Source organism: Aythya ferina (assembly GCF_964211825.1).
Source record: "Aythya ferina genome assembly, chromosome: 4".
NCBI lineage: Eukaryota > Metazoa > Chordata > Aves > Anseriformes > Anatidae > Aythya > Aythya ferina.
Window position 1 is genome coordinate 63,195,132 of NC_140300.1, and position 288,358 is coordinate 63,483,489.

General features: G+C 41.6%; 1 protein-coding gene and 2 long non-coding RNA genes across 10 annotated transcripts; 1 reads left to right on the plus strand and 2 right to left on the minus strand.

Annotated features, from left to right (window-relative positions):
* Positions 1-967: 967 nt before the first annotated feature.
* TECRL (trans-2,3-enoyl-CoA reductase like) lies at positions 968-61,181 on the plus strand. 5 transcript variants are annotated; one of them, XM_084518277.1, is made up of 12 exons: positions 969-1,248; positions 14,844-14,895; positions 34,108-34,152; positions 35,500-35,603; positions 46,820-46,935; positions 49,212-49,317; positions 51,034-51,106; positions 52,463-52,506; positions 55,636-55,693; positions 56,989-57,074; positions 57,480-57,525; positions 59,668-61,181. In XM_084518277.1, the coding sequence occupies exons 1-12, from the start codon at positions 1,015-1,017 to the stop codon at positions 59,709-59,711; spliced, it is 1,008 nt and encodes a 335-aa protein (XP_084374403.1). In that variant the 5' UTR covers positions 969-1,014; the 3' UTR covers positions 59,712-61,181. The 5 variants fall into 5 exon arrangements, with proteins under 5 accessions (XP_084374405.1, XP_084374403.1, XP_084374402.1 ...); XM_084518276.1 differs by having other exon boundaries at positions 35,500-35,588; positions 59,134-61,181; XM_084518275.1 differs by having other exon boundaries at positions 971-1,248; positions 59,134-61,181.
* Positions 1,207-49,307, minus strand: LOC311436255. 4 transcript variants are annotated; one of them, XR_014692699.1, is made up of 5 exons: positions 11,863-11,985; positions 9,122-9,275; positions 8,794-8,885; positions 1,788-4,663; positions 1,257-1,427 (listed from the first exon to the last, which is right to left on the minus strand). It is a non-coding gene; the product is annotated as an uncharacterized lncRNA (long non-coding RNA). The 4 variants fall into 4 exon arrangements; XR_014692696.1 differs by lacking the exons at positions 9,122-9,275; positions 11,863-11,985 and adding an exon at positions 49,179-49,307 and having other exon boundaries at positions 1,207-1,338; XR_014692697.1 differs by lacking the exons at positions 9,122-9,275; positions 11,863-11,985 and adding an exon at positions 49,179-49,307.
* Positions 61,182-66,574: 5,393 nt separating the features above from the next.
* LOC311436257 lies at positions 66,575-216,762 on the minus strand. The gene is made up of 3 exons (XR_014692702.1): positions 216,674-216,762; positions 96,918-97,020; positions 66,575-67,348 (listed from the first exon to the last, which is right to left on the minus strand). It is a non-coding gene; the product is annotated as an uncharacterized lncRNA (long non-coding RNA).
* Between the last annotated feature and the right edge of the window lie 71,596 nt (positions 216,763-288,358).

Genomic DNA, 288,358 nt, shown 5'->3' on the forward strand with positions numbered 1-288,358 from the left:
CAGAAATCTGTGGTGGCCTTCTAACACTGTAATCCTAGGCAGCTCAGGGAAATTTAGGGAGAATCTCAGGATGCAAAAGCGCTGCTATTTATCATTAAAACATATAAAAAGCCCTAAAAGGAAAAATAAAGTTTAAACAAGACTTGTGAAAGCCCTTTCAGAGAATACATGTTGTTTTAATTAAATCCTTATTAATAACCATTAAGGCTTTTTTTTTTTTTTTTTTTCCTGCAGACTTTCATTGTGAAAAGTAATAGAAAAGTGATCAAAGCCCTGAATTAGTGTCTTTATGGTTATAATTTCCATTACTTCAGCTGAATTTCCCTGGTGGAGCTACGAGGAAACCTCTACACTATTCAGTAACAGCCAGTTCATGTACTAAATACAAACAGGTACAAAATCCTCTCAATATTTGCAGGCAACCCCAGCGTTTTGCTGATCAGCTCCTTGCATTTTGTTAGTGCAAGTGCTTGGGGCCTCCATGAGAAAGAGGGAAGATTTTCAGAATAGATGATTTCTGACATTGCTTTACAGCTACATATTATGGGTGTGCATACACACACAATATATATATATATATGTATGTATATACACACACATGCACATACCTATACATATGCCTATCTGTGGGCACTTTTAAACAGCTGTCTCAGTTGATAACAGTGCAATTCGCTGCACTCATTTCTGATTTCTCCAGGGCTCTGGAATTTCAGGGTCAGACTTCTCACATTAGGGAATAAATATAATGTTGTTTTAAATGATGGTTTAAATAAAAAGGAAAAAAAAAAAAAAGCAGCAATACAGCACATCACAATAGTCGGTTAAATATAGACACGGATTACAGAGCCATTGTTTTCACTCCTGCTAAATAAGACAGTACTCTTAAAATGGAACGCCACTTGACCTTTCATGTCTCATCAGTCTGTGATTGTATTTAACTGATGCGGGGAGGAAACATTTTCCCCCTGGAACTGTCCCCTGTTGATATGACGGTCACTACTGCTGGGTCGCACAATGCTCAGAAGGCAGAAACTCGGTGCCCCCGAACACAAGAGGGATCCTGCAGCTCATGGAGGCACTTTGTCCATGTCCCACAATAACACACGCTCTTTTTTCAACTTTTCTCAGCTTGTGCTCTCTGCTGGCAATCTCAAATCACCACCAGTGCTCAAACATTCAAAAATTACTTACTTTGAAGTGGAAATCCTTGATGTGCAAAGCAAGAAGCAGATCTGCATTGTGGACAAGGTGAGTGTATTATTCCAGCATGCTGGGGATGTGCCTAGTACATGCAGTGCCACTTCAGGGATTCTGTTTTCTCTCTGCTGTGATCTTCTTCTGTAATGGAAACACTTTCATTCCTCCCTCTGGGAGATACTCAAAACTTCTGCTCAGTCACGATCCTTGTCTGTTTTCTTCTAGGATTTCTACAAATGAACCAACACTGATTTCTTTTAGATGAGACTGTGCTTTGGACTCAAAATATGTCCTTTGCATGTCTCTGAACGTAACGCTTAGATTACACTGATGATTTCATAGCATGATACTTAAATGTCTGCTTCAGAATAGATATTAAAATGTAATACGTTTGCAAAGCTTAGCATTTCTGTAATGTTATGGGCTCTTGCTGTATTTTCTATTTTTAAAAAAGTGGCTTAGCTGAGTTTTTTTTTTTTTTATGTTGTGAATCATTAAAGATATAAACTACATTCAAATTGTCTAAGCAGAATGAGATGACTGGGTAGGAAAGAACTTTACAGCACAGTAAACAGCAGTTGAAAACATACCTCGTATTTACATTACAGTTTTGATTCATTGTCTCTCAGCAGAAGAGCTGGCCTCTTGCATACCATTGAAAATGGGAATCCTAAGCTGTTTAGATTGCAGGAATTTTCTGTAACACAGTAGAATTTTGAGACTTACTGTTTTGCAAAAAGAAAAAATAATAAGTCCCTTATTCTCACTGGCAACAGCTGGAACTGGTGGATAAGTTTTACTTTCAATGTTTAATTCAATGGCTTTGAAACATTCAGGGTGGAATACTACCAGATTTCTAGTGCTCCTGGTCACTTAAAGGGTGTTTTTGCAACGTGTGCCTAGTTAAAGGCAAATGTCTGATTTGTTCATTCTTAAAAGGCCAACAATTTTTTGAGTTTTTTGAGTTTAGCTAAAGGGGCAACATGTACAAAATGATCAAACAACTATGATGATTGTCAAAACCAGTTCTAATGACAGCATCTGTATTATTTGATTTACCAAGTAATATTTATACAATTATAAAAAAGGGCTGTCTAAACACTGTACTGAACGAGGCTTCAATCCATGAAAAGAGTGACCATTTTTCTTATCTTAAACTTTTGTATATTCTCATTAAAAATATATATACTAACAGAAACAGAATTAGGCCAAGAGTGACATTTCAGGAATCCTTCAGCAATCTGCAGTCTGTTTTAATTTTTATTCAGAATTTTATGAGCCTGAGCATTTTCTGCACCTTTCCCAAACATAGACTCTGCCTCTGTAGTGGTGGCAAAAAGAGTTATGAGTGGTGATTGCAAATTACTCTCCAGATGGAGGTAAAATACACACAGAGGAGCAATAGCAACTGTAAGCTGAAAGCGTCTGCTCAGGAAGCTATGTTCAATTTACATGGCCATGGCCAGCCCTTCTGGGCATCGAACAAATTTATGGATGTATTTATTTATTTATTTAGGCACAGTACCCAAGGGATTGGTACAAACATAGTGTAAGGCAGAGATTTCCAAGACTGCCTAAAGAATTTGTATTTTGAATGCTGATTCACCTGGGTATCTAAGTCCCTTAATTTGCTATAATAAGCCCTTTCTAAGGCAACCCTGAAAGCAATGCAGTTGAGTTCCTTACTTCAGTGAATACTTGTGAGTACTGGTGAACCTCATTTCAGCTGTTTATTAGAGCAATCAAGAGACCATTTCACTGGATTATGCATAATCTTCTGCTTAATTAAATACAACATTGATACAGACCCAACTTGACACTTCTAATGCCTCTTTTCTGTTTGTAAGATAATTATGATTAGCTTCATTTCTCAGGGTTGCATGTAATTAATTCTTCTCAGGATGTATAACAGGAGAGAATAGGAACCATACATTTTAAAATGTGTATATTTATGCTCTTATTGAATATTGTTAGTAGTTTAGAATATTATGATTTAGCAAATGTATTTGTAATATTCTCAGATTAATAAGTCAGAAAGAAACAACTAAGTTAAAAAGACCCCTTTCTTTCTCCACCTAACGGAAACTCAGGTAATGATTAGATGATTAATGAACTGATTAAATACCAGCCAATGCTTTCAGAGGTTCAGTTTCTACAAGACACTTGCATATTCATATGAATCCAGTTCAGAGTAGTAGAAGCTCTGTAAAGTCTGCAAAGTGATGATACACCTAACTGGTTTTGGTATTTAGAAAGAAAAGTTGTCTCATGCTCAGTGCAGTGTCAGGGATTTGGAAGAGGCGTGTTCAGCTATGTGAGCTCAAGCAATCAGTTGACATGAGAAGGCTCTGGATTAGGCATAAGTAACTGTGAATTAATTCTCCAGCTGTAAAATGATAATACCATCATCTCCTTTGGCTTTCTTACCCACCTTACACTTTGGGGAAGGATCAGCCATGTAATATAATTGAGCTGAGTGGTTAGTCTAAGGTCCTGATTGTCTTGAAGATTGGCTTAAAGGCACAGAATAAATACATATTAGACTGGTTTTAAAGCGTGTAAGACACATTTACTTCATACTGCAGGCTTTTCCAGAGTCAGGAAAGCCAGAAAAAATACTGAAAGAAAGCAGTAGAAGAGGAAAGCCCAGATATTTTATCACATAGTCATTCCCTCCAGGAGCTGGGTCTTGAATACCTAATCCTGCAAAAACTGATGTAAATTCACTGTCAAGTCTTTCTGCACTTGTGTGCTCGTACATAAAATTCTTTTTAAAACTAGCATTACTTTAATATTGTCAACCTGCTCTGGCAACTTTCTCTGCAATGGATATAGCATTATGCATTTAGTTTGGTGCAGGTGAACTTTTCTGATGAGTTACTGAAATAATTTAAATGAGAAACAAAACCAACGTAAGATATTTTTCCCCAGAATTGCTCTTGGTACTAAAATGAATTCTGAGGTGAGAAGTCATGGAGAAGAGGCTTCAGACTTTGGGGGCATGGAGAGACGTGAGGAAACACAAATCTGTTTCAATTATTTTTTCCCCCCAGTTATTCTTCAAAATGTACCCAAACTACTTCTGGCAGAGAGCAGGCACTGGCAGTATGTAGACAGAAAGGGCTACCCTTGGGAGATGGAAAGAGGACTCATGAAGACGTAGGAAAAGCTAGTTTAAACCTGAGCTAACAGGCCCATCCATCTGTCCTTAAAAGTTAAATGCTCAGACCAGTTACCCTAGGACCACACTTGTGAGCAAAAGATATCTGCACATTTACATGATCGCAGCAGTGGCACGCAAAGCACTGAGGTTTCAAGGGTGCATATGAGCAGCCCCCTGCACTGCACGCTGCCTGTGAAACAGCAGGAATCCAGGAGCGTGGGTCCATTTTGTTAACAGTCACAGCTCTTCCTTCCGTCCCGCTCCTCAGGTGGCAGGCTTTCTCTTGAAGAAATTCCCATCTGTCTGTAAAGAACAAGAGGGCGTGTATTTAGAGTTGATGAATATTTTTGTTTGAAATATTTTCATTGAAAACCAGTTTGCGTAAGGATTATGGGTCCCATTTTTACTTCCAAAAAGTTAAGAAAACAACAGAACATGAAAAATTCACAAAGTCCTAAAAATAAAAGAAAATAATTCTTTTTGCTGTATTTTTAAACAAATAACCCACATTTTTCATTGCCAGCCACAACTTATGAAAGATACATAGCTACTCAAAAACTGTTTTACTTGTACATTATTCCAAGATCCTGAAGTAGGTTAGTTTTAAGGTTATCGATGTGCAGTGATTTGATTTATAAATTCCGTTAAGGCAACTTGTAACTGTTTCTGTTATAGCATTCATTGGATAATATTTTTTTCTTCAAATTAACTTGTAGTAAAATGTATTTTCCTTCAAATGTAGTGCAATGTAATTAATTTTGCATGAGTTGCTTTTAAGGCAGAAAATGTTGCACAATATTATTTTACAGAATAAATCACCTTTGGGGAAACCAGCAGAGAAAGCTTTTTCCCCATCAAAAGTCTTGGAGCTCAGTAGTTTTGTGCTTCCTGATTTTGCCAACTAAGCTATAAGTGGAGGTGCAAACTCAGGTTTTGTCAGCTGCACAGTGACACTCCTTTCCAAAAAAAAAAAAAAGTTCTTAAGGCCTACAGAAGAGAACTTGCTTCCCAAGATGTGCAGGAAGGAGTCTCTTGTCTTGGTGTACTGCAGAGATTATAGGGTAGATTCGTTCACCACTGTGCCTTGCACTGGTCCTCCATGCATCCTGTGCCTTCTCCCACGGGAATCTCCTCTCTGCCACCTTCCAGTACTTCCATATTTGATTTCTTTATATATTTCAAGCACAACATTGTCACCTCTTGCAATTTTGCCACCTCACTTTTATTTATTTTTTATTTTTTAAGTCACCATCTCTTGCAACCATGGAAATCCCAAAATATTTTATTTAGATTTTAGGTACACTTCACCTCTCTATTCTGACTACTGGACACCCAGAAAACTGAAAGTAAATAAAAAGAACTCATGATTTACTTCTATTTTTCTTCTAACTCATTATTTACTTCTAAGCTGAGTTACTGGTAGGAAATGCTTGTGGTTAGCAGTATATACTATAGGAGCATTTAACTGTCCGTCTGTGAGCATAGACATGCTATGCAATGTCTGCAGTAAAAGTGATGTGAGCATTGTTATTTTTCTTAAATTAAAGGATCTCTGTGTAGGGTCTGTCCCTTTTTTACACATTTTTGTTGCACCCAAGCATAATACAAGCCATCCATTTATATACACAACCTCTTGCTGTTAAATATAACACAGTATGTAGAATCACAGGATGGTTTGAGTTGGAAGGGACCTTAAAGATAATCTAGTACCAAACCCCCTGGCCTTGAACGCTTTCAGGGATGGGGCATCCACAGCTACTCTGGGCAACCTGTTCCACTCTCACCACCTTCAGAGTAAAGAATTTCTTCCTAATATCTCATCTAAACCTACCCTGTAGGCCCCCTTTAGCTACTGGCAGGCCGCTGTAAGGTCTCCCTGGAAACTTCTCTTCTCCAGGCTGAACCACCCCAACTCCCTCAGCCTGTCTTCATAGGAGAGGTGCTCCAGTCCTCTGAGCATCCTCTTGGCTCTTCTCTGGACTCACCCCAGTGGGTCCATGGCCTTGTGCTGGGTGCTGAACGCAGGGCTCGTATTTTGAAAAGGTTGTCTATTCCTGAAGATGTTCACAATTTTGGTTTGTAAAGCACCTAAAATAATAGCACCCTTGTATCTGCACACTGCAGTTTAACAATAAAATGGAGTTTCTCTTGATTTACACTGGAATGACAACAAAATCAGATGCACGCAGAAATAATACCTGCAGTATCAGAAATCTCTTTTTCTCACCTGCAGGTTGCATATCTATCACAGAAAGTGGGCAGCCAAAAGAGCAGTCATCACCAGCTCTTTCTTGCATACTCATATCTAGTAAATAAAAATAACTTCTCACATCACAACTTGGAGGCTATTCTTTACATACCACATTCATATAAGGGGAGCAAATGCAATTATGGAAGTACGCAATGCAACTCAGCAAAGAAACTCACTGCAGTACCAGGGCACTGCCTTTCACATCAGACTTTTCTCGTTTGCTTCTTACTAGGGAAGAATAGTATTGAAGTCCTTTTCCACAAGCGAGATATTTAATTGCCTTGTATACTTTTTTTTTTTTTTTAATAAATCTTGTAATTTTAATATTTATAAAATATCTCGTAAATGTAAATTTTTTTCTTGTGGGGAATGAGCTGAGCCTACGCATTTCCACAGCTGCCTCATTTCATTTCATGGGCAGGATTTTTGAGATCATCATCTTTCTCATTCAAGCAGTCTCTCTTTACAGATGCCCTGCTTCTGTTTGGGGCTTCTTTTTTGTGCCAGTGCTGCCCAAAGGAATTCAATAACCAACTGTGTCAAAGGAGGGGGGCTTCTTTGAGAAGACTACATGTTGATACTAAGTCCCACAAATTAGGAATTCCCACAGCAATGCAGGTGAAGAAGCAGAGACAATAAACTGGCCGAATGCAGACTCATTGCTGTATAAATCCTCTTTTTTATTTTCTTTTGGAAGGAGGCTTTTGTGGTGTCGGTGTCTTTTGCTGTATGCTTTCACCACATCCAGCTCAACAGGGAGCTGGTCCCTGCTGGTAGGCACCGCAAATAAATACATTACATTTATAAACATGTTATGAAGTCTATGCATTTTCTTGCCCGTAAGAATTGAATCTTATGCCTGCTCCTACTGTTGGAGGTACTGGTAGTAGTATTTTCTTCCTCAGCTTTTAGTTAAACATATTCAAATTCTATTGATGCAATGCATTACATTAATTTCTTCCCACTCTACTAGAAATTCACATTGGTTTTATGTCAATATAGCTACAGAGCTACAGAGAGCTTCACATGAAAAGAGGCAACTGGGTATGTTAATTTCTGTTTGTAATTACCACTCTTATTTCAGTACAGTTTTTTAGAGGCAATACCTGGAGAAATGGCCTTTGGTTTGACTAGAAGAGGGAGACTGAGGAAGGAAGAAGCTGGTAACTTCAGGCATTTCATGTTTTAAAGGGATGGTTTAAAGAATTAGAGAAGCCACTAGTGAAGACTGATGCTTCAGATGATACTAATTTTCAACGCTTAGAAGTGCCTTTAAATGACAGGTTTTATGTATCTCTTATTTTAGTTACAAAAGTCTAAGCCTGGGCGTGGGGGGGAGATAGAGTGAAATACAATAGATAATCCAAAAAAAATTAAAGCTATATTCAAAGCTCAGTGAAAACAAGAAAATGAATTCTTGAGGCACCAATGGTGCTCCAGCTCCTCATGAGCATTAGCCATTCTGGCAATGGAAAAAGCCAGCTATTCTACAAGAGCAGTGAATATTGCCAAAAGTACATCTGTAGAGACAGATTCTAACCAGTATGAAAATGTCCTCTTTCCCCACAAAGTTATGACATTTTACCCCAGCTGCACATTTGCCTTATTGCGTCAAAGGTAATTCACAGATAATTGCAAATTATGAATGTACGGGAGCAATATAAGACCATAGGGAGCTGTAGGTGTTTTATTAGTCTAATAGTTAATCAGCACAGCCCATGATGGAAATTTAGGTGTATAATGGCATCTCATATAGGCATTATTGTAGCATTAAAATACTCCTGCCCATGATTTATCAGTCCATTAGAATATGCTTCAGGTTCTTTCTGAAACCTTAGTGCTGTGATTCTTCACAAAATACCGGAGCCATGTAGTAACAGATCTATAAATATCTAACAGTATATATTAATGCTATAACATACATGTCTACATTTAAACACTTCTGCATTTTTAGAAGTCCTTAAAATGCAAACTCTCCTTTTTAGATATATACAGCTCCATTACTACAGGAGAACAAATTTTGGCAGTCAGAGAACCTGTACTAGAGGTACAGCAAATATCTCTTCACAGCACTTGACACTGTGAAAAGTATTTCGATTTCTCATTACCCTCATGATATCTAATTGTTCTTATAGATCACCTTCATTTCCCATTCTTTTCTGCTTCTCAGCTTCATGCTTACCCTCATGGACCACAGGGGGCTGGCTGCCTCTCCATCTTTCTGTCTGATCTCACCAACATAACTTTGGACCTATTGGCTGAACATAAATACACCTGAAAGAGAAGAAAATAGTTTAAAAGATTACTTAGCTCCTTCTGGTATATTGAAAGCTGCTGGTTGGGTAGCACAGTGTTTCAGAGTGGGGAGGACAGGCCGAACCCAACCATCACCAGTCATCTTGCCCAGTGGGAACATTAGAGGAGACAGGGAATGGGTAATGGGTCAGCTGGAGAAGAATGGAAAAGACTTATAAAGCTTCATGAGCCCTGCTACTTCTGGAACTATTTACCTTGCCAATATGCATTCTGTGAATTTTCCTTTGAGTTGGTTAATCTTGTTCCTGTTTCTGTTTTCATACAGTCCCCAGTATAGTTCATGACCATCCTGTGCTAAGTACTGGTTGAGTTTCTTGGGTGCACTGCTTGATTATATACATTCGCAGTCTGCATAGGTATAAAGAAGCAAGCACAAGCCTCTACAGCCATTTGATAGAAAAGACAGAGACAGCTATCATATCATAGCTGGGCAATACGCTTAATACTGACAGTCAAAATCCAGACAAACCCTAAATCCCACCTTTTTCCTGAGGAAAACAAGAAGAACTGGTCAAAATTGGTGTTTTGTTTTGTTCTTAAGTGCATATCACAAATGTTGTTTTCTTTGCAAATTACGGTGAAAACAAATGAGTCTTGAATTTTCAACTAGATAGAATTTGTGAGAGAAAGATGGTATTACAAATTAATTTTGGGATATTTCAATCTGTCATGACACAATAAATATTTCAAGTGCAATTTGTTTTACAATTTAACAGTGCATTCATTTATTTGAATGTTATTTCCTGTCAGGTGATTTTCCATAGTTTTAGAGGATGTTATATTATTTTACACTATCATGATTGATGTGTCATAAAATAATGCAAAAGTAATGAAAGTTCTGTATGGATGAGAAATAAAAAAAATTGAAAATAACACAGTGAGATGAATTTTCAGCATGTTTCTGAAACAGAATTTAAAACAACAACAACAACAAAAATCAAACATTTTCTTTTTCATTTAAAAAAATTTAAGTCACTACAAATTTACACATCCAAAGTTTTGCCAGAACAATTCCATTTTCATAGTTGAAAAGTGTTGTGATAGAACTTTTCTGACTAGTTCTGCTGTTGAGCTCTCAAGGTGAGTACAGGAACTGTACTCAATTCTTTTTAACAAAAGGTTAGAAGGCATGGAGGCATGCCAATGCTGGTCAGATTTGCTCAAAAAATAGTTGGGCATGGTGAACTCTGTAAATTGAGGGATGGCCTGCAAGCCCTCTATCTGCTAATAGATTGCTTTTTCTTTACTTCCTCACTCATTTTAACAGAAGGTGAAAAAGCTCTTACCTGTGTCTGACGCTTTTTTAATTTTTTTTTTTAAAGGGAGAGGATTTATTTATTTATTATAAGAATCCAGCTAGACATATAAAAACAATGTTAACATGTTCAGAGACAAACTTAACTAGTGTAAATTGACATGACCGCACCTAGTAAGCATGCAGTTATGTGCATTCATAGATATTTTGACCTGTGGTCATTGGGAATGTTAGTCAGTTGGCTTATCTCATATGCCAGAGTTCAGGTAACAACATAAATAATCTCCAGGAGACTACTGAGCAATATAGCTGTAATAGGCTTGGGCTAAACCATAGTTCTGAATCTCTCCAGTTTGTGGAAATACAGGTCTGAGATCAGAGCTGGCTCTTTAGTATAGAGTTTTCACTCCAATCCGTTGAATAAAATGCTGCATTTCATATAACTCCTTTGTGTAGCTGCTGACAGCACTTGCCTATATGTAGTTACTTGTCTAAATGTCGTAGGTATTTATATCCCTTTGGACATGATCAGCACTCTGGTTCACCAGGCTAACAAAAGAGCCCATTGTGTGACATGCTGAGGGAGGTTCTCATGCTACCCATTTTTAATACTGTCCTTGAAAATTAACAGTAAGAAAAATTGGAATTAGAAGCCAAACTCACAAAATGTGAGATCAATTAGAAGGGGTGTTTTCCTGATTAACTTTCTGTGAATGGCTGCAGATTTATAATAATACAGCATGTTCCCCAAGCAAGGACAGGGTGTCAGAGCGGTAATGATGAAGTATTTGTTGACTGCTGAATTTGAAAATGACCTGGCTTTCCCACCAGCTTGGTTATCTGTTTTGGAATCAAATCCTCAGCTACAATAAGCTGATGTGACCCTTTTGAACAAATTTACCTGGCTGCAGAGGGGACTGCCTGCTGTTAACGAGTAGTTAGAGACACAGAATTTCTGAATTTCTGCAGTCACAGAAGATGCCTGTTGGAAAGCAGGTGGTTCAGCAGTGCAGTCAGACTGGCATGTCCCAAAAAGGAAAAAACCTTTAAAAGGAAATGTTGAATGAAGGACCACTTATTTGCTAAAACTGTATTATTCAAATTCTTATTGATATTCTTCTAAGCTGTAACTGCTGAAATAATTCCTTAGTACGAGAACTGTGATGCAATTACATACAGATAACCATATTAGTAATTCCTTGACTTACAGATGTGAAAGAGGTATGAAAGTGGAAAGCTATCTGATTCACCTGCATTCACAAAAGGCAGTTTCAAATTCCCATAATATCTTCCATTTCGAGCTCTTCCTTCAGTCATAGCCTAAGTTTCCAGTGCAGTATTTTAAATCTTAAAAAGAAATGTGATACTTTGTGCATTGCTGCATAGAGGAAGGACAGAAATGGAAAAGATGACCCAGAAGATCCTTTCATTCCTGAACTCCTAAAAAAATAAAAGTTGCCCTGAGTGGAAAGGTTAAAATATTTTTGCTATGAAGATAAAGGAAAAACAGGATATGAGGTTTTAAACTCAACCCTTTCTGAATGAAAATTGTAATGAATGCAATCCATATCTGTAAAATCTGCATTTTTTTTTTTCTTGGTGAAGAAAAAGTACTCTTGAACCCTAATTACAATGACAACATGTTAGGAAGCTATATATGAAATCTGGTGTTACACTTACAAGTTAAGAAGTTAGAGGCAAAACTGGCTTGACCATCAAACGTAGAAGATAGATGCCAACTAAGAGGTGCTTTTACAATGAAATTCATCTTGTTTTAAATAAACCAAGGGTGGGCTTTCACTCTGTTTTCCCTTTGCATATTTGAAAAGTGCTGAATTAGAGGAAAAAGGAAGGTTATAGCACTTTCATAAATAATTTAAAAGGATAAAAGAAGAATAGGACTAATAATTACAGTGAAATGTTTCAGGGTGTTTTATTCAGATAGCACAATGGGTAATAAGAGCAGATGCTGTTCCAGTCCATGCAGTTCTTCAGTTTGTATTGATGTACAATGAAAAGAACCAAAGATAATTAATGGTCTATGAAGAGGACACTCTTAGTAGTGAGCTGATGTCTCAGCATCCATCTTCACGTTGATCAATATTAGAATCTATAGCTTCGCCCATTGTTTTACGAGGTCCTTAAGAAAAAGGACACAGAATTATCAAGATCATAAAAAAAATGTATTTCATTCTTTTGTGGCTCTAGCCTCATTATTCTGCCCAGGAAAAGACGCTGCGATTCCTCTGTGTCACAGCCCATTCTGAAGAAGGAAGGTATTCGTGTTATTTTTCTACTTGTGGTCCGTGCAGCTTGCCTCAAGTGAAGAGAACAGCCCTTGTCCATGCCAGCTGGCTGATAACACAGATGTCCTCCTGCCCTTTTGGCTGAACGTGTGCTCCAGGCCTGCCCCGGGCACACGCAGCCGGCACAGCACGGTGCCACCCGGAGCCACCAGGCCATGACAGCCCAACCAGCCAGCCAGAGCTGGCACCATTAAAGCCAGATGTCGCCTCTGGCAGCTTGGATGTACCCACACACAGCAGTGCTCTTGCTAATGAGCTCTACATTGCTCAAAGATGTAGTAAGGGAGCACCGTCCCTCAGCTGTAGTTGTTCCAGCACCAGCTCTGCATGTGGTGTCTGGTGCGCACACCATGCCCTGTGGGTAGGCTCACTGCAGCAGGCCGCTGTAAGCACAGATCCTCTCAGGCACAGGCATCTTTTAAACACCCAAGGCTTTTAACTTTCCTGTGGGTTATGAGATGATCAGCTCTCTAGAGCACTGGTTAGCCTTGACTAACCCAATATAGCCGATCATCTGTGGAAGGCAGGCCCCATGGTAATGCAGCTTACTCTATTTAGAGAGCCAGATGACCCTTTCTCACACCGGAGAAGACCAGTCCCTTCCCTGAGCTGTTATTGCCAGGAAAACCTCCAAACCTGTACCGTGCTAGGACATCTGACACAGTTTCATCTGCAGCCTTGTAAACTCTGTAGTTGTTCCTAGCTAAGAGCACTTGAATCCATATCTGACAGATTTAGGGCTCCAGACTTTACGGGTGTAAAATTATGAGGTGTAAGAAAGCAATTTCAGATATTTTTAGAGGTTTTGAAAACAGACAAATAAAACCACCACCACCACACCTTCTTTTCATATTCAAGTCCACAACAGTTGTACACATCACAAAAAAAGGCACATGCAGACTATGTGTAGATGTGCTTTTCTACTGGAAGTTCGTGGCATGACTGCAAATACGGACTTCCATAGTGCTCAGTAAATTCCTCCATAACTTTGGAAAAGAAAGCACTCTCATCTAAACTCAGAAAAAAAAAAAGAGCTAGCAAAAATCTGAACATTGCATACCACTTTAGCACAGGTATCAACAGAGAGCTTTAGATCACTGAAATTTGTAACATGCTATCTGCCATATTGTCGATGGAAAAATGTTGGCTTGCTCCTAAGCATTAATGGCATGTATATTGGATACTTGTATTGGGTGTCAAATTATATAAGTGCAAAACTTCCTATTTGGTATTGATTTCTAGCTTTTTTAGCCAGTGGCTAGATTTGAGGCTACAGTGCCTAAAATCTCTGGGGAAGGCAGCTTTCTGCCATCTGCTGTCTGGCTGCAGCCATGAAGTCTCTTGTTAGAGCCAAAATGGATCCCCATGGTTAAGATACAGTTCAATGTATATTCCCCAGAAAAGAAAAAAAAATCCCTTATAGTTCCAGAAGGTGGTGACATTTGCTTCAGTGACGAAAATCAAGTGCCTAAAGGGGGCCTACAGGAAAAGTGGGAGGGATTCTGTATCAGGGAGTGTAGCAATAGGACAATAGGTAATGGCTTTAAACTGAAAAAGGGTAGATTTAGGTTAGGTATAAGGAAAAATGTCTTTACCACGAGGGTGCTGAGGCACCAGCACAGGCTTCGCAGAGAATCTGTGGCTGTCCTGTCCCTGGAGGTACTCAAGGCCAGGCTGGATGGGGCTGTGGGCAACCTGGTCTGGGGGGAGATGTCCCTGCCCGTGGCAGGGCGGTGGAACTGGAGGAGCTTTAAGGTCCCTCCCAACCCAAACCATTCTGTGATCCTATGATCCTCAGACACTTTGAACAAAGTGTGTTAAGAAACTAATAATCACGACAAAATGCAGCCTAAAAGACCTCTAGACTGCCACCAAACACTGTGACACTTGAAGTGCTTCAGTGCACAGGAATGACGTGTGTGGAACCAGACCAATTTCAAGCAGAAATAACAGAACCTGACACCTCTACTTCTGGCCCCTGAAAAAAAAACGGCTAAGAGCCAGGTCCTAGCATGCTTGAACCTAACCTTAAAGCTAGTCCTTGAAGTTGTCTCATTGGTTTGATCTTGGGGGCAGTCACTGTTTCAGCAGGGCCAGCAGCTTTGCCTCTTGCCCTTGGTATTTTACTCTTCTATTGAATAAGCAAAGGTGGCCCAGGTAATACATAAATCAAATGTGAACAATCCTTAATATTAACGTATCAACATGTGAGGGAGGAATTTATTATTTTTCTTTGTTATTGCCTAAAGAACTTGCAGACAAATTGAATCATGTCTTCATTAGAGGAGGGTAAAAGCAACCTCAGTTTGAGAAGGCAGAGCAATTAATCTGCTTGCATTTTGTTTTCTCTTTCAGGTACCTCCATCATCTACTCTTCTTGATGTGAAACACAAATTTCACAAAGCATGTAAGTACTTTGGCTAGCAGGCTGGAGGCATGGTTAGAAGCCTTTCAGCATGGAGAAGTAGTCAAATTTATTTTTCATGAAATCTCACACAAAAGCTGAGGCTGGCTTGACAGCTCCAGTGCTAAATTAGAGCAGTATTCGGAGTAAGGTTCTCCTGTAGCTATCGCAGACATGAGGGGCTGGAAGGAGAGGACTGCATAATTCATCACTGCTCGCCCATAAGGGGCGATACTTTTTTATCTGTTTTTAACATTACAGTGTCAATTCAAGACCTCAGCTGCATTCACTCTTCCAATGTTATATTAGATAAGCTTCGATAACATTAGATTGCTTCAAGCTGGCTATAAATAGACCATGTGGACCAAATAGTTACTGTAGCGGGGAGCTCAAGCACAGAGTGATTAAATGATTTATCTGAGATCGTGGAAGCAATCTGGCAGAGTTCTCAACTAACTCAGCATTGTCCAGTTCCTTAATGGTCAGGGCAACCTCCCTTTCTTATTGCTTCTTTTGTTTTTCACACCCATGAGGATCAGAAAATAGTATAGGGGAGGGTAATTTTTGGCACATATGCACAGCAGATGTGGACCTTGTACATGAGAAGAGACAAGAGCAATACTACTTGAAGATCCCTCTTTCCTTGCTGTCAGAGAACAGTTTTGTTGGATGCTCCTTTTCTGTCACCACCTAGTCACATATATTCTGCCCTCACTCGGGGTGTTGGATAAAAAGGAGAGAGAAAGAACAAGACAAGCAGCTGTGTGCCAAGGTTTGATGGCATTTTCATTTATCCTTTATGAATTGCTGTGTCAGTATTTTGAGGAGTGGGGCTAAATGTACCTGAAAGCTACCAGATGTTGTATATGTGTATATGGCGTGCCTTGAGTTCTGAAATGCTGTAACTGATATTTGTAGAGAGCCCAGTTTTGCAACCTTACTTCTAGACCAGGAAATGTTTCTTCTGCTTCTGCCCATGGAAGGTAAGGTGCTGCTTGTGATCAGGACTCGTACCTTGAGTGTCACTCACATGGGATATGCAGGTCTACGCAAGGCCTCTTACACTGAACTGGGGTATTTAGTTGAGTAGAAAAAGATGCAACAAGAACTGAGGGTTGGAAATGAGGACCAGACAAACTCAAATTAGGAATGAGGCATTTGATGCCAAGATGCAGGATGGTTTACTGCTGGAGTAAGAGTTCTAGACAATGGACTTTCCATTATTTTTACCAAAAAAAAAAAAGAAAAAAGGAGGGATATGCTACTAAAGACTAGATGCCTTTTGCAAAGAAATGCTTTAGTCAGATGCTAATATCAAGTTCAGAGTAGGATATGTGGAAGAAGCATTATACTTCTCTGTCCTTAGAATTTTATAAAACATTGAAGCTTAAGGCCTCTGATTGCACAAAGGTTCAGTTAATGAAGCAAAATGTTGACACGGCTGCTCCAAAACCACTTCTTTTCAACCCCTGTAAGAGCTTGCAATATGCAAAAGGCTAAAAGTCTAAAAACTCAGCACCTGAATATGTGAAGACTGAGTGCATAAGATTTAATATTTCAATAAGGATGTGTCCTCCCACCACTTTGTGAAATGCAGTGCTTTTCTGCTTAGACTCTCTTAAATCATTTGAGACTGGATTTATATTGATGCAGCTTAAATCAGCTGAAGATCACTGGCACAGAGGCTTATGTCAATATAATTGTAATAAGGTTTTTAATTAATTTGGGATAAAATAGTGAAAGTTTGTGTATAAGACATTTTATTGGCACCTGTTTTCATATTTAGAGGTACCTCACTCCTCAAATACATCCAGGGATGTAAGTTGAGCTGTGTATGGAGGAAGACAGTAAGTAGTACAACAAAACATGACACACACATCGTGAACTGAACCTCTGACAGTGTGGCCCTTTACAACATGTGGAAAGGCTGGCATGTGCCTTCAAAGTTTTCCTAGTCCCCAGTTTCTTAGTTCTCAGGAGCACACTGTGTCAATGTCCTGTGTCATTTCTTCCCATTCCAGCTCATTGCTTTGATCTTTCTTTTCCAGCTCAGCCTGGATGTTGCTGTCTCATGAGGTTCCCCCTTCCTCCTTTTCCTCTGGCAAAGAACAAACCTTCCCTTTTTTCCTCTTTGTGTAGTTTGGAGGATGACAGCTTACAGAATTTATATTACAGTTCTTTTAGGCAAGAGCCGAGAAGTGGCTGAAGCTGATCTGTGGATGCCTTTGGTTACTGTGCTATTTGTGCTAGTTCATGCATTCATTTCTGTCATTTCATGTGTGCCAGACTCACATGTCTCCTATAATCTCTTGCTAAAACACTCCTACGCACACGCCCTTACAGTCTCCCTGTCCTCGTGCATTCTCCTTTGATCACCCATGCAATTAAGCTTTCTCCTCAGCTGGTATCTTGTCAGCCCTTCAGTGAGTGAGAGGAACCCCTGTGCAGCAATTTCACAAGCATCATCTCTGTCACTGATCAGTTTTTGCTGCCTGATTCAAGAAAAGAGGAAAAAAGACTGAATTATGAATTGCAGCAGGAGACTGCTAATCATTAAAATAAAAGAAATGGGATGCAAGTGGCACATGGCATGTTACCGTTCAGTAGTTTCTAAGTCAGTCAAACATTAGTTTGGATCTGTGTTTATATGAAAGAATACGGACTCAGAAATCCAGGAACAAATACTGAAATATTCTACAGCTCTCACTTCAGCAAAAGCCTCCTTGTGGAAACAACCCCAGCAAAGGCTAACACCGTGTTTTCTGCGGCACTGAGTTCAGTGGGGCGATCGCTGGGGATTCGGGGATCTATGAGCTTTTAGCGGAGGTACCACCTACGATAACCTGCCATTTCATGGGAAATGAGAGGCTTTCTCCAGACAGAAGAGCATAGTTTTGGATCAGCCCCTGGCTGCTGTAGCCACTGTCTGTGGCAGGGACTGCAGTTTGCCTGTCGCAGAGCTCCAGCCCTAGCTCTGCAGGGGCTTTCTGTAACAGATGCTAGATCCAGGCTGCCATGCTTAATAGGAAACATCACACCTGCCCACCATGAACCCGTCTAATCCTTTCTAAACCTACTTACAGTTCTGACCTTAGCAAAATCCTCTGGGAAGGAGTTCCGCGATACGTGCTTCGTGGACAAAACCACACTGTTCACAGTGGCATCATCCAAATGCCTACACTTCTGTTGCTTGTTTTCTGCCTGAAATTGGGTGGCAGCTGAGTGCCTGGGTGTTACTGACCTTCACGCTGTACCATCTAAGGCATGGCCACAGAAGCCTTAATCAAATTGGTGCTGTGCACCAGGTGACTTTACTGCTGTTTTCCTCATTCCTTTGGCTGGCTGGCAGAGGTAAAACCACACGAGTAACTTAATCTACCAGAAGGAATCCTCTTGCCCCATTTTTTCAGTTGCTTATAATGAGTCAGGTACCTGACATTTCCCATATCTATAAGGATGATGTTTTCAATGGGGAAAGAAATACCTTGTAGACTAAACTTTGCAAGCTCTTGTCCTTGGCAATAACTCTTCACCTTTAATTTATTTTTATCTTTGCAAGATGTATTGGGCTGGTGGAGGAGGAAATCTTACAGATAGAAAATGAAAAACTGTAATAATAATGCTAATCCAAGTATCACATAACTAAAATAAAATACGTCTAGAACAGGTAGTATAGTGGAGTCGGTGATCATTAAATATTTTCAAGGTTACTGCACACAAAAGTTTCTGGAAAAGCTCTTGAAAATGGAGGAAGAACAGAAAGGAAATAAGAGTTCAGCAATAACCTAACAAACTCTTGGATACAGCATCCTGCACGAGGAAGTAGCACAACTGTAGCTACTCTCTGAAGTCAGAAGAGCGAGTTTAGGGAAGCCGAAACTGCCCCTGAGGCAGGACCAGCAGGCAGATAAAGAAGAGTGGATGGGAGGAAGCCTGGCAATGGATGGATGGAAGGAAAAAGGGAAGCTGAATGGAATGAAAATAACACATGCAGAGCATCCCAGCCTGCAGAGGGGAATGAAGTACTCAAGGAAAAAGGAACATAGCTTCCAGCTTTCCCAATGAGATATTAACTCGTAATCATTCAGCTCCAAAACTGCAGGCCTCCCTCTCCAAGTTAGCAAATGTTACATAGGGTATATAGAATAACCAATGTTAATCAAAGTAAATCATTAAGAAAGAAATTGTCAGTAGGTGGCACTCAAGAATAAACATCATAATTTCTGGACACTATGCAACTTCAGTGGTCTGTGGTACAGTCTTACAACTGCTTGTTGCAGGTATTTCTATAGACATCTTGAAAGCTACATCAATGGAAATGACTGAAAATGACTGAAATATTTTTGCTTTGCTTTCCTCTTGAGAGAGGGTAAGGAGCAGAACAGTGCAATTCCTACCTCATGCTGATTGCCCTTTATAGCCCAATGCAAGGAGACACCTTACCATCCCAGAGGAGAAACGTAAGCAGAAGGACCATAGCACACACTCCTTTTCCAGTGGTATGGGAGGCTTGTGCATCGTCTCCCTCCTTCCGTTCTCAAAATGACCCGTGGCTGCTGCCAGCTCTGCTCCCCCTGCAGTTGCCTGCCAGTAGTGCTGAGCTCTGCCAGCGCTGGGCAGCTGGAAGGAGAGCAGCATTTTAGAAACATCGGTTCCTTGCTTGCCCAAAGCCCTGAAGCAGATCGTCAAAACACAGAGCTGTGGAAGCCAAGCTGGCCCGGTGGAGAGGAAGGAGGAGAATTTCTCATTGCTTAGAAATGACAGAGCCAGTCTTGTGAGAGTAGCTTAAGGCATGTGAGGTACTAAAACTAATCCTTCACTGGAGGAGCAGATCCTCTTTCTTTTCTCCTTCCTAACAAGTCTGAAAAGGGTTTTCAAGTTCTGCATCTGCACCTTTCCTGTTTTTAACGACATCTGAGAACTAACAGCACGATTGCAAGAGCAAGGGCTTAAGGTAAAACTCCACGTTCGCCAGCCTGATGCTAAAATGCAAGAGCTGGATGCAGCACCGTCGCTGGAAAGGATGAGTTTCCTTACTGCATCATATAATTTCCATCTAGAGGCTGGCCGTGATATTAAACTGCAAGGCTCAGAGAGGTGAGAAAGGATGCTGTGGGGATTAGTCATTAAGAGCAGTACCAGTGAGAACGGTGACTGCTAAGCCAGTGCCTTGCCTACCGGCTCTATGTAATCAGGAGTGTCTGATAACACGGGCTTGCTGAGAACCTGCAGTTCCTCTGATTTTTCCACGCTGCCTGTTACAGCTGGATTCTCAGGTTGAAGAAAGTTAATGAAATCTGTCAATTCTGATGCCTGGAGAGACTCATGTGCCCAATGAATACACCTGCTGGGGACACAGAGAAGCTGAATTATGCTATTTATGGCTCTCCCAAGCTGACTTCATAGTCCTTGCCTGCCAATCAACCAGGAGCCCTTCATGTGTCTCACAAACTGAAGAGACCCAAATAAGTTATATCTAGGGCACACAGCCTTCCAGAGGGATCTTTCCTCTGCCCCCTATTTGGAATCCAGGCTTTCAAAAAGCCAGCCTTTTGGAAACAGAGCCACGATCTGATCCTGGCATGAGTTGTCTTGAGCTGGATGCACTCCCCAGGCAGAAAGGCAGCTGCAAAGTACAGTTTTAACCAAATCTCCAAGTCCTTCCTCCCTGTTTTTATCCTGAGCGGTTCATGCTACCCCGGAGTCACAGCTCATATACGAATGAGTTTTCAAAGGGAGAAGTAATATCTTCCTGTGCAGAACTCTTGGGCCCAGCATTACGCCTGCGTCACACATTCACAGGATGCATTGGGTTAACAGTCACATCCAATGATTGTTTTCAGTAATTTTTCCCTTCTCTGCATTCATAACTCAACTGGAAATTAACAATGAAGGTGAGTCGCTAGGGACGGGCAGTTACTGCAAATGGGCACTATGAAGTACAGTGATTTCATCTGGGTAAATTGCTCATTCATCTGTGTTGACTTTCTAAATGAGAATGACTAGATTAGGAGGAAACATGATGAGATTTATTTCATTTTATAATTTACTTTTCTTTTGTCTTAGCCAGACAGCAGATAGTAATAGAAGACTAGGTTACAGTGAATATAAGTATCCATCAAATGACACAGGTCTAAGGACTTTTTTCTTCTCTATGCCCGTTGACATAACTCTACCAGGAACTCGAATTTCTTGTTACTGCCACAGCGAGGCTCGTATATATTTAAACTCTTTACTTTCTGTTTTTCAACGCTAAGCAAAGTAAGCAACGAACATCAAATGATCACCACAACAGATGATCACTACCATATTCCTCCCCAGCTCACAATCAGATCTAATCCATGAATAAATTGCTTCCTGGCCCTCCTGAGTGTGCATGTCCTCCAGTGACCCGATTTCTTGCCTTAGCGTGCTGATTTAGCCAGGAGGCCAGTCTGCCTGGTAGGCTTCATTTCTGATCTACGCAGCAGGAAGTTTCAGGAGGGTGACCTTCTATCAACTTCTTTGCGGCACATCCATGCAAATCTCTCTATTCAAAATACAAGAGTCTGGCTGTTGGCACAGGTTTGTGTAGCTTGAATTTATGGCTTACCCGTCAAAATAATTGAAGCATACCTTTAAGAGCTGGGAATACTTTCACTTTTATAATGGCCAGCCAGGAAATGAGGGTGGCATCACTGACCTAACATGGTTGGAAGAAAGCAGAAGCCACACTGAGTTAGCCTTGTGATTTTCAAAGTGACTGAAAATTTAGAGCTTATACCCCACTCTCAGTCTTCATGCATTCTGTGTTGGAATTACAGAAAACCAATTCTGGCCTTTTTTCCAAAGGGAAAGGCAAGGCAGGGAGTGTTGCAGCCGCAGTCACAGTGCAGGCTCCTGGGTAGCCCTCCAGAAAGTGGTGTGTGCTTCACTGACGATCCTTTTTGCAACCTGAGCTCTGGGTCCTAACCTTCCATTTGAGCCCTGACCCATGTGTGTCTTGCTGACACTGCTGAAGCCCAGAACTTGCATTAGGACATTTGTGGCTGGGGTGCTAAGTCTGGCTTCTTGCTTCCAGCTGTCTGACTAATAAGGAGAGCAAACACCAGGCTAGGCACCCGCATTCCACTTTTGCTGAACACTCGAATCTCATAAGTTGTGGAGGAAGAGATATTAAATCAGTCTGAGAAGTGTCTGATCGTGTGTCCCTGGAGATTTGCTTTCTGAAATGTACATGTGGTTATAAAAAATGATTTCAGTGTGTACTGCATTAGGAAACTATGGCTGAGTTTTGGCTTACCCACCTAGTGTAAAAGCAATGCACTTAGCCCTGTATGACCTTAAGTAGGACTTCTAGGGTCAGTTATTTAAGGCATTTTGGTCTTTGAGGATAACAGCAAAAGCTAAAGGGCTGGCTGAGATTTTTGAAGTTGCCTAATTCACACTGAACTAAACGTGACATTTGGGACATAGTTCTTCAAGGCTTAATTCAAAACTAGTGGGAAGCATGCTATTGACTTGGGTGAGTTTTATGCCAGACGCTTTCTCCTTTTTGAGCTTAATTTTCTCATCCATAAAATAAGAACAATTAACCTGCCTTTCATCCATCTTGCACTCTTTTGTCTGTTTTGGCTGTGATCCCTAAGAAACATTTGGGACAATGAATGACTTAAATATATGCCTAATGACCTATTGAACCGAAGGCAGTGAGGTGTCTAAAACACAAAAGCTAGGCTATCTATTAAATGCTTGTGAAAGTAAGCTGGCCTTCAGGAAAAAAAAAAAAAAAAAAGTGATACTCAAACCAGAAATAGAAAAAGTGAAGATCAACTCAAAAACTTAAATGGAAATTCACATTATTTCTCTTTTTGGCAGATGCTGCATCTGATGTTATTGCATTTCATTAGCAGGATTACAGATATCATTTCAGATGAGAAATATAATAAAAGAAAAGGCAATGAATCTATAGAGATGTAGCTTGAAGCAGAACTGGTCCTCTCTGCTCTCTGGGATATTGTTCCCAGCTGAGATTTACAGGACTCTAACAATGCATCACAAATGACATCCTATGTAAACAATTGGAGAACAAATGTGAGATGCTATTTAAATGCCTCATTAAGAAAAGGAAATTTCATAGCTAGATTCTTTGCTTTTCTTTCCTTTGCAGTAGATTTAATTGACAGATCTAGATGAGAAACAACAAAATTTGTTTATCAGAATTGCCTGTTATTACTTACAATGTATCTTATTACAGTGCCTATGGCTCAACTGAGAAAAGGGCAGTATGAGGCACTACAGAAGTAATCCAGGCCCTAGAGAACGTGCATTCTCTGATAAAATGAAGAATTAAAGCCTACTGAACTGTTAATAGAAGATGCCAAAGTAGTTTTTGTTCTTAAGGAGTTCCTACATCAATGTAAATTCATGTATTACATTTTTGTCTGAGTGACTTCCAACCATAACCTGGTGTTCACCACCACATTCACATGGGCTTACTGTTCATTCAGCAGGTCTTCATGACTGTGAAAAGAATCTCATGTCCATTAATGAGAGATGCCTATTGATTACGGTAGGGTAGAGATCACTTCAGGCCTTCAAATATGCCCTGCATCTGCATCAAGGTTTTCACAGAGGTCCCCATGCCTTTGGACACCAGCGTTGGGCAGATGGCTTTGCAAAAAGATCCAGTAGTTTCTTTTGGGAGGAGCTGCATGGAATGTGCCTGCACGAAATGTGCCAGAGACTTCTTGTGAAAGAGAGCCAACAGGCCCTTGGATGGCAGAAGAGGAAGCAAATCTCCAGTGATAGAATGAGAGGAACCTACCTCCTTCTTGGACAGCTTTAGGAGGGTAATGAATAAAAACCAACAAGGTCCATGGTATCTCATCTGCTCAAGAGGTCACAGCAGAGGCAGCAGCTCCTGCTGTTAGGTTCAGATTTTCCACTGGGTTTGCCTTGTGACAGTGACTTGTTTTCCATTCATTTACTCTTTCTCTTTTGATCCCAGCTTGCCTATTTATTTATTTTCCTCTTCGGGTACAGGGGGAAAGAAAGTCTAAGAACAATCAAAATAAGAAATCTTTCAAATAAAACTTGATATTTACCATTATTTCCAGTTAATGAAAGCAATGCATCAAAGACAAGAAGCTGAACAAATGATTTACAATAAAAATAATGCGATAGAGGAGAGTTCTGCCTCTTTCTAAATTGTCCCCACATTACAATGATCCTGAATATATTTGCTGCTGGAAATAATTCACCATTGAAATAATCGTCGTGCGAAGTATTCTGGGTCTGCAGCTCATTCACAAGCTGTGCTCATATAAAACGTGGACAGGCCTTGCTCACTGCTTGACTCGCATTGTTACTAGTGTAAGCTAGGTGCCTAATTCTAAATGCTCTTTGCACACCTACCTCTGTATCCCGGTCTTTAGTTCTTTCTTTGGTTTATCCCAGCATTTAGTTCTTTCCAGCATGCCAGGGAAAAGTATTTGTCCTCTGTCATAGAGCTGAGGGAGGAAGAGCAGTTTCACAAGCTTCATGGCAGTGCTTCAGAGACACAGAAGCCTCTGCTTAATTCAGGTGCTGGGATGGGAGAATTAAACCAGCCCAAATCAACTTCTCTCAGGAAGGACGCAGGAGCATGACAGGGCCTGTGACTCACCTGCTGGTGTCTGATCTGCTGCCTCTTCCTCATGGCCCACGGAGAAACTACAATTTAGCCTTCTTATTAGCGAGGATTAACTTTCAGTGTGGTGAATTTACCAATGAATTTATGAGGATTTAATTTGCACAAAGGAAGAAATCATGTCAGTTCAAATGCGTTCATTTAATTGGTGATAGCATTGGTGCGGTCATTAGATAAAAACATAAAGCACTGCGATTAGGGGTTAGCGAGGGAACGCATCTTGATTAGATTAGAAACTGGAGGAAGAGCTGTCCCCTGGACAGTCAGATATTGAAATTATACTTAATTAGCATATTTTATTAGCTAATTGACTAAGGAATGTTTTTAAAGAAACACAGCTAGGGCCTGGGGTAGGACTCTCCTCTGCCCAGTACACCTGGGGCGGAGGGACAAATGAGCTTTTGAGCCATCTTTGCCCTGTCAGCTGTGCTCGTTGAAGCACCAGGTGCTTTCTGATGCTGCAACATAACTCAGCACAGCCCCAAGGCTGCTCCATGGCCCCCACGCTGTGTTCAGGCAGCGGGCACGTAGCATAGGTTAAAGCAGCAGTCCCTCTGAGGCCTGGGGGAGCTCAGCAAGCATGCAGGGCGCTCAGCAGCTCATATGGGTGCTCAGCACCCCCAAGAGAGTGAGAAGAAGAGGGAGAGGCTGAGGGATGCTGCAGCTCCCTCGTCCTCACTGAATTTGAGCTTCCCACCTGAGAGAGGCAAATGGCAGGGAAGGCCTTGGTGCCACTGCCCCGTGTGTAGCTCTGTGGAGAACTGCTGTCCAAATGTGCCCGACAGGCTTGCTAATTGTGGCAGTACCCAAAATAGAGCTTTCTGAAGTGAGGAGGCAATGACCTGTGTTATCAGTGCCCTGAAACACGGCCTATCACATAATATGTTCGTCATAAGGCACAGCACGGGTTGGTTCTCTCACAAACTGGCACAGGCTGAACGTGAGCAAAGGTTTTGAAAGAAAAGTCATTCTGAAACAGGCTTTTATATCTTTTATATTGCTCTTGTTTTCTGAGACTGCAAGGATGTTCAGATACCTGTGTTAAATGCCCTGCTTTACTGCCTATGAAACCCTTAGGTGGGTTGGCTAATGCCACACCTGAAAAGGTTTTTGAGCAGTTAAGGACACGGACAGATGATAAGCGATTTCATAAACCACCAAACATTAAGCTGCCTTTTTGAAAATCCCACGCTATTATATGAACAGGCAGATAGATAAGGAAGGATATCTTGTAGTTCCTGAAACACATACATCATTTGCCAAATGCATGTTCCTTAATGTGCAGTGTCTCATGTTTGGGTCACCCTTTGAATGAAGGCTTCTCTGACAACTTGTAACAAGGAAGAAAATCCTGCTCGAGTTCTCACATCCCCCTGATACCTCAGCAATTATCTTTGTTATCCAATTCAAACTTATACAGAGAGAAGAATCAAAGGCAAAGATAACTGCCAGAATTAAAACACTCAATCGGCATAAATTACTAAGTCACTCTTTTCATTGGCATTGACATTTCAGAGCCAGGACCCAGGCGTCTGCAAATAACACCAAGCAAGCTCCGTGCTATTTTAGTGCATGGATCACAGGGCACAGTTCTCCTTGGGGGTCCCCTGCTCAAAAAACTCCCCAAACCCATTACGCAGAGCAGAGTGCAGTGGGTCCAGTGTCACCGACTGATCCCCACCGCTGCCACGGGAGCTGCAGCACGATGCCCAGGTGATGGGAGCTGCTCGGGGCCAGGCAGTGTGTGCTGTGCTGCTGCAGGTGGGTGCTCTCAGCCTGAGCGCTGCTGCAGTGCCGCAGCACTGTGCATCCAGCAGCTCCTCGCCTCCCCGCTCTGATTTAAGGGCATTCATTCCCTTCTGGGAACATTGCTTCGAGCTCCATCATTGTCACAATATCTGTTTGCTTGTTTCTCTGTATTCTGCTCTGTGGTTGTTATTAATGAAATAAAAGGTGAGCCTCATTCCCTTCCCTTGCCCACACACATTAATTTAAATGCAAATCCACATAGAAAGATCAAAATTAATTATACTTTCTGCAGCAGGCTACATGGGAAATTGAAATGCACAGGGCTGGCTTTCCTTTTCCCTTTTTATTTATTTATTATTTTTTTTAAGAAACAATGTAGCGAAACTATTCAAATATATATATAAATGTTGCTTACATGCTTGCCTGCTTTTAGTTTCTGATGCTTTTTGCTTGTCTAAATTTCCAGTTGTTTTCAGCACCAAGCTGTTTGAGATGGAAAATTGAAAGCTTAATCTGCTAGTGCCAGAAATCGACCTCTAAATGACAAATAATATTCTGTTTGCCACTAATAACAATTGATCTTCATTAAGACAAGCTTTGCTGACTCTTAAGAAATTTGTCCATTATTGCCTGATCAGAATATAGCTAAAGTTTATTTTATTTTATTTTTTTTTAGGAAAAAAACTCGCTGAGTGAGTGGCGGCAGGGGGGAGCGCTGTGTTCCTCGGTGGGTTCAGGCATTTGTAAAAGTTAGAAGTCGATGAAAATGTAGTCAGGTGAATTTGTGCTCCAGGGTGCAGTGCAGAGCCATGCAGGCTGGTGTTGCACAGCCGGACACAGCCACAGCTGCTTCCAGCTGGATGGCGCTAACCAGCTTTGTCAAATCCTGGGTGAGAAAAGTATGATTTTGACACTGTTTTTTAGGGAGTGCCTGCAGAGATTGATGTAATGTAGTAGATTAGTTGTTAGAGCTGGTAGGTGTGCTCTGAAACACCTCCAGGATCAGGCCTTGTGAGGTTTTGTGAGGTGGGTGCTGGGGTAACAGCAAACAGCTCTGAGCACAGGCAAACACTGCAGACACATGACTTCATGTAGGAAAAATGGATGCTCATGGATTTTAAGCATCTAAAACCAAGGGGAATGGTCAAACGGACAGCAAAAAAGGAAGCACATGACCTGACACTTTGTCAGGCTGGGACTAACTTGCTTTGTAGGCTTTGGAAAGTGTGTTTGTTGTGCCTCTTGGCCAGATCTATCCATAACCTCTCTGTAGCACTGATGGTTTAGCTAAGTACTGGAGGCATCAGTTCGCCCTCCCCACAGCTTGCTCTCCATGTGCAAGCAGGATGTTTGTAGCTAGATGCACTCATGTATTACAAAAACAGAAGAAAGAAATGGATGCTAATGATAAAATGGATTCTCTTTCAAATTTCAAGTAATTAAGAAAGTGGGTATTTGTGTAGGCATAGCAAGTAGAGATCAAGATGCCTTTGGAAAACACGTGGCCAAATATCATCCTCAGAAAGCTTATAGGTAACTCAGGTAAGAGGAAAGAGAAGCTGAGAAAGAAAAGGGATATATTTTTTAGCTGTTAAAACCAACATCCCTTTCTTTCAGTGCCCTGCTGAGATTTTACCCAACAGGGCACACTGGGGCTGCTCTTTCTACTGGCTTGCCATAAAAACATTGATCTAATTCAAGATCTTGCTCCCTCCCAAAATGCTCTGATACAGCATATCAAAGGTCCTACTGAAAAACACAGGCTAGTCAAAAGATCCCAGATGCAGCAGGTACCTTCCCAAGGACCTAGCAAGAGGTGGAAGCAGGATTTTGTTGTTCAGCTGGCCCCCATAAGCTCAGTATGGTGCCAGGCAAGGACAGCTGTGCTGTACCTATCATTTATTACAGCGAAAGTAAACACAGTAATAACTTCAGGTACTTTCTGTCTGTGTCTTGTGGCCCAGCTTAGTTTTACTGTGGTTTCTTAGGTGTGCCTTACTTACAGCCTTCATGCTCAGGAAGCTCTCAAGTGCACAATAAATCCCACAGAAGCAGAAAGCTACGGTTCCAAGTCAGTGCAGCATCCTGCTTGCCCGTCAGCTCTGTGAAGCAAGAGTGTGCAAACTTCAGTCCAGCAAAGGCTGTGGCTATCCGCACGGTGATCTCTTTGTCTTTACCTGCCTCCTCAGAAACATTGAAACAGTGCTCAAACACGCCTGCTGCAGCCGAGAGAGATGATGTTTATGACCATTGCTGCTTGAGGTCATGGACTCGGAATAACTGTATTTGTTCAGCATTTACTTGTCAAGGAAAGAGCCCAGCAAGTTACTTTCAAGATAATCTGTGTGTCAGTATGTCTGTCTGTCTCTATGTATTATGTACAAAAACACCAACCCCCCAGCAATGCATGAGTCTTTTTTAGCAACCTTTTATTACTGCAACACAGATACCAGATCAACAGTCTGGTTAAGGTGGCAGAGTGCATTTCAGCTGTGCTCAAGTCGTACAGGAAGGTGCTGTTACCTTGCTCAGCTACTGCATGACCCCTTGCGATCATGTGAGGGACATCGGTACCGCAACGTTCCCCAGAATTTCCCATACTTCTGCAAATTTAAGCAGCATGCTGCTGCTGATTGATTATAGTAATTTTGTTGTTCATATCATCCTATTCATATCACAGCAGGTATTGCTGGTAATTATTAAGCCTATTTGTTATTAGAGATGCACGGGTGGTGAAAAACAATGAGAAGCAAACAATTTAACTGATAAAATTAGTTGTTCATGGAAAGTCAATCTGATAATTATCTCCAAACTATGTCTGTCAGCTCTGCTTGGCATTTCTTAGACTCCTTGCCCCCCAGAGGAACAGTTTTTGCATGGCTGAGTTCTAAGGAATGCACCTAATTTCCCAGCAGGAGAGATCTTCATGATTTTTTTTTTTTTATTTTTTTAACCTTTGCTCTCATATAGGTTCATGTAACTTCATAAATACTACGTGACAAATAGGCATTTGATTGTGTAATTTACTAAAGAACAGGCAATGCGCTGAAGAATTTTTACGAAAAATAATAAAAATTAGTGACCCCTTCAATTTCATAATTATTGGAAAATACCTAGCACTTACATTTCCTGGTTGTTAATTTTTCAAAACCTCCTGTCATATTTAAGCAGTGGAGCACACATTAAGGTCAATTTAAATTGCGTGGATACAGAGTACCCTTGCATGCTTTTAAAACTCCATATGGGGTTTTAAAAGTGTCCTCAGCTCTTGTGACTGTCCACTGATTCATTTACTGAAATTCTAGGAATAATGCAGTGAAAAAAACAAAAACAAAAACAAACAGTGGGACCAACAGAGCTTGGTTTCCTGTGCATCTTTGCATATATGGTACTGAGGCTGCCATTTGATTAAGAGTTTGGATTGTATTAAGTGTACAAGCAGTACACCTCCTTTTATCTCCAATATTATCAGGTGGTTATTAGCTGGATATGGCCAAATTAAAAGTGGCTGTTTTTATTTATTTATTTTTACGTCCTTCCTTCTAATGTGTCAGCTTGCTTAGGTTTAAATTTTTGTTTTAAATACTGCCATGTACAACAAAAAACTTGGCTAAAATTAAATATTTTTCTTCACTTTCTTATTTTAAATATAATATAAAGAGTAAAGTCAGTGTTTACTTTCTTTACTGTAGTGTCACTTTCCAAGAAAATATCAACTTCTCGTGTTGGAAAAATTAAAATGCTTTAAACATTTATACTTTTTCATAATGGATATATGTCTTTTTCTGTTTTGGACTAAAATATTCCACCAAGTTGGAACAGATTCCTGACAGAGAAGAAGGAATATGGTAAATGGCTTAAGATGCATCATGAATTGCTTACACTTCCAGAATAAAGGAAGCTTGCACGCACAGAACAAACATTTTTTGAATCACAACAGTGAAAAAAAATCAAGCAATTTGTGAATATCCTTTCAGCTGAGGAATGGAACAAATTTTCAAGTACCTATGTGCATCCATTTGGGGATGATGGTTTTAAAGACAGAGACAAACACTCTGTATCCTCTAGGATAAGTCAAAAACATAGAGAGAATCAAATAGGGGATGAAAAACCAGGAAGCAATGTCAATGGCTGTTTTAAGCACACTGCAAGATGGGCTAAAGGAGCCACAGCTATTCCACACAAATGCTAGAAATCTAGGGAATAGGCTGGAGGAATCACAACATTGGCTAAATGTTGGCAGATTTAGTATCAGCTAAACAGACCCATGTTTTGAACCATGATGGCCATTCTTATGTTCTGGCCAGCCTATGCCTTTTTATTTATTTATTTATTTATTTTTAAAGTTAAAACCAGTCTGGGATATAAGTGGGCTGAAAACTTCATTATTTTTACAACTTCCCTCCAAGCATGAAATGCTTAGCCAAAACCATAAACCCCAAACAGGGGAACTGAGCAGCTCTGCTGATCACAAGGAGCACACAGGGAATAAATATGACCTCCCCAGTACCATGTGGAGCTCACAACTGAGCTCTGATGCACTCTCAAAATATTAGTGAGTAGATGATAATAATACGTGCTTGAACTTATATTCAGCAGGAGTTACAAGATAAGCTTCAGTCTCCTATGCTCTTGGATCACCATTAATCTCTACAGAAGGCACCAAAGGAGAGTGTTAATAAGAATAAACTGGGAAGTAAACCCTACTAAATATAAATCCCTGGAAAAAAAAAAGAAAGCCTCCAGCTTCAGCAGGAAGCAAGGGGAGCTCTGCCAGATGTGGGATTGCAGAGAGGCCTTTGAGCACCGCCCGCAGCTGCAGCTATGTCTCCGTCTTTAATGAGTGCTTGTTTGCTCGGCCTGGAGCATGCACTTTCCATGGGCACTTGTGAACTCCTGCTGACAGTAGGTGAAGCTCATCTGCCAGCTACTGCTGGCTCGAGGTATCAGAGAGAGCCATCCACCCCCTGTTTGACAGGCAGCAGCAAGAATTAACGGGGGTGATGATGAGACACTGTGGTTGGCTTCTTTGCACTATCAAAAGAAGGCTCTTCTCCTACAGGGTTGACAGAAATGTGTGCTTGCCAGAGCCGGGCTGGACTGGAATGGCTTCCCAAATTTCCAGACAGAAATCCAGAGTTGTCAGAGCTCTTTGGAAAACACTCGGTCACGGGAAGGAGGCAGGTGGCAAGGGAAGCCAGGGTCCCCTTGGTTGACCATCACGCAGTGATGAGCAGGCAAATTGCTGAGGCCTAGAAACATGTGGGGTTTGCTCCTTGAAAGGAGTCTCTCGTTAGGCTGGGAGAACAGACCAGCCAGAGCCCTGAGAGAGACCTCCCGAGCAAAGTGGAGTCGCACTTCCCTCCAGAAAGCAAGGCTGTTTTTTGCAGGATCCCCGGGCAGCCAAGACTGCGGAACAGCCTTGCTAAACTCTGCGGCCAATAAAGACTAAAAGCGAGAAACCTTTCTCTCCAGACTAAAACTGGCATATGTACAAAAAGAGATGCGTTTGCACTTTGTCCCCCCATTCCATCTGCCTAACATTTCCACCTGGCTTTAGCTAGCGGGCCCTTGCCAACATACAGAGCTGGGAAGAGACATCCCGACAGCTAACCCCAGGTCCCCCAGCAAAACACACACAGCACCCCACAGATGGCCTGGAAACCAGAGACATGCAGTGGTGTAATGACAAGGTCACTGCAGACGAGCAGCAGCAAAGGCACATTCCCATCTGTCTAAATCTTCGAGTATGCTCAAAAATAATGGCGTGCTGAGGCTGGAGGACTGGAAATGTGGGATGACGTGCTTAAAACGCACGACCTCTGCTTGCCCTTGTGCAGATGATGAGCCATACCTAAAAGCACTTTGCCACAGGATCAGGTAAATTGGCTTTTATTGAAACATACTGTAAGATGAGTTGGGGGGGCTGAGGGAAAGATTCCAATTTAAAGCAGGTACATTGCATTTCAGGCTCCCAAATAACTATTGATATCTGCTGTCAGGGAGCAAATCATATCTTCCTTGACAAGTCAGACAGCTGCTCTTTCTCTATCTTCCTTTTGTTATCTTTAATAGCCATGAATTGTTTTGGTACCTTGAAAAAAAATGTTTGCGCCTTACTTGATGGATGTGCTTCACCTCCTGCTATTAGCCCTGGTTCAAGGGGTTCATCTAATGCCTGTTCTTGCCTACAAAATTCATGCCTAGCCCAAGTGCTTTTGAAATGGGAATGTCTGGGTCGGTGCTGTGCACTCTGTGTGCAACCCCCCTTCCTGACCAGCTGGAGGGGTGAACCAGCTCTCCTGACCATCGTGACACGTGGCATCATGGAAGCAACCTCCTGGGCTCATCTGGTGCAGGCTCCTGCTGAGATCAGGGCCAACTTCAAAGTTGATTTAAGACGACTCAGGGTCTTCCCCAGTTGAGTTTAGACCATCTCCAAGGAAGCAGATCCCACAGCTTCTCTGGGCAACTGTTCCCATGTTTGGTTACACTTATGATGAAGATTTTGTTCCATTTGTTTAAGGTACATGAATACTGGTATCTTAAATACAGCAATACCAACCATGGTAAGGTGGGTCTAAAGAAAACCACAGCTATATTTGACCAGTTTCACTCAGGCTTTGAACTGAAGAGACAAAGCAAAATTCCTTCAGGCTATCTGCTGTCCTAAGGCACATCAAAAGCAACAAAGACAAGCACCGTGGAAATGGCTGGGGGATGCCATAGCACAGCTGTCCTTTCCTTTCCTCTGTCACACTTTGCTGCTCCCAAAGCTCAGTCAACAATGTGGGCTGTGTAAGTTTTCCCAAGGATGCTCCAATGCCAAGTGTGCCAGATCAGCCCAAAAACCCTTCGGCAGCAAATCTGAAGCAGGAGGAGGAGGCAGTTAAAACTATGTTATGTCTCTTTACAATGCAAAGGAGGTGTGCTTACCCTGTCCCTTCAGCCAGCACAGCCACTGGGTCACAGCCTCCTGCATACAGGCACTACACAGAGCTGAGCAAGTTAACAATTTGGATGGCCACAATCTTTTCTGCAGTCCTTCCCTGGCATTTACCCACTCGCTCTGGCACTGAGAAGCACAAGGGCAGCTGGAGATCTGTACCTGTTTGAACAAACTGACTGGTCTCCATCTAAAATCATCAAAGGACACCTAACATTTACAGGAGCAGCCTTTAAACTAGACCATTTTAAAAGCTGCTTCTAGGAAACATCCATAAGGTGATGAATACCATGGAAATCATGTGTGACCTAGTATTAGCTACCCAGATGCCTCTGCTTTCTGTTCACTATTTGCCTAAAAGATTACGGACTGAGCATCTGTGATTAAGAAGTAGTGCTAGCTGTGTGTCCCTAGTCAGATTTTATATTCCTAAATGGGAAAAAGCAACCCCCTATGGACCAGACTGTACAAAAAGCATCATTCTGGGGGTGAAGGCTACACTAACAAATTTAATATGGTGTTTTGACAAATATATTAATAAATAGGGTCCTATTTATACTCCCCAGTGGTGTATGCACATTGTATTTTCCACGTACTAATGGAGCATTCAGCAATGAGACTGGCCCATCCAACACTGGACCTAGGAAAAGGGCTTTCTGTTTTACCTGCACGTGCTGTGCATCCCTCCTAGCTCTATTGTATTCTCCTTGTATAGCTGAGACCCAAAGAGAGGATTATCATTATTATTTTACCTCACATTTGTATCCGTCAGCTAAAAAGAATACTAGCAAGAAGATAAATTTAGATCATCCACCATGAAATTAACAGCTGTGCTTTGTGATTTGAACAGGTCCCCAGTGGTACCCTTCCCGTGTTGGCCTGCAACTGGAACGCAGTAAGTTTTCATGTGGATGTTAAAAAGACCCCTAACGTATTACTAAACCTTTGGCAAGTTATCCTCCTAATAGTAGTGCTCTGATGATATGTGTTAGTAGGTGAACTTTTAGTACTTTTTCATTAATTGATATAAATCATGGAGTTATTAGCTTCCTCATCAGTACAGGAGTCTAATGGTTTCCATAACCATTGTGTAAAAATGTTTCAGAATACAGCATGCGCTCAGATAATGAAGACAAAGCACTTCTAAAGCCATTCATGGAGAAATTTGCTCATGTCGGTCCCTCACCGTGATTCCAGTTGCACTCCTTGTTCGCAGCCTCATCAGAAGACACAACTGGCCACAGGAGGCTGCCTCCTTTTTTGGGCCAGCACACCAGTTCTTGCTGGACGTGGCCATGGGAGCTGTAGCTGCCGCTGACCAGGTGGCACTTGTCTGTGGACGTGCAGTAGTGCAGAGCCCTAGAAAGTGAAATCTGAGCAGCTGGTAGAATTTGGCACCCTCCCTGACCTAAACAGTGAACAAACATACCGATGCAGAGGGAGATGCAAAATGTAAATTAGGAAAGAGAAAGAAGTGTTGCAGCCATGGCAACACCCCATGCCCGTGGCTGTTGGGGTTTCCTAATATCCAGCTCACTGCCTCTCTGAAAAAGAACCATGTCTTTCTATTTTATGTGTTTTCTTGTTCACTCCTGGTTCATTAGGATCGGGAACAGATACTTCAGAGTGCTGTGAAAAGGAACGTAATGCTCAGATACACATGGTCTGCCCAGGTCAGAGAGTTTACAAAGAAATCCTGGACTGGGGGATTTTGCCCAAGAAGTTGCATTCATCATGATGGTGCAACCTATTGTAAAATACCCTGAGAATGCAAATACTCAGGCAAAATCTGTCAAAAGGCATCAGTGACCAAGAGGCTGTATAACATCGACTTTCCCATTAGTCTTGCAAGACAGAATGAAAAGTGATCTGTGAAACTGCGTGATTGCATGGCATGTCGCTAATGATCCAGATGAACAGAGATAGCATCATAACAATTGCTGTGCATTGCTGCCCAGCAGCATGGCAGCCTAATGCTTTTGTTAAAAAGAGAGAAGAATAATTCCCACAGAAATGCTCTAAGCTGCTAACCTGGAGAATAAGGACCAAGTCACCAAAATAAATCACAATATAATTTGTGCCTTTTACACGTAAGGCATAGGCGCTAGAGTGCAATGCAAATTGAAGAAAATGGTTTAACTCCTTGACTATTAACAGGGCAGCCTACACGTTATGCAGAAAGGATCCACCGAGAGGATGCGTGCTGTTCATGCCATTTGCTCTTCCCTTTTTGTCCTTACAGATGGGCCCTACCTGAAGGACTCTGTTAACATTCAAAGCCTTGCAGTGTCCTCCATCATTACACTGTATTTTACAGACCTGGGTCAGCAGGTTGGTTGGACTACAGTAAGTATGTTCTTGTAACAGTAAGCATGACATCTGAGTGTACACTGTGTTTTAGTGTCAAACCGCTCCAACTTCCTCAGCCTGCCCTTCCCTATGTCAAACAGTGTAACTAGTATATTAGCAATCAAAACAAAATTAAATTGGTAGTAAACCATGTTATCAACATGCTAACTCTAACATTCAATTACAGATTAGAAGGTGGATGTAGCAATATTGCCTGAGGAAAAAAAGATCAATTTTTAAAAACATTTTTAACTTATCCAGGGTTCACATGCCCGTGCAGGACCTGTAGCCAAACATATTCATTTGCTGCAAGGCTCCTCAGCTTTGAAATGATATTAACAAACAAATAAAATACGGATTTCTGGTGAACCTGTTATTAAAGCAGGAAAATTACTGCATGGGACTGTCCTACAGCAACGTCCTACAGTGGGTCACTACGGGTTTTATTAACTTCTATTGCTAGAAGTTGCTTAATATAATGGACATGCTATTACACAGCTCCTTTTCAATTAACCAGTACAGTCAAGGTGGGTGTTTCCGCCAGAATTGCTTCTGACTTTGGGAAGAAACAGCTTCTGGATCAGCACTATGAAGTCACGTATCCATCTGTCCTGCTTAAGGTCACATTCATTTCTTACTAGCCAGGTCAGCATGTAGCCCCTAGCAGCACAGTCTCTGGGAAGCTTTAACCCCTAAGAGTAAGAATGTGACCTGTATCTGTCTTTCCCAGCCCCAGCACAGGACCCAAACCTCCAGGCTGTAACAAGAAGGTTACTTCAGTGGAGTTAGAGCAGCCCACACTCTGTGACTGTACCCCTTCAGAGATCTGTGTGTTTGACAAGGCTGAGGCTTTGTCCCACTGATTTCCATGCTGCCATAGTAATTAATACTAGTTGAGGTCCTGTGTCCCCTGCACCCATCCCATCTCTGCTCTAGCATTTTAAAATATCCCTGATGGAAAAACAACTGTGGAATTTCCCTGAAAAGCAAAAAGTGTGAGTAGCGTGGCCTCCTGTTTGCTGCAACTAAGTAATCTGCACGAGCCTTATTTATTCTCTCCTTTCCCGGTGGTTTATGTAGCCTAAGACAGTAACATAACTAAAGCTTAATATCCCATTATAAATAGTGCAGTTATGACTAGGCACTGATAGTGCAGGCAGTGGCATTTTTTTTACGATTTGATCTGTGTGTGCAGAAAGTTGTCTCCACGAGTTTCTGAATACTCATCTTACCCCATCCTGTTCCACATGCTAAATCGTCTCTATTCTCAGTGGGAGAAATCTTCCTGGCCACATCGTTTAGTTTAAACAGTGGAGAGATTTTATATTATAGCTAGTCTACAGCAACAGAGGAAAAAATTCATAAAAGACTGTATTTTAACAATAGCAATTAAGAATGTATTTGCACACAGGATGTACAGTTTTACGGCTATTTTTACTGTGCTTAGAGCTCCCATTCAAACCCCCTTGCTGTTCCGTCAGATTTATGCACACAGGGAGGGACACTTATGATTTAAAGGGTTGACATTTAAATAAACAAGGCAGAGAATAAAAATATTCTTATCTCATCAGCAAAATGATAGCTGAAGTACAAAGGGCCACATTCAGTTCTGTAAGCTAAAAATAGGCACAGGAGCATATGGAGATGTGCTGTTGCTCCAAGGGATGATGCATTGGGCATGGATCTTGCTGGGGGAAAACTAAGCACAGAGGTCTGTGTGCTGGGGCTTTTCACCTCACTGGGGATCATACTTGAGATGCCTACTTGAGGATGAAGGACACCAAGTCCTTCAGTCTTGGGGATTTAAGCACAGAAGAGGAGCTTGTGTTTTTCAAAAGGTAGAGGCTAGGGGAAAGGGCTACCCACTTGCACCTCCTAGGAGCAGTACCCTCTTGCAGGCATGTTGTAAAAGAAAAGGCGATGCCATGGTCCGTTCCCAAGTGAATACAGTTTGGGTCCCTATGTCTAGGAGCATACATCTCTGAGTCAGGAAACCTCACTTTCTCTTGTGGGGCATGCATGGTCTCCGATTCACAGTCCTTGTCAGACATCACCTTGATGACTCAAGGGCCTGTCGTCTCCTGTTGCCTACTGTCTTAGGTGTTGCCACTTGGTAGGACGCTTCCTTCTCAGCCTCTGCCTTCTGAAAACACGGTTGCACGGTGGCTGTGCAAATAGGTTTGGTTTGTGCTGTGAAAGGTCAGACACCCCCTGGGCTCAGGTTGCACCCCAGCCCTGATGGGCTACCCAGATGTCAACAAGTTTCAGAGGCTGAGCTGCTCTGAGGAAGAGAGGAAAGACAAAATGGTGCGAAGGATTTACGGTTGTCCTCCGCTGGAGCAACTAAGCTCTGACTCTCTCCAGAATGAAGCCCTTTCCTGGGATAACGTGGGTATAAAACCAGCCTCACTTGGCTCTTTTAGAAGGATTCAGACCCTCAAGGTGCATCTCTAGAAAGCTATTTAGGGAGAAAACAAAAACGTTCTTTGCATCATAGATGTTGTTAGAACTATCCCTTTCATCTGTCTTCTTTTTAGTAAAACAAATATTAGCAGAAATACCTAATTTGCTTCTGCACAAGCCTTATCAATTCCCTTACTCTGGGAACTAATACAGTATCAATGATATACATGGGTGGCACGCTTGAGGTTTGCTGACTGATCTGCAGAGAGATGAATGAGAGCTGAGTGTACAGATCTCTTCTGTATGCTCTCTGCAAAGCCTGCACCCCCAGAGGTGCTTGAAATTCCCACCACTGTGGTGATGGCTTTTTATTTTAGATCTCTGTCCAATATGGGGCCTAAGCATGTTTGATAGAGACCTCTTTTTATACACTGCGATGCAGCATGTGACTTTTGAAACATGGTTGGCATTTTACTGCTACAAACGCGTACAGCTGCTGGAGTCAAAAGGAAAAAGAAAGCCATTCTTCCTGCCGAAATTCAGACCAGTGTTAAAGCTTTCCCTGTTTGAACAGTGATTGCAGCTTCTGATTTATCAGCTTCTGTTGTCTAGTTGCTATCCAGGCAGGCTACCAGAAGGATCAAAATAGAACTGCGAAAACAACATGGAGCTGTGAAAAATATATTATGCCTCCAAGTCTGTGAATTTTGTAAGAAAGATTAATCCTGAAACACAGTGCTTCAGTAAATATTTTTTGTAACCGAGTTAAAATTAGGGATTGCTTAAATACTTTGACTCTTGGGAGCCTTAAAATACTGAGGCTGGCAGCAAAACTGCTCCATTTGCTTATCCTAGTTCCTTAGGTTGTTTTTTTTTGCTTTGTGTTTGCACAGCCCTCCCCTTCCTGCCCCCCATTTGCATGCACAGTTACCATTTCAATAGACTTCTGCTACTATAAACCATATAGCTGGCTGAAAAAAAAAAAAAAAGAAGGAACCATATTTAGTAGGATTAAGATTGTATTAAAAATATTTACATATTTTTAATGAGGTGTGCCTGTTTTCTTGGGGGTAAAGGCAGCGTGGTCCTCTACTCTTACTCACATAGTAAAAAAAGTTTTTTTTTTTTTTTTCTGCCCTGTGGGTGTAGGTGGGTGATAAATAGGGGAGGAGTAGTTTGCTGTGACCATTGCTGAGAACAAGGAGTTGGTCTTGTGAATGTGGAGTAATCCCGTGAAGTCTGTGGGATGAGGGGATGTGAAGCAATTTATGAGTATCGGTGGGTTTGAAAAAGAGGTTGCCAAACTGCTGTAGACTCCTTTCCTTAGCCTCCTCTACACCAAAATCAGCTCTGAGCTTCTAGTGGGGAAGCTTAGGATGCTTTCCCTAACTCAGTAACAGGGGAAGAGAATTTGGTAAACGTTTATGTCCTCCTCATGGGATTTAATAAGTAGTACAGACAATTAAAATTTAAGAAAAAAGACAGGATCTGAGGAGTTTGGAGGAGTGGGAGGGCTGTGAGTCCCAGCAAACCAGTGGGTCAGTGTGAAGAAGGCAAATGTAAGAATACTCATATGATTATTGCTTTGGAAGGAATTTGGGATCAAGGTAGGAGAGAGAGCTGAGGATCTGCAGCATGTATAGGTAGAGAAGGTATTTCTCACTGGAAACATGTTAGATCTTGTGTATTTTGGGGCCAATTCACATACAGTTGCGGGACAGGACCCTTCCAACTGAGTAATGCTTTCATAGAAGCGTGGGGTGCCTGAAAGACTTGGCAGCAATGCCCAAGAAACAGAACATGTGACTCTGTGTAAATCCTTGAGCAGCTTAAGAATGACTACAGCAGAAACTGCCAAGAAATTTCCCCAAACTTTTCTGATTACTTAAACTCTTGGATCAATAGAGAATTTGATCACAGACAATCTCCAGGAAAAAAAAAAAAAAAAAAAAAAAGTCATTATTTCCTCTACAGCCACTTTTCCAACTATAATTATTGGTAACACAAAGCACCTCCGGTTTACAGCTAACAGTTTGTACTTGGCAGAGATTTCTGCTTGAGCACACAATATTGCACACGGTGAGAGTTGCTCTGCCGGGGTACAGCTGGCCAAGTCTTGAGCTGATCGGAGTCAAACACTGCAAAACACCGTAACCTTTCACAAAGACAAACTACATACATAAGATCAGTCTTATTTTTCATTTAATTAAGTCTAATAGTTTGCAACCTCCAGGGTTATCAGGAGAGAACAGCTTGCATTTGGCTGATTTCTTGCCATAGTTTTATATTATTTATGCCTTTCCTTGGGCCACATACCCTTTTGGCTCTTTGTTACTGCCCAGTGGCAGCGTGAAGTGAGCTGATAAGGCAAGAGGAGACCTCTCTTTTGCTGAGGCTGTCCAACTGGCTGATTGGGATTGCTCAGCCTCTGTTTCTAGTAAGGCAAACAGCACTGCAATTTTATCTCCCGGTCTCGGCAACAAATGCCACCAGCTCGTGATGAACCATGCCAGAAGATCCATTCTTCAGGCGCCAAAGGGAGCTAGGGAGCTACTAGAAAAACTAAATCTAAGAGAAATTAATGTTTTAGCTGCTGTTGAGCAGAGCACAGGCTGCATAACCCATGTATTGCTGTTCATAGTAATACCCTGGAGTTTTTACTGCTTAAAGTCCAAAGTGAAGGTAGAGAGAATTCAATACGCATAAACAGAGCAAGCTGGTTTATTTTTTTCAGTTATACACACTTTGAACCAATTCTGCTACTAAAGGAGCAAAGGGATACTCAGTGTATGGTGCTGATAAGTACAGACCCTGTCCTGGGTGCATGCAGAAAAACAAGGGACATTGACAATTTGTCGATCTTTACACATATTTGTGAGAAGCTTTAGGCCTTCTAAAATGTAGAAGTCTGGCAAAATTATTGTGGATGGGGAAGTTTGGTCCAACCTTACACTGTGGGTAAGGTGAACACAAAGAGAAGAGTGACCCAGAGTTTTGGAAGTGAGGCTCCTTGCCCACCTTGTGGGGTGACCTTGACTGAATGTATCTCCTGTTCCAGGTCTGTGGCAAGAAAATAACAGTATTTCCCTCCTTTACAAAGTACTGTGAGGCTTCGAGATGAAAAGTGCTGTGCAAGAGCTGGTTGGGGTTATTAGTAATAGCCAGGTGTTTAAAAGCACCATTTCATTTAGGTGTCTACATAGCAGATGACGGATACGCATTTTGGGGCAGATTATAGAGCAGATCTCAAAATGCTATTGAAGCCTTGTAAAGACTTGGCAGAAAGTTTGAATTCATAGAGGTCTGTGGTTACACACAGAACGTGAGTGCTTCACTGAGTATATATAGGCACAAATATACATAACGTGCATGTGTACGTGTGTTTAAAAAGAGCATTTGTTAGTTTCCATTTTAAGGAGAAACTTGTAAAGCCACATGCTCTCAGGGAAGAATTTTGTGCAGGGTATTAAGCTGTCTTGTGCCCTGCTGGATGTTTCAGACAGACTCAGGAGAAGAGATGGGAGGAAGCCGTGATTTCCTCTGCCTCTTTCCCCAGAGGAAACAAAGGCCTGGCTCAGGAAGAAGCAGCGTGTATCGCTGTTCTCTCTCCAGCTCCTGCATCAGCTGCAATTTGCCTGTAAAACCCTCCAACAAATCCATCCTATCTCTGGTATTTGCAGTAAATACTGCAATGAAACCTTAAATACTCCTAAATACTGAGTCACTGTAAAATCTGCCCGGACAAGGAGAGTTTCAGGTGCCTCTGTTTGCACCGTTCAGATCCTGTAGAATGGGTCGTCCAGTGCCATGAAAACTGGACAAAAAAATCATTGAATATTCAAAAAGCCCTTAAGAATTTTACTACCTGATGCAAAACTGCTGCTGCCAAGGATTTCTGCAGACAGGAAAATACAACACTTTTTAAAAGGTGAAGATTTAAAGACGCTGCTAAAACGATGCCATTATCATCCCCAGGTAACTATACGACCTTTAATGAGGTACCAGAGCACATGAAGTAGAAATTAGTCCAGAAATAATAAAGTTCTTTAATGATCATTAGCTCAAGCATACTTTGGGCTGGGATTGTAAAAAGAGTCTAAGAGAGTTTAGATGTGAAGTTTAATGTGATGTGGGGACTTGGGGGGGATTCAGTTGCCTGTTTCTTGTGGGTTCCTCAGAAATCCCAGCTGCTGTGTGTACACCCTCCTATGGTAATGGCCTGTCTGGTATCAGGAGATCCTCCTCCTAACGTGGCACGTACTGTCTCAGTCTGACCCTGGCTCAGACCTGCATCTAATGCCTTTGTCTCACATTTATCAGAGAAACTCGGCTCCGTCTGTTAGATAATTTATATTCTGCAGCTGTTTTTCCATCAAAGTTACCCAGGACAAACATGAATTTTTTTTTTTTTTTAATCTCCTGCTGTGCTCAGAGTTTCAGGCAGTGTCCCCAAATCCTTGTCCTGGCTGCAGGTATTGCCCTCACATCACAGCCAACGCTTCCCCTGCTTGAACCCAGACATCCCATTGGCACTGGGAGAGAAACCATTGCAACCAGCACTGACCAACTGGGAAACTGCCCCTACATGGCATGGAAAGAGCTGCAGGAAGGGATCAGCGTGGACAAGGCTGTACAGCCTTTCCTCAGCTCCACTCTCCAGCTTGTCATAAATGAGATAATGTGAGACTATGCCAAAAGGCAACATGATACCAGCTCGGGTGCGCCGTATGGTATTACAAAAAGGGCATGTTGTAAACATTACAGAGAGGAATTAGCTGATGCCCTCATGTGAAGATTGCTAATCTGTGGGCTGTTCATTTATAAAGGTTCTCCTGGACTTTTTTCAGGCTCCTTCCAGTCCATCCCCTCTATTTATAGCTTCCTTTTGCCCTTTTCTGCCTTTTCCCAAGCTGTACACTCAGTCCTATGAGCTCACATCAGAAATCCTTCAATCGCCCGCAGTGGTCCTGTTGGGATGGTGTCAGGCACTGCGCCAGCTGTCCCTACCAGCCAGGAAATTCACCTCGCATTCCCTCTGCATTACAGGGAGTGAAACACTTCAAACACCTCCTTTCACCTCTGCTGCATTCAGCTCTCCCTAAATAGGTCCTTTGCCTCATCAGGTCTGGGATTATAATTCTTGACCTGGCTGTTACTTAGTTTAGCTAGGTGTTACTGGCATAATAACCTGAACAAAGGATTTAAAAAAATATATATTTTTTTTTAAATTGGGAAAATTTTTAAAATTTGGCCTTTGGAAACTCTAGGGAAGCAGGTACCATCCTGCTTATGTAGGATGAGATACTTTGCTGTCTGGAAAGGAGTTATTTCGTATTGCTTTTCCCAGTTCTCTCATCAACTCTAGGAGACAAGGTTGGAGGCTTGTGTTAGCTTTCTTTCACCATATTTCAATTGTTTATTAGTAGATGCTTCCCGTTTAGGTATTACTGAATCGGGTTCCCAAGGTCCTGAAAACTAAGGTGATTACAAAAGCTTGGGTTCAGCACCCTGTATGGAGCTCATGCCTGGGAGAGTCTTGATTCAAGAGCAGCACTTTACCTGTGCCACTGAGTAAGAGGTAACCAAAGTATGTAAAGCCAGACACTTGAAAGAAGGAAGATAAGAGAAATGGACACTGTGCATGGTATGAAATATGACATACAGAGTGTGCAGCTGTGGGGAAAAAAAAAAAAGGCAGTCTCCTCTTCTATTTCTTCAGGGGGTTAATGATGAATTAAATTCTGTTGAGCTATGTAATAGAGATGTAATGCTCCACCAGGAAAAGATCTTTGTGTTTATTATGGACTACCATATCTGGCTGCACCAAATATATCAAAATAATCTAGGCAGGCCCATGAGATGATAAAGAAAAAGTAATTTTCTTCTGAATATTGGCTGTTTTGGCAATTTCTGCAGAGCATACACGCTGTATGTTTTAAATAATCCCTTTTTTTTGTCTTTTTTTTTTTTTTTCCCCTAGAAACCACAAGTTACAATGTTATCTTTTTTTTTTTTTTTTTTTTTTTTTTAATGTTTAAAATTTAATATTTTTTTCAGGATTTGTCAGCAAAAACTAGTATCTTAGTAATTTTTCAGGGTTTTGAGAATCTCTGAGAATAATAGCTTGACTGATCCTTAACATACAACTAACAACCTGCAAGCCCAGTTATGAAAATACTAGGTAGGCTTAGCTGCATCTATTTATTGAAAATCAACAGAAAAATAATAGTGCTTGTCTTTGATTGCCTTTGGTTCGAACTCATTGCAATTTTGTGTTAATTGAAGACCACTTTCCCTTCCTCCTGCTTGAACCTGGGGGCTCTGTAGCAGAGTTTCTCTGGAACTCACTTCTCACTTCTGGTGAATTTACAACCAATAGGGCAGAGAAGGAGAGCAGAAATTGGATCACGGGAGATGGAGCAGAGGGAAACAGACCGAAACTCACCCAAAGTGTCAAAAAGAAAATACTCCACAGCAGTAAAACTGAAACTCATCTTCTAAAATTGAACGCTACCAATCGTAGCTACAAGCCAGAAATGTGAAGCAGTCATGACAAAGGCAAATACAGTCCTGCCTACTAGACAATACCTACTTTGATTGCAAATCTCAGAGTGCATGCCTCTGCACGGGTGATTAGCGCTTTGTGTGAGATGTGACGGGCACACAGACGAGGCAGGACGCTGTCCCTGGCCTGCACAGCACCTCGAGCATGCTGATGCTGCTCAGCTCCAAAACACTCCAGCCTGGGAGCTGCTGTCGGTGCTGTCAGCGTGGCAGCTGCTTCTCTGGGTTGCTTGAGGGGAGGCCCTACATCCCCCTTCCTATATCAAAATCGCCTTATCCGGCCACCTGGTTTCAGCTGCCTGTAGCCTTGGCTGGATTTATTTATTTATTTTTAATAAATGCTGAAGCTCTCCTCTTCCTTTCAGCACCTGAAATCAGACATGGGGTGAGGAGGGGACGCTTGGGGCAATGACAAGTAACCACAACCTGGTGCTAAGTCCTGTCAGTCTTTTCCTGGCAGCTTTGTTGCGTGCTCATGCTAAGCAGATGATGAAAGCTGGCAGCTACGGGCATATTTCGTGGTGCATCCCATGGCTGAGGGAAAAAGCTACACTGAAGCAAGCAGTTCACTGACCTGTCCAGAGCATATTATCTATACATCTCTTTCCTGTACTATCATTGCCTATATTTAGTGCACTAGGTTCTAATGGCAGAGGCAGTTTCTTAGTGTTTGCAGAATGCCTAGCACAATAAGCTCACAAACTGCCAGGAATAGACCAGTACAACGGTTACTGACACAAAAATCTGATAATTCTGTGGCTGTGGTGTGTTCTACAGCAATGTGGGTTCTCAGACACTCCTTGCTCTCATGTTTCCATGCACACAGACACGTTACTGCTCTTGGGCTCATGCAGAGTCTAAATTCCATTTTTTCCACAAATGTCGTGGTGTCACATGGAAAAAAGAATGTGACATTTCTCCTCTAAACAACACGCAAGTTTTTTACTTTTGGACACAGTCTTGCTGTTAAAGGCTGCTGTTTCCAAAGCTTCCCCCTGCAGTAGGGGAAAAGAAATGGTACTGGGGGTCCCAAAGCAAGGAAAACTACGTGTAGAGTATTTGTGCCAGAAAAACTTTCTGTTTCAAAGCTCTTCTGAAGAGAGGTAAGAGGAGCAGATGAGGGTCAGAGTGCGGGCCAAATACTGTTTTTGGGAAAGGTAGTCTAAATTCAGTGTTGCTTCCTTAAGCCATGGGTACTTACCTGTTACAATTAATTCTACAGCAGTGCAAATGGCCACCTTAAAGCCAAACAGCCCGTTAGTTAAAAACCTTAAGCAATACTATGCACTTGAGTTGTGATTTACCAGCTACTGGCCCTCATAAACATGTAGGACTGTACTTTTTGTACTGCTATTTCATTACAGCAGAGACGGATGATCAAATCCAGACCTCACGTCATCCTAACCATGCTTTACTTCCTCTAGCTGTTTTTAGGTTAATGATCTGCCATGACAAAAGGCGATAGGACTGTAGCAAACCAGAGCCAAAACATAAACCTGAAAGTGGCTTGTGGCAATGTATGTCCCCCTTCCCTCCCCTGCTTCTTCTCTCCTCTCAGCTTTGGAGGCTACCAGAGGTTGCAGAGGAGAGATGAAATCGTTGCTTTCTGTTCTACAGACTGACTTTACTTGTCCAGTTTGCCCACTATGGGATGCTTCTAGGGATGCCTGCATAGGGCAATCCCTTTTCAACAGCAAACAGAGGCTCAGAACACCATTTTCCAGGCAGGCTGGCCCTGCTCTTCTACCCACTGCCAAATTTCAAGCCATGATCCCTCCCTTCCAGATGACTCTGCTAGCAACCAGGATTCAAAGCTATGTTTCCTTCTGTCGTGCTTGGTTGGCTTTGGACCAGTGCATTGCATAATTGCAAAAAACACTGGCGCAATGCAAGCTGCCTTCAGCTTTCAGGCATTCGTTTTAAATGGTATTTAGATTCAAAATAGGGATCTTATGGCACAGTCAGAAGTATAAAGAGGAGATAACTGTGATTTTGACCATCTTTCACAAAACCTTCACAATTGGGTTAATGTTCTGCACAGAAAGCTTTCTCATTTGCTAGATGGATTTTACTCCACTGCTAAAGAGACAGCAGAAAAACACCTATATGTCATTTAAATCCTCAAAATGAAGCTGAAATGACACTTGAAGGATGAATGGGTGTTGTGGATGGGGTTATTCTTTTTCTCATGCCTTTATTGGCACAATTTCCCACTCTGATTCGGCTATTTTCTTTTTCATTTCTAGTTTTTTCTAACAGAGTACACCGGGCCTCTTCTAATATATCTGCTCTTTTACATTCGCCTCTCAACTATTTATGATCAAGTGGAAAGTACGAAGAACTTCCGCCACCCAGTGGTTCAGTAAGTGACACTTGTGTGAGCTGTGTCCTCGAGGACAGGGAGCCAGAGGGGTGGTGGCTGGCTTTGCAGGGCAGGGTCCTGGAAACTGGTCCCCAGAGTCAGTGTTCAGAATTTCAGATGGCTCTCATCGATAGCAAATTGGAGTTTTAGCAGAACTCCTAAGCCTGGCTGAAAATACAATTCATCACTGCACCTGCTCACAATGCAATATTTACCCCAAATTGTTTACACTCCAGCCACGCAGCCTTAACAGAAGGTAAAATAATGAACGTGGGGTAGTAACCCAAAGTCAGGCTTGACAGAGAGGAGAGGACAAGACTTCAGGTGTCCCACTCTCTTCAGGTGTCTCTTCACAGTGCCTTCCCTCTCACACAATGGGGAGCCCTCCTGCCAGCTTTCAACTAGGTGCTCACCTTAGTTTTGAAGCTAAGCTCTTCAAAGAGTAATTATTCTCCAAGGCCATGTGCCACATATTTGAATTTTGAGAGTTTTAAGAAATTAAATTTAAACAACAAGCAAAAGTAAGAGCTTAGCTACTTCTATGGAAGAGTGAAAAGCACACGTTGTATCTAGTTCTACAGAAAGAAAAAAAAAAAAAAAGAGGAGCTCACACAGACGCACAAACCTGACAATTTTGTTTCTCTCCATCACTGTAAGAGTACCCCTAACAAGAAAAACAAAACACCTCAGCTATGATACAATAGTTGCTGACCACAAAGAAATGCAGCCTGGTTAGTCTGCTAGAACTGAAGAGCGTACCAAAAAGAAACGAAGAGATGACAGCTGACCAAGACAACTTTTTAGGACCTATGATAGTCCCTGCCATGCCCGAGCCTTTTGCAAGCCTCTTGAAGAAACAAAGCAGATCTGATTATGTGAGTGATCAAGAACTGCTGCAGATGAGAAAGTAGCAAGCAGCAAAACACCATAACTGCCTCAGAGGCTCCTGGCTTTGCTGCCACCTGCCATGACCCTTCCACAGGATGGTGGTTTGTGCACCAGGCTGGGAACTTTTCACATTTAAGGAACGTACCTTCAGTCTGATTGTCCCCACTCTGGGGGTGTTAGTGGAGAGACATTAAGGGAGTTAGTGGAGCTGGGAACGAGAACACAGAATAGATGAATTCAAATCCAGAGTTGCAAGATATTTGCCTTCCTTCTTTTGCTCACACGCTTAAAAAGAGAGAGTTTTTGGAGGCACAGAAAAGTCAGAAATACTTTTACCTTCTTTTAAATGGGCAAGGGGTGTGTGGAATCCTTCCAGTGACCCCTCCTTAATGGGTTCATCATCAGCCAAATCGGTTATAAAATTCCCAACAAAGCTGGAAGTTTGCTCTAGCCTTTGGTTAAGTTGTTAATCATTTGAAATTTTCCTAGCTCAAATCTCTCTGGTTTAATTACTTTGAAATTGTTTAATCTTTGACTCTGGCTACCATACAAGATGCATAATAGAAGTATTTGAGATTTCACATGCTGAAAGCCACTTTTCATTTATGCCTTATAATTGGTTTGCAGTGAGGTAGGCTCTGGTAGCATGGTAAATGTAACCAAGATAAAATGCCACCAGGAATCACTCTTGACATTTGTTTTTGAAACTCAATCTCTATGAGCCGCAACTCATTTTCTGAAGCAAATCAGCAGTGCCTGTTATTGTTTCATAATCTTCCTCAAAAGAGAATCAGTATAATAATTCCTACAACAATTACCTCATTTCTTTGTAACGGGGAACAAAAAAGCCATCAGAATGGATTAACTTTGCAACAAAATCTCATTTTGTGTCCACAAGGAAATGAAATACAAACTACCTCCATGCAGATACTGGAGTTGGCAAAGGACAAGGAAACCATTCAGAAGCAATTCAGAATGTTTTTAAATGTCAGCCACATCCTACAGGAGCATTAAGGTAGCCTTAAAACATGGGAGACATCTTTTGGAAAAGCAGACGTCTGCTTGTATACACAGCTGTCCTGTTTTAATGCCCTGTCAGGGCTGTGTATCACACTCAGAGCTTTAGGAGCTCTTTTTGATTCAAGGCTAGTAAAAATAAGCTGCTTCCCTACAACACAAAAGCAACTTTGTATAACACTGAAAATGATTCTATTAATCTTTGGTTCCAGATGCTTCAATTAAGACAAAATCTTAAATCCCACAGTTTCACTGTGACTCTGCAGTTTTGGAATATTAGTCCTCGTTCTTTTCATGACATTAAACTGTGAAGTAATAAAAATAAATCTTTTGCTTACCTTCATTTCCTTTTTTTTTTTTTCCCCCTCCAGCTTGGCCTGCTTCTGCCATTGTTTACACTACATCAGACATCTTCTGGAGACGTTATTTGTTCACAAGTTTTCTGGAGGGCACACTCCTCTGAAAAATATGATAAAGGTGACTGTGCTTATTATTTTGGCAAGAGAGAATATCCTCATGTTGAAGTAGTCCTTGGAAGAAGACAGGAAAAAAAAAATATTTATTTTCTAGCCCCAGTGATTACGATTAGTCAAAATATAAATATGAGAAAAATCTCAGGGTCATATCCCCAAGGACATGAATTGAAATCGATGTCCATTTTAGCTCCTGCGTGTCAGTGTCCACTTTGGCTCATCCACCCAAGGGGCTGATTGTCATGTCCAGGATATTTTTCAGACTGAATGCTATTTTATTATGAGATATGCTGCTGCAATAACTAGCAATGCTGACAGAAATCACAGTCCACTTTCTTGGTGCAATAGGAATACAGTGCAAGAGACAGCTGTTGCATTAGGAAGTTAAAAGCTAATTAAAAATACAAGTATATATATATCTCATTCTATAGATGGAAGCCTCAGTAAAGCTACATAAAGTCTTCTGTCTCCCAAAAGCCCTCCGAATTTCAGCCATGTGTCATTATAAGCTCTCCTTCCTTTCATTTCACTTACTGAAACTCAGTCATTTTGCATCACCCCACTCTCTGTCGAGCCTCTCTTGCAAAGTTTTGCAAGACATTTAACATTTTTGTGAAGAAGATAAACATATGGTCAGGATATCTCCATTCCGGAGTCAGAAAGGAACTAAGAAGATATGCACAACTAGAGATGCTGTGTTACAATACACATTTTTGAAAAATAAAAAGGAATATAAGCTACAGCACCTATTTGGCTTAGGAGCCAGAGTGCCATTTCTACAGTGATCCATGCATGTGGGAGTTAAAGACCCACAGTAACTGTTGTCCCCTCACGTCTGTGGCACATGCACCAGAGTGGCATTGTATGGAAAGGTTGAGAAGAGTCTGACTTGCTGCCCTGCTTTGTGATGGGGCTGTAGCCAGTGCCAGCACACTACCTGAGAAGGTACGAAGTGTGGGACCTTTAACTTTGACACGTAGAAAGGCTTTATCCAGCCTCCACGGTCATTTCAGCTGCCTGGCTGGTGAGTTTGGGTTTTTTCCTTGTACAGAGGATGGGAGCAGTGACCCTTAAGAAGGGCAGGAACACAATGAAATTATCTCTGCTTGAGCTTTTCCAAGCCCATGGCTTTGGTCACCGAGCAAAGGTAGCTGGGGTGCTGGCTTTTCACAAATGGATGGAGCCAGGCTGAATCTATGGTGATAGGTGCAGTACATAGCTTAAAGGCACCGAGGGCCTTTTTTCACCAGGTTTAAAACAGGCCTATTTGGATGTGCCCTTTATTATCTCAGCTGCTTTAGCGTTCTGTTTGGCTAGCTCTATCTTGCCTGGAAATACTGAATTTAAGGTATTGTCACAGCTCAACTGTTTTAACCAGCCGCAGGCTTTTAATAGTTCAACTCAGAGAAACGTGCCCTTCAGTGCTGGAATCAAATAATAAGAAGAAAACAAATGTCAGTCCCTACAACAGGAATGAAAAACATTCAACAATGAAAAATCTGCACTGTGCATCCTTTTCTATTTATTTATTTATTTATTTATTTATTTTTAGTGGCTTCATAACATCTTAAAAGATCTATATTCTGTAACTCACAAAGCCACTGCAAAGTCTTTCAGTAGTCATCTGGGTTTTGCACTTATGAGAATTTATAGTTGCAGTTCACACTTGCTTTGCATCCTTTCTAACAAAAAAAAAAAAAGTATTTTTTGTCCATTCCAGGGCTGTGCCTTTTACTGGGGATTCACTTCTTGGATCGCATACTACATCAACCATCCGCGATATACGCCACCATGTATGTATAAGTAGAGTGCAAAATTAACCTTTGTTTTACGTAGTTTTTGGGGTGCAACCTTAAATCCCCCAAAATCGGTAGATGTTTTGGTTCTCACGTCAGATGACATGACTAACCTGGACAGAGACTGGCAGAAGGAAGGTTGGTGTGCAGGTGACACTCCTCTTGGGTCCCTGATAGCTAATGTGCAAGGCAGTAATGCTGCAAACAAGGCTGAAACCTTCTGAGACACCATTTTTATCAGTCTGGGCCATTCCATCAGTAGGTACAACTTTATTTATAGGGAAAACTCTTTGCTCAAGATGCAGCTTGAAGCCAGAAGCTGTGTTTATTCCTTTATGCCATAAAATGACAATTATATAACGGGTCAACGCTGGAGATCACCAGCCCTCTGGCACAGTTAGCTGGATAGAGTTATTTTGGATGTAGGAGAAGGTGACCTCCACAGCCACATCCGAAGATGGTTATTTTGGCGACAGGTAAGGAAAGCCGAGCAGATAGTTAGAGAAGGGAATGCAGGAGTGGTAAATCAGACCAGGCTGACAAAGGGCCCATGAAGAACATCTGCTTAGCAGCTACATACTCAGCTGTTGACGTGTGCTGCCCATTCTGGGCAGGAGCTTTCGCATATGCCCTTGGCAAACAGAGCCATGCACCAGCCAGAGAAAAAACATTCGCAGAAGTAAAGGCTGGATGAGGCTTGGTCAGTGAAGTGAGGGACGTACATATGGTTTATGGCCTTCAGCCATGACCACGGTTTACAGGAAAACTGTAACTTTGGAGATGAACCTGGTACTACACTAGAGTGGTCTGGGGACGATAGCAAAAAGGAGATGGCAGGTGAAGGGCAGGTAAAAAATGTGAAGGATAAATACACCTCTTGTATGGTGAGACTGTGAAGCAGATACAGTAAAGCCTCACTACTCAAAAAAATAATGTCTAGCTTATGTCCTGGGTTCTCTGCTCAAGTAGATAGAAGGGTCTGTGGACAAAACATAGGGATAAAGATGTAACCGCCAGCCTGGTTCTCCCACTGATGTTCACTTTGTTCCTCCCCTTGCCTTTCCAAGGATTATAACCACCAACTGTTTTGACAAAGTACTTGGATGAGTGAAGCTGACAAATGATAGGAAAAGTTAGGTGAAAACCACCTTGAGATCAGTGGTGGAAAGACTGGCATTTCTAGAGTGCCTTTGCTATTTGCATTGCCTTCATACTGCGTGATAATATCCACTCCTTCTTGCAGAGCCTGTCAGGAAAGAAGTATTTCTGCTCCTCAGCACTAGATTAATTTCACCCATAGCAAACCATGTGCATACTGTAAAACGCAATTTATCATTTCATTCTATTTTCTAGCATTTGGCCATAGACAAGTGTCTCTTGCTGCCCTTGGTTTTCTGGTAAGTACAGAAAATATATATATTAATGATTGTGTAATAGGAACAATTCATGATTTAGCAAAATGCAGTAATGCTGCTATGCGTGTGTGTATATACGTCCACTCTCCCAGTCCTGTGTCATTTGACTGGATTTAGTGATAATCTACCAAGGTTTCTGGGCCAGGAGGTCTCCTCGTATTACGTGCCTATACAGAGCTTAATGTAATGCACTGCATCTGCAAGCTGTGAGGACTACATCAGGATTATTACTACTCACAACCGTGCAAGTCTTTGTAAGAAACAATTCACCTGGATCATTCTGAGGATGTATTTCAAACAAGCTATTCAACACAGGTTAAAAAAAAAATTAAAAAAAAATCTCCTGAGAGATATAAAACCTTGCAAATTAGACGGAGAGTCAAAATAGTCTTTGCTGGGAAGAGAGGAAAATGCATAGTTGCACCCACAGGTGACTGCTGAACCTGATGTTTCAATGAACATAACTATATCCTAGAGCAGAGGCTCAGTAAGATAAGAAATTCTGACACGAAAATGTGTATTCTCTTCCATCTTCTGTTGGCATTGCAGCTGGAATGGCTGAGTATTAACTTACCCAAGCAAGCATGGGTAACTGAAGCAGCCAGCCTCTTTGAAAATCAGTTGCAGATCAATTTCCAGAAATACAATAGTAAGAGAAGAAAGCAATATATCTTGTCCTTCAGACAAACACTATTCTGAAAAGCACTCAAACAGCTCCTGTGTGAAATTTAAATGCTTCTGTAAATCAGAACCCTTAAAGATCACAGTTTTGGCAGTGCTCATCTCTGGGGTTGGCCATGCAGTCCTCAGCTTTTCCTGCCCAAATAAGGCACAGCAAAGACATGCAAAACCCTTGTATGAAGAGGCTTACTTCATGGGGCTGTGCAGCTGGAAGCAATAGTCCCATAGTGTGGTGCCAGGAGGCTGTGGTGGGCAGTGGTGCACCCAGAGCCTGACCGTCTGCACCCTTCCGAAGCTCAGGGATTACTTGAAACCAAGCAAACTAGTTCCCAGTAAAACTAGCCCTTGACAAGATCTCTGCAAAGGAGCAGATATCTAAATGAAACATTCTTGTGACATGCTCTGCTATAACTTTCATGGAAAAGGGTGCCATCAAGGCAAGCCAAGAGCCCTGTTGAGGATGTTTGCTGCACAATACAGCCATCCGCTCGAGCTCTGCATCAGAAGATCTGTGGTCTGAATTCCTACAGCTCTTTAGAGGAATTCATACCCAAGGAAACTCAAAACTTTTCTCTTTCAGACCTCGTGCTGGCAGATTCTCTGACAACTTAAAACAGCAACATACAAAAGTAAATGATTTGAAGCTGTTTTCACAAGGTTCTTAAACATATGAATAAAATATTTGTAAGACTTATTTTTTCTCTTTAAGGACTTGTCTTTAGTACATATCCTGATTTAAGTGTATGCATCCATAGCTGCTGTAAACAACAGTACAGAGTAATTTGAAGAGTGTCAGCAGGCCCTTCTGAAAGATTTTCCTATTTAGAGAAATTGCTCAAAGCTGTGCAGTGATGGTTATCTTCCAGGGTACACGTGGAATGCAAAGAGGGGAAACAGGATGTAGACTTCAACAGTTCAGCCTCATAAAGATGCTAAGGCTTCTGTCTGCACTTCTCCACTGCCCCACTTTTTATATTTCTGAAGACTGGCTTACGTTTAGCAGTACTTCTCAATTTAGAGCATTACCAGCCACGTTTCTAAAGAGTGACATAAGAGCTACTTACTAGCTGAATGCAGCTGCAGAGCCAAAGGTGATCCAGAGAGAATCCCAGCAGAAATGCCCTTTCCCTGCTTTAACTTACAATCGATTATAGAATTACTACGTGTTATCTATAGTGTATAAATCTGTTTTTCTCCACAGTGATATAGGTAGCACATCTTTCAATCTGTACAGTGTTTCACAAAAACTCTTTAAACTTTTAAACATTTTTCTTTTTTCTTTGAAGCAATTGTAAACGGAAACAATCATGTTCCTAGTTTGTAATCAGAAGCACCTAAATTAAATGCACTTCTAATGCTGTGGCTAAAATTACAGCTCCTGATATAATGTTTTATAGTAGAATTTCCTTTTCTGCCTATTTAATGTTTTACATCTGGTGTTTATGATAGATGACAGCTAGGTAGTTGTAATTAAAACAAAATAAAAGGACTGCAGGATTTGACCCATGACTACCTATCCATGCAGAATAACAGCTTTGCTAGTAGGAGAACTGATTTCAACTTTCCTAACAAAAAACACAGAAATCTCTCTGCCAAAAAGAGGAAAATTCTTCAGCAATGCTATCTGCAATGTTCTTTCAGGTAATGGCACATTTCAGTACAAAATTAACTTCTGTATTTCTTTCAGTTAGCTTTCATTGAAGTTTGTTATGGCTGCCTTTTTCATAATTGGCCTAAAAAATCATATTTCACTTTTTTTCTGTATTAATTTTGTGACTTTACACTTTTAATGTCTCTAGCTTTTAGCAGTCTTCCTCCTTATTATTCTAATTTCTTGATTTTTGCCAGCTTAAAAAAAAAAAAAGAGTGATAAACAATACACTAAAACATAACTTTTTAACACTGCATTTTTTCAGTGTGAGAGGAGAAATCGGTCTTCAAACCCAGAACTGGATAAAAAAGTTCAGTCCGAGATTGAAATGTCTACTACCATTTTGATTTTCTTCATAAAACAAGGGAAAAATGAAAAATACAAAATGAGGTTGTTCTACTGATTTACTTGGTTTTCTTCTCCAGACAAACCTGAAGCCACCTTGTTCTACATGCTATGTAACCAAACAGGGAGACCTGGTGCCTCTTCTAAAGATTTTAACCAACTAAATATTAAATATCAAGTGTGAGAATTTGGTTAGGCTGGAAATGGCATAAGCAGAGAGTAGCAGAACAAGGAATAATGTTGGCTCCCTTTACTTTTAAATTCCTGATTATTATCCATTATCCACTCCCATAGGGTGGCTGTGGAAGTCCTTCCAGAGTATATTTTGGAGACAGAGACAAAGCTGTAGAGGATGGGGGGGACTCTGGTTATGCACTGTAACACAGCTAGCATTTTAGGCATACAACTGAAAAGATGTTTTTAATGTCTTGCAGATGTGTGAAGCTGGAAATCACTTTATCAACGTAGCGTTAGCTCACCAAAATCACTCAGGTCTGTTTCATATTTGTCTGTTTAAGACTGAAGTGTGCTTAACCCATCCATCTTCTGCTGGTATATAATAATTTATGTATCTACGAGCATGGAATAAAGAAAGATTAAGTAGGTACCTTGCCATCAGTATGATGTGCTCAAAATAAATGTGATGACAAGGAAATATTAACAACACTTGTTGTTGTTCTAAAACTTGTAGCAAATTTATCTTAATTATACACACCTACAATTTAAGTGTGAATTTAAGCATGGAATTCCTCTAAAGCATCCTGTTGACAACAGAGAATTCAATTGTAAATCAGTTTCAAAATTTTAAAAGCGAAATTGCTGGGGTTTTAGATATACCCATCTCATGCACAGATACACATCCACATACGTACAAACACACGATAAAATCATGAATACTTACACAGACATCTATCTAAGTGTGCATGTGTATGCTTTTAAAGGCTGCTTCAGGTATGTTTTTCGTTCAGGATCTTTTATACCTTGCGAACAAAACCTATATATACTGGATACACTAGAAAATAAAATATATTTTCAGATAATAATGGTGTAATTTCCCACAATAGCATCCTGCTCAAGAAAATACTTCGCCATGGTACAATCAACTTCACACACTGAAGTCAGTTTCTTCTGTTCCAGAAAGCTTTTGATGTACTGTGGTTAGGCAGGTGCTTATGTTGTTTATTGCAAGGAGTCTAAAGCAGTTTAAAAGCAGCAAAATCATTTTTTTTTAAGCATCCTCAGTGCCTACAAGTATTAAAGACAGAACCGTTGCCAGAACTCGAAAAGTGAAATGTCGCAATTTATATGAGCGTTATCAGTGGCTGCGGAGAGTCGTGCTGTTAGCTCTGGAGTTGTTTTCCTGTTCTGCTCAGGAACGAAGGATGAGGATGCAAGAGGGGACAGGTTCATGGCCAGGAGTCAGGCTGAGTAAGATACATCTGCGTCCTTTCTATCCCAGAAGAGTGCCCTTAGCACTCTCCTGCTGGCTAGTACACATTAAACTACTCGTTTCTCTTTTCCTCTGAACAAAGGTCTTATCCTTTGGACATGCCAAGCCTTTCCTGTACAAACGGATACGTGGCTTGCTAAGCAGTGTTCTCACTGGGATAAATGCAGCTTTGCTGTCTCAAAGATTTCACAAAATTTCCAGACTATAGCTATACTTTGGAAGCATTGACCAAAGTGACCCTTGTCACATAGTTAGCTTGTTATAGGGCCTTGTTCCCCTCCCTGTAATAAAACCACGGGCTTGTCTTTTTCTTTTTTCTTTTCCCTCTTTTATAAAGGAAGTAAAGCCTGTTTTCCAAGTCCAACCTACAACCCCTTCACATGGCTCTTCTTGCTGGTATCCTGTCCCAACTATACATATGAGGTACGTGACTTTCTCCTGTTTCTTTGCTAAGCGCGGGTTGTAAGGTCCTGTAAAACTTTCAGCCTGTGTCCACAGCAAGTCTGCAGCTCCTCCACACATCTCCCTATACATCAAGCATTATATTTTTTGTTTCAGAGTCTCCTTGCTCCCACAAATGTTTCTCCACCAGCCCTTCTCTTCCCTCACATGTGTAGCATGACTTTTGAATATATTCTCCTCCATTGCAGAGTCCCCAGCAACCAAATGATTTACCCCCATCTCTTCACCCTCACACAGCACACTGGGTGGCCCCTTTCTAGCTGTTTTTCCCCTTCTCTCTCCAGTGCAAATTGTTAGACTCTTCTCGTGAAGATTTTCCCTTCTGTTTTGTGCATACAATTAACAATGCCTTTACCTTTGCGACAGGTTGGCTCTTGGATTAGTTTCACGGTGATGACACAAACACTGCCAGGTAAGTTTGAAATAGAGCAGAGAGAGCTCTGAAATTGTTTGTGGAGGTGAATTCTGTAAAATTAAAAAGTGCCCCAAATTTACAGCACACAAAATACTGTCATCAAATCTCCCCAGTGACATGACTGTACAAACCTTCAAGGCGCTACCCTCAGAAAGTTGTGGGGGGCACAAACACTACTGAGACACCCCCAGTCAGCTTCTTTGGATCTAAACCTGTTTTTTTTTTTTTGTTTTTTTTTTTTTTTTTTTTTTTTTGTGAAGTATTATTGTTTCTTCACTTTTCACAGTGAAAATTAACTTTGAAATTTAATTTAAAAATACATATTTTTTTTTCATTTGTAGTCAAACATGATACAGGGAACTTTCTTTTCACTGTAAACCTGGAGTGATACTTCTAATAGGAAGAGCTAAAAAGACATACTGAGTAGTTCCAATGAGCAAAGACACACAAAGGTGCCAGGATTTTCCCACTTGCTTTTCTCAGGCACCCAGCTCCTAATACCAACCTGCTTAGCAGTGTTTGCAGATCTTGCTCAGTATTTTCCTGAATCCTTAGAGCCCTAAATACCCGTACAAATATGGTCCCTGGGACTGCACTCCCCGGGACTGAACTCTCCAGAACATTCTCTTTTTAATTATCTTGCCATTCCAAAACAGAAAACAATAAAAATTACTTGCAAAAAGTAGCCCCACGTGGTTTACAAATGAAAAAGGAAGGGATTTCAGAAGCGGCTTAAACTCCATCATGACAAAATAAAAATAAAACTTTTAATTTTGCTTGAAAGATAAAACATTTTTTTGTGCTACAGGTCCAGGTATGGAAATGATCTGAAAGTTCAGGGGCATTGTAGGGCTGCATTCCTGGGGGCAGAAAACAGCAAAGGATGCTGTGTGCACATCCTTTCAGTGACTGTCCCAAACATAACTTGGCCAGATGCCAGATGAATCTGATCCCCCAGCTCTTTTTAAGGGAGAAAACGGGTACTGAATTTGGAGAGAAAAAAAAAAGAAAAAAAAAAAAAAGGAAAACATTCTTTACCTCTCAGCCTGAAAGAACGGGAACCTAAAAGACCTCTTACTGAGCCTTGATGACCACAGCAGGGGCCAATGCATCTACACTGAGGCTTTTGTGAGACCTCACTTCTGGACAGCTTCATCTGTGGCTGTCTGCTTGCTCCAGGGTCCAGCTGTACAACAAGACGTTACAGCACAGCTCCCTGTTGCGGTTGGAGGCTGAGGGTAAAAATGAAGAAGTGTTATAGGCCAGAAGCAAATCAGAGAAATAGTCGGTGTGTGGTCACAGAGAATTCTGTGCCGCGACTGCATGAGGCCCAAGGAGGCCGTGATTTATGATGAGGCCAGAGGTGTTTCAGGGTGTCTCTAGAAGATGTGAACATCTTCTGCACATGTTCTGACATGGCAGCTGTGAGCCTCAGGACACGTTATCACAGCCACTGCAAGGCTGAGAACGAGGGCAGGGTTAACTTGTCTCTGCCCACAGAAGAGACTTCAGACTTTTCCCTAAACCCTCCTGTGTTCACAGAAACAAACACTGAAAGAAAACACGATCCTTTTTTTTTTTCTTTGTTCCCTTTTTTCTTGATAGTCGGCATTTTTGCTTTCCTGATGGTCATCCAGATGTCTCTCTGGGCCCAAAAGAAACACAAGCTGTACCTGAAGAAATTTTATCCAGAGGTGCGGAGAAAAGCAGCTATGATTCCTATCATCTTCTGAGCCCTTCACAAGAGTTGAAGCCTAGAGTGTACAGCTCAATAACTAATGCAGAGCAAATGAGCCATTTAATTCAGTAACCAAAGAGGACAAACTTTAATGGAATACACCTCAACTGCATGCATTCAGATCTGGTGATTTTAAGGTTTGGCGTTAGATGTTGACCAGATGCATGGATTTTTGCATCTATTAAACTGCACAGAAACAGCATGTCCTGCCTCAACTCCTCTAAAGCATCACATCAAAGGATGACTTGCTAAGCTGTTAAAACAGTTTAGACTACTTTTACAACTTTTTTTTTTTTTTTCCCCCATCTTTCTTTTTTATTTGATTCTGATAGCAAAATGTTCAATACAAATTGGCTTAAAATGATTCACTGCAGAGATATCTGGTTTTCTTTTATTTTCAGGTAGGCAGATCAGCCCCGCAGTCCCTGGAGGGGACTGTTTGTGAGCTGCTTCCCAACTTGCTACTAATTTGCTGCATGACCTTGGGTACATCATATATATCCATACCCCCTTTCTCACATTAAACAGTTCTGGAAATGGCAGAAGACTTTCTGGACTAACAAGCATGTTAAGATCTTCTTGTTCAATGCCCAACTGCATCTGGACACCGTTCACTTTAACTTGTATCAAGCACTGTGAAATCCTTGGGCACAAGGTGAACCAGATTACAGCTTGTTATCAAAAAGGAGAGGGATTTTGACAAAATTTCAGTCCCTATCTCAACTGCCACAGATGAATGGCTTCTGCTCCACTTCAATTTGGCCAGTAAGTTCTCACTGCTACTTTGCTTTCCAGGACATTATTTTCCAGGGGATCCTCTAGAATCCCCTGGATTTGTTATTCAAGTCCTGAAAACTCTCTTTAGCTCCATTTGCACATCAGTGGATCCTTGCCATGCAGAAGCACAATTGTAGTTAGAGACAGCAAGAGAATCAGAACTGTTTAAGCATGCATTTATGGCCTAACTCAGTATATCTTAATTCCAGTTTCATTCTACTACCATTGCACATTTATCAAGGTCTTTTGGCTCCCTTAAGCCTGTGAAAAAGATTGCCAGAAAACCTTTAGTTGTTAGAGAAATACCAAAATGCAGATGCAAAGTAGGCAGTTTGTCTCCTAGAGGCTATGTTATCTTAGCACCAGCCCAAGTGTTCTAACAAAGTTCATTTGCCCCCAAATTTGTGTTTATATTCCTCTTCTAATGTCTAATCTAGAGTCTCACAATTTGCCCATTAGCAACAATAACTCATTTTCATCTTGGTAAATAAATCACTTTCCATATTTTTTTATTTTTTAAGCTGATAACACCTAATTTTATTTTATTTTTAATCCTCTCAATGGAAAACCTGAGTTACAGTGAACACCCAGTTGTCTAACCCAGACTACTAATAAAGATCTGTTTCAGAAAAAGTATTTTCTGTACTCTTTAGTCCCTTATACATAACAGAAATATTTTGAAACTTTTTTTCCAACTAGTGTTAGACATGTGAGTCATAAGACTGTTGTCTCTTTTTGTTTTTCCAGTTACTGGGATTATTTTAATTTCAGGTTAATTAAATGTCTCATTTTGGCAGTCTTGAAGTTTGAATAGTTCATGAGGAAGGGTAACTTGGTAAAATTACACATTTATCTAGTAGTCTCTTGATTGAGATTATTGCAGTTTTAAGTCTGTTCAAGGCACGCTACCAGAGTGACTCCAATTCCTGGGAGCACAGTTCCTCTTCAGCAATTAGTTTAAGCCAAGTAAGTACTTCAGGAATTGTTTACCTCTCTGCTTTTTAGTAGGTTAATTGGTATGTGAGGATAGGGGAAGAAGGGTATTGGCTCCCTAACTGAATGACTGAAGTTTTAAAATCATGGTAGGAGTAAATACTAGGTAATAACAAACGAAGATATACTACAACAGGTTGTCTCATTCATAAATAAATAAATAAATAAATAAATAAGGCAGGTATTTTTGGATTTGCTGATGTGATCTTGAGTAGCTAAAATTGCTCTAAATTGTGTTAAGTCACTTCACAAATAGCAATAAATCCAACTTCCTGCACATTCATGGATCTTTCTCTATTACTCTACCTTCTGTGATTTTCAGGGCAAGTTCTGTGTGATTAGAACAGATAGTGTATCTCCCTGTATTTGCCAGTAATTTTAGCGACAAGCATCATGTATATTCTGAAACAAAACAATTGTCTCCACACAAGCATTTTCTTGGGAAAGTTTGTCATGACTACTAATTACTTGGGAAAAAAAAAAAAGAGCTCAAAATACTCTGATCGAGCTCAAAATACTCTGATATTTTCTTGTATTGAGGGCTAATGAGGAAATAAATGGTTAACTGAAAACACATTTGGTAGTATTCTCTCTTAAGCACGGACCTAACTTTTTCAGAGCCATCAGTAGGAGGAAGACAGGGGCAGGGTCACCTGAGTGCCAGAATATCATCATGTTTTAAGGTCAAAGGGAATGAGCCAACATCCAATGTGATCCATTGCTTAGGTAGTTGCACCCTACTTTAGCCACTTAATACAGAGTTAGTTACTCAACAGACTGTGAAGGATCTCACCAGCACAGCACTCTGCATGCACTGGCATACATGGGAAAATAATCAGGAAAACGTGAACAAAATTTTTCAGTCCTGCTTCCCTGTGGGGGCCATGAAATCTACGACTTACAACAAACAAAGCAATTCTTTTCCTTTGAGCTCACTCCTTTTTTTTTTTTTTTTTTTTCACTTGGAAATGTGATGGACTGTAGGGCAGTGAACCCACAGCCCTGTGGTGCTCAAGATGTTCCTTACCCTTGCCTTTTGCTCCAGTGGCCAGCCTGAGCTTCCTTGATGCTGCTGCCAGCCCTCATCTTAGATGCAACATAATGATGTTTGTCACAAGAAGCAGGAGGCAGAGCAATGCATAGCAGAAGAATCAAGTGGTCAAAGTTGGAGTGAGACAGATTCAGGTTAGATGCAGGGAGCCAGCACAAATACTGGCACAGGTAGGGCCTTTATCTACTGGAGCAATTCCTGCTCAACACGCTTCAGAAGCTAGGCCATCCAAGCCAAAAGACCACAAATACAGCAAGGTACAGAGACGTGAGCCTACTAGACAACAGTTCTGGCGGGGACGGTGTGAAAATAATCAGCTGAAGTCCCATGGAGTCCTTCCTGGCCTGCCCAGGAAGGCTGGTGTGAACACCACTGCTCAAAGCACTGCTTTCTCTCCCATCGGTGGAGACTCCTCACACCCAGGTCCCTTTGTGTTCACCCAGCAGCTTGCTGCTGGTTTTCTGCTGTGATCCTCCAGACGGGTAAGTCTCATCTTTCTCAAAGTCTAATTTCAACACTTTCAAATGGGGTAGCCTAAAGTTGGCCCTTTGGTTTCACAGGTCTACATTTCTGTGGCCTGCTCTTGCCATGAAATGCTGACCTTGACAAGAGCAGGCACCAGCTCAGGCTCTCTGGTGATGCAGTGAGGCGTTGTGATGGGGAACCAAAGTGGCAGATGCTCCTGTACACAGCTTGGCAGCCTGCGTTTGGATGCCCAGTTTGAAAAAGCCCTTAAGACCCAGCCATATGCTTGTCTTATAAGACAGTTAACACATCTTCCCAGTTGACAGGACTGAAGATTGTCTCAGTGATTTCATCTCTCCATAGAACACTGAAAACAGGAGAAGTGAATAGGCAGATGGTCATCCTTTTTTAAACATGCTATTATCATCAAAATATCTTGTACTTTCCATTGTTTTGTATAAAGAAAGTGACTCTAAATTGGCTTTTATCACACTAGGAACTGAGATAAAGCAACCTGATAGCAAAGTAGTTCTCTGAAAGAGAGCCTGCAGTGATAGCTAAATATAATAAAATAAAAATCACTGAATGTGAGGACTTCTAAAGTACACTATAAGAGGGAGAAAGCTATAGGAAAGCAAGAGACTATTTATCTATTTATAGTTTTAACAAGTGCTGCTGAACTAAAAATTAATTCAAACCATAAAGAGTTTTTCAGCAAGCTAATATTTTCCACATGATGCTTTATTGGCTTCCCTTTTCTGCATTTTCCTAGGCACAAGTTTTGTCTCCAAGCTATATTCTCTGTCATTAACATTCATGAAAGCTTTTAGAGAAATGTACTGTATGCCAGTTCCAGCGTTCCACAGATAAACGTAAATGAAGTGTTGTGTTGTCACTGCACAGTGACAAGTACCCACATGAATAATATTTTACTATGAAAAGCCTGGTTTATCACAGGTGAGTGTATAAAGGCTGCTGTATAGCTACAATTAAAGGCAGTTTTCATAACACATGGATTTAGCACCATGGAATAATTTTTTTTCTAATGTTCTCTGCAGACGTAGTGTTCAGCTATGTATGTAAGTTGGACATGTAACTCTTTCTGCAGGTGTTGGAGCCAAGAGCAGAGCTGCCCTGGGCCTTTATCATGGCACCAGTGGTTGGCTATTTATTTGCCTAGCTCACCAGAGACTGGCTTTTACTCTGGCACTACCCTGTGAGGATGGCTCTGAGAAAATATTTCCTTGTCCGTCTGGACAAGAAGTGGCCCATGTGAGGGGCGTCAGTCACCGTGCGACTGAAATACTCTGCACTGAATTGCCTTGCAAGATAATGGTAAATCTAAAACCTCTTTTGTCAAGTGAAAAGACAAGCTAATGGGTCCTGAAGTACGTGCATTTGGATTAAAAAAAACTACCACATATTAACACCTTCACAACACCTAGATTTCTAACATATATCTGCTTTTATCCAACTTCTGAAGCATTTGAAGGCTGAGTAACCAAGCAAGAGGAAATCACTTATAGATAAAAGAAATATGATAAAGAGTATTCAGCAATGCTAATGAATTCCTTATTTAAAAAAGCAAACTTCACATCTTTTGTTGAAGAATTCTGATCATTAGCCAGCTTCCTCGTAATACATGACATTATTCCTGGGAAGAAGTAATACAGTTCTACCTGTGATCCCTTCTGCTGTTCCAAATACTCCGCCATTCTCAACAAGGAAGGCTTTTCTTTTAAAATCACAGCTCCCACCATCTGGGGGCTCTTTCTTTTAAAGCACTACAGGGCAGGCTCAGAAGAAAACAGACCCCGTCAAGCATTCTTTTGCTCTTACTCATACTGAAAAGTCGATGAATTTTCAGTTGACTGGTGGAGCACCATGACACTGAGTTACAAAATAAACAAATACTTTAAAAAGTGTCCCTCTCCTGAAGACGAGAAAAGAAAAAAATGTTATTTTTTTTTCTAGGACATAATATGAAGCCATTTCCTAGGTTCAAGGGCATCCTTGCAGAATGAAACATTGATTAGAGAGCTGGAAGGACTAGAATGTGGCTGCAGTGTGCTTTTAGGGATTAACAGATATGTCTTTTTGGAGAGAAATTTCACTCTTTCTGACAACAGAGCTTGACAGAAATGGATTAAAGATGACATGTCCAATATTGCATCTAATGAAAAACAAAGTACCTGTTCTGAAACCAACAGGGAATACTGTCACATAAGAACACTGTATTCTTCCACCCTCTGGTTTACGTCATCTCTTTGCAGAATGTGCTTTGCGTTTGGACCAGTATGGCTTTCATTCTAACTCTTACTATTTATCTATTAGAGCTTTGAGATACAGAATCACAGAATCACAGAATTTCTAGGTTGGAAGAGACCTCAAGATCATCGAGTCCAACCTCTGACCTAACGCAGTAATGTCAAAGGAAAACCAACTCCTGATTTCAAAAGGCTACAGATGAAATATCTGTGTTACCTATTTCAGCCCTGTTGTCCCACACACCCTAACTTCAGAATGACTCTCCTACACATTTCCTTTGCTCCTAACCTCTGCAGCTGTTCATGGCCTCCTCCCTGCAAAACACAAGAATAATTCTTCCAGGTCTAACTAATCAAGTTTGTAACAGCATCTTACTATTAAACCATAAATCTGTGGATAAAAGCTGCAACATAATCTCACATACGTTTGAAATGTTTTCTTATGTAGAGAGCCCTAGCAGGTAAAAGGAAAAGATATTGCAGTAATACAGACACAAGGACGAAGTGAATAGGACCATAGTAATCTGAGAGCTGCAGTCTCCCCAAGGGCTCAGTGCCTTGGACATCTGTCCCAGGAGAGGGAAGCACAGATATAATAAAGATTTACTGCAATGTAATAAAGGCAGTGCTGATCTTGCTTACAGACCTGAAATTAACTTTAGAAGACATAGTACCCTGAGAACACTTAAATAAACAGGTAATCTATTTTGATAACATGCAAATATTTGTCAGAAACTGTACCTCAAACAGTCTTGCACTTGGTTTGGAAATGACAATTTTACAATAATTTTCACGCATGCACTATGAGCACACCATGGACTTGCACAGAGTACTGCAAGTTACACAGGGAATTACTGATAATGACTAAACAAAAGCATGCTGTTTTATTATGTGCAGTTATTTGTCTTCATTTTTGTCAGGGAAATAAAGTGCTATTCCTACCAGAGAAGGTGGTGAAATTTCTTGCACTTATGAACTGCGACGCCAAACCCTCAGGGCAGCCACACGACTGTGCCAGAGAGCTTGAGCTTGAAAGAGGGAATTCAGGAGTCATTCGTAGGTAGGAGATGACAGCTCTCCACAACCACCCTGCTCCTGTGCTGACGGGTCTGAGTCCCTGCTGAAACAAAGACCATTTCAGCCACTGCTGCAACTTTTCAAAGCTGAATGCCCAGGGGCTGTGGCCCCAGCCAGCTATTTCAGCACCCAAGTTCTCTTTGAGCAGCTCAAGGGCTGGGATGCCACAAGCCTACGGCATCTCTGCTAGAAGATGTGCCGTGGACTCCAGGCCAAGGTGCTGAAGCCCGATGCAAGATGGGTTTAGCTCTCTCGGTAAGCCTGCCAAACAGCTAATGCAGTTTGTCATCCTTGAAGAAGCCACTGATGTTAGTTTCTCATCCCTCAAGCAACTCGTGGTACGTGCCAGCCGGTGGTTCGCTGACTGGCTCTCAGTGGCACAGGGCTGCCCAGACCAACAAAAACAAGCACAGCAGCCGCTGCTTGCAAACACTTTGAAAAATTACTTTTATTTACTGGCACAGTTTGTGTAAGGGCACTAAATCTAGGCACATGCAACAGGAGGCAACCTTGCCTACTGAAGTTCTGTAGCCTTGGGACTGCAGATGCATATGTCATCCAAAGGGCATATTTAAAGCAAGCAAAAAAGAAAAAAGGAAATGCCTCGTGTAATCACAACGTCGTGTCGCAATTATTTGTGAATAATGCATTATAAAACATGCTGACAAGATCCCCACTTCTCAGCAGCCCTTTGAGCAGTCATTTTTTTTTCAGATACCATTGAGCAAATAGAAATAAAATCAGATCCTTCAGCATCCACAAACATATGGTTGACACACACAATCAATAGGCAGTTACAAAGAGAGAAAAACTGCAGGAGTTTTCTTATTGGAGATACGGAGGGGGGAGAAACTCCCACCCCCCACTTGGAGCAGAGAAAATAAAATTGATTCATTGGTTACAGTGCAAGGAGATGAGCATCTCCAGCAAGAATTAAGGACACAAACAAGGTCACAACAAAATTTTCAAAGCGGCAGCCGGCAGGATTGGCCAAACTGCCTTCCATTTTAACTGCAATTGTCGATAAAATAGGCACATTATGAGGCAGGCTGAAGGATGGTCAAAAGGTTAAGCCTGGCGAGCTGGTAGAGAAAACAGACAAAACCACCCTCTGACACAATAAATCTCTGCAGACGGGGCTTCTGCTGCTGCTGTCCTGATGGGGAGAAGGGCAGAGAGCTGAGGGCAAGCAGATGTCCTAACGCCTTGATCTCAGGCAGTGATTTGCAGTGTCCCAAACACAGTCTGTGCACAGGGTCTCACCAGGTCTGGGCTGCTGCTCCGGCACTTTTGGGCAGGCTCAGTCCACTGCTGTCCTTGCTGGGGAAATCCCTGGTTATCTTGCTGAAGGAAAGTCAACCTCTAAGCTGAAGGAGCAGCCACCAGTCTACTGCAGCCCCAGGTTCAGTCCCTTACCCTGATTCAGAGCAGAGCGATTCAGGGCCCGTGAGCCTGCAGCAGGCAATGAAACCAACAAAGGTTAGAGGGAGCAAAGATCATGCCTGTTATTTCTACTGCTTACCTAGAGCTGCCAGTGAGTTTCCCTGCAAGATTTTCTCTCCATTTCAATTTCCTTCATCCCCAGAGGAGATGCTGCATGCCTTTATGTTGCAGCAAAACACTCTACAGCCGCAAGAAGTGAAAGCCATCTGTTCTTTGAAAGTAAAGTGTTAGTGTTTTTTTTCCTATTTTTTCTAATTAATATAACTAATCTTTCAGTTTGCTTGCATTTCACAGACAGATGAAATACTACGTATTTCAGCATAAGCTGTGAGAGAAATAGTTCAATCAATCCAAAATGACTTTTTTTTTTTTTTTCTTTTCTGATTTTTGATTTACAGAAAGTGTCAAATATTTATGTTTTCACCAGAAACCAAAATTTACCAATTCCCAGCGGGGACCTTGCTTTCCAAATCTCCCTTTTAAGACCCAGTTTCTCACAGTGCTTCTTTCCCTCAAACCAAGCATCACTTCATTGCTAATTCCTGTAAATTGCGGGTGTGAGGGACAGCATCCCCTTGCTTTCAGAGAGAGAACCAGCCAGGCTGAATCCTGCAAGCTGGAAAACATAAAGGTTGATTTCCCCAGCAGAGAAAACCTCTGACCACCATGCACATGGGAGTCTCTGACACAGCTTGAACTGAGAGTGAACCGAGCCTGATGTATCAGACCATGGAAAAGTCAAAGCAGCAGCAGGAGTCAGCATGCTGCCAAGGGGGAAACGTGTAGCACTGTCTGGGGATCGGGAAGGAAACTGATGGTGCAGAAGCTCTCTGAGACCTGCTGGCTCCCAAGGATAACCAGGCGGTGCCCTGTGCCTTGCTCAAGCTTCCAGCCCCTGGATGTTTCCCCATCTTTGAGCCTGCCTGGCTCAAAGCAGCCTTGGGGCAAGAAGGGAAAAAGTCACCAGAGACCAAGGTGTCCCTACCCTGGGCTCTTGGAAAGCCTTCTTGCCCTCGGTGAGCTGATATCCTTGAAGCTCTGCCCTGTCCCCCACGTCCCCCTGCCCTCAATGGTGCCGCAGTGCATTCCTACAAAACAAAAGCTGTCCACGGTTGCAGATGGCTGTTGTAATCTCCCTGACTGACATAAATAAAATAGATGGATGCGAGCAGACTAATGATCTACTCTAGGAGGCTTGGTTATGATGCACTGAAAAGAACAGCTGGTTGTCAGCAACATATTTACCAGGAATTTAAAAGACAACAACAGCCATATAATCCAGAGGATTTAATGACAGAGTGGAATGAATGCTGAATAAATGCTCCTTTTGATAAACTCACAAACATTTGGGGGATGCAACAGTGATTTATATTCTTATGGGAGAAATAAACAAATTAAGGATTTCACGGCCTTGTGGAGACTGGATTTTGTAAATGTGAATTTCAGTGTACTTTCAGATTAACCTTTTCTCTCTTGGTATTAGAGGGAAACAAAACACAGAATTTTCAACTTGCAAGAAGCTCCAGATTTTTGGTACACAGTTGGCTTGTTATTTGGCCCTCTCTAAATCAAATTAGAAAAAAAAAATGTTCCACATTCAAAATGTTCTGTGGAGCAGGATTTCAAGCTTGGTCTATACTGAAACCATCAAATTACCACACCAAAATTTTAACTTTCTGGGTATCAAAATGTTTGAGTGAAAAGTTGGATTTTCATAGTGTTGAAATGTTTCCTTGCAAGATGGTAAAAATCACTGCGATTCCCAGCACGGAGTACAACAGCTGCATTTAAAAATGTCTGTTATCATCTGGACTAATACAAACAGACAGCACTACTGATGGGTGAAACGAAACTCTTCAAAACAAAGCTCTCCGTATGAATTCAGCTTTTGACAATCTTCCTACAGAGCTTTCAGATATCAACGAGAGAGCATTTTCCAAGAAAAATCACCCTGGAAAATGGCTTTGGCCAACTCCAAGGAACGTGCTGAATAACTGAGGGTACAAAGAGCACAAGGCTTTGGCCATGCTGTCTCTCCAGCATCAGACCTCTTGCACCTTCTCTACCCATTCCTTGTATCTCTGTACTCCCCAAAGACAGGGGAGAGGCAGCATGGCATGCCTGATGTTCAGCCATTTGGACACTTCTGCTGATGTCCTTCCTGAAACGCGGCTCTGTTCGTCCTGCCTCACTGCGTGGTACAAGCCTTCAGCTGCAAACACGCTGGCATTATTACTGTGCTGTCAATGCTACTGCTGTGCTGACTCTAGTTACTCTGTACTGAGGCTAACTCCTTCCAGAGATGCTATTAATCTGCCTGACGCGAGTCTTCAGAGGTTTCTGGGCACTACCCTGAGCCAAGTCACAGGCACATGCTCACCGAGCCCTGTACGAACCGATGGGCCAAGACTTCTGCAGCCCTCAGTACATCACATTCAACACTGAAAGGACTATTAAGACTATTCCACTGCCCACGGTGTTCAGCTGGGTGAAAAGGCCATTATTTTAGCATTGGCAAAAAGTTCAGGAAAGCAGCAGAGGAATGTTGCTGCAGGTTCACTGGGGTGCCTACTGCTCTTTCTGTTGGCTGTTGGAGGAAGCAACAATCCATATTTCCTACCAGATATTTCCCCCAGCCAGTTCACAGCCTCCCCATGTTTCCCATACTTTCCTTGCTCCTCATTAGTTGTAGCATTAACACCTAAAGCAAAGGTCGAGACATCACCGTGCTAGATGCTGTATGCAAAACCAAAAAGGAAAGCAATCCCTACTCCCATCTGAACATGAAGGGATGCAAGGGCAATAAGTCTTGAGTTATGGAGGATGGTGTGACAAGGAAAAATCCTTCTAGATTTTCATTAGCAAACTCATTTGAGATAAACTGGAGGAACGATAATTTCTTGGAGGGGAGATGAACTTCACACTGTTAAGCCTGTGCTGCCGAAAGCAAAAGATAAGCTTGACCTCTGCTTTTAATGTATTTGTCTTTCCATATCCACTCATAGACAGTCAACCCAGCCTATTAGCACCATTGGTCTAACACTAAAAGTCAATTTGATTTAACTGCAGTTGCTGGCACTGCAAACTGCCTGGCTATCACTCAGCTAGGAAAGAGACATTAGCTCAGGTGCTGCCTCGGATCTAGCTGCTCTCTTGCCTTTATAAGGTACCTGGGATCCTGCTTTAATTCAATCCAGGGTTGTCAAAAGCATATGGGATCAAATGAAAACGCCAAATTTAAAATACAAATAACCATCGAAGGTAGATTTTTAACTACTAACACTGTATCATTAAGCCAAAGTTGATGCCTTTTACAGCAACATTAAAGCAAGTGTTATTAAAAGAAAATGAGGCATTTATCAATAAACATTTTTAGTGTTATTGAAAGTCGCAGAATTAACACTCTTGCGATATTTTGACTAAAACAAGCTCTTTCAAAGGCTCTTTCTAGCACATTAACATCTCGTTAAACTTTGAGGATGTTTCAGATCTTCCTTCACTAGTAAAGGGACAAATTAAATTCCAATAAGAATGATACAAAACTAGAAGTGCATGCATTTGCTGTTGCTTATATGCTCTGAAATAAAAACACTCAGAATAGAAAGATCAGCCTTTTTGCCAGAAAGTATAGGAATTAACTTTCATGGTCCCAAAAGGAAATATGAGCTAAATTCTGCCATCCTCAGCCATTACTGAAGTATTTTGGATGATATTAATTACCCATTACCTTTTATAGGGCTTCAGTGAGAATGCTCCCGCTGAGAATTTCAGGACTGTCTCCAGCATCGTAAGGTTAGAACAAGCTGCTAGTGAGTACCACAGACAGGCATACATTTATTGTGAGAGCATTTTTAAATATTTGATCGCAGGACAAAACTTATGAGAAGTGACCTTTGTCGTCTGAAAAGCCCTTAAATATGTATTCCTCTGTTCTTCTCCAAATACATATATAGTATCTTGCACGTGCAGATGTTTCAGGGCAGAAATAAGTATGGGAAACTCCATTGACTGCACACCGTGACGAGAAGTACAGAAAATCTACTTTGAATCATGGTATAGAAGTAAGAGGGACCTAGACGTCCCTGAATGAATTAGTCTGCTAGTTAAGATGTAATAAAATACGTTTTGCTCTTTAAGATTTCCTCCTGCATGTACAGACACAAGGATTTTGCTCCCAAATCCTGGTGCCATGGCCCCAGCTGTTTGCCTCTTTACTATCTCCCCTCCGCCTCCCAGCCCAAATACTTGTTTTCCACCCTCTTTAACACAACATATCTGGACAGAACTGCCTCAAAAACATTGCAGCATGCTGCAAGGGGACTTCCTTACCATGGACAGACTAATAAAAATGTGTGCCTAGTTCTAGCCACTCACTTGAAGTCTACGTGTAGCAAGGCTGTGAGTGCCCTTCCAGTTGGCTTTTGTAGAGGGCAAGTGGGCATAAGGTACTGCAGTAATAAAGCTAAATGCTTTAAGTTTAAAAGACTCCGATAAAAGTTGTGCTCAAACACACAGTGAGCAGGCTCTATCCTATCTCTGCGAGTGCCACCCCTTTCAGTTGAAGGTCTGGCTTTGATTATGTTCATCAGAGAACTAATTGAGCTTGGTCAGCTTGGTCTTTTGGGCCTTTTCTTATGGATTAACTTTTATTAGAGCTAACACAGAGGACATGAGGAAGGCTGGAAAGGACACGGAGATGATAAGCCTAGTATGTGAGAGGAATAATAGTTGTGTAACATGCTTGTGAAGACAAAATTGGGTTCTAGAAAGAAATACGACACAGCCATGTACTTTTTAATGCCCTGTAACCTGCATAGCTTCAGAAATCTTATGCTGTTTTTCTTTCTGTACTGTTCATTTCTGTAACTGTATTTCTAGCTTTTCTAGCCTGCTTGTGACAAAACAACGAGATTGGAAAGTGACCACAGGAGGATCTGCTTTTGCCCCATGGGAACAAGACATTATTGTAAACTAAAGACTCTACATGTCTTTCCACAGAACAAAATGGCCTCAAGAAGAAAACAGGTATCCATAGGATATTAAAAATGTGTTTATACTGATATTTACATGAAGAAAAAAAGACAAAAAGAGCCCAGCAATAATAAAGGCTGTGCAGAGGTAGGATGACTTATTAAAGCTGCTGTTAAAAGGAAACTTGCGTTATTGGATGTAGGCTTTGAAATTATGGCACAAGACTAAGTCATACAGAAAAGCAAGAAGTTACAGTTCCTGACAATTTTCTGCTATTTTTCTTAAAATAATAATACTAATATGGAGAAAGGAAAAAAAAAAAAAAAAAAAAAAAAAAAAAGACAAGAAAAAAGAGCAATTAGAATATTTTATCTTTTAAATTTGTTTTGGAGAGCATACATTCTGTAAATGCCTTAGCTCATATTGAGTAATGACAAGCAAGCTAAAAAGCATTTCATGTTTCCTAAAATTTAAAGGAGGTCTTGTATCTTTCTCTTTCCAATGATCATCCTATGCTACAATTGCCATCCTTTTGGGTGTCTAAACAACAATCTTTTGAAGAAAAGGAACATGCTTATGAGACACAGGAAGAAAGTTTCTTATTTAATGCACAGTAGCCAGAATTCAAGGGGAAAATATAAGAAATTGAAGGTGCTCCCTGGTCATACCATTTTTGCTCATTGGCATGAGAAGAAGGCTACTGACCAGGAAATACGTGGCTAGTGTGAGGCTCAGAGGTAGGTGTTGGGGCACGTACATTCGCTTCTGAAGGCCAATGAAAAATAGGTCGCTTCTGTGAGAGGAGAGCATTAATTCCCATACAGGACAACTTGGGGAGACCTCAGCTGCAATTCAGTGGACATTTCTTGCCAGCTCTGTGCAAAAAAAAATAAACCTAGCAGGGCATAGGTGAAGGATGATCAAAGGAATAATGAGCTTGTTTCTCAAGAGTGAACTAAGGGTGTTTGTGTTATTTAGCTGAGCAAAGCGAAGACCAAGAGAGATCTGATTGGGCTCTATAAATACAGTGGGGTAAGCTTCAGGGAGCCAGAAGAGCAATTTAAACTAAAGAACAATGTTGGCACAAGAACAGATGAACATTAATTGGCATGAATAAATTTTGACTGGAAAGCTGAGGGTGATTTCTAGCTATTTGAGGAGCGAGTTCCTGGAACAGCCTTCTAGTGGCGGGTAGAAAGAGCAAAAATAAAGAAAACAAATCAAACCAAAACAAAAAACAAATGGAAAGCAAATATCAGGGAGATTTAAGGCAGAGGCTGATGCATGCCTGGCTAGAATGAGACAGCATGGTCGTCTGTGATTGCAGCAGACAGAATTCAAGTGATCCTTTCCTGCCCTAGTTTTCCATGATGGCTTCCTTGGTGGGATTATCGTTTGCAAAAAGAACTCTGCTTTGTGGTCTGGGATCTTGCTGACAATTTCAAAGAAGTGTAAATGTTTCCTAGGAGTGCTGAAACTCGTCCTAGAGATACAAAGCCTCTGGATTTTGGATGAAATCACCAGCTCCCATGCAGTATGAGTACGCACACCACAGTGATAACCTCCCACAGCCCCATATGAATCACGTACAGTTAAATCTCTGCACAGAACAAGCCACTGGTCCTAAGATGCTAATGTCATGAACAGAAATGCACAGCAGGAGGGACAGCTCTTTATTCTTTAATTAACTCATACATTTCTTCAGCCATATCGTACATCAAGCCTGGCCATAAAAGTGGCAATTTTATAGTGTGTAAAAAAGAATGAAATGATTCAGAAAGATTGAAGATCCTTTTATAGCGAATGTATATGCCTTTCAGAGCACAGCAGATTCCAAACAGATACATTACTGTCATCCATAAAACCACTTTGATAACTTATTTACTGTAACTTTGGGTGACATTGTCACAGATTAATGGTTTTGTAATATCCATAGGTGCTTCAGGTCATCACACTGTTCTTGAAGGGATTTTTTTGCCAGATGTGTGATGTGTGAAGTAGCGAGTCACCATTGCAATTGCTCGATGCCCACTGTTTTGTCTACGTACTGTTAGGATGCAAAATGGATGGATGAACGACAGAATAATCTGGGCAATTCAAGGCAAATATAATTAGAATATTTAATTTCTTGCCTAAACTTTTTACCCCCAAACCCTGCAAGACAAGATATAAATGTAATGTAAATGTAACTAGTTAAAAAAAAAAAAAAAAAAAAAAAAGATAAAATTTAAAATGAAGATAGGAATAAGAACTTAAATGCTGTAATCTCCAAAGAGAACCAGCAATCAAAGTCTAATATCCTCATATTGTGCCAGATAATGAAACATTAAGCTGAAGATAATAAGATTTCTTTCCACTGGATAGTCTTCAGCATAGTTAAACTTGCGAATGAACAGCTGAAGTGTTTTACATAAGCAAAAGGTTAGATGTCAAGGATTCTGAGGGGTGAGGGAAAAAAAAAAAAAAAAAGCTCATTTACTACACGGTAAGTAGAACTCACTTATCACTCATTCACTTTTAAAATTGTGCCATAATTAAATGCCCTTTAAGACAGACAGCTTCACCATTTTATGCACTGATGGGCACCGAGGATGCAGTGGACATTTTCACCTAGCTCACCTAAGGGAACGAAGCCTAAGTAATTGTGCTGCACGTATGTGTACATCAATGCCTTCACCCTCCTCACTAAATTCAAAGATCTGCAAATTTCTATCAAATATGGCAAAAAGGCAGACATCGCAGACACAGTAAACTTCACAGCAGTGGGAAAGCTGCATGCTAGCAGCGTATCCCACTGAAGGAACAGATAGGTCACCCAAATCAGCCTCCGAGAAGCTATCACAGCACAAGAAGTCAGAGGAAGCCAAGCCAAACTCATTCCACTGCCAATGGAGTTGCCAGCTCTGTAATGTGCTGCTGAGGTGCAGTGACACTGGTAAAATAATTACTGCCCTGTCTATGGTACTAGACTTGGCTGGTTATTCACCATAAGGTTTTTTTTTATCTTCAGAGATGTGAAGAGGGGATGAGTCCACTGTGGGTCCCCTGCTATGGGGCGTGAAGAAGGAACTAAGCTCTGTGATCTAGGTAGAAGTGCAAAAGAGAAATGAGTATTTCAGCTGGGATGTTACAAAAACCCTACGGGGCTGAGACAAGTACATCTCAGGGAAACACGGATACCTGCCTCCTTGAACGTTACCTGCAAATCCAAGACTTAATCATCTCAGTAAAAACTATTAAAATGCAGCAGTGGAGTTGCATACACTGAATCGAAATGTCCCTGCAGTGGGTTTCAGCCTCAGGGTCTTGCAGAAGAACGTAACAGAGGACACAGCAGAGCACCCTGGCATCTTCAGGCCATTGTCAGTGCCGAGGCTTGCATGCTACGGGTTATACGTGAGCCAGTGCACAGAACAGCTATCAAGAGGTTTCTCTTCTGCCAGCCTCTTCCCTGCTCTTTCTTCCTGATGGATGTCTGTTCACTTTTACAAAACCTGAATAGACGTTTTGCCAGTTTTCAAAAATGCCTTGAAACAACCCATCACTAATGCCCTAACACCATGCTCCGTACAACAGCAGCCTGCCACACAGCAAACGAAAAGAGAACAGTCTCCCATACTATATTCAAGTTGCATTGAATTGCTAACATATGCAATGAACAGAGTTTTCCCAAGGAATAGTTTTGAATAGATGGTTTCTTTTACACTCTACTCCCTTAACTATCACAAATATTCACAGCACATCTCCGCTTCATCCCACATTACAAAATCTCATCAGTATCTCTCTCACCTTCACTCCATTTTTTGTATGAACCTTTTTGTAGGCAAATTAGGGAGAAGCGAGGGCACGGTCATACATCCAACATCAAGGTCAGGGACGCTGAATGGGGCACCAAGATTGCAGGACGGGATTGCCAACAGAAATAACCTAGTACCACAGACAAATAATATGCTATTCATTAGCATAAAACAGATTTTTTCTTATCTTCTGCTAAACTTTGGGCGAGGTAGAATCTCACAGAAGTAATATTCCTTAACATACTTGCAAAATCACTATGGAAAATGTGCACAGAGATCTTGAACCGACACTCAGCATTGAACTACCTTTCCAGCAAAGGCAAAGCCAGGCTCTCCTGGGAGCATGTTTGGTCTTTGCAAAACAACGGATATGTTAGGGTTTTTTCTTCTCTTTCTAAAATAAACCACAGTAATGCACAAAGAAGGTGGCAGATGGTTGCTTCCTAATCTGCACATGAAATATCTTTCAATTACAGAATTTGTTGCTTAATGTCTCAAAGTCCGTATTAATTATACACACTAACAGAGGGGCAGTGCTGAAAACGACTGGATCTGGTTGTGAGGCTGAACGGTCTTCAGTGTGGAGTTTAATTGTTTTTCCCCATAAAGCAGGTGAAAAGCTCAGACAAAGAAATTTTGCCAGATGGCAGCTGATAACACAACATCTTGTGCTGCTTTTTCTGCTGCAAACTGCCAGGGGAAAAGCAGTCCACAAAGTCTCCCATGGGTTCGAGGATTTGGGATATTTTTTTTACAAGAATAGGGTACAATTCACGCTTGCTTTTGAGGTGACAACACCGTCGATTAAGTACCTTGTGAAACTTTCAGAAAAGCTATAGGTGTTATTTGAATGCCCTATAGGCCTTGTCCTGATCTTCTGCCGGGGTTAAGCACTTAATAGCTTGATATCAATCACTGAACTGTGAGAAAATATATTTGTGATATACACGGAGAGGAATCAGATTAATTACCCACCCACATCCTTGTGAAGCTGCAAGCTTGTAATAGAGAAACCAGCTATTTTTTTGACGCTAAAAGGAAGAAAAATGCCATGGCAACTTCTCTGTGCTATTTAATCACATTTACTGAAATTTTATTAGGTGCTTTTGAAGTAAAATGGCAGGAAATAATCTATAAAAAATAATGTGCTTTTAAATACAAAGACCTTAAATGTGAGTACAAAAAGGAAACCAAATCTCTAATTTAGTGGAACCAGTATGATTAAAAATAATTACATTTGTAAAGTGAACATTTGGAGAAAAAATGATTAATGTGCTTAGTAATAACATCCATCTAATTTGTATAATGAGCATTTTCATTTAAAGCCATGTTTCCATTCAAAATATGAGGAGATTAAAAAGAAATAACTCAGAGTCGTTAGCATCATCTATCCGTATTTACATCAGCATCCTGATTCTGAGCATGGCACGGCTTAATGGCTCTGTTTGCCATTCAATCTTTACAAAAAACCAAAAGCGACAACTTCTAATTAAATTTTTTTAATTTATAAACTCACATACATGCCCTGAAACATTAATTGTGGCAAATCAAAAGAAATACTAGACATTTAAATACTGATTGCTCGCCATGTCAGCAAAAACACAGAAGTTAGTCATCTATGTGGGTATAAATTAATATTCATTAGAGCTCTATTAACTTTCCCTGATACCAACCTTGGAAAATATTATTTTGCCTGTGTGTGGTTATAACTTTGGATTTTCACTTTATTTTTCACTCCATGCCAGGCTGCCCCTTCTCTCTTTCTACAAAGGGCTTTGTTGTTATTTTCAGTGTAAGCAGTGGATTATACGGGATAATGAACTATATCCCTCAGGTGATGTGATGGTGTGTGCCTGCACCCAAGTCCCATCATGTCGGTGCTCTGCAAGCATCTCGCACCAAAGACAACTGTGACTCTGTCTCTAAGCTGGGTAACAAACCTGGTCCTTAAGTCTTTGGCATTTCACTATCCTTGGCCCTCTTTCAGATTATCAGGTTTCTACAAGGTTTGTGAGCAGCCTGAAAACACCTTACGCTGGCAAGAAGCCTGAATTAAAATGACATTTAAAGATCCACAGCATCTAGGAAGCCCACAGGTGGTTGGGGAAAATGCCACTCAGCTCAGGCACTGCAGAGGGACTTGGATCCTCCTTGCTTTCCTGCTGAAGCCCAAGATGTGCTGCACACAGCACAGGACTCTTGGAGGTGCAGCACCCCAGGGAGCTCATTCATTGATGGCCACCGTACCCATATCTCACCTCTCCCTGCTGCAGGTAGAGCAAGAAGTGTTTGAAAGAGTTTTCTAGGAAAGAAGTCACCTAAATGCACTGAAGTTTGCCCTCATGAATTCTTAGTCCTTTATTAGTTCCCATGAGCTGCTTGAGTGAATAACCGATGATATCCACAAATGCAAACTCCAAATTTATCCAAGTCTGGTGCCAGAGAGCAGGCACAGGTCAGCTCCAACTGTAACTTTTTCATTCGTACCAATTCTCTATAATCCAACCGTTCCTACCAAAGTGTATCTGTGTGCTCTAGTTCATTGCATTTCAGTTCAAATTCAAGAGAAGTTTCACAGGAAAACCGAACCTGCATTACATTACTTCCCTAATGCATCAGTTAGAATAACTCCATCCTCCATGCACTCCCTAAAGGTTTTGCAGCAAAATGTTTTCCATTCACTGACTATACAGATGGAGGGGAAAAGAAAACAGTTCACTTTCAATACAAATCACTATACAGCACCAAAAATGAGGAATCTGTTCGCAGTTCTCATTTTTCAAGGAGACTTCAACAGGAATTAGAAAAAAAAAAAGAGAGAGAAAAGGTACTCCCCGCAAACTTCCTCTAGGTGTGCCACGTTTCGATGTTTAATAACACTTTCAAACTTATTAAACGAGACAAGGACATTTGAATTTCTCCTGTGTCTCTAGCCTTGTCTGTGCCAGGGAAGTTTAAGTGGTTTTTATGTCGGCTGACTGAGCTGGTTATAGCTGCCTGCGCTCCTGACGCTGAAAGAGCGAACGCGTACGAGAGAGTTGCAAAAACATAATCTGATAGTTTATGTGTTAGATGCCCAAGGTCAAGGGTGCAAATCCCTTAGTCTAAGTGGTGCATCAATTGAAAATTAATGGGGCCGTTAAATGTTAAGAGGAGCTTTAGTCACGTTATTGTGCTCGGTGCTGGGGCACCGGGGTGAGATGCTGTGGAGGGCAAAGCGGATGATCTAATGCGTCCGCCTGGCCTTAAAATTTATGAAAATGAATAAAGCCTGAACTTAAACTCTCATTTTGTTGTAAAAGTGCCTTCTCCAGTTTGAATCAAGTTCTGTGGAAAACGTTGCTAAATTTATCAGAAATAAGAAGCCCCAGTGCAATGATTTAACATTACCTTGCTAAGACAAACTCAATAAATTCCTCATGTAAGCAAATGAGTTAAACCTTCCCCTTTAAGGGTTGCTTTTGCAGCTGGGGGTCTCTGCAGCAGAGCTGCCTGGCTCTGTGACACCCAGTTTGACCAGCTGAGGGCTCTGGCAGATGCACTGGGGACATGGCACTGCCATCGTCCTTCTCAAGGGACGGGGAGAGCTGTCTGGTGATCCTTGCTGCAAGGACGTAACCCCGGCGAGAGGCAGGAGGAGCAGCATATATCTCCAGCCACCACGTGCCCCTGAGACCCTGCAGGGTGGCAGATCCACCACTTGTGACAGCAGAGCTGCTGGGACAATCACCCTCCCCTGCCAAAAAAAGCACTGCTTTTAACTCAGCTTGTTTCTATGATCCTCTTGGTAGCATAACCCAAGAGCTGCTTGCCTGCCTCACCTGAGGAGCAGCATCCTTTAGGCACACTGCTAGATACACGGGGTGCCTGCCACCACGGTACCCGCTAATTTTTTTTTTCTCCTCTTCCCATTATCCTTTCACAAGGAGAAAGAAAAATAAAATAAATAAATAAATATAAATCCAGCCCCCCAGAGCTTAGTTTCGGGACCTGTTTTGCAAGCATTGTTCCCTTTAAGGAAAAAAAAAAAAAAGGTCGGTGGGGATAGAAAACAAACTGTCATTTCTAAGGCAAGACAATGAAGAAGCTGTCACAACCATTATTCAGCTAATCAGGGATAACGTCGACGACCTCATTCTGTCAGCAAGTATGCACGGCAGTGACCTCTTCCTTTATCAGGAGCAATGGGATACGACAGCACAGCCACTAGTCCTGTGTAGATAAGGAGCCAGCCCCTGTTGCTCCCCTGACCAGTGATGCATGCCCATGGCTTTTTCCAGTGCCTCCCATTTCTCACATCTGGCACGCTTTGGTTCTGATATTAATAATTTATACGACTGCCCTGGTGATAATCTACAGGTATCCCTCCTTAATGAGAATTAATGGCTGACGGTGGGGTACGGCGATGATCTGGGGAGCCCCAGCAGCCCTGTTTAGTTAGGAAAAAGGCAACAGTAAGCGTGCTTGGCTGGGAAACCCACACGCAAGGGAGCCCAGCAGCCCTGCTGTGCAAACTCCACAGCTAATTGGTAGTGGCTTACGGCTTTATTGCTCCAGTTCACAGTCTCTGACCTGCGTTTCCAAAGTGATTAATAGGTGCTTTAAGCTATTTTAATAAATTTGCAAGGACCGCTCTAATTTTACAGACTTATGATCTGCATAAAGGCAGGCTGAAGATCAATATCAAATAATCTCTGCATTGACCCTGTAATTCCTGCATGAGCACAAGCAGTTGCTTTAGAGAGATGTCATGGGAAGAGATGGATCATCTACCCCAACTTGGGGTTAGTCATTCCTTCCCTGTTCAACGTTCCCACTTTATTGATAGACTCTCTCTGGCCAACTTCATTTTCCAGCCAATTATTTTTACGATGCCTTTTTTTGGTGGAGATTTTGAGTATCAACAATCCCAACTACAGTTCCCCTAGCTCTGAAGTCTTCCTGTGGTTCCTGTTGGTGAGAAGCTGAGTGGCAAAGGCCTCTAGTGAAATCAGCAAGGCCCTGAATTTGGGAAAATGAATTCAAAATTAGCATTTATTTATTTTTTAATTAGTGGACAGGAAAGCAACTGAAAACCTGGAGGCACTTGCAAAGAATCCCTTCACAATTTTCACATCGAATTCCTTAAAACCACTCTCATTAAAAAAAAATTCCTGCCAAGTGCTGTTTTCTTATGCCTTCAAACTGCCTGCACTGATGACGAATAACTTTCCTGCAAGGTATTTGCAGGTGTCTTGTCACTGCCACAGACAGCAAATTCATAAAATGTGAGAAAAAGAAATATGGAGAACCTGGGGAGTGAATTCACCAATTCTATACTCGCTGCAAATGACCGTATAATAGCTGAGGAGAAATGCTTTCAGCACACAGGTTTGTAAAGCACCTTTGTGGGCCTATTGTAATGATTTGTCACAGGTAGGTTTTTGCAGGCTAGATAATCAAATTACAAGAGTTAAGCTAGCTCGCAATAAGCATAGGTGTGCCTCAAAAAAGAACAGGTTTCTAGACCATGAATGCTTTCTGCTTTTCTCTGAACCTTTCTTAGCTCCCAACCATCCTTGGACACACCATTCACGTAACAGCTTCCATAACTCTGTACCTGGAAACAAGACAAGTTCTCTCAATCTCTGGCTACACCCTACTTTCAGAAGACAGCTTCTTGCATTGGAACCCAACAGGTCACCAGGAACTCACTGACAACTTCTCTTGAGGTGCTCAGCTCCTCTGCTGAGACTCCACTCTCTGAGATACTCAACACCACCCAGTGAGTGCCTACTACACCAGGCACTGATAGATGCATGGCCTTGTGCTGACTACACCAAAGACTGCATGTAACTCAAATAAAGCAATGACACCACACAGTCTCACTGCTTCTTATAACTTCATTATCCCTGTTGGTATTTTTCACTCTACAACTTTTATTATTTTTTTTTCTCCTTCCAGCAAAGTCTGGACAGTTTCTTCCAGACCACAGGAACAGATCATGCAGACGACTTGGTCCAAGTAGATTCATCCAACCAGATTCCTGGGAGACCCAACAGTTACATAACCCTTATGTTGCTGACTCCCTGTTTACTAATGCTTTTGGGGAACTATCGATAAACACATTTGCAATCGGTTCAATAACAAAGAAGTGACATGAATGAGACGGGCATCAGCGTTCTGCAGAAATCTGCAGTTATGCTGACAGGAAGTATAATGATGGGCAAAATCACTGCCAAGGACAGACTCGGCTCCCTGGTGCGCTTTTGCCTTCCCCAGGCTTTCTCTTCCCTCCAGTGCCTGCCACACTAGGTTGGGAAGCACACATGTGCTTGCCTTTGTTTGTGTTTCTAAGAGGCCTTATAGATTGCAGGTGCTCACCTCACACATTTTCAGATCAGTCCCAAAAAATCCTGTCCAGAGAAAGGATGAACTGTCAGTCACTCGTGAAATGGACACTGCAGGTTCAGTCTCATCCATCCGCGCTCTTGCTGATCTTTATATGAAATGTCTACTGAACAAGCTACACAAACAGCATTAAGCACTGCTTGAAGGACCGTGTAAGAACCAGAAAAAATGAAGTCACTACAGGCAACAAAATCAGTTTTTTTCACATGAATTGCAAAGCCCTGCTCTACTGTGCAGTAACAACAGGTTGCTACTTACTCACACTTCAACACTGAACAGGATCTGAGGATACTTATTTCACAAGGCTAGAGGTACTGACCTGAGAATCTGTGAAGAGGTTAAATACCTGGATAGTGCTCCTTTGGTTGTTGCACCATGGGTGCAACTTCAGTTTGGCCACCTCTTTCTGGAAATTTGGGCTCATTAAGCAGAGACAGGAGGTGCCAGGCTGGAGAGAGGCACACACAGACCTGCCCGTGCACAGGCTGGTCCCACGCAGTGCAGCGATTCCCCGGCTCAGTAGAAATGAGACAGGTCTGGAACTAGCAGCAGAGCTGCATCCTGCAAAGGAGGAGCTGCAAGCTGAAGGACATGCTTTTCAAGATGAAATGAGCTGTCCCTGCAGGGTGCTGTGAAGTAGTATAATTGTACTTGGAGCTTTGGCAGGCTTTGTAATACGGTCTGCTGGGTATACACATGCTTGGGGTAGGCACAAATACTCTCCATGGAACATCAAGGGAGAGATGGAGGGATGGATGGGCACACGGGCGAGAAACCTGTCTGGAGGCTTGAGTACTTGTTTGTACAGTGCACATTCATAGATCTAATGCTACTGATTTTACTGCCGACCTTAAAACTGAGAAGTTGCACGGTTCACTTGGAATACCAAGTATGTACCACCAAAAGCCATGTGGAGTAAATCCTGAAGAAATGAATTAAAAATGCAGTTAATTTTCCCATGTTTTAGAGGTAGGTTTTACTTGCCATCCAGATTCCCATAGAGACTCATTTGAGAGAACTAATGAAACATTAATGCCTGCAAAAGATTTTTAAGAGTGGTACTTTAGGAAATATTTGGCTTTGATAAAGGGTTTGACTGCGTGATAACCCCAGAGCCTGCAGTTATAGTACAATATTTATAAATGGAAGAGACATTTACAGCCTCATAAAAGCTTCTGTTTATTGTTATCAAATTGCAGCATTGCACTGAAACATTAGTGTGTGGGTTAACCTGTTTCTTGTAGCATTGCAGTGAGAACAGATTAAGTAGCTGAACAGGCATAACAGACAAAAAAAATAATAAAAAAATAGCAAAAGCCAAATGACAGCAATAACATGGGGCAACAAAAGAAGATAGCCTAAACTGCTACCAAACCTGCAGCCTGCCTTTGGCTCTTGCGATATTTGGCACAAGAGTACGAACAGGTCTGGAGCAGAAGCTTGGCAAGGAGCTGTGCTAGATGTCTTTGAAGATTTCCAACAATCAGCTAGGTTTTGGCTAGGAATCCACTGCCTCGAAAATGCAGCAAACTCCACCGCGGGACAATGCAAGGAGGATGTGTCTGTGAAAATTTTGTTTCCCCTGTTCCTCCTGATTAAGTAGCACATTTGACATAGATCAGCAGCCTCTGATGGTACAACTGCTGGTGAATCAGAAATAGTGTGATACTTTATTTTCCTCTGTGATGGATGTATACCCGTGGCAGTCTCTGAACAAATGTATTTCAATTTAAAACATTACGAGTTCATAAAAGAATGCAGAACTGACACTGATGCTTTTATTGTCAAATCAGCTCAGCGTATAACCTCTCTCCTTCAAGCAAAGTCTTGAGCAAACAGACCTTGCAATGCGATGTGAAGGTTAATGAGCATAGTCCTTGCCTGGCTAAAACTGGCAGAAAAAAAGCTACAGTGGCTGCTTTCTCCTTTGAGATCCCCAAAGTGGCTTGTGGAAGTTGCATTTCCTTGCCCTGGTTGTGCCCCAGGCTCCTCATGAAAACTACACCTTGGCTGTGCTGGTGGCAGGCTCTGCTCCACAGCTCAGTTAGGTCTATTTTAGCACAGCATCTCTGTGAAAATATCAGTTCTTTGGGGGGCCCTGTCCAGAGGAGATAGAAAGATCTGGAGGTACAGGTTACCTTAACCTCTTCTTAAATTAGCTTGCTAGGTAATTATACAGCTCCCTAAAATTTCAAATATTGAAAGTGGCCCGAAATGGACATTTCAGTTTTCCTGGTGCATTTTTTAGCAATCTAACAGGAATCAGATTTTCTGAAGTAGCTTTTGGATACCAATTTCCTGGCTAGCTTTCTGAATTCCTAAGAAACCACTCTTCTTAAATCCAATAACTACCTTGTAAAGCTTCATTTTGTTTTTTAATACCCACTGAGAATGAAAATCTGGTGCTCCGTACTTCAAACTTTTTTTTTTTTCTTTTTTTTTTCTTCTCCAACCTGTTAGGCACAACATCAGTAAGACGTGATAAAGACTGTCAAAGGCTTTTCAGTGCATGGATCTCATACAGGGCTTTTAGTGGAGGCAACACAGAGGCTGTTGAGGACTTTGTGTTCCACCATCAGCACTTTGGATTACAAACAGCAGTGAGCTCTACAGACCAGGAGTGCAACACACTGCACAAGTGCTCCTCATGGATAGCTATGTAAGGAGCTGAGCAAAGTCACTGTAGAAAAATGCATGCCTCAAACTCTTACACAGTCTAACAGCAAGAAAATAATAAAGTGGGAAGTTGTTAAAGAACATGCTCTTAGTTGAATTAATTTTCACATTTCCTTACCAAAGGACAGAGGCTCGAGGAACACTGTGAATACAATTGACTATCTAAAGCTGTGTTGAGCTGCACGTTCTACAATGGGTTAAACCTAGCTAAAAAGAAGGGCTTAAATGCTGCTCTTCATTTACAGCAGAGAAGACAGCAATCCTCAAGTCATGCCCATGCACAAATACAACTGTACCTGGTCAGGAAACTCCTAATCTATAGGAACACCCCCACCGGCACACAACACTGGGTCCCACCATGGATATGGATGTTCAGAATGAGCTCTCAGATTTACAAGATCACAGGAAATAAGGCTGGAAGAAAATCCAAGAAATTGTCTATCCTGCTTCCTTCCCATCCATCTTACAATCCTCCTTGAACTATGAAATGTTTCTGTCTCATTCTTCTTGTCTTTATATTGAAGTCTTAGTATCTTTACTTCCCCTTCTTTGTAATCTAAGAACTTAACACAAGCCATTTAGGAGAAAGAGAAAAAAAAGAGAAAAGAAACCACACAAGATTCTTCTGACAATGGTAATGCAGATGCATAAATCTTAACCGCTTTTTAAATTCATGTACTGCATCCCATCAGACGTGCTACCTGCTGAAACCAGCATGATAGCTACACATTTAAAATTAGTTCTTAATCGGAAGACCTTTGAGTTTTGAAACTATAAACTTGTGTGTTCAAACTTTGTGACATTTATACCAAGGCACCATGATTACTTGAATTTATTTTTCATTATCAGTAAAAAAAGACTTCAATACATTATGTACGATTAATTTGAATGCGAGTCCCTGAAAGAGGAGAAAAACAAGAACACTCCTACTCTGAAGTTTTAGCACTAAGCAGTTTTTTTGTTTGTTTGTTTGTCATGGAAAAATACCCTATTTCTTTTACAGCTTACTTGGCAACCTTAGGAAGATGGGCATGAAGCTTTTAATGCCTTTGTCCATTTAAAAACTCGTCTGATCACCTCAAAAAACAGCAACAACAACAAAACATCAACCCCAAGCCCCAAAGAGCTAGATTCTAATTATTGCATTTCCTAGTGGCCAAAACATTACACAGCAAATGTTTTACTAATGTCACCCTACCCCCCTGTCTCAATGCTGATTTGACATTTTGCTCAAAACTGTTTGCAACGAGGACACAATGCAAAATCCCCTTCCAATTGTAAGTACAGTTTCCATGTAATGTAGAGCACAACCTGACCACACACGGAGTGTGCCCAGAGATGCTTGCTCCCATTTCCAGCTGTTCATTTGATGCTAGCTCACCTGTGTGCACCAACAGCTGTCACGGGAGCAGATACATCGCCAGCTGTATTGACTCTATTGCACTCTGTAGTTTCTCTCCCTTGGCAGCTCTGGGGTTGCCTTCCTGGAAAGGAAGTTGAAGGAAGCTGGAAAAGTTATCTCCCCAGCATCGTGCGTATACCATCCATGCAGCTCCATCATTCAGCGATCGTCATCACTGAGAGCAGGAGAAGCGTGGACACGCAACAACATTGCACAAACCATCTAAGCCTACAGCCCCAAATTAACTGATTTCCCTCTCAAATCTCAAGTTTTAGGCAGGCTGGTTTCCTCCCTTTCCTGACATCTGCTGTGTTGTGAAGTAACTGAGCCTACCTGCCGGTCAGAGGCTCTTTCCAGCAGGGATCATTTTGCTAAGCAAAAGGATTTTACTCCCAAAACATCCCTCTGTTCATATGCGAGAGCTTCTCCTTTTGCTTAACATCATGGCAGCACATCCCTTTGACAAAAACAGTACAATATTGCTGCTGAATAAAATGCCTGCAACTGAACAAAGTGCCTCTGTGTTCCTGCCAGAGGAGGAAATGGGGATGCAGGACCTTAAGTGCCTTAGAGGTTCAGAAGAACAATAGCCTCCAAAAAATACCTGTGTAGACCAGGAAACTGCAGCATGGCTCTTGCCTCCACTGGGGAAGTGACAGGAGCAGTGACACGAAGGTGGCACACCCGACAGCCAGCTCCACCACCTCTGGTGTCAGCAGCCATCGGTACCACCAGCCTCGTGCCACGTACGTCAGCAGCACGCACAGGGAAAGCTTTGCTAGCAGCAGGGTGAGTCAAGGCCATGCCGAGACAAAGAAGGGAGATGGAAACACGATGGGACTGCAACAGGCTCCACCCCACAAATTCCTCCAGCAGGAGCCGGCAAATAATCACTGCAAATTACAGCTGCCAAACCAGAACATAATTAATGCGCAGCCTCAGCCAGAAGACCATCTTAAGGGAGAACGTGGTCTACTTAGTTCGCTTACCCATTGTAAAAGGAACTTTATTTTTAGGGATCACTGCTAACGGCAGACAGTTTCTTGGGGGCCATCAGGACTTAAGCAGATGTGGGAGCAGATGGCAGGACAATAATGCTTTTTTGGATGATTGACTAATACCTTTTGCCAAATGCCAGTAGTAATAAACATATTTTGCCCATCTTAGATTGAGTGACAAAGAATTTTCATCCCCAGAGGTGGCAGGAGTTGAGTCTTACTTTTCTTTGCGTGTTTGAGAAGCACCTATGAACCGTACCCCACAACGCCTTCTCCTTCTTTCCCTCCACCTAAGAAATTGCAGTTCTCTATCTATTTTGAAAAGGTAATACAAATGTTTAATCAGTTTTGTCATGTCTTGACTCTGCTGAAAGCAGGATGACATATATACCAAAGCAAGGGAGTAAAATCTGTCCAGCAGAAGGAAAAATTTATGGCCGCAATTTTGCAGAAGGGTCCCTATGATGCAGTAAACTGCAAGAATGAAGCATGAAGAGTTTATTAAAGCCATAAGAATCCTGAGATGAGATTACAGCCTTTATACTCTGCCACGCTTAAAATTTGATAACGCATGTCTCTCTCCCCCCCTTCCTCCCCCTGCCAGCACTCCTGGAAAGGCGGAGAGGGGAAAAAACTCCACAGCAGATTGATTCTGATTTCACATGTAGCGTTCTCATTAATTTTCAAGGCATCAACTCACGCAGATCAAAGTGGCAGAAGATGCTGACATCAGCTTTCATATCTGAGAGCTTATCACTCCCTGATGATAAAATTGTAGGATTATCAAGGAGTGTATCTGCAAGTCTATAGCTACTGTAAAAAGCACCGTGACATATAAATGCACAATGTGACACCATTACTGTATCATCTTTACTGGAACACTTAGCAAAACATTTCCAGTGTCACCAAATGACAGCCATGCCTTTGATTGTACTTCTCCGTTTTGTAGCCTTGGAAATTGTGATTTGGGGGGCAGCATGTTTTCTCTTCGTCCTGGCTGTCCGCAGCTCTGCCGTGACCATCTGCCATGGAAAATGTGCCATGGAAGATCTGGAGCAGCGTGGCCAAGGAACACTTTGCCTGTATCCAACATGCTGATGGAGATAGCATCACTGTGACAGCAAATGATTCCATAACACCACCATTAGAAAGGCTTATTTTGTCATTTTTTTTTTTTTAAACTCAGTTTTACTCCTACACAAAAGCTCAGGAGTAAAGGCCATGGTGTCCTCTGGAGTTCTAACAAACTATACCCTTTTGGGTGCTTGTTTTGTTAGAAAAAGGGACAAGTCAGGGAAACCAGCCTTAGTTTTCCCTCACAGAGGGTCGATACAGTTCTAAGAGCTCTTAGGGCATTAAGTAAATGGAAAAACAATTTCCCAACAATGACAGAGCCTAACATCCCCAGTACTTAGCCTCTGACAAAAAGAGAGAGGTGGCAAATTCTGTGTTAGGCGGTGATAGCACTGTTACCTTCCCAACCACTCTTCTTCCCTCCGCTACGTCCCACCATGCATCAATGCAGGCTTAGTGAGGAGTTCACCAGAGGAACACAGGGAAAAGGCTATCTGATTGAGCTCAGACACGTAGATAGACATCTCATCAGCAGCCTGTCTGGTTGTATTGCCCCGAGTAAGCTTTGGCAAAAACAAAGCTGCAACATTTCTCAGAGCCTGTTCTCCCCGCTCTGGGAATAACACAGGAGGGCGGATTCTTTCTTGATAGTCCTCATGCCATCAAAATGTATCTCACCGAGTCAGAAAGTGTTTATGGATTGCAAATATTGAAGAAGTAAGGTGGAAAGCACACTTGTAGCACTCCCCATTGTAGGCTGGCTTCTCGGCAAACACAAGGGAAAGAAGTCTACGTTCTTGTTTACCATAAACCCAAACCATTACAGAAATCTTCAGTCAGAAATCCTATATGAAGAATTTTGCAAAATGCAATACTCCAAGGCATCAGGCTGTTTGAAACTGTTAATGCCCAGTCCCCACAATCAAAAAGTACTGCTTGAGATGTCCCAGCTCTAGCCTTGGCCATGCCAGTCCTTGAGGCCTACCAACACATCTGCTCCTGCACAGCTGCATAACATAAAGCATTTAACCTCCACCCTACCTCCATGCTTCTCTGATTGTCTTCAAGAGAGTGCAGGAGAGTTACTGGGAGGAGTTGGGATATAAATCACCTGCCTCACGGTGAGAAGCTTCAGGCAGTTGACTGGGTTTATCCAAGACAAAGTTACAGCAAAGGCATGGTTCACAAAGATGAGAGGTTTGCAACAGAAGCCAACTGGAATTAAGGGTCATGTTCCCTGAGAAAGGGTATGTATCACCTGCTGGCTACACTGCCTGAAGTAGCTTATAACTCACCCATTCCCCATATCTACCCCAGATTTCCTGAGGAATCATTTAGATAAGTGATAAAAATGAGTCCTTTCCAAGAAAAGGGACTATACCTAGCAAACAGAGAGCCCAGCTGGCTGATTAATGGGAAAAGCTATTTGATCTGTGAATAGAAATAGTAGTTAGCCGCCCAGAAAACAGCAATGAATGCTATATTAGGAAAATAGGAACAGGAATTGAACAAAATGCCTTTTTAGAAGGTCATGGACCACCACCTTCATAGATGGTGTGATGTCGTGACCACTGAAGCACTGAGTAATGGATACTTCTTCTCTGTACATTTAAAGAAACTGTGATACAAAACCAACATTAAGACTACTTAAACATGTTCTAGACAGAACTCAGACTGAGGACATAATGAAGAAATACCACCCAGCAAAAGTAATAACGCATGCTGTCAGTACTTGTAACAGTCCAAAAGCAATTTCTCCACCAGAACTGGAAAGGAAATACTTTTGTTCAGTGGGATCTTCTGACATTTTGAAATGCATGTGTATTATAAAATAGTACAAGAGTTGAGATTTCTCATGAAATACCAAACGGCTGTGTTTTGATAATGTTGAACCGTTTTGTTTAAAGAGAGAATAGGATGTCTTAAATCAACACTGAAGCAATATAAAAGCGAACATAGAGCTTTTTAGCATAAAATGAATGTTAGAGTACAAAAGCCTCAATGGAATTAAATGAAATAGCATGAAAATTAAATGTTTTAACTCATTGAGACAAGCAATTCAGCATTACATAAGTGACATGCACAAACTATTTGCTTCCACACCTTTCCATTGAAAATGGCATCAAAATGTAAATGTGCCCTTGAAATTTATTTCATTGAAACAGCACTGTTACAGTTGCAAGCCTTGTTTTTCCACATTTTTCTTCTGATTTTTACTTATAGAATATGGGAGTCAACTGCAGAAAAAGGCTCCACTTCTCTGTTCATGGTTAAGCAAACTCATTATGATAATAATATATACATATATATATTTTTTTCCCCTTCCAACTCTTATCAAAGCAATGGTCAGATCTTTTTAAATGGCATCCTTTTTAGCTTGGTGTATGAACGTACACTGAGAGATCCTCTTCAGATCACATCTGAGAAGTTTCTCTGTTTAGGTGAATTTTGAAAGCTACAGCAAGTTTGACGGGAACAGGCGCAAGTTGGATGTATTGAAAGAGATTTAATAGCAAGAATGCCAGAAAATATCAATAAATGTCCATACCAGATTGTGACCTTTCCTAATTCAAAATATAACACGATCAAGCACAACACAGCCCACCATAATGGTCTTTTACATCCTTCTACTTCTTTTTCTAACTTGTCAATTCAGGTGAGGCTTTTTGCTATCCAGTGACTCTTCCCTCCTAAATGCAAGCATCTTACCACCACTGTCAGACTCTTTTCCCACTTTGATATGCATGGTGTCCTCTTATTTGGCAGAAGGATGTATTCGTCAGCCGAGGCAGGTGAAGACCTGCTAAGCTGAATGAAAAGCTGCTGCTGCAGACACCACTTGGAATTTTAATATCTAGATCATCCCAAGTCTTTTCTAGACATAAAAAGGTTATCATTTAACCCACTAAATGTGTGTGATTAAAGGTCAGGATTTTAAAGGAGTGCACATTTTAATGCTACCAGCAGCGAGCCTGTTGATTTAATGTCCAGATTAGATCACCGAGTCAAGCTTTCCTGCCTATTAATGTTTACAGCTAAGCAACTGAGTGGAGATATTTAGCATCTACACAGTGCCTTCCTTATGTACACACCCAACATGCACAAGGTGGTAAATAGTTCAACTTCCAATTTACAAAGGAAAAAACGAAGTGCGGGGGGCTTGCTGCTACTTGCTTGCTCAACATGACTCTGCATCCGTAATGGTGCTGGGAATTTGACTCACCCACCCTGGCAGCTGCCCCTGTCCTCTTAGCCAACATGCAGCACTGATCCAGATGGTAAAAAGGAGCTTCAGATTCTCCAAGCATGTTTTATGAAGAAGGGGTAGGAGAAAGGGGTGCTACAGCTCACAGTCTCTGACTCCAGGTGAGAAAAGGGCTGTCGAGATAGCAGACAGAAACTTAACTTCCAATACTTCTCATATTTTTTTAATACTGAATTTTCACTCCCAGAAGTAGTGCCATTAAGTCATTAATAGAATCTGATGTGTTTTTTTGTTCTGGTAAACAGTTTTCTGACATGAGTAAGAGAGGCTCATTCTGGCAGTCACGAAAGGGACCCTGAACCAGAGATTTCAAACTCCATGTCGTAACTTTCTGCCTTATGGGTATCTCATTCCTATTCTTTCTTACCTCCTTTCCTGTTGGGATTATTTTTTATAAGATCTTTCAGGTTTGAAATTGGTTTAATGACTACAAGAACCTTTCTATTTTTTTTTCTCTGTGTGAGATTTTTCAGTATAAGATGTTTGGTGACCTTAATTATTCTTGACAGAATTTGTTATACATATCTCTTGAGACAATTCAGTTACTTTGTGTTAGGTGCTCTATCTTAGTACTGCTCCTTATAATTACTTCTGAAATCATAAATCTCTTGTAAACTTGACTTTTGTTTTCCTTTTGTTGCCTGTTGGAAAGCCATTCACACTGAAATGATCTCATCAGTCTTTCCAAATTGAGAAAGAGAACACTGTTAAATGTAATCTCACCACCTTGACCAACCCCATGTATTTCTAAAAGAGGTTCCATAACTTTATCTTTTCGCTTTGCAGAAGCATCTCTTGAGTACCTATGTTCTGGCATAATACCAGAAATGTAAGCAATGGATTACATGGACTTCCAAACCATACTTACAACATGGCCCTAAAGTGTTTTCCTTGAGATCCAGTGCAAACGTACTACATCACAATCCTACAAAACTCTTTGAACAAGATGACACGGCAGCCTCAATGGTGCACACAGAATTATTTTACCCTCCTCTGTCCTGACTAATCACTCCTTCATCCCCTCCTTAATTCAGTGGCCACATGGCTGTGTAGCCTTTCCTTGCAGCAGTTTTCTTCTCTTTGGATTGATTCCAAAGGATGGGGAAATCAAAACCACAGCCCGATTCCCATCCAGCTGCCACAGAGACCCACCTCCACTCCCAGCAGCCAGTTGGCACATCTCGTCTTGCATCCTGAAACAGAGCTCGAATGGTGGACAGCAAGGGATGTGTCATCCCAGCTTCATGTCCCCCATTTTCCTTGGCCTAGAGCTGCATATAAATCTGAAGATTGCTGGAACGTGAGCTGAGACCCAACAAAGTCCACCTGAGATGCAGCTGACCTGACTCCCTAAGAGGCACATACACGCAGGCATACAGGCTGCCCATTCTCCAGACCCACGCCTAGCTACTGCAGTCTGTACTGTATTTTGCAGCGAGTGTTACATCATGAAATAAAAAGAAAAAACAATAATCATTTGCTGTCTTTGACAATCTGGCCTTTTTTTTTTTTTTTTTTTTTTTTTTTCTACTTAAACATTCCTTTGTAGCATCTGACCTCTACACTGATCCCCAAAGATACTGTCAGGATCTTATGTTACACTGATGAGAGGCTAGAGCCTGAGCTGGAAAATGTCATGTGGAACATGTGGAACAAGGTAGATGGGGCTGTAATTTGCTAGGTCCTGTATTTTTGCCACCTAACCTTACCCATGAAAGAACTAGGAATAATGGCTTTGAACAAATGGAGGGCTGGAATGGGCTGCCCAGGGAAGTGGTTGAGTCACCATCCCTGGAGGTCTTTGAAAGACATTTAGATGTAGAGCTGAGTGATATGGTTTAGTGGGGACTGGTTGGTGTTAGGTCAGAGATTGGACCAGGTGATCTTGGAGGTCTCTTCCAACCGAGGTGATTCTGTGAAACACTACCTTCAGAGCCTGCGCAGGGAGACTGACAGCAATGAACTGGTGTCCCAAAGAGAAGATCTATCATGCGGCCACTGACAAGGACTGCCTTTGGATATGCATAGTGGAGAGAGGAAGGAATTACCAGGATGGTGACTTGACATCAGCCACTACAGCAAAGGGACCAGCAAGTGATGGTGCAGAGCTGCTCCACATCCCCTTTTCATTTATGTTTGGATTTATAGCCCCAGTGGTACCACAACTCTGATGCAGAATAAAGCACTACAAGAAATTTCTTGCAGAGAGAGCCAGGAGACCATGGTACACCTCCAGAGCCATCTGTTAGTGCACATACAAAATCTCAGACCTTTTATTATCCAGGCAAGCCTGCTGTATGTCTTATACAAACTTACAAGCATACGCTATAAGCCTACAGTATTTCACACCCCAAATGCGTATGTGCACTCACTCATTCACTTCAGGCTGGGAGTGAGCCCTTAAGCGTCCTGTCACAACCTTGCTTTTTCCAGGTAATTCACATTACTTAAGCTGCCACTGCAAGAAGCAGATCTCAAACAGAAATAATACAATTTCTGCAGTAACTCCTGCTTCGTTTACACAGAGGAAAAATCTGAGCAGAAACTGAGCTGAATAAAAACTGCAAATATTAATGCGACGCAAGACAGCAAACCAAACAGTCATACAAGTAAAGTGGCTAGAGAATTCACATGGGTGCTTGCAGTCCCTTCTCAGGCAAACTCTCATCAGTGGTTCTCAATGGTATGAACTGGGAATGACCTGATGTGCCAGAGCACACAACAGGCTCTCCCTGTTCCAGGGAACATTTGAGATGCTTTCAAAGTGGAACAGCTGTAATTAGAGGGGTGAGGGACTCACCCCTTTCAGTCTAAAAGTTGGTAGGTCAAATTCTCAGCTGGGATGCAATGAACAGAGCCTGGCTCACAGTTGAGACATAGATCATGTGTCCTAGACCCCCTAATACCCAAACCCTGACCATAAAGAACAGTAGTAGTTCTAGAGCCAGATGTCAGTGTACACATGTAGACATGCACATATTTGCGATCCCTCTTCTTCTTTTTTTTTTTTTTTCTTTTCCAGCATGCAATAAATGTCCATTTTTAAACTTGATTTCCTCCTCCCCAGCAGAATCCTGCATCAATGGTGCCATCCCTTCCATTTTGTTGCGGGTAACTACACACACATCTTGTCTCAGTTAGTGAACAGGTTTATGCTTTAAGGCAACATCTCTATTTGGGAAAGTGCTTGAGTATGTGTGTAAATCCACTGCTCCGGTATGGCTCAGCTACTGTGTGTTTATCAGTGTCTTCTTCAGTAGTTGGCCTTAAATATTTCTCCCTGGAGTGGATATCTGTAAAGTGGAAGTTTGCTAGCCAAGTGCTCACCTACCAGGGACATAGCAAGATACACGTACCACTTTTCATTACTTTAATAATGTAAATGTCTGAATTAAGTTTATATGGGGCTCTTGAGACAAAGATAAACATTGAATAGGAGAGATATTTGCATTGGTATCTTCCCTTGTGCTAATTAATACAATTAGAAAAAAAAATATATATATATATATATATATGTATATACATATACACACACACATCAGAACAATGATGTGGCAAGACAAGACAAGGCAAATGCAGGGCTCAGGTTTTGTTTTCTGGGCCAATCATTTGTTCTCCAGCTTGTATCTACCATATTCCTGCAGTAGTGAGCTAGTTAGGCAGACTGTTCCAGACAAACAACAGCATCTCATGGAAATTATAGCTGCTCAAAATTCATCAGAAAGGGTTTGAAAGAAGTGACACTCAGCTAACTGGAAACACAAATATGATTTTGTTCTGATTTTGATTAGATTTGTTCAGGTTTATAATGCAAAACTGAAGATTCAAGACCTGGTCTTCCTGCCAAAGGCAGACAGATATACATACAGGGAGGCATATCTGTGTGAGTTAGTTGTTTGTCAATGAAAACACTAACATGTACTAGAAAAACAAGTCTGTGAAAACAGAAATTTTGAGTGTTAAATAATTTCTTAACCACTTTTGATAAAATTATGTTAAAACTATACCAATCCAAAAGGTAATGAGCATCATTTAGCAGAAAGAATTCAAGCTTTGAAGTCAACAGATTTGCTTGTGCTAGTAATTGATCTACTGTAATAACTTTTGTCTGTTATAAGAACACCATTATCTCAGGAAAAAAAAATAAATCACTTTCTCTGTAAGACAACATAAAAAAAGACCTGCAGTAGGTGTGTGCTCTGCAATTTGGTAAACATGCTGTAAAACAATAACATTTTAGCTACCATGGAGAACGTGACTCAGCTGAAGGCACTGAAATTGCACGAAATGAAAACAAACAGATTCAGAACACCCCAGCCTGCCTCAGCCACTGTAGGCAGTCATAAAAATGTGCTAGTAGAATGAGCGTACAAAGCCCTATTTGAAGGCATTGAGCCCTAAATGCAGAAATGGTAGCCACTGAACTTTTCTCCTGCTGCAAGTTTTTGCCTTTTTTTCAGCTTGAGCCTCTCTCTCACGTGCAAGACAGACAGCAACTCACAGGACAGTTTTCTGACCTGTGCAACCACTAGAAGGACAAGTGACTCAAAATTTTGAGATACAGTTACTTTAATAGAGATAGCCTTTAAAAAATATAGAAAAAGGTGTTTGGGAAATTTGTTTCTTTTCCTGCTGCTTGTGTCCTTCAGAACACATTCTGTCTGTTCCCAAGTATCTGCTGCAGCACTTTGAGAAACAGAGCTCCAGATTTTAAAGAAGCACAGTGAGGACAAAGTGGACACTGAAGATGTAGGTAATTCATTATAATATTGGCTGTACTTTCAAGATGTGCAAACATTTTTAACTCTATCAGGTAGAGAGTTCAATACTTAGGTCTATTTAGTAACATGCCCCCTGCCAATCCAGATGGACACTCAAAAACTATTTCTAAATCTAGTTGATGGCATTCTGATAGAAGCAGGCATCTGACTATGCACAAGCGTAGATCAAATGCTGTAGATGACCCGCCAATGCGATTTTACCTGTTACATTGTCACAGACTTACCTGGGTTTTTAGTCCTCCATGCTGTCGCTGGTCAGAGAAGCTTGTTGTGTTGAATCTGTCAGCTCCTTTCCTTTTCCTGCACAGGAGAAGGTGGCTTCCCAGTCTGTTTAAGACAAAACAAAACAACAAGAAAAATTAGTTTAATAAATAAAAGAACTTCCTTCAGAAATGCTTTTTGTTCAATAACACTGTGATCTGCTAATAAAGACGTCATACTGCAGGGAACAGGTGATGCCATTTCACTTTCTTGCTAGTAGGCACCAGAATAAGATCACAAGCCTGTGTCTGGCTGTATTACCCCTGCAGACTGTACTAAAGATGGAGAAAGAACAGACCAAAAGGAAACACTTCTGTTATTTACTAGACTTCACGCCTTTTTTTGTCCTTTTCACACTACATACCTCACGACAATGAATAGTCAAACTGACAGACCTGCCTGCAGACAACACTCTTTACAAATACCAGTCCTTATTGCAGCTCCTCCTATATTTTCATTTTTTACACATTCTGAGGAGTTTTGCACAGAATAATTCTCCATCCAAAATAGCTAATCTAGAACCTGCAAAATCCAGTCACATCCATGCCACTACATATATACCTGGAACCAACCAATCTTCTGGAGCACACAACTTTTTGACTCTAACTGCATCCATATGGCATTTCTCTGGTAAGGTCAGACTGAAAAGATTATTTAAATAGACACTTACTAAAATGTTTTTGTAGGATACAAGCTGCTGTAGCGTAACAATCTATTTTAGCACAGGGTTTAATGCCAGTGAGCGATCTTCAGCCCAGTGGTCCTCACTTTTTAGTGTCTCTCCCCTTCTGCTCATCACAAAGGATCTCCCACCCTTCAGGCACTGCCCAGGCTTCACAGCATGAAAACATCCCCAAAAATTCCCACATTGAAGCAATATAAATGAAGGAGTGTGCCCACAGAAAATACCGTCCCCCTTCCTCATATAACGATACGCTGAGATATACAGCAACCACTACTGAATGGTGAAAGAAAAAAAATACTTCTTACACTCAGGGAAATGAATTACACTGTAAGTCCCTAATCACGCATTCATGGAGAAAACAGCTGCTTGCTGGGTTTTTTCTCCATGTAGCCTGCAACAGTACAGTGGGATTACTTGTCAGAAAGGTAAGCTGAATTCACACCAGAGAGGACTGCATGCTAATATGTAGCAGAGAATATAATTAACAGTCACATTCTAATTAAGGGATGAGATGGATTTTTTGCTGCTTGAAGCATTTCAAGAAGGATCCAGTGTCTCCTTTTGAGAGAGAATCTCTTCCCAAACTACAGGCTCCAGGCAGGATTTACTGGCTCTGATCTATTAATAATGCTGATGGTTAGACTAGAATAATCTTTTTTAGCTTTGAAATCTGGAATCTAGGAATAAACAACAGGCCCGCATCATGCACATTCCCTGTTAACCTCCGTTCTTTTCCTTTCTGGAAAATTTCTGTCCTTTCCTGTTAACCTCCATTCTTTCCTTTCTGACCTGCCTTCCCTTTCTTATCAGATGAAGTTTGCACTGCTGGTGCTGAGCAGGAATGATAAACAAGATGCCTTCAGCAATCATTGGGGAAGAAAAAGAGAAGTTTTGCCTATTAAGTCTTAGCTAAAGGTATTTTTAAAACGGATTTTACATTGGAACAATAAAAATGGAGAAATTTATAGATATCGATTATGTGTCCTAGACAGGAAAGGAAGGAAAGCAAAAGGAAGAAAAAAACGACTTTATTCCTGGAAGTAATGCTGATCCATTGGATACAAATCAAAAGACAAGGACTTGACATAGAGTTTGAAGAGTAATTGATGAATGGATTAATCCATTAATGATTTGATGTTTTTATCACAGTGTTTTCTATCTTCCTCTGCTATAAAGTTTTCTTTTTTTCTCACTAGCTCTCATTTTGCAAAATTATTTTCTATTCAATTGAAGAGTTATCTCTCTGGTTACTAAGACTTCAGATGACACACGACAGACAGACCGTAGGACACAGTAAAACATTTCTGCAGTCTGCACATCCTGTGAATGGCCCGCACCCACAGGATGTTAGTATGAGTAAACTGCAGAAACGTGATGACCAGGACTATGAGCACCTCAGATCTGCACGGGGAAGCCTCACTGGCAATATGCAGAGCCTGACTTGCAGAGCTGTGCAGGACACGCGAGCCATCAGGATTCCTGGAAAGCCCAAAGTAGGCCTGTCCTTGGGGAACCGTGATGGGCGTTGTTTGTGATCTCTCCCCAGTTACATGGCACACTCCTCCCATCTCCTTGGCTGCTGCTGTGAGATAAATGCTTCTGGAAACCAGGCTGCATTTTTAAACTTCATAAAGTGAAGTTTTACAATATTTCGTAGGCACAGAATGGAAGGGAAAAAGTAGTATTTAAGGGTCAAGACCAGAACTCATAGTGCTATTCCAAACCATGGCGTTGGTTTGTCATCTACATCACTCAAATCAACTAGCTCTGTATGTTTAATTTCCTATCTGATCAAGGACTAGAGCTACCCGTACCTCTTTGGGCTGTTGGAAAGCTCTGTATCTACCAAGCATAGATCTGGAGTACAGAAATGAGGTTTAAATACACAACACATGAGATCTAACCTTCATTAAAGACGTCACAGTTGGTACTGGTCTATCAGCAGCAGTGTGACCACAAATGAAAACTATGCCACCAATTTCATTAACATCACACTACTGACCAGCCTTCCCTGACAAGTTCAGAGGACATATTGCAAGTAGCGACTGTGGATCTGTATTGGAGTTTGTACCCCCCAGAATCATTTTCTCCCAAAGGCTTTCCCAACTGCACAATGCACTTAGCTGGTCATCTTGACGTGTGCTGCTCGGTTAGAAACGGGATCAAAATTTATTCCTCACTAACTGGCTGGATTCAGAGGAAATTGTGCCTAGTAAAACTGAGGCCCCCAAGGGACTCAAACACAAAGCTTTACCCAGGCTTTATAAAATCACATATGTAATTTAAATCAGCCAAAAAAAAAAAAAAAAAAAAAGGCATTAAAGGACAGACTTCAGCTTTTGTTAGATAAGAAGTGTTAACAAGAATTGTCGGCAATGAAATATCTTCACTCAGAAGTGAAGCATACAAAACCTTGTATCGGAATTTGAATACCAAATAATTCAGGGTCCCCACTACCATGCATGCTTAAAAAAGATGCATTTTGAGTAGTGGTGGGTTATTTACTTATTTATCCTTTCTTCTTTTGTTGTTTGTTTTGCTTTATTGTTGCTTTGTTTGCTTTTTCTAATTTTAAAACACACATTGGTGTTTCTGGCATGCACAGTTATTTGGACAGACACCTCACAAACTGGTAAGTGTAAGTGGGCTTAGAACAGAGACATTTTATTCACTGAGCACTTATGAGTGAGGAAATTACCTTCGGAGGCAACCCCCTCTCACGACATTTACATTTCAAAATAAATCAAGTTTGCTTAATCTCTAGTTAGCATCTGCACTTCATGCATTTTTTTTTCCTAAACAAAGATAAAATGCCATGTACAACGAACTAATGGTTTAGAAATAGCTTCCACATTAATCACCCAAGTACCAAGATGGTGCCAATCCATTAATCTCGACTGTGGTACTTCCTGAAGAAGGATAGATAAGTAAACAGCCACAAAACATGGAAGTGCTTAGCTCGAGCAGAATTAACTCCAGCACTGGTGAAAAGGAAAATATGAAAGAGGCCATTAAACACATGGTTGCACTAATTTATTTAGATTTAAAGAACAAGGGGACCATTTGCTGTAACTAAATGTAAGATAATTAAAAGTGGGAACTACCAATTAGAATCAATATATTAGCAATAAGCACTCCTAAAAATACCGCGATGCTGAATGTGCCAATGCTAACAGTCCATTTTGTTTTCCAAGCACTGCTATTTCTAAGAGCTCTGAATAGGCTTTCTAGCATACAGCACAGTTCACTGATTTTTTATGAAGACAAAGCCTGCTGAATCTCCCCTTGTATTAAATGTCCAGTAAGAAACAGCACGTGCTAACTAGCCTCCATCCGAGCACTGCTTGCTCTTACTCTGTATTGACCTCAACATACATGTGTCCATCCTAGCAAATTTTACAATTGTGTGCATAAATTCGGCATGACCTGTAGCAATTACATATCAGCAGTAGCCCATTAAGCAACCGCAGCACAACTGTAGAAGCAGCCAGGTCTAATGGTAAACAGCCAAGTCTGCAGCCCAGATCAAGCTTGAGACCAGTCTTTCCAAGCCCTGCCCAGCAATACATTGCAAGACTCCCTCCTTCCATTTTATAAGCAAATATTCTAAGTAGAGTCACCTTTTTAAATAAATGGGGTCTCTTTTTCTTACAGGGAGAGTAGAGATAAAAGAGCAACAGGTGATGATGATTCCTTTTTGCATGAATGCAGCCACGTGTACCTTCCATTAGCACAAAAGAGCTTTACACACATATACACCACGAAGATATTCTATGCCCATACATCTATTGAAAGGAGAACAAAAGTACTGCGTGAATGGCAACCCTAAATACAATGGTTAATAGAGTATTGTGTATAGCTGACAAGCAAGATAATATGCCTACAGCCAAAGAAACACATTTTTATCATCTGTAGGTAAAAGCAAGTGGATATAGTTTCTTACAAATTCCTATTTACACATTTAATAAAACCTTGATTCCCTGTAGTCCTGTCCAGAAAAGCACTCCAAATTCATTTCTCTTCGTAACCCAATTCACTGTTATTGACAACAGGCTTTATTCTTTGCAAAACAACAAGACTGAGAATATTGCAGGGTCTTTCTCTTTCAGACAAAGGAAATCTCATCCATAAAGATCTCCTGGATGACAGCCCTCATCATGACACAGATGCATATGAAGAAGTTGATGCGGGTCAAGGAAAAACACTGCTGAAAGAGCAGTAAAAGCAGTAAGAAGCACGTAAAGTGATAAAATACGGAGACAAGATGCTTTGCCAAGGAAATACAAGCTAACATCATTTAGAAATAGAATGCCACCACAGCAGTACCTCAAGGACTCAGTAGAGGTATGGGCTGCAGGATAGGAGCTTTCCTTGACCCCAGAGATCTTGTAACTCAAAAAGACAAAGTTACACAATGCTTGGCAGGGGTATATAGGCAAGAGAGGGCAAGCCAACTTCCTGATGTTATTTTACATTTCGGCACAAGCTGCAAGGTATTCTGAATAGAGGCTCCAATATTTGCATCATCTGCAAAACAGTAAATACTTGCTCCTGATACCAATAGACTTCTTGAGCAGTCTGGGCATGAACCCGCACAGCATGCAACCTTCCTAAAGAATAACACCAGCAGAATTTATCTAATTTAGTACCATACGTTGCTCTCAAATCAGTGGGAATCATCTGTGTCTTAGTTTTAAACTTGCCTCTTGGTGTCTCGGAACACCAACATACTTTTCAGTACGGGTAGGGGAAAACGATCTATCTCCTCTACCATCAGGTGCTTTATAGTACTTTACTCTGTGTATTTTCAGTTGGGATAAAAGTCTTCCCTAAGGCTTAAAAGCTCTAAGCATTCAAATTTCTCCAAGCCACTTTCAGTGTCCTCGTGTTTCTTCTCCTTACCTCTGAATGCCATTTGTTTGCTTACAAGCAAACTCACGACAATGTTTGTCAATGAATGTAATGCTCTAGTTAGCAAGGAAGAAGCTTGTCATCTAACACTTGCTATAAATACTCTTCATTCAGTGGGCAATGGACTATACAGGCATTTCTCTGAGATAAGTTGCAGCAAATAATTTTAGATATTTTTTATCCACTTGAAGTAGTCAATCTGAATTGAATGCAACAGAATGATTTTCATGGCGACAGCTGTAGCAAAAAGTCCGCCTATAAAAGATATGTCTGTATATATAAAAAAAACCACAGTTAATAGGAAAATGCTGCCTGTAGACAGAAAGGAATACATAGTACTGTATAAATGCTGGGTGGAACAATAAAGCTCTTCTTGTGATGCCAGGCAAAAGACGGTTTGTCAGCATCAGTATGTATGTGGTCCTAGGACCATGCAAAATATATTAAATAGTGAAGAAAGGAAAGAAAACTAAACTAGGCAACTTATAGGGTTATACAGAGTGCCTACAGAGATTCAGTCCCTAATGCATGTTGAAATCAAGACGCTAGGTTTTTGAAAACAGCATTAGGTATATATCTGCTTCTCAAGGGGCCCATATGCACTACAATGCCTGGCCCTTGAGTAAGCCTATAGTGCTCCTAAATCCATTAAAGACTCGTGGAAATCTCAGAGTATTTCTAAATTGCCATGTTCATAACAGATTTCCTAGAGGAAGCTCTGAGTTGTAACAACTTCTGCTGGAAGTGCCAAAAGAAAAACATTACTATGATGCATAGGGCATTAGTTGCACTGCAAAAAGAAACAGAATAATAGAACCACACTGTAATGATTTTCAAAACTATTAACTTTGTTAATGAGCGATTAAAAATTTACTCCCTGTACTGATTCAGTGAGAAAACACAATCATTCATTAAAACTTCATCCAAAAGGCTCTTAATCCAGAGTTGCCTTCTGAAATGTATGGACAGTGCATATGCTTGGCTTTAAATTACAAAAGCTTGGAACGCGGACAAAATTATCTTTGGAAGGAGTAATGTAAAAGTTTTCTCAAAGCATTTTCTCCCATTTTACTGCAGATGTGGAACAGCAGTTAAAGAACAACAACAACAACAGAAATGCACACACAGGTCAGTGGGACTAAGAGATACATTAAATATTCAGCTATTTAACATTACTAAACACCTCTGCTCTGCTGCTAACTCTGTGCTTAATATCAAATAACTAAACACAAGCCTACAAAACAGGAAGAACGTATTAAAGGATAGCATTATTTAATTTTCCAGGAACACTAGTCCCATTTTCGAGGGTTTTATTTTTAAGGAGTAGGTAAAGGACAGTGGTTGGCAGCCAACTTCTCTATTTCATCACAAATCTAGTGATATTTCATGCTCGAGTTGTGGTTCCTGAAGCCCTCTGTATCGTGAAGGAAATTCTCTCCTTGTCTTTTATTCATTAGTGACCTGCCTTTCAACTGGCAGAAGAAAGCTTGAAAACGTAAACCGTGAAGAAATACCCAACACACATACACATATCATGGTGTATGACTGTAAGACAATTTCATGACTTATGGGATCTTTGCTTACAATTTCACTACTTTGGCAAGTAGCAAACTGCTCTGAAGTAATCTATGAATATGCAATTACAGTATCAACATCAGATACTACTGTATTTCAAATCAGAACATTTTCCTTTGAAATGCTGTGAACTAATACCCAGTGGGACTGCAAGGGAAGCCACAAGGGAATAAAAACCACAGGCTTCTCAAGAATACACCAGAAGGAAGGTTGGACAGCTTCAGGCATACTGTCCCCCATCACGCTGCCAGGTCTGTTTCACTACAGCTTAGGATCCTACATCAAAAGTACTTCCAAGGCAGAGATGGGTGCGTCTGCCAGATTTGTCTAGTTAGACAGGTCAAAAGAAATGATTTGGAAGGAGAAAAAAACTTAAGAGGCTTTTCAAATCAAGGAACAGTAAAGAAAGAAAATCTACTCATCCTTATTTAGTTTTTACTGTTTCAGCACAAGAAGATGATGATATACAAGACTGCAGAAACACCATTTCTGGCGTTAATTTGGACTCGTGAAGACCTTGTTAACCTCCACTGCTCTAATATGCTTTTAAAGTGGTTCTTTCAGCATCCTCTATAAGAAAAAGCGTGTTTTCATTGAAACATCTGGGAGCAGGACCTCAGGAAAACAAAACAAAACCTTTTATCTTTGGTGAAAAAAAAAGATCATGAATTACTAAGAGGCAGGGCAGTTTTATGTATTAGTTTCAGTAAAAGGGTTGTGGATCTGTAGAAAAGCTGATAAGCCTAAAGGAATTTCCAGTGATATTCAGAGTGAATCATCTTGTGGGCCCCAAAAATTCTTCCAAACCTAACTGGAGTGGTTCTATGTATTTTCTAGTCAAAAAATCCCCCTAGAAGAATACAAACGTTCAGAAAAATGAAGAGGAAAACAATTACATGCAAAAGACTGCACAAATCTCATGCCATGGCAGGTTACCTGGAGGTCAAACCACACAGCAGAGCTGCCTTAACCATTCTTACAAAGAGATAAAATATAATTAGTTATCATTCTTGACAACTCAGGCCAAAGATGAAGAAAATAATAAACACTGCTAAAAAAAATTTGCCGGTCAGATCACCGAGGAGGTGTATTAAGAAAGTCTTCCTGCCCTGGTTGTTAGTTAAAAGGGCCCAAGAATGCTAACAGAAAGTTGTAAAGCACTCTTGTTGCCATCAGCTTTTTGGGCCATGAAGAGGAAAGACTTCATACCAGTTCAAGGTATGTTCACTTCATGGGTCAGAGCATGACTGCAGTGAATAAATACATTAATTTTTAGTCTTTTTTGTAGGAGTCTTTAGAGATGGCCTCCCCATAAGCCCTGTTTTATTCTTTACACAGGCGTTCTAGGAGTTGCATGATATGAGTAAGAAGGCAAAGTTTCTAAGTCTTTCCACAACAACCTCCACCCACTCCTCTCCAAAATCGAGAGGACTCCAGCTCCCAGAGATGAGCACACTTTCCAGAGCACTAGCAGTCTCCCAGATGCTGAGCTGTGTTTTGGAGATGTCTGATGATATGCAGACAGAAATGTGTAAGCACATCCAAGGAAACTCTTTTCCAAAACAACAAACAAGGACTGGAAACATGGCAGCGAGCGTGCTAATAAATCAGGATTAAATGCCATCTTGTTTAGTCACCGTGTTTTTCAACGCATTTTATTTTAATGTGCTGGTTCAACTCCTTTGTGTCGTTCTCATTGCCAGTGCGTGAGCTGCTCTTGTCAATGACAGGGTGGCTGATCCTAGAAGATGCTCGAGGCACCTTCTGGGTGCCTCTGGTTTGCGTTGGTACTGCCTGGGAACCAAGCAGGCTGAGCATGATGGAGGATAAGGCCCGAAAAGCAATTTGAAATTAGATGTTTCTCCTCTGGCATCCAGCAGGGATGACATGCAATTGGCCAACACACTGATGATTATTTTTCCATTACTCCGAGAGCAGTTTCATCCTTCCTTACTTTCCTCTAATTGCCCTGACAGTATTTCCTAATCTGATCAAAGTGAAGCAGATTTTAAAAATATATGCTTTTGCTTCTACTCATACTGTTAATTGTTGACAAGCCTTGAGCTGTTTTGTTGTGTAAGGAGAAAAAAAAAAAAAAAAAAAAAAAAAAAAAAAAAAGGATGCTTGCTCTAGACCATTTCAAAATGTGAGAAACACTGGCTTTTCCCAATTACTGTGCCCTGAATCCCCTGCACATGAAGGATAAACAGAAGATTAAAGTATCCTGCTGGAAACCAAGATACTAGTGTCTGCCTCGGGGCTGTGCTTGCAACTCCATGGGTAACCAGAAAGTCTCTCTGAACTTCTCCCCTATCTCCATTGGTCAGCCCAGCAAAACCAAAACAAATATTTTCCTTCCCTCGGTATTTTTGTCTTATCTGTTCAGTTTAGGACATCATCTGGGATGGGAATGTCTTGTACTGTGTGCACAAACAATGCAGCATCACAAGATACCAAGTCCTGGCTTGGCTGGTGGCCTCGAGCTGCTACAGTAGTATAAAGAATAAAAATTGTTGGCCAGATCTAAATGGTATTTGAAAACTGATCTTGCTGTAACAGTGCTATAAAAGCTCTACTGCTTCTTCATTAGAATTAGTTACCTCATCATCCAATATATTCCTCTTGAATTTTTCATCCCATACTACAAGACATAGTAATTTCTTATTGCTGTCTACTACAAAGGCTGCTACATTAGCCTCAACATAAGCAGAACTAATGAGCTTCAGTCCGTGCCCTCAAAAACATACTCCAGAGGGACTTCCCTTTATAAAACATGAAAAATGGATGTCCAAAAAGGTCAATGTGACAACTATAGAATCATCAAAGGAAGTGGAAGCAGACGGTGGCTGTTTTGGTCTGAGCTGAAAAGCATAATGTTTCCTTTTTTGCATTAAAATTCATCCTTCCCATCCTTCCATACAGCATTTCAGTTTGGTGTTAGCACAGTTTTAACCTTCAAAAATGGAACCTGTTCACATTTCCTAAACTTTATCTCAAGATATGATTTCTAAACAATCAAAATATTTCCTCTCCGAAAATGCCACCTCGATTTCAGCACTTTTAAGCAAAAACAAAAGGGCAAGATAGGAACAAATTATCTGCAGATTCAGGCGGAGTTCAGTAGGTAGTTACAGTTAAAAGAAAAACAACATTTTTTCACGAGATAAACTATTCAGCCAAAGCACTCTGCACATATCTGCTGTGAACACTTTACTTTGCTGCTTCTTTATTGGGTTCTGGAAGGAGTTATTGAGTTTCCTTATTGATTTTTACTGAGTGAAACAGTAGTATTCGTTGGGTCTTGACTGAGCTAATTGATAAGCTCTTGGTAATAAACAATAGCAGTGGCAAAAAGGTAAATGAAATGCAATCAATGCAAGTCAGAACAAAAAAAAAAAAAAACACCTTCAGAAACTTGCAAAATGGTATCATTACAGCTACAAGCCAAGTGTTGCTGCAGAAACACTTGAGAGCTGTCGGAGTAATGAGTGCTACTGGAAGTGTAATGACTGCACACTGAGTAATTAACATGTTACATGAATTTCTGATACATTAAGGACGCATGTTTATTTTAGCTTGCTGGGCAAGATCAAGTAAAATAAAGTATTCTATAATTTACCCAGTATGGAGTTTTTGCTTCCTACAGCTTGGTTATAGCCTAAAATTGAAGATGCGATTGCCGACGTAAACTCTGCATTCGCAGTTAAATCAGTGGGGTTCACCTTAAAAACCATATTGAAGACCACAACTTGTTCTCTTACTGCAAACTATTAAAAACTATTGACCCATTGCTCCAACAGCTTGTGAATAACATAATACTATATAAATCATTATTTCATTGGTCTAATGCCTTCTGAGTCATGGCTGATGAAATCTTCATCAATTTGCTCAACAAGCAAAAAGCCACGGTTTAAGTCCAAGAGGAAAACAGTCGCTTCACAGAGATATTATACAGATGTAATGCAGCTGTTCAGCTGACTAAAAGAGAGTCCTTGCTCCTCTCCCTCTTGAATACACACGTACTTTTAGGTATTAATGGCCATTATTCAATCTGCGACAGGTGACAGTTCAAAACATCAATCCATAAGGTCAAGGAGGGCACGCTAATCCTCACGGGTCCCTTCCAGCTCAGGATATTCTGAGTTTATAATGCAGTTAGCGTGGAGCATGTCAAGCAGATACAGAGTTCATCCCTTCCATGCTGCTGAATAATAGGGTTTGATTGTGAAACAGATGTAGGCAAACGCTTAAAAAAATAATAATAATTAGAAAAGCCTTTTTCATATAAAGCCTTTTTTTTTTTTTTTTTCTTTTTAATATAGGAAGTTGAACACTGCCTACAGTCCTGTGCTGCTGACACAACTGGAAATACCACTGTGGCTGTTCACTGTAGTAAGCCCAGATTTAGGGGCAGTGTGGCTAGCCCAGGTCAGGCCACCCCGAAGAGCATGCTCACCTGGTGACAGAACATTCACAAGCCCAGACCTGGAGTGGAAAGGACCAAGAGCATGTGCAGAGAAGCAGGGATTTGGAGATAAAAGTGCCATAGCAGGTTAGCAACTGTGTTTCCTTGAGCTTTTGTTCTTTACAGATTCCCTCTTCTTCTGCTTTACAGAATAAAAGTCAAGGATCTCCAGTCAAAAGCACATTTCTTAAGTGATAAATGCCCTTGCTCTGGTTCTCGCTCACAGCCTGTGCTGTTGTATACCTGCACGGTTCAGGTAGAGCATGGCTTCCTGACAGCGAATAAAAGATTGGTCCATTTGCCCATACTTCAGGAACAGCTGGAATCACAGCTCATCTCCTGCAGTGGCATTTCAGCCTTGCCAAGACAAGCTAACTGCACGTCGCCCTGGCCCCAAAGGATTCTCTGCCCAGCCACCCGTAGATACGTAACCTACACATACCTGCCCCTTCCCCTGGGAAGCAAAGCACATAGGCAACTCCTGCTGCACTCCATAGCCCTCCCTAGGGCTCAGCATGCCCCATGCAGTAATTGCTCAAGGATTAAGGGGCAGGTAGGTGTTTTATTTATTTATTTATTTACTTATTTATTTATTTATTTATTTATTTATTTATTTTTACCAGCAATGAAGGCTTCAGCCAGAGGTGAAGCAGGACTAGGCATGACTTTAGGCAGAGCTGGCTTTTCACGCAGCCACTCAGCTCTTTGCATCCTAGGTGAGACTTTGAGGTTTTCTGAAAATATTCCTAATGTGATTTGCCGCCTTGCAGGGAGAATAAGAATCAGACGGCTGTAACTATGGCAATAAGATCATTACTGGTGCAGAAGATCTAACCTTTCCCAATGCTCCAGCAGCCTTCATGCATGATGCCAATTAGACAAATTCTTCATGATCCCTTCAGACTTCTACATCATTGAATGCAGTGGCTCAGCCTCTAGTGAACAAGATTCACTAAAAATTATGTGACATAACCGTTGTCGTAAAGGATGTTAAACAAATTTGGCCATGATTTTTGCAGGCTGCAAATCATTTTTGATTTCAGCACCATCTTTTAGAACTTAGTGACTGAAGGCTACACGAGATGCATGCCTGTGTCACGGTGGCTTAGAGCATGATCTGCCAGATCACCCTTCGAAAATCTTCATGATGTGGGGGGAACAGGTAGTTCCCAAAAGAGCGATGAGCCATTCAGAAATCTGTTTCCTTTATTTTGGGTGTAAAACTCTTTAAAGGTGTCTGAAAACCAGGCCTATGAGGTGACTAATCGGATGGGTCTTTGCTAATCCCATGGTTATATGTTCTCCTCCAAGCTTACAAAGACTGAGCACACATTTGATTTTCCTACCACGAATGGGTTCAGTGAGATTCTTTTGACTGTCCCTTGGTGTGAAGTAAAAAGTGTGTGCAAATGCCTCTGAGGGTTTGTACCTATCATTAGGTAGCTGTTTTCTAGAAAAACCTATTTCCATTAGAAACAGGCAATGGGCAGAATTAACACGTTTCGTGTGAACACGCCCCTGTTGATGAAGGGTGATCACTTGGCCCTTTCATAGCCTGACTGGCTTACATTACCTTACCAGGTCCCCAACAGCCCTCCTGTGAGCTATTGGACTCCAGCTGCCACTACACAGAAGATTTTCAAGGACCACAGATCCTGGCTGTGGTTCTGCTTATCCAGTTCACTTGCTGTCCATGAGAAAATTAGCACCCCATGCCCCTTGCCTTTCTTAAAATCTAGCCACGGCCCCAGACCCAATACTGATGGTCTCCAATCCCTTATACAAGTTCTAGTTCTTACTCTAGTTCAACAAGGTTGCCTGCAATCTCTGCTCAGTACCCATTTCTGTATTTCCTCTAAAGCTTTACAAATAAAATAAGATAGAGGTGAAAAAACAAGGGAAGGTCTCCACTGCCTGTGAAGCACCCAACTCCTACAGTCCTGTTTGTATATCAGCTTCCTCCCATGGCTTTAGCCAATCACCACCATTTTTTTGGTATTATTTTTGTTTTTAATTCTGGCCAAAGCTCTTAGATCACCTTGTTCTGTACTGTTAAGTATCTCTTGTATCTCATTGCAAAGAAAGTTGCCTTTCAACTGTGAGTTAAGCAAAATCTTTTTCTCAAAATACCCCGGGACTATTGAGAAGGCGAAATAATCAAGGTTTACAAAGTGCTTTGATGCTAATCATCAGATGAAAGATGCTGCAGGAACAGAAATATCATACAATAAATCAGATAAAGACCTTTTTTAAATGCCCTTTTTTAAAGGATTTCACAGATTTGAGTGACATCATTTCTCCTGAGTCTCTACAGACAGAACTCATGCACGGGCTGTGGATGGGGTAAAGGAGTCATCAAGGAGATGATGGTGCAGTAATCACAGCTTAAAAAGTTATGGACAGCAGAGGCAACAACCCCAAAAGCTGACGTTAAAACATCATATTTGTACAGCCACAGGTCTCACCGTTTAACTGTTCTGAAAGACGATGGCAGAATTCAGTAGGAAGCATTTTCGAGCAAACAGGGCCAGGAAAATGGAGTTGGTAGGAGTTAGCTGCAGAACAGAAATCTCTCTCTCATCAGGCTTGAGCGTGTTACTGAGCTGATGTCTGTGGGGAGCAAGGCAGAAGCACCACCACCAAAGCCAGTGGAATTGCTGGGCTGGAGTCAGGAGTAAAAATGTCCCCAGAAGTGAGAACAGCCTGCAAACACAACCTATCATCCTGAATTAAAAAAAAAAGGGGGGGTGGTGGAAAAAAACATGTTTAATGTAAATCTTCATGGACCAGCTTCATGACAAGCTTTGCCTGCCAACTTCAGTAGTTGTTCTTATTTAATGCCATATACATTCCCCTTTTAAAGCAGATTATTATTCTCATTGCGCAAAAGTTCCCTGACACAGGCAGACTTATCACGTCTTTTTTTTATTTTGTAAGGTCTTTCTGCTTGTTACTGCTTGACATGCAGACAGCTCTTCATAATCCCAGAGCTTAACAATTATATTAATTTTCAACTAAAGGTTGGAACCATAAATTCTCCCCAACATTTCCCGCAGCCACAGAAACTCAGTAATCAACAAAAAGAAAACACTAATGATATTTCATGACTGTTTTATTTTCCTGTCACACACGTGGCAGCAACGTACAGAGGTAAACAAGTGCCTACTTACCAGGTTTCATTTCAAACACAAAAATCACTGTAGGGCACACAATAAAACTTGTTTTTTGACACGTGCTCCGCAATCAATAGCTAACCCTCAGCTGCACGTTTGATACAAGGTGCTCTGCTTCACCTTTTTTTTTCTGCTGCCTCTTTTTTTTTTTTTTTTTTCTGATGCTATCTGATTTCAATTAAGCTGGCACCAAATATCTCAGTTTTGGGGAGGATCCCCTTCCTTAAACCAAGCAGCACTTTGCCTCTCCGTCTTCAACAAGCGCTTGTCAGGGAGGAGCCCCTGGGATTGTAACTGGGCGTCCAGTCTGCCTGCGAGCATCCTTGGAAGGAGCAGCCCCGGAGAGGAGGAGTGGGGCTACCGCATGCAAACGAAGTGAAAAAGTGATCACTGACAATAACATCAGTGCTGATGCCAAGAAAAACAACCTGCTCCATGGGAGGATGGTAAAACCTCAGCTTTCCAACCAGCACAGTACAGATACAAGTCATTCAAAAGCTCAGCTCAGATGAATTTGGCTATCTGGTTCCACCTTCTCTGTCTGAAGCTTTCTTTAGGGTAGCACCCAAAATTCTCAGCAGCAAAGGGCAGATCATAAACCACGTCTGATATTTCAATTAAACAAAAGCTAGACAGAGCACTACAAAGATGTAGACTAGTTTGAAAAGGGTTGCGCTTTCTTCCAGTCCCCAAAATTAGCATTTCTGTGATCCTTAAAAATTACTTATCTATGGACTGTGAAGTGCCTGTGTGAGGCTCCCTACAAACCAGAGCGTTACTGCCATGGGGCAGTCACTGGTCTTAAACACGTCCTTGGACCTCTGCTTCTCCTGCCTCCTCCTAAAGCTGTGCAGCTCGGACGGAGAGTTCAGCCAGCCCCAGGGAGAGCTCTCAGCACTTTCATTGTACCCACTATCTTTCTTCTTGCTCAGATCAGATCAGATTTTGCCCTTCTTGTTAAAATAGGATATAAAGGATGGTTTTTGGCTAGCTACTACCCAAGAAAGTGAACACCTCTGCTGCTGCCACATAACCCCCATGTTGTGTAGCCAATAATTCTCTGTGCGATGCTGTAAAGAAGTGCTACAAAATCCTGCAGTCTCCACAAAAGACTCGGTGATCCTACGGATGTGCAGTTCTGACTTTTTATGCCTGTTTCTCTGCTTGCTCAAGCAAAACAGCGACCACGACCACAAATAAAGATGTTTCCCTACACGGAAAAGTGTCTGGCTACAGGGGATGGGAGAGGTGCGTGCCACGTGCTTATCTGTCAGGGCCGCCTCCTTCCCTGCATCTTACGGAGCAGCATTATCAAACCATTTTTGCTATAGAACAAATATTTTACAAATTTAACGCGTCCTTAAACCATGACACGAGATGGTGAGGTTGTAAACCCGTGCCCTTTTTGAGGGAGCACCCCTCAGCAAACCTCGCCTCTGTACGCACAGAGAGCCTGGCTCCCCAAGAGCACCTGCAATGCTTGCACTGTGTACGGCGAAGCAGAAGCAAGGTTGCTGGTGTCAGAAGGGTTGGGGAGAACCAGGGGCTCCACAGGCGACGTGCTGAGTCCTTGATCCTTGCAAACCAAGGAGCGTTGCTCCCCGACTCGATACCTGGCCCTGTTGGACAGTGATCCCCTGCCACACCTGCATGTGAACGCTGAAGCACGCAGGCAGGATTGCCCTCTTGTTGTTTCGGGTTTTGCTTTATAAATGTCATGGAAAGTTCACATGAATTTCATGAGGTGGAATTAAAAAGAAAAAAAACAAACACACCAACAAAAACCACAGAAGAGCTCTGCTTCCTAACATACTTTTGTTGGTTTGTTCTTGGGAAAATAGCATCTTGCAGATGCCATCGTGCCCTCAGCACCCAGTGCAAGGATGTAAACAGCAGAAAAGGGGAACAGTTTTGTCACAAGGGATTTGCTTCTCACTTTCTGCACATCTCCCTCCTCTGGAGCACCCCGTTGATGACTGCCAGCAAGAGGAAAGGCCTTATAACTGTTCTGGTGCCACTTTCTTCTTTTCTGAAGTGAATTGCTTAGTAGTAGATGACACATTTTAATCAACCTCAAGCTTATATAATTATATTGGGGGAGGGAGTTGTCTCATTTTTGGCAGCAGAGATTAAATCTCCCTTCTGACAGAAGAACACTGGGGGACCTTCGGCACACCTTGTAATTTCTGCATCAGCTCCTAGAGAGCAATGGCCATTTTTTGGCCTTTTTCTAGCCACAAGCGTACACAGCTTAAGGAGAAAGGTTGTATCTAATCATTAATACACATATTTCTTCATGCACTGAGAAATTGTTCTTATTTGAGGTCTTAAGTATTATTATAAATGCCCAAGGCAGGAAAGCATCCTGTGCAAAGAATTGGTTAAAAGTATCCAAATGTTAAGCATATTTTTTTTATTTTTATTTTTATTTTTTTAATATTCTTCTGCATTAAGTCTTTTGACAGGAACAACAGAAACAAGATGGTATTTCTGCCCGGGACAGTCTTCCGCCTTGAGTTAGAGTTGACAAAGCATTAATGTATGCAAATATGCAGCCTGCAGCTTGTTCATTAGGAAACTGAGAAGTAGAGAGAAGGATGTAGGCTAAATGTCACTAAGACATATAAAACCGCGTGGCTATATAAAGCTCTTCACCATACTAGAAATAGGAACATGCAAAGTATAAAAAGGAGAGAATATGCAACATCTCCACTCCCAAATGCCTCACGATGGCACAAGCCAGGCACGCATGAGACTAAACTTCTGTGATGAGCAAGATGCTTTCCATAACAAGCTTGAACACATTAAGAACAACTAAAACTGCCTGCAAGATTTCCTTGTTTTGCAAGGACTCTTGACTCGGACAAATTTGTTCTACCTGGATATTTGCTGCACTTTGCTATGCCTTAACTTAGTCTTTCCCATTTATCATCCGCGTTCAGGTTTGCTCATTGTTTGTAGCTCCAACCACACCGAGGACGTCGCTGTACAGCAGAAGCAGTATGACTGATGAATAAGTGAATTCCAGCCTTGGATTACCCCATGCCACAACTTTGGGCTTTGCTTCTTCTCTCAGCGGGGATCTGCTGAAGCAATAGGACTCGACTTGCTCCTTATCAGGCCATCTTACAATTTCCTACTCCGATCAGTACCTTATCTGTAATGCTTTTCCAAGTTCCTAGCTACATGCAATACAAGATCTGCAAACCTAAAAGAACCACCACGTTTTCTAATAATTTACAAATGGGGTGAAGAGTGATGTATTTGCCAGCCACATTGTTAAATTTAATCAAAAGTGTGTTTGTTTTGGTTTGTTTCTGAGGCTATCCAAACAAGTCGGGTCCAGAAACACATTTTTAAAGGGTGTGTGCACACAAAAATCAAATTGTTTCATTTAAACATTTTTTGGAACAAAATCTGCTTCAATTCAGAATGCATTTAAATGATATGAAGTAGCCCAGAGCTTCATTAGTGTTGCTGTAGCATTTCAGCTGACCTTACAGACTGATTCTCAGTCATGGTGAGATTCTCACTGTCCTGCTTCCAGGCCCTCATGCTCATGCAAAATTGACAGAAGCAGCACAGCTCACTGCCACAACACAAACCAAACCATTTTAGTTTTCACCAAAATGCTGTTTCACCCACTCGCACCACTCATTTTCCTGAAAATGTGAAGCCAGGACTGCATCGTCTGAACAGAAGGGATTATTTTTTTTATTATTATTATTTTATTAGCGTATTGCTCTCATTTTTGCTTTTTAAAAACGTGATCAAAATCAAAACAAGAACTCTGCCAGCTCTCACACTAATTTTTGATGAAAAATTAATTTCAGAATTCCTTTTGTTATCCCACTTGGAATAAAAATAATTGCAGACTACAGAACAGCTTGCATAACAGAAAGCCTACAAACAATGCCTGCCTAAAATAAGCAGAGAAAAAGAAGAATATATTCACTGTTAGTCTCTGACTTTTAGAAAAATACAGTATAGTGAAGAATTAGTAGCATTTGCCAGTTGATGACTATTTCAGATTTTAGAGTGGGCTTCAAGCTTTGTTCCAGGGGTCACAGTGGGAGAGTTGTAAATCAGGAGGGTAGTGCAATTCAGACAAAATATCTGGCCTTTCTCATAAAGCCCTACCTTTTATTCTCAAGATAATGGAGTGAGGTGAAGGGAAAATTAATACATAATATAAATATATATATATAAAAATACACATCTGCATGTCTGGTGATACACCTGTTTTTTTTTTTTACTAGACAAAATGCAAACTCACAGACAAGATCTATTTCAGCAGCTTTGTCTTATTAATCCACACATCCACCAGGTGGAGCTGAGGTTATGCTTTATACAAAGGGGAGCACAATTAATTTCTGGAAGGATTTCAGCGAACAATATCCGTGTGTATAATACACAGATCAATGTGCATAGGCACATGCTGCACTGTATAAATTAGGTATATTGAAATAATTTAAATGAGCTGTAGGAACTAGTAAAACGAGTTGACTACTCTCTCCGCGCTTTCCTGCTGTCTGAAAAAGTTAGATTTTTCTTGACAGTGGCTCCACTACGAGCCACAAATACTTAAAAACCTGTAGGAGCATAGCCCTTTTAACACCTTTATTTCTCTTCCAAATGTAATTGAAATTGGCCAGTAGCTTCCAAGCCTGTTAGACTAACGAGACACGCACGCACGCACAGACAGCAGAATTATATAAACCCCACTACCTGTCTTAACAACCAAGACGTAAAACACCTAAGAGACTTAGGCACCAAAAACTGAGCTTATGCTTCAGAGTACTTTGCATATTTGAAAATACACACTTATCCCTACCTACACACACTTGCATACGTATGGAGAACAAGGAAGAGATTAAGATCCTGCTAAATTTTCGGCGTGATTCTAAGAAAGCCACGCTGCTTGCTCTGCACATCCACACAGAGTGCCAGAAGACCCAAACTAAATTACTGGGACAACAGTGAGCAATGCAGTCAAAAGGAGTATATGTGCCAACTCCATTTAAAATGACTTGTTAACGTTTTCTCCCACCGTTTTAATGAAGCTGGCTCGAATCCCTGGAGTTTAAGGTTGTTAGAATGCAAATATGTCAAACATTATATATACACTTGTTGTTAATGCCTGCTACAAGATATATGACATGAATTAGTACTATAGGAGACACTGGAAAACTTGATGACTATCACTGCTCCTTTCTGCTTCACAGTTTACACAGGAGAAGGCAGTCCTTTTCTGATGGGATTTCACCCCAAACAGGGAAGATTCAGAGTATGTGGAAAACACTGCAGTCTGCGTTATGGAGTGACTGCCACAGCCCGAAACAGAGCACCTGAAGACAGCCGTCCATAAAATGATGAACAGTTGGTTTCATCTAAGGATTTGAGATTCCCAAATCTGAATTCGTTAAGAAGTAGAATTAACTATGACATTTTCAGAGAAAGGGAATTACTCGGGGCTGATCTAAACATTGTCTTATGAAGTCATTTAGATTGCACATGAGTATTGCATTTTCATTTAAAAACGATGCCATTAAATAAAAGGAGACTTCCCAGAATCAAAATGGGATGTTTTGCCATCCTTATTAAAGCTTCCCTTCTCCCTCTTACCCCCCTCCCAAAATACAAAAACAGAAATCAGTTCACTTTCAGGAAGCATTTGGATTGCAACGACACCAAAGTAAATACATCAGCTCCACCGATGTTTCTCCAGATCACCTCGTTCTAGGGTCCAGTTCTGCCCCTGAACCTTCAAAACCCATTTAATGCAGTTTACTTTTTACCAGGACTGAAAAAAAAAAAAACCTTCTCAGATGTACTGAAGCCCACTTGCATTGCCCCAGTTGCTGAACACCAGCACTCAGCATTCAAGCACACGGGGCTCACCAACTCCCAGCCACCCAAAGTTTCTCTCTGATAATCTCACTCACGTCCCATGCTTTCTGCACAGCAGCTGCCATTTTTCTTGATCACACTGGCTGCAAAGCCTTTCCTGATCATTCACCCCAAAGCCCATGTCTAGCCGCACCTGCTGGTCTTGGAAGTGGTGCAGGAGAAAAAACACAAGTGCTGCTGATTGCAAAGGAGGGCCAGAACTGTAGGCTGGGACTGGCAAGAAGTAAAACACCCAGCAGGGAACAGCATCCCCTGGGGAATCTTTCTTTCCTTAGGCGAGGAGGTCATGCCCTTATTAGCCTCCAAAGATGATGTGAAATTCCTCCTCTGGGCTGGAGGCTCACTCCTGTGCAGCCACAGCCTTTTGCTGCGCAGCAGAACCTGCTATTGAAGCAAGTTTTTCCTCTGTACTAACATACTCATGCTCCACATTAAAGGGATGTAAGGATGTGATTCTAGAAGTAAAAAAATAAATATACATGGAAGCCTTTTTCCACTCCCCCTTCACCACCACGGTGGATAAATTTTGTCTTTTCCTGACATTTTGGAGAAGATTGCTGGTGAAGGGTACTTCTTTTGCAGCTTGTGTGATCTGAAGCTGCTTCTGGCTGGCAGGTGTCCAAGCTGCTGGGATAGAAGTCACCTTTTTTTTCCTCCTCTCTTTCCCCAGCCCAATGCCTCAACTACTACAGAGTATGAAGTGCCTTCCCAAGCCAGCCCAAGCAGCCTGTTAAGTATCACACTGTGGGTGAGAGGTGGCTACTGTGCAACCTTCTGATAGATGCTGTGAAGTTGCCCCTGCTACAGATTTGGGTTTAATGGCATCCTCCTGCCCCAGAAGTTACATTCGCTGCAGCAAATGTTTGTTCTGTGCTTCTGACAGCTTCTGGGAAAAGACCTCCTGCTGCCAGCAGAGTTCAGGCTGAGGGAGGTGGCTCCCAGTGTCAGGAGCCATGAGATCTGCAGCCAAGACCGAGGCTGCTTTCCCTTAACTCGCTTGTGCAAGACCTGAATTGGGTTATTCTTAAGGGCAAATCCACAATCTACTAATGCCATAGGACCTGGAAACAACCCCTTTGTCTGAAAGGAGAGCTATGAGGCACCCTAATGCCAACATGTTTTTCCAAGGCATTGCTTTGTTCTTTGCTGCATCACCTTGACTATGAGATGGACGAGAACTGCAGAGCTGTAGACACGTCACCTCCTTTGCTTTCTTCATGCGAGATTTCATCCTTACACAAAGCAGGCAATTTTCCCAGCTTCATAGCTGCTTCAGTACAGAGTCTCCCGCATATCATATCACAGCTAGCTGCCACTTAAACCACAGTGTCACTGGTGCGTACTTGCTGCACATGAAGAGGCAGAAGAGTAGACAAGAAATTCAGGGTAACGAGGTACAGAGTAACATCCCAGTGTATGCATTCAAAAGGCACGAGTCAATGCTGTTGATGTCAGGTCCAGCCCTGTATCCACAAGAAACATAGAAATGGGATGGAAGATGAACTTTCAAGTTCATCTGGCTGAACTTTCAAGTCCCCTCAACCCTCTTTAGTGCCATCTGACAGACCCCATACGGGACTAAAACACTTCAAATAGTTCCTGTTATGTGAAGGATGCACAAACACTAAAAGAGCATGGAGTTTAAGGACACTGGAATCCAATTCTGCCATAAAGTGGTTTCCTCGGTAACCAAAAGTCAAAGTAGCCTTCAAACCATGCAAACAAACACACAAACCTTTCACTTCGTACAACTTTCCAATTAAAGAGGGACAAACATGCATTTAAATTATGAAGTGGTAAAAGCTTTCCGAAGTGCCCAACCCAGCACAGAACGCCCTGACTGCAATGCTCCTCAGATAACAGCACTGCCTGCAAAGTTTCAAGGGCAACCATAAAAGATAGCGCAAAATGAAAAAGGAATAACACAACGTGCTTTTAGACTGCACTCAGCGCAAGCTCCACAAGGTCTCTGATCATGAGTCCACACCACACCTTGTCCAGGTGTTTATTCCTACGTACCGAGTCCTGGCTGGAACGGCGGATACCCATCGAGGTCATGAATACGGGCAAATTCCTAATGATGATACTGAAAATATTCAGCTTCGGGCAGAAAACAACATTTCGGCCCTATATTTTAAGTTTATCACTAACAAAGCTGGAGGGATTAGTGGATTATAGGGAGTAGCATCAGACATGCTTTAAGAAAAAGGCTCACTGCCATGATTAAAAGGCATTTGCCTGATTCCACACAGACCTGTAGTCCTCTGTGTGTATGCATATGCACGTATCTTATTTTTATGGAAGATCACCCATCTTTCTCTTCCTAAGGATTTCATGACTTTATGTACATTCTCGTTACATTGAGAATCTGCAGTAATGTTACCAACGAAATTGTCTATGAATAATACATTACTGCACCGCATAAAATAGTCAATGATTTCTTGAGGGGTAATGAAAACCACTAGTACTTACCAGGTGTTCAGGCCAGGCAGTACATTGCTAACTAATTTATTTTAGTCTTTGTTAAATAAAATATACAATTCATTCATCTCCACTGTCATATATCATGCAGCACTAGAGCAAAACAGGAAAGTGATCTGAGCACCCCGAATGGTATCGACAGCCCACAGCTAAGCTCTGCTGCTGTGCAATTACAGGGAGACACGGAGGGGACATTGGTATTCTGCTCTGCAATACAGGAGCCGCCGCTCAGTTTTCAGACTGATGCTCATAAAACCCGAGTTTCACGAGCAGTGCAGAGTTACCGTATTTGACACCTCGGATATTTAGGTATCTTTCGGTCCAGTCTTTTTATGCTCTGGCGCTTAACCCACTAGCCTCTGCGTAGCCAGGGACAGCCTTCTGCCGAGGGAGTGCACCAAGTCAGCCTGGAAAATGGTGAGCTGCTTTTGCAGTGGTGCTAGTGCAAGGTGCAAGCAGGACTGCTGAGTAGAAACCAGCCAAAAAATCTGTTTTGGCGCACATTCATTGTCAAAAATAAAGACAGAAAAATGTATTTTACTAAATAGAGCTCACTTTCTGGGGTACCCACTTCTATTGTTTACTTTTCAGGATAATGCATTTGAAAACAGTATCTTTATGTATACTGCATGCTCCAAGGTTCATTAAAATTAATTAATATCCAAGTCTTGACAGAGGATTGGCTCTAACAGGGCTTGGAGCTGTGACTGCTTGTCAGCCTCTAGAGGGATGACTGTGTGCTACATGGGAGAGCCCAGAGGCACGAGTACCATACAAATACAGACCAAAATCCTCCTCCAGGGAGTTAGTTCTGATCTGATGATATTAAACCTATAGAGACATTGAGTCCTGATTACATGAGTAATTATCATTACATGATAATTTGAAAATACTCAAATCTTCCCCTCCGTAACACTTCAGAAACAAGACGCTACCAAAAATCAATAAATCCCTACTTCCTCTTCAGAGAAAAACTGTCTTTGGCGCAACACCTAAATAATCACCAGATTGAAAAAGTAATAATTATCCAAGATCTTCATACACTATTCCATTTGCTTTCAAAGAGCAGAGTGTTTTCTTATAAAATAAATTATAGTGTTAATGCTACCTTAATGCAACCATTCCCAGACACACCTCTGTCTTGTTCCCTTCACCTATAGGTAGGGTTGTCTGAAGTGATTTGCTGGTGAGCCTTCTGAGAACCAAAGTAAGTTTAGCAGGGTAATATTTCATTAAAAACATTTTCTTATCATTTAAGGATGTGTAATTTTGGCAAAATATTTCAAGCTAAAAGAAATTCTATGCTGATACAAATCAGGCAGTTGGTTTTTTTTTTCCTCCTTTACCTGTGCTCTCATTTTTGTCATTATCAAAATGCATTGAGATGAAAGATAAAAACTGAGAGAAGGTCTGACAATCTCAGGGAAACACAAAGAAAACATTTAAGTCTCCTTCAAAGAGCATACAGCTGAAATTGCTGCATTTCTATTTAATTCTAAAACAACACTTCTCAATTCATTTCCTCAAACGAGGAAAAAGCACGACAGAAAATCTGAAACCTTTTGTCACAGTGCTCATTTTTTTTTTCCACAACAGCTCAGTCCACTTTTTCCAGCGGGCCCTATTAAGAGCTTCATTTCTCTTTTAATAACTGAACAAATGCAGCCGCTCCAAATGCACTCACTTGTGAGCCACCTACGAAACGTGCTTTGAATTCAGAGGAGACAGCAAAATTTTGTAAGAAACGAGCGCTTGATGCTGGTTCCAGAGGGACTCTGAGTGTTTTGATTCAGTATCAACCAACCTTCAGATACACAGCTCTGAGTTCATACAATAAAAATAGGAGACTTGCAGGGGAAAGAGGAAAGGTTCTGGCTTGATTAGCTGAACAGCGAAATATTATCTCCTTAAGAAGGGGGAAGAAGGAACTATGTATCCAAACGGATAGGGGCACCTGAGTTGAACAATTTAATTGGAAATGCAAGAAGTGTTTTCAAGAGCATTTCGCTGCAGCTAAAAGCACACAGGCAAAAGCATTAAGCTACACAGACAATTAAGCCCCCAAATAAACTCCAAAGCAGCACTGAGTTCAGCAGCACCAAACTTGCATAGGGAATTTCGCAAAATTGAAGACAATGATCTTTCTTCAACAACTGCAAAAGACTTAACACCCTGCGAGCTAGCGACTGACTAAACTCTAGCTGCCAGAGGAACAGCAACTGCTTCTAACATTTTCTTCCATGGACAGACCCTGTGATTAAGTGGAGGAAGGGAAGAGAGGCAACCAAGAAGCCTTCACGCTCATTTGCTCCATTTCCATTCTGTATTATTACTCCTTCTTTGTGTTACAGTACACATGCCATCTCTTCCACTGGGAGTATGAAACCCGCAGCCAACGTATCTTAGCAGGCATGTTTCCAAACAGTGCCTAATCTCACTGCCCTTCTTCATGTCTCCGTGGTTATAATCGCCTTTTCTCTAGGTATCACTTACCTGCATGAAAGCTCAGCTGTACTCTTTAAACCAGCAGGCTCTGCAGTAAAACTGTGCTTACTAAAATCTTCTTCCCGAGGGAATCCCTGGATCTCTGGACAAGTGGCCATTGTATGAGCCAGAAACCTTTTTATTTGCCTGCAAAATAATTCTGAACAATTTCTACAGACTCTTGTGGTGCAGACCTAGTGACCCTTCTTAGATGTCTTGCAGCTGGTGAAGTTAACATTGGAAAGGAAGTGGTGGTGGTCTTCTTCAGGCTTATACAGGAATTCTGAAAGAATTTGGGCGATTTCTGGATTGCAGAATGAGGCTCAGGATGGCCATGAGTCAGCTAATGAGCAGAAACGCATATCTAGTCTATTTGCATCTTAAATAGCGTTATCTAAATCAGATAGATTTTGCACCAAAATGTAATTGCAGCAGCAAGCTGTCTTTTTTTTTTTTTTTTTTTCCCCTCCTCTGGACACTTCTTTTTTCAAACAAGGACGGGGGTTGGGATTTCAAAACCTCTGGAAAAGGAGAGGGGAGAAGCCAAGGATTCAGTCATCCCATTGCCTGTTCTGCATTCTGCAGGCACACAAAAAAGACATACCCTGCCCTGACCAAGCGACAAAACAGGAGTTAAACAGGGAGCAACACCGGGCATCCTCATCAGCCACCTGGAGCGGGCTGCATTACCCTAGCAGAGCAGGTATCAAAGCACATTTACCGCAGGAAAGCCACACAGGCTGGCACTGCGGTGGTGCGCTAGTGGGAGCCCACAGGACAAACCGGTGCTTTAGGAAGGAGGCTTTTTTTTGCCTGATACAGTTCCGCAGGAATTCGTTTCCATGAGAAATCAATTTGAATGCCTTCCAAGGAAGTATGACACCGCCTAGCTATACACATTTCAGCATGGCCCCTCCGCTGTCATCTTCTAAATCAATTTCTTTCACTCAGTGCCAATGCAGCATATTAGTTTTTAAGTTGCCTCCTCGCTGAATAAGATATGGCAAACCCGTGAATTTTATTGGTTATAAGAAAGCTTTGAAAAAGAGAACAGTAGAGAGAAATATCAAAGCTAGGCTTCGGACCATATATTGCTTTTTCTTTCAGCACCGGAGGGGAAAAAATCATTCTTTATCTTGTAATGCGATTCATGGCTCTTTCCATATATAAGGCATTGATAATGTAATTCATGAATTTGGCACTGGTAGTCTTCACCAATTTTCTTCATATATATTCTGCTAGTATGAGCTTGTCCACACACTGAGAAACTGCACTGCCTTAAATGCATCAGCAGAGGGGCAGCCCTGAAGCAGCTGTGTGGGACAGGGATGTTTTTGTGAGGGGAAATCTACCCTACAACAGCAGATGTGAAGCTAGCCAAAAACTCAGAAGTGAGTTCAGAGTTTTGGGGTAGCTTTTTACGTCATTATTTGCTTCTTCTAAACCCTAAGGTTTAAAGAAAAAACTGACTATTCCACAGCAGCTTCTCTTCTGGTCCAACATCTAAGGTTGCATGTTGTAGAAACTAGATAGGAAAAAAAAAAAAAAAAAAAAAAAAAACAAGAAAAATAAAAAACCTGACCAATAGACAGCTCCCAGAGTACTTCATGGAGCAGGCCAAAATCATTGCTCTTAAATGCAGCCATGTGGAGAAGCTGAGGTGCAGGAAAATGGAGCCGCTCGAGGCAGTAGAAGCTGAGGCAGACCCCATGCTTCTATGGAAGGTCTAAAATTGCTGTTAGAAAGAAAAAATATCAAGTAACTTGTTTACTTTCCTGTCACAAGAAATGGCAATTAAGATACTAGCTCACAGTGCACTTGAGGTAAGCTGCTTATCTCCCTGAAGGTGGGTCATTGCAGAACCGTGTAGGATTATACCAACCTATACAACAGTCCTACAGAAAAACAGCACATCCAAAAATTCATGATCCCACCCTGCACGTTTAACTGATTATAATTACTGAAATAAAATGTCTAAGCTGGATTTTCAAAGCGCAGAACACGTTCAGAGCACATTTCCAACCAACTTTCAATTTGAGTTTTCGTGAATTGGACCAATTTCTGCTTCAAACGTTACATTTACTTTAAACCAGGACTGTTCTTCACGTTTTGTGTGCAAAGGCTTAATTCTTGTTCGGAAAGTCAGCCTTGAGCTATTCCAAGCACACACAGCTCCAGAGACTTATAAACGCCATTTGATGATCATTTTCCCACTTAGATGGCAAACAAGAACTTTAACGCAGGGAGGGAAATGTTTGTGCTGCGCTGCCTTCTTCGCTGGCCAGTGACTCGTGGCTGATGTGGGGCTGGTATTAGTCGCAGCAGATGATAATCTAGGCTTCTATATTTTTAAAGGCTTTAAATATGCACAATGGGGTGTAAATGCCAAACACCGTTGTTTCAACACCACGGCGCTGTTCATCTGCAACTGAATTAATCTACAATCGTTTGGACGCAAGATCACCCCGCACTGTAAAAATGGAAGGGAGCAGTTAAAGGTCAATTTTCACAATAATTAATATTACCCCATTTCTAGCTAATTCTAGCAGGCTTGCTAGTCTGCTAGTCACTCTTGCAAAGAGAATTCATGACCGATGGATAAACAAAATGCTCTCTAACACTTGCACTGAGATTCTACGCTGTAACAACAGCGCTGTAATACCTAATGGCAGGTGTTCAAGGCTTACCTTTAGTGGGCACTATAATCATTATCATCTATCCAATATCCGCTCAGCGGTCCTCCTAAGCACTGCTGTGGCTGTATGGTGCACATTCAACTTTTTTGAGCTGTTCATAATGAATCAGAGGAATTTTGTAGGACATGTAACAAACCCCAAAGAAAACAAAGCTTTGAAAGTTGTAACTTCCTTATCTCGTAATCTACATTCACCTCGACAGTGCCTAGAAAGTGCTGCTATCAGCCACTAGCTAGAGTGATATTCCATGTTTTGATGTGGATTTAACTACTCTATTGTGTTTGCGAGCACCTATGCCACGTTTTGTGCCTTTCTGCACATTTCTCCACGCTGCCCGAACCCGAGAGCACAAGCTCCTGGAGGAGAGCAGCTTTCTTCTGCCTGGTGGCACAGCACCAGCTGCTTTGCAACCCTCATGCCTGCTGGGGCCTCTCGAGAGCCCGCAGCACCCATGCAGCATTGACAGCAACAGCAACAACGCCCCAAGTCACAGTTCTGAGCACAGCTGGGATGACATCCATGAAGCACAGCAGGGCTGCTCTGGGAGCACCCATTAAAGCACCTGCATTTTTGCTCTGGGAGCACCTGGATTTTGGTTTTTATTTCCCTGAGACCTTCAGACTGAGACAAGCAAGCAGCAGGTTTCAGTAGCTCATAAAACGTTCATGTAAAGACCTTCCTCAGTCTTGTAATCATGACAAAGTAGGCTGCTCCAAATTGTACATACACAACAGCTACACAGAGACCATAACAGACCAATAGGACCAGTTCTTCCCACCTTAATATTAGCATTTATTATTATTTTTAATTAAGCTTACATTTTTAAAAGTCTCCTAGAGGACTAAGGCACACATTTTATTTCATTTTTTTTCTACCTTACCCCGACAGCCCAGGTTCTGAAGGCATCATCTGCCCTGCAATCATTTCCGTCCCGTATTTACCTAAGCTTCATAAGATATACAAATACATAAAAGGGAAGAGAAATCGGCTCACGATTTTACATTTCCAAAGCTTGTTGTGAGCCAGCGTGGGTATCTCTGCACAGAACAGCACCGGGCTGTGTAGTTGTACCCTAGGGGAGGCTGCTTGCTGAGTTAATGCCGCTGATATACGAGAAGGTTTCCTCTTCCTACAGACAACTTCTGTTGAGCATTCTCCCTGCTGCAATAGATTCATAATTTAAACAGAAAAGGCACTAAATAATTTCTGAAGGTGATACTTAGGAAATGAAACCATTTTTCACAGTAGAGCCCCAAACAAAGGGATCAGCTGTCACCGAATCTATCATGCATGACATCTGCGGTCTCGTGGGGTCGACCTCACTGTAAACAAACAAAAGGCACTTCTAATGATTCACCACTGCCTGGAGAGGCGAGGAAGAAAGCATCCATTTCTTCTAAAACACAGGTTGACAGACTGATGCTGATGAGACATTTACATCAGAAAGGTGTTTCCTTATGCCAAGAGACAGCTCTTTTCTAACATCCTCTTTCTGTTAGGGGGTGGCAGAAGATACCCTATCTACAGCCAAGTGCTCCTAAAGCTGTGGGGCATAAGCCACCGACTGTCTCTAAGTTTATGCCAAAGGGTAATAATGTTCCTCTGTAGTCTGCAAGCCTAGCAGTGATCTGTTGGTCTAAAACCCTGGGGAGTCATTCGAAGAAATAAAAGTGGGAATATTCAGTCTCACAACTTCAACGATGAAGATTTGAAACCCGCTTTCCCTCTTTCATTACCGTCTACTGTCGGGCAACATCATACATATATATTTTTTTTCAATCAAAGCAAGAATCTGATAGAGAATCCTGAAGTGTCTCAAATTAAACCACTCTCACTCTTCCATATAAGACTGCTGAGCAAAATAAGTCCCCGGTCTTTGCATTTTTACTTGAGAAGAGGTACACGGGGCCTTGTTTATTCCCCACATACCAATTGACCTGTGGACATGACTTCGCTAATCTCACTGCAAAGCTCTTCACTGGTTCCCAGCTGCCCCGTTACAACTTGCACAGGGGAAAAATGCTGGGGATGGCAGCTGTGACACTGACAATGTGCCCAAAGCCACGAGCCCACTCTTCCAGGAAGGAATTTAAGAGAGGGGATAAAGAGAGGCTCACAGGTACTTTGCATCAGCTTAGCTGAACCACTAATAACGAGCAACTTGTGACATGCAGGACTTCACTGATCCTCAAGTTGCCTGCGTGAACATACCAGTAACAAGAGCTTTGGATAAAGCGTGTGTAGCAGGGACTAACCAGAGAATCCCTCATTAGGTGCTGCGTTGTAATGCCTCTGTGCAAGAAGGTAGAGCTGGGAAGTCTGCAATCAGCTTTCACTGAGCAATTTCTTCATGTTAACCTCCAACAAGGGCTCCCAAATTCACCCTCCAAGCTCCCGTGCAACTGAGTCAGCTGAACTAGACCTTATAGGCACTGCTGCCTGCCAGTAATGAGCCTTCATTAACAGCAGATAGGAAAGCTGTTGGGGATTCAACATTTGATGATCTGTGCTATTACCATTTCCCCAATGCTTCTGCACTGAAGAAGTCCAGGGCCATGAAAGCATGAAAGGGGGACAACACAGTGGAGAAGAGAATTTGTAAAGTGCTTCAGGTGGTATTTCCTGAACTGAATTGGGCTTCATCACATGGAAATACACTTGCATCTAAATATACAGTTTTGGACAGGACTGGAAAAAAAAAAAAAAAGAAGAAAAAAAAAAAAGAAAACCACTTACGCATTCCTGCTAAAAACCTTCTATTCCAGCCTAACAGGTCCCACTGGTGAATAATGCCATGCACAAGTTGCACTGCTGAAGATAAATGAGCTAGATTACCTAGGTAATATCTCATCCGTCTGAGTAAAGGGTGCTAAATGGTGTATGAATGTGTGTAAAGCCAAGTGACAGAAGTACATACTCATTTTCAGCAAAGGAAAAAGTAATAGAATAATGTTATATCCAGGCTTTCTAACAGAGCTCAAATTAAGGGTGGAATTTCATTCCATCATTATTTCCATTATATGCTTCTATTTGGAAAGGTTAAGAACTCAGCTATTAAAATGCACTCTCATATGAAATTTCACAGGTAGAGAATTTCAGCAGGAAAATCAGCACTGTTCATCAGGACGAGGAAATGCTTGTAATACTTAGATCAGAATTCAGCAAAAAATAGTTCCCAAACTTTACATTTTCTTTAAACTGAAGCGTCAGGTGTCTGTGTTCACAATGAAGACCTTGATGAATAAACTAACAGCATCCAATGAATTACACAGACCAAGGCAGACGGCAATTACCACTTTTGATAAGTAAATAATTCAATAAATCCCTCTTCTAATACACAGACTACTTAGGTCTTCCAAATCTCAGGAGGCAAGACGAAAAAGTAACAAATGCAGAAGATACAGAAGATGTTCTCTAACCTACGAGTTAAGGTTACATCATCCATTGACTTCCCTCCTGACAACAGAGCATGGGCACTTAGGTAAGTCTGGAGAGAGACAAGTCATAAGACCACTGCACCAGGCCTATTTAAAGCCGACTACCATCTCTTCCCTACCTCTGAGTGCAAGGATATTGCTATAAATGCAGACTTTTCACGGAGGATGTTTGAACCCGGTTATAATGAGAGCAACCACCTGGCTGATGGACACAGCAAGCGCTGGGCTGCACAGCACTGGGTGCTCTGTGGAGCTGCAGGCTGCTGACACCTGCAGAGGAACTGCTCACCGTGTAGGGATGATATCAAGTCTAAATATTGGATCGGCTTGAAAGGATGACCTTTGATAATTTAAATTTGTACACTGTTGTCTTTTTAGTTAAGCAAGTGGTAATATTAGAAAGTCCTTCTGGTATATTTTGAGATTAAAAATGTTATGGACTGCTTATGCTGTTGTATTACAAACTCCTCAAGTGATGGCAATAAAGACAAACTTCATTTCAGCAGGATTCCTTTAATTAGGCTGCAACAAGCTTTGCCCTGTTAGAGGTTTATCGCAAATTTTGCGAAAAATGTACAATGTGATCCTATTCATTCTCACTACATCCCTTCCAAATACCCTATAAAATATTTTAAAGGCAGCCTACCATTATAGGAACACAGTGTTCAGCTGGTCCTCGGGCTCAGCTGGTAGTGGTCTCACCTGGCAGAGGCCATTTGAGCACACCTGTAATTTTCACCACTGGTGTACAAGGTCCTGATGCCAAAGAGCACAGTGGCTGCCCCTCGCAGGGGGACGACACAAAGGCAGGAGAAGCGAACTGGTATGACAGAGGTACCTGTCACATTTTTGTGGCAGAGCCCGAAATTGCAAGGCTAGGGGCCCAATCACCAAGATGAGCTTTCTCTGATAAAAGACTTACATCTGAATGTGAGGAGGAGGACTAACACAGAAGCTGCAGTCCTAAAATTAAGGATGATTCATGTCACGGCCATCGATCTGCTACGTGCTACTTTAGCCTCCGGTCTAACAATGAGGAACTCCACAGAAAAGTGGCCTGGGATCAATTGTGTTCACCGGAGATAAGCTGATAATGTGGGGACAGTTAAGACCAGCAAAGGCTGCAGTAGAAAAGAGAAGGGTACGACTCGTAAAACAATATAGATTTTAATGTATATGGAATTCAGGGCACTTATTTCAAAATGTAAACACAGGCTTTAAAATTTCCCTCCCACACTTTCTCTGCTTCATGAAGAGCAAAGTGACTGTTAAGCCTCACAGCGGTTATTTAATTTTCTCCCATCTAAGTCTTAAACAAAAGCAGTAAGAGCAGAAGTGCCTATTCATGAAGTCCTCATTCTCAAGCCACCGCATCCTGCCAAAACCTGCTCTGCATTCACAGGCAGGATGGCCCCAGCCTCCAGTAGGAACAGCTCAGAATCATCTAAGGACACGGCTTGGCTCCACAGGGACACGTTTGCCTCAAACCAGAAATATTTAGTTCTTTTAGTTCTCAACTTTTACAGTGGTTTGAAGCGGTGCCTCTCTTGAAGTTAAGAGGAATTTGGAGCGACTGTGAGTGCATTCGGATCTTACCTCCTAAAAAATAAACTCCTTTCGCTGTGCATTCTGACACTCAGCACCGAGAAAACATATGATGTTTCTGGAAAAAAAGGAAAAAACTAAAAAGTACGAAAAAGGTGCTTTACAAAAACAGCTTAGTCAGCCTGACAAGACAAGTTAACCAACTGCTTGACGTCCCAACATCAATGCTCAACAAGGTTGTAGCAACCAATATATTATCACCTGAGGTTTTGGCATCCACCTGAAGCTAAATTTGCATAAAATGAGAACCCAAGTGGAAATCTACTCTATGGAACCAAATTACAGCAGTACATGGAAGTGGAAAGAAATAAAATAAAACTGGATCCAAGAAGGAAGCCCTGGAGAAGATACAAATTAGTCACTGTAGAAAAAGATGCAAAGTAGGGAGACTGAGCGAACTTGGAGAGAAGTGTCTCATGAGGAAGGAAACCAAAGCAAAACCATTCCTGGGGCTCAAAGGCAGGAACAAAAGGGTACAAGCGGGTGATGCTTTGCTTCACTGCTGACACCAAGTGACGTTGCCTTTCTAAGCACTTGTGGAGCAGACTTTCAGCATGAAACTGAGAAGCGCTTTTTGGAAATTTAGTTTACAGAAAAAGCAGCAACTACATCGCCTTGTCCCCTTGCAAACAATAGCAGAAAATTCTGGTGTAAATTATACTCCTGCTTCTTAATAAAACACTTACTAGGGAAGTAGAAGTATTATAAAAATTTTACCACTTTCATTAACATTTGTGACAGCCCCACCTATGTCTTTGCTATTTAACACCAAGCTTTCTCAAGGATGCAATTTATTTGTTTCAAAATCCAGTGTCCCTTGTCCTTTCTGACCCTAAATGCAAGTCTTGAAGGGGACCCTCCAAAGAGTGGGACAGACATTGCTTACTCCCTCCTTGAGGATAAATGCTTGTCAGCACCGAACTCAGGCAGACAACGTATAAAAAAAAAAAAAAAGTATTTCAGTAGTAAAACAGTATTTAAGGCTATGAAAACGGAGGCAAGAACTAAATCTGCCCAACTTTAGCACAACTCCTCTCCTAAAGAGCATGAAGACAAGCTGCACAATAACATTTGAAGACTCTGCCCCATGATGGTCCCTGTCCTGAAGAAAACAGCTCCATAGAAATGTGACAATTCTTACTACTTCTAGCTTTCATGCTACAATCTTTATCCCGTGGAGGTGAACTGAAATTGTTAATTTTCTGAATATACCACGTTTCCAAACATGCACACAGAGATGGTGCACAGTCATTTTCAATAAATGGCATTAAACAAAATGATTTGGCAAGGTATACTGCCTTTAAAGGAGGGCTTGAAAATATATTCGCCTACATCATTGTTTCTCAACCATCATAAAACAAGTAAAAAGATGTATAACAACCAACCGGCCAGATTTAAAAGCCCCTCTTTTAAAACGTTGCTGTTTTTAACACTGCTATACTACAAAGGTTGACAGGCAGATAACAAAAACAGTTGTAGTAAAATCTAATCCAGAAGGTAGCCATTTAAAGAAATATATTGTGGGTCATTTGAAGACTGGCAATGACTGGTTTTGATGGGAAAGATCCCAGAGAAAAGTCAAGCTGTCCTATTTAGAGGTGCAGCCACGCTGTAAATCACTTACCTGAAAGTAATGGCGCGTATTTGGCCTTAAGCCACTGCAGGAGAGTTACATTATAGCCCTTGTGAAAAGCACAAAATTCGCTGCACAACTCCAGCTCTCAAACAAATAGTTTTCTTTTTTTTAAGCCATGGCCCCTTCAAAGTTATCTTTTTGATTATTTTGGACTCTCTCTTCAAAATAATTTTAGACTTTATCTTCAACTTTTCATGCCCCAAATTCTGAGCAGAATCAAATGGAGTATTCTGTTCCGCCATAAATCTCCTGGAACCACAGATTTTAAAGCAAAAGTTCTGCAGCTATATTACTAATCTGTCAGAACCACATTTCCTAATACAAATGATCGTCCTTTTTATAAGAGCTACAGTTTGTTTTCTGTCAAAGAAGGAAAATACAATCTTTTATGAATGTTTTGTTTCTCCTGTGCCGTAGTTAGTACTCTGTTAAATCATAAGGAATACGAATACCAACACCACTAACAATTTTTGCAAGTGATATTTTTTTTTTTCAAAGTAGTGCTGAATACATCTCCATTTCTTAAAATGCTGTCCTTCCTCCTCCTTCACTTCCCCCACCTAAAAAAAAATGCATAATCAATACCTAGCAAAATGGAAAGGCAGGAAGATTGTCAAAGACTTAATGGCATGAACATAATGGGTATAAACTCAAACGATGCTGAAACATATATTTTCTAAATGCGATATCTAAAGTCAGTCTCATTTTCAGAACTTTTGTATTCAGTTTTCTAGAGCATTTCTGGAAATCTATATGCTTGAAATTAACAAGAACTTCTGTGAATTCAGTATTTTTGAACATTCAGGCCTAAAGATTCAGTTAGTAACTTAAGTGTGGACATCCATCCTGCAAGACTGATTTAGTGTTTTGAGTGTGAATAGCTGAAGAGCCACCTTCCTTGGAGCTCCTTAAAAAAATACTATTCCCTCAATGCACCAGAGTAAGCTATGTTGCTGTCAAATAGTTGATTATCTCAACTAATGTAATGAAGTAGTTGTTTACAAGCATTGTCCTTTCAATGGTAACCTCTGTAAGCAGCATTTAAAGTTATTATATACATGTGGGAAAAAACAAAACAAACAAACAAAAAAAAAAACACTAGATAAGGCTTGCAAACACAAAGATATTTGAACTTTTTCCTGTAAAATGATGTATACTAGTTCAGCACCAAGTCTTCCACTGCTCTCAGCATGTAATTCTTTAGTAAGCAGCAACCTCTGTTAAAAGCGAAAGGCAAAGGTATGCAAAGAACTGTGCCAAAACGATGCAAGTGATTCAAAAAATAAATAAATCTGAGAAAGGTCTTTACATTTTAAAAGGGATTTAAATATTCATCTGCTTGTGTGACTGAAAAGAACTTCCCAACCTAACGTAAAAACAACTTGGGGCATGGTAAGAAAAGCAGGACTCTAGAATCAAATATGACAAAGAAGCAAAACCTTAAGGTCCTTAAGATGCTCTGCAAGGTCATCTCAGAGCTGGAGTTAAAACCCAGGTTGCTTGGCAGCTCTTTATGCTCTTTATCCATCCACAGTGTTGGAATAGCTCCTTAGGTTTGACAACATTGATTGCCATCCTCTTTCCCCACAGGTGTCCCTGCCCGTGGCAGGGTAGTTGGTACTAAGTGATCTTTAAGGTCTCTTCCAACTCAAACCGTTCTGTGATTCTATTATTCCTGGTGAAATTGTAACATCTCCTGTTACATGGATGTTTAAGGTATGGGGAGAAAGAATTGGAGAAGAGCAAAATAAACAACCTAGCAGTCTGCCCATACAGCTCCTGTGATGACTGATGCTGTTCAATCAAAAGGGTCCAATGTCCCAGTAATGATAATTAGTTGGAGCGGCCTCAGTGATGTCAAGGACACAACCTGATATTATAAAGAGAAACATTTAAAAATCTGTATGCAGCCGCTTATGCTGACTGACTTTCTAATGAATTGCTGGCAGAAAGTAGCTTTTGTCTTTGTGCAAGTTGAAATCCAGGTTATCTTTCTGTGCCATTATCTTAAATATATCATTTGTCACACCGCTAAAAGATATACATAGTAAAAAGAGCAGATGTCTTTGGACAGATGCAACATCATTAGAGGCATAAATTTCCTTTGTGGGATGCTCTTGCATATTGCTACTACCTCAGGAAAACACACATGGAATCTAACGCTCCTACAGATATACTTGAGTTCTGATATAAAATAATATCTATTTATTTTAGGTAATTGAAATAATTTATTTTTTTGAACACCTGAAATCAGCAGCAGAACACTATTTGAGAAGATCACGTATCAAATAACAGTTGCAAAGCTCCAACTGGTTGTAACATACCTATGCCCTAGCTTTTCTATGGTGAGAAAATTCATATATTCATGTATTAAAAATACAGAGCCTTTGTTGTTGTTGTTGTTTAGCTCCTCTGATGTGACTTTTTAGCCTCATGCCTGCTGCAGAATGACTGTGCCATTCCCCAGCCTCTGGTGGAAACAGATGAGTGCTGAACTACAGCTGAGAGCTAGTACAGATATCCAGGGTCTTCTGCTCTTCCCATAATGAGATCTCAATTTCCATACTGTAAATACCACAGTAACTCTTTATTGCCTGATCAAGAAATACAGCCTGTACTGGGAGCCTAAGGTATCCGTGGCCTGTGGTCACCTGCTTGTGACTGACAGCTTGAGAGCCTGTGGGCAGAGTCCAAAGCTGTTCCCAGACCCTTTGGAGCACATCTCTCTACCCCAGAGGATGTCCGGGGTGGATAGGCTGAGGCAGACAAATGGCTGTGTTTATCTGAGGGAGTTTTCTGTCTAGGCAGAGGATGAAGACAAGCTGTCAAGCATATTCACAGCTAAATATTTATAAGTCAAGACAACAGAGAATGTTAAAGAAATGAAATACAATGAAAAGCAACATCCTCCTTGTCCAGGGCTGTCCTGCTTCCTGCCTCAGAAAGAAACAAGTCAAATCTGAAAACATTTCAAGCAAGAATAAAATTTTGCATTGGATTATCACAGCTGGACTACACGCCTTAGCTCAAGAGCAGTCACATATGAATCCATACATCCAGGTTTGCACTTAGCTGAAATTCCAGCCTACGGATTGGACCTAAGGCAGAGAAAAGTTCAGTGCCCAAGCTTGGATCTAACACCAGGAACCCAGCTAGGGGTTTGGTTCTTGTGCTTCTGCAGACTGAACAAGAGACCTGTGCTAAGCAATAAGAGAGCAATGGGATCTTCTTCTACCACATTCTTTCTCCTGTTCATCTTTTGAACTTTACCCGGTAACTCTTGAATTATACACGAGAAGGATAAACTCCCCTTCGTGTTAACACCTAGTTAAATACTACTTACTATAACTGCTTGGCAGTAGACCAAGGTATCTCCCTTAAAGTCATACTTAATGCTAATTGTATTATGTTAGCTGTTGCCATTCAATATCCAAGCCCTACTTTGGGTATGTGAGATGGTTCAAGTGCCTGACCGGTGCCTCAGGAGGTGTGCAGGGGCCGTCTCACGTTGTGCCTTCTCTGCTCTGAATACTCACTAGCTGCTAATATCTAGGGTTGCTGAGCTGAAGGACAGCAGTCTCAGCATTGCTCTTACATGGTAAGGATTTTGTTGTATGTATGTACACTCACACTGTGTTCAGCCAACAAATGCAGGTGGATGAAGATCTCTGTCTGTCAAGCCCAGGGAGATGATGAACACTTGACAAGATGATCAGCAGCCCAACTCTTTCACACATCACACAACCACAGAGGGGAGAGCTCCACCCAGATTTCAGCTAAAGATGAGTTTTCTAGGTTTAATGGAGCCCAGGGCTTGAAATAGGCTGTTTGTAAAACATATGAGTTTTATTAATGCTATCAACAGAGCTGAGCTTCTGTATCTCATCAGATGCTGCATCCAAAACCTTCTAGGTGAGATAATTAAAACACCAAATAACTAATCCCTCTGAAAAACTTATAGTCATAGCCAGGTTTCAAAACAGCTGCGCACACCTAGGAACAACAGAACTGCTTGCTGCTGAGCTTCCTTGGGAATTATGTTTTTAAAGAGACTCTAAGCTCTTTATTTGTCCTCTGGTGTTTGTGCTATAAACACAACCCCTCAAACTGATGAAAAGTACTTTAGTAAAATATGTCTTTTTAATTATTTACATGAGCATTATTACTGAGTGCAATAGAAGTTCACTTTTTTTTTTCTTCTTCCCATAGACATTCATCCCAATTCAACAAGCCACAACAGTTTTGACATCCAAAGGAATTGGCTTGCGGTACTTCAGACTTATTTCCTTGCAACATACTTAACAGGTTAAGTAAGAGTAATGTAATTCTCTCTCACTTTGAATCAACTCTTCCAACTAGAGTAAGCTGCTTTTTAGTGATTCGGAAGGCAATTCAAGAATTCAAGAAACAATTTTGGTAGGATTAAAGAGACAAGAGTACAAGTCCCACTGACCTCATACACAAAGTGTATTCTCACTTTTCTCAGACACTTGGTAAAAAATTTCCACCTTCTTCTGTGTCATCAAGTAGCGATCTCATTTCTTAACTGACAAACAAGGATGTTTCGCCTGTGCAGGTATATATTTTTTGGCTGAAGTCAAGATGCAAAAGTAGATATTAAAGATGTCTGTGTCAAAAAAGACTGTGTAAGCATTAATATACATGAGAATAGTCATCAGAAGCCTGAGTCAAACACACACACATCAAGGGAAAGCCTCAGTTTTCCACTGACTCTAATGGGCTTTAAATTGGAACAACTTGTTTCTCGGTCACACATAACACAATTTCTCCATGCAAAGGGCAAATAGTTGCTTGTAGCTGCCTTTCCTTCCCATGCCTGTTGAAGCCTCTTCTTACTAGTTGCTGATTCCACAGTCATAATTTTAACAGAAACATGTATTTACTAAACCATAGCTCTTGTGCTTTCGTGTCTGCTTACTTCCTTTCCCTCTTCTAGTCATTATTTCATTTTAAAACATGCTATTACCAAGAGCAGAAAATCTCTTCTCCCTTCTCCCCCCCCCCAGATTATATCTGTTTCAAAAGATAAATATTTCCTTGCTTTGGGACGTATTCGTTCCAGATAAACCACTGTTTTGCACATTACGTTTGCTGCCTTCCAGAAGCAGCAGATAACATTGAAGAGATTTAATTAATATGTACCACAGCATGACCTCAATGGAGAGAACATCTACCCTAAAGGAGCAGAGCTGTAGGAGGTAATTAGAGCACACCATGACATTTATTACTAATGCTCTTCCATTGACATTTGCTGTTGACAGGCTGCATATAAAGATTCCCTCTGTTTGCATTGACTTACAATGATATAGACCTTCCCATATAAAGCAAGTGAAGAATGCTTTTGCTGTTTACAGTAAATTAAGCCATGAGAGACACAACAAAATCTTGGCCTTTTTAGAACAGCCACCAGAACTCCCACCAGTTTTCTGCATCCAAATTTCTCTTCCACACAGCAGACTATGAAGGGTTGCTGGTGTGAAATGTATCCCCTGAGAAGGGGAGAAATCCTACGTTCCCATCCCTGTTCTCTAATTCCACGTGGATCTAAGAAAACAACCAACCTTTTAAAGTATAACAGATGAGCACAGAGCAAAAGAGAACCATAATCAAGGACCCCACTCTTCCAACCCGCCCCCAGGCCATGACAACTGCTCTGCCTTTGAGTGGCATTACAGATGGGACGTCTTCGTATTTTACTAGCAGATTTAGGTCAGTTCTGCCCATTTTCTGAGTACACAGTGCACCACAACTTCATCAGCAAATGGAATTCCCTATTCCCATTTCCCTGCCTCCCTGTGCATCTTGCACAGGGTGAGGCTGCTTCCCCAGCAGCAGGGGGTTGAAACCCCATCTTTGGGCAGAGAAGAGGGGTTCAAACAGAGCTCCCAAACTCTTAGAAAAGCCAAGTCCTTTGATACATCCACACCTTGCTGTTGAATCTGGCTGAAACTGGCCATCAGCTTCAAAAACTGTTGACCTGGAGGGAGGACAGCAGCCTGCTCACACAAGAAAGCAGGCTTGCATAGCAAGAGAGCAGCCTGTTTATAAAGTGAAGCCTGGTGGGTGTTATTGCACCAAACATCTAGCTCCCAGGAAATATCTGTGGCAGCTCCTCCAGATCCCTGAGGTCAAAGAAGGACGAAGCTGATGAGTTCAGCAAGCTTACACGTGGGAAAAGATGCAAGTTGTGATTCTGGATGTTGACATCTCAGTTCCATCAAGTTCCTTCTTACCTTGTGTATGGCCTTAGGTGATTAAGGCATGAAGAGTCAGGAATGTAACACAGAACGGTGCCGTGGCAATAATGAAATTTAAGAGTTTAAAACGTCTTAAAACTAGTGGAATTAGCTAAAAAGCACATAAAAAGCGGAAGGCTAATGCCACAGATGACAGCAGAAGCCTCCAGAAACACTGCAAGAGCGCTGATAAAACTTGACAAATTTTAGAAGATATGAAACACTACAGTGATTGGGATGAAGCTGGAAGGTTTATTTTAGTTTAAATCTTTTTTTGACTCATTAACTCAGATAACTTCATTTTAAGCTATTTATTTAATTTAAGAAGCACTGCAGTTTCTCCCTTCACTATCCCAGCATGCTAAACCTCACCATATAAAAAGCCTCCTTGTTTCAATTAACATTTTTGGATATATATTTTTTTTTCAATTAACATATTTTGGATTGGGCTGCTCTCACCAGCTGACAATTATACCTGTAGCTGTTGAAATACAACTCTGTCACCATAATAGAGACTGCATTTTTGGCTTTGTCATACCGAGCTATCAGGAAGGAAAGCGAGTACTTGTAATGCTGCAGACAGCACAGGTCAGGTACGCATTCAGCACACCTCAGAAACTAGAGGAATTAATTACTACTGTGAATAGCATCTCATGTATACAACACCAGAGCCTGTTCTTGTGAAACCTTCCACAGGCGGGAAGTGGTTTATGCTATCAGCTAATTGGAATGTAATGAGAGGCGTTACATCCCCCCTAAATTATGTTCCTCTCAGAATATAATCTATATGCGTTTCCAATTTTGTAGTAAAGAAGATTTAGCAGCCTCATTCCCTCATAATAGTTATGTCTATGAGAACGTCCTGTATGTTCTGTTCAATTTATTTTCTAGCATTCCACCGAATTTAAAAGCACGCTAATAGAAAGCAGCAAGGACAGCACACACAATTACACTGTAATTAAAGATTACTTACCTAGAGGGAAGAAAAGCAAACAATTTCAGATAAAAATCAGAAGAAAGCTGTGCTGCTGGTCAGGCACTTGCCACAGCTTTTCCCATGATAGAAAAAAAAAAAAAATCATTAGATTTCTTAGCACTGAGGAAACAACTGCTACGATTTGGCTAGGGTTTATTGTGCACCCTGTGCCTTGCTCACTGCCCATCCTGCAGGACTCTCCCACTCCTGTTTATCTGGCACTAAAGTTACAAGGCTTTGGGTCAGGGACCTGTTCCTACTAGGGCTGATTGCTCTAGACCTTGCCCCCAGGCAGAGAAATAACAAGAATCCTACTGATCATTTAAGATTAATTTTAGTTTCTGTTGAAATGAGAAAAAAAAAAATCTATTGTGCCCGTAGTGCTGATTAAGAAGGTTTTTGTGTTTGATTTTACAAACAGATGATTTTAAAAAAAGTGGAATCTAGTTTCTGGACACAGAGTTGCTTACCCCTTTGCTCTGTTCTTCGCCATTACTTGAAGAGCCTGACTGCTATTACAGGTATCCCATAGACACAGGGCTTGTCAGAGTCGGGCAACATGGGGAATACAGGTAATTCAATTAGAGAAGTTGAATGAGGTTTGGGCATAGCCTCAGTCCAAAACTGGTTTGTCTCCAGCCAATTTGGAAAAAAGACAGAGTGAACTCAAACCTGCCAAGACACATCCACATCTTGGTGCTTTCCCCATTTTCCCATGAAAAATGTCTGTATGCAGAGCTTCTTTCCTGTAGCCACTCATGACTGGTCAGTTGGCCACCCAGACTCTTTAAATACTGCTTTGACATGTAAAAATTACATTTTGACATGACCTTCTTTCTCCAGACTCATCTGCACTGAAGTATTTTGGAAAGGTTTCTTGCTGGTCCAACATATAGCATGAAATATGTGAAGTTTCAAACAAAAAACTTCACACCTCTTAAGACTTAAATGCTACAGCATGCAGTTACATAAACACTTCGTAACTACAAAACTTCAAGTTGATGTCATAGTCCAAAATCACCAAAAACTTGAACCACTGCTGCATTCTGAGCATAGATATCTGTTATTTAGTGACACGGCCACAGCAATCAAATCCAGCAGAAGTGAAGATTTTCTCTGGTTTCTCCCAACAGTAGATGAGGAACAAATTTATCATGTGTCTCCCCCCAAATCATTATTTTTTGAAATACTTTTTTTTAAACTAGATATGTGCAAGCAGGACACATGACGTATACCAACAACCTTAAAACCACAGATGCATTGAAAGGAGAGTGAAGTTTGAAACTAGAATTGCTTCCTGATACACAGTCCTCTCACCACATCTGGTCAGCAAACGAGGTCCCATGTGCACTCCCAAGAGTTTGACTTTGCTGTGAGGCCTTGGCAATGTATTGTAATAACAGACCAAAAAAATAGAGATCTTATTAAATGTAATCTTAGAAGAAAACATTATAAATCCTTGTAAATGATGGACTATTTTGCAATTCCTTCACTTACATGGGTATATAGAAAACTCTCCTCCCTTAATTTTAGCTCCTTTTTTTTTTTTAGATTATGTATTATGTATTATTGTATTATTAATAATTAAAATGGCTACTGAAAGTAAAGAATTTGAAGAAAGCAGGAAATCATATGAGTATTCTTAAGCTGGTTTCTGTTTATAGTGATGTCCTCTAGTTCTGTCAGAAATACACGCAATATAAAAGACTCATGAAAACCAAGTCTCCGTGGGAATACTCAGTAAAGTCAGATCAGCTGAAACTCTGAAGACAATATGCATAACTTACAGCACGTTAACCCCCTGAGTGGTTAATATCCTGCTTTCAGAAAAGCTGTAGCTCCATCAGCATTACACTACTGCAGTTGCTTCTGAGGGAGTCCATGTGGAAACGTAGATCAAATGCTGAGCCCTTTAGAGAAATTGAAAATCTAGTTCTACATCCACTTTAGTGAGAACACTGAGATCCTATCTCTGTGATTTGTTACATTAATCTTAAACAACAACAACAAAACCACAAACACTCCCCTCACACACAACACAGGAAACCAAAAAGACGTCCAGGATGTATGAAAGCTGTCACTTCGAACATTTCTCATGGGGTGCCAAACTGTGGATTTCCCTCCTAAATTAAGCAGACACTACAGAAGCTGAGTAAAATTAAAGAACGTATCATTTCTTCTTCTATCATTTCTCAATTGACCTAAATGGTTAAAAAATAAAATAAAAAATCTGCCTCCACATCCCCAGCGTTCCACCTTCATCGCCAGTTTTCTTGCTGAAGCTCTGCAGGACCCTGGATATCCTCCTCCTGGAAATACAAAGCTAAGACTTGTTCTGAAAATTCAGAATCAAGCTGATTATAACTGGCTTGTCACGGTTTGTCCTTGTATTAGATTTCAACTAAATTCAATTACACAGTGTTCTCCTCGCTGCCATGAGATGAATGGCAGGACGAAGATGAATGAACACAACTGCTGAAACTGATTGATCCCAACATGCAGGCAGGTTGATTAAAGTGTCCAGAAGCAAAATGAGGAATAGTATTCATCTGTAACTACTGGTTGGGTCTTCAATTAAATGCTGTTTTCACCAAATGCCAAGAAACAGTCTGAATCCCGTTGATTTTGTAAGGGCATGTGTGCAGTACCCAAACTGAAGCTTGATGAATTGAAGAAAAAAACACCCTTATTTTTACACGGTCCATTTATGGCTTCCTTTTCAATGGCTACTTAGCTACCCCAAGCATTTACTTGGAACAAGTAAACACACAAAAAGCATGTTAATAAAAAGGCAAGCTTTAGTTTTACACCTACTGATAATCAAATAAGCCCCAGGTGAACAGACTGGACTTTGTCCCATGACTGTTGCATCTCTGCACAGCATTTAGTCCCGTGGAGAAGTGGAGAATTGTGAAATTACTCAGCTACACATCCCCAAGCGCTTAGTGTCCTCTGGAAATATTTCCCAGTCTGGAAATACTGCATCCTGTTGATCTGAAGGAAACCACTGATTAAGGAGAAGAAACTATCCTGCACGTTGTGGCGAGGGATTCAGATGTGCTCAAACCCTGTTAGTGTGCTGAATGGTGGAGGAAAAAGTGTCTGCTCACATCTTCAAGGGGACAGGTAGGTATACCTCCCTCTACTCTGCCCAAAGTGACATTTTTCATAGGTGACTAGGGACTTGAGGTGTTCTTAACCGCAGGGTGATCCATTCCCAGATGCTATTACAAACTATCTATTTCACCTTGCTAGCTCTACGTTTAGTGCATGTATTTATTTCCAAAGCAGGGGCAAGATCACAGCTGTTGGCCTGGACTTTTAACCATTTTTCTTGACCATCTGCAGCTTCTTCTGCAGTACTAACAACTACTGTTTCTGGCACCACGTTGTCTCCTGAACCTGTGTCCAACTTCAGACTAATAAGTGTCCCTTCACTTTCGGGCTGACAGTCCATTTGTCTTGTCCTGGCACACCATCCTGTTCTCTGAATAACCCCTCAAACTGTAGCGCTTTCTTCTCCCAGGATCCACACATCGCACTGATGTTTGCAAACTCACACAGGGCAAGGCCATCTGTGCAGGGCTCGAGCCTTCCCAAACCCCTCCAACTCCAGCTTTCACTAGGTTTTATTGACTCTGCTTCATTAACGTGCTGGGATCCACTTTCTGCATTTCCCCTCTCTTCCGAAACCTCTGGCAAAGCAAGCCATAACTGCTCAAATCTCTGCTGCACCTGCACAGCCAGCCTCTTTGTCCGAGTTAATGGAGACCTTTTCAAACCTTCAAGTGCTTCAGAGGCTGCTAGTGGCTGAAATAAAGCTATTTCTCAACCCAGCCAGAGCTATTTCTCTTTCCTTGCGTTTGCTTTCTGCGTTTTCTTAGTGCCTCCAGGCTGCCTCGCTCTTCCTGCTTCATACTTGATGGAGAGCTGCCATCAAGTGAAGCTGTGTCAGGACAGCCTGGTGAGAGGAGCATCCAGCGACCTCCAGGCTCCAGCAGCAGGCCAGCACCTTCCCAAAACACGGTGGCAAGACCTCTAGCAAGCTCGTGTCACGGATATCCCAGCCACCAAGCAGATGTATGCACAGCAGAAAGAAGCTGAATACATCTCAGCCACACGGGAATTCTGAAGTTACGGAGAGCTGATGACCCCCAGGCTCATCTAAGAGTCAGAAAACTGGGACTTTTGAATTTGGCTAAAAGAAAGTGGATGTTTTTGAAATAAACTGTACGGAAGATACTTCACGCTCAACTTCATTATGATTTTTGTGTACTGTGCGTTATTAATACAAGATGCAACACTGAAGACAGTGTATGAATGGCAATGATGAAGGCTAAGCCTTGGTTACAGCGGACTACAAAGACTACAGGAACAACAAGAACATAAAAGAAATCCCAGTCCTGGTGAATTTCAAGGAAGCAGGTTCAAAGCAGAACAGGTACAGAGGTACAGATATAGTCCAGTTTCCCACTGCCCCTCCCCATTTCATGCATCTATATGACAGTATATTCTTTCTTGTTTCCCAAACAGCAACTCTGCCTCTCAAAAAAAAAAACAAAAAAAAAAAACACCAGAAACCACTCACAAAAGGAAACAGCCAAGGTATTGCTTATTTACAGTCTACTGATTTCCCTACACACGGTAATCTCTTCTGCCTGATGAAATGAACACAGCATGAACAAAACTGATGTACAAGTCAAACCACATAATCTATTAAAAATGATATTGCAGGTGTTTCACCGGCAATGAAGATCAGGTAGTGTTCCCTGTACATCGCCAGTGTCAAGAAAGGTATGTTCACAGGCCTAAGGGTTGCAAGAGCCATGCTGCAGGAACATCAGCTCCTCACCCTACCTCAATCCCTGGCAGTGCTGCTGAGGAGGCTGCAGCCACAGTTCTCGAACGGAGAGCTGTTTTCCACATCCATCATCTGAGAACAGAAGCAAAAAGCAAACACCACTGGATGCAGAGACAGCTACATACCTTGGCGAAGAAATAACTAGTGGCAGTGCAATGAGAACCTGCAGAACAGCTGCTAGATGCAGCAGGCATAATTTGGGTGCAGATGATGGCATTTGAGGACTTTGTGCTGGATGAAACCGCGGCACGGGAAGGCCTGGCCTCCCGGGGACCACAGCTGCAGGACACATGCAGAGCACGTTCACCGTGCACATTAGATATAACACGAGGGTGCCCCCTGTTTCGCAGCTGAAAGGATTGGCTTCGGACCAACCACAAAATCTCAGATATATGAAAACCTAATGGCCAGCCTTCTGAGAAACTGCTGACGGGTTTTAGCTGCTGACCCCTTCCTTCAGGGCTGGGGAGGAGAAGCCGGCGCAGCCCCTCTCATTATGACTGGGGCTTGTGTCTGAGCCTTGGGAGAAGGTACCTGAAACAGCAGTTTGAAATGGCAGCAAAGCCAAGGCAGAGGAATATTAAATATGCAGGTGGTATTTTGCTGACGTGGTAGGATCCTTCGCTCTGAGTTCACTCCTTTATTGGGCCTTAACAGCACAGCCTTGCCAAATCTCTGGTTTTTAGACAAACCAGAAAGAGCAGGAGCTTGAGCTCTGAATTCCATTCCAGTGCGCTTTTCAACAAGGATCAAATGTGAGCGCATCCTTTGCATTTTAGCAGTAACATCAACTCTGAGCTAGGCAAAGTAAAAATGTTCTAAAAACATTAGGTGTGTATATATATATATATATATATATATATATATATATATGTATAAAAAGGAGAAGTTGAGTCACCAGAACTCTTTATTACAGAGCAGATATGATTTTATCAAAATAGTTAGCTGGGGAAATAAATTATATTCTGCATTAGCTTGCTCTGGAGATACCCAAGATATATGTTCCCAGGCATGATTCAATTTGTGAAAATGACCTTTTGGGGAAAGAAGAAACTTTCAATATCCTTATGCACCATGAATCATATGATTCTCTATAAAAAGGGGGCTGGCATTGTTTCCAAATCCATGACTGTATGTAAGAATGAATGCAGTTCTGCAGAAAATACATGTGCACAGTCAGTTGTTAGAGCCTCGTTTGGGCAGAACTCAAGTGCCCCAGCTCAAGCAGTTTTGCCCTGTAGCAGCTCTGAGGACCATCACAAAGCACAACTAAACACTCTAAATACAAATCTGCAGCCGAAATTGGCCTCTTCTATCTACACAGCCCCAAACAAAATACAAATTGAAGGAAGTTATAATATTGGGATCAGTGAGATGAGAAGATGATGTATGAGGGAGAATTTATATACTTTGACTGCAAGGAATTGATCAGCTTTCAAGAGCTGAAAAAAAAATCAGTTAATAAGTTTAACTCACTGAACAAATATTTCCAGAGAGACAGATGGTGAAGAAGTAGCTGTGGATTAGACAGCCTGTCATACCAATAGGTCAAATGAAGCTATACTCAACAGAAAAGTTTCACCTGGTTGCGAGGCAGATTAGAGTTTTCTGACAGCTCGCATATTAACAGAAAAACATTGGCTCGACCTCTCTGAATTCAGGTCAAAACTTTAGCCCACGTCAGAAGTTTGGTTCCAGGTTTTAAAACGAAGCATGACGTTTCACTCCGGTATTTTCTATTTCCAAAATCAGGCAGGTAAAAAAAACTTACATTTTCATTCTGCCAAAACGCAAGAAATGTTTTCTTACCTGCTGAGAAAACCAAATATTTAATTTGGGCTTGGTGCTAATTCTTTGTGAAAGTTGTATGCTTTTGCAAATCCTTAATTCTCCGCTGCCAAAAACAAACACCGACAAAAACACACGAAGAAAACCTCTTTCATTAAAAGCTTTTACATTGCTGAAAGGTATCTCACAGGACTGAGTCCCGCTGAATTGTGCACCCCAACACTGGGGAACCCGTATTCAGTACAAAGAAGTGCATTCTTCCACCACGGCAGTAATCCCAGCAAAGTACACTATTAAATGCTGATTCTTATTGATTACAGCCTAGCAAGATGTCCAAGGTGAACCATATAAAATTGCTGCATCTATTGAAATGGACAGAAAAGATCATTTAATCATTTTCAATCCTAACTCAGTTGGTACAGTGATCTAATGGGTACAATGAATAAGCCCAAGGTAATTTTGACATGTTTCTGAATGCCACGCGTGGATTTGCATCCATTCTTATGTTCCTGATACCGGTTGCATTTCCACGCATTAAATTATTTGTTCTTACAGAGAACAGTGCTAAAATTTATTCACCATTTCTCAGCCATTGGGAAAAAATGGAAAAATTTATATCCCAAATTATGCAAATTGACATTGCTGATCTTTTAAAATATTGCTGGGGGTTTTTGAGATATATTACTAGGATAACCTCTGTACATCAGAAAAACACCGGAGTGTTGGCTATCTCATTTCCATTTTATAGCCTCTGTTACAGACTTAGGTACATTATATTTCAGAAATATATAGCAAGGAGGCTTATAATTTATCCTCATCTGTAGAATGTGAAGTAAGGTTTTAGAGACTCCTGCTTAGGGCTATTCTGCAGTGCAACTTTGATAAAATTGACAACCTATCTTTTTAGTCAAAGATTTATGGGACACATGACTGCTTCCAATTTGCAGATACACCATTCCAACCAGAAAAAAGCAGTTCATGTTGCAGGCTCCCACAGAAGACTTTGGGTGCAAGCGTAAGCGTTGAGAGGGAAGGGAAATGGCTTTTACTGACAGAGATTGATTTTTATACCTAAGTGAACCTCTCAATCCCTGGGGCTAGTGGGCATAGAGGCAGGGTGTCTAGCCAAATTATGGGCAAGGAAGCTTAGCGGAAGGAGTGCGTTCTCACTACGAGCAAATGAGACTGCCAGGCACATGATTTCCTCTGCATTTAGGATATCTGACATCACAGAAAAGGGTAGCTCTATATTATTTAAACCTTAAAAGCTCCAAGATCAAGATCAGTGGCTCCATCCCCTGTCCATAGTGACCCTGGTCTTCTGGGGCATGTGTCCCCAAGCCTAGCTCTGCTCTGCAACCAGAGCGTGTGTATTCCCCACCAGTAAATTACTAGAAATGGGGTATCCTGATTTTTGTAAGAGAATAGCATTTGAAGGTGAGAGTGACAGAGAGCTAACCTCTGGCACTGCCAACAAACAAGCATGCCATCAAAGGGAGCACGGAGCTCCTTTCTGATGGTTTTAGGGGAAGGTCACAACTTGATACTTGAGGCTTCCCTGAAACACAGGTAAGAGGATTGGGGTTGACATGATGGAGAGGAGGGATTGGTGTCTTCTCATAGCTGGAAATGAATGTCAGATTGGAAAGAAAATGGGGCAGAGACCAAGTGATCATCTGTGCCCTGCCTCTGCCATTTTACGAATATATTTTTCCCTCATGCTACAGTAACAGACCAACACAGACAGCTCTTCACATCTTCCTGCATTTTACCTGCTCTGCAGGGTGTCCCTGCCCCGGTGTGGGTTGCCTGGGGGCTGCATGGATAAGGACTGCATCCATGCAGCATGGAGGACCTCTGTCCATGAACATGTCTTCAGTCTCGTTTCCTTTCCAGTGCCACCCCATGTTTCCTAATATCCCTTCATGTTTTCCTCAGGCTCCTGCTTTTAAATATGTCTGCACAGAGGTGCCATAGGGTCATACAACAGGCTGATGTTTTGGCCCACAGCATGGCATTTGCATTGTTTTCAGAGCTTTCTGGGGTAGGCAAGGGGCATTTTCTGGCCTCCTCTCTCCCAGGGAACTGTTGCAGCCTCTGGCTCCTGAAATCCTGTGACATATTCCCAATACAGCACTCACGTGGGAGCTAACTGGACGCCTCGGTGCAAATGCAGCAAGTCCTGTAATTTATGCCCAATACAACTGTACCTGCTCAACAAGGGTGTTATGAGGATTAATTAATTCATCTTTGCAAGCACTTTGAAAGATTAAGAACTGCAATTAAAGCGCTTGGCTTGTACAAAGCTGAGACAACAAAATACCATGCGAGAAAACAATAACATAACTTTTAATATTAGCGCTGCTGCTGCTTCAAAAGAACGCACGGACGGTGGTAAGTTAATGAACTGCTTTTTAATGAATACTCTAACCTGAAGGGAGGGAAAAATGCAAAGATGTGCTAAAATATTCTGAATCGCTGAACAACTGTGGGTAGTATCCAGAGGCTATACCTGGCTATATATAAAAGATGAGGCACTGGTTTTGTGTATGCTGCTTACGGAGTCTAGCGGGGTTACTAGAAAGACAGTTATCTTTCTAGTGTCTGAGCATCAAAGGAAGATGAATCATAAGGCAGATACTGCTCTCTCTGTCGTGAAAAAGCTGTAACATGGTGGAAAAATCTGACCTGCCTAGGAATTGTATTGGAACAATTAGGGTAACTGCAGTTTCACATTGTAAACCCTAATCACTGCACAGCAAAGCAGCAGCCATCTTTTCATCTGCTAACAGTAATGTGGTTCCTGCTCTTTAATTTGTACTTGGAAAGAAAACAGATTTGATCTCTTCAGGAAAAAACAACAACAACAACAACAAAAAAAACACTAAAATCCCTACAGAGAATGGACCCTTGAGTAATTTGTTTTGTTACCAAAACTTCCATGTTTTGCACGCAGTTTGGTTCTGCGAACTTTGAATTCCACAGTGACTACAGAAGTAAAAGAATGCAACCAGGAATGTTTGTGCAAATGTACTCTGACACCATTTTACTTCCTTCCTGCAAAGAAACAAATTGCAGATCTAAGATTAATGAAAACTCAGCAATGAAATGAGCATCAACTTGTCCTGCGTCTCTCAACTTTCAGGGCACCCACTTTCAGCCAGGTTTCTCTATGGGTATGACTCAGCAATAGATAATTTGAAATTCATCCAGGGTGGCTCTGAAGAAACTCAATATCTCTCTTATTACACCTTGGTGTTGCTTTATGTTTTGGTTTGGGTCCTTAGTTGCTGTCAACTAGACTAACTTTACAAAAGCAAAATAAAATTGCGTATAACCACAGCAAAGAGGAGTGCAGAAACAGGTAAACAGCAGTAGATGGAATAACACAAAGAGCAGAAACAGCACTTGGACTTCCTGAAGGGCCCATACTACTCCCCAGAATTAGTAAATGTGAACTTAAGAAGCAATTAGAAAACCAGAACCTGGAAACCTGTGCAGTCACATCTCTTGTCACTGAAATGAACCTGAACTATGGGCTAACAGCACTGACCAAGGTATAAACATTATGAAATTGTTGCGCATATATCCCATTAAGATTTTCAAATAGCTGTATACCTGATTACTAGTTGATCGTAATGAACAAAATATCCACTGCATACTGGCTCCAAGCATTGCTCAACACCAGAGCATTCACTCCCTCATTTTACAGACCAAATTTATTCACTATTTGGCTGTTAGATTTATGTGGACAGACAGGGGACTAAAACCATCCATCAGCTAGAGCTGAGGAGTCAGCATTGTTTCCTTTTTTCAGCTAATCAAAGATTATATTTCTCCCAGAATTGCAAGTACAACTACCACACATTTCATTAGCGTCTCCAAGCCTTTATTTGGCCTGGCCATTTTTGGCTACGGTACAGATGCGTATGGGCTGCCTGTGCCAGCAGGTCCCAGTACAACCAGCTGAGCACAGCAGTGGCCGGTCTCACCAAGGAACACAGCTGTGGTGCCTACCCCATCCACCTACCTCCATATCAGAGCTCCAGTCCCAAGAAAGCATTGCAGCCAAACCCTTTGACTGCATCGATATGAGCAGTCCCCAGCGAACACCCTAATGAGAGATTTGCTCCTTGCCCACCTTCCCCATTGCCCTCTTTGCTAAATCACATTCTCAAGGCCAGCGTTTCTGCTTCTCTTCCAAAAGAGTGCAGGCACTTTCAAGATAAAGCAGCAACTCTTGAACCAGTTTCCACTTTGTGCTCATTTCCTCGAAGCTCTGTTGATTTTACAGGATGTTGCTCTACAACAAAGATGCCAATAGCTCCATTGGCACACACAATTCAAAACTTATTAGGGAACATCTGCACATCCTTCACGTTTTTATTAATGCAGCTATCACAGACTAGTAAAGTTTCATTAGCTACACTTAAAGACATGATTATTATGTTATGTGTTTATGTTATATAGAAATAAATTTAGAAAAATCTCAAGTCGTATTCATCCATAACTACACAGCCACTTCCACATGGCTATGCAAGAATGCAAGGTATCATATGAAATGCAAACTTCTCTATACTTGCCTCATGATAAGACCCACAGGGGCCATTCTTACCTTAAGGATAAATTGCTTCTCTATTCTTAATCATTCCTTGCCTCTGTCTGAGAATACCAAATAACCATGGGTGATAATGACTTTGCGGTATGGATACCCAAGTGCCCAGAAAAATCCTCAGCCATGCAGGAATTTGCACTCTTCCTGAACTTAAATCTGAATTGGAATAGACTGCCAACATTTGAAATACCAACTAAAATACATATTTGTGCAAAGATTTAATTTCATCTATTGAAAGAGAACATCTTTTAAAATATCATATTGTAACTTCTCATCTAAATTTCAAAGAAAAAAACAAAAGGTATCTTTTAATGAGGTAAAGCTACTTCATTTTGATTTCTTTTATAAATGGAGTTTGATTGAAGCCTGAATGTTTCACAGAATGTTTTGATCTTGTTGAATAAGCAGTTTCTGTTGGAAAATTGTATTTTCATCATTTCTGTGCAGCTTGACGAAATTGGTATTGCTCTATTAACTTCAGTGATTTACAGCGAGTAAGGACCTGGCTTGTAACAGCAGCAATCTCTGTCAGTATCTCATGGACAACCTTTAAAAAGAAAAGGTACTGTACAATGACAGAGCATATACTTTGGAACAATTGAGCATGGTAGGTGCACAGTAAATTATTTCATATTAACAAGCTTTGTTTCAATGTCAGTCTTGGCAAGAAGAGTAGATGAGCAAAGCACCATTCCAGTGTATGCCCACAAATGCCTACCGTGCGATTTGCTTTACAAAACAGACTTCAAAATACCGCAGAAATCTGGCCAGAAGGAGTAAGCAGGTTCACAGGAAGCCAGACTACAACCACACAAGAGAAAAAGCTGTATTTCTCTAACTGAGAGGTGACAGTGGCTCTTATCAGCCACTACACAGTGTGGACAGACACCTAGAACTTGTGCTCATGCTTGTTTAGTGTGTGTATAACATGCACGTGCACTGACAGCATTATCTTTAACTCACAAAAACAGGTGCTTGCTAGTTTAGTTCCTCAGATTTATTTATTTCCTCACTCTTTATGCAGTGGACACCAAGTAAGGATTTACTGAAAGGTCTCATGAGACTCAGTTCCCCACAGCATCCTTATGGCACATATATTCACCTGATGAAGCAGGCCAGTACTACTACTTCTTCTTCTATTATTAAGTGTATTAACAGCAAAAGGAGGAGCAGAGATAACATCCAGGCCATTCCTTGATTAGGTTGATCACCTCTCAAAAAGGGACGTAGATACAGCAGAGATGTTAATGTCTTTTTTTTTTTTTTTTTTTTTTTTTGTCTCTAACACCGATGGATGATGGGCCCTGGGACTGTTTTGAGTCCAAAATGATCCTAACAGATTAGGCATAGTGCCAGGGAAAAAATGGGAGCAGTTGAAAGAAAGCCAGAAGAGAACGATATGAATAATTGAAGTCTAGAAAAAAGGGCCTACTCCAAGAAGATGGAATGAGTTTTACTTTTCCTAAAGGAAAGACTTGAGGGGAAGTATAACTATTAAGTGTAAAACATCCCTCTGCTCAGTGTACTTAAAGATGCAGAGGAAAAGTTATGGAAGCAACTCTTAGCAGTATGGTCTCAGGTTAGGTACAGGAAAAAATGTATACATGATGTTCTCCAAAAGGCTGCCTGGGAAAGATGAATAACACTCCCTGCTGGAGGCCCTGAACAGCAAGTTAGACAAATATCCTCTGTCAGGGACAGCAGACGTAGAGTAGGTCCCAGATCTGTCCAAGGGCATGAGATTTCTCCATCCCAAACCTCGCAGCTCTCTGAAGCATAACCTGACCCCACTGACCTTACTGCAAGCAGCCTACCAAAGCATGAAAACCTCTCTAACAGCATGGAAAGATATGACAGCAGTTTCAGTAATATTCATGGCTGGAAAACAAGTATAGAGAGGGGGATCTTCATTGTGTAAGAGGTGGTAAATTACTAGGTGAAGGTAATTTTATACATTTTATACATCTTTACTCCAAGTGACACACTACTTTGATTTGGAAAGAAGTGTAACTGCAGAAGGGACCAGAAATGAACATGACTTAGATGGTTTATACAAGACAGGACAGTATCTTGTAAAGACCATCACAAATTTAAAGGCTGCATTACCATTAAATTAACAGGAAGAATAATTTTGATTCAAAGCAGATTACAGGGTATTCCAAAGACATGAGATATCTTTGAAATACATCATGCTGTATTTCCAGTGCAGCTATTTGAGCAAAATGCCCACAGGACTACCAGCTCTGCTCCTTTGACTTGAGAAGTTCCCCAGAGCTCAGTAAGACTGCTTGGAAGGAAAAACAAGCCTGATTTTTCTTATGGCAACAAAAGCAAAACATTTTTCTTTCAGTTCCAACCTTCTCTAGAAACTAGTGTGGGAACTGAAGCTGTCATATCTACTGCCTACCTAAAAGTCATTTCCCCTCTTCTTTTGAATTGGGAAGGAAATTACTCAGTCATTACTGTGTTACTAATGAGGAAAACCCACCAGCTCCCATCATTAGATGATTAGGTATTTGCACTTTTGACTCTGATCAAGAAAAAAAAAAAACAAAACAAAAAACAACAGTAACAAAAAAACACACTGCTTTTGCTCAGGTGTTTAGTGACAGTGAAATTTTATAATAAAGAAATGATTTTGGTCTGTAGATACGAAGCAATCTTACCTTGTTATTACATAGAGCTTTCTTACTTTGAATTGCCAGTTTTAGATGGACACGGATCAAATACAGGGAGGTCACACTCCATATACCACAGTATGTATCTCTATATAGCACGGTGTATCTATATACCACAGTGAGAATTCGCACTACAGCCCTGGTGGCCCAGCACATCATTCCTTTGTGGCTGCAGCACAAAGCAAAGCCTTCCTTCATCTCATTTTCCTTCCTTCCACCTGCCATCCTGCTAACATTAACACTGTGGGAAATGGTCCACACAAGGCAATTCGAGGCCCTAATCTTGAAAAGAAACGACAAAGCATACACAAAAGAAAACAAAACCAAGAAGGGTACAAGTACGTCTCTAATGTGATAATGCTAATGGAGAGACAAACACTGATGAAGACTACACCTTATGGTTCAACAGAAAATATATCCTCTAGAATATTGTATTTTGGAGATTTATTATAGATGAGTTACAGTGATTCATTTCTCCAAAGTAATTAAGTTTCTGTTGACACAAAAATCTCATAACTCAAGAAGTTCAGCAATCCCTGGAGTTACTTTCAAGAGAAAATGAAATTAAGGTATGTTGGATATAGACAAAGAACAGACAAGGCTCATAAAAGTGAGCTAATCGAAAAATTGTGTGCTATGGACACACAGACACACACTCAACTACTTCTGTAACCACTTGATTATTCTAATGTCCTTCCTTTTATAGTGCATACTTTCATTAATTTATGGTCCATTGCACCAAAATGTCAACTGTATCAAAAATAAAATTTCATAGTGGAGGAGGAAAGCATGATTGCACTCTGCTGCTCCAGGATAATACAGTGCTGTTATGTCACCTGCTCTCCAAGGTTTACCTTTCCAATCTTTTTTTTTTTTTTTTTTAAATATAAATTGTATTTAATCTTTTAAGATTACAAACAGAGTAAACAAGGATTGGGGTTTTCAAGCTAATTCCACTGTTTCAATTGGTTTTAACTAACATATAAATTGCATGTTCAAAAAAAACTTAAATTTTTAAAACATTCACCAAAAAAAAATTTAAATGAAGTTAAGGCTGTAGTTGTCTACCTACCAGACTACATGCTTACTACCTTTTAGGAAATCAAATCAAATGACGAGGGTCAGTATCTAAGAGCTACATAAAAGCTTTTCAAAGCTTTTCATGCCCTCACTCATAGAAGAGCAATCTCAAAAATTCATTTCACACTACAAAAAAATCTCTGAATATCAAGAACCGATCCTAAAAAATACACCACATGAAACTTAGCAGTATGTTAAAGATGCTTAATTTCCACCCTTCCAGCCTCAGAGTATAGATTCAAAACATGAGGCAAAATTTTTCAAATCTATCCCACATGCCTACAATCCAAAGGGAAGTTTGCCAATTTGACTTACCACTATCTGTATATCACAGGATCCTCTAAAATATTGCCACTATCTGCATATCACACGATCCTCTAAAATATTACAAAAAAAAAAACAAAAACAAAAAAAAAAATCTCAAGGTAATCAGAAAAGAATGATTTTGAATTATGCTACCCAAAAGTAAGAGTAGCTAAATCCACAGCTAGTATAAATTCACATACTGACAGGAGCAAATCTGATTTACCCTAGCTGATGAATGGTTTTGTGTGTTTATTTTCCTTATGAAAATATTAGCAGTACTGCATAACTAATAGGATCTTCTAGCTTGATTTGTTCCCTAATTAGTTTTTAAACTTATGTAGTTGCTAGTCTTGGATGTCTTTATGTGTCTTCACTCTGAAATCTTAAATTAAATTTAAGCTAAAGGATTTGGATTAAAGCTCATCTTGGAGTTGAACACTCCAAGAAAAAAATCTCATTCAGCTTTGACTTTTTCTAAAAGCTCCCCCTGAACATTACAAAAAAAAAAAAGTTTAGAGGATTTTTTTTTAAATTATTTTTATTTTTTAAAAAAGACAAGCTCCTTTTTGAGTTTCAGATCGGAGCATTTCATATGTTTTTGATTTGGCTTTCTGAAAAAACTCCACCAGAAGCTACCAAACTAAAAAAAAAAAAAAAAGGTCTTAAATCTACAGTTTAAATATCTCTCTGAAATTATACAGGTGTCTGATGCTTGTAGCAAGCAATGAGTAACCAAACAATACCAGTCTGGGCAGTTAAAATCCCTTTTTTAATCCCACCTGACCAGACTGCAGTGCTTTCTCAGCCCTGATCTCATGTCCTAGCACAGGCTGTCACTCTCAAATTAGGATATTCCTGCAGGCAGCTAAAAACCAGCATGACTCCTGGCTGTTCTCATGAGATGAGACAAGACCATGTGCTGAACAGGTTGCCTCCTTGAGGCTTCTGAGATGCTGACAACAGAATATAGGTGATATTTGAGACGTACCTGGTAGTACTTGATTGTACCCAATTAAGCCCTGACTGTGGCAGGCATCCCGCAGGCTCAGGGAGAACCAGGCATGGATGAGGAAAAGGAAAATTCATCCTACTCATCATTTGAAGAGAATAAAAAAGGAGCAAAGACATCATCAGCGTGAGTGTGCAATAAGGAACTAAACCAAAGGAGTTTACCAGATGGGAACTGCATTCTGCCTGCCAGGCTATGGATTTACCTAAAACTTTGAGCACTGAATGGTGTGGGGAGGGGCTCAAGACTCAATTATTGGCTTTAATTAGGCAATTGAGACTCTTGAGCTAGTGTAACTTCATGAAGGAAAGACTGCCAACCCCAAGTCCACCAAAACAAATTTCTCTTCCTGTGGCGTTTCCCACATCCTCCCAATATCTACCTAATAATTTACCTTAAAAATTAAAAAAAAAAAAGAAATTAAATAAAATAGAATTTAAAAATTAAAAAAAAAAAAAAAAAAAAAAAAACTAATAATAATAGATATATTCACCTCAGTGAAGGTCCCAATCAAATTGCCTACATCAAATTTATGAACCAAGGAGTCTGACAAGCAGTAGGCTTGGGCCTTTTTTAGAATCATAGGATGGTTTGAATTGGAAGGGATCATAAAGATCACCTGGTACCAACAGCCATCACCCCAAGTCTCCTTGGAAATCAAAGATTTGTATGCAAAGCCTACTGAATCGAGCAGCCAGCAATCCATATGACTCAATTTGCCACGCTGGGTGGAAAAAAAAATTAAAACTGAAAAACCTATTCTTGCAAGAAACAAAAATCAAAGCACAGGAGAAAAAAGCAAAGAACAGCTCAACATCAAAAGGCACTCAATCCCAAAATAAAGAAAAAAAGACACGGCTCAATATGAGGAAGCTCCCCTGAACGTGCAGTTCGTGTGGCTTTGTTTCTTGTCTCTGAATGAAGTGTACACAAATTTCTCTCCATGACTGCCAGCACCCTTACAGTTACTCCCCAGCAGAAACAGGTGAGTGCTGTTTTCTGAAAGTTATTGCACATTACCACAGTTGACTTCAACAATAGCTTCAGAATGAAATGTAGATAAGCTCTCTTAATTCCAATTACCCTTTATTTTAAAGCTTAATTACAGTAGTACAAGACTGTCATGGAATGATAATTACAATTTGTTTAAACATCGATAAGTAAACATTAGGTTTTATTTTCCTGCTGTGAAATGTGTCTAACCTAATGGGCTGATAATGCCATTTAATTGTGTGCAATCAAAGAAACTGGGTAATTTCTGTCAGGTATCATAAAATGGCAATGGCTGCTTTATCGCAAGATATTAACATTTTCCAAAAACAACTGTTCTTTCTTATGAATTGGCACTTCTGCTCAGCTTTATTTAGTTCTCAGTAAAAGGGCAAAGAAAAAGTTGGAATCTCGTGCAGCCGGAGAACAAGGCCCCCTTAGGGCCTCGCCAGCAGAAATGTAAATTAAGTCGTGGTAGAGCTGATCTTACCCCCTTCAGGCTTCAGCAGAAGGGCAGTGACTAGGACACGACATTGTGAAAGCCCTACCTTGAGGCCTATAGGGTATTAATCAGGCAAGTCCTTCAAGATACGTCCGTTTACATCAGCTCAAAGCTGTCCTGCACGTAGTTATGGCTGTGCTCCCAGTTCAGGCAGATACTGCTCTCAGACACGCAGCTCTACATCAGCAGCCAGCCATTACTAAAATTGAAGCTGGGTTTTAAACACGTTCCCAAGATGAAAGTCTTCCTAAATGGGCCTTGCTTTCCAAGAACCCCAACTGCATACAAGCACTACTTCACTGAAATAAAAGATTTGGTGGCAGATTTGCCTTTATTTTTTTTTATTTTTTTATTTTTTTACTCATAACCAGGTGCTGAAGACAGTAACAAGGGCTCAGTTTAAGACTTCAGGGCACCATCAAGAGGTAACAAAACAGTTGGATGGAGCCCTCGAGCAGTCTGAATTTTATTTCCACTCCAGGAAAATTAATAAGAGCGCCTTGCTCTGAATCCCACCTACCAGATGGTGGTTCTCCTTTTGCAAACACTCTCGGGTCTATTTCAGGATATGGAAAAAAAGACTTTTTAATTGGGAAGAGGTAGGGGGATGAAAGACAGAATAGCACGGGTACTGAAACTAAGGATTCAAGTAAAGGAAAATGGGAACTTAGTTCTTAATTTGAAACTTTCCTCAGAAATATCAGAAGAATTTTAATAGCTGTAAATCCATACACCCAGGACCTGAATCCAGAGCCTCCAAATCTGAGGCAGTTCCCTGTGCCATTCCACAGCACAATGAATCAGCTGCAAGGAGGCATTTTGCTTCTTTTAACATCAAATAAACCTTTTTCTGCTTGAAAAAGCACCTCTAGAGACCAAACATAACACCCACCCTGTTCTTCACCACTGCTGCCACAGCTCAAGCCAGAATCAGCTCGATTTCTTTCTCCCACATCAGATGGGAAACAAAGCTAAACCAGACACTAGGAAAAAAAGTCTTGGCTTTTTACGAGGAAATATTCTCATTATGGACTTCCCCTTTGCCTTCTCTGAGTTGAAACTTCCTCGTCCAACTTCCCAAATCCAACATCGGCAGGAGAAGGAAACCCCAACTCCTTTCCTCAGGCCTCACTAAAGGGAACACACTTTTTCACTTTTTTTTTTTTTTTTTTTCCCCCCGAAAGGATTGAGCATTTTTGACTAATTCTTCAGGAACAGCGAACTGGTCATGCTGACTTACAAAGTCTAGCATTGGTCTTTAGCCAGCCAAACACCATTAGTGTCTGTTTTTGTTCCCTGGAGCGCTTTCCTATGATGAGATTCTGTCCAGGATCCATTTATTAGCTAGGCGGAGAGCAGACTAAACACTGCTATCTCCATTTTCTCTCAGTATCAACCACTTACGACTCTTCTGCTCCTCAGCCTGGAAGCACGAAGCCTCCGAGCGCTTTGCTCAGATAAAGACAGGCAATGTCTCTTGAAATGCGTGCAAGCAGCTCAGCGCAGCACTTGCATGCTAACTAACACCAGCGCCACTTCACCAGCCCGTGTCACAATGAGGAAGTTGAAGCACCTGACTTTAATGCAGGAAAAAAAAAAAAAAAAAAGAAGAAGAAAAAGATTTGTAACGCTCCCATTACAAGAACCTTTGCTTTATGGAAACAGAATTTTCCTCGTCTCCGCACCAAATGCTTCCTAATGACTCAAGAAGCTGCTACGTCCTGCTGCATCAGACTGAAGGCTGTTTGACCTGGGGTATTACTGACAAAAGGAGAAAAAAGTTGTAGAGGGGAGATTACCGTCCTCAAAATGTCATTTTTATTAATAAAAACAAGTCCACACGGTTTTCACATGTGGATTAAACTGGCAAGAGTATAGCAATGCAATTTTCAGATTTGTTCTGCATCAGTAATAATTTTGATTATATTTGTGAAGAGAAGAAAACATGAGAAGGGAGAAATATCATACAGAAAGAATGGTAATTTTATTATTGCTGTGTCTAAAATCATTACATTTATGGCAATACCAAACACAGAAGCCTCTGCATGCAAATTATCCTGATATCTAGGTCACAACATGCTGCAATGTGATTTCTAATTAAGAAGCACAAATTACCATTCCCATCAAACATTTCATAAAACTGATGATAGTGAACTTAACTAACCTTTACCAATATGGTAAGCAATTCTGAGACAAAAACTGGATATTTATATTGCACGCAAACCACGTTAGCTACAGGAATCGTTGCTCACACCTACCACGCTCACAATCCCATTCAGTTGCAGCTCTTTATCTCGTATGAAGCTTTTAATTACCATGCAGATGGAGACTGTGAGAGTCCAGGTTCAGGTAAACAGACTATTTGGATTAGGTACATCTCTATAATTTCGGATAACTGCATTGAAATCAATAGATTTGTATCAAGCAAGAGCGGACTCTTACCTTCCAGCCCCTAAGATGTTGATATAAAGCAAGAATTACCCAAAAAATCCCAATGTTTCTTATTACTAATGCAGTAGAACAGATCTCTGTGTGGCCTAATTTAGGCCCAGCTATGTCAACACATTTTTCGGATTGTTTTCCCCAAATAAGTTCTGATGGATTATTTTACCCTGTCCTCTTTCAAGTGAACTGGTAATGGACTGTTTGCCTAATTGACTCCAAGAGACCTTTAATTACGCTGTGGATGTTCCTGTCATCAACACGCCCTAACCCACCCCCTGACTTTTATTTCCTATTTAATTTCTAAAGATGGCCCTACTACGAGGGCAAATTCCTTTCCAGTTCAAAGCCACAGTTTTCACCAATGACTGGAGTCACAGTATGGCTGGTGCCTGCATTATCATTACCATAAATTAGAGAGATTACAATCGAGTAGAAAAGTGACATGCATTATTTGGTGCGCATGTGAAATTAGCATAAATGAATCATTTAATTTACTTAACTTTACTGTATCTCGACAAATTACAAAAAGACTTCAGACACTCTTTTCCATCCATATTTTGCTCATGAGCATATGTCTGTGGGTTAGGTTCACTCAGAGTGAACAGTATCCTTTGCTATAAACAGGAGAATGCATCTCCTTCGTTAGGATGAATAAGAAATATTCCCAAAGTCAGGAATTAACTCCCAGAATGGTCTAACTGGGGCTGGGTGTAAATGCTGTTAAAAGTAAAAGCATCAAAATAATATTCCCCTGTCCTGGAATCACATGAGTGCTGCCTCAATAGAAAAAAAAAATAATAAATAGGGGAGAAGTCCTTTGCCTGTTGAAGTTGGTAGGAAATGGATCTGGACATTACTCAAAACACCTACTCAATATTAATAAGCATAAGGTAAAGAAACGTGCACAGAATAGCAGCAGGGTGGTTGAAATACTCAGAACTGCAGGATGGAGAGAGACACTGAATAATTGCATTTCAGCTCACTTTTCCTCACTCAAGGAAGCAGCTTTCCCACTACTGCCTTTTTTTTTTTGCACACGTGTATGATGGGATCTCATTTTATGTAAGAAGGTGAGGTGGGCCCCCCATTTCTCCTGAAATCACCACCAAACACACTGCAAACAAGTTCCGCTCGTGTTCTTCAGCATGCTGATTCTTAACAGCTGTCAGTAACTCCGTGAACAAGAACGTGGTGGTGAAACCAGCCTTTTTTCCCCCATTTTTTTCCCTCATTCATTAAACGCAGTCCCAGCTCAGCCCTGTTCCAATTAATGGCAGTGCCACAGCAAGGAACATCCCCTCATCCCCAACATTTTGACATTTCTGTCCCTGCCACCTGGGAATAACTGAGTTGTGAAACTCATACAGAAACCTCACCCCAGCAATTTAGTAATTTAACCTGTGGCTTCATGACACATCTAAAACGATGAGTAAAGCCTGAAAACCTCACCAACACCCCGGTGAACAGCTGCCAAAAGGTGGCAGCTGGTGATAACCCTGCAGCACTCAGTGCTACTCTTCTGCCAGGGCTGATGCAGAAGCACATGCTACAAATAAATGCATTTGAGGCTGAGCTTTGCATCCTCAGACATAAAGCCATTTTCTACGTTAAATGGCATTTAAATGATCTCAGAGAGCACGAGATAGTGTTGCTTACTTAACGCCTTACATCCACTGGTGGCTTTTATTTATTTTTTGTCTACAACTCTGACAACAACCCTACCTCACTTCAGTGTATGCGAGGTTAGAGAGGTCCCAAGGGCATGGGACACTTTCCTAGGACATGGTGGAGATAGATGATGGGCGTCTAGACTGGCAGAATACTGACTGTTGAATTGATCTCCATGTGGTTGTTTACTTCTAGATGCCATCAAGCCAAATCCTAATCCTTTCAGGAACCCACACCAGGCAAAGTTCAGAGCTCGTGCTGTTGCACAAACACTGCATCTGCAAGCCGAAAAAGGTTCCTCAGCTTTACAAAAACATACAACGAAGCAGCAGAAGAGAATCAGAGGGCTAAACCTGAAATGTCAGTAGAAAACTTCACTTTCTCAGATGATAAATTTAAACATAGGTTGTACTTCTAGATAGAAACCATGCCTCAAACGTTGGACTCTTAACCACTCCTCCTGCTTTGTGCTATCCCACTCCACGCCTCTTCTCCCTGCTGCACACAGGCACTTTCTCAAAATCTGCATGTTCATTGCAAACTCATCAAAAAGCCCAGTTTAGACATTTGGGGGTGAAGTGTCAGTTTGGGATAAAGGTCTAAGAAAGCATGTAATACACTAACCCAATTTTACTGGGTTTAAATAAACCATACCTGAGCAGCTCCAGAAAAGAAAAAGACTGCAGCCAACAAAAGTAACAGCCAGGCAGTACTTTGAGTAACCAAGTGAAGGCTTCTGCACATTTGAGATGCAGCTGGAGCTCTCCAGCAAGCAGCTCACCTCAGATGAAGCTCCCAGAGTACTCCAAAACACCCTCCAAGGCTCCCTGACTGCACGAGGCTGGTGCTGGCTCAAAGCTCAGGTAACTCTTCCTTGAGGCTCCCAAGTTAGATGTGGCACATCGCTTCTCCAGCTCCACCCTTTGCAAAAAGGAGCTATGAGACAAATATATCCTCCCTGGGGACTTGTACATTTAAATGTCACTCCTCAAAAATTTCCCTGTAGGTATTGCTCCTGGTACAACCCCACTATGAAGGGCCCCAGGATCCCTCCCTTCTCTTGGTCTTACTTATCTACCAGGTGCACAGCTGATGATCCTAGGCTTTATCTTGCTCAGCACACAAAGCACCTTGGATCAGCAGGAATTTCTGCCTTTGCTCCTATACTGCTTGCTATCTCCCCATCACCCATCCAATGCCATATTAAATTATTCATGAATGAAAAAACAGTTTTCAGCATTAATAATTTACTGCTGCACCAAGGGGATGTGTAAGGTAAAATGTAACTGATATGGGAGCCTGAGCTTTGGCAGCTTTTATAACACTCATTCATCTAGTATTTTCCATCATTAATCCTTGTGCTTTGCTGACTAGAACATTCACTCAATGACAGGCACAGTTCCCCACTGACATGGATCTGGTGTGTAGGTTCAGTACCTGAAAACAGAAAGCATATTTTTGTTTGGGGGACTTAATTTATTAAAGTCCTGGCATCGGATCTTGCAAGCCTGACTCTCAGGAGGAGTCACATGGACCTAAGTATGTCTATGTGCTGAAAAAAAGCCTGCTGACATCAGGACAAGCTAGTGAGGATGGGCCCCAGGTATGCATGTAACAGTGTAATTAATAATTATTAATAATTTACTATCCATCTTCACAGATGATTCGTCTGCTTTTCTTGTCAGAAAAAAACGAGCACCTTCCTCTTAGGGGAGACCAGAACTAATTATTATTTACTGAGAGCCTCCTCAGAAAGCTCCGGTTCGCTGTGGCAGCACATGGACAGGGCAGGGATGCAGGTGAGGAACCCCCCGGACAGGCACTGCGCACAGTAACAGTGCCTGTGGAAGGGACCACGAAGCTAACAGTCATCCAGGCAAGACAAAAATTGCAACTTTAAAAACCACCATTAAGAAAAAAAAAAAAGTCATAGTTGGCTGAACTCTGAAACTATAATTGCTCGGCTTGGAGAATACTCATATATTCAGACAATTTTAAACTTAAAAAAAAATAAATCATCAAAACGTACTTCAGCTGACCCCCCTGACAAATGACACTTAAACCTATTGTTGAAAAAATCCCCAATTGGCAGGAAATGGAGAAAAACAGGATTTCCACCTAAATTCAATGACACAGTGATTTATTTGCTTAATTTACCAAGCGAGGATATGAATATCAGAATGCATCTGAGGATGCAGGTCACGGTTATATGATCTCTACTTACTGGTAGTAGCTGTGTTATTTGGAAAATGTTAAGCGACAGATTGACCACATGTTTTTTTCTACTGAGATCTGGACAAAGCCCTAACAAGTTCTATGAACTTGGCATCCCAACAAGCGACTCTCACTTAAAACATGCCAGAAAACACGTCATGATTTTCATTCATTTGCTTGCATTTGCAATGATTTGGCTGAATCTTCCTGAAAAAAAAAAAAAATAAAAAAGTGGTCATCCTCCAGCATGCTCTGGATGCATTCCTGGAATAAAACTCTGAAATTTGCCCACCTCTCTGACGTTTCCTGTTCATTGAACTGGGTCACCTGCAACAGACCACGTTCTTCAAATGGAGAAGACAGAACCAAAGGACAAAAGCTAATTGCTTTCCAAGACACTGCTACACTAGCATTGGCTTTCCAGTTGCCTGTTGCATCGTGCTGGTCAAGTTACCGCTTCATGTCTCCTACCCTGGAAGCTTGCTGGCCGAGGACCTGTCCCTTACGACGCACTCCCACGGTCAATAGCGTAATGGGGCCTTGATACAGAGTGGAGCTGCCAGCTGCTACGCTTGGCTGCATCTTAACAACAATAATCAGAACAAATAAGAAAAGCTACAACAAGGTTTCTGGTGGAGGGAAGGCTTTCGTGGTACTGTGCAGTTCAGTAGCAGTGAAGCAACCAGCAGTATTTAGAGGCACAGAAGGAACACATTCATTAAGCAGATCCCACTTGATGCAGTTGCTCTTTTTACTGTAATCACAATTTAATGATATTGAGGCTTTTAGAGCATGTTAATGGGAACAAACAACCAACAAATAACACGACTGTTCCCACTCTCAGCGGAAAATTGCTGCCGCTTCACGACGAAATTGCAAGCGCTGATAACGCGGCCAGCTCCATCGCACATCCACTGCAGGGCACTCCTCCCCTGGCTGGGACCGGGACGTTTTCCTGTTGAGACTCACGTTATTCAGCAGGTTTCACACCACGAAATGTAATTATTTATGGTCAGATCACATTTTCTGACCTCGGTTTAACCAAGTTGCTTATACAAGATGTTGCTACTACTACTAACCAGGCTTCACAAATGGAGGAATGGCTTCAATACATGATAAAGGTGCTGGACTTTCAGGGAGACTGGGATGCACACAGCTGATGACAAAACTAAGCATTTTCCCTGCACGCTTCTTCCCAGGGAGGGAAAGCGGAGGTACCTCTTGCTTAACAAATATAGATAAAAGCCCAGTAACCTCCACAGAGTAACTCTTAGAAGAGAACACACTAAGTAACGAAACTGAGCCCTAGATCCTGATTTAGTCATACACTTAGCTTGACAGTATCAGCACTCATCAACAACACTTTCCTCTTTGACTGGCATATTAAGTGGAGTTGAAAATTGCTTCCTAAACCCAACATGCTTAAATAATCAAGACAATCTTAATGTTGGGGACGGGATATTTCCTTCTGGTTCTGGCTAAATAATTCCCATTTCCCACAGTAAAATTTTCTCAAGGCTTGCGATCAATCTTTTGATCGATGAATATGGAAGCGAGATCAAGGAAAATTATTAACTTCCACTCAATTTAGCGCTATGGTTTTTCTCTACCTTAGCCATGACATGGTGCTCCTAGGATATGTTATCCATGCTGCAGACTCATGTCCTCACAACACGTATTCCAGCTCTTAAATAGCTGGTATGAGCACATCGGACCCTACAGGCACACCACGAGCTCGGTACTGCTCAGTTATCTGACACCAGAAACAAGTTTTCCAGAGCTGCTTAAATCCAGTGTTGAATAAAGAGGATCAGGGGAACCTGTGAAGCCAAAGAAGCAGAAGCTTTTCACTTGAAGCCTTTCTTAACTTAGTTTCTGTGGAAAACGTTAATTATTTTATACTTCAGATTGGTTTCTTCTGCCTGTCCCCCTGATTTTCCCGACTCCCCAGCAGCCGTGGAAGATGTTACACCTCTCAGGTGACAAAGCTGCATGCAGCACTGCTGTGTGATCCAGAGAAGCCACCGGGCCCCTTCTCTCCAGTAATGCACAAAACCACTGCCTGCTGTAAAACATAGCAAAACGTACAATTAAAAACAAAGCACTGCTGTTTAATTCTCTTCGCTTAAAAAAGGAGATAATCTTCCAGAATTAATTCCCGCGTGAATCTAAAGCTCTGGGATGCTGCAGGCTGCAATATGCACCTACGAGGGATGTTTGGAAAATAAGGGAATAAATTCTGCCACCCAGCAACAGAGGCTGACTCTAGGAGCCATTAAGAGGCTTGTCAATCCATTCTGCAAACAGACGCTCTATATTGGCAGCTCTCTTCATCGAGCACATTTCAGGAATAATAAACTGTTAGAATACCAGATAGTATGTAAAGTGAATTGATCGTGATGTCTGAGTGCCAATATAGGAAGCAAATAATCTGAAGTAGAAGAGTTTTTGAATCTCTCAGGAAAGTCATAACATGGAATAACTGGAGCTGAAGTGAGGAGAACAGAAAGGAAAATAAGGTCAATTTTAGGGGAATATGTTTAAGGAGATGTAATTTTAGGTACATATATTTAGCAGATTGGACAATTAATCTTCAGAAGCAGTATGGAGAAACGGTTTGGGAGGGGTTACGGTTTTGCATGCTGCTAAACACGCCGACCCCTCTGCAAGCGTGGCAGCAACTGGAAAAGCTTCAGGCAGCTGCAGCAGGACCGTGACGACTGCTCCTCACCAGACGCTGGCGTGGGAGGCTGAGGATGTGCCTGAGCAGAGGATGTGCCTCCACAAAATGGCTTCAGCCATTTTTGAGATGAAGTGCCTCTAAATCCTGTGTCCCCTGAACTGCATGCTGCCCTCATACAGATGATACGCTACTTAGCATGTCACCACCTTCTGCTTTTCTGAGTTATCTGCTTCAGGCATCTCACTGGGGTGACTGCTGCCTGCTTCCAGAACTGCTGTGATCAGTCCCAGCCCAAGGGACCGCGGGCAGCTGGATACCTGCAGCGTGTGGAGGTGTGAAAGCACCGTACAAAATGCACCATAAACCCTGCCTGAAAGGCTTCTGCCTAATTAGGTGAGAGGATTAGTGCAACAGAGGAAAACAGGGCCTAGTCTCCACAGTCCACTTTTAGTTTCACTTCTCATCTACTGGCTGACCGAGAAACATTTCTTGCTATTTTTTTTTAAAGTTATTGTAGTAGCCGTTCTAGCCTAAAGAGTTAACTAGGGACCAGAAAAACAGCTGGAGCTGCCACCTTATCTCAGCCCACAGTCTGACCTGCTCAGCTCCTGTAGCATGGATAATCAATTTTTCGCACATCAAAATGTGTTGGCAGTTAATAGCGGCAACTCTCATTTTTTTGTTAATTAAGAATGAAATGTTCCACAGATCATAATTATTTTGAAAACGTCAAGGATAATTCTACACGCGAACAGAGAGAACATTTTATCATCCTTTTCTGAAAAAAAAAACATAGCTAGTGTTCTTCAAGAAAACTCTTTTTTATCTTCCAATATTTTTAAAGCAAGAAAGGAGAAGATAAGATTCAACAATTGTATGGTATTTCGGGGAAAATGAGTAAAAGGATTTTCTTTTTGTTAATTCATTAAAATCTGCCCTGTGACCCTATCACAGTACACTGAGGCCTGAAGTGCAGAGGTAGCTTAATAATTGGGTTGTATGTGCAGCATATGCTTTTTAATGAACCTGGTGCACATATTTCACTGCAGCTGGAGCAGGAGTGTGCCGCTTCAGTGTATTTTGCCTTTTTATTTTTTAAAGAGATCTTCCACATATTTACAGAAGTGTTTATCAAGGTGTTACGGTTACCAGAGAACAACATCACTGCAACCTCTCTTGAATTGTGCGTTCCCGTTGTGGATTTGATCTGCTAGAAGCCCGACAGCTGCATGTACATGGCCTCACCACTCTAAAACCACCTCTACAGCGACTCGTCCTGCTTAGCGCAGCGTTGAGCTCCAGATGGCTGAAATAAATACCTCCGTTAGCCTGTTCAGTCCCGAAGGGCAGCAGCCAGGTCAAGACAAAAAGGCGCTCCTTGCTACTCGGCTTTTTCAACCCGACCTTTGAAAGAAAACTAATGTGACACGGTGCTCACACGGAGAAAGCTCTGAGCAGGCACAAGTTGAGCACGCACACCCTCCCTGCTCCAAGCCCCAGCACACAAGGAGCAAATCTCCCCCTGGGGCTTCGCAGCCCACTTGCAGGACAAGCCCCTCAGCCACCAGGTGGATGCTCATACCTGCTCCAGCTCCCCCAGGAAAGGACAACCTCTGGAGTAAGCATTGGATTGAAAAAAAATAAATAAATAAACAAAAGAGCCTGAAAGAAGAGGCAAAAGAAAGGTCTCCCCTCTCTGAAAAGTGCTCACATCATCTCTCACACTGCTGACAGGACTGTCTGGATGTCTCCATTTAGTCTATGCTACTAATGACTGCAGCAATATATTTATAGTGTTACAACTCAGCTAGCTGCCTTAAATTCTGTGCATGAATGTATTGATTATACAATTCTAGATGCTCGTGAATAGTAGATTACCTTTTTATTCCCCTACCTCTAATTCTTGAGGTGAAGAGTTGTTACAAAAATCACTTACAAACTAATCCAGATTCATCAACAATTTGCATTTGCTAATGATGTTTAACAGACCACAGTGATTGCTGTCCAGAACTCTTCGAAGAGGCAAAACAAACATCTAAATTATAACTTTCTAACATCTGCTTCCTCTAGGGGAGGATTTGTATGAGGTTTGACAGATGCGAGAGCTCCGAAGAATGGCTGTTACAAATGAGCCATCTAGCACAGTCTTGGAAAAGGCAGCCAATCTCAGCTTATTGAAACGAGCTCCAAACCAAGGCAGAAATAACACGCAGCTGTTCCTTCTGACTGCTGTTCAGGAGAGAGACGGTATCTCATGGCGGTATTAATAGATCTCTTACTCTGCATACCACCTGGAAAATGAGAGCCCACCATTTCGTCTCATTCGGTGCTATTTATAGCACATTAAATAAAATAACATCTCAAAAAAGAGAGGCAGCCAGTGCAGCAATGATGCTGCTGAATAAAACCATCAGTGGCTAGCAAGGCCCGTACGTTAACTTTTCCTTCAAAATATGAGTCTAAGCATGCTGCAGTTGGCACTTTAAGGGTCATTTTGTCTTCAGAGAAGCCACTGACAGTTCTGTGAATAATTCTTACTACAACTTGCTGCGCATTTTATTTACTAAGCCCAGCACAAAGAAAGTTGGACGCAACATGCCAGCAGAAATTTCGCATCTCCTTTTCCACCCTATTTCCAAGACCCTCCTCTGACCAACTTCCCTCTGACACAACTTCCCTCCAAAGAGACAAGAAGAAATTCCTTGGTTATGACAGGTCCTGCAAAAAGGAGTGACATCACGACGCCTACACCTCTTTTTTTCCCCCTATAATTTGTTGAGGCCAGGGCTTGTGCCGGAGCATGCCTGCGGGACCAGCTGGCGACTCCTTCCCTAGGAAAGGCAGACAAAGGCTGAGCAGACCTCTTGCACCGCTTCCCTATCAAAAGACGAGCAGAGTTAACTTTGTTTTTGGCAGCAGGAGTGAGGGTGCACTCCAGCCATGTGTTGAGCAGTGCATTTCAGCACTGTTGCTGATCGGGGGAGCGGATGTTTGACCACAGAGCTGCTTTCCCCCTGTGGGAGAGACGCCTACCCATACAACTGCTTCCATTCAATTTTGGATCAAGCTGTGCACAGGCTGTCCAAATCGCACGCAGGGCATGAAACCACAGCCACATCTGCTTCTCATATGGAGATCCCGCATGGCAGCACGCCCTTCTGGCCCAACAGTCCGTAATCCCTATTAAACTTGGCCTCTATCTGACAGCATAAGCTCTCATTAGCATCTTGTGCTTTCCTTCGCGAGGTCTCAGAGGGAATAGCACACGTTATTTGCCAGACTAAACGGTGCCCCTCCCCACGCCTAGCCCCTAGCACACAGAGAAACAAAGGCGAACTATCCAGTGAGGGGGAGCATCTGCTCAGCTCGCTGAATTTGCAGCGGTGAGGAGCTTCCATCGATGCCCACGCTGACAGGATGCTTATCGGCTGCCAGACCAAGCAGAAGTTTGATGGACACATGGCACCGGTGGAGCATGCGAGGCAACGCTGATCCAGTCCATGCTGGAAAACACAGGGCTCCCACGGGAGCCTGTCTGTACCGCCCAGCCAGCAGCAGGAATGCTGCTTGCAGCTCTTCGCAGTGGTACCAGATCTGGTTTGAATTTCTCGGGTTTGCTCAGTTTCCCTTAAGACCCTTAGCCAAACAGCTTGAATGTTTAACCCCTTTGTTTCAGAGATGTACTGACACAGAGGAACGAAATCTTAACGAGGATAAACCATGAGGATAAACTTCATCGAGTTACGGTGCCATGGAGCCATCCTAAAGAAACAGGCATAGAAGTTTCCCTTAGAGTATCCCTCACAAATTTGTGAGCATTTCCTGAGAAATTTAAGGGAAGAAGTATACCGCTGTCCCGCTGTACAGTTTCTGCAGAACTGCACTGCTATCAGAAGTCAGCATTTAAAGGCCAATGGACTCTCTATACCTACAATTACACTCCTAAATTCATACCTGAGCAGCTGTGAAGTTTTCTGGAGGAACGCCTTTCATTACATCCCTGGGGAAATCATCTCAAGTGTCAGATCACAGAAGCCTGCAGATGGAGTGAAGGCAGCCCCTCCTATCACCTTATGCTCCAGCAGAAACCTGTTGTCGTCCTTTTAATGGTCCAGCCAGAGAGGCAGAGGTGCGCGGACATGACTTTGAATTGGGAACATGTGAGGAAGCTGCAAGGATCACATCGTGGGGAAATGGACACTTCCATGGGCAGCATGGACTGGGATGACCGATGGCTTTGCTCCAACATGAACATTTCTGAACTATGAAGCCGCTCCTCCTCCTCCCTCTCATCTACTGAGAAACAAAGTTGTGCTTTAGGAAGAAGAATTTAATGTCTGAGCAAAGGATGCTTTGATTCTTTACTTTCCCTAAGTAAAGCAAAATGAAGGGATTAACAACGAGATGAAGGGCAGCAGTATCCTACAGTCTGGTTCCCAGTCCTACAGTCCGTTCTCAAATGCACGAAGCAGAAACCTGCTGCCGGGATAGGATGTATAAGGAGCTGTACAATGCCAGCAGCTTTTATTTATTAGTTACTTTATTTTAACCTTTTGATGACACTATACATGAGTGGAGAGCAAGAATTTAGCAGTACCTGGGAATGGATTTTTTTTCCCCTGGGCACAGCCATATAATCTGTGGATGGACAACTCTTACTACCGACATTTAAAGCTGTTTCATCAAAAAAGACTGACAAGAAAGAAAACCTTTCTGGATCAATTTCTTTTCCCCCCACTCGGCTTGATATAAACAGGAACATCAGAGCACTTGCTAATGATGCTACCTAGAGACAATGCAGTACAGCAAATGTACGGCAGCTTCTAGTGCATGATGAGCTGGAAAAGGACACACTTCAACGCAATAAAATCAGGAGAAGAATCATTTTCAGAACAACTGTAATAGGACAGGAAAGGGAGAAGCTGCTAAGTGGGATTGATCAATACGAGCAACCTTGCTGCTGAGTAACTGGGCAGATCTTGAAAACATTAAGTGAAGATGTTGAACTGTATATCACTTCTCAGGTCATGTACAAGGAGAAAGGAATCTAATAATTCAGAATATATTTGCCCTGGGTTAGTGATGGTTTCACATCCTCAGATACACATCTCAGGGGATCCGAGAGTTTTGCTCTGTAGTTCTAATCAATGGCTGGGAAACAGTGCTCAGATGTCTGCTGCTCAGCGATTAAAGGATCAGCAGAGCAGGGCAGCAGCTTTCAACCTATAAAAAATTCTGAATTTGAGTTTGTACATGCTGCGCTTGTAGGGCTGTCCAAGCAGGAGATCATTTGAATAGGATTTTCAAAGGCACTCAGAACATGCCGGGACCCTTTTCGTATCATAAAATGAATGAAAAACACACTTTTCCTGAAATTAAAACCTGATACTCCAAGAAGCCCGATGAGAGTTCAGACCTCTTCACCTGTGCACGGTTCACGGAGGGGCCAGTGTTTAGGAGGTAAAGCTGAAGGCCAGGGAGTTTTGAGCAAGTTTTATCATTATCCGGCAGGTCCTAGAGCCGAGATATAGGAGTGTGAGGATTTCACCAGCAATCTCTGCCACTAAGTACTACATAAATCAGTTCCCCAAATGCCCAGACTTAAAAATAGTCTAAAATTAATGAGTGACTGGATTAGATACTGGATTACCACACATTTGAAATTCAGTTCTGAAAGAAAGATTTATCCTGGGTTCGAAATGCATCTGGAGTGCATCACCTCTGTTTTGTTAAAACCATAATAATGCTGCCCATAATTCCTGACATAGTTTAATTTTTGATACGGCTCACATGCTTTTCAACACAGAAACTGCCAGAATAAATTATGCCTGTTCTGCAGCTCATCAAGGGTCCTGAACCGGGCCATGGCAGTGCAGCCTGCTTTGTAGGTAGAGCACAAAAACAACATGACTGACAGCAGAGAACAATGCATTTATGGGGTGTGCATCTGCGGTGCTTTCAGCTAGCAGTCAGCCTACCTCCTAAAGCTCTTCCCCTCCAGTGTTATGAGCAGCCGTACAGATAGCCATTTTCTCATTATCCGTAAAGCTACCTCGGCTTTGCTGCCCACAGTGCCTAGCACGTTAGCAGTGCCCCCGCAAATGCACACTCCCCCACTTTCCATCACACCAACCCAGCTTTAGAGATCTCAATTTTATTTATTTATTTATTTATTTTCTTCCCAGACCTGTGATTTTTGCTTAACGGGCAGGCTGGAGTTTTATTTTCCATTTTCAATGCAAAGCTAATTGCACAGTGGCAGCCCAAAACAATCTGGCATGTCTTCAGGTTAGCATGCTAACTACGGAGCTCTCCTCCTACTCAATGGCTTTGTCAACCCTTTACACCATCTTAAGAGCTTGACACTACCTAGAGTCCTTATAAATGTACTTTCTCAGGCTGAATTAAGGCAGAAGGTTTTTATCTGGGCTCTCAAATTACTTTAATGCTTATTACTTTATACCAGCTCTTGTTCCTGTCACTGTTACTCGGCTATTCCTCAGAAAAGTTCACCAAACTTCCTTCAGAGGGCTGTTTCTGCTGGAGGCAAGCACAGATGAATAAATACCTGGAAGCTGTGAGGCCCTCCTCATCAGTTCGAGGAGCTGACAGCTAACAGGCAAAGCAGCTGGGGGCAGGCAGAGCCCCACAGGTAATGGGAACAGCAGGTACCACAGGCCGTGCCACCCTCCCTCTCTCCTGGCATATCAGCCCACATCGTGTGGCAAGAAACTTGAACATCCAGGCTCATTAGATGGGTCGCACGCCACATCTGGCAGCTTTCCTCTGCCTTCAGAGGAGGTGGAGAGATGCCACATCACTGCGCAGAGCCACACGGGCTGTCAGCATTACAGCAAATAAAGTGAGAGCAGGGATGTGGAGCACGGGGAGAAAAATAAAACTTCTGCCCTTTCCTGTAACTCCATACGAGGGAGAGTGTAAGAGTGATGGCTGAAGTTAGTTTCGAGCAGGAGTACAGTACCAGTTGCTGGTGAGAATAACTTGCTTCTCGTGGGATTCTCTAGCACCCCACTAAAAATAAAAAAGAACGAACTAACTTCTGATCAAATTATAATTATCATAATTAAAGCAGAAACAATAGTGAGTTTTTATGGTTGTCATTATCACCATCTTATACAAAACGTTAAAGTAATTGACTCCCAATGATCTAAAACCACATTTATCTGTGAAATGGGAAGGTTACGATCTGACATAAAGCAATGCCAAGATGCTTGATATTCCAGCCTGAGGCTTGCTGGTAGCAGTTGCCATATGGCTCGCAGACTTGCTGCACCATCCTTCTGCCTGCCCTGCTCTCCGTGCCTGCTCGTGCAAGGATCCTGCTTGACCCCAGAAGGACAGACAGACGGGCTCCTGGCTTTATAGCCCCAGCAGCAGCAGAACTGCACTTCCAGCCCCTTGGGTACGCGTTCCTGCACTTTCCCTGGGAATAAGAAAGGAATAGTTTCAGCTCCCTTAAAAAAAAAAAAAAAAAAAAAAAAAAGGTAGGAGGTATACTTCTGAAGACACAAGAACTGTTGAAAGATATGACTTCTGGTGAAAATGTTTTAAACCCTGAGCTGCAGCACCTAGCTCTGTACCTTTTCTGCATGACTAACCAAATGCATCGCTGAACTCGTGTGTTGTCTGGTTATCTAGATCCACAGCACAGAAGTTGAAACTGGGCTCGTGGATTGAGGAGAGATGGAAAATAACAATTTTGTAAGCTAAAACTATGCCAGCCACCCGAAGCTGTTAAATATTGTGGATCTCCAAAACAGTGTTTCTGGCACCAATGCAAATAAATGTAAACTGAGTGAAGACTATATGAAAACAGCATGATGAAATTTAAATGCCAGTAAATAGTGTTTTCACTCAACAGGAATTTAATTTAGAAGATACTGTTTTAAATTACCAACTACTGTAGCTTTTGCAAACAACCAAGGAACATTAATCATTAGCATTTTTCTTCATGGGACACAATGTATTTGTAAGTATAAACACAAAAAAAATGTTGTTGACATTACAGAGAACCTGCCATCACCATATAAGCATCAAAATAACACACAAAGTAGCAGATGCTGAGTGCCTGATAGCATGGAGCTTTATCTTTAGCAACACAAGGTGAGAATGAGCCACAAAACCCAGAAGTTACGAACATCATCTACAGGACTGTAATATTTTTCTGCACTGTATTGTACAGTTGCATATTCTCAAGACTTTTTAATCAGACCAAGGTTTGGACATTTCCACCTGCAAAATAATATGCTCTCACAGCAGGCCATAGAAGGATGGGGAAGCAGGAAAACAGTACTTATAAGAGGAAAATATAAGAGGAAAAGATGATGAAAATATTTCCATTTCAGTAACTCACGTGTGGCCTAAAGAATACAGTTATACTAGGGAAAAAAAAGTCCTTAACAACAACAGATGAGGGCTGAGATTTGCTGCCGCTGCCCACAACAAGAGAAGTGAGAGATGGGCTGTCACCCAGGTGATGGGCGTTGCAGGCAGGCTGGTAGACCAGGCCAGTTTTTTATGTCTCCAAGCACCACCAGCATGTGGTGGTTTCTGTAGAGGAGCAAAGACAGAGGAATATGGGCTACTACGGCCCCCGAATGTTTGGGATCTTAGATAGAGATGCCTAGAACTGGAAACAGTGGGTTAGCACCCCTGCACCACTTACCACCCTTTGCAGCTTCTTAGAGTTGTGTGTGCAACAGCTTTCCTTTCTCCCATTACGTTAATAATGTGTTCTGCTGTTTTCTCCCCGTTTTATTTATCTGCATGTGATAACTTCAGGCTGAAAGCTACTCCTGTAATCACAATATTTCTCCCACATTCACCCTCTAACTTCTCATCTGCAGTACTGGAGAGAAGTGTTGCTTAGTGACCAAAAGTATTTCCCCCAAACCCTTCTTTCCCGCAAGGAAGGCTTTTGCCATGGCAAATAATAGAGTATTTTAATGTTATGGAATTAAGTTTTATTAGATGTCAGCTTCCTAATAACATTGGAGAGATCTGTAAAACAGAACTCCACACATCTGCTTGCCAAATGGCTTTCTAAGCCTCCTAATGTTTTCATTTATGCAATGCAATCCTATTTTATATGGCATTTTACAGCTCCAGGAAAAACACTTTCCAGTCAAAACACATTCTAGTACATATATTGGGCTTACACAAATACATACAGGAGACAGTCCCATGTCTATCCAAAGGATTTGCTCTCTTTTCTTACTCTAATCCCAAACAGTCTGTATTTCACCTGTATCTTAAGTGCCCTTCCATTACACAGTAAATATAAATAGCAGGAATTACTGAGCAAGGCTCTTGCATTTGTGCTCTGCAGATGATGATAATGGTCCCCTTGGCCTTCAAATCTGTGTGTCTGAGATGAAAACAGAGAGAATGTGGGAAGCAGCACAGAGCAGGATGTCAGCGTCAGTACTGCCAACACCCAGCTCAGAAACCTCGGGTCCGGTTCCAAGACTACACGAGGCAGGCTTAAAAAGCAAGGATTTTATATACAAGATGGGCTGCTTATTTGTTTCAGTTGCCTCCTGGTTTTTGTGCTTCACTCACCATTTCTTCCCTCAATAGATAGGCACTTAGAAACACGCTCTGGTATTTTCAATGAACTCTTCCAGTTTCTGGAGTCTTCTAATGAAGAAGAAATGAAGTACTACAAAATTCAGGCAGTTCACCTGACATGGCAGTAAAATTCCCCGACCCCCAGCTGTAATACCTTCCCTGTGGGGCTGCAAGACACCGAGGTATCACTTTCTCTCACCTCTTTGGGGGGGGAGCATCTGCTGCTCCCAACACCCAGGCAACCTCACTGAGGCACGCCAGGCCGACCTCGCCTGCCAAAGGGCTCTCGTGCCCCGTGCCCCTTTCTCTTCCCCTCATTTTATTCTCTCTTTTCTGTGGAAACTGTGGGCTCCTTGCTCTGAACTCCGAACCCCGGCAGCATACTGATACTCGGAAGGAGTGATCTGGCAAAATTTCAGGTAAAATTTTTTTCAGACAAGGTGGCAGAAATTGAAGGTGGGAAAAACCTGAGGCGAACCTTGGGCTCCTCCTGAGAGACACGGCCTTCACACGGGGCCGTTCAGGTGATCCTTCCCTTCTGTCTACCACAAAACACAGCACTGATGCCTCTGAAGCAAACGACGACCAGCATCCACAAGTTTTATCCGTAATGAGGACCAAAGAGATAATAAAAGCATCCCCCAGCAATGGCAACTCAAGTTCACACAGTAAAATCTGGCATTTTCCTGTGTTCTCTAGAGTGGATTCAAATGTTGACTTAAACATGGCTGCATGAGGTATTCTCAGCCAAAAGGAGCAAATTAAACATGCAAAGACTGAGGCAAAAATACTCCAAGACCCAGGAGAAATAGCAGGCCCCTTTCACACACCATGCTGCTTAATGTTAAGAGCATTAAAACCCTTGAATGTCGCAGTACACAAACTCTCTCTCTTGTGGAAAAAGAAGTATCATCTCTGTTGTGAGGAAGCAAGAGAACAGCTTAAACAAAACAAAAAAAGGAGAAAAAAAAAATCTAACCTTTGGGATTTGGTTATAAAGTTATATTTACTCCAGTCCTTTCTGAGCAGGGGTTTGGTTTAACATCTTAAAAGGCTCTAAATCCCAGCTCCATAAATGACTTGTATTTTTTAATATAATTGGCTTCTAATTCAGTTGAGCATATCCGAAAAGTACACAGTTAAGTAGAAGCCATATAAATATCGCTCTGCTTCCAGTAAGCCTTGCTGCAGTTGGCAACAGTAAGAGCCTCAGCTCAGCTGAGGAACAACCGAGAGTAAGGACGCCAAAGACACAGGTGAATGAAGTGGGAAATTTCAAGGAGAGGGATGGAGCGCTTAGCTGGACATTATCAGAGCACGGGTAAAAGGAAAAGACATTCAGACAGCCTGAAGGACCATGCGCTGCCCAAGTAGTATGTAGGGAAAGCCACTGACTGATGTGCCTTAGGCTGTCAGTGAGAGAAAGCCTTCCTGCTGTTAGATTTCATTCTTGTTCAGTGAAGTTGGAATTTGTCCAGCCCTTCGTAAATGAGCAACGCTCTTCCAGCTAGAAAGAGGATCAGGGATGGAACCGCTGAGGTACATTTCTGCTTTCTGAGTTGGCTCTAACACTGATGGTTGGCATAAAATTTTGCTATGGGTTGCACATTTATGATCTTCGATTTTATTAAAAAGTGATGGAAAATATTCTTTATAAAGGCTTCCTTGGGTTTTAGTTATGAATACCAGGGGGCTGGATTCATAAAGTGAATTTGGGTTTATGGTTGTTTTTGGCTGCCAGAAGCTCCTTATGCCGCTGAATATACAGGGAGGGAAGAGAACGGAGGCCGGTGTAGTCTCTTGGATATCTACCACTGCCTTTGCTTCTTACTTGCAGCCTGCTTCTATCCGTGGCCCCCACTCTGCCTTTTGCCCTAAGTCCTTGGATGGCTGCTTTGAGAAATCCAGGTGCTAGCTTTCAAAAAGAATTACTGTGAAACCAGGTCGTGGAGCTTTTACACTGAGCAAAGGAACATAAGTTTGTTTCATACCCCTCCATCAAAAGAAAGCATCAGCACCTGACGTGTGGCCAACTCAGTTGGAAAGTCAAGGAATGCAGGGAATTCAGCAGGTGTTGTGTATTTGGACAGACAGCAGGATCATTTCCCACCCTGTACCAGGGCTTTGCTCATGCCAGGTATTCCACCTTCCTAACTCATGGCCTAGAGACCACAGCCTGAGTTGTTTGGTTCGGGGTAGGTTATTACCCTTGATAAACAGAAGCAAGTCCGAGCCCATCTGCACTGCTGCCTCTCCACCACATGCATTAACTCACAGGGTGCAGGCTCCTGCGCCAGCTAAGGTGTGCTGGCACGGGCTGCCTCACGCCTCTGCAGCTGAAACAGCACCTGAGAAGTGCTCTGTAAAAGCACACTTCCTTTTGCCTGTAGGAAAGCACAGAAGAGATGCTCTGAGGGCCCTCCTGGGCCTAACTAAGCCGATGCTTGTGAGAGCAGGAATCTTCCCAGCCCAGTTCCCTCCTCATGAAGCGTTTATAACATGATGTCTGCTTTACCAGCCAGGAGACAGAAATAAAACTCTGAGCTTCTGATTTTAAAGTTGTGTGAACCCTCTCCCTCCCAAGTTCCCCTTACATCTAGCTTCTCCTTGCCTTTATACTCTGTCCTGCACGGCCACTATCTTAGGACCTTTCAACCCACTACGGACCTGTCCATAGCACCTTGTTCAAGGGTTTTTACTTTTTTATTTTAATTTCAATTTTTATTTATTTATTTTTACAAAATTCACTGTGTTCTACCAGTTCAAAACCCAATGAGTCAACTTCAAAAAAGGGTGAAATAAAAGAATTACCTGAAAACATGGCAAAGAAATGAAGTTTCTGTTTTGAGTGGCTATTCACTATATTTTCAAACATACAGTTTGTGGTATGGATAGCAGAAAGCTTTTATGAAGTCCTGGGACTTGAAAGGCAGTCCTCGTATGACCTGCCTACAAGTCAGGATAGGCAGAAGGGAGACAAAAGCTAAAGAGCTACCAAGAGAAACAAAACAGGCTACTAGGATAAGTGAAAAAAAAATCAGAAAAAAAGCAAGAGGGTCCTGAGGAAGTTTGTTTTAGCCCCCACATACACCTGCAGCACAGTTGAATCACCTTTCTTTGCCTTCTTTTTAAAGACAGGCAAGCTAGGGACTGTGGGTGTGAAAAATCCAACGTTGTTCCCCAAAGTCCAAGTGCCACCATAACAAATCACAGCTTCTCTGGTCAATAGGACTGTGGATTTGATAATTTGTGAGTCTGGGCATCACTACGTGAACCAGAATGACGGGGGGCAAAAACCTAGGAAAGGATACATCACAGGAGTCAAGCTGGGACAGATGCAAGGTAACTAAAATGTGGGCTGTATTTCAGGGGAAAGAAATTAAGAGGCTTCCCAAAGGCTGCACTAGATACCCATCATGTGCATCATTTAAAAAGGAAGGGAAAAAAAAAAAAAAAAAACAACAAACACTGGTAAGCTATAGCATAAGGGATATTTGTACACTGGCAAATGGGGAAGTGCTCTGATTGACAAGGTAGAACTGCAAAAAGCTCTGCTTCATTACACCTAAGAGACCAGGAAGGGTTGTCTCTCATCTACTTTGTATTTCCAAGGCAGAAGTTACCCAAACACTGCAGGTAAGCATCAGAAAAAAAAGATACTTCTATATTCATTTGATGCTTTCAGTGTCTGAAGAATTTTGAGCAAAACAATGAATCTTTTTTTTTTTTCTTTTTCTTTTTTTTTTTTTTAAATGTATTTTTACTGTGAGTTTCATGAAAAAACTCTTTGAAAATTCTTCAGTTATTCTAAACTGGAGAATAGTGGGCAATTTTTTTTTTTTTTTTTTTTTTTGTTTATTAAATGTCAACATTGTTACATATTCTCTTTGCACTGCCCAAGTTTCATATTTATGGAATTGATATGACTCATCCTCAATATTTCCCCTCCATCCTTCTCCCATCCTGCATCTTTGGAACAAAAGAATCTGGTCTAAAATGGTGGATGAACATTATGGCCATTTCCTCAACGAAAAAAGTACCAAGATTAAAGTTGTATGCAATTACATATGCATATTAGACAATGCCATAATGCCTGCCGCAACTTGACTGCTCAACTGTGTGACGAGCATGCTCAGCATGTTTTCCAGATTTCTTAACAGAGGAGGGGGGAAGATCCCATCTCCTTGTGGATTTTGACCTTTAGATAAGTATGCTAAAGGTCCCCTTATACACATCGACATAGAAAATGCAAGTAGCAGCATGTTCAGCTTTCTTCTACACCTTCTATTTATTCCTTATATATATATATATATATATATATATGTATACACACACACACACACATATTGTATTTTCGGTGGTAGTCTTGGAAACTCAGACACTAAGCTCTCCCTGGAAGAACTGACTACTCAAATAAGGAAAAAAAAAAAAACACACAGTAAAAGATAAGCAAATTAATAATTCTTATTTTCCTGGAAACCACAAAAAGCAAAAGAAACACTGCGCATACTTCAGTAAGCTTTCAGTCATTATTATTTTTTTTGTTTTTACAGACAAGCAAAAAGTTTAAAACATTCAATGGCTCTTGATATATGTCACATACTAAAAAAGGGATCTTTTTTAGGTAAATACAAGCAAATCACAGAACAAGTTATTTCAGTAATACAAACTGAAATATTTCACTTCCAAAAAATCAACAGCAATGCACATTTTTCAGTTTTTCTTTTTTTTTTTTTTTTTTCTTAAAACTTTTAAGCTGGCTGCAGGCAGAAGTCTATCACAAAACGCATCCTTGACAATAGCACTACTCACCCAGAGGACATACCACGCTATAATAAACAATATGGATATACTGATTTATTCCAAAGCTATAATAAGACTTATTGATGAACAATGATATTAATATCCTAAAAATAAGTATTATCTCGCAGCAGAATGTCTTCGACAACCCACGCACTGAAATGAACAAGACTCCTGGGCATACATCCATTTCTTAAATTGTAATGAAAGAGATGCTTGAAAGAAAGCACAATCTACATGTTGGAGGAATTACCCTGCCAACAGAAAGCATGTCCACAGGCTCTGCAAGCCAGCAAGATAGCTTTTCCACCCCATTGCTCTCATCAGAGCTATTATATTACTGTATAATCTAGAGGCGTCACTTAAAACAGACCACACTGTGCTAAGCGCTCTACGTACACACAGAGAGCTTGAAACTCCCTGTAATGCCATTAGCTAAACCCTGGGAATGGAAAGGAGACCTCAAAAAGCGTAGATGTCTCCTGGCCATAAAAAACAATTGTTGGCAAAGTTAGGAGCAAAGCTTCCAACTTCCAATTCTTTTCTCTCATGAAGCTCAGCAAGGGGGAAGTTCAGGGTCCTGCACCTAGGGAGGAACAACCCCAAGCACCAGCACAGGCTGGGGGCTGACCTGCTGGACAGCAGCTCTGAGGAGAGGGACCTGGGTGTCCTGGTGGACAGCACTACCCGTCCCCATGCCTGACTGCTCCTTTTGGGAAGAAATGTTTCCTCATTTCCAAGCTGAACCTCCCTTGGCACAACTTGAGGCCATTCCCTCTAGTCCCACCGCTAGCTATCTGCGGGAAGAGGCTGGCCCCCAGCTCCCCACCACTTTGTGACTGAGGAGCACAAAGAGGGAAAGGCCATCCCCAGAGAAACTACTTGTCATTCTAGATTGACAGCCAGTGCATTGTAACTCAGAAAAGAGTGAAATAGCAGAAAATATTTTAATATTTTAATGTGTACTTCACTGTATTTGTGTGTACTTGGCTTGCTTGAAGGCTGCCAGCCAAATTTCAACAAAATCTAGCAGACTTTCCTCTTTAGGAGTTAAGCTCTGTGTCTTTCAATTAGAAACATTTTTGATTTATTTTGTTTGGCGTTTTGCTTTCTTTCCACCTCCAGTGTATGCATGTGTGTGTGTAAGAGAGAGATGTGATAGAAGCCCTAATCACACAGACACTTCAGCACAGGAATAATCTCATGCATTTGTTATTCTGCCAAACTCTCCCACATAGTTTTGATCCAAATATAGCCCAGCGAACACCTTTCCACATGCTCTGCAGCTATCATGCAGCCTGATTCAGTTCAGCTCACACCTGTAAGTGGGGTCAGACAGTGGTGGACAGGGGTAGGAGGGAAGCAGCTGAGCTTCCATTTGTCTACCTAAATATAGCGTTAAAATCTCCTAAACCACTCAGCTTCAAAGGAAAGATGATTCCTTCTGCTAAGCAGCCTAAATATTTGTCCATTTCCTGCTGGACAATCATGCCACGCAGAGGTACTTACAATGAGATCTGAGAGTCATGAGGAGTATTTGCAGTCGTACAGACCTTCTCCTGGGAGCTGAAGACTTTATGTGACTGCATGGCTTGAGGCGAGCTATTTGCAGCATTCCTTTGTGCTGGGAATGTTTGCAATTGGAAAATTAGCAAAAGACCTTATTAATATAAAATAATAAATTCCCGAACACTGAAAGTGTGCAGAACTGTGAAAGCCTGCATGTGTTTGGAAACCAGAATATAGAGGAAAAGGGCCTGCTGGAAAGGAGTCTCTGCTTTCAGTGCTATCTACCTGCTTGCTATCTATCTGTTTAAGAAGAACAAACAGAAAAACCCCACGCAAGAATCAGAAAATAAAAACCCTTCAATTATTTAACGGCAAGCATGTATTTTACCCGACAGAAATCAGTGCCTGAAACTGTAAAGAGGAACCATGAAGAAAAAGGGCTCAGAAACGATGAGCGCAGTCCCATGACTATTTATTTATTTATTTGTTGAACACAAGGAAACTGGATGCTTTGAAATCTGCTCAAGGATTCGCAAGGAAAAAAATAAAAGTACCCTAATAAGAAAGGCAGGCTATTTTTGCAAACAAACAGCAACAACAAGAAACGGTGCTCTTTCAGTACCTTTTAAATCCATGTTTATGGCTGGGTTGTCAAAGGTAAACACAGATAAAAACAAGAACCACAACGATGTTTACATTACACTTTACAAAAATTAGTCATTATATTGCAGTATAGGTTTAGTCAGACACACTGAAGGATGAAAACTGCAAGGAACTTAATTGTGTCAATATTTGTCCAAAAAGTCGCTTAGCGAGTTGCATTTGCTTTGAAGAAAGCAAACAGCTAATATTTTGGAAACAGTATTGAGTTCAGGGAGTAGAGGATTTATTTTAGTTTTTGCTCTAGAAGAAGCATCAGGCCTTGACAAGAAAGTAAAGGAAGGATATGTGGCAAGGCACAGCTGTCTTGCGGAGACTTGTTAAGGAACAGCTGAAGTTCAGCCAAGAATGCTGACACTTCAGTGTCCTTGCAGGAAAAACTGAAGAAAAAAAAATCCTTCAAAGCTTCTTTCCAAACAGAGTTCTGGGAAATACTGTAGAGACCACACAATTTTGGTTTGACAAAGCAATAAATCTGATTTTCCTTTGAAAAATCTAAAAATATTAATCTGGAAATACTCTGTGAAGATTGAAGAAAAATCATAATGAAAAAGAAGGGTGGAAGGGGGTCCAAAATGCTCCTTTTGAAACGGCCAGAAGGAACTCAGAACTTTATAAAATAAATCCATTTCCATTTTGGTCCTAGAAAATACCTTGCTTAAACTGACATCCTCAACCGGACTGACCTAGCGATATTGCTGGCTTCCCAGACACTTTCCCACAGCCTGAATTTAAACACTGGAGTTGGGGAGACATTTTCTAATACCAATGCAGTGCTCATAAAGTAGAACTGAAAAACGTACCACCTGTTTAAAGGAACTGGCCAAGCTGAAAACTGAATCCTGGTCAGTATTGTATGGAGAAGAGGGAAAAAAAAAAAAATAATACAGTGACCAATGCCTGAGACCGTCCAGAAGCGGACAGGCAGATGTTTGCCCTTTCAGCTTACCTACTGGCAAGGCATGAGCTGTATTTTTTGATGGTATTTGCAGGTTTCATAATTTTTCCATAAGAAAAATTGGTTAAACCTTTCTTCCTATAAAGCACATACTGTTCTGTACGTGCAGGACAGAACAGGTTGCCATGCGAGGAGTAATTTGGTGTTTCCACACTAATAAAAGATGTAAGGTTCTGCAGCAGAATTCGGCCACTAACCTCTCTTTATTGAAGGCAAGAGCTCTCGAAGTCCAGCACCGAGACACCCTGCTGCCCCACACCGACATTTCCCAGAGCCATCGTTCAGACAGTTGGCTCCTGCTTTTTACTGCTTATCTCCAACCACACAAACTTATGTGCCACTCACTGTCAGAAACCAATGGGAGTTTTCTGCCTTTACAAGCAAAGACGTCCTTCTCAGACAGGGAGAAGTTGATTCCCTTTTACAACCAGCCATCACCAGAAAGCAGCCTGAAAGAGATATAGAAGTACAGCAGCTCTTTTTCCATTAATTATTTCATTCTAAGTTCCTACGTTCCACTCTCTAGACACTCAGCAATACACTGAGGAGCAACCCCAAATCAGGTGCTGCAGCAGCTCCAGAAACTATGGAGATGGTGGAGGACACAGGTAAGTCTTTTGCATAGACTGGTTCTTCCCTTACTCATTTTCCAAAAGCCGAGAGCCACTTTTAGGTTCACGAAGAGGACAAAAAGCTCTTTAGTACCGGGTTGTTCATGTTTTAACTGTTTTATTGCACCACAGGTTATACCCACAGACATAGGCTTTCCACTAGCAAGAATCAGGCTCGATGCATTAATGTAATATAAGACTCAGACCCAGGATTCCCGATCTCTTTGTAGTCAAAGTTTGCTTGAGATGATAGGAAATGATCTGTGTACCACTGGGTTAAGCTCTTTGTCCTCTGCTCATCATACAGCACAGGGCTGCAGACAGCTCACAATTTCCCACTCCCTCCAGAGCAGCTCTTCCTCCCTCACCAGACTCTTTCCAGCATCTATATCAAATCTGCACGAAGACATCCATCTGAAACAAAGGTCTTTGTCCAGAGGTAAGCACAAGCTCTGCACTGCACTCCTCCATCCATGGGGATGGTTTTCCCTCTGGGGAGCAATTTATCACCTCATTTTTGCACAGCCTAAATGCAAATAGTGCTTCCCAGCATTTTTTTTATGGGAGATCAGCATCTCCCTCGTCCTACTTCTTTACATCTCCAGGCATTTCACCTGCCCGATATGCGATGCATCACAGAAGAGCCAACAGAGACAGACAGACACACTGTACGACCACGTGGGTTTGCAGGAGGTGGGGGCAAGGATGTCTCCTTTTTGAAAGGCTCTTAGTGAAAAACAGGAACTACCAAAGCACCGTGCAACTGCACATTATTCACAGGAAGCACTGCTGAGTCCTGCTGGGTCCAGGTATTCCCATAATCTTTTAAGTTAGTTTAGTTAAAATCAAAGCAAACAACAACAAACTGGTGATAACCAATTCTATATATTAGTTGGTAAAGATGCAGAGGTGTTCAAAGCTGATCTTCCTTTTTAAAAAAAAAAAAAAAAAAAAAAAATCTGTACCTTCCCTGTTTACCCTTTATCATACTCCCTATGGTGCAACTCGTTCCAACATTTTTATATTCATTAGTTTTGTTACTTCAAGAGGATTTCCCTTTTATGGCAACATTTAGGGCTGTTTTTACAGCTTTCACTGCAGGCAGATGTGATTACAGTGTGTAAATTCATGTTCAACTGATATTCTCAGATTTTGAGTGTACTGTAACACTTTGGACTACCTCAATTTTCATATTTGCTGCATTTGCACCACTGAAACCTACAATCTGGTAACAAACAGGACATCCCCCAGCATGGCAGGGAGTCCTTCAGCTTCACAAATGTGTCAGAGTGTATTGGGAGAGTGAATTCATGAATTTTAAAGCATTGCTCTGGAAGGTGTATTACAGTGACATACCTTGTGACATACAGTGACATACCTTGATGCACTCAAATGCTAGAAAAGTTAAAATAGTTATTTAACACGAAGACATATCTGTCCTGATAAGACACAGCTGTTCAGAATGCCTTAAATAGCAATTAAACTAGTTCTCATTCATGGGTGCAAATCACTATTTATACAGACTGGGTAACTAATTTTGAAGAAATTTTAGCAGGAGTTTTTGAAGAACTTTGCGGAGTCTTTTTTATTTATTTATTTATTTTTTTTTTTCTCAACAGATCAGATCTCTAAAACAGCAACATTAACTTTTAATTTCACAACAGTCAGGGCCAATAGGAAAAAATAGGACTTAGTTTCAACTGGAAAACACCATTTTCACTTACTCATATCAAGAAATATTTCTCCACGAGAGAAAAAAATTACAAAGTAAAACAATGCAGAAGAAAGGAAAGCTCAACACATTGAGTGAGAACAACCTGGCTACATTTGGTATTTGGTTTTGGTATTTGGAGCAACTTTTTTTATTTTTTTTTTTTTTGGCTGTCAGCATAAAAGAGCTGATTCCCCTTGCTCCCTTCTCTCTCCTATGTTTATGTCATCACTTCCTAAGAGAAAAGGTATGAAAAGGGGGAATTGTGGTAACCTCAGTTCCCCAAAACTCACTCCTCTAACACATTCCTTGCAGCAAAGAGTCTTTAGGAAGAGTTAAACAGGCAGACTGACTGACTTCCAGATTTATGCCAAAGCTGTTTGCATTGCATCTGCAGAACAGAGTTGGTTGTGATACTCCCAGCTGGATCTTTCTATCGCGTCTTATTTGCTTCTATACCACCCTAAAATAATCCCGTCTTAAAAAGAACAGGATCTCACTGGATTTTTGGGAGGCAGCTCCAGCCTGTCCTTACCTTACAGCAGTCGTACAGCTATGCACTTAAGTTCATGCTACTTGATGTTAATCAGCAGCTCAACAGCAGAAGGGGAAATTTGTTGCTCAAACAACTGACAGGAGGTATCCTATTTTGATACAGCTTTACTGGTTCTCCTTTATTGGATTGTCCTCAAAGTTTATTGCCTAAATCAACTGTTATTAATGCTCAAGGAAACAAAACAAAATCAAACAAATAGCTTGTGAAAGAAAAGCGAACTACTAAGGTGGAAAAATCATTATAAATTATTAGCTAAATCACCTTAATGTTAAAAAAATCTACATACACCTGATACAGTTTAGCTATCCATTTATGCAAGTAAGTTATTTGCTTAGTCTACAGAAATTTAAAATAAAATAAGACATTGTTGCTTATGGAGACTAAGGTTTACTTGCTATCAGAAGCACTGGAACCAAGGCCATATGCTGTACCCACCATCCACCCACCCTTTTGAAAGGTACTGTCTTTTTACATGAGTAGGAAAACTACCTTTGCACTATGGCCTTGCACACTGCAAATTCAGCATATCTAATTGCTGATTGAGGGAGAAGAAAAAAAAAGAAAAAAAAAAAGCAACAGCAGCTCTTTCTTCTGGCCAATGCACTTTTCTGCTCCATCTCCTCCTAAAAGCAAGGCTCCTAAGGGGCCATAGAGATTATGGAAGAAGTCCTGGTTCAGGTGAATAGATTTTGCCAGCCCTCCTCATGCTGCTCAAGCTTCCAAGGTCACCCCCTTCTCAGGGACTGCTGCACCCCATGCCTTCAGCTGTTAAATACCCTGTACCCCTTTTACTCCCTTTTTTGATGCAGCAGCTGTTCACTGAAGACATCTGCAAGTCCCACAAGAGGGGGCTGCTGTAAATGCCATCAATCTCCAGTTAGTTTTGGTGGGGTTCAAAGACCTGACAAACCCACTTAGACGAAGTTGAAGACTTCCTCCAAACACCTGCATATCTGATAACTCAGTCCCTTTTGAAACACAGCTGTCAGAGAGCAAACGTTGGCTGCATGTTGCATTCCTCAGGTTTTTAATGCATGGCTGCAGATTTTTTCTTGAATGGAACAAAGCAGGATTACTTGTTTCTTTGGGGAAAAAAAGAGCTCACAAATGTTGTTCTTGTACAAATAAGGGCACGTGTCAAACATTCACAAAGAGCAGCATAATAAAAAGCAGGTGCTATGACAAGCTTCTGAACTTGCCATACAAGCAGTAGCAATGATTTATTTATAACTGTAGCTCATCCCACTTCGGTTGCAGGCGGTTTATCTGTTGGTCTAGTGTACAAATTAAATCAAGCACTTTCTCTTCCTATTGCCTGCCTCTCTGTTACGGGGACTGTTCTGGCACTCTGAAGGGCCAGTTCTGCATTTACTTTGGGACACAGGAAGGGAGAGAAGAGGTGAGGACAAAAAGGAGCATACTGTGTGTGACAGCCAAGATGAGCAGAAGGTGCTCTGAGAAATGGAGGAGGGAGAAATATGCACAAAATATCCTAGATGTACAGTCCCATACAGGCCCTGCAGCAGTAAGAGATGAACAAAACCAACAGCACAATTTATAAGTGCTGAAATATTCCATTATCACCACAAAATAATGAAGTAAAATAACTCTGTGCCCTGTGAACTTTGTTTCAATTCTTTTCCTGATTTGAGATCAATGGTGGTGAAACGCTGCCATTTTCTGAGATATCAGATCCGGTTCCTTTTGTCATTGCTCAATTTCAGACATTGAACTGACATTTCAAAACCCACATATTTCAGCCCTGCAAAGCACTTTCTAGTTTCTGTTGAGAAAAACAAAGGTGGAAAAAATGACCTGATTTAAATGCCTAACCTGAGAGCTGAGCTCCTCTGAACACCTGGTCCCCCGTGCCTGGCCATAACCCTTTGCAGGATGACCTACGAAAAATAAGTGACATTCCTTTTACCTGAGGTTGAACACCTGAGCCACAGTCACTTTACAGCCCTCGTAAAAGAACCAGACAGATCAGTCTCCAAAGATGGTTCGCTGATTGTAGAGGGCTTCAGTGAGAAGCGTGGAGTACTTAAACATTTAAAAGCCCAGAGGGATCCCAGCTCACACCTTTGGGGTATTTTAAGATTATGGTGCTGCTAAAAATTGAAGCCATAAGTGGAAGAGACCTTTGAAATCAAAAGAATTTCCCAGTGGTCAGTTGTAGCCGCCCACAAAGGGCAATTTGGGAGGACAGAGGACAAAGTCTATCCAGAGCACGGAACAGCAGCCACCACAAAAGCAGCCATGTGTTTGCCTAACGAGGAGTGGCAGCACCCCGCTATCAGAGAGCTGCTGTCACAATAATGAGACAAGCTAACAGAGACAGAGGTCTTTTCCAGAAAGTAATCAGTTTTTAAAATAACACAACACTCTTTCTACTTCAGTTTATTTCTACATTTACAAGCTGACGAGGCTATAAATTTGAAGAGAAGTGTCTTCCATCCTACTTTGATAAATAGATTGTAGACAGTATGACAGCCTTTTTAAATTAAGGACCTGACTTTCATCAAGAGGTTTTGCTGAAATATCCCCCTCAGCAAACTTAACCTGAACTTTCCCACTCATAAGCAGAAAGCCATGCAGCCATCCTTCAGGAAGTATTTGTTCTGTCCAAAACAGCTTTTTTTCCCTGCAATAATTCTTGGCACAGATTCATTCCCTTCCCAGTAATGATTGAATTTCAGCTATTACTTGCAGGTTTTGGGCCACAGTCCCTTAGACTGCCCTCCTTAGATAAGTGTTTACTGTAGGTACATTAGACAATGAGTCAATAATATTTCTCTTTGCTGAGATTTTTCCTTAGATACACAGTTTGAGACAATAAAGGGTTAAGGGAATACACTTTATAGCTTTTAACCAGCAGATACTACACAGCCATGACAAGAACTACCTTTTTTATTTTTATGTTTCCCCAATTTGAAAATGAGAAGCAGTACCACACCCAAGATTTTAAAACCACAGTAGATACATACATAAACCAAACGGATGAGGTAACCTTCATATTTGCTGTAAACCCCATTTCTTGACAACTTGCTCTTCCATCATTCACCAAGATTCCTTGTCTTAATATCCTAATAGTTTTAAGCCCGTAGAAGAAATAATAATAAAAAAGTAGTAGCAAATATCAAGTTATTTGTTGGAAATAGTCATTTAAGCCTACAGAGCACTAGTTTGATAGTTGCTTCAGCTCCACACTCAGCCATAAACTTTCTCATTTATGAGGTAGGAGGCAGTCAGCTCAGGGGACCTGGGAGTTTCTGTGATCAACACAGCGACACAAACAGTAGGGACAAAGAGAGCAGAAGCTAGCACCGTGTAGGGATGGAAATACCTTCTTTTTTACACAGTGACCATTTAACAGAAAACACGTGATGTCTGCTAATCAGACATCATTACCTCAATCGTTATAATCAGACTAATTACCTCAGGATCAACTGCCCCTCTACTTACAGAGGACTTCACCTTGCCAGATGTTAACTGGGAATATCACACAGCTGACACAAGCAGGTTCAGGAGGTTCCTAAAGCACCTCGATGATAACTTCTTGGTGCAGGTGGTAAGGGTGCCAACTAGGAAAGGTGCCCTCCTTGATCTGTTGCTTGATCTGTTGCTGGAGAACAGAGAGGGTCCTGTGGGGGACACAGTAGTTGGCGGCCATCTTGGTCACAGTGACCACAAAGTGGTTGAGTTTAAAACTTTTGGTGACAGGAATCTGCTTGGACTTTTTGCAAGAGGACATCTTACTCCTACCACAGAAGCATCTTAATTTCCAGGATATAGTTTATCTTGCTGGAAGTTTTGAGACATGCTTTGGATCCATTGTTTAACCAACCTCTGTCTCCCCACATCCCAAAGGCACTGCCGCCTAACCCCTAGCCACTCTACTTTTATTCAGTAGCTTTTGGATACAAGCTGCTCCCACCCTCTTCAATCTTGTCCCTGATCCTTAGAACATAGGCAGGGAGCTGCCTAGGCCAGAGATGCTCGGCTGAAGAAGGCTGCTCATTTCCCTGTGCCCAGGTGGGATGAGGACAGCCCTGGGACCACACAGGACTTAAGATGCAAAGGCAGTATGGGCACTTTAGGAATGCTGTAAGAGGTTTGTGGCCTGCACACCAATTTAATCACAGAGGGGCATTTAAACCCTACTGGCTGCTGAAATCCACAGAGAAATCTCATTTAAGCCTCTTTGGGTTCTGGTTTGCTAGGTACAATAGGGAGAACTGCACTTCCCTGCCTCACAGTGTGGTTTGCAAGGGCAAACTAACCCATGCGGCTCAATTCTGTGTGCTACAGTACCAAAGATTGATTTGAAGACTCAATCACTCCAAGTATATTTTGTCACCCAAAGCATCCACTCAAAAAAAAAGAAAATTACATACATTTTACATCAGCTTGTGCATAAAGAAAAACAGGCTTGGATGTAGATACTTCACAGTACCTTTGCAACGTAGAAATTTGGTCACCATGAGAGTGAGGGGGATGAAAATAATTCTGAGTCAAGGAACGATCCCTAAGCCAGCTCAGATCAGGAAATGTCATGCAGTCTGTAAAAGTAGCAGATTCATTTAAAAAAAAAAATAAAATAATCTTAGTTTAAATTAAAAAAAAAAAAAAAAAAAAAGAGAGAGAGAGAGACAGAGAGACAGAGTCCTTTTGATTAGAAGTGAAAAGCACGTTCACAGAATAACTGAAATGTAAACACATTTTGGAGGGACTAAAAGTCATCAAGTATATGGGCTAGAATTCTCTTCCAAGAACCTTCCAAGGAGAGCAGATTAGAGATGTAGGGAATGCAGGAGAATCTATAGAAACTTTGCTGAATATAAGGAAAGAATTTGTAGATCAGCAAATTCATATATCGTATGATTTTCTTTCATTCCTTCAACTATTTCTTTAAGGATTCACATCTTGAATCTAGCTTGTCAGCTGGGTTTCATTCAGGATGTTTTATGTTCTTTTATTTTCAGTCTCACCTTCACCTAGTTGGAATGTAATTTTTTTCCCTGATACCTCTCTAGCATCAAGACAATATAAAAAAAATCCTTAAAAACACACATTAGTGAAACAACTGCACTACTCTGCACAGTACTGATGTACAAAAATAGTTACTGGCTATGCCGACTCAGAAGCCTTGTAGGCCAATTTTGTACTGATAAGAGAAGGAAATGGCTACCGGTGGTCAGAGAGAGACAGGAAAGCCCTTAGATAAGGGGTAAAGCAACCAGAGCATACCTGAACCGCAGGGAACCATTTGCAGCAGTACACAATGTTACTGAAAAATAAAGCCATTACACAGTTGTGGTTTAGAGAATCAATTTGCAACTTAAAAGTCTCAGCTCTGCTGTTTCTGTCCTGCAGTGCGAGAATCTGTTTCTAGCAAGTTTGCTACAAATTTTTAGCAGGCACCTCAACTTCTCTCACTGTGGGCTCAGACTCAAATAAATTACTAGGGAGCAACAAGCAACTGCATGTCAAATAACTAAACGTGCTTAGTCTTCTTCCATTCAGCTACTCTCAATGCTCCTGAACTAGCTAAGACACATTTGGCCCGTCATGCCATAACTTGTTGATAACCTCAATACTTTGCTGTAGCACTTCAGTCCCCATACTGCTCATTCAGTTATAATGGTGAGCATAAAAGTCAAGAATTACAGACCTGCCTACAAATTATACCTTACACACCATGTTACAGTACCAATTTCCAAGCTAAGTTGTTTATTTTTGGCATTCAATGTCACGGTTTTGGCTAGGAGAGAATTAATTTTCTTTGTAGAGGCTCATATAATGCTGTGTTTTAGATTTTCAATGAAAATAGTGGTGCTAACACACCAATATTTTTGGCTGTTTTTACATAGAGCCAAAGACTTTATCTGCTTTTTACGTTGCCCTGACTGCAAGGAGGCTGGGGTTGCACAAGCAGCTGGGAGAGGACGCAGGCAGGACAGCTGACACAGACTGACCTGGATATGGATATTCCTGGACGTTCTGAGTGATGGCATTTGTCTTCCCAATAAACTGATATGCATGATGAGATCTGCTTTCCTGGAAGGGGCTGAACACCTGCCAGCCCGTTGGAAGTAGCAAATGAATTCCTTACCTTACTTTGCTTGATCACACAGCTTTTCCTTTACCTAGTAAGCTGTCTTTATCTCAACCCATGCATTCTCACACTTTTACCTTTCTGATTCTCTCCCCCATCCCACCTGGGGAGAGTAAGTGGCTGTGTGGTGCTGAGCTGCCTGCTGGGTTAAACCACAAAAAAACAAACAGTCTTGTAACTTCAGTTATCTGTCATAGCACGACCACATCCTATCAGCACTAATTGAGTAATATTCCTATAGCAGGGGCAGAAGATTATTTAGAGCGAGAAGCAATAATAAAGTACTTCTTGCTTCTTTAAATACAGCTTACCAGTGGGAAATGAAAGGCAGACTGCTGCAGCTGCATGGTCACGTGTTTGAAAGAGTGGCGATAGAGTCTATGCAAACTGTTTAGTCCTACAGGGTGTTCATACATACTCCATTTCATCTTCATATTCTTCTCCACTTACATTTCACAAACAGGCTCTTGAACGAAATGGAATTATGCACCATGATCAGGTAACATCAATTGTATAGGATGAATAAGAGGGGTAAGTTATGCAAGCACATACAAGTTAATACGTACGAAAATCCTTATGAATTTTAAGTATTGTAGAAGTACCAGCAGTCATACGCGTACACACACAAAGGGTGTAATCGAATCCTCCAAGCACAGGGGAGCTTACATTTCCCCTTTCACTTTGTAGAAGCTATTTTGGTATTAATTGGTGAGCTTTGATCAGCAGGCTCAGAGATACCAGTAACCTATTGCACAAATTGTATGTCAACACCTTAGAGTTATTATAGCATTTGCATGAACATTGTCAAGGTGGTTTGATGGTTATAATTGAGACATGTTTTCTCTGATTATATTTTAACAAGATATATGAATAAACACCACAGCAAGAAGTCTGCAACATCTGGGTGAGGCTCTCTCAGAATCATTATGACAGCATTTACTTTATCAGTCACTGGAAAATAGTGTTATCTCTGGTTATATGTATGACAAGCAGCAAGAATTCAGTGTGTGTGTCTGGTGTGTAAGCTGATTTATATCCCTTCAATAATCTGCATAGTTAACAGTTGCTGAACTTGAACCATTTAAAGTATTTTCCTCCACAAGGGAACATTCCCACTGTCACTACTAACTTTAACCACTTGCTTTTGCTTTCCATGAGGACGCTTGCTTCTAGGGAAGCTGAATCCCTGCATCCCAGCGTAAGCCATCAGCATGCTCTTCTCAGAGCTGAACGGTATAAAAACACTGTCAGTTTTAGATCAATTGACATTTTAATGTAACGAGCAAGGTTGTAGTAATTAGAAAGTAGTAGTTAGAAACAAAGCAATTCAAACTAAAAGGACATACCCAGTCTTCCATTTCCAGCACAGACCCACAGAATAAAAACAGAAAAAGGATGAAGACCAAGTTGTAGTTCTCATTAGTTATCAAAAGGAAAGATATTCCAACATTATAACATGGACATATTACTCGATTGTTTACAGAAAACATACCTATTCTACAGAATTGTTCATTCTACCATCAGCATATTAACCTATCCTGTTTAGCTGCCATGTGAGATGGTAAACCTCTTCGCAATGAATGATCAGGAGCAAAGTCGTAGTAGCTATTGTATCCAACAGTAAGAGCATCCTACTATTGGACATCCAATCTGACCTCAACACAGCTTTATTGTAAGAAAGTACACTCACCATTCTCTTCCTGCCATACTTTTGAGAACAGAAATGAACAGAAATGGAAATTCCTTGAACTCTCAAAACTTATTCTGATTGAATGAGAACACAAAACTGCTGCATGCTGCTACACAAAACATCAACAGCAATAACTACTGGAGAAACACAACAAAATCCTTCATTAGAACTTATTTTTTCCCTCTCACAGACAGACTTTGAAGCATCTTAATACAATGCTTTCAGATGATTAACTCCACAGCAACACACAAGCACAAGAGGTAGAAGAAACCTTGTACGGTTGCTGCAATCAGGAACATACCTACTCTTCCCAGACTAAATGCTAAGTTACAGCAAAGTGAACTATTTGTGTTTAAGCATTCAAACCAACAACTCAATGATCTAATGAAGTTCTTTGCCAAGAGGCCCATGGGGGGTAGGGAGAGGTGGAGCAGACAAGGGCATTTACTGCATTGGTCTCGTTCCCACTGACTGTATGGTTTTCTATTATTATTATTATACACAATATGCCAGCTGTATTTAGTGGCAATATTTTTATTAATTATTGTTCAGGGAACTTACTTAATTCTGAAAGAACAGATGTTGCTCCATTAAACCACAGCATCTCTTTTGAGGGAATAAATGATGTTTACTAACCTGAGACAGTGATTCTGTGAAAACATTTAGGCCTTTATTATTTTACTGATATAAAAAATAAGTCTTGTATCGGTGGAATTGCACTAAGAAATACTACAGTACAGGAGAAGATGGCTGATTTTCTGTGCATTTCTTCAGTGAAGCTGAAGATCAGGAACTCCACCATGGAGTTTGCACATTTCTTTGCATTGTCATGATGGTTCAGCCCAGGTATCCAGGCTACCTACCATCCTGGGACAACTTCCACAACCACAGTGGGAAGGACCATCCATTATGAATTCCACTTATAGCCAAAGAGAGCTTCAAGGGCTCATCACCTCCCAGGTCAGACTCATTATTATTTCACATACCACCAGCATCTTTCCTGAAGGATATTTTTTTCACCCTTCAGGCAGCGAACTCATCCCTCCTTCTCTCATCCATACGAGCCGTTATTCCACGTTAGCAGAATAACTTACCCACTTATCCATCACATCCTCCTGTCAATTCTTGCTTGAAAGAGGAGCAATCAGCATCCCAAAGCAACAACAGCTTTGCTTCTGGACATAGAGCTCAGATACTGCTTAAGTAAGGCCTCTGTTAGTTCTCAAGGGGCTGGTGTAGAGTAAAGAGGAGTATTTTGAAATAGGAGTTCAACCAGAGAAAGGTGAGCCTGAAAGCAGGCATTCAAGTTATTGGCCTGGGGCCACCTGGGTATAAAGGATATATCCCTGTCCCTCTTCCCTCAGGACCCTCACAGGGAGAAACAAATGAAACAAGATGACAGAAGGCTGCACAGGTCACCTGCACTGCCACATGAGTATACTTGACAGCTAAACGAATGCACCAAACCCAATGTTTGTTTTGATGGCTGCCTTTTACTGCCTTCCCCCCCTCGTTATTTATAATGCAGTTTGGATGCCTCAGGCCTGAACTGCAGATGGGCGGCCTGCTATAAAGTTGATTTCACCAGCTTTGACCCAGCTTTCTCTAATTTACCTCCACCTCAGCTCAGGCCTCCGCTGAGTACACAAGCTAAATTTGGTCATTCTCACATTAACACCTGTAATGTTTGACTGCACAATTGCTTTAGAAAAGCCTAATACCTAACCCCATAGAAACGTGAGAGCTGTTAAAGCACAGATTGCTCTGGCAATTTTAATTCTTCGTGGAATTGACAATGTTATTGTGCTTCCTATTGTTAAGACACCTCGTTAATTCCTCAGTACTCTATGTCACTTTCTTGGTATCAAGGTCCAGATGTGTTAAGCTGGCTGCACCTCCTGAAGCAAACAGGAGATTCAGTTTCAAAACAATACAAACCCCAAATAATAATTCTCCACAATGTCTGTAATTAGACATTAGCAGTCATTTCCTTTCTTTCACCCACCTGATCCAATGGATTGATTCCTACAACTTCTCTTATCTCCTACAGATCTTCTGCAGCATTTTCCTCTTAGAAGCAAGCAGCCAGCATGGAATAAGGGAACTGTCTGCAGCTGGGCATGTTACAGCTAAAGCTATTTGATAAATTGGGACTACTGTTTCAAAAGCTAGGTATCAATGCAAGTTAAATTTTGTGGTGGATTTTTTGGTTTTCGGTATGTGGCCACGAAGTACTGACTTCGTTCTACAAAAAGAACTGAACGGCACATCTACAGGAAATAGAACTAGTTGCATCCCAAATTATTTGGGATCTAAGTTCTTTGAGCATCCTGAACGTAAATATTACCATCTTCAGTTTATTATTCACGGACAAGTAGACATGTAAGCACTGTAAAACACAGCATTGAGAGCCCATCAGTGTCACATACTTAGTGAAGCTACTTAGCTGCTTACTTTAAAAGCACTTCCTTTAAAAGCTGCACAAACCGTGGATGCGGAGTTCACACAGATCTGTGATTCCGACACTTTTACAAGGGATTGCACAGCTGAGGGAAAAGTTGTACTTCTAATTGAAGGTGAAGGTTGGGGAAAGGGAAGAACCAAGCCAGAGTGTGTTTCAAACACTCCATCCCCATGTTCTCGCTGTATGGGAACACATCTATCACCAGACCCCAGGAAGTACCGCATTTACTCTGTTACCAGCACCAGCTTGAGCAGTTCTGAGCCAAAGCAAACGGAGAGAAATAGTCTGTTGTGACAGAAAAAGCATCACATTACTAGCAAGTCAGAAGTGAAGCGTTTCATGCAAAGCGAGACTGCCAGATGATTGTCAACTATTTTTAAGCTGTCCTAGGAGCTTTTCCGTGTAACAGCAATTTCTCTGATTAAAGGCAGCACTACGTTAAGAGCCGTACAACAGCGTTTCTCTGACCCTGGGTAAATAGCTCTGAAAAGGCTGCATCAAATTTTTGTTGTTGTTGGGGAAACTGGGGGTTGTGTGGGTCTCATTTTTACACAATCCCCGGGGTGGGATCTGCACGTTTTGGATCAGATTTTGAAATGCATTGTGCTACAGAGGAAAAGTTTTTCTCTACAGCGATCACTGAAAACATTCATCAACCCTTACAAACTGTCAGAGCAGGTGGAAGCAGTTCCCAAGGCAAAATAAAAGTTTAGGAGCCTTATTCTGGTGCGTTTCACTATTCATCCAGAGAGACAATCACTAAAACCACAAGGCTGGGCAATACAGGTTTCCGTTGTGGGTAAACTAAAGTAGATATTGTAAACAAAAATAGCTGTATTTCAAGGGGACAGAAAAAGACATGTGAATAGCTTTGAAATGGGAAAACTTCAGATGTGGAAGAACCTACCTTCCTGACAGATCATCACTTTGAGTTACAGCACGCTCCACAATATCCCCAGCCCTGCCCACGGGAGGCCACGAAGTCACATCCCTCCAGCTTCATGAAAAGCATTGCAGATGCAACGCAGATACATGAAATTTATTTTTCTTCTGCCTTTTGCTTTGCTGGTTCGCATCCACGTGGACTCTACATACTAAAGAGCAAATTGTCTCCAGACAGCCACGATAAACAACGTGCAGTGTTATGAGGGAAAACAGCCTCGGGAAAGACAGCAGTCCGTCTCCTGAGAATGCTTTCCTTCTGAGCAAGGTGACACAAGGACAACTTACACACCGGTTCTAACTATCCCAGAACAAGCCATAAATGCTTCAAACCACCAAGCCGGCATGCCTCTTTTTGCCCAGTCACCACAGAGATATTTCTTTATATCCCAAAATTACAATTTTGCTCTATCTAGTACTTACCAACATCAGCCACGTGACTCCATTAAGAGGAGATGAGAATACAGGCAAGTAGGAGTAGAGGAAACAAGACAGACAAGGATAGAAAGGACAGCCTACCACTGCTTTTATCCCATACAGCAACTTACCAAACACAGCTGACAGAGGTGAAAAATGACATTAAAGGAAAGGAATGGCTACACAGCTCAGCAAAACTCAAACTTTTAAAGCCATCTTGGTTTATTTCCTAGAAGAACAAAAACATGCTCAATGAAATGAGGCTGAAGCACTACAAAAGTGGAAAAAAATGACTGGTACAGCTTTCTCCAGCAATATTAAGCAAATGCACAACATTCCAGCAAGATCTGGTGTCCCTACTAAACCTTCAGATGTTAAGACCTCTAAAAACGTGTGTAAATTCAGTTAACTATGAACAGCAACAAATCAAAAAGGTGCAAGAAAATAGTAAGAGCTTGTTAAATAACCTTCATATAATACAAAAAATATATTCCTTACTGATGAAAAGTGATTTACTATCAAATGTTTTATCTAACTCAAAGCATTATAATCTGTTTTAATGAGAAAATATACACCCGTAGTCTACTTGGTGATCCTGACCAGCAGTAATAACTTACTAGTTAGGGTAAGTGAAAGATTTTGCTGAGTATTTTCATATGCAGAGCTGTTTATAGAGACAGAAGGTGCTGCCCAACTCAACAATTATCAGCTGCTCCAATTTAACCTTTTCTTCCTCTCCCGAGATCCCTAAGAGCCTTATTCCATCAAAGAGATGAACAGTTAAAGATTACCACGTTTCCTAAGCCACTAGAAGAGATGGTTTCAGAATTCCAGTCATTTTGAAAGACGCTGCTCTTACAAAAGCTGCATTCTCCGTGTTGAAGACCAAGGGTAAAGACCCTGGCTAAGCTTGCAGAATAAAGAGGAGAAAAAGTGAAAAAGGAGGCTAGGGTCTTTGAAATAGTATGGTGGACCTCTTTATTTACAGTCAAGTTTTCCCATCATATCAAAAGATATGGCATCCTTCCTTAGACATCAAACTACAAATGAAAAAAGGCATAAAACCACACATCCGTGATGTTTGCATCAGTACTGTCCATAGCATCTCAATTTTTCTTCGAGCAGCAAAACAAAAGGTGAAGGAAAAAAGCACAAAGACTCATATCTTGAATTTTGCTATCCTTTGGGGACATAAAGGTAAGCAAAAATTGCTTGGTTCTGTATTTTTAGAACACGACTGTAGGAGAAGAGACCTGGGAATGGTAGAAAAAAGGAAATGTGTAAGGTAAACAAAGAAACCAGCCCATTGAATAGGAAAAAGGATCTGAAGGCGCTCTCCCAAAAGGGGCAGGTCTGAGTGGAAAGAGAGTAACCCTCGTGTTCTTGATCAAAGCTGCTGAGGGTTAGGCACCCTTGACAGCTTCTTCCTGGGAAGCGCTCATACCAGCCAACAAAACCTCAGCCAACAAAGTCTGATGCTTCTAGTCCCTAATGTTTGTCTTGAAGCTTAGGGAGTAGAGGTGGGTACATCATGGCTCCCTTAGAGCACACTTCATAGAAGTAACTGGGCACATTTCAGGAAAACACAGAGGATCCACACCCTCCATTAGCCACAGAAATGCTACAGGCAGCATGGTCAACTAACCATGCTTGATACAATTATTGAATAAAACTAGAGATGTAGTCAGATCCTCCACTGAAATGATTCCCTTGTATCCCAGTTACCTCCACTAACAGATTTTAGACAGGCTGAGTGTGATCTGAGTCAGCAGTGGGCAGAGCACGAAGGGTTTCATTCTGGCAGTTCCAGCCCATTTCAAGTTCAAAAGCTTTTTCCAATTGTCTGGGTGCAGGATTGAGAAACACTGGACAGACTACAGTGTCTCTCTCAGATGATCTAAAACAGATCAGATGTGCTTACCGGGAAAAAGAAACAGCTCATCCTGCATTTGACTGGAGATCAGTCTAGGTGACCTTTTGATAACGCTGTCCTAAAGCTTAATTTCAGCAAAGCCTGAGCATGCAGATCTCGTGGCTTTCAAACTATAAATTCAAGACAAAAGAGCCCATTCAGAAACAGTCAGGTCTGTTGCACAGCATTTGTCTTCACACAGATCTCAAGGTGCCTTATAACAGGCCAGTAGACACATCTCCGTTCTGCAAAGAGGCTGAAGGGACTTGTACAAACTGAAGTGTGAGAAGAGACCCGGGCACTAGGTAGCTACCTAGCTACCTTTCAGATCAAGATCATTCCAAAAACATTTTAGATCAGAAGTTCTGCCAGTGCCAAACCAAGGACGTGACGACACTTCTGGCTGAAAGAAAAATTCACCCTCCAAGCTCCATCAGCAATGGAATTGAGACACATAAAAAGCAGGCATTTTATGCTAAGGACATCCTTTCAGTAGTTTAAAAAGAAAAAAAAATATGCACTGAATCCTTGCCAGCCAGTTTCTTATCACACACACAAAGGCTTGGTGTTCTTCAGGCCTGGACTGCAAACAGACCCAGTGGTTAAAGGCTAAACTACATCCTAATCCAGCCGGGCACTCCCTCCTCCCTCCCTATGGCAGTATTGATTATGATGGTTTCTTACAGTAGGCTTCCCTACCCCTCATTAAACAGGGCTTTTCATATATGTTCTCTTCAAAAAACTCCTCCTTTGCGCCTTGTTTGTAGATTGACTGATACTGATGTATTTCCTTCTAAGAAAGCTCATGAATAAAATATGAAGATAAGTTTGTGAGCCTTTGATGTATTTTCAAGCTTTAGGAACTCGATCAGCTCTGTCAAGTTCTCCCTTTGATGTTTCAATTGGGCATTTTCTTCCTCAAAAAAAAAAAAAAAAAAAAAAAAGCTGGGGGAAACGCCTGTCCTTTTGAAGTATGACTTTCTTAAGGATATACTATTTATTTTAGTTTTATTATTGATAATTATTTGAAAGTCAGAGGCCAGCAAAAGGATCAGGAAAGAAACGGTAACTATTAATAAGGGCTAATGTTGAGCTAAACACGTATTTATCAACCCACAAGAACCCTTTGATAGATTCTACCCCCTCAGGTATTGACAACAATGCAATTATTTAGCACAAACCTGGAACAACGCACGGCACGCCTCATTCGTGGTTATTCATAGCAATGCATGGCAGCAGTCGTTGCAAGGAACAGCCCTACCTCTGACCTTATAAACAAGTTGAGGAAGGAGCAGTGAATGATTCAGAAAGACATGCTAGAAAAAACACTATGTTTTGCCCTGTCCCTGCTTACAGGAAAATATTGCCCTTCATATTCACTCGTGCTCATAATGCATTATGCTGCTGCTTAGTTTTTGTCAGATTTCAGGAATGAGATGCGATCATTCAGAGCCCAAGCTGCTACAGAGGCTTAAACACCAACCTCCTTGAAGTATGTTAGTGCCTTGCAGTGACATCCATCATAAGGTAGTGTGGAGCTCAGAGAATACTTTACCCCAAAGGGCTCCTATGCAGTCATCCTAGAAACAGAGCTGAAATCAATTGGCCTTAATTCCATTCCTGCAGACATTCCTGTCGTCTGGTTCTTGAGGAGTGCTTGTGTTATACACAGCTTTCTTGCACAGACATGAGATATTACTAATTGCTTATTTCTGGTAATATCCTGAAGAATTAACTTGTGCAATTCCTACAGTTGTGGCTTTCTGCAGCAATGACACGACTCCACATCTGAGTCCAAGCTAGCATTAAAATAGCTCGTAGTAAGCTGCATTTTACTTTCAGGTCAGCACAGCTACAAAATTAGTCAAATACCAAGGCATTAATCTCTGCTGGACTCTGAGGCTTCAGCATGGCTGTCACAGGCAGCCAAACGAGGTAGTTTCATGCCAGCAATGTTGGAATACAAGTTCCTTTGCCCACGAGATGATTCATGGAAGCTGCAGGGGGGGGGATCAAACTTGAGCACCTACTATCTACAGAATACCAGGACTTTGCAATTCAAAATGTCCTGACACTCATACCAGAACGAGTACCCTGGCTGCAAAGCTCTGCCTCCACACGCCCACGTGCAGTAATTTGGCACATTTCCTTCTAGTCATCTACGGTTTCAGGGACTCGGAGGTGCTCAGACCTTAAACCAACACTGTATATTCTGTTCAACTTTACACCCCTTGGCGCAGTCAAATGGAAATTTAAAATAACTCAAGCCTTTGTGTACACTGAAGAAACCCAGGTTAATTTAATATTAGAATATCAGAAATTAGCTTCTTCTTAGCCTCCATGGCATGAGACAAATTTATTGCAGTTTAAACGGTGTTCGTAGCATTTGTAACAGGCTGTAGGTGTGAAAACCACGAGGCAGATGATCAGCTCCGTGGCGAACTGATGTTTGAGCAGTTTGATGAGCAAGGACGATGAAGCATTCTTGACCTATTTCTGCCTCTGCAGTGAACGTGGGTGCCAAATCGCGCCGTGCAAATGGCACACAGATTACTCTTACATGTGACTGAAGTAAGGTTTAGAAAGTACTTCTCACGGAAAATGTTTAACAGTTCTCATTTCTGTACATTTTTATCAGTAGTTAAAAATGAATGACGATTACCTTAAGTACAGGATATTAGGCAAAGAATAAATAAAACTAAAGACTGCTGAAAGATTATTTTGATACGTTTTAACCACTGAAATAGTCTAGATATGTCGGTAATGAGAATTTTAAAACAATTTTCCTAACTTCTCGGATCAGTTTAAAGGAATACATATGTATAAAAAAAAATTCTCTTCGGGCATAAATGCATTTAGAGTAGTTATTACAGCTTTTACGAATTGCAGTTATTTTACATGCACTTAGCTGAAAATAGTATTCAAAACACTGTCAGCTGAATCCCAAAAAGCATTGGACTCCTGTTGCTGTGGCAACACATTGTTCATGGTTTTCCTGTCTGAGGCAACAAAAACTCTAAAATATTGAATGTTTTAAATATATTTAAGTCCAGCATTTAGACTGCTCCACCATGTCCCAGTTGAAAGCTAGATTATTTTATTTCCACCTAGAGGAGTCCTCTCTCTGAAAACCAAGCTATTACTTAACTTACTCACTGAAAGCGAGAGGCTTTCCTGGTGCTAAGAAAAACGATTGTTTAACAGTGGAGCAGCACTACTAACAAGAACAAAGACGTGGGTTTTGCCTTCTCCATTTGCCACCACATGTTGTGGTATAAGTCAGAAAGAGGCATTGCTCTTAGGAACTGGGGACGGTCTGCTTGAGAAAGATGAATTAGGAACTTCATTCCCATCTCGTCCGTACTGAATCAATCCCCTGACTTCCATTTACTTCTGAACAAGCAAGATTTGGACGCTTTACAGCAGAACGCCCTGATGTCAGGGGTGCTGCCCTAGCAGCTGCTTTTCTTTCCCCCCCAGCAGAGCTACTGGGTGACAGGGTATAAAACCAGCAAGAGCTGTCCCCTTAGAAGGAGCACAACTCGCTCTGTCTAGTACCAACACAGCCAGCCAGCAGTAACAATATTAGAGCAAGGGAGAAGCAGAGCACTGCTCAAAGCTCCTTCATGTATTGTCTTAAACTCAACAGAACACACATACAGTTTCTGAGCAGCAAACAAACACCACCTGAGCATCACCACTGCCCTCACCTTCCTGAGCAAGCCCTAGTATTTGGCTTTCTGCAAGCCAGCCATGATCAGTTTCACGTGAGAAAAAGGAATAGGTAAAATTGCAATGAACTTACTCACCCATTTACAGGAAATTCTCTACTGTGTGAGAAAGCACATGCTTTCCATGCATACACACTTCCACAGAATTCCCTCGTGGATGGCTGGATGACAAAGCTGCATCCAGGATAAGTTATCTGCAGCCAGGAGACACCTAAGAGAAAGCTGTGTTTTATTATGCCCTGACTCTGTCACTTAAGTTGAGCATATTTACGACCTCTGGTTACTGCATATTGTGCTCCCAAAGGTAACATTAAATTGTGGAAACGTATTAAAGTTCATTCCAACTATAGCAGCACACAGCTGCTTTGGACCTGAATGATGGCTTCCCGAAAGATGAAAACGAAGACCTGCCATTTAATCAGAAACCACCTCCCTGTATCTAAACAGGAGGAGATATTCCCTGCTCAAAGACGCATCTGTGATCGCTCTGATTTGGTTTTCATACATCCACAAAAGGACTACCTAAAACCTACCAGCAAAGATAGCAAACAAGGCTCCCAGGAATTAAGCTATTTGGTATACAGACATCTCCTCACAAGGCGGAAAGTTCCTCTCTGCTCAGAAGAATGTCAAAGAAACATCACTGAGGCCAAATCTCCAATTTGAATAATTCAAAAGGAAAACTTGTCTCAATTTCACATCCTCTTACTCCTTCAAATCACCTGCATGCAGCAATAATAGGGTATGGAAGAAAGGTCCACGGAGAGCAGCAAGCTGATCTTCATATGGGACTTGCTTTGTTACAATCATTAAATGGAGCTACAAGCAATCACGATCCCAACCTGATCCCAAGCCACCAGAGCTAACCCACGTTGTTCAGAGGGCCTGGCCTGAGAACCTGTTAGCTGTCCTCACAGCTTGCTGCCAGCCCTTTCATCATACACTGCTGCCCTTGGCTAATCCAGGCAGCGGGACACAGGGAAGTCTGTGTCTAAACCCAGTCCTCGAATCAAACGGTGCCAATGTCAAAGCTCCTTCTCCTGCTGCTCGATTCTTCCTCCATTTTCTGGGAAGAAACGAGGCTGAATCACGTAACTGCTTTAACCACCAGTTCTTTCTCCTACCTGGAACAACCTGCAAGCCACTGAAGTGTACTCAAGAAACATCAGCACCTCTAACTTCTGTAAGAGAGAAAATTCACCATAAAAACTGAGAGCTATAGCCTGTATTTTTTTTAAGCAATAGATTAGAGTCCATGCCATTCCTCAAAATATAGGTGTTTTTCCTGAGATTAGAAACAACCTCATGCTGCTTTTGAAGCCTGCTTTAATTGTATTTACATATATTTGATAGCCAACAATATATTTATATATAATTATTATTTAATAGTCAACTTTAAAGCAGAATCTGTTTCTCCTGGCCTTCACTAGGCTCCTCTCCAGCTAATCAGCTCAACCTACTTTATATCTGCCCCACCTGTTGCTTCTTCCTGAAGTTATCATCTGGATGTGCTTTTCAGTGTGGGAGGAAGGAGCCGTGCAGTGCCTTGGTCAGCTCGGTGAGTCACAGGCTTGGGCAACAGCAGATGTGTGAAGAAAAGAGATTTGAGCCACCCATCAATTTGGGGAGGGAGGAGATATGAAACGCACAGGTTACCTGATGAAAGAAGGAGCTTTAGTAGTGGGACAGTAGTCCTAGCCTGCACTATAGCACAAGGATTTCTCCAGCCCTGGGAACTGTAACCTTTTTTGCAGTCTGGAGATGTCCACACAACATTTCATACAGCACACCTCTGAAGAGCCCTCAAATACAAGTCTCCCTTGGGATACCTGCGATACCAATTCCATTTCTTTTCCTAGAGACTTCAGTTTTTCATGGGCTTGCCTGGAGGTAATCTCACATGTTCTTGTTCCCCGGCCAGGACTGATGATCTCCACTTCGCAGCAGTTCCCACTCTGCGAACCTACATGTATTTATTTATCTATTTTCTTCCCTGTTCCGACAGCACTTCCCAACTTCCCTTCAGCTTCTGGAGAAATTCAAGGGAATTTAGTGTTCAAATGCTATCCAAATATTTCTATTTTGCTCACATTGTTTACTTAATACGAAATCATTACCAGCTTTTTTCAATAGAGCTTAGCTTTCATTTCCATGCCTTTGCCCCCAACCCCCTTTTGTTTTTAAATTGCATTGTTTATGGCAATTGGCTGAAGATTTGACTCTGAAAAGTGTGCAGCTTCTGTTCCACTGCTCCAATATTACTACAGCTCACATGCCCAGGGAGTAATACTTTTTTTTTTTTTTTTTTTTAAGCTCATGATCAGCTCTTCAACTCTGTAATATTACCTAGCAGTCCAACCATTAATATTCTGAAAATACCAAATCCATAAAAACAGATTGGGCTTTTTGGTTTAGCTTTTCAGTCTTTTCCCATCTCTTCTCCCTCCCCTGAGAAATTTTTCAGGTATCATTTAAGAATAATATTAATGAAGAGGCATAAAGAAAATTCTACAGGTGCAGTGGGATTTAGAGGTGTCACTGATTTAGAATGATTTACTCACCTATTCTCTCAAATTCCAGTTTTCCCATTCAAGTATTTAATAATCCCTGTTTTAGTACCTGCAAAGACTACCTCTGGAAGTCTGTATTTTTTAATCATTCTTTCTGCAGACTGAAAAATGGCTGAAAAAACGGGCTTTAAGACAGACACAGACATCCTGGAGCATGTCTAGCAAAGGGTCACAAAGATGATCAAGGGGTTTGTAGCACCTGAAGTAAGAGGAGAGGTTTGAGAGGGCTGGGATTGTATAACCTGGACAGGAGAAGGTCTAGAGGAGATGTCATCCACGTGTGGAAGTGCCTAACTAGGGGGAGCACGGGTTTGCCAGGCTCTTCTTAGTAGCATCTGGTACCAACACAAGATGCAACGGACAGAAGTTGAAGCATACAAAATAACAGTTAAACATAAGAAAAAGCTTTTTTTAGTAGTAGTCAGAGGAGTCAGAGTGATTGATCACTGGAACAGGCTGCCCAGAGAGGAGTCTCTGTTCTTGGAAATACCCAAAATCCAACTGAGTAATCCCTGCATGTCCCTTCCACCCTCAGCTGCTCATGAGTCGCGAGTCACCAGTCATCCCGAACTACCAACTTCAGCGCGGCTTTTTTCTCCCCCCACTGGGAAAAAAAATGAAAACAAAGCAGGGCACATAAATCACTCTTCTTGATGAAATCAGAGACAGCTTTTCTCACAGGAAAAGAAATAACATTTTATCCTCAGAGAAGTATCAAAAACTAATTTTCTTGAATCCAAACCCTGAAACATTTCTATTCTCAGAGTACAAAGAGAGCAAAGTCAGAGTGTTCCCTGAAAAACAGCAAAAGGAAAGATGACAATAGAGAAGTTTATACCAACCCTGGTAACAAAAGCAGCTTTCCATCTTATTTGCATGTCTGTGCATCCATACAAATTTGCCATTCAACTCACTCTAACCTTCCATTTTGCCAACTTACATTTCACATTTTTCTTCCAGTTTCCAATCTGAGAATCTCTTCAGCAAATCCTCTTTACACAAACCCACAGCACTCAAACCGCAGGAACCCTGCTGCCTGCAGAGCATTGTGTGCCTGCAGGCTGTCAGACCTTACTTGCAACTTTCTTTCTCCGCAGCAACTTCAGACCAATTTGCTTTGCAGGGCTAGGTGAGGCAGTGTACGTCTCAACGATGACGGACAGAAGTGGGATAAGCTATCTGGTTGCCAGATATTTGGAATATATATATATTTTAAAAGGCAATATGCACATGGTTGTGAGAATTACGAGACTGTTTTGTGATGTAAATAAAAAAGTACTTGAAATAGCGTACTTGTTCCAAGCGTTGGAATTGTAACTGCAGAAAATAGAGATTTCAGGCTTTGCAGTCACTCTGAGCTAACCTGCATCTCATTTATCTCCCACTGCAATGCCTCCATAGCAGACTTGCTTTGTTTTCAAACTGTGGTGTGATTTTTTTTTTTTTTTTTTGTAAATCCTAAAACAGACATGATCTCACCAAGAACCAATTTTTCCCTAGCGATTTCTCTCATTTATCACTTGTATTTGGACCACCTCGCTTTTACTGTGTGAAACGCAAAATTGCTGAAAATCTTGATCGTCCTTCAGGTTCCGTTATTCTCAGATCTCATTGTTTTTATTTTCTGCACCCAGGATTTTTAAATTTTTAGATGGTGTCACAGAAATGTTCATTTCTAACTAGATGAGGATTAGGTTCTTTGTTCTTCATGCACACCTAATACTCTGTTGCTTTGTCATTTGTGATACTTCCAGGATCAGACTTAAAACCAGCTGCTGGTAATTGCCTGATGCCTAAAAAACTGCAAATACTCATAATCGCATCATGTCTTCTGCAAAGCTTATGACAATTCTTGCATTAGTTGGAAAAAAAAAAAAGCAAAAAAAAGCTAGCTGGTCTTTACAAAAGGACTTCCATTCATCTTTTGATTCACATTGGAATTAGGTGATAAATTCTATCTGCAATCTAAATCTTGTTCTCTCTTGCAAACACCAGACCATGTATCTTGTCAGCTCGCAGATTGACTATTATAATTCCACACTGGCAGGTCTCCCAGATAGCACTGTAAGAAAATGTCAGTCGGTCCCCTGTATTTCCGCAGTTAATCATCGGTCCAAAATGTCACCATCCTATTTCCTTCTTTCTTCATTTAGTGGAATTCTTTCTCAAACTTTTAAATTAACTCTAAAAACTAGAAGACCAACTCTCCATTCCACCAGAGCATAGGAAACAGCCTGGAAATGAGCAATCCACAACTGGAGTGAGGTGCACTAAAGCCTGATGACGATATGAGGCGACCAGCAAAAGCTTTTTATTCTGGTCAGACTCTCCTCACACATGGGAACTGAGTTGTGTTAGGTGGTCCCAGGGAAGACACTGAATGGCAAACGCTGCCACATCTCCAAAAGTCTAGGGAGAAACCTGACTGCTTGCAAAAACAGGCCTTGCAGTCACGAGACTTAGCTATGCAGTTGTTGGGTAAGAGGTGTATTTTGTCAGGTAACAAATCCTTAGGACTATAGCCGACCTCCTTGAGCAAGAACTGCTCTGGATGAACAAGGAAACTGCAGGCTCAAATAAGGGAAGGGCCAGTTTTTCAGATAAGCTGTAGGGATCAGAGGCACTAAAAGAAATCAGTGTCAAATATCAGCTGAGATTCCCTCACAAACCCGTTCCATCACAGGACACAGCCTTCATCCCCAAAAAGCTTAGAGGTCCTTAGAAAGATTGCTCCCTCCAACCTGACCAATCTCAGACCTGAAAATTAGCTGCCCACGTAGGAAAGGGAACCCTGAATAAACTAAGCAACACCACTGAAACTGGCACTTCTGTCCAGTGAAGAGTTTCATTTAGATCAGGCAATGCTCTGCACTTCACTCCACCAGTAACATCAGCATGCTCCGTGTGTCATTACGCACATTCAGATATCGTACACCCCACCTCGCCCCCATTTCTTTCAGCATCTGGAACACGTCGATGCCCACATCCAGCTCCACAGGGATCTGCACAAGCATTTTAAAGAACCAAGCCTGAGCCCTGGGATCAAGCATGATGTTTTTCTTCTAAACATTACTTCTCTATGCATTAAGCTCATCCAGATGGTAGGTGATACTCTATTCTTTCCTTCCCCTTCACAGAACTCCAGCAATTTGCCAGCAAGTCTTCTCAATAGCTTTCGAGCGTGGAAAAAACCCACGCCGATATAAGTATGCATATGCAAAACATTTTAAAATACTAAACTAAAATACTAAAAACAAAAAAAAAAAGAACAGACTGTGCACCATCACAGCAAGTCATTTGTTTTGGTGTGAAATTGTGCTGTATTTTTTAAAAGCACATTTGTTTTCCTCAAATCTACAGACTTGGAGTGCTATTTACAAGCACTTACACTCACAGTCCTAAAAAAATAATAATAATAAAAAAAAAAATAATTAAAAAAAAAAAGAATGAGAGGGGCCAAAAGCCTACCTTTCTGGTGAACACCATATTATTGAGATAGATTTCTGCTCAGAGCCCATGTCCTTCCTACTTTTCAGCACACGAGCAAATGGTAAGCATACTAGTGAGAGGTGCCAGCTCAAATTCATCTTGAAAAACCTTGATCTTCACATATAATATACCAAGTATTCCAGGAAAAGTCTAAGATAAGGGTAATGGACTTTTGCAAACACCCAACAGGTTGTTGTTTGCATACTCAGTTCAGCAAACGTACTCTCCCCCCACCTGAGTAGTCCTCTGAGACATTTCTCTTTCTTTAAATTGCCTCTGGAACTCATGCAAAACTTTTATTAGTTGCAAAAACGTGAAGAGCTGCTGCCCTGTTTTCAGCCTGGCACTTGCTAGCTTCACTGGTTACCTCCAAGCTGTACTTCCTTCTCCAACGTATCAGTGAGCAAACGAGCTTTATTTACCTACTGCATACCTCTCAAGATACGAGCCCTGTCACACCCTTCTTACTGCCTGTTGTCCATGCAGATGAGAACTAGCCTACTTTTTTGTTTAAAACAAAAAACCCACCATCACCACAAGCACTGATGCCTGCCCATGCTTTCCTTCTACACCCCTTTTGAGATGGGAGACTAGAGGACATGGTCAAGATGTAAGCACACTATACGCTACCCAGTTTGTTCATTCTTCTTTCCTCTGATAATTATTTATTGACACTTGGCATGCTTTTTTTGGTACTACTAAATTAATATTACAATCCCAAACGTGCTTCCAGGGCAGCAACAACCAGCCCAGAATCTATCACTGTGTGTGTAAAAGTCTGAGTTGTTTCTCTCTCCCAACACCCAAATATATATCTGTCCACACTGTGCTAGTAACATCACGTAGTGATTCATAAAAACAGAAATCAGCCTAAGAAATATGAATGCAGCTATTCTAATAGTGCCACAGTGGGTTTAACAGGAAAAAAAAAAAAAAAGTATATAGCTTTAAGAGAATAATCCTGTTTCTGAAGGTAGAATCACTTTCACTTCTCCAGTCCCTTAAGTGTTAGAATTGGTTATATCCTCAAGATATACAACCCCAGAGAGAAGCAGAGCTAATACAAACGTTCTCCAATAAAATTTTTATATCCACTATGTTATTTACAGTAAACATGGTTGAAAATGTGGGGGGAGAAGAACTCTTGCCAAATGCTTTTTGTTTTTCTTTTGAAAACTATAAATAAAAGACTAACTGATTTAACTGCGTTTTAATGTATAAAAACACGTGCCTTCAGGGTTTTCTGTGCCCTGCCCTATTTCCACGTCCCAGAAAGGCTAGCTGCTGCCTTCCAGTCAAGCTTAAAGCACTGTGGTTGGGGTTAGCACCTGATAGACATGGTTTGGCACTCCTCAAACTGTAAGGACAGTTGTCACAGTAGCAGTGCTTAAGGGCTCACTGAATTAAGCTCACTACTCTGGACAACAGAGATGATAGGAGGCCGGCAGAGTCCTATGCTTTGTCACCAGTCTGCTTTTTTTTTTTTCTGGCATGCTTACCACCAACTTCCTACAGAGCCACTGGCATTTCAGATGCACTTGTCACCACTTCTCTCAAAAAACTAGCTCCTGGGAGCGTTGTTTTGTAGTCCAAACATCAGCTCGATCTTGATGTTGGATCCTGCATCTTGATTTTGGAGTTCCTGCATCTCTGAGCACCGCCTGAGGCACAAGTTGTTCGTTCTTAAATTTCCAAAATAGATGGACTCTAACATCACCTTATGTTAGAAAAAACTATTTGATCACACACACAAAATAGATAAATAAATCAAAACAATCAGTGGAAGCAGCTCCTTTTGGGTCCACAGTTTGAGTAACAAAAATGTTTTTCTGACTTAGCCTTTTTGTCGTCTCTTCTCATCTGTAAGATGAAGCCTGACGTAAAAGATGAATTGTTTAAAATTGCTTATTGTCAGATGTGGGCAGTGAAAAACATGACTCTAATTTAAAAAATAATAATAATAAATAAAAGCATATTCTTGGGTGAATCCGGAGAATTAAAAGCCAGCATTCGACTGATGCAATCGGGAAGCGAAGTGTAATTGAGGACAAAACAGACACATAGCTAAGTATAATATGTGGCCTTTGCATGGTAAAAATATTATCTCATAGGTCCACTATTTTTCTTCCTTTTTTTTTTTTTTTTTTTTTTTTTAAACAGAGCTAACAAACACAAACATGGAAGTCTAGCTGAGACAAGCATGTAGCCTGAAAAGCAACCCTGACTCTTTCAATAGGGCTGAGCAAAGCAGAAGCAAACAATCAACATCAAACGATCAACTGTTCTCTGTAGTGCTATCCAGTGACAGGACCCGAGGGCATGGGGTCAGGCTGTGACAGGGGAGGGTCAGGCTGGACAGCAGGAAGAGGTTCTTCACTGAGAGGGCTGTCGCGCACTGCAACAGGCTCCCCAGGGACGCAGTCACGGCACCGAGCCTGTGGGAGCTTAAGGAGTGTTGGGACTGTGCTCTTAGTCATAGCTCTGAATTTTGGGGTAGACCTGTGTGGAGCCAGGGGTTCGACTCAATGATCCTTGTGAGTCCCTTCCAACTTGGGATATTGTATGATTGTAAGTCAAAAAGGTAGACCAAATACTAGAAACTACTGGGTCAGAAAAGGCAGAGAACAAAAAATATTTATGTTAATCCAAAGTAATCCTGACTTGAATATTGCTTGCAGGTTTGGCTTCTTCTCATGTCTCCAAAAATATGTTGTAGAACTGAAAGGGTAACCACAAGTACAATGACTAATATGAGTTAAAACTAGATAGTCTATACCTATTCAGCCTGAACACAATCAAGAGGGATAATACAATACAGGCTTAAAATTAAAAAAAAAAAAAAAAAAAAACATTGTTAAAAAGTGAATGTGAAATGAATATCAAATGAGTTAACTTTGTTATAAGAGTGTCTAAAAAGCCTCAAGCCAAATTTTCAGGTAGTAGTTTCGAAACAAAAGGTGACAATTTCCCGTGTAACATTCTGTCAAAATGTAAAGGCCGTAATTACAGGATTACGCGAATGCCAAAGTATTGCATGAGTTCAAAGAACAATTAAACAGTTTCACTGAAGACCAGTGCATTGAAAAACATTAAGTGACAATTTCACCTTCGCTCTCAGTAGTCCAAGGTCAGCAATGAAGTCAGCGAGGTCCTGCGGCTTACGCTAATGAAAAGCACAGAATGCATATGGACCTCATTCAAGAAGCCTTGACTATTAGTCCCACTCAAACCAACAGGATTAAAAGTTGCTTGTTGCCTGTGTTTTTCTGGACTGGCAACAGGAGTGTTCACAGCTCATGTTTCAGCTCCAGTTATAAATAATTTATATCGAGTAACAACTAGTTAATTGATGGTTCATTAGTATTAATCTTCCAATAAGCTGCATTAACTGAGTTCACTTGAGAAGTCACTTCTAATCACTTCCTTTACCATACTTGTATGATTACCAATAATTTGGTCATATTTATGATAACTATTATTTGTTATTAACTAGCAGACACAAACCAGATGCCTTTCCAAATGGCATCTGAAAATGCAAGTAAATTCTCAGCACATCTGACCAGAAACTTCACCCATTTTTTCAACACCTTGCTTTTATCGTTAACTATTTCCAGCAAAAAAATACAATAAAATAATATCTCATGTGGATAAAGGATTTGAACTGGGAACGTGAAATGCTGCTCATGTGTTTTCACGTAACAGCTATTACTGTAAGGTTGCCTGAAGCAAACCAACTACGTCAAGCGCTCACTGCTAGTAAGCTTTGTCTGATTTGATGTGTCCACACAGAGCAATGGGAACGATCGCAGAGAACTCAGCTCCTGTCTCATCCATTTTGGTTCATGCCTGGGCTAGGTATTTGACTGCCACTGCCAATTCGTCTCATCTTTTTTTCTATAGCCAAGAGGTCTGGAGTATATAAGAATAAAAGGCAAGGCCCATCTATTCCAACTCTCTCCTGATCTGTCTTTCTGTATTAAGAGAAAACAACAACAACTCAACAGCAGGTGGAAGGGAACTAGATGACACACTTGAGCAGGCTGTGCCAACACACAGCATGTATGTCCCAAGGGGCATCCTGTATCTGGGACATACATGTACCTTTAGTCCAAGGGTCCCACGTTCCTGAATGTCTTGGCTTCCTTTGGAAGGAAAACCCTTATGTATCCATGGGGATGAGGGAATAAAAAATGGCTTTAATAAGTCCCCAGAATAGAGAGCCAGTGAAGCAAAAGCACCATGGGACAGAATACAGCTGTCCTGCAGCACAGATACAGTCAGGCACGCTCCAGATGGGCCAAAAACCAAGGTACTGCAGAACTTGCAGTGCAAATCCCGGTGCTTTCCAGAATGGGATTGCAAGAGAAGTGTGTCCCATGCCAGGCCTTCTGGATTGCTTCATTTAAACACAGTGTTTCTATAGCAGCACCACTCAGTTTCCTTTCAGCATTTGTATATTTATGTCTGTGCATATAAAATTACTATTGCAGGAAGTAACAGCTCTGTTTAAGGTTGCCCGTGCCTTCCTGCTTTCTGTGAGAATAGCTATCTAATGCAACCATGTGGAGGGTGCTGTTTTCTGGGGCTCTTTGTAAGGAGAGTTTTTTCATTCTTTGGTTTGTGTCTTCAGAATATCAGCTGAAATTCATTTAGACTTAATCAAAAGATACATTTGGAAAGCTGCCAGCTAAGGCCCCATGGAAATATCCACTTCACCCACAGTTTATAACCAGTTGGATATCAGCAGACCTCTCCTCTGGGGGCCCACTGCTAGCAGAGCCAGTGCTCATGCATTCTTTTGGCTTCACAGAGGAATTAAAGTAAAGCAGAGAAGGAAACAGTCAAAAGCAGATCTAAGTATGCCTTCCCCTTTACCTAGAGGGGGCCATGCCTTTGGGGTAGAGCCAGACTTCCTGCATCCCCCCAGCACATCTCTTGAACACAGCTCCCTGCCAGGAGTGGTTTTATCCCTCACAATTAGGTGACACCTTCCTCAGGTGCCTTCTCCAGGCCCATGTGTGCCCTCCTTGTCCCTAATGAGCCTCTTCTTACCTCCCTGAAACCATGGCTACCCCAGGGCAATGGACCTGCACAGTTTAATATTCACCATGATTGAGTGGTGAAGCCACGCGTTCCAGAAGCTTAAGGGACTACGGTTTTGAGATCAGCAGGATAAAAAAAAAATTGTAGATAGAAATGTTCAAAGTTCTGACTGAACCAGGTTAATTTTGAGAAGACTGGGGAAACTCAAGAACATAATGGTTATATTTCCAGTTGCCTATGTCTTTCTGATCAATATTGTTATTTTTTAAGCACAAATCACTTTGGCTTTCACTGGCACAAGCAATCATGAAGGAGAAAGGTGTGGGGACTGGAGGACTTTCTTTATCCTCAATTATTAAATTTTAGGTTGATATTCTAGGCTTACTTGAAAACTTATCCTAAAAAGGAAGGAAGGAAAAAAAAAAAAAAAAAAAGCCTCATGAGGAGTTGACCAAAGCTTACAGTACATAAGTATCAAATCATCTTTCAGGGCAAATGGTAGGAAAAGGCAAGCCCCAGTAAAGGTCTTGGAAGGCAGCATCTCATCTGCAAGTCCCAAACTGTATCTACAAATCCCAAACTGCACAGTCCTGTATTAACTGCTGCCTAAGGGGCCTGAAGCCTACAAATACACTTTCTTCTCTCCAAAATTTTACTCGTACCTACAGCTCTAACTCCAGACAAGCCCAGACATTCCCAGCAACTCAATGCCTCTCTAGTTCTAATCAATTGTCCTCCAGCTCTTGTTCTTGAGGGACCTGGCTTGCAAAACCTTCTCCAGGCCGACCAGATCAGGGTCACGCCAAAAGAACTCAAGTTCCCCTTTCACACAGCTATAGAGTCCTACATTCCCAAAGCCTGTAGAAAAGGAGTCTTCCTTCAAAGTAGAGGCAGAAATATTCAAACAGGTAAGACCACTTCTAGAATATGTGAATCTACAGGACTGAACTAAGGAGCAGTCATCTGCATGCCAGTGCTGCTTGAGGAGGCTGCGTGGCAGCTCTTTCTCCACCAAATGGCAAATTAGTTAGTCTAAAATAAAGGTTTTTTGGACAGCACACACTTGAAGTTAGATTTTTATGATTAAAGTGCACCCTATTTGATTAGCTAGCTTTATTTCATACAGTAAGTCTTTTTCACATCGACAACAAAAAACTTCAACCAACTTTACCTTCCCCAGAATAAAAACAACAACAAAAAAAAAAGAACAGGTACCTTCGCATCTATAGCGGGACACATGTTAAAATGTGTTCCTAAAGATTTAATAAATACACAATAAATGTTTTAAGCACATTACTTAAGAAGTAGGTATTGTATGCATAAATAGAAACCATGATTCCAATGCAGTCTGTGTCAAACATGATTACCTAAGAGCATACTAACCATTTAGTCACCTATCATAGCTCACAGGAGGGAAACCAAATATAAAGCATCACTGGATTTAGATCATAACAGAGCTCTGATTTAATATTTTAATTCCTTACTGTAAGTTTACTTTGGAGTGAAGGCTCCTGGACAGACAGACCAACAAGCAGATCAGTTTGGTACTGGTGACTACCTGGTGACACAAAGCACTGCTCTTTCCTTGCCATCATTACTATGAGGAAAGAGCAGACATGAGCTGTACCCACAGTCCAGCCAAAACAGGTCCCTTCACAGGCTGAAGCCAGCCAGGTATCAGCAGATGCCTCTGGGAGTTCACCGCCAGCAGCAAGTCACCACAGACACAGTCTCAAAAAACAAACATTATTTAAGATTTGCTGAGAAACCAAAGCACAACACAAAAAGGAGCAACAAAAAAACCACATCTTCCTTACCTTACTGCTGCTGCTTTTCCACAGATGACCTACTTTGCTAGTGCTGAGGAGATGTTTGTCCCTCGGTGTTAGGCAGGGCCCAGCGGGGGGAACGAAGGCACCTGTGGGCCCAGCCTGGCCTCCTGCTAATGGAGGACACCTGAAGGGCACTCAGCCTGGGCATGTGCACCAGCCCAGGAGAGTGGCTGCTGTCCTGCTTCATTAACCCCACAGCTGGGCTGCTTTGGAAATCAAACTCTTCTTTTTCTTACTCTATTCATTCCTATGTCTTTTCAGAGGGCATACATGACAACTACATTACAACTGCTGTTCGAATCATCTGTGGTAAATTTGTGAAAATGCCTGAGCTTGGTTGTATTCTGCAAAGCTGGAGACACCAATAGCCTGAGCTCCCCTACCCCAACTCGCCGTTAGCCCAAAGGAGGCCCAAGCACATTTAGGAAAGCCTCAAGCTTTCCAGTACAGACATCACATGCACCCTTCAGCAAAATCCTGAGTGCCAGCTCAAGGAGCAGACCAAGAGACACAGCAAATGGCTGTAGGCCAGCTGCTGCTTTTGCCTAAACCAGGAGAGAAGGGTGCGAAGCTGTACTAGGCCCTAGTGCTGCCCCAGGGATGGACTAATGCCAGGTGGGCAGTCTTTGGAGATGAAAGTCTTAAGGGATCTGGTTGAAGGGACTTTTGGGCCTTGTTAATTGTGGAATAGTGGGGAAATTCAAAGACCCTACAGAAAATTGGAAATAAGTCCCCCAAAAGTGAATGTGACTATAGCTTGGCTAAGTGGGCCCACGGTGCTGGACAACTAAATAAGCTGTTCTGACCATCTACAACACCCACTTGAGGGTTGCTACAGCAATAATGCCACATCCCCTTCTCTTACTCAAAGCTCTGGCAACGGAGAACAAACAATGTGCTGCCTGAACCAGAGTCAGAGCTAATGCTTCAAATCTGTACAGGAATCAAAAAGCCATTTACCTGAGCTCTGCTTTTTTTCTATCACTTAAATTGCAAGTCAAACATTCAATAACTGTCTTTCTTAGCCTTGGAAAACAAAAAAGCTATTGATTTCCTGCACATTTTTTTGTGTGTTGACTTCTTGCTCCCATTAAAAAGCCTCCAGAAAAGCAAAAGGTTTCCTACTGAGTTTGTATCCATTGTGAGTTTGCATGGAAGCATTAATGAAGAGTAATAAAAGACCAATAAATGATGTGTGACAGGACTCGCAAAATGTCAGCTCAAGTGGTTTCTGTTACTTCCGTCTTCTCCCAGAAGATGGAGCTAAATGACCAAGTGTCTGGGGTCTCCACAAGTTGCACATGGGCGCTACTGGACAAAACCCTTCCTGATGAGGGTAAAGTCAGTCTCGTTCACCTGCTCCCATTGCCAGGGTTGGCTGGGAAGGCCATCAGATTTCTTGCAGGCTTTTTGTTTGTTTGTTTGTTTGTTTTCCCCATGTCACAGCTGTTTTATAGCCCTTTGAAATTAAAGGAGTTCAACAAGATCAAGGTCACGCTAAGCTTCATCACTTAGCTTTTTAAAAAAGGTAAATGGAAGGCAAAACAAAACAAAACAAAACAAAACAACAACAACAAAAACTCTACCAAATCTCAGTATAGAAAAATAGAACCCTTTACTTCTGATTGGCAGCATGAAGAACCTATTGGTAACCTATGTTATTTACAGTAACTAAAAACTCTGGAAAAAAGCTGGAAGGGAATTGTATCTGTAGATGTGCAAGAATCGATAGGCACACCCTGTTCTCATGTTTTGTCATCTCCTGCTGGGAGCAATTGAAAAAGCTATACTGCGAGAACACACTGTCTAGAGGGGCACTTAGGTTTTACCTAAATCATTCAAAAGTCATTCAAAGGGGCTTCTTTGTACAACATGTGGTGACCTTGTTTCGGAGCACAAAGAACAAGAGATGAGCTGAGACTTGTGCAGGAAGTCAAGTAATGGCAATGCATGAAAACACACTTCGTGAATACCTCCTGTGGATCACTGAAGAAGAGAAATCCCCTCTTTGGCTGAAAAGGTCCAGCCTGAGGCCAGGCATTTTCAGCAGAAGGCTTGCTATTGAATTCGCTGATCCAGGCTGAGCCCTTATGGCCAGTTCAGCTCCACTGGATTCTGGCTTTTTATACTGTTATGTTGTTCTCCTTGTAATGACACTGGACCAAATTCCCTCCCAAACAGGAACAGCAACTTTCATCTCCACTGATGATACCAAGCTATTCAGGAGAGTAAAAGCGTGAGGAGTACCTGACGAACTGCAGAGGAGGAACATCTAAGACTTGGTACCTATCCAACACAATGGCAGACAAAATTCAATCTAGATTACCAAGTGATACATGTGGGGAAGGAAACGATCCTAACGTAACCCATTGATTTTCCAACAGATTCCATTTTACACTCAAGCTATGTGGCATGTAGAAGAGCTCCATCTACCAGGCAGGACAGTGCAGTTGACAAGTTTTATGCCTAGAAATTTAGCAGGGCCACAATAATTAGACTGGTTGAGGGCCACTAAAAATACCGGAAAGAAGGGTTGGGCTTGGAGTCAACGTGTGTTGTCCTAACAGCAAAGATCCCACGGTACAGGTGTATTCCTCTAGCAAAAAGAAAGTAAGATCTACCTTCTATCAAAAATGAGTGCTATATAGCAGGAAACAGATTTAAAACCTTTGTCTTATCAACAATACATGGCCGTTTGATACCTGAATTAATGCTTCAATGGAAGTAGAGCAGATCTCTCATTTGATTGCCCACCACCCACACTACCCCACTGAACATTTTTCTCCCATTTTTCAAGAGTGTAAAGTTGGGGATTTCAACTGTTGATTGTTTTCAAAATACCCTTCTCCCCTGCTGTTAAAACCTGGAGTGAAAATTTAAAAATGCTATTTTTTTTTTTTCCTTGAAGGAGTCAGATGACGATTTTAAATCAGTTTTAGTGACAGAATAAGCTCACTCACTTTTATGAGAGCACAAAATTTGTTTCCAATTACTTAGAACCAGAATTTATTGTTTTGGGACTGAAACGTTACCTGTTTCCCTAAAAATAAACCTAGGGGGTTTGTTTCAATAACACATTCCATTTACCCTCAGAATTCAGAGCTTCCACTTAAAGCCATATCACTCTTCAGATGAGCTGGGCATTTCTGATTTAATAAAAAATCATTATTTTATCTTTGTCATAGCACATTCAGAGTTTGTTACAAATTATGCAAATGTTTCTTATTACAGGAGGTTTAGAATTGAGCCTGAGGTATGTACAGGAGATTTCTTCATGCTCTGTATTAGCTAAAAAGGGCTGCAAAGGGATTAAAATTTGACAGTTATCAAATATGGGTAGGATATTATCACACAGAGGTTTTAGATTTATAAAGAGGAAAAAACTAACAAGCAAGAACAGCGAGTGAAAGCCTGGCTGCATCAGTTCTGATTCTCATTTGACTCAGATCCCGAGGCAGCATCTGAAGAACAGGAAAACCTAAAGAAGTCTTTTATGTTCGTTCGCTAAGAATCCTAGAATCATTTAGGTTGGAAAAGACCTTTAAGATCATCAAGTCCAACTGTTAACCTAACACTGCCAAGTGTACCACTAAACCTTGTCCCAAAGCATCATATTTACACATCTGTTGACTTTCAAACAGGATTACACCCGCACAGTGTCTCTTTGTTAAAACAAGAGGAACAGGCTGCCCGGAGAAGCTGTGGATGCCCCATCCCTGGAGGTGCTCAAGGCCAGGCTGGATGGGGCTTTGGGCAACCTGGTCTGGTGGGAGGTGTCTGTGCCCATGGCAGGGGGGGATTGGAACTGATGATCTTTAAGGTCTCTTCCAAACCAAACCTCTATGATAAACTAGATTTAAAATCACTGGTGACAAAACTTAACCACAACTTATTTGTTCCAATAGCTACTTAACCACAGATTTTTGTGTCTGATCTCTACTCCAGATTTCAATTTCCAACTACTGGATTTTGTTATTTCCTAGGGTCAAGCTCAAAGCTGTCAATTATCAATGTTTTTGTTCCCTTCAGAGGTAATTATAGCCTACGAAGAAGTTGCTCATTTATCTTTGTTTTGATGAGACAAATACTGAAAGCTCCTGGAGTCTCTCTGTATAATGCATTATTTTCCAGCCTGTTTAACCATGTGTTTCCTTCAAACCTTCTCTAGCCTCACAACATTTCTTGAAATAACATCTAGAAGTGTAGTGGTTCCAGATAGGTGTTAAGTGGGGAGCTAGTGATATCTCACACATACAGAAGTCCTCTTATGAGGTCAAGGGACTGTTCACAAAAAAGATACTTTTGCCCAGTAGTGCTATTCAGTTTCATTGATAATAAAATGGCATAAGCATCTGCAAGAAAACTGGGTGAATATTGCGGTTTTATGTATAGATACTTTACAGTAAAGTCATTCTGTCTGGCAGGATTCCAGTTCAGTTCTTTCAAATTATCAGAGAGAAGTCTGAAGAAATGGTTGAGGTTCACAAAAAAAAATAGTAAAATAAAACCAACAGCTTCAGGTCAATAGGAAGAGTAGGGTGCTCCTTCATTGCATCTCCTTTGCCATTTTCAGTGCCATACGCCCTTCTCAAGAAAAGCAGAATACAATAAAAACACATTAAACCTGTTCTTAATAAATATCACCTACTTTGAATGGGGGCAATGCCCTATGAATACCTACATGAAGACTTGTTATTTGGCTGCTATAATAGGCCCGTGGCTGGTGCCCTTGGTATGAAGTCGTAGTGGTGTATGGGGAGAATAAAGACTGAGGGAGCTTCATCACAGAGGTGATGCTCAGCATAAGCATGCTCTGACTTGAGATCCAGAGACCGGAGCAGCTACAATTATAAGTCAAGAAGTTAGTGAGGGATCATCAGGACTTGTGTATAAAACATGTTCTGGCACTCCCTGCTTCAGTTTTTCAGATGAGATTATCTGGACATAGTCTGGGAAGGAATTTCAGCTTCACTTCTTATCTAAAGCTTTTGATACACATTTTTAATGGCAAGATAAAAATGCCTTGCACACAAAGTGATTCTTTTCTGTCAGATCTGGGAATTAGTGATAAATTCTGATGCAGCACCGTAAATAACTGTTTCCATTTAATGATGCTGAGCATGCTAGGCTGTGTCAATCATCCCTTGGAAATGAAGAGGAGATGTGATTTGAAATGGCAAGCTGCGGGTGTCTAATCAATAATCCCATTATGTGTCAAGCAAACTAAATTTGATTATCACAGAGCAGCTACAGTTTCCCTCGGTGAAGTTGCAACTCAAGTTGCCAAACTCCCAGTCTCAAAATCAGCAGGTTGAACTGGTGGAGAATTATTTAGGTTCCAAACGTGGAGATATCAAGATAGGAGGTCTGTGAGAGATAGCAGTCCCGTAAACTGCTGCAAACCACAAGAGATTCTACCCTCAAGTGGAAAGAGGCAAAACCACTAGTTTTCCTTCTAAAAATCTTTGCCTTCCCACCACCCCTTGAGACATCACTTTCTTCTCCAGGCCCCTCAGCGCATCCTTTTACCTCTAAGCCCTTTGAATTGTAACTAGCTCCAGACTTAGGGAAGCCTTCTCATTTGTTCTGTAAGATCATCAGAATTATTCAGCCCTTCTGCTCCTGCTCTTCCTAGCACAGTCCATCTTGTAGATTGTTCTTTTTCATTGACACACCCACAAAGACACATTTTCTGCCTTGCTCTCCAACCTTGCAGCAAGATAGCTACGAGACCTGTGCAGGCCTAAGCTGTAAATCAAAGGATGTTGCAAGATCCAACAGTCTATTTCTACTGGGGGTCTGCATGCAAGATTTCATGGCATCAGCCCAGGCCGCCCAACCATTTCCTTGGTCTGGTCTCCACATTCACAATAACGTCAGTCCAAAGCTGTGTTCTGCTTACTTGGTGTCTGCATGTACGCTAATGCCACTGGACCCCTTGGGAGATGCAAATGCAGCAGCTGTGTCAACACCACTGTGAAGCATCCATACCCAAGCAGCAGCTTGGGCCCATTACGATTCAACCCAAGTCAGTACAAAAACAGATTCTGCTGCAAGCTACCATTTGTGGCGAATCTATATTAAAAATAATGCTACAAATTGCACTAAACAGGGTGCCCGTACCTAGCTGTAGGCTGGTTTGAATAAACACATGGTCTCTTTGGAAGCGATAATGGAATTATTTTTCTCTTCTGTAGTGGCAACATGGTGAGAGGTTTGTGAAGATCAAGGGATAAAATGGGCTCATTTACATTTCAGAGACTCCAGCTGGAAGTGTTTCCTGTCTGTGAAACAGCAATGTTGTTTATAACCCTGAGATTAAGTTTTCTCATTCCTTATGTAAAGCATAAAGAAGTTTTGACCTGTATTTACTAAATTAATATTCTAATTAATGCCGAAAGTTTCACTCCGAGATGAGGAATTGTTTATTAAATTAGATCCAAGATTTTAACGCACTAATGACTAACAGAATTTTGGAACACACAAATATTTGAGGACCAGCTCTCACACATTAACTACGTACAGCTCGGGGTTTTTGGGGAGTTCCAGTCCCAGCTAAGTGCCTGCAGACACGTTCCAAAGCACCTGGCAGAAGCCAGCAGCTTCTCTGTCTTGTCCTTTGGCAGAAAACACTGCTGCCACCATCACAACTGCATACAGCCAAAGTAGGAGCCTCTAGCTTATTGCAGAGGCATGCAAGGATGCAGCAGCAAGGGCACAGCCACGCTCCTCTTCTTCAGAGCCCTTACACACAAATTGGAGTTGTGGCTCTGCTCGTGGTGAGCTGACAGATAACATACCCCTTCACCTTGTCCACTAGAGCTCAGCAAACAAGGTCTCAGGTCTGCCAAACACAGCCAAAAGGCAGGGGCACTTCAGGCAGGCGGCAGAGCAGTGGCAGGGCCTTAGCTGTAATTCTCCTGTGACTTGCAGTATATTTTGCTCTTACTGCCATCTATTTATTTATTTGTTTATAAAGTTCTCCCACCTCTCAGCAAAGAAGCTTTTTCCCTTCATCAAAACGGGCATTTCCTCTTATTATTTTATGAAATAAGGCCCCAGCTTATTTGAGCTCCTGAAGGCACCAGCTGCCCTGAGGAAAGCAGGCAGCTCGCTCATTTTCGGACTGTGGGAGCTGGTGTTGCCTTTTATAATGAGGGGCGGACAGCAGGGGCAGGATGTGTTTGTTACTTCATTCCTCAGCCTTCCCCATAACCCTCCTTAAATTCTGAGTGTCTCCTTTATCCCTTGTCGCCTTTTCCTTCCCTAACAACCTGGCTGTAACAATTACAGTTAAACCTAAAAGACCTGAGGCGGATTACATGGCTGTGACTCGGGTTTGGTGACATTGGCCAGAGCAGTGCACACAAGTACGAGAAAGGTAGGAGCTTAAGGAGCTAAACCTTTGTTCTGCACAAGCCAAAGAGCATCTGCCCTGCTGTGCTTTGACAGAAAAGACAGGTACTGACTTAAAAAAGCCTGTATACATTGCGCTTCCCAAAGAGCAACACTCAGGACATCACACGCTGCCTTTGTTGGGTACAGAAAAGAGAGCAAGACCAGACGACTGTGAGGTTTTCCTATTGACATCAGTAGGAATCCAGACACGATGCACGTTGTTGCTTCACCATTCTTTCTTGTGTAACAACTGCGAGTAGCAATAGCATTTTAATTTGGACTGGATTACTTAAAATTGTCTTTTAAAGGAACTCTGCTACCACCCACTTTTCCTAAGCAATGGCCCCATGTGATGGGCATGTTTATTAATTAAAATTCCTGTTAATGTTCCTGGAAATGTTGCCTTCTTAAAGTTTTTTCTTCAGGGTCAGTGAGTTTCTAAGGAATCAAAGGAAACAAAAGCTGCATTTTCCTCCTGCCATGTTCATTACAAGGGTCTTCATTCAGCAAAGCGCCTTCCAGCTTTGAGTGTAAGAGCAAGCCCACTGAAGCTAACAGGATTATTCCAAGCTGGTATAATTTTTTATTTTTTATTTTTCCAGAGAAAAGTTAGCTGGGATTGTTTTCCCATGCCACGCAACACAAAGAGTTGGGGAATGCTCTTACACATCAGCTGCCCCAGCTTCCATTCAGTTCCCTGTACATTGCCACTCCCATGTCTTCCCCAGCAAGGCACCTTTCCAGATGGACTTCAAATGTTGTGGAGAGACTCTCCAAAACAAATATTACAGACCTGTAGCATGCTGACCTCATACTAGAGAATTCAGAAAGCTGATATTCATAAACAGAAGGAAGCCTGGAGCAATATAAGTGTTAAACTCAGACCCTGCAGCACTACTCCCTGAGCTCTGATCCTGCCAGCAGTCTCTGCTGTGGATCAGCACAAGCAGATGAGGATGAGACTGTGATGGCTCTCACGAATGGCTTTGGGCAGAAGGAAGTTTTACTAATGATTCATTAGCACACTTCTCTAGGTCAAGCAGGGTGTATAAGAATTGCTGTGCTTTGGGCTGAAGCTCTCTGCAGCCCTACAATCCACTATAAAATTTGACAGCAATTCCAAAACGTAGGAAAGGAACTAGATCCTGGTTCTCCTAGAAAACAAAACAAAACAAAACAGAACAACAACAACAAAACTCCAACATTGGGAACATCCTTATTCTATCTTTTGCAATCTTTCTATGACATTTTCCATGCCCTGTGCTCAGCTCTGACAAAAAGGTGTTGCCAACATAGATACCCAACAAGGACAATTAGCTTGCCACTAATACCCTTCTTAATTTAATAACTCTGTGCTTTTTAATGCCAATTCCACTATTTCCAAGCAAGGACTAAAACATGCTCCCAGACATTTCCATAAAGAGCATTGAATGCGTAAGATGTACATGCCATTGTATTCAGTACGCTTAGGAAACAGATAATCCTATTCATCTAGCTTTGCCTTATCAACTTAAATAGGTTCTCACGTACCAGGTGCCTTCAGTGTTTGCGTATTGAAATTGCAGAGTACATACATTATTAATGCTTCTAGGAATAGACATAGTACTTCATAAAATATAAGCAGTAAGGTTTCAAGGCAGTGGCACTACTTGCTTTTAACAGTAGTGAAAAACCATATCCAGGAATCTAAAACAGCTTAATGCTCTACTGAATAGAGAGAAATAGCAAGCTAAGCTATATAGAATATGGCACTATCCCAAGCCACACTTGAATAGAGAGCCAAACATTTTGTAGAAAGATTCTGCAGTTACAGCTAAACAAAACACACAGTACCCACAAGCATGAATGAAGCATCCTCAGTAAGACATCCTAACCCCCCAAAGGGCTTCCAGGTGGGTTGCACTGCCTAAATCCCACATTCACAAAGCTTAACTTCTGCCCAGTGCAAGGTCTCCTCAATGCAAGGGGAAATTTCTCAGAAGTGGAAGTCAGACTTGCTGCTATGCCAATGGAAAGAAACTGGTGCATCTTTATAGCACCTTATTAAATCCTTAAAATAACGGGAGTGATGAACTCCACAGTTCAGGGCAAGAGCATCTCCTACAGGATGATTTTTTCTAGTGACCAGCAACACAGTAAATCACCTTGTATTACAATTCCACCTACCAATGTCACCAAGCGTTGCTTTGCTTTTCCATTTCAGAATCTGTATCTCTCACCTAAAAGCTGCCACCTTCTACCTCCGTGTTAAATATTTCCAGCTTTATTCTGAGACATCCAAGAAATCATGGTGGAGAAATAAAAGCCTGGATTCTATGGCTGTTTTTAGTGCACAGTACACTTTATACTTCAATCCACATTTTTAATAGGTTAGAAAGTTTAAAAGCACAAGGCTGCAATGTTCCTGCAGGTGAGTCCCATTGCTACCTTCCTGCAGTGTTATTTACTAGCTATTGGACTAACATGCAGTTTGTTGAAGTTGTGAAACCAGTGAAGGTGGTATCGTGCACCTGTAGGCTGGGTGTCCCATAATAGCAACTCCTGCACTTTTCCCCATACAATTCCTGCATTTTTCCCCTTTTCTCTTGGACTACTCTTCATGGAAGGAGCTACTGTATGCTGTGGCTAACCTAGAGCAAACATCATGCAGATTATGCCAGCTGCTCTGGGCAGGCCAGCAGACAAGCTAGCTGCTGCCCAACAATTCCTAAGAGCCAAGTTTTGGGTCCTGCTCTCAGCAGGGGCACTAATCTGCAAAGCTCACCTCTTCCATCCACTACAACACAATTACCTTAGACAGTCCTCTTTCCAACTGGGCCAAGAGATTTTTACAAGTACCAAAGAAGCTGCCTAACAATTTAATTGTCTCAGTCACTCCTCTTGGAAAACAGGGCTAAAAAAAAAATCAGGACTAAAGAAATAACCACGTTACCTGAGAGCCCACTGACAACCATCTCCTCCTCCTCCAAATCACCCTATCATCCTTTCATCATCTACAAACAGGCACACATATGCATACATATACACACTCACTTGTACTGGCATTTTAATTTCTCAAATCATGCCTTTTCATTGCTGTTAATGACATGAAACCTTCTATTTGTTCTTAATGTGGAATAAAAAAAAAATAATAGTGAAGTAAAAAGACACCTGCTTCTCCAAAACATCAAATTATATCTGAGTGAGCAATAGGAAAAATAAAAGTGTATGCATTTAGCACATGATAACTGGCAGTTCTCTCCTGTGAAAGAGGGGAAAGCATCTGAGCGAAGTCAGGCAGGCAGGGGTTTACCGATTACAGGATCCTCTCTGCAATTGTATCTGGGGTTGGGTGAAAAAAATGGTGAGGGGATCAGGAGGGATGAAAAATAAGACATTAAAAAATGAAAGAAAGGTAGGTGCATTACCTACATGCGTTACACAAATAAGACAGGGAATGATTAAGTACAAAAAAGTGATAGGGAAAAGCTTCTGTTAGGGGTGCAGAAGCAGGTGAGCAGGGCCTGAACTTTGACAACAGCTCTGAATAATTAGGGAAGAATAAAAGGACCCCAGAAGAGCCTCCAAAGGGATCTCATGCTGACATGAGGGACTGGATGTTCTGCGTTGAGGTTACTCTCACTAACCACACCAGTTCCTAAAGTATTTTTTGAAAGAAAATCCAATTCCTCCCTCCCCACCCAGCAGCCCTCTATTCCCCCTCTCGTTTCCAATGTCACTTTCCCTAAGCTGAAAGGGGTCCCCAAGCACTGCCACCAGCTCAGGGAAGTGGATTGCTCTGTTCAAGTTCCTAGCAGGTCTAAGCCATCAAGAAGGAACCACTGCTTTGTTGCCTGGCAACTCAAAATAGCCGCCAGTAATAAGGCTCAAAAGGTAGAAATTTCCAAAGCACCTAGCTGCTTAAGCTCCATTTCTGAAAGATGCTTAAGAGTTTAACTTCTACTGAAGGCTCCTATTTGACTTAAGAAGGCCTTTAAAAATGGCTTTCTAAGTTCAGGTAGTGTTTAAAACACGGGCTTTGGGCTAGCGTGGAAACAAAACTGAGAATATAGCAGGATTTTCTAAAAGTACCTGACCCACTTTTGGGTTTCCATGCATCCCTTCCACCATTTATCTGCACCTTTTATTTCTGTCTTTTTCACGAGGCACATCTGCAAGCTGTATCACTTGTCCTGAGAGCTGAATGGAGGCCATCTGTAGTGCAAACTTTGGTTTGGTTTGATTTTTTTTTATTTCAGGATGAAAGCAAATGCTTAAGGAAGCTGAATAGAGCCTGCTCTGACATGCCGATATATGACAGCTGGCTCCAGGTAAAGCAATCCATCAGGTCCTCGCTTGTGCCTATTTGCAGGGATTTAAGAGACAGGGATGAGTTTCCAAAACACAGCATGTGGCTTTAAAGCCGTGAAATCTACTCTCCTGCTGTACACCGAGAGGGCTGCAGGCATGCAGATATGTCAATTATTTTCCTTGACCAGCTTGTGAAACAATCCTTAATCCCTAAAATGTTCTGACACTGAACCTACAGAGTTCCCGCTACAGAGAGAACAGCCAGGAACACGCTGTATGCATTACCTTCCTACACACCAGTTTATTTATAGCATAATTGGCAGAGTGTAGCTATTGTAAGAATGAAAATGAAGAGTGCACATCAGCTTCTACTCCTCAGATGGAAGGTCTTTTTCCAGCTAGGGAAGTATCTGCAACGCTGGTTAAGTCAGCTGGGACAACCCACTCAAGGTAGCAGGCAACAGATCCCATTTGGGCATCTCGGTGCCAAGGAAAATGTTCCAAATGGGACTTGCTAGGCCAAGTGCAGGTACCCGTGTGCGGTACAATGGATGGTAAGAGCAGACAGCTAGGGAGAGACTCCTGGGGGCTTCCCACTGCCTGCCAATGCAGACAAATCCAGAAGGATTTCATAGAAGGCAGCAACTCAACTGCTAAGAGTTCTTTTCCAAAATACATAGCACTCCAGCCACGGCCCTGTGATTCTCATGTAGTTTTTAAGAAGGGTTTAGCTCTCATATTTAGATCTACGTCTCCAAAGTTTTCCCAAAGGCAAAGGACACAGTCACGAGGGTTTCGTTAACAATGGGGTGGGGGGACAAAAAAACAAACAAGCCACCACCAACACGATGCCAAGATTTGCCTGGAGTTAATGAAAGCACCCAGTTCTAGTTAATTTTCCTTCTTTCTTGCTACAGCTGATAAACACACAACAATGCACCATAAAAATGAGCAAATCTCCTTCCCTATCCAGTCTGGCATCTACACGCAGCTGCAAAGATAGATAGTGAGAAGGCTTAGACCCAGCTGGCAGAAATGTCAGGTCTTTCAGCTCTATATCTCTATTATATCAAATACAAACAGCATCAGCTCGTAGCTCTGCCAGTCCTTGGGAAATGCAAGTATTTGGATGTAGAAGAGAGATTGGATAAATCTAAGCCTGGACATGGCTGGAGAAATTACAAGGAAGCAGGGTGAAAGGAAGAGCCAGAAATAACTTTAAAAGGCTTGATTTCACTGTGTATCACCAGCTCTCACATTTATCTCTCCTTTTACACATGCCTGATCTCAAAATTACTGGAAGCTGCTCTCTGGCCTCTTTATTGATGGGCCCTTCTCCCACCGACAGAGGACCAGGATATCGCACCCACCCTCCAGCAGAGGCTGGGCAAGAATATCTGCCCACATCTTACCTGAGATTAACTTAAAAACAATGGCTTGTGCAATGCTGCTTTCTTCACAGCTGCTGGAGCCAACACCTTCCTACAGCAAACACCCCCTGGCACAAGTCAGGGTGACCGATTTAGGAAGAACCGAGTGCATTTCTTAGTTTTATTTTTTGGTCTTCATATTTGAAAATAGGGTAGGATGAGTCTTCCAGGGATTGCTGTTCCCTTGGAGGGACCATGTTGCCCTGCATGATCACAGCAGGGATGTTACCTAAAGGAGCTGGTGCTAATTCTTGGTGATCTGGCTGTTGTTAGACAGAGACTTGTGGTAAACATGGGTTTAATTGGCAACAGGCTAATATCTACGAAACTCCCTGCTGAAGGTAGCTAGAAAGATCATAATCTTCAGCACACTCAAGAAAAAAAGAAAAAAAAAAAAAAGGAAAAAAGAAAAAAAAAAAAAGGAAAAAAAAAAAAAAAGAAAAAAAAAGTTCATTTTAGAGCTCTCTCAAAACTTAGCCTATTTTTTAGGTCTGAATACTATCTCCAAATCCAAAGCCTTAGAGATGAGCTAAGAGAGGGAGCAAAATAGAGAAGAGTATTCACATGGAGCTTCTGTCTGAATGGTCAGAGTATGATGGTGCTGTTAGGAGGGTGCAGACAGGTTGGCAAGTACCTGTTTTCCATCCATCCTGAAACCAGAAAGGCTTCATTTTCTGATAACCCTGAACAGAGCTATAAACAACATGATTTCACAAGCAATTATTTTTTTTTTCTCAATATGTAGTTTCTTCCAGTTGCAAACTTTGACATCATCCATGTAAAGAAAAGCCCCAGTTCATACATTTGCACACACACTTCGCCATCCTGCACAGAATGTGGGAAGACTGGGAATCCAGATTTCTGGGATGACTTTGCCTGCTTCAGCATGGGGCCAATAGATCTCAAATTCCCACACTGCCAGAACCAAAAATCCAAGAAAATTGATTACTTATCAGGCTCAAGGGAGCTCTAGCAAACCCCAGGACCACACTCCCTAGGTTCTGCCTGACCTCAGGAACCAAAATGCTTGCGAAGCTCCTATGACTGGCTTCCACAGAGCTACTGTGCCTGCAGGGTTAATCCAGTCTGCTAGGAAATAGGTCTGGAAATGGAAACATCAATTGTTGGAAAATTTGTTTTTAAAAAAATAAATGCTGCGAGGCTTTGGCAGCGATTCGATTCTCCTAAGCAGCTCTAGATCTCGTCTCAGAAAGCGTGTTGCTGTGACCAAGCAGTTTACTTTCAGTTGTCTTCTAATGGCTGTGAAGGGAAGTCTTCTCAGCACAAAAAGTCTTGGGAAGATTGGCACTGCTTGGACTCAGTTCAAAGACTACAAGAGTACAGAAACTCAGCTTTCTCCTACATATGGTCTTTCCAGATTGCAGGAAGGCATGTTCCTCAAATAGCGTATGGGAAGTTGCTCATCTGCTGCCAAAGGTAGTCAGTAAATTAGCAGTGAGCATCACTTCTCAGATAAGCCGATTGCTAGAGCAGTGGGAAACTGCTTGGAGAGTGACTGGGTGTTGGTCCAAATGTCTCTGCTTGAATGACTGAGGCCATGAATTCTCCATCATTTCCTCTCAATGTTAATTTAAAAAAATGAAAACTTAGATGCTGTAATAAGTTGTTCTGCGTTCCTTCAACTCAAGCAAGACCAAGTGATAGAAAGTAAAGCATCCCTGTACTTCGCCATACAATCGCAAACAAGTAGATGAACAAGATGACTCTGGAAAGTCATATTGATCTATGAAGTTGCTTAAAAAGCTTCAAGGCAACTTTATCAAACCAATGTTATCAACGGAATTTCTTTCTGAGCCCAAACCTGTACACAGAATTCTAAGTCCTCAGAGAAAAGCAATGTCTGCCAAGCAGCAAGCAACAGATCTCATTCACATAACACCCTGGGACTGTCCCCTGCATTTTTTGTTGCTTGCAAAATAAGATGGTCACTTTTTTCTGTTTTCTAGGGTACGCATTTGACAAGCCATTCGTCGGTGGAGATTTCCTCATTCGCATTCTTCAACATGACCAGATGCTACCTCCCATGCATTCCTGAAATAGAGCATCCGGGAAGAGATTTCCAGTGCAAAATCCCAGTTGCAGTCTTCCCAGATAGGGTTAATTCAAGCCGACTCCCAGTCTGAGAAATCCTAAGAATATTCATCCTTTTCTCCAGGACACTCCACTGAAAATCCACAACAGTATTCTCTAGGTAAAAAAATAAAAATAAATAAAAATTCGCTCAAACTGGCATTAGGCACTGGATCCCTGTGCACCAGTGACAGCTGTATTTTGAAACTGGGAAGTTTCACTTAACTCTAACTTCTTCAGCAGGTCATTGCTAGTTCAGCATGACAATCAAGATTAAGGAAACATGGTAACCCCCTCGCCAGAAGGGTCCAAAAGAAGCATTTCCAGAGAAATACAACGAAACAGAACCAAAACAGAAAAAAATCAAACCAAAGCTGGCAGTGTTTGCAGAACGGACTAGCCCCGTGATTTACTGGATAAATATGTACCAATCTACTGATCGGTAAATATACAAAAGCTTTTCTTAAAAAGAAAAAAAAATATAATCCTCTGTACTTACACACCCCTAGCTGATCCCTACCCCAGGGGATTACAGACATTTCTCTCTCAGTGACAGCATCGTGGTCTCACAATGGAAAGGAATTTCACAAAAAATGCACAATTCACCACGTTCCAGGCCAACAGCAGAAGCAATCATATAAGCAAGTGGTGTAAAACTGGAATTATATCCAAGAAGACATTTATTGATAGGAGACAAGCCAGTTACTTGAGCAGGTGATTAAAGAGGATGACAAGTATTCTTGTCCACCCTTCTCATTATTTTTGAAACTTGTCTGAAAAATACAGACTTTCTTTCACATATACACTTGCAAATTCCTTCCTCATTATCTGGAAATTAAAGGGTCTCACGTACTTAATGTCATTCAAAACAAAGCCTTCCTACAGTATGTACGCATGAAAGTGCATGCACACCCACAAACATTTAAGTGGCTGCCTTTGAATGAGCAACTTTCTCCTCGGATGGAAATGGAAGGCTCACAGAACACCTCTGCTGAATCCCAAGTCAACCTCCCAGCCCAAGAACTGTCAGGCTGAAGAGTAAAACTGAAGTCCTGAGAAACTCTGAGCATCCCTGACTTCATCTCTAGGCAAGAGGAGGTCTCCACCTCGTTGTGACACTAAGACCTATTTTGGTAAACGTTAGAAGACCTCTCTCCCAATCTTTGGACATGTCCTTGTTGCAACTGTTTTTGAGGCTTCATTCAGTTACTTCTAAAGCCTAACCTTAAACTGTGCCGTGTTTGACGATATCATCATCTTATACCATTGACCTTTTATTCCCTTCTTTTCTCAGTATTAAATGGTTCTCAATCAGATTTAAATTTACTTCCAACGTCATCTAGACTAACAAAATTAGCTGCCATTGCCTTAACTTCATATTCAAGCATGAAGCTATTTTAATAAATGTCAACGAGCAAATTAAATATTTGAATTTTGATGTTCGTCTCCAGAAGCATAAGAGATTTAATGCTCATCTAAGGAAAACCGTGATTAACATTCAGGTCAGACCCAACCAACAAAACCTGTTAAGCGTTCGGGGCTTACACATTCCTAGGGAGTTTTGGAAGCGCTAGTCATAAGATCTGTTTGCATATAAACACATGTGACAAAACTGACAAGCCAATCATGTACAATTTAAATATTTGCAGATTACTACAACATGGTTATCGCTGGCAGAACTGGTGACATGGATGCTGTTGCTATGGGAGCTGGATTGATGGTTATATAGTGCAGGATGCATTATATACCATGCCAGTTAAAGCATGCATGAGATTGCTTTGTAGCAGCCAAGTGTACATCATTTTACTGCGGTCAAATTCTGTTCAGGACATGGAGGAAAAAAAGGCCTGGCCTTAGCCTGCCTTTGCTTCCCACACAGGCCCTGCAATGGTTTGTAGTTGCTCAGATACTTTACTGGTACCTGCCAGGTGGGAACACATCCTATGTTCCAGCCAGCTTTGACAGGTCTGCTCGGGGTATTCCTGGCTTACCCAAACCCTCTGACACACGACATTGCGTTTGCAGACTAGCTGTGTATAGAAATGCAGCCTGTCCTGTTGATTTAAACAGAGGACAACAGGACATGGAAGGATAGCATGTTTGGGGGACAGTTTATAACACGTTGTGTATACAGACCTCACTAAATGAGCAGCCCTTCTACTGCATTCCCTGTTACCCCTCCCACATTAATCAGCAACACTCAGCGCCAAGATAAGAAGATGTAGTTTTGGTCAGGTCCTTGACTGTCATTGATAGACTCCAAATAAATGCTGTCTTGAAACAAGGCAAAAAAAAAAAAAAAAAGGATGTGATTGATAGTGTAAAGAAATAAGAGATGGGGCACTGAATTCCATTTGTGAAGAAGTTAAGAAGCAAAAAGAAATCAGCTTTACCTGGAATCCTCCATGACCAAGGCACACACGAACAGTTGTTCACGTTGTTAATAACGCTGTAAGCTGAAAGCAGAAACCTGATGAAAGGAAAACCTGAGTACAAGATGAGTGCTGGCGTCCAGCAGACTATCTTTAAAGTTAAAGGCATCCACTCCCTGTACATCCTACACGAAATGCTCTGGGCCTTGCTGTTGTTTACTGCTCCTGCCTAAGTAATCGCTGGGGTAGGGCTGTGGGAAGTAGCTGTGATGGTGACAAGCGACTGGACAGTGCTGCAGCCACAGACAAGCCCTTAGGAAGGTTAGTACTGAAAGAACCAAGAACACAATGAACCCAAACCCTGGCCCGCAACTCCACTTGAAACAGGAAGGAAAAATCCTCTCAGCAGAAGCACTCTTTTGAGTTTAACCCCTGGTTATTAACAGGATCACCCTGAGTCTCAGTCACTGTAATTCACCATTCAAGCAGAGCAGGTGTGTATACAAAGGAGATGGGCATGCTATGGTACAGCAAACATTTGCTTTCCATCCTCAGATAATCCTACCCATGTGTCACTGAAGTCAGTGCACCAGAAAATTCTAATTTCCCATTAGAGCCAATATTGTGGGCTCTGGGGTCAACTTGTGCTCTCTGTTAAGAGACTGTAAATTCAAAGATTTCAGTGAAGTCATCTCAGATTTATGAAAGTGCATTTGGCCTTGTGACTCCCTGAACTTTATGCCAATTGAGATAATTCTGTGCGTTAAATAAAAATAGAGAAGCCAGGTTATGATCATTTCAACACCAATTTATTTGAACAGAAGCTCTGCAAAGAAGACTTCAGAGAAAACTACTATTAAGACAGCATTAAAGGAGCTGAGAAATGAAACTAAAGAGTTGAAGGATGCTCAATTAAAGAACATGACAATCCAAATATAGGCTTTGTTACAAGACGCCACTGATGGAAACAATGGGACCTAACTGGTTGGGAAGGCCTACTGAAAAAAAGTGCGGAATAGCAGAACCAGAAAACAGAGGCAAATTCTTTCACTATTAACTTTCTTTGACTGTGCAGAGTTTTAAGGTGCAAAGTTAAGTAAAAGCAGCATTGCCTTCTAGCCTTCCAGAATGAGAAGTGTTTGAACCTCAGGACTAAAAGGAGATTAGTCAAGGTTAAAAACAACAGAAAACTAAGAAACAAAATGGAGAAAAAGGGATCTCTCATGTCCTGTGTCTGAAATCTACCTCACCTACCCCATCTGAGTGCTGCCGCAAAGAGACCCCAACACAATTTTTTTCCTCCAGACATGACACATGAAAAAACACGAAATTATCACAAAAAAACAGGTTGCTTTCAGTTCGGTCCCCATGCCCTTTACCAACTCCCGATGTCACATTAGGATCCATATGTATTGGGATCCAGAACCTGCTAAATTTCCACCAACTGCAGGCACCCCAGGATACCCGTACCTTGCAGTGGTTCCCTGCCCAGCACCTGTATACCCTTTAGCTATTACAGTAACTAAGGTTGTTAACTAGTAGTCCTCATTAGCAGGTTGGCTATCCAAGCTGAGAGTTGCAAAAATAACACGGAGTCCCTTTTGTCACTTTGTCTTTGACTGACTGTATCGAGCTTCATCCCAGCTCAAAACCATAAGGAATCAGAAGGCCACATTAAAGGATGTAGTTACGGGGAATCTAAATTCACTGTCCTTCCCAGAAACTAAGAAGTTATAAAAAGTCTCAAAGTTTTCCAATTTTGACTAAACAAAACACACTGCAAACCTCTTTCCCGTCTAATTTATATGGCATTGCATTTAAGATTGCTTGAAACTCATGTGTCTTTTCAAATGAAGCAAACATCAGCTGCTGGGAAATCTCACAATGGCTCGTCTATTTTTACTTCTTTCAGCATCCTTACTAATTTAAAACACCATCATTCATAATAGCATGTTATTCAAATCTTAGCAAGAACAACCCCTTCAGAGGCCGGTATTTGGTAAGGCTCTGTCATACCCAATCAAGTCTAATTGAACAACAATAACGATTGCTTCCGGGACCTGGGATGCAACTGGAAGGTAGTTGAAACGGAGCTCAGGATCCTTGCCGCTTGCATTTGTTAGCAAATAACTATCATCTACCTACAGTCGGTTTATTTCTTAAACTCCTAATAGTAAGTTTGCATCTGAATATTTTCTTGCCAGAGGAAAGCATCCCTGGGCAGCACGTTTAATACAATTGAGTTTGTTGATTTGTGATTTGTTATTCTCTTCCTTTGTGTTCTAGGCTTCTCAGCCTGCTGATGCATTACCTCCCCGTGGGCAATGCCCACTGAGTACATAACGCTGTGATTCAAGGTACTTGATAAATGTTAGTTTGATCCCAGGGTATTTGGTTGAAACACCTGCCACATGAAAATAATTTGCATCTCTCTCTGCTGCCAGAAGAAGATCTGTTACTGTGGAAGCTGAAGTGTAGCCAACCTAGATATATCCAGCTCAACTTAGGAACAGAAAGATAGAGTAAGGTTAAAACAGTATCGGCTCTTCCCCAACAACTGAGAAGAAGAAAAATACTTTTTCTGAGTCCTTCTTAGTATTCTATATAGCCCAGGTGCAGCCAGCGACAGACCCACTCAATATGTTGTAATACACTTTGGCAGGGTACTCACACGCATCAAGACAAGTTGCAGAATTGGTATCTGTCCTTCCTGGCTTTATCAGCTTGTGAAGTGATCCTAAACAATCCAGGGGAGTGATGGAAGTTCACTGCTTTGGGATATCAGGTTAAGGAGAACAAAGCTGAAAAAATATTCTCAAGGGACCAGTCTTATTATGGCAGTGGTATTTCAAGTGCTATGGTCAGGAGGATAGATTTTAAACCAATCTAGGAGCCTACAGATGCTGAGAAGATGCCAAATAGGAACTTCAAAGGCACTGGTAAACCTAATTCACACTACCCTTAACCTTCTGATACAGTGAGAAAATCCCCCCTCCCCAAAAGACCTCACAGACTCAGTAAGATACAGCATAAAAAGCCCAGTTGTGTCATTGCCAAGCCAGGAACCCAGACACAAAGTTTTTGGGGACCATATTTAGGGTATTCGGGCACTGAATTACCAATGCCTTTGCACTAAAGTATTTGCCAAGTTCCCAGAAGAATTATATGGTAGAGTGACTAGATACCACATCTTCTGAAACCCAAACCAGTGCTTCCTCCAGACTTCTGGACAAGTCTTTGGAGCTTGCACGATGCCCATGTGCCTTTGTACGAACAATCTGCACCAGGTATCCTCCACACGCACCAAGGAAGCAAACCCTGCATGAGATGACTGGCATTTTCCCCAAGCACAACTGCTGTCTGTATCACGTGCTACTCGTTTGAAGAGTTTAAGAAGGTTTCTGGTCCTCAGAGTGAAATTACCTGTGAATTAAATACAGAGATGAAAACATGGGACTTGCTAATGTTGTGCTGCAGATAATAGAATTTTCTTTGAGGGATTAAATACAGCAACACAGCATTTGTATGTACTGCTGGCTCACTTTTTTCAGGTTTTCTGTCTTTCATTCAGCTCTGTCAGGGAGAAAATTCTTAACATTTGGCACTTCGCGTAGGTCAGCATTTACCGATTTTCTAAGGCAAAGTCAATGGATTTGTTTTCTTCCATTTATCTGAAATACTGTCTGCTATGTGTTTGTCAGTTCAGTCATTTAAAAAAAAAAAAAAAAAAAAAAAAAAAAAAAGCTAAAAACATTCATCTCCACACCAAAGAATTGCACTGTCACTACAATAAATGAATTAAGAAAGGACTGGAGCGAGGGGGTAGATCCCAGATAATTTGAGGATATTTTTATTTGCCACTCCTGAGATTAATTTAGATGGGATGTAAATGCATGTGTTTCTGTGCGCAGCACTTTAGCTATCGGTCTCTTTTCTCAGCAGATTTTTGTGCTAAGATTATCTGATTCTCAAACACCTACTGAAAGATCTGGACAGGGTCGAGTGCTTGTGGTGAAATGCTAACACCTAACAAAATACTGCTGCTGGGTGCTGCCATAATAGTGCCACGTCTTTTGATCAAGGGCCTTCAAACACTATGGGTTTTTCTTTGTTGCAATGTCTTGATGAGATGTCCACCGACTACTTCTTATAGGACTACTGCCTCTATGGGGTGGTACTAATATTATGGTCCTGGGCTGCATCTTTAATTCACAGTATTTTCCCTACAGTGGGATTGGTGTGACTGTAAAGAAGTATTTGCAAATATTCTGCATAACGCATTAGCCATTCTCTTGGCATCTTTGGTCGCTGCCTAGGATTCATTTACCATTGAATAATGATGTTCTTCACCCACCAAAACCACTGCAAGATGTCAGGTCTGAGCAGTCACTGCAGACATTACCATCAGCAACAGGGGCAACACCAACACTGGCAGCAACACGTACCAGAGCAGGATGCAGCTCTGCAAACCACACCAGGCACCCAGAACAAAAGCACAACAGTTGTACCTTCTGCTCTGCCATACCAACCACACAACTACAAGACCACAGCACTGAGGTGGGTGACGCATTGAGAATGGCAAATATTTATAGCGTGCCAGAATGTGCTTCAGGCAGATAGATGGCTTAAAGGATGGCTCCCTCCCCTGAAAGTTTCTCAAGTACCATTGATCTGCTAAACATGCTGCTTCGAAGCTGTGGCATTGCATAGCTGGCTTCAAAACATCAGCACTTCTTACAGCATTAGAAGACTACAAACGATCTTTATGCTTAAAAGTCTTTTTCGGAAAATTTAAAGCAAACCAAAGTGCTTTAGTAAATGCAAGTACTTTCGTTTAAAGACAAATGCTCGTGTTTGTGGTAAAGCAAAACAAGAAGTTACAGTGCCTGTGGTATTTCTTCATGTCTCAGGATCTTTGAATATTTATTACCACTGAACTGAAAAATGCTAGTGGCCAAAAACTAGACCCTTTAATTTGAACACTTAAATTGTAGCTAAGGCCCACTCTGAGGTTGCCACCATCTACAAAGCTCATCGAAAGTCACCAAGATATCACCCCATATACCTGTTATAGATGGCAGTGCTGTTTAGTTTGTTCTCAGTTTGCATTACCTTATGTTTTCTTCCAAAAGCTGTGGCTGGCCAGGAGGGAACAAGTCACGTATTTGCCTTGTTCTTGTTCCTGCTCTCTGGGCAATAAAGACACATCCAGAAGGCAGGGTTGGCTCTTTGATAAAATGGCCCAAGACCCCTGGCTTTAAAGCAGACTGAATGGATCCAACCCTTACGTGCCAGAGCACCATGCCATGCCGTGAAGTCCCACATCTGATCCTGTGCCCAGCCTGCTCTGGATATTAATAAAATAAAATAAAATAAAATAAAATAAAATAAAATAAAATAAAATAAAATAAAATAAAATAAAATAAAATAAAATAAAATAAAATAAAATAAAATAAAATAAAATAAAATAAAATCCAACCTCTCCCCATTTTCCTTCTGGCTCAGCAGACTGAGTGCAGGGTCAGAGGGATGCGAGTGCATGGGAGGTGGCAGGACCTCATGGTCAGGAAAATGATGGGAAGGACTGGCTTGTGGTGATTACACTGATCTTGGCTGCTATGGATTTCCAGCCTTCATACACTCAGCAGGATGAACCTGACTGGGAAAAAAAGGAGAGAAAGCCACCTGGTGTGGGACTGGGAGTCTGCGAGGGGAGCAGGCAGCAGCTGACAGCCAGCACGTAAATAGCTAAACTGCAGGCATGACCGAGGAAGACATACAACTGCCTCTGAGCTTGTTAAAAACCCAGGATGTCCTGGAAAATTCCTGGACTGGAATAAATGACCTGCCCTGACAGGGCTCTGTGGACAAATCAGATTTACCTACAAATATTTAATTTTCCTCAACCAGCAGACCTTAGAATTTTAGGGCCAAGCAGGGAAAAAGCAAGAAGACTGAATCCAAGGAGAAGAAAAGACTAGAGCAGAAATGAAACAAAGCTGAAAGTACAAAGAAGAAAATGCTTGGCACAAAGCTCAATTGGAAGCAAGGATTTTTTTTTTTTTCCTTTTTTTTTTTTTTTTCTTTCAGCAGAAGGGACATGAATCCCATCCAGCACAGGATGCCTTCTCTTCCCCTTTTCTCTGTACACGTACCCAAGCTAGGAACTATTCCCTTCACACGTTTTTGTCCCCAGAATATATATTTAATCGAGAAAGTTTTGTTTGCTTGTTCCTGAGCAGAAAGATTCTCGGCAATATAATCCAGCCTGTCCAACTAATGGGTTTACCTTATCCTGTCTTATCATCTACTTCATACTGCTGATTTCTGAAAGTCTCATCTCCAGCATTTCCAGCTTCCAGATGGTCACTAAATAACACGCAAACAAAATAACCCTTGAATTTTCACATTTTCATCTCCAGCAACTATTTATCTTGTGTACCAAACACATCTTTGATTACATTCTCAGTGGGACAATAAAATTATTGCCTCTTATTAAAATCTGATGATGTACACAGGGAAAAAAAAAATACAATCGCACAGCATATCGAGAATAGCAATAAACTCATCTGTGGTGACTTTTAAATATAAAGAACTCAATTCCCGAAGGCAGAAAACAGGTCTGTCCATAGGTTGCTATTAAGAGTGCTGTGGCTTGTACCAAGCTGCCTTTTTGAGAGTGGTAGGCTAGCCTACTGAATATGATCTTTGCCCATAAACTTTTTTTTTTTTTTTTTTTTTGTTAAATCATGCTCCATCTGGAGCAATAAATTTCTCTTGCCTCAAACATTAAACCTTCTTTAATCCTAAGGACTAAACAACAGGTGGTAGATTATTTTTCAGAATTAGCAGCCAACTGCTAGAGCAATTCTCATCCCAATTACTTTGGTTTGAGGTTTAAATTTCATAGCTTAATGGCAGCATACATTTCTTGACAGTAGAAGCCAGAGTCGATCCTACAAGGCATGTGTCCCCATTTCCCCAGTCCCTCCAAAGTATAGAAAACTTCATAGTCTTTCTTTTAATGCAAAATACACTTCCTGGCATTAAAACCCTGAGCACAGTAGTACTGCTACTGCAAAACATAGGAAAGATTTCCAAAAGCATTCTGAATTTTCCCAACGTTTTCTCCCACTGAGCCTCAGAGCATAAATTACCCTTGTACTAAATGGGGACAAGTTTAGACCAGCACGCAACATAGATAGTACATTATTTTTCTGCCTAGTAGAACATACAAAATATGAAAAGCATTTCCTGGGTCACGTTGACAGGAATACTGAAAATGCAAAAAAAAAACAAACAAACATCAACACCCCCAACTTCATGCACACTGTCAGCTCAATTCTATTTAGTACTTCAAATGATTCAAATTGTTTCATTCTGAATTTGATCAGTAAGCAAAATAAAACCCACCAAAGTAACACATGCTTTTAAACATTTTTTCATACTAAGCAACAGAAACTTTTCATTTAACATGATGTTATGAAAATACCTTAAATCTAGACTTTTTTTTTTTTTTTTTTTAACTTTGTAGTTGACTTCTTGAAGACAGACCTTTGTTCCCCAAATTCCTGTTTCAATAAGCTGACATTTTCTGATTAAAAATACTTGCTCAAGAAAATCCTGACAAGTTTTAACGCTAAGTGCTTCTGAAAAATTCCGGTGTCAAATGATTTAAACCATTATCCTCAAGTTGTATAGGTGTATATTTTTAGAAGCAGCAGTTTTTACATGGATGGCCATTACGGGTGCTGCCATGGGAACAGGCTAGCAGCAGGCTATCATTAGGTACTCAGGAGTCCAGACAGCAGCTAAGCCATGGGCATCTCCCTGCTTTCACACACCCTTACGTACCTGATTGTTAGGTGACCTGTTTAAGGTAGTTACCTCCTTGGTCCCCACTGAGAGCAGGCGCTTCTGGAGGGCAATTCATCTCATCTGTCACACAGTGATCTCATGACAGGGCTATTCAGGCTCCTCCTCATCAGCTAGAGAAGGAGAGCAGCTGCTAGTTTTGAACAAAATACTTTAGTACTTCCACATCTCACAGCAGAGAATGAGGATCATGCTCTGCGTAATTAGAACGATCAAATGAAGGCCACTATGCTCTCTTGCAGAATAGTTGCCCCCAAGGCTAGTTAGGGGACAAGGGATTTCCTGAAAAGTGCTCACCTGAGATTAAAGTGAAGATAAATTAAAGTTGCTGTAAAGAGCTTAGGTTATCTAAGGCCAAAGTTTTTCAGCCAATGCTACTTTTCCAAGAGGGCCTCCCTTCAAATGCAGTTCAATCTACCTTCAGTCTACCATTGAAAATAGAGAGAACCATCTGCCTTGTGAAGTTCACCTCCAGACTTACCGAATTCTTTTAAGTATATTTAGACACAAAAATAATTAAGGCATCACTATATATTGAGTGTGGTAATTGAAAAATCAGGGACTATGCACTTAACTTTAATTAGCAACTGTTCAGTGTTTACTTAGGAGCTTGTCATGCTCAAACTTACTGCCAAGGATTTTTGCCATGTGTATTTTCCACGTTGGTTTGAAGTCAGGGGAGGATGCAGTGTACTGCACAAAGTTACATACATTAATTCAGTGGGCATAATTTTTGAGGTGATTCTAGAGAAGAGCAACAATGAAGGTGCCATGACTGTTTTCGTTCAGCTCAAGCACATGACAAACTCCAAGCCCTGCTATGGATGTTTGCCAAACACATGAAATCCCTCCTCCCTCCTACCTAACGCTCTCATGCTGCTGCTGCAGTACCAGGCCCCTTTCCAGACCTGATTCCAGCTCAAACCCACTCAACAAGCTGCTGCCCTCCTGGCTTGCTGCACTGGTGGTCCTCAAAATACCGTCTTCTTCATACCCCTGCCATATGCACAGTGGTCCTGCTCTGTTGCACAGGTTATCCAGCTCATCACACCTCTCCCTCCCCCATTTGGGGACTTACTGAGCTCTTTGGTCACCTGTCTATTTCTTCTTTCTATTGCTCTCTACCCTATGTGCCCTATACATAAAGACATATTTTATTCATGACAAAAGCTTACAAGTCATTGATCTTGTGTTGTGACCATACATGCAGGGAGATGTATACTTCTCCCATTTAGTTCCATCTTCCCTGCTACCTCAATTTTCTGCCGTTCCCTTTCCAGGCTTCTTGTGCTCCTGTAGCCAACCCATCCATCACCGTGACTCAGGGTTAAATCATGAGAGTCTTTATTCTTTCAACACGTACTTTAGCAACTCACCTCTAGATGTGTCAGAGATTTGCTTATTCCTGTGACTACACAAAGCCCTTATTTCTCCTCTTTTGCTCCAAAGATGATCTGATACGGTTTCTACCAGGATTCAGCTGTTCAGACCTACTCCCTGATAAACTTTCCAAGAAGGAGGATGCCGTGATTTATTCTCCATAGCTGTTCTCTTCAAGGCCTTGGGGCTGAGAATATCAATGAGTTGCCAATTGGTGATATATTATTAGAGCTCGATACCTGTAACATCAACAATGTGACAGGGCCATAAAATCTCCAGTTTTATAGGCTGTAAGACTGCTTACATTAAAAGACTGAAGCAGCACAGGTCACTGACCACTTAAGTCAAAACTCCAGTTACTACTTTTCCTTTGTACAGCCAATTTTCTAATATCTTCCCTTAGATAGTATGCGTGCATTGTTTAAAAACAGAACTGCCACAAAGATAAGTTATTCAACACCCACTTCTTTAGAACCTGTGCTTTGTCTGTAATATTTCTAGACAATAGCAATAAACACTTTAATTTTAACCTTAGTAATAACAAAAAGACAACAATGGTGCTAAAAATTGAATAGAGTCATAAATCCACAAGCATAATTTTCAATTAAATTAAGCACCACTTCATTTGTTTTCTTTGATTCTTGACAGCTCAAAACTCACTGGCAGAGAAAAGCTGTCCCTTGGTAAACCCAATCTACTGTCTCTTTCTTTTTTAAACACAATTTTCTTATAGCCAACATTTGCAAGAATGGAATTATTCATTTCTAAAAGGCGGCCACCATTATTCCCCTTTCTTTTCTGGGGGGAGGGTGGGATGAATGTACGTGAAAGATGGTGCTGCTTGCTCAAAATGAAATAATCTTAATATCAGAATTCCTACACTCTCAGGGAACCCAAGGAAGATAGGCTCCAAATATGCAGAAGCTGAACATGCAGCAGAAAAGGGTGAAGGAGGTTTAAACAATAGGAACTTTGAGAACACAGCATTTCATCAGGTTCTTCTCTGTCTCATTACCGGTGGGGAAGAAACAGGACCTTCCTGGGCTATGCATACACAGCAAGTATGCAACGCAACCCTATTTGGAGGAGAAACAGTAGACTGCTAGTAGTGAGAAAGCACTGTGAAATCCTCGAGCCCAGCTACTCTGGCCACGCGTATGATTGCTACAGGGACATTTTAGCCAGCACCTTTGAGAGCGCGTGAGAGACATCATCAAGCACCTAATAGATGTAGGCACGTTTGTTCACATGGGGCTATGGGAGGTCTGTCACATGTGTTTATCTATGAACAGTTTTGAAGCTGAAGCTCTAATAAGCCTACTTAGGGCCCAAATACCAGAAAGATTTGGATGCTCTCACTGCCCTCTTAGTAAATAGTCTATTTTGCTATTCACTGCTATTGCCACATGCACGCTTTCAGGTGAGGGTTTGTATCGCCTTTATATATCTTTATTACCTGGTAGGAGAGAAGCTATTGGATTTATAATTATCCATTACTGGAACCTGGATACATTTCCCCAGGGAAGCTTTCCGCTAATTCATACTCTTGTCATGTTTGCTGCATAGCATCTGATATCGTTTTTCTAAATTAGATAAATAAAATATTTATATTTGGTGACCTTGAAAAGAAATGTAGACCAGTAGCTCAGAATGAATTTCCTTGAATTCAATAAATATTAATAGAATACAACAAGCACCAGAGCAGAAAACGAACGGCTGATACACCCCTAATGAGTGTGGTGGCATTTATTATTTAAATGACCATTAGAAACACTCTTAGCCTTTTGAGGAATTCAGGCAGGAGTAGTAGACAGATGCTCCTGCATGCAGGAGATTAATCATTCCTTCTGTGCAAAGCAGGGCCAATTAATTTGTGTTCTTTATTTATTTATTTTTCCTCTTCCCAGTAAAGAAAAGCAAATTCAAATTAAAGACTGAATCTTTTCTTTGGTGTCTAACATGTAGTAGGAAGTTCTGCTATGGCTGCCGGGTAGAAGACATTTCCCAGACAGACTGCTGTAGCCTGGCTATACAGTTTTGCTAATCCTTGCAAGCAAACCATGTTTCAGAGACTAGAGAACAGACATGCTGTAGAGGAATAAGAAGTCTTGCCATACACTGGTACTAGAAATAGCAGCTCTGGTCAGGAATGGAAGCTGCTGGGCTTTAGCAGATCTCACAAGCGGTACAACAGACCTCTACAGCACTGGCTTTAAGACTCAAGTTTCATCATGCTGGGATCTGGGTAACGTGTTACCATCACTTGATTAAAATCAGTAGTTCCACAGTGATATAGAATCATAGAATGATTAGGGTTGGAGAAGACCTCCAAGATCATTGGGTCCAACCATCCCCCTACTACCACTGTCACCCACTAAACCATGTCCCCAGGCACCACGTCCAACCTCTCCTTGAACACCCCCAGGGACGGTGACTCCACCACCTCCCTGGGCAACCCGTCCCAATGCCTGACTGCTCTTTCTGAGAAGAAATGTCTCCTCATTTCCAACTTAAACCTCCTCTGGCGCAACTCAAGGGCATTCCCTCTAGTCCTATCACCGGTTACCTGTAAGAAGAGGCCAACCCCAGCTCCCCACACCTTCCTTTCAGGTAGCTGCAGAGAGCAATGAGGTCTCCCCTGAGCCTCCTCTTCTCCAGACCAAACATCCCCAGCTCCCTCAGCCGCTCCTCACAGGCCTTGTGCTCCAGGCCCTTCACCAGCTTTGCAGCCCTGCTCTGGACACGCTCCAGGGCCTCGATGTCCTTCTGGTAGTGAGGGGCCCAAAGCTGAACACAGTGCTCGAGGTGCGGCCTCACCAGAGCAGAGCACAGGGGGACGATCACCTCCCTGCTCCTGCTGGCTGCACCATTCCTGACACAAGCCAGGATGCTGCTGGCCTTCTTGGCCATCTGGGCACACTGCTGGCTCGCGTTCAGGTGAGCATCAATCAGCACCCCCAGTGTCAACAGCCTTTCCCTCATCCACCAGGCAGGTCACCCCGCCATAGAAGATGAGGTTGGTCAGGCAGGACTTGTTTTTCATGAACCCACGCTGACTGGGCCTGATCCCCTGGTTGTCCCACACATGCTGTATGATTGCATTCAAGATGACCTGTTCCATCACCTTTCCTGGCACCAAGATCAGGCTGGCAGGCCTGTAGTTTCCCAGGTCCTCCTTATGACCCTTCTTAAAGATGGGCGTTATGTTAGCAAGTCTCCAGAAGCCTGGAGTGGCACAGTACATCCTCTGATCAACTGCCCTTGCAATAACACAGACCTCCTGTACCAGCACCAAAGGGTTAGGTGAATCGCTAACTTACAGGGTCTGCATCTCACCTCCCCAAATCAGAAATTAGAGCACATTATCCAGCATACAACAACAGGCCAGAGGAAAAGGTATCAATTCAGCATCAGCGTAAACAGACCCCGAAGACAGACAAAGGCTTTAAGTTGTACACTGCACATTTTGCATTAGATTGAAACCAGCATCAGAACTTCATTGTGACAAATCTCCTGTGATTGTTCAATGTAATTCCGATTATTGCCAAGGAAATTTGGAGATGAAAAGAGAAACAAAATAAATCATGTCAAATATCAGCCTTACTAGGATACAGGGCAAATAAGAAAAAAATAATCAATGTACTCTATTGATATAATCAGCACTGCTTGGCATCTCAAAAATAGCTTTCAAAATGGAGAATGCTATTTTACAGAAGTTTTTCAAATCAGGCTGAGCGAAAATGGAAATAAAAATTACCTTTTTTAATATGTAAAGCAAGAGCGCTAAAAGCTTAGTTAGTACCGCTTGCTTCTGCTAAATCTTAGTGAAAGATAACAGAAAGCTGAAGCTCTTAGGCATCCTCTTATTAAAGATAAATGCAGCAGAAGAGGCAGGTTTCTTATCTCTCTTGCTGCTGCATGTCCTTAGTTTCACACCTTGGTTTGCTGGCTGTTAAATAAGGGGAGCTCTTGCTTTATGGCTGGCTTGTAAGAATATGTCAATGGAGAAGATTTTGAAAGGTTATAAAATTTTGAGTAGCCTGAGTCTGCTTGGATAAGGCTTAGAAAAAAAAAAAAAAAAAAAAAAAAAAAAAAAAAAAAAAAAGAGAGAGAGAGGAAAAAAAAAATGTTTGATGGGATATTCACTCCATCCTTCTCATCCCCTGCAAAATTCTGCTGATGGGTAGGTACCTCGCAAAAGGCTGGAGGTCTTCTGCCTCCCAACCCCACCTGAGTCCATGAATATCCACGGACAGGACTGGTGCCACTTAGTGAACAGTATCACTAATATGGTTACTTGGACATGGAAATCCTAATGGCTTTAAGATTTTTGTTATAGACTTCAGAGTTTAAAAGCAAGAGCTGCATTTGGCATAACTGACCAAAGCAGCTCTGATTTCTGCAGAGTTATTTCAATGAAGATTAGGCAGGGAAATGACCAAATGGAGGGTAGGCTGGCAGCACAGGAATGGAAGCTGGGGTAGAGGATGACATTTAACTTTTAAGGCTGCGTTTGTAAAGGTCAGGTCTCTAGATGCGCCTGTACATTACATCACGCTGGTCAAGTTATTTCAGAATTGCCTGGATAAAGTCAGATGTTTATTGCAAGGTAGATAGTAATCATCTACTTGGGAAAGCTTGCTAGCAGCTGATAAGTCTCTTATAAAAATAAGATTGCAGCTGTGTTGCTGTGTTCCTTTCTCTTCCCTCTTCCTCCCCGCCTCCAACTCCACAAGGGTCCATGTGAATTTAGCGTTAAGGAAAGGAACAGACCTGAACCTTCAGTGAATTCACCACTAGAGCAGAGAGTATCAGTAAAAGCTGGACAGCTCGGTGAGGATACCTTCTTGATGCTTTCTGTGATGCCACAACCCATCCATATCTGCAAACAAGAAAACTTTCTGCTATTTAAACTTCTTGCTGCCAAACACAACACCAGAGCCTGGCAGCTTCTGCCACTGTTCATTCATACGCAAGGCTCCATTTACGCACACATTTACCATTGAACAGGTGTTTACAGTCAATTGACTTCACTGCTTACAATCTCCACGCATTTGCAATCAGGAACACTTTAGTTTTTGTGGCATTGAGCAGGAGTAGGTATCTTTGTGCTGAATACTTGCACACTTCATGCTAGATAGATTCCACCCAGCAAAGAAGCGCTCCGAAGGCTTTCCTATCAACCCCCGAAGACATTAAACAGAAGGCAGTGACATGGCAGAGATTAGAGCGCTGGCATGGCTTCAAGTCCCGCTTTGCCACTCACCTCCTCTGATCTCAGACAAATGATTCAGGATAATGGCACTCCTTGGCTTCCAGAGATGCTGCAAGAATCACAGATACAGTGGTGATTGAAGACCACGCAACCACCTACAAAGAGGTGATAGGTCATCTCTGCATCTGCAATTAAGAGCTATTCTGGGGAATACAAGAGCATGAAAGGATAGCATACCCAGCTGCTACATCCTAAATCTAATATTTTCCTTGGGTTGAATCACTTCGATATTTTCATACATCACAAAAGAAAATCTTGCTAAACAGAAGTCTAACTCCCCGTGTTAACAGGAGATAAATTCACATAAAACAGCAAACATCATTTTTTCCTCTTCAGACCTGAGGATAGTTTGGCAACTTCTAAGTAGATTGGAAGGAGGAAAACTAATTGATTAGCATTCATTTAGCTAAGTAAATGATAAAACGACAACTTCTATGTAAGTATGAAGTATTTCTATCCAATTGATATAATTTGGATATCACTTCCAGTAATACCATTTGTCTATAATGCAACACTGATACTTAACGTGCCTTGCAACAAAAACCCTAAGAAGATGCCCATATATCTTCAGAAGAGCAGCCTTTTATCTCTTAGTCATTAGGTACACCTGTCTAGAAACATCAATATATCTGAATTTGATGGAGCTTACGCCCTTGGTATCTATCCATTTGTTCCTCCACAAGCAGCTGTTCCAGATGTGCAGCAGGCTTTACTGTCAAGCTACCTTTTTAACCAGATAAAAGGATGTTCAAGCCCCCTGCAGCTCTCATTCACAGCTTTAGTTGCAGCTAGTGCAAATTAGTGGCTGAACCACTTCCAAATCACCCATGATGCGCATTCAACACTGGTAATCAACACGCCTAAATTTCTCTGTGATCAAGCCTGGGCTTCACTGGATCCAGAAGCACACAATTCAGTCTCTATACCAACAAGCACACCCAGGCGACCATGTAGCTGCATACGAGAACTTTCTCTTTACCATCTGTTACAAATTAAGAGGTCACCTCCCTCCTGCATAACCAAAAGGCCTAACTTCACTAAATACATGCACTGCATACAAACAAATGGCACAGGCTGTCTTGGTTCATGACACAAGCCACCCACCAGCAAAGAGGATATTGACAGAAGAAGCTTCAGAGAGTTGAAGACTAGTGCTCCCAGACCAGACAGTGAAAAGACAGCTTAAAACAAGCAGTGGTGTAGTTGCACTACCACCTGGCTTTGCTCCCTCTACTCATCTCAGCTAGTGGCCACGTCCAATGGCAACAGCCATCAGATAATGATCCCTTCTAAAGACAGCAAGCTGTGCGTATGATATGATCTGCCACTGTAAAGATGGAAAGCATCACAGTTCTCCCACTCCTAAAGCAATGGGCTCAGATGTGCGAGAGTGGAAATCCCTCAAACAAACAAACAAAAACAAACAAACCATAAAAAAACAACCCACACCTGAAATTCAACCCATTATCCTGGTGAAAAAAATGAAACAATATAAGGCAGCGAGAATGCTTACAACAATGATTCAGAATTATAATAATTTAAACATTTATCCGGTGTTTTTAGTATTCTGTGAAAAGTCAGGGAATTGCATATGGATTTTTAATCTTCTAATCATTTCCACATTCCAGAAGAAGATAATCCCCATGACACTCCAGTGGATAAGGCACTAAATTACGGGTAAGCATGCGATACTGCAGAGTAGGCAATTTAAAGCCTTTCTTTAAAGAAATGATCCTTGATTGAAGCATCTGTGATTTCGTTTATGCAGGTGATACTAAAAACATTTTCCTGATGAACATAGCTCCTTGCACAATTACGTATTTCAAAGAAGCTGTATATCTGAACTGGGTTTCAAAGGGGACTGGGTTAAACATGCATTAAAGCTTTTGACTCATTCTTAAAAGATCGTTTTTACCTATACTGAATTGAAATGCCATTGAAAAAGAAAAAGAAAAAAAAGACAAACAACATTACTCAAGCTAGAAGCATGTCTTCTGCTTTAAAGAGACCTACTAGGAAAAAGATCCCTCTTTTGAAGTACAGACTATATATACACTCACCATACCTCACGTCAATAACTAATTACACGTGTGTTTAAGAGCTTTGTTTAAAGACAGCCCTGTTTAATAAAGGCAGAAGAGTCTCACCGAATTGAGGACTATAATGTTAAGCATACACTTCAGTGCTCTGAAGAACTGCTTTTGATGTGATGGAGAAAAAAAAAAACAGAGGGAAGCGAAAAATACAGTTTCCCTGAGTTCTTAAACTGAACTCTATTTGTGATTTCTGATTTACTGGAAAAGAGTCCATCTGCAGCACTTAATTTCTAACAAAAGAGCTCTGTAATTACCTCTTGGAGGTTGCCAGTGTAAACACAACAGAACCCAAGAAGCCACTTTGCAGATGAGGGTTAATTCAGCATAGGATACATCATATAGGACTGGACAGCATTAAATAAAGGTTAACCCTCAGCAGCAAAAGATGTTAAATGTAATTTCTATTGAACACCCTATTAGCAAAGGAGGTAAAGAAAAAAACTTGCCTCGGATACTTAATTATCTGCATTGTATATGCAAATATCCAGAATTTGATGAGGTCTTTACTTTTCACCTCTAAGCACCGCATTAGTAATTCATGAAGCCACTACTAACATCGCTGGTGAGTGCAAGCAACAGTGAAAATTAAGCACTAATGACTTCAAAGGCAGAGTGTCCATAAAATGAGGAGATACTTCTCAGGTCATCCATACCATTTAAACATAAGTGATGGGAGGCTGTGCATCAGCCCGCTGTTTCAGCAGCTGCACATTCCTAAAAAAGCCACCACTAATGCCCAGGGTAGTTACAGAGGCAGCAGGTGACTGGCTATAAGCAAGAGTTCACACCACCATTACCAAGAAGATCCTCACGCCCTTCCTGGCCCTAAAAGCCGCCAGCTTCCGAGACGGCATGTCAATAAGGTCAGAGAAGCAAAACAGCATGCTTGTGAATCGATGTATTGGGGAGGTGTGCCTGACAAGAAATAAAACTGTGGCCACTTTGGCTTCATAACCTTTCCTGAGGACAGGGGGAATCAAGTGAGCTGCAGAATTGTTTCCGTAGTCACTGGGCTTTTCAGGGCCACTTGTGAAAGCCTGAGCCTTGGTCATCCGCAGAGTTAATCTATGACAAACCACACTGCAGCAAATATGTCAATAATCAACAGGTCTGCTAAGAGGCTGCAAGGAAGCCAGTAGGCTTTCAAGCTATCCACACACTGGATGCAGTTATTATAGTAAGCTTAATCCTGAGAACTAGCAATGTTTTTTACGCAATTTTAAATAATAGCAAGTATTGAATTTACAATACAAAAATTACAAAATAAAGTCTTTTTCAAAGTGAATGATACCTTAATAAACTAATATAGCTGCCCCACCAAAACGGTGATTAAGCTGCCTATGAAGTTGTTTCAGTACAGCTGACTTTCCATCTTACTGCACTTTTAACATTTCACCCCCCCCCAAAAAAAAAAACATTGGAGGAAAAAGCAAGCAGAAACAACTTCAAGGAACAGGACAAACTGATGGGTAAAGTGTTTCCCCACTCTCAAACTTAAGTACTTTTAGAGCTGCATTACTGCAACAGATGTCAGAAAATGTGCTACTCTGGAAGATCACAGCCCCTGCTGGTGTCCATTTGGATAGCCCCATGGAGCTGTAACAATTTACACCTGTGCAGGATCTGCTCTAGACTATGAATAGAGAAAGGGGGTGTGAGATCTTTAGAGTGATACCTCCATTAAAAGCTGGGTTTCTGGACTAGAGGTGTAGCTGACTGCTTTGATTTCTGACAATGAGCATGAAGACTAGTGGAATGCATATTTAGAATCAATAAACCTGAATCTTAGCATGGCTGGGTGGTAAAGGCACACAAACTGATGTGCATCAGAAAGAGTGAAACCTGTTCATTAAAAGTAGAAGGACAAGAGAGGAAAAATTACATTTTCCAGAGCTACAGAGCAGCTCTTTTTGTACGTTCACAATATAAAAGATGACAGGTAAAAAAAAAAAAAAATCCAAATACAGATGCTGTGCTATTAGATCAAACAGTATGTATTTTATTGCAGACAAAAGAAACAGGTAGCTGCACCCTTTGCTACATACTGAGATGAATCATGCATTATGGGCCTGGCAGAAAATGAGAGGGACAGGATAAAAGACTGCTGCCATCTGAGTGGCACTCCCTGAATTTAACAAGGTAAACCTCCTGTTCAGCTGGAATGGTGAAATTATTAAGGTCTGGGAAGAACAGGACTGAGAAAGCATAAATGACTTAAAACAGATTGCGGATTCCACCTTAGGTGAATAAATAGCTCTGAGATGCATGCTCGCTCTCCCCTGACCAGGCAGGATGCCAGAGGTACATGGGAATCTCCGGGAAGAACACAGGACCCATTTAAGCATGGTTCAGTTTATTTGGCTTTTGGAGAGCTATTTTCTTCTTTACCAAGTGTACACGAGACCTGCAAAGATTTGCCTGTCCTTTGCAAAAATTATTCTCGTGCTCCCCCACAGCTGCGGTGGCTCTTGTTCTTTTACTACTATGCCAGTCTTCCTACCAGAGATCGTGCATCAAAGGCCGAAGAAATGGCATGGAAAAAGATATGACACTGCCCAGCAGCTGGGAGCATCTGTCTTGCAGCAGGGCCCTGCTGAACTCACCGGATTCAAAAAGAATACGACAAACACAGCAGCAGCCCTGGCGTAGAAATGCTAGAAGACAACAACAAAAAATGGTGGTGGTGTTAGAAATTCTCAGACTTGGATATATGACAGACAGTCCTTGGTTATAGGGCTTTAGGTGGGTTGTATCGTGATTGCTAACCGCAGGATTTCTTTTCTTGAGGCAGGCGGCTCTGCCTGGTGTCAGCCCCATGTTGTCACTCTGCTCCCAGCCAGTCTTGCTCAGCAAGCACAGGAAGATGCCTGTTCAGTGGTCAAGCTATGTGAATAGTGCCATGCTCCTGCCTCTGCCTCCTTACAAAAGGAGATTTGTGACTGTTTAAAATGGAAATACTGCTTTCCAGCATGAGAACTCCACTTGCTGTTGGGGATCTTGTGCAAAAGAAAAATAATATACATTAACGTAAGTAAAACTGAAAGAAAAAGCCATTTGAGAAGTGCATGTAACCAACTGGGGAACAACCCCTGAGACAATTATTATAGAGTGGTTAGTGAATTACCTTTTCCATAGTGGCTGCAGCTAAATTATCAATATCCAGTAAGTGGCTGTCTTGATTACAGTGAAACCTAAAGGCAATACAGCCCCTTCAATGGAAGAACCAACTGCATTGCTATTTGCAGAAGAAATTCTCTTATTTCATGTCAGGTCTTTGATTTCCACATGCTTCTTTTGGACTTTGAAGGTCACATTGTACATTTAAATCAATGACCCATAAAGTCTTCTCTGTCTCTAATATGAGAAAGTTTAAAATTGTGGTGGTAAAGGGGGAATAATGTGAAAATTGGTATGGAAAGACCTGCACAGCCAGCCACAGTTTACAGTTCCAGGTTGACCGTGGAGGCTCAGCAAAATTCCTGACTAAGGGGATGGGTAGGTGTACATATCCCACCCTGATTTCTATTTTTTGATAGGACATCCTTTGAAATCTTGTCATTACTTCAAGCTAGAAAACTGAAAAAGCAACAGCTTGTTTCTTAATATAGATATGCAGGAGAGAATCTTACCCAACACTAAAAGGCCAGAAGTCGGTCATGCAGGCTAAACTAGTTGTCTTAAAGAAATCAAACTCTGCTTGCAGACAACCCTATCATACTGTAAGGAGCTTGACACATTTCTTAGATATTGCCCTGCAGATAGGCAAACTAATCCTTCCCCATGAGTCCTTCTTTACATAGTGCAGCCTTTGTTTTTCTGCCAAAGTTGAAATCACAAAATGTTAGTGCCAACTGTCTATTTACAATCAATACACATCAGCTACTAAACTGTAACAGTACCTGGATGGCTTCAACAGAAGTTTTCACTCTCCCATTGTGAAAGATGCTGGTTTTTCTTCCAGAAGAAGAATTATGAGGATTTTTTTTTTATATATATACCTGTAGTGTGACCTAATCACCTTGAATGTTTTGAAAGAAATACTTATGAAGGCTGCACACGTGCAATAACTCTATCACTACTCATCAAAAGTGTTGAGGCATTTTACAGCGTTTGTTACTGACACGAGAGATGGAACCATGCTGGTCTATAATATCAACAATCAATGAGATTGAGTGCAGCAGTAAACCAGAGCTATAACAAGTGACCAGAAAAAGCAGCTTTGCAGCTAGTCTTTTGTGCCTACACCTTTTTCACAGCATCAGGATGAAAACAGCTCAAAATATGCTCAGAACTCGTAACACGGGGGCCTATGAATGAGTACGAATGAAGCCCCTCATGGACCTAAACCACAGAACTATTTGTAAAAACAAATGACTGTGGGTTTGATCTGACTGTTTCTCACACACAGTGGATTTCCTTGTTGTCCCACAGATTAGCTTACACCCAGCGCTGCAGAGAATTTGGAGCTAGTTCTTCCTCCTCCAAAAAAACAAGCAATATCCCTCCAGCATGACGCCAGTGGATTTAGTAACACATGGAAGCAGCAACAGACCTTCACAGCAGTCCAGCTTTCCTACAAAAAGATGTTAAGACATGCACTGGCAGAAAACCTGCAACACAGAACACCATGTTAAAAACAAACAGAAATCCCCCACAAAGTCAGCAGATGCCAATTCAGAGGAAGAATTCACAGGGAAAGAGAAACAACGAGAAGCACACCACAAAAAGACTGGCACGACAGCTTCTTGACCTTTATAAAGCCCACTGTGCACACAAAGCCCAGCTGTTCTTTTTGGTTCACATCTGAAGAGGATTTCTTTCCAGCCCTCAAACGTGCAGGTGCAGCTGAGCAGACAGAAGGCCAGGGACAAGGACAGCACTGATGGAGTAACCAGAGGCTGGTTAGGCCTCTGGCTGTTACATCAGTTTAGCCTTCACTGGAGGTTTCATGGTCACAGCGCGTGCAGGCTGGATATCAGAAGCTGTGTGCTTCCCAAAGGTGGAGGACAAAGACAGCCTGCCTGCCAGCTCAGTGTCTCCTTCATGCCTCCTTCAACCATCCCCTTTAGTACCCTGACCCTCTTTCACTGCAAAAGTGTTCTGCACAGGATGGGCAGGCACCTTAGCTCACTCATGGTCATCATCAAACGAGCATGAGTGATGCACTTGTGTCTGAAAAGTGGAGGGGAAAAGATACACAGGCCAAACCACCTTTGTTCCTGACTTGCCTGCATGCAGGAGCAATTTATGTTTCGCAACACAAAGCCAAGAGCCCAATGACCCTTTGTCACTGCAGTTGACAAAAATTGTCTTTAAAACTCTGAGCACCACAGCAGCTCAGAAAAATTCACTTCCCCTTGGAATAGCAATGTAGACTTTAATTCATCTAAGAAACAAAAAAACCAGCTCACTCAGTCCTCTTCCTCCCACCTCAAGACATACACAGCATAGCTCCATTTATCCAAATATTTTATGGGATACCCCAAAATACCAGTTAGATTTGGGAGCTACCACCCTCAAAGAGCACATCAGAGGGATCCCTGCAGCCAGCTGGCTCTGGTAATGAGCAGGTGCTCACGCAAGGAACACCAAGAGTACGGAAAGTCGATGCCAGACATCTGGCTTAAGAGTGTGGCACAGGGAGTTTCACTGTCTCCTCTGTTCATCTATCCAATTTACATAGCTAGATTCACTTACCTGGTACTCATCAGCAAAGTATCTGTCTCCCTATGGCACATGCTCTTTGCTCCCAAAAATATACCAAGCATCACAAAACCAGCGCCGTGACTAGCGCTGGATTATATTTAAATAGGAAAAGAACAGAACTAGCTGTAGAGTTAGTTATTTTACACGCCAACCAACATACAACGCTAGTTTTCTTCAAAAATATTCAACACGACAGTTCACCAAGCCCAACAGCCCCCATTTTGTCACTAATATGGTGATGTTCATCTACTTCCCCTTGCTTTAACTAGCAGGTCTGTTATCAGCACCCCTGACAACAGAATGATTTCTTACATATGTACATTGTCCCTCACCACCAACGCACTCTTTTCCTTTGGGCAAGTTTAGGTTACAAATTACGGTACAGTGAAGCATAACTAAGTTTTGTAGGAGCAGCAGTCCTTAGAGACAATAACACTTCTCTTTCTAACCAATGCTAGTTAGGGTTTATATATATATATATATGTGTGTGTGTGTGTGTGTGTGTATAAAACAAAGCCTTACTTCATTGAAACAAGCTCTGTACATATAAAGCTTGTATTAAGGATAATTTCACCGGAATGCGTACAGGTCCAGAAAGGATTTCCAATGAAATGAATGTTCTGAGAGGGGAGGAACATTTACTGAAGGAAAAGAAAAAAAAAAAATCATCTGCTGAAAGAATGGTTTTATTAACATGAGAAAATGCATTATGAATTTGGAGTGACATGTAAATGTTTTTATTTTATATACTCTATACATATAAATAATAAGTAAGAGTTAAATATGGAAGGGGATGTCTAACATGCCTTAAACAAGTTTGGTTTCGGAGCTCCATTTCATGAGACCACATCAAAAACCACTGCCTTATTCCAAGGACAAAGTGAAATCCTTAAGACACTGTGCACTCATGTCACACTCCACCATGGGATAATCACTTCTGAGGAAGAGACTTGAGCAATAAAACAGTTTGTTGGTACTTAATGGTATAAGTGAACAAAATTTGCAACCACCTTCCAGTTCTGACAAAGCTTCAACCTTGTTTTCCACAAGTTTCCTGTCTTTAAAGATATCCCCCAAGAGCTGTTTATGAGGCATGAAGGACCAGAAGATCATATAAACCAATGCTCTTATAAAAGCTTTTCAAAAGTATAGGTACACAAACTTGTTTGATACATGTCATGAAACAAAACTCCACATTTATTGCAACTTCTCTTACAGCTTTGCACACAGATGCAAAGGCGATTTTATTTCACTCCAAAAGTGAAGCTCATGAACAGCAACAAATTGACACTGTTGGGTTTTGTTTGTTTTGATTTTTTTTTTTAAAGCTTGGGGAAAGCACACGACGTGATCTCGTTCCTATCTAGTAAGAAGGCAGCAGGAACCTAACAGAAAAATGCTTTTCTTCCACCCAGATGGGAATTCTAACTTACGAGAAAAATCCCTCAAAGGCGAAAACACTAGACCCGAAATACTTTTGTTCTGAAATACTGCAGCAAAGCCTCACAGGAGCTATAACCATCTTGGAGAGTTTGTGCCACATGAATCCCGTCTGCTCTCCTACAGAGACCTGTAGACCTTCACCAGATTGCTTCCTTCCTGGGGTGGAGATGAACAGCAATTCTCGGCTCACCACCTGAATGCATCCCACAGCCCGATGCACCACAAGCACCTTTCTAGCTGAAGACGATGGCTGCATCAAGCCATCATCTGTGCTGTACTTTGGAGCTGGAGACCTAGCTCTCTTCACACGTTAGAGTAACAGAGAAAAAAAAAAGTTCTGATCAAAGTATTTTGAACCAAAACAAACTCCAGCCCTCCTAGCGCTTTCCCTTTCCCAGCTGCAACAAAGATCAGATGAGGTACGGCACACCCTTCATAGGAGACTTTTTGAAGCCCTCAAGTGCTCTGCATAGTAAATTCCATAGTTGGGACTGTGATCAAAAGCCCCAATATGGGACAAATATCAAAGTGAGAAAAGAGCTAAGAAATGTTAGGAGTATGCCTTTAACAGCATGCTGGCTCTTCATCACAAGGTAAACGTCTAGCTCGAGCTGCAGTTGTACTACAATAACAGTTTGCCAAAATGAATGCAGCAGCATTGTCAAGGCTCAACTACTATTATGTTCTTAAGTCTGCATGACTTACTTTTAGCAGAGCAGCTCAGTTCAGATTTGTTACACAGACAATAGCAGCACTTTGGAAGAGGGTAAAAAAACTTTCAGGTCTCCAGAGACATGTTTAATGTGTCAGTAATTCACGGGGTGTTCAAAGCTCACTTTCAACAAAAAAATAGTCTCTTCCAGTAATGCAGAGAAGGCCTCCTTCCTCCCCCCTACTTTTTCTAAAATAGTTGCTCCATTTGTAATCTGAAAGTTGAAGTAATAGCAAGAATTTTACAACCACTCCTAAAAACATACGAAAAAAAAATCTAAAACCATCATAAAGTTAATCCATTTAAGCTGCACCTGTATCTAGAGAAAATAAATATCACTGGGCAGCAAAAAAATATCATTTACCAGTGTGCAACAGTCCACTGTTTACTGAGGTAGACAGAGGGAGCTGTTGCTATTCAAACCAGAGATGATGGTCTTGGACAGAGACACATGATGATGATATATAATCAAGAAGTTTGAAAGATGACTGGCACTGAAAACCTCATTTACTAAGGTCAAAGAGAAAATGCATCTGTAATCCCCTCTCTCCCCCCATTTGCTTGTATAGTTTTCATTATCTCTTGAAAAAAAAAATGCACCAACAGTAACTCAGAAGTGTTTTATAACATCAAAAAAAAAATAGTTTTTCAAGTCTGCCTCAATTACAGCCTGTTATCAAAGCCAAGTCTATTTGAAAGCATTTATCCCCAGATGTGCCTTACGCCAGGGTGATGGTTGCACTCGCCAGGTGCTGATATTGCGGGCTGGCCAGCGAAAGGGCTGAGAGGCACATCCTCTTCTGGCTCAGGACACCAGACCCAGACCCACTGTGACTGCAGCTCCATGGGACAAATCCTGCCCGTGTAACACAACCACAAACCAACACCCAGAAAGGCTTCACTGTCCCAACACCAGCTCTTCCTTCTTCCACTCTGCCTCCAGAGCTTTTGGACAAGCACCCTCTGGCTCAGCCCCTAATTTAACAGCAACAACTAAGTCAAAAGAAGTTTTGGTAAGACTTCTAGGTAGGTGCCAGCTCCAGTTTTCAAGGCTCAGGCTACTTTGCACACATCTACAGGCTGTCAGCTAAACTGTTAAGAAACAACACCGCCTAAGATGTCATCAAAACATAGGGATGGGAAACGAAGAGGATCAGACTGAAGCCCAGCTAGCTGTTATCTTCTACTTAGCAATTATTTAGAGCAAGAATCAGTGCAGATCTTGACCCCGCTACATCCTTCCAGTCTGACATGTAAGAGATGAGTGTTCCCAAGCAACAGTGTTTTCTAGACCATTAACTCTATTAATGAATATTCAACATGTTCATTAACTTGCCTAACCCTTTTTGAAGTTATCCTAAGACCTTCCACAGCACTCCGTGGCAGTGAGGGCCGTAGGCTAATTAAGCACAACAAAGGAAAAAAGTTTTAAACTCTCCACCCAGTGACTTCATTTGCTGCCGAGCCTCATCCTGTGGGAAGCTTAACTCTCCACCCCACATCACTCATGAGAAAGGTGAGACTGAAGCACAGACCCAAAGCCACGATACCCCTAACTATGGAACTAACCACGTGCCATCACCGCTGTCCTTCCAGGACAAGGGCTCAGCAGAGAACAGAGGAGAAAGCCAAAGCCTCAGACACAGCCAGCAGACTTGCATTGTAGTCACTAAACCCCCCCAGTTGCTCAAAATACTTAGCCAGAATTAGTTTAGGTGTGTAATTGACAGTTTTCTTTGCACTTCTTTGCTTTTACTTCCTAGCGGCTTCATACGATTCATTAACAGTTTCCTCTACACAGTGCAGCACTGCCCTTGGCCTCAAAAACTGATGGGACTAACAACAATTAGCTTAAACTGGGTATTGGAAGACCTTTCATTAGCAGGGTCTGTAGCAAATAGTCCACAATCCTCTTAAAGCACAGATCTGAATGAATGGGAAATTTTAGGAATACAGAAAGCACCGCATTACCCTGCTGTATTGCTTTTACTCTTATTGACAAGAGCATTGTGTTGTATGGAGTTCAATATTCACGCACACACACAAAAAAAAAAAAAGCCTCACAAAAATTAATGGCATTTTAACTAGAGCTGAGTGAAACAATGAATACAACAAGAAAGCACAGGAAGCCACCTTGACTTTCTGATCCGTTGCCAGCACAATATCCTTGCTAGGATATCCTTGCTCAAGCAGCAAAGCAGAGGACAATCAGGGGACAGAAATTGTCTACCACGTTTAGAAGACATCCCCTGGAAGATTACTAGAGGGATTATTTGTTCCTTTTTGCCATGTCTCAGCTTTAACAGAGACCCATCCTAGTTATTAGACAGAGAACATCCCTGAATGCTCCTATGGAATTTAAGACCCAACACCTACACAGTATCAGAGCACAGGCTTCCTGCAGCGTCCTTCATGCTGAAATCCTTCAGGTGCAATTTCCCAGAGCATAGGCTAAAATCCAACTTGTTGCAGCCGTTGGCATAAAGCTTCCTGTATGAGGAGAGAGTTCAGCCACGTATTATCTCACCTTTAAGTTTTGTCTCCCTGCTGCCAGTTTCACTGATGCCAGTCGAGTTGTTAAACTCCATCTCACGCTAGTGCATGGAAGAGATATGCATCATTATTCTTCTGAGCAAAGCCTGAAGGTATCCACTCCACAGGGGAATTTGATTTCAGAATGTAGTCAAAAATTGTACTTTCTATCATGTTTAATACTTTGATTTATATCCTCATTAGCATGGGATAATAGTTCCTATTAAAACTATTAAAGATAATTTTAGCAATAATAGCAAAGGATGAGTAGGTATAATGATAGTACCAACGATAAAAATTAATAACCGTTCATTATTTTTAATCATATGTACAGTTGAAATGAATAATCAAGAAAATAAACAAGACATTTTACATGAACCAAAAACTAAACGAAAGTGGAAACACTAAATTACACTCTAAATTACCAGTTGTCCACTCAAAGTTTGATGCTGCACTCCTGCAGATATTCTGCAGGTAGGCCAGGCAGCTGGGACCCAGCTAGTGGCATACCACCAAGGAAATGCCAGTCCACCTCTTCCATCCTACATCCCCCAGCTCCGCACAGCAGCTCTCAGCAGTGCGTGTAAGAAGGCTCAGCTGACTTCAAGCAAGGCTTCCCACGAGGACTTTCCTGCTGGACTGACATGCACAGCACTTGCTTCTCCCAACCATATTCCCTTCTAGCTACAGACCAGCTCCAAAAAACAAAACCCATATTAATTCCAAGTATGGCAAACTGCAGTGTGTGAGGCTCACTGCCAGCAATCAACAAGCTACAGTACTTCTGAAGCCATTTCAAAGCTCTGAAAACACTGCTCATGTTAAGCACCACCTCCAAAGCACATACTTTAATGATTCTTGCACCTTTAAGTCTTAAAGGCGGAAAGCTTTCTTCTCTTCTTGGAAGTCAGACTGTCATTCACTTTTTGTTTAAGGACAAAAGGGCTGAGGGGGGGCAAAACTAGGCAAGAAATAGACCTCCTAACTGATCAAGTTATTTTCAACAATAGAACCACAATCTTGGTTTTCATTACAGGTCACCTTAAAGGTTTTGCAAGAGCCTTTGCTAGATATTAAATTCCCCGGTGAAAGTTACAACAGCCATTTGAAAGTTGAAGTGATTTTATCTTAAGAATCAAACGTAAGCTCTGCTGCTGTCAAAAGCTCTGTGCTCGTGTCATCTAAAACACATGTCCTATCTTAATTGGGAAATAGCTGATACAGCTCGTGGGCTGCAGACAGGTTATGTTTTTTGAAGCATGCATTTACCTTCTCCCCAGATGAGGTTCTTGGATGCTGACAACACAGTGCCAGCAAAGGGCTACCAAAAAGTGAGCACTGCATGCTCATAAAACCCCTTCTCCAGGCAAAGGACTGAAGTCCCACACACTAATTGTCATCTCAGCGACTGGTTGTGATGTGCAAACCTTTCCAAACTTGATTAAGGCTGTTGCGAGTACCACCTGCTCCCATAACAAGACTTCTCATGTTTGGGATTATAGAATTAGTTCCTAAAAGCAGGAAGTCTCCCAGGCCACTAGAAAGGACAGCTCTGTGAGAAGAATCCAGAAGCTGCTTCCCTGTTAGATATTGGTAATGAGACCTGCAGCCTGTGTTTGGCAGGGAGGAGTCTTTACAAACAACCTGGAGGGGAAAAAAAAAATAATACAGAAGGAGGAAAAGCAACATAAGTTCTGCTCCAGCTCTTCATGAACACAAAGGAACTACAGTTGTAGGTTTAGCAGTTAGATCAGAGAGCACAACCACTCTCCAGTGCATATAGTGTTTTATATACTGTGCAGCTGACGGATTTGGAAGCTTTTCCCCTCATATTTTCTCATCCGCAAATCTTGTATTCTGACAACAGCACCAAGAGAGTTCATGAAGATCAGTGCTGCCCTGACAGCACATAGAGATGTGGAGCACCCCAATTTCACAGAGAACCAATTTCACGTAGCTTGTTATACAGGACTTGAAAGACAAGATGTGCAAACAAGAATATGTTAATCCAAGAAATTCAAGTTTGCAGGTTCAATCTATCACGAAATTCAGCAGCAGCCAGTTTCAATTCGTGAAGCTGGCTGCTTAATTCAGTTGGAGGAAAGAGCCTTTACAGCCTATTACAGGCTAGGATGAACTGAGGCTCTCAAAGCTGAGGCAGCCCAGGGTGACCTGTCACAGAGCCCTTGCCAAGCCCTCTCTGTCTGCACCCATTTCCCTACCAGCAAGTCACATGTGAGAAGCCCCAGTAGCCCCACCAGAGGAGCTGAATTGCTCACAATTTCTTCCTGAGGGTGCAAGAGGCAAGAGAAAGGTCCCAGGCAGCCTTAGCTGCCATTTACCAGCTCCCAGAGGTGCTGACCCCTGAGCTGTGGCTGGGTATCAGGGCAGAGGGGCTACCCTGTAACCCCAGGAGATCCAGCACAGGGTAGAGGAGGAGTGATCAGGAAGGTGTACAAGGCATGCAAGCAACCTGTACTCACTCTTATGTTCTTGAATTGCTCCTCAGAAGCATCCAGCAGCTGAGCACAGGCCTAAAATGTCTTCTCCTGCTCCTTGAAGAAGTTCTACTAATACTGTAGGACCTTGAGAAAGGCAAATCTGTCTCACCACCAACAGCAAGTACCCTACGGCCGACAACCTCACAGAGGCAGCAGTAGGCTCAGCCAACGACCCGACACACAAAAAGCAAATACAAGGTGATGAAATTGAGACACCCAGGAAAACATACCGAGCTTAGCATGGACCAGCCTAGGGAAAGGAGTAAGAGCATCTCAGATGAAGCTTAAATGTAGGCAATGGTGGTGAGTGCGGGGCCGATGGTCAACTGTGAGGCTGTTCAGGGCAATTAGGGCCCATTAGCGTCACCAGATCCTGCAGGACTGTTCCCCATTGCTGTCTGAGTGTTGGAAGTCTCTCCGGGAGAAACAGGGAAACCAGACAAAATCCCAGACATTTTGGGTTGCCCTCCTCCACACTCCTTGTGTCATTCCTGGAGAGACACGCAGCCCCTAAAGCATCTTCTCTTCCCTAAGCTGTTCTCAGCCAGGGAGGAGATCTGCCAGAGCATCAAACAGCATCTTCAACTTCACATGCTACATTTATATGATACCTGCTGTATTTACTAACTAATTATTAAGTATTTATTAATCAATCAGTCAATACTTGGAAACTAATAATTCATTATTAAATATTTGTAAACTGATTACTCAACACGCACTCAACGTTAAGCTATGATACTTATATTCAAGTGATGACAGGGACTGATTTACAACTGTGTCAAGAGGCTCCCTGGTACTACAGCGAGCTGGAGCTGCGCACCCACCCCCGTGCAGGTGGCAGAAGGCAGCAGTGTGGCCCTTTCCCCTCAGCATTGGGCTGAAGGTGGCCTTGGGTGAGGGAGCAGAGTTTTGTCCCCGAGGAATCAGGCCCTGAACACTGCTCTGTCATGCCCGTGGGTCTCTGCAGTTCTCCCTCCTCCCAGCAGCAATGCCACAGCCTGGTGTGGCTGTAGGTCCTGCTCATGCTCTCAGTGGTGCTGTGGTCTGGTGCCTGGTTCCCCATGGGCAATTTTCATCACAGACAAAACAGATGGAAAAACCTCCAGGGATGGGGCATCCACAGCCTCTTTGGGCAACCTGTTGCAGTGCCTCACCACCCTCTGAGTGAAGAATTTCCTCCTAATCTCTAATCTAAATCTCCCCTCTTTTAGTTTAAAACTACTCCTACATGTCCTGTCAATATCTGATTGAGCAAAGAGTTGGTCTCCATATATATATATTTTTTATAAGTCCCCTTCAAGTACTGAAAGGTTGCAATGAGAACACCCTGGAGCCTCCTCTTTAGGCTGAATAGCCCCAGCTCTATCAGCCTTTCTTCAGAGGAGAGGTGCTCCAGCCCCTTGATCACCTTTGTGGTCCTCCTCTGGACCTGTTCTAAGAGACCCAATGAGTTCTGCACCCAGTCTGTATTCAATAACTAAGTACTGTACTCAGTATATATACACTTATCAATGTGACTTCCCAGTATCCGTAAATACAGTGAGATGGTAAATTATTAGAAGAAGGAATGGCAGTAAACTCATTAGTTGATCTGTTACTCAGTTTTTTAGCTTGCAGTTTCATGTTTAACAAACAGAAAGTGTAAATGAAGTAATACTACTCAGGTGCTGTAGGACACCGGTGCACTTATCAATATTATGTAGAAACTTTAGGGAGGTGCAGGCTGTAATGAATGCCATTCAAATAACTACTCTTAAATACAGGATGAAATACCACAGCATTTATTACAGGGATAACCAAGAGTGGGAGAAGCTGAATATGTGAGTAGAATATATCAAAGACTATGTGAAAACACTAATTGGTAATGCTGGCCTGCTACAGGGGCTAATCACAAAAACGAGAACCAGATAATGGCCCAGAAAGGACAGTTAAAAAGCAGAAACAGCTCTCAAGTTCAAGAAATAAATACTATCATCAGCTGAAAAAATTACTGGAAAACAAATGAGAGGATTGCCCAAATTATGAAGCAAACTAAGATACTGACAAACCGTTTATACTTCAGGAATAGATAGTCTTAAAAAGCAGTTCTGTCTCAACCGCCAGGAAAATGCTACAGAATCAAGTACCTTAATGGGCTTGTGGTAGGGCTCCCAGATTTGTTGCACAGGGTGGTCCTTCTGAAGGAGAAGAGCTTAAAGATGCAGCTGAACCTACTGCTGGAATTGCTGATTTCAGTCATGTTCTTTCAAGCAAGTATGTCTAAGTACAGGAGAAATCTCAAGGGAGAGAATAATGAATAGTAAAATGTTAATTCTACCAGAATAGAAGTAACACTGAAGAAAGATGGCATAGATTAGTAGAGGATAATCATAATAACTGGGGCTTAACTGCTACATTCCATGTTTCCTGCAGTTGACACTAAAGTGCATGATTGTAAGTTATATGTTGAAACCTTTCCTGTAAAGGAAAAAAGATGGTGAAATTTATACCTAAACTTAACAGCTACAACTTTAAGCTATAAACTTCCTCTCTTGTAGGCAAGAGATGGAATTTAGAAATAACATACTAACAATCTGGTGAAAAGCTTTTTAAGAATAGCCAATAAATTGAATAAAAGGAAAAAAAAAAATCTCAATAGGATGCTAGCATCAGACTCCTACAAAGGAAGATGTTCTAATTAAGATAATCACTAACACCAGTTTCATGTTAATTTTTAAATCTTTCATAAATATTACAGAACAGCAAGCTATTCATTCTACCCCATAGATACTGATAACTACTTGCTGCCTAACTTTGCTTTAATTATTTTCTATTATCACATATGAGAAGAAAAAGATACCACACTTAACTCACGGCCATGACCACAATTAAAGGAAAGAAAATAAGGAACCCAAGTGGCACAAATTCAAAGGTGTCTCTCGAGCCCAAGCAAGAGAAACTCTGCCTCCCTCCTACTGCTAAATGTGATCAGAATGACCTGATTATGAATATATTTATGTACAAATTGTGAAGTGTGTATATAAGTATGTATAGATATAATTACATGTATTTGCAAATGATACTTCAGTTGGAAGAAACAAGTGATTCAATTAAGTCCAAATGTTTCCCACATGCAATCTGGCAAAGTATAATTTGTTATCATTAAGCTATCTCTACAACTTCAGAAGTGAGAACTATACTTTCATGTCTTTCAGAAAAGCATTACAGAAATCAATGGTCCTTGAAGAGGTAAAAAGTAGGTTAAAAAAAGCCAAAAGTACTACTTGGTAGCTTCCAGAGCTTTCTTGATTAGAGATGTCAAAACACTGTGTCTGTAGTACGTAGGTACGTGGCAGCTTGGAAAGCCATGGAAAGGTTTATTATTAAATGACTAACCAAGTAGCTGTAAAAATATGGATCACAGAATATCCTGTGTTGGAAGGGAACCTCAAGGATTATTGACTCCAACTCCTGGCTCCACACAGGACCATCCATAAATCAGTCCATTAAGTCTGAGAGCTTTGTCTGAGAGCTTCTTGAACTCTGACAGGCTAGGTGTCATGACCACTGCCCTGAGGAGCCTGTCCCAGTGCCCAACCACCCTCTGGGTGCAGACCCTTTCCCTAACCCCCAGCCTGACCCTCCCCTGTCCCAGCTCCATGCCGTCCCCTTGGGTCCTGTCGCTGTCCCCAGAGAGCAGAGCTCAGCGCCTGCCCCCCCGCTCCCCTCGTGAGGGAGCTGCAGGCCGCCATGAGGCCCTGCTCTGCTCGGGGCTGAACAAACCAAGGGACCTCAGCTGCTCCTAATATGTCTTGCCCTTTTTGAAGGCTAACTATTTTCCTACTGAAGTCCTTTGAGCAGATCTGTAAAACATGTGGCATGTTACCTTAGCAGTAAGACCACACTTCAAAATTGCACTTGCGCCATCCCCGTAGCAGAACACCATCCACCAGCAGCAGAGCCTGGCCCAGCGGGGTTTCATAGACACAAGGAGAGCAGCCAGCACTGTGCACTCATGGATAAAAATTGCTTCTAGCAAGTTGTTCTGTGATTTCTGAATAAATTGCATTACCAGCATATAACCGCATTTCAGGTTATCCACCACGCCAAAATGCATCTCTACAGCCTGCCAGTTAGGAGCCATGGTAGCCTCCTAATATACGACCTGCTCAGGCCCCCTCAGCCCTGGGACTGCTGCATTTGGCCATACGATCCACTATAAAGCACCATTAGCATCTGTTAGAGTGCCAAGTGCATGTTGATGCCTGTGTTACAGCACGCTGGCAACTGGGCACGTATGGTGAAAGCTTTCATCCTAGCAGCAGGCAAGAAGAGGTTAGAGAGTGGGCTGCAGTGCTTCCCGCTGTCAGAGCTGTGTCCAGGGCAAGTAAGATGTGCTATGGTGATGCCTGCTGGGGACTGACGGGTTGGTGAACTGTGCAGGACTTCGACCTGTGTCCTCTTGGAGCCCCATAACCTTGTACTGGCAGATCATGAAGCCTGCATGCCTGCTAGCATACAAAACGATTGTCTCTAATGAATGCATCGTCCTTTCTCCCAGCTCTTTGCTGATATAGAGTTTGGACCTTTATGCTAAGGAGCAAATAGAGCTTGGAAGATACACTAGCAGCTAACAGTCATTTAGGTAGCCAGTAAATACTTCCCAGTAATGCACCTGCAGAAAGCTTAACAGCCTATTAGTGCTGCAACTTCGGTGCTGATCAAGCATGCTCCCTCCAGTCAGCGTTGTTAGCATTGCAGGTGGGAGAGGCTGACAGGGAGATTGAGCAGAGCCTGATGAAACCAGGATGCCTTTCAGAAGCCTGAGTGCCTGGTTTTCAGTTTACAAAGATTTCTAACAGCATGTGGTCAGTTCTGTTTTGTGTGCATGTCCCCCTGATTTGTATCAAATCTACAGGCAGAATGCTATAGTTGGAGGAACCTGAGCAGAGTCAGCATAGGCTAGAAAATGTTCTTCAATCAAAACTGTTTCCCTACGGCATGGCAAGGAGTGAAGTTTCTGCATTTGAAGCACTAAAGTCCCAAACAGCTCCAAAATTCAAATGCAAAGATGTGATGAACCTGACTAGCAGTCCCACATAAATCATATCAAGCTTCCTCATGCCAGACTTCCAGGATGTGCAGGTAATGCTTGATCATGAACTGAAGCAGAACTGTCTGCGCTCTTGTAGAGCACAGACAACCTAGAAGAAAATGGAAGCAAATGATAGGAAACAAAACAAAAAGCCTTCACTCACATAATGTGCGCTTTGGATGTAGTAAAGGCACTAAGAATAAAAATTTCCTTAGACTGCTTACTCGGGAGCTGCCTCCAGCTTTCTGCATGGCAGGATCAGGAGGTACGTACAAAGGACAATCGTCAAATTATCAGGGACAGGAAAACCTCCTGAAGCTTTTCTATATAAAAATGTTTCTCAACTTCACTTGAAAGAAGCATAAAGAGTATTTCAAAAGAGTCTGTTGGTTATTAGTACATTTGCCAACATTTCTGAATTCAATTTCTGTATGGTGGCCTGTTAAGCGCTACTGTGCCAGGCTTTTATCCTGGAGGAAAAAAAGAACACCCAGAGGAGATTAAAGATGAGTATACGCTTAGAAAGTGCTTAGAAAGCTAAGCAGATGGATCAGCGGACATTGGCACAAACTGTATGAAAAGTTTATGGTAAGCTTCCCCCATGCTTGGCTTTAAGGACCTGAGAAAACTAACAGTTGCGTTCAGGGAGAACTTTATGGGGAGAAAGAATAACGCATTTAGGTGAAGTGTCCCAGATAACATTCTCCAACTGGACTTAGGTGTCCTCCTGTCATTTGGGCTATGGTCAGCCAGACATTGCCTTCCTGCAAACATTTTTAGGGTAAGTATTTCAACTCTGAATTGAAAGCCACACATTCTGTCAAAACAGATCTATCACCTTGTCTTTATAAGATTTCTTTGTGGGCTCCAAACCAACCTCAGCAAGATCTCTTAGTGTTACTACCTTAAAATAACAACTCCAAAGAAAAACTTGAGCAGAGCCTCATTTCGTAATGTTTATTGTGACTAGGCTTATGTATTCCCTCCTGACTTGCTGGTAGCTCTCCTGCCATAACAAAGTTACTGATGTTATTCTTCAAAACACAGAAAACCTGAGCATCTTTTCCTGCCTGCTTTGTATTTCACCGAGTTGTTAATCTACTGCATGCAGTCTGTGTGTGCAAAAGCAGCAGGTAGCTTCTGTCATTAGCTGGTATGTGATTAATTCCCTTTTCAAAAGGATGGGCTGCCTCAGTGCCACTGGTGTTGCTGAAGGAGGTAAATACCTCTGCAAAACCAAAAAAAGCCCCACCAAAACACAATAATAAATAGCAGTGAGACAAGAGGATGATTAAAAGTGGCCAATTACAGCCCAAGCAGCTAACTGCAGCTTTAGTTTCACTGAGAGCTCTCCAATTGGACTGGAAAACCCATATAATAAGGATTTTGGCAGTCAAGAGGGATGGAGAGAATGCTTACTGCAGGTGCCACATCTCCAGCAAACCTCAGCTGACTGGAGCTTCAAGGGCAACCCAGGAAAAACAGTACCAGTGTCCTTCTCTCAAGAGTTTCATGAAAAATTGAACCTTTTTCTGCTACTGTAATGCTACTACTGGCAAAGATGGCAAAAAATATCATCCACAAGCCTTTAGCTGGAAATTCTGACCTAAAAGACCTCCTCTGAACAGCAGAAGGTGGTGCAGAGGTGGCCCTAAACCCAAAAGCTGGAACACATCTACTAGGGAAGTCTTCCAAGATTGGAACACTGTCCTGCTGTGACGTGCCTGCCACAATGGAAATGCAATCAGAAATAATCAGCTAGCCAAACAAATGAGAAAAGTCACTCCATGTACCACAGAAGTGAAGACCTGGCTCCCTGCAGTTAGGTATGGAGCACACCTCCTGTTGCTACAGCATGGTCTCAGAGGTAATCAGGGAGCGCGCAATTACAGGTGCATAGAAACAATTTCCCCCAAGAGTTGTGGAGTCAATTTCTGGGGCTGGTGGGAACGCACCCCTTAGGACTCGGCTGCCCTGCACACACCGTGTCAGCCAGCCTCCAAAGCAGAAGGAGAAAAGGAAACTGCTGCCAGCTTGTACCCCTGTGGAAAGTAAAGCTGTTTACAGCAGTAGGTGAGAAGTGCAGGCTTTTGTGATTGAGAATATCACGCTTGTATTATTGGCGTAACAAACTTGCGCTCAGAAGACTTAAATCACCGGATTGCAGACTGCATCAGGATAGCACCACAAAGGGCTCGCTCTGAGTTGCCCTCCCTATGATGGATCTCTGATTTGATCAAAGCAAATTAAACAATACTGATCAAAACGTGCACTAAGTTAGATTAATGCAGCCGTGTATCATCCTGTGCCAATGCTACAGAAATCTCACTTCCCAGAATTATTTTGTTAAGGCAACCGTACAAACGCAGAGCTCTATAACACTTTTATTTAATTCACAAAACATAATTTTGCACAACAGAAAGTGAACTTCTAAGCCTTAACTTGCACTACACTTCGTATTATTAAAAATCTGATCTTATGTACAAGAAACAAGCAAATCACCGGAAATTAAGCTACATGAATACGTCATACCTGCCCAAAATAAGATCAGCAAAATCTGTAACAGAAAAAGCACTGAGTCAATAATATGACCCATGAACAGATAAGACTTTGAAGGCACTCAATTTAAGCGTGTATCAGTTATACCAAATATTAGTCCAGTGGGATAATCAAGCACGGCAAGTTCTGCAGGCGTTTCAGTTTTCCTTTGGCACGGAGCAGTTGAGATCATTATAATCAAGATGAAACGAGTGGTTCCTGCACTTTTTTTGTGGGCACTGCATTTCAGGGGTCTCAGGATAGCAGAAGGATTTGGGAATAGGGTCAATTTGGTTCACTCTCCTGTGTTTCATGAAAGTCTGCCCAACACTTTTAACACTCGTATACCTCAGTTATCATTATGCACTGAGAACACTGATGAACTCAGTCCTTTAAGGACTCAGAATGAGGCTGTTTCATTGCTGCACTGTGGAGCTGACAGTCTCAGAGACTCCATAATGGGAGCAGCCTGTCTGTAATTCAGGGAAAAGTGTCTACTGTAAATATTGATGCTGAATAATCAGATTGTACCTTCGTCAGTAACAGTATGCCATATATTATGTATATGTATGTCAGCCATTCACCACTAAGTAAAAAAAGACAAAGGGGGAGGGAGAGGAGGGGAACTCAAGCCAAGTGCGTACAAATAGAGGAGAAATATCAATCAGTGTTTTGTTTTTTGTTTGCTTTGTTTCTTCTTCTAAGCAAAAATAGGAAAGCTAAAGAAGATCCTGGAAAAGGAATCTCATGGGATGCATCCAGCATGCACCACAGAAGGAAAAATAAAGATGAGGAAGCACAGGTAAATGTTCCCTTTGTAGCCAGTGATGTGGTGAGTTGCACAAACTAGTGCTTGAGGCACACCGAAGACAGATGATGAAAATGGTGCCCATATTTTGTATCTAACCAAGCAGTGGGCTACCTACCTCTCCCTAAAAAACATTTGCCTCCTACAGGTCATATTTCCCATCTGCTCTGGGCCATTAGGCATCCAGATTTAGGCAAAAATAATGTCTAAATTTTGTCTACATGGAACTATTTCTATGTGTAGGGTGCAGAGAATTACAAAGCACCACGTTTGCAAGTTGCTTGATTATATGGCTTACTCTTCCCTTACAAACACCAACTAACCACACCTTTGGAACAGACTTGGTGAAGAACCTACTTCAGCATCTAAGTCTTCTACTATGCGTACTTAAAAAGGCATCATCTGTTTACTGCATAATTAGATAGCCAATCTGAGTTACCTACACTAATTATTTTTGTTTCTGGGTTTGTGCACCATTTTAAAACTCTTTAATTATTTTGTTGTATGAGACATGACCCAGAAGATATTTGTCATGCTTCCCTCTTTCCAGAGGAATGCCTGGGTGGCTTCTGGTTTACACAGGCAACTGTCTTCTTGTTTGCAAGACCTGAACAAGATGTTGAACTTCGATGACAGGTTGCTGGAAGAAGCGTATGACTTGTAGAGTGTCATGGCAGTTCAATTCCCAATGTCAAGGGGATTTCCCTATTAGCAAAACCTGCTTTCTTGCCTGACATACAGGGTCTATGGACCTCCTGCCAAAGGCATGGAGTCATATTCTCAAACGAGCTTATGCTACTGGTAGGAATTATTTCTCCTAATGATTTAAGTGCCTAAATTCAATTTTTGAAGTAATTTGGGCCAGATTCAGGGAAGTATTTTGGAATCCAGAGTTACAAAGTAGCTCAACAGAGGAATTATCAAAATAGCTCATAAATGCTTCAAAATCTGCACCGTGGGACCATTCTGGGGAAATGCACGTGCCAACACCCTTGAGTTCTCTTTAGTTTTCAGAAATACAACAGTTCCTGAGTGAGGAAGGGATAGTGTATGAATATAAAGCTAATTTCAAAGCACTGGGTTGTTTAAAATGCAAGCTTCCACTAGACACAGCAGAACACACTTATGATTTCAAAAGGGGAGAGGAAAAGAGTTTTTTAGTTGTTTTTTTTAAAAAACAAAGACATGAAAACTTTCACACAAAATAGAAGTGAAAATGAATCTCTGAAACAAGTAATCATGCCTCTATTCTTATCTGCCCCTCCCATGGACCCTTGGGTGGGAAAAATGACTGATGTATCTAGGCAGGGAGCAGCCCCCACCAGGACTGCGTGCTCAAGGATGCCTCTGAAATCGGGCAGAGGCCAACTATGGCATGATATTGCCAACACCAGATGCACAGTAAGCACCATCCTTGCAGTTTCTATAAGCACCATCCTGCAGCTTTCAATACACCACACTTCCCAGGGAGTGTAAGAGAGCCAGCCAGGCAGTGACTAGCTGTCCTAGCCTGGTGTCACCGTGCACTGCGACCTTTCCGTGCCATCCGACATTCCCTGCACCGAGTGCTACCTCACACAAGCATTTGGTTGGAGCATTTGGACTCGACTTCTGTTCTCTGCTTCAGGTTTGTGCCACTGAAAGCCCCAGCCTGACCTGCTAGCAGCAGCTCTGAATTGCTTGTGCATGCATTAATGGAAATATCTATCAGTTATGATAGGTTCAAGTGCTGTGCTAAGTGCTCAGGCAGAGGAGCCAGCAAAAACATGCCCATGTATTTTTAGTTACCCTGGGATTAATTCCAGGCAGGTCTTTGTTTTCAGGGCTGCATTTACATGGAACAGACGTATGGAACAGGGATACTCCTTCTGACAGCTGCTCTGAGCGATGGAGGGAAGGACCACTTCAAAATAACAAGTGCCATATTTCTGTCTCCCCCCAACCACCACCACCATCCAGGTGCACACAAGTGCAAAGAAAACGACTGCCCCAGTGCAACCCCTCGGCTTCCCACAGCTCCCAGAGAAGCTGGGGATACAGCTTGCCGTCTCCAGACCCAGACCTCACCTCCATCCCAGGGGATGGTCAGGATCTCAGCCCCTCCCTCACCTCTCAGTACAACAAGGCTGACAGATGGCGTCTGAACAACGTAGGTGCTTGCTCCTTCATTTGTCTGAGGGAAGCCACTTGTTTTAAGGCATCCTTATCGGTCTGGCCATTCTCTTCACCATGTTTGCTCAGCACATTACATTTCCTAGCACAGAAGACAAATTAAATGAACTGTATCAGCGATAACCAAGACATTTGTGACTGCTGGCTGCACCTTATGTATGTGATTTTTTATTTTTTTATTTAAGAACGGACAATATTTGAGAACCTCAGGAAGTTCAACAACGCCAACTGCAAGGTCCTGCATCTAGGCCAGGGCAATCCCAAGCATCAGTACAGCGTGGGGAAAGAGTGGATGGAGAGCAGTTACGAGAAGGATTTGGGGGTGTGGGCTGATGACATAAAAAGGACATAGACCTGTCAAGAGTGGGTCCAGAGGAGGGGTAGAAGGATGATCAGAGGGCTGGAGCACCTCTTCTGTGAAGAAGGTTGAGGGAGTTGGGGTTGTTCAGCCTAGAGAAGAGAAGGCTCTGTGGAGATCTTACAGCAGCCTTCTGGTACCTAAAGGGGGCCTGCAGGAAAGAAGGAGAGAGGCTCTTTGTCAGAGAGTGTAGCAATTGAACAAGGAGCAATGACTGAAAACTAAAAGAGGGAAGATTTAGATCAGGTATTAGGAAGAAATCCTTTACTCAGAGGGTGGTGAGGCATCAGCACAGGCTGCCCAGAGAAGCTGTGGCTGCCCCATCCCTGGAGGTGCTCAAGGCCAGGCTGGATGGGGCTTTGGGCAACCTGGTCTGGTGGGAGGTGACCCTGTCTGTGGCTGGGGGGTTGGAACTAGATGATCCTTAAGGTCCCTTCCAACCCAAACCATTCTATGGTCTCAGTTCTAGAGGGGCAAAACTACTTGGGGTCAGACTTTCACAAGGCACCTGTGAATATTTTAGCCCTATACTGTGGAGGCTAGGTCTTCAGGAGTGTCTGACACCTGTGGCTTCTTTGAAGGTGGTGAAAAAGATTCTGCTGCTGTCATTTTTGGCATGAACTTAGAAAACTTCCCCTTGCAGGACCAACCACCGTTCCAGCTACTTTTATAAGACCTCAGCTCAAATATTGTCTTTCAGATCAGTGCGGTGGCTGCGTGAGGAGTTGCTGAGGAACTGATGAGCACGGGATGTGCCACATGGAGCTTTCCTACTGCATTCTTCTGTGCAAGACAAGGAGAGAGTGGTTGGGCAGTGCTGGATTCTTCTCATTAAAGCGAGATGAAAAGCAAAGCCTCATTATAACATGCCCCGTTGTCACAGTGCTGTGAGAACAAGAGGGCTGAGCACTTTGTTTCTTTGGAGAAACCCATGAAGCAGTGCAATGACAGAAGTACATGCAATTGCCTAAAAGGATGCAGGTACTCCAGAAAGGTGACTGATTCCCTTCTGTTGTTGTCACCCTGCATTTACTTCACGCTGGGGTAAATGACAACACAAGGCAGAGACAATACCACCTGCAACCACAGACCATATCGTACGCTCTTTGGACAAGATTACTCACAAAGGAATTCTCCTTTCTTTTGCCAACATGAGCTTGCAAGCCCGATCTTCATTCTCATTCTAAAAAGCCTGACATCTGACCCTACTGAAAAGTTACCCTTTTTTTTTTTTTAAACATGCTTTTCCAGCAAGTTATGCTGAACTGCATAACAGAGGGGACATTGTCAAAAGTTGTCATAGAAATGGGGAAGGAAAGCAAAAATGATTGCAAAGAAAAAGGACAGATACCACCAAGAGGTTGTAAAATACTGCCCCATATCCTGCAGAGCAGGATGAGTGACCCTAAGCCTCAGAAGATTCAGGCAGCTTAAAGAAACGCAGAGCAAACATAGAAAATCCCTGAAACTTGAGAAGTGAATCTGCCTCTTCAGCAAATGGGTTAACATTACATGTATTCACAGAACTAGCTGCCTGAGGTTAGGCTTCCCACTCCACAATGGGGTTCTCTCAAGAAAAAATTTTCCCTAATTTACTGGATGGAACCATATCTACTTCCCTTGATTTAAATGGCCTTCAACTGATTTAAATTTAATGGGCTTAAATTGATTTAAATAGGCTTCAAAAGTATTCTCTCCATTCAGATGAGCAGAAAAACTTGGGTCAGCAGTCTACGTGTGGAGGTTGGAGAAACACCTCTCTAATCAGCCAGGCCCGACAAGTTGTTGACCATAAATTTTCTGAAGTGGTCCCCAAGCAATTGCTACGGGCTAAACATCTTACAGAGGAAATCATTGTCTAGCTGTTCTGCAGGCAACTTCGCAGATGATACAAGTGATTGCAGTACAGATTCATGAAGTGACTTGACACGGGGACCATCATCTTAGTTCGGGTCACTGAAGCTGCATGAGAAAATTCTCGATTCCTTTTCATGGAGTGCTGTGTAGTGCTGGGACCATTGCAGCCCACCAGCTTCTAGGCTCACTTCTTGAAAATTCTAACAAACTGTCTTAGCCTTCTACAGATACGATGGAAAAGATGACATTTTCTAGAAGTAAACACCTTAGCACGTTCCACTTCTGCTGTCCCTAAGAGCAAATCAGCATATATAGTAGCATCAAGTGCCTGGCTTTCAGGTAAGCCATACACAGGATAGTAAATGTTCAGCAGCCACTTGTGTATTCTGCTTACCTGCATTTCCAGGTTTCCTGCCATTCTCCAGCTTTTAAATTCTGTGCACTACCACATTTCAGGAAGAGTATTAAGCTATTCCTAATATAACTTGAAAAATAAAGCAAAGTAAAATGATGCTAAGAAATCATAAGCACTTTTGCTCTTAAATATATTTCCCACAAGCAGATTTTTACTAAGTACTGAATGCATTATTCTGGCTATGTGATTTAATAAATGCTCCACATATTGTTTTCTGTTTGCTTCTTCTTCTCCTAAAGGACTGTGCTGCCATTGCCTGTAGCTGAACACAATTTCAGCGATTCTAGTGCAGAGCTGAACTCTAAAGCTGTTTTTTGCTGATAGCAGAAGATCTGTAGTTCTCCTTGTGCTCACCTGCAACTTCAGATGGATGTCACATGCTCCTGGACAAGTACTACGCAAAGCGCTTTTTTTCCTATCAAAGAATGTTTTTGGGGAAAATAGTGATCTAGTAATATTACAGTATTTTAGAAAAAAGAACCTGTCAGTTTACCTCCATTTCTTTTCTTCATGCCAGTGAGAATGGGGAGGGAACGAGATATAAGATGGTAATAATCTAGATATCTCAGGTTGGTATTTACCTTTTTTTTCTTTAAACAAAGCACTCCTGTCACTCAATTCCAAGCGACTGTTTCTTTTCAGAAGTTTCTTCTTTCCATCTTACTTTAAAAAGTCTTGAAAGCTCAGTGAAAAAAATACATAAAGCTGGGGAATGTTTGCTCTGAAAAATGTGAGTTAACTAAAGCTTTGAATTTTGTGTTTATTTTTCATCAAACTGAAACAGAGATTTTCTTACTTTTTAATCCTGAGTAGCATGGAGCAGGTGCATAGGTATCGATTGCTCAATTTCTTTCACAAAAGCTTAAGGGGTATCAGATAAAACTAAAAGAATCATACAGCAAGACCGACCCTTAAAAGGCCAAAAGCTATCAGCAGAGAATAACAAACAACACTGTATGAATTATCAGGGAAATCTAATGAGAGTGAGAGAGAAAGATCTTGCCCTCAGGAGAGCACACGGGTATTCAGCAAGAAGAGGCTGAGCCAGTTTAAGAAACGTTTCTTTGCCTGCATTTGGCACTGGGACTCTGGTAACATTTGACAGGTCGTTTTTCGCCAGATTTCCTCAAATCATTGTCAAACTAGTTCATTTCCATTGTGGGAAGACACAAGAGCACACAACTATTTCCACATGTTGCATTCATAATACTTTTCTGAAAGAAAAAACGTGGAAGAGAGTAAGGTTTTTGTAATTTGGTTTTCCATTTTGGTCACAACTTCTGACATTGTCAGAAGTGTAAAGCAGAACCTCCCAAGCTTCAACTATTTCTTTTTTATTACTGCTCTTCCTGGAGACATACTATATGAGAGGGCAAGGGAACTCTGTGCTGAAGATCAACTCAGAAATACCCTCAGTGTCCACAACGTGCACAAACCGAGGCAGTGTGACTTGTAGTCAGGAAGTTATCATCACACTAGGAGATGGCTTCCCCCTGCTTGTTCTACTTCAGCATGTATCCAAGCAAAATGGAGTACTGAAAAACAACAATGCTCAGGAAGCAATGTTTGGGAAACCAAGTGCTGTCAAATTTCAGTTAACATGGGTGACGTGTTAGTTTAGGAGAGGAAACAGATTCAGTTTTAGAGGGAAAAAAATAAATATATATTAAAATATATATATATATAAAAGTAATAAATATATATATATGTATATTTATATATATATAAATACATATATAAAGAAGTAATAAAAAAATAAAGAAGAGAAAAACTTGTGCAGAATATATATATATCATCTGCACAAGTTTTTCTCTTCTGTATTTTTTTATTACTTTTTTTTTCTTCTTTCTGTTCAGAGCAGACTGCAGGGCAAATTCTTTATCCCCAAAGGCCTGACGATTCACAAAAACTAACATCCTTCCCTTGAACCTCAGCTCCAGACAGAGATCAAGAAACAACTAAATCCAGACAGCAGCACTTGCCTATACGCTATTGATTCTCAGACCTACATCTGCTTTAAGTGCAGATCAGTTTAATCTAGGCAGACAGAAAGGAAACCCAAGGGAAAAAAAAATCTCAACCTCTTGCTCGTGGAGAGTTGCTTTCTGCCCAGCTTCGGGTAGGCAGCCAACAACCTACCTCACGGGACCTAGGCGTGTAGGCCCGCTGCCTCGCAGGAGGCCTCGTGCTCTCAAATCTCTGGAGAGCTTTGGAAAAAATCGCCTACAGAAACATTAAGCCTGTGTTTTTGAAACCGCTTCCTAAGAGATCTGAATGCTCACTTCCTATTAATTTTCATTCATTTCAAAGCCTCCGGAAAGCCAGCAAACTGAGTTTCCTGAGGAATCCCCTGAGCACGAAGAACTTTACGCAAACACAACTGGCTCTGAAAGCCATTTGTCAACTGCCACCTATGTCTGCAGGACGAGCCTGTGCAGCCACCACCAGCTTGGTTTTAGAGAAACCCCAGGCACTACAGAAAAAACAGAAGAATCATAATACCGAGTATTTCTGACTCTCTGGTCAATTAACTTTCAGAGGTGACTAATGGGAGAGAAGCCTTTTGATGTTTTCCCTCCAGCTGTAGGCACTGAAGTTTTGGGAAACTGATGCCTCGGAAATGGTTATCCCCTAGCCCGTGCTGCAGCATCCATCTGGACAGATGGACAGACAACCCCACCTTCACTCCGACAAGCAGCAACACCCGACAGCATCCTGTATGGCAGCAAAGCCTGAGGTAGCCCTGAAAGTACCCCACAACAAGCCCTGAAGCCTTGCTGCAAGGCCATGTTAACCTGTGACCCTGCCTCTATATCCATCTGCAAGGCAGGAATTATTAAGGGAGGCTGTGGTTATGTTCCACTGAGAGGAAAAGTCCTACCCAGGGTCAAAGGAAAAACTGTGATACCTCAATCATGGGTTCAACTTTATTCCCAGGATGGGAAAGAGCCATTTCACATCGTGCTGAATCATGCGGAGTCAGTCAGCGTGCTGCACAGAGGCTTCGAATAACAATCACAGAAAATACAAAGCCTAATAAAAACATGGTCAAGAACTTTGTTATCAGTTAGCCCAATAGCAGTTGAATTGAAGAAGGTACTTTTTGGTGCTTTTAAAAAGATCTGTATATATGAAAAAAATACAGAAATAAAAGTTTAGTAATTAAAACAGCTAAGAAGCAAGGGTCATTGATCTAAACACTTGCCAAACTGTGAAATAAGTTTCTCTTCACCCTTTGCCTTGTATTTCATACACTTTATAGCTATAATTTGTAGCAGAGAGACAGTAGATGAAGTTGTACTAGTTGATACTTGAAACATAGTATTATCACTAGATAAAATACATTTGAAAGGAGTCAATTAAGATTTTTAGAAACCGTGCCCCAAAATTAAAGCTATCTAAACATGTTCTGTTACAGATCCCTCCAATTTGAGGAATTTTGTTGCCTAGGCAACCTGGTCACAGTATGTCTCAGTTCAGAGCACGCTTGCTGTTTTAAATAGAAACACCATCCTTTTAATGCACAGCTGATTTTTAGTAAGAGATATGTCTGTGTAATACATACCGACAGACCATGCATTTGTTTTGCATTAAAGAGCCAACACACTCACGTAGTATTTTCAGAGGCAAACACGAAGTGTAAATCTAAGGATGAGCAAGCAAAACCATAACAATGTCTAAAAAGCAGCAAAGCCTGACAAGCTGGGTGGGACTGGCAGCCGCATGGAGAGCCCCACATGTATGAAAAGGTCACGCTCTTCTTATCACAGAGAGGAAAGAGATCATCAAGCGGTGTTAAATGGACTGCATACAGCTGCTTCACACTGCTTCATTATATCCAATTAGAGACTGACCAAGCAAGGGATTCAAACGACTTTAAATTGCCACTTGGAAAGCTCCCAGCCAAAGACAGGACCATGCAGCTGTATGAGCAGATCTCCCCATAAAAATTGTCTTCCAAGCTCAGACCCAATGTTTTCTTTAGGAGTCAGGAGCACTAGCAAGTGGTGTGGTGTTACACTGTGTTGTATCTCTTGGCAAAGACATCTCTAGAAAACCTCCTGGCATTGGCCAAGCAGCAAGAAAGTAGGTGCTCAATGCAGTGTTCGTACCCTCTATGTAGGCAGACACTGATTCCTATGCAGGTATTAAAATTCCTTGGGTAAAGTTGCCAGAATACATACAGCAGCTACACTGTTTTACTAGAGGATTGCAAGAAGTATGTAACACCCAACTTGGGCTAAACATTTCAAATCTTGGCCTGTTTCGAACAAGAGGTTCTTCCTCTTGATCCAAAATGGCCCTGTCAGAAAGAAACAAAGCTCAGCAGAAGATGTATGTGATGCCTCGTATTACTTAGTCATCTGGATGATACATTTCATGTTGCATTACTTGACCAAAAAAAATAATCAGCCATTTTTTTGGTTGATGTCTTGTCACTGCTATCATCATCAAGTTCTCCAGAGGATGAAGTTGCAACAGAGGGACTACAAGACCTCTACGAAGAGAGCGGGACACAACAACTAGTAGGTAGGAGTTCAATCAATGGACACCACCTACATTGAAAAACCAGTCAATGGGACAATTGAGGTGACAAAGGACCAGCTTTTGTGCAGGTTTCTACATATATTTGCAAAGAACAGCTGCCTACTTAGATATCATTTAGCCAAGTGATGCCAAGCTAATTACCTCTGAAAAGGTACGTACCTGTTCCGCCATTCAAATCAATACCAACTCCCATATTGTCCACGTGCAAGCGGAGGCCATCCACATGATGACAGGAGGAAATGGATAGTACTGAGGCAGCAGAAAGTCTTTAGCTTAATTCCAGCTGGTGTGGTTTTTAAATGGGAAATTCTGACTGCTTACAGCTGAGGTTAGTTTTGGGAAGCCCTGTGTATCTCAGATGTCAAGAGACTCCAAGCTCTTGTGGGCAGAACGAGGCAGAAAGCACAGAGACTTTACCCCTATTTAAACATCAGGTAAATGAAGCGTAAGTCCTCACAGGAGTGATAACATCCCAGAAATACTCATTTTTTTCCAGTTATGTTCCTATATTGTTATACATTTTTTTGCTTGATACTTGGATAACGTATAGTCATTACACAAGTTTAAGTGACTGGGCTTAGCTGCAAGCGTCATTCCAGCAATTAAGCTATTTCTCCAAATCTATAAATTCTACTTCAGAGTTGTTTGGGTGACAGGGCACCATTGATTCTCCCTTCCACAGAAAGCTTGCAAAGCAAATCAATAGGAATGTACATTTGGAGGTCCCTCTCTCTTTTCACACACAGACAAAATTAATCACTTGCCATAAATACTATCATGCTAAGATAGAAGTTTGCTTTGGAACAAGATTTTGCTAAGACACTGAATTAATTGAACAGATTTATTATCACTTCAAACAGGTAGTAAATGATAGTGACTTCAGCTTTTACCCCCCACAAACACCATTCTCTTAACCATCTTTATTTTCCTTCTTGTAATTTTCTATTTGGTTAAAAGCCTTATTTTCTAATGACACTCATACATATATAACAATCTTCCCATCACACACTGCGGGTAAGGAGCACAGGCACGAGGGATATTGAGAAATTTAGCAGAGGTAAGTGACTAATTTGATTATGACATACACGTTGGTTAAATAATTTACGATCCTCAGAGTACAGATAAGCAAACTGTTCATTTCAAATAACAGAGCTCTAACTTTCATTCCTCCTTTGATCTGAACAGAATACTTCCAAAGATTATTTATCAGTTGATTGAATCTTGTAGGGAGATGGAGGTTTTGACCTCTGCTTATTTATTCCATTTTGCTATTTAACTTCAGTTTGCTAGAAAAAACAAGGACAAGGCTGTGACAGTTCACAGAGATGCAATTTGTCTATTGAACTTAGCTTGGCATCTGTTAGACACACAAAGAAACAAAAGAAACTGCATAAATATTCATCAGCAAAGAAGTCAACCACGATACTGGATTTGAAGTATTATGCATTATTTTTGTAATGATAATAGTGATTCATCAGCCCTAATGATATCTCGGTACGTTGCCTGACTGATCTTTTACTTGTGTGAGTATAATTTATTTTTCCATTTTATGTCCTGCCTATCATTTGTTCCCAAAATATGGAAGTAGATTTACATAATAGAATTCTGCTTGGTTGTGCTGGACAGGTTGGGCTTTTTTGTTTCAGGTAATGACAGCAGTATCAGCTTGTTCTTCCCTTTGCATCTCATTTGAATAAAGCCTATAATGTGACAAGCGAAAGATGGCACTGCCTTACAACCAGCTAATTGGGAGAAGAATTATGGTGCAGGCATTAAGTAGCACGGACTCATCTTTGAAACCTATCATCACTTCCTTAGAAAAAAAAATACTCTTTCAGCCTAGTTTCAAAAGCCAGCTTTATTTGTCAACTCTGTTTATTCTTATAAATGTATCTTATAATGACTTGTTTTTCTGGACTGTAAATCTGCCAGAACACAGAAAAACTATCCTGTCTTTTAAAAAGGAACAATTCAACTTCATACCTTATTGCTATAGCTATCCCAGCTGGGATTTTTAACACATTGTAAAAAAGTTACATTTTTGAAAGCACGATAAGGGCCCTGTGCCCCAGTGCCTTCTGGTGGAAAGCAGGCACCTAAATTACTCAGCATCTTTGCCTGAGACCCTTTGAGCTGAGGGGAGAAGGACATCAAATTCTTTTAGACAGAAGGAGAAATCAACCTGTGCTAATAAACCTGTTATATATTGCAGAGTATCTGTAGAAGTACCTACAGATAATTCAGGGTCAGTTTAAAATGGAAACTGAGGGCTTACTTGATTTAGGGGAAGAAGGTAAAAGGCAGGAAAACAAACTCTTTGTTGTAGTTTCCCTCTGGTCAAAGCACTGCAAAGAGAGTGGGACAGACTTTATTCAAAACAAAGGTGCCCTTCCTCCTCCTCACAAAAGGAAAGGGAGATCTTATTTGAAATCACTAAAAACACAAGAAAAAAAGCTCTTTAACCCAAGAGGGAATGGACAAGTGAAGATGACAACTGGAGCACCAAAATACCTGCAAAGAGCTGAGTTATAGCTGCTCCTTCTCCCTGAAGGTCCCAGGAAACCTGCAGGCCTTCCTCTGGCAACCCTGGTCCTGGAAGCAGATGAAGGATCTGCCGGACTCGTGGCCAGCGTTTTACAGCTCCTTGTATGATTGAATTGTGCTCTCTGTGAGGGCAGTCAAGGAAAGGGAAAGAGACACAGAGAGGCTGCAGGATTCAAACCCTAGTATTTCCAGTTTGTGTCCAGTGATTTTGGTAACACTTCTCTCAATACACGTTCTTTACAGCCTCACGTTTTCATCCTCAAGGTACATCGGCAACACTGCTGGAGGTGTCACAGGGGTCCCCAGCAAATACTGTCCTCAGGGCTCCTCTCACCTGCCCTTTGATGAACTTCGTCTGGTGCCAGCCACATTGCTTTGTACTGGATTAAGCATCTTGCATAATTAATACCCATCCCCTTCCCTCTGCTCATTTCAGAAAACATTTTTGCTTATCGCTTGCTTGGTTAGGAACCATGAAACCAAACAAAGTAGGTCTGGAAGGGACCCCAAGGGATCATCTCATCCATTACCCTTTCCCTAAGGTCTACAGAGTTAATAACGGAACGACAAGCTTGCAAACTCCAGCTGCCAGGCTTTGAAGGTTTGGCTACTCCTAAAGAAGTATGCTGCTCTTGTCAACATGGGAGAGTGCGCGTGTGCTTGCTGATCTGTGCAGAGATTAATTTTAAAGTGTACATTCTGCTCAGACAGCCCTCTGCTAACATTATATGCATCACTAAGCTTCATATTATGCAACCACCAGCATTTATGTTCAAAGAAAGCACTTTTTACTCATGACAAAAGGTAGCTGCTATGCTCTCATTAAAACACAAAAGCAATGAAAGATTGGTCCTCGTGCAGCATCATCTTCTGCCTATTCTGTTAAGAAATATTTATTATATTCAGGAATGCATCGTTAATTTTCTGTACCTTTTTCATGTAGCATAGCTGATTTCTAACACGTCTTTATTGGATTAGACTGCTCAGTGAGTTTTAGTTATTACCAAATACTCTCTACAGTTTCTCTACAGGTCATTCCTCTAAAGAGACAACCGTACATGAAAAAAACTCTGTTGCCTTTTCTCTCCTCCTTGTGTCATTACTATTAATATTCTGGACATTCCCATCCCTGCTAAGCTGAATTTAGGGACATTATATAATGATGAGCTCTAATATCCTAAGATATTAGGATATCCTTAGATATCTAAGACTAAACTGGATCTGTTCCTTCCCAAGAAGGCAACACGTTTTTAAATCTAATCCCAGGATCCCTGGGAAAGTCAGAGCAATCACAAAACTGTTTTAATCCAGAATGTAGATACCAAAATCCTACATTATGTCAGCAGCCAAAGCAACTGGACAAAGATTACAGGCGAACTGCAACGTGACAGAGCTATCTTTAGTTAGCTGAATTTGTACACACAGCGCCATGCACCAGCTGAGTCGGATTAGCAATGCAGCCTCAGGCGTTAGACAGTATGGGCTAAAACATCGTGGAAGCAGATGTGAGCTTCATGGGCCCCAAGGGCTGGTTGCCCACACCTTGTAGCTAGCTGTGCCCCTAAATATGAAATAAAATACTTGACACTAAGGTAGGCTAAGTCATATACATCACTTTATCTAACTGGAAAGCACTGAAGAAGCGTAGAGCACAACAGCGTTTCTGTACCTACAGTACCACCTGCAACATCCTTCAGGACTTTTTCCAACCATACTCAAGTCACAAAGCTGAGATTTCTTATAAGTGAAAGCAGATCATGTGGATCATGTGGATCTCACATGATTAGGAGTGAATTCCTTGCAAGGGTTCTGCAAAATCCAAACCTGGGAAATGCCCAGGGCTCACCGGATTGCGGCATCTGAAACTCGTGGTTATATGGATGGTGTCTGCATGCATACAGCTAGGAAGCAAGACACAGAGAATGTTTTCAGGATGAAAACATTGCTTCTCATTAAGAGCATTTCATTGCCCCATTATTTCCAGCATACCGCATTGAATATATCATTGATTACATCTTCCGTTATTCTAAAAATGTGCAAAAATCACGTGCAATCCCCCCAAAGGTTTGAACTTCGGCAAAAACAGTGGCTTTTTTTCCCCTTTTTTAAAGTGATTTTTTTTCCTTATTGTTACAAATAACTATGTTTTGCTGCCTCATGACATTATGGAAACTTTTTACTATAGACGAAAGTTTGTTTTGAAAGCATCTACCCAAACAAAAACCTCTTGTTCTGAAAGTACCAATAACACACTGCAATATTCCACTGTTTTAAACCACAAATTTTATACCCTGCTTTCTAGAAGAATTAAGAATCACTAGTAAAATTCTTCCAGGACTCTTCTACAAAATAGAGGGGGGAAAAAGGTATGGAGGGTACAAGAAGAAAACTACTGGTGCTATACATATACCAGTATATAATATATACACACTACTAGTTATATATATACACATATATCTTATATATACACATTTATATATAATTGCATATATAAGGCAGCTTTCATTGCAATTGAAGGATATTCCTACTTAATACTGAATGCCAACCTCCCATCTTTTCCTTTTTCCCATCAGACTGCAAAGTAAAATTATCCATTATGGCTAAGTATCCTCAAGCCTTGCCTAATGCATAGACAACGCTAAGATCTAGATGTAATAGTAGAGCTGTGGTACACCAAGGTGTGATCATCATCAGCAGAGAGTCTTTACAGAACCTCTCCTCAAACAAGAGATCATGATTTCCAGCCCGTAAAATCTTTCACATAGGTACAGCACGAAAAGAAGAGTATAGAGTTGTGACACAAAGGATACACTGAAATAGCCTGAGTAGCAAAATCCTTGTCATTTCCATGGAAATGCCGGCAATTGATCAGAAAAATCCTGTATTTTACTGAACTCTATCTGCTCATTTGTATGAGCTGATAAGTATGATTTTAGCAGGTTAGTCATTCAGCTTGGGAAGAGCAGTTGAGAGCATATCATTGCCAGAGCTGACTCCTGCACCGAGATATATTTTGAACCACATGCTACCTTTTACAGGGGTGGATTTTACGAGTTCAAATGATATTTTGTTTCAAATCCTCATTTAAAAATAGTTTAACTTCTCAATAATAAAAGAAAGAATTTCCTCAAACGAAAGCTAGGAGAGTTACAGAAAGACCACTGTGTTATATTTGCAATAAGTTTCTTTCATGGATGCTTAAGGCTTGTTTTAAAGCTTATAAGCTAGTCTTAGGCTGCACATCCAACTAGTGATGGAGGAGAATTGAAGAAAAATAACTTTTACCAGTAGTAACCAGTAGCATGCTACCAGCCTTGAAAACAAAGAGAAAGCAATGGAAAGACTCACAGACTACAAAACAGAGATCTGCATTTTGATGGAATGGTTAATACACATTCCCTGCACAGATTTCATATCTAGGAAGTAGACTGAGAGCTACTCTGAACCTGCAAAGAAAACTTACACTGCTCAATCTGGAAGCACAGATTTATTTTGACCCCTGTCGCAGAAGTCCTTGCAGTAGCTCCTTGCTGACTGCAAAGCAGGGAAACAGCATTTTCTTCAGGCTTTGCTATGGCTGAGGTAGCCGCATTGTGTACACAGACTTCATTTTGCCTAAATGAGCAGGGTGTCTACAGCATTGCCTCCCTTCCTTTTTCCCCCCACTCCTGTCATTTCGAGGTGATGTGAATTCAGTCACACCCTTGATTACTGCGGATGGCATGCTGCAAATGCAGAGGTGTGAGACGACGTAAAATAAAGCTGTGAGTGATACAGCAATAACTGGAAGACAGGGCATCACAGAGAGAAACTTTCTTAGGAATTAAAATTAGAAGAAGAACAGAAGCTTCTTTCTTTTGCAGACTTCCATGGCAAGAATACTTAAATAAATTGTCATGAGCAGTGTTGTGATTTAGAAGCACAAAGCCTGATGGAAAAGGAGGCTGAAGGCAAGTGATGTGGACAGTGAAGAACCACTGAGTAACAGTCCTCCTCATCTTGTGACTAGTCCACGAAGTTGTGAACAAGAATCTGTGCAGCTCTGCAGTAATGTATTATTTTCTTATTATTTTATTTTAGGGAAACTGATGCCATGATAGTAGCATGCCTTTTAGGACTAGAACAGCCTTGCTTAGTTAGAACAGAAAGGCCATTTTTTTTTTCCAGAGGTATCAAAATCTAATTTTCCAAGAAAAGTCAATATAAGAACTAGATCCACGTTCCTAAAGTGCCCTGGGACATTTTCTTTAGTAAA

Bases quoted from the DNA above. Each gene is read 5' to 3' on its own strand.
- TECRL (XM_084518275.1), top strand. From the start codon at position 1,015: ATGCTCAGAAGGCAGAAACTCGGTGCCCCCGAACACAAGAGGGATCCT. The intron at 51,107-52,462 runs GTATGTATAAGT...TCTATTTTCTAG, and splicing joins TCCGCGATATACGCCACCAT to CATTTGGCCATAGACAAGTG. The intron at 52,507-55,635 runs GTAAGTACAGAA...AATGTCTTGCAG, and splicing joins TTGCTGCCCTTGGTTTTCTG to ATGTGTGAAGCTGGAAATCA.